Below are 254,191 nucleotides of genomic sequence, written 5' to 3'. Positions count from 1 at the left end.
TCCCTTTTCCCCTCAGATTAAAATGACAGCTTAAATGGCGTAGAATCAGAGGCAGGATCCAGCTTTGGAGCTTCTTGTGGGAATAACATAAATTCTGTCTGGATTTGATGATGTTGGCCCGTATTCCATGGGTAGCTTTGGGCTCAGGAGGGACAGATTTTACAGTCTCCCTTGGGTTCAGCCAGCTGAATGAGAAAACCAGTCTTTCAGAGGCCACTTGTATTTGTGCCTAAAGGTGGAGATCACGTGACTCTGAGATGCTGATTTTTCCCTGTGTTGGCGTTCTGTGTTTCTTAGTGAATTAGCAGGTGACACTCATTTCATTTGAACATTATGGTCATGCATGTAGTGTGTGTGTGTGTGTGTGTGTGTGTGTGTGTGTGTGTGTGTGTGTAGGGGTAGGTGGGTATATATGATTGTTACATCTAGACTTGATGCTCTGACTACACACATTGGAATACATCAGATAAAGCATCAGGCAGACAGGTGGCTTGCACTCTGCACTCCCTTGGGCTTGTTATGAATACTTGCTGTGTCTTCTTGAAATGACATCCTCTGAAAATGGTGCCCTGGTGCTATAGCTCTGGATGATAGACAAACTTGTGATACATTCATTGCAAAGTGTTTTTAAAAAATTATTACTGTGTTTTGATTCTTTAGCACCTTAATGGTCTCCGCTAATAGCATTTCAGAAGCTGAACATAACAAAACATGAGAGGCCTATTTATAGAAGGACTGGTATGGGTTGCATGCTAATTGGATTTGGCGTACTCTTGTGGTTGCATATGACTTCATTTCAGACAGACAGGTTTTATAGGGCCCCAATGCAAGCAGATCTAGACCGTGAATGAAGTTAACAAGTTTTTATTAAGGGCCATGTGTGAAACTGCTCCTGCTTACCGAGTGGGAATTCAAAAGTGTCAAGCATGATGTTTTCAGCAGTCACAGGATCAAATGTTTGATGTTTGAGAAAATTTATAATAGTTACTGATAACAGTAAAAATTGCAGACACAAAGGGGGAGTGTTGGCCTACATCTCTTGCTTCAACCTTCCTGCTAATGCTCACCCACAGAAAGGTGAGCTCCTGCTAGTCCTGTGGGAGACCTAGGCTGAGGCCTCCTCTCCTGCCTTGGACCTCACCCAGCCCTGTCCAATCTGGGTGTTTGGGGAAGTGAACTAGATGATGGGCATTCTTGCTGTCTCTCAAACACATAAATAAATGATGCTTCAAACTTGCAAACCGATGAAATGTTCAACAGTAGAGGAATGGTTAACAAATTATGGTAGATAATTTGCAAACTATTAGTATTCAGAGCAGCCCCTTTCCCAGGAAACTCCCTCAAAAGTCTGGCCTAGACTTCCCCGGGCTCCTGCTGCCTCTGGCCCACCTGGGGCCTGGCTACATTCCTTGCCTAGGGACTTAGAGGAAACAGATCCTCTTGTGGCAGCAGTGAGCTGACCATCATGAACAGGAATGGAGAATATAGGCATGTGTCATATGGAACTAGGCATTTTCAAGAGTAGAAGGAAATATAACTGATTACTTTGTGCTGAGATTTTAGATGATTTTCATTTCACGCATCTGTAATTCTCAGATTTCTGTAATTATGTAGTATGTTTGTATTGTCTAATTATTTTTGAAAATCAGAACAATGGAGAGAGAGAGGGATCTTTCCTCTGCTGGATCATGCCCCAAATGCATCAACAGCCACGATGGGGTCAGGCTGAGGCCAGGAGCCTGGAACCCCGTCCAGGTGTGGGTGGCAGGGATCCAAGTCCCTGACCCATCTGCTGCGTCCCAGGGTGCACGTTCACAGGAAGCTCGGTCAGAAGTAGAGGAAGCACTGCATCCTCCACACTCCACTGTGGGATGCTGGGATGCAGGTATCCCTCATTGCAGGGTGTTTCCTCTACATGGAGCTTTCAAGAGAATTGCTTTTTGTTGTATTCACTTGGTGAGAGTACTGCGTGCTGGTGCTGGGGACTTCAAGTGCTTACGCTATTTACTCGCTGTCATTGTCATTGGTGGTATCACCACATTGATTAATATCAGTACAGGATAGTGCGTTAAAGGTGATATGGGTGAGCAAGTGGTACCTTCTATATGAAATGATCAGAGGTACAGGAGTTCTTCATTGCATTGCCCAAGCTTCCAAGACTTTTTTTTTTTTCATAACTGAGCAAATGACATTCTAACTTGTCATATTGAGACTGTACACCTTAGTATCTCCCTAAGACCTGGCATGTACCAAGGTAAATACAAATTCAATTGCTATGCCGTGTTCTACTATGCAGCAAAGTATTGAAATTGACTGTCTTTTGGATCCCAACAAATCAACCACATCTGTTGAAATGTCCTACCAGAGGTAAGACAGAGCCCACCAGAACTTCAGCCACCAGTGCTCACAAAGTCAGAGGGAACGACAGGGACACTAGGAGCGTAGTTAATCTGATAGATGAGGAGGACTTGATTGGCATCTGGAGGCCTGACTTCTGGTACTACCGGTTCAAATGATGACACATATGTGTCTGTAAAGGAACGGTGAAGGGGGAAACCTGTTCTTTTTCTTTTGTATATCTTTCACAGTCAACTAAAAAAAAAATGATTTATTTATTTGGAACAGAAAGAGACAGGACCCCACATTGTGGTCAGGGCAGGGCTGCACCTGAAGCCAGTACCTGGGAACTCCATCCAGGTCTCCCAAGAGGGGGTGCAGGAGCCCCATCAGCAAGGTCCGCGTTAGTTAGTAGGACAGTGGAGTCAGAAGGTAAAGCTGGGACATGTGTGCTAGGTTGGGCAGAGCAGAAGTGACTCCAGCACTCTGCCCAAGTTGCGCAGACACCCGCACTTGAACAAAGTCAAATCACCTTGACCTTAGCTTTGTGTAAAAGGTCAACGCCCTCCCCGATGAGTACCCTGTGCACGATCCCACGCATGTGCAAATCAAGGAGCTGCCTCCTTCTGTGCGTCTCACTTCCCTTTACTCTGAGCCTCCATTTCTCTCATGCGGTCACACCACCGTATGGAAGTGGTCCCCAGCCATCTCCCTCCAGGGAGCAGCCCATCAAGCTGAGATCCTCTCCCTTAACCCAAAGCCTCTCTCTCATTCACTCTCAGTCACCTCCAAACCTAACAGTCGATGGCTTAACCACCAGTTTGAATTCCCACTTCACAGGGCTGATTTTGAGTATGAATTCAAAGATATCCCCCAAAGCATTTCACAAGATGAAATTTTAGGCTTCTTGGTTGTTTATTTGGAGGATACTGAATTCAGATGTGGGGGGGGCTTTAGTAACCCAACCATGAGTCTGGGCGGAGGACAATGTGGTCAGTAGCCTCAGAGGTGTTTGATCAGCACATGGACCATTCTGTAGGAATGAAAAACATTCTGTATGAATTAATGGATGCAATTAACACCCAAATTAGACACCATCTGTCAGTAATTGAGAGTATTGAACGTAGTGACTGACTTCCAAGCCCTGAACTGTGGATTAGACAGTCTTACAATTCATCAGAGAATGTCATTAGTGAGATCTTACAGGATTTCACCGTTGGCTCCAGTTAGTTAGTTTTCTGACAAGTGACTGTCATTTCAGTGTTTAGTGTGACGTGGGTAACTACTGATTTTCAGATACAGATTTAGCCTCCTTTGACTCCACTTTCATCATTTCCTTCCTCCCTGCTTCTCTCCAGTCTTCCCCAACATGTTCATGGACCGTGCCCAAACAAGGTCCTTCATAACTCTCCCCATCCCTCATTCCACCTTTGATGGGAGCTTCTGCTGTGGCAGGACCGGCCTCCCCATTTTCTATTGTATTGCTTATCTCATCTCCTTATCTCCCAGCTCCTCTGTGGTTGACCCCTGTCAATTACTAGACAATGAATGTGTTGGAGAAAGGGAGTCAGAGGTGGATTTGTCCGGGGCCGAGAGAAGAGATGCCTGGGAGTAAGCGGGCCTTATGATGTGGGCTTCCACAGGCAAGACTTTTCAGCCCTAGCTGACCATTCCACTCACCTGGGCAGGTGTAAGAACCACCTCCAGGTGGCAACACCCAGAGATGCTGGTTTTATTGCTTTAAGGTGGAAGCCTTCTAGTTCCAAATGTTTGCAAAGTTCTCCAGGTGATTCTACAGGAATCTTAAGCAGCTCCTTAAGAACGCACCTCTCAAACTTTGATGTGCAAATAAGTCCCTGGCACTTCCCTGTAAAGGAAGATTCTAGAATATAGGCCTGAGGCAAGGCTTCAGATTCAGCATTTCCAGAAAACTCTTAGATGAGCCTGGTCTTTGGAAACCAAATGATATGTACAAAGGTTAGAAGGACGGAATTCGAATCATTTTGCATCTAAAAGCTGAGATAAATCCTGTTATGCTGAATTTGGATGTTAACAAAGATGATGATAATACTACAGCCAGACACATACAATTCAAGCTTCCCCAGAAAACACCAACCTGTGAGTGTACACCCGGGTCTCCTGTCTGCCCCATGTTTACAGTTGTGATTCAAATGTCTGCTGCTTACTTCTCATACACGGAACATAGTCACAGAAACCCTAGCTCCTTCTCCAGCAGACCAGGGGTAGCTCCTGGGCGAGCGCTTCCTGCCCCAGGTTAAACGTGTTAAGTAAAATCTAGTGGGGCAGGCACAGGCTAACCAAATGCAGCTGGAACGCCTCGTGCTGGCTCGCCATTTGAGTGCGGCGTCCTCGGCTGCGTGGTGTGGATTGTTGCTGCCTGGATGACCGCCAGTAGTTCGTCAGGTAAGTAAAGGGCAGTGTCTCTTCTGTCAGAGATTTTGCTTGAAATTAGTGACTTTTGGACTTTGGGCTTCTGTAGTGCAGTTCCCTAATTATTCCTAAAAGTCTCTGTGTGTGCTGCTAGGGTGGTGGCTCCCATCTTACTGCAACAAGAAAGCTTGGCTCTTCAGCAGGACACTGTCCTCGTGCCTGCTCAGTTGGAGGCGCCATTTGAAGGGGTATTCTGCGACTGTATCGGTGCCCGCCCGCCTTGGTGGCCCTAGTGGCCGCCCTTGGGCACTGTTCCTCGGGTCCTGGGGCCCTCCAGAGGCCAGAGCAGGGCTACACTTCTTAGTCAAAGCCATGTTCACGTCTCCTGGGCTCTTTGCGCTGCCTGGGAGCGGCCGGCTCCCGCTGCCTGCCTGAGTGCTCTGCAAAGGGCTTCAGGATCTACCTACATGCATTTCCAGGTCCCAGCCAGGAGCTGGTGGAGAAACCGATGTTAAATGTGTCTCCATACAAGAGGAAGAAGAGTACAAACTGGCTCCAGACTGAGTAACCCGCTCTGGCAAGCGAGTTCCTTACTCAGAGAGGGAAAGAAACAGGGCTGAGGTGACCAGTGCTTCCGAGTGCTAAAGGGCATTGATTCCAGACTTCTCACTTCTGAGCGGGAAATCACCCTTTGTTTTTGTTGTTACTGTTTCCTTGTTCCCCGTTCCTAACCCAACTCCTCTGAGCCAACTCCTTTTGGCCAGTTCCACCTAGACAGTTTTCATGGCGACTCCTTAGCTCTGCAAACTGCTTACCCCACTGCCACAGCTCCTGAGTTTAAGTTCATGGAAATGCAGCTTTTGAAAGATTTATGTATGGTTTGAAAAAAAAAAATGCCCTCAAATCTTTAAGTCCATTTTTTTTCTACAAACTCTTTGAAGAATTTTTGATGTAATTATTGCGAAAGATGAAAAATTTGACTCATCATGCTGCTTTTCTGACCCCCATCTTAATGGTTTTGAGAGCTATATTTTCTTTTTAAAAAAATTTAAAAAATTATTTGAAAGGTAGAGTTAGAGGAGGCAAGACAAAAGTTTCCATATGTTGGTTCACTCCCCAAATGGCTGCCACAGCCAGGGCTGGGCCAACCCAAAGCCAGAAGCTGCTTTTGGCTTTCCAACACGGGGACGGGGGTCCAAGGACTTGTGCTTTAGCAAGGTGGGTCAGCGGTGACACCAGACACAAAGTTTAGAGCCTTTCCTTGTGGGCATTCACACAGCAAGATACTGACAGACGACTCTGCAGAGCCCCTGAAGCAAAGGGTTTTTAAACCTTAAAATAACATCCTGTTCAACTCACAAATCAGAAACGCATTATCATAGGTAACACTTATTCTTAATCCTGTTGGTGCTGGGCAGTTGGGTTGCAGATGGTCCACCTTCCCCTCAGCCTCACATTAGCACTCAAGTGTAAAAAGGTCGACAGCCTGGCCAAAACACGGCCTTGTCACCACCTTTATCAAACAGTTTAGAGCTTGGGAGTTCTTGTGCATCGGATAAGGCTGAGGGTAACCCTGGGGGCTAGAGTGGCCCAACCTTGAAGTCAAGAAGAAGCCTCATACCTGCCTCCTGCTTGCCACAGCCTGCTTAATTGTAGGCCTGAGCATGCTGCTCTGCAGAGTTCTCAACAGTCCCCCCTTCATCAGCCACCTGCTGCTGCTTTCCTGGATGCTTTAGCAGGAAGCTGGATCAGTAGAGCAGCCAGGACTCGAATTTTGCCTGTATGAGATGTTGGTGTCCAAGGCAAAGGCTTAACATGCTATGGCATATGCCAGCTCTGGTTACATTTTCTGACTAGTTCTTGTTTTGGAGTATGCTTGAGAGGGTGCTCTGATCTGGTTCATCCACCAAGTGTCTACAGGGCTGAAAGTGGGCTGAGCTGATACTGGGAGCTGGAAACAGGTTTTGGGTCTCCATGTGGGTGGCAGAAACCCGGCTGTGTGACCCTCATCTCTGTCTCCCAGGGTGTGCAATAGCAGGAAGACAGAGTCAGGGGTCAGAGTGGGCGCTGAATGCAGGCTCTGCGATGTGGGATGCAAGTGTCAGAGAGAAGGCTGGATGTCCACTTGAAATTCTGGGTCTTGTTCCGTAATCTTCATTGCTTCCTTACCAACATGGAAAACTAGGAAATTAGCACCCTGGAATACCATTCTCACACAAATACCACCCCTATTTCCATCTTCCCAAGCCCCATTAGCTCTGCTGTTTTTTTGTCAACTTTATCTAAACGGAAGGCAATTCTGTTTCTCTTTCAAGAAGCCATCAAATTCTTCACAGCAGACTATGTTTAGTTTGCTCTGTTGGGGCTCCTGTTTGGTTTTTGCTCTGTGGTTTTTTATAATTATCTTACTGAGAGGAAAAGAAATGCCCTGTTCACTAATATTTCCCAGCTATTTAACATTTGCGTTAATAAAGGTAAATTGAATATGTGAATGTGGAGTTGGCATGTCTGTCTTAAAGGTATTCAGGAATTATCTTGTGCTACATTTTTTTTTAAGATTTATTGTTTCTGTTGGAAAGGCAGATTTACAGAGAAGAAGAGATAAAGATCTGCCATCCACTGGTTTACTCTCCAAATGGCTGCAACAGCTGGAGCTGAGCTGAGCTGAAGCCAGAAGCCAGGAGCTTCTTCTGGGTTTCCCAGTGGCTGTAGGGGCCATCCTCCATTGCTTTCCCAGGCCACAAACAGAGTCCTGGATGGAAAGTGGAGCAGCTGGGACCAAAACTGGTGCCCATATGGGATACCTGCATTGGTAGGTAGAAGATTGGCCTGCTGAGCTGTTGCACTGGCTCCAAGCATGGTTTGTTTTTAAGATTTATTTATTTTTATCGGAGATGGAGAGACAAAGATTTTCCCAAATGGCCGCAACGGCTGGAACTGAGCCAATCCAAAGCCAGGAGTTTCTTCCAGGTCTCCCATGTGGGTGCAGGGTCCCAAGATTTTGGATCACTCTCTACTGCTTTCCTAGACCACAACCATGGAGCTGGATGGAAAGTGGAGCAGTTTCATCTGAGTAAACTATACCATTAGTAGTAGGTAACTCGGAAGACTAGTAGGGTAAGTGAGTCTGTTTATGCCAAGTGAGTGAAACAGCTGCTGGTACAAAAGGATTAGCTTTTTGTCACTGTTGATATTGATTTGAGACACAATTCTCATTCTGGTAACTCCCCAGATGTCCACAGCAGTTGGGGCGTGGTTGCTGCTGAAACTGGATGCCTGGAATTCAGCCCATGACCTCTGTGTGGGCAGCAGGAAGCACAATACTTCAGCCATCACCTCTTGATATCTGCATTGGCAATGATCTTGAGTTAGGAAGCAGGGCCAGGAGTCCAACTTGGGAACTCTGACGTAGTACAAGGACATCTTAACTTGCAGGCTAAATGCTCACCCCATGTTAGAGATGTTTAAAATGTTTTAAAGTTTTATTTGGGAGGCAGGAGGAGGGGAAGACGGACCAACGGACATGCAAGTCTTTGATTCTCTCTGCAAATGCCTGCCACAGCTGGGGCTAAGCCAGGGCAGGGCCAGCAGCCTGGAACTCCATCTGGGTCTCTCCTCGGGCTGACAGTCTCAAGTGCTAGGCAGCAGAAATCCTTGCCTTCAGCTGAACTTGAAATGTGACCACAGCCAGAGGTACTCACCTGAACTGCATTGGATTTCTAAGTAGAAACTGGGAGAGAATGAATGTTTTGTTACATAGCAATAGATCTCAAATGCAGCTATCACAGCTTATCTAGAACCAAACTCCCAGGCTTCCAGTCTGTCCCCATGTGCTCCTCCTCTGCTGGTCTTTCCCACCACAGTCAGTGCCCTCTGCAGCTTTCTGAGACAGAGAGCCTGAAGCCATCCTGCACTTGCCCTGTCTTACCACTGAGAGCCAAACCATCCCCAAATCCCATGTGTCTTCCACCACCATGGGCTAAATCAGCACTGTCTCTCCTTCTCTCTGTAAATCTGCCTTTCCCATTAAAAAATAAATGCTTAAAAAAATGAAGTAGGACAATTAGGCATTTTTGTGGTTGTCATTTTTCTGTGAGTGTTGGTGACATGTATGTTGCAAGAGGCTCATTCCCACGTTAGGAGGCAGAGAGGCACAGCTGATCAGAATGGCGAGTGTCCATAGCGAAGTGGCCCTGTGCAGATGTGACTTCATCCCAGGTACCGAGCTCTGCTCTTGTGTACCATGGCTTGAAGGGCTCCTCCCAAGTTCATGTTGAAGTTTATCACTTTAATTGTATTGCCTCTGAGAGGTCATTCGTGCCATTGTTCATGATCTGTGCCATCATTGTGGGAGTGGCTTCCTGACTGAGCGTGGGGTCATCCTGATGACCTCTGTCCACAGGTGCTGGCTTGATCTGCTCTCCATTGTGGTGCAGCTTGGAGACCCTCGCCGGAAGGTCAGCGTCAAGCTCCTGGACTTCCCACCTTCCAGAACTGTAAGTCACACATTCCTCCATGGTCTGTAGTCTGTGGCAGCAGGAACCGGACTGAGACATCACAGTTCACAGGTTCTGTCTTAAACTATGTGACTGAATGAAGGAACAGCAGAGTTGCTCATTGATTGGGGTCTTCTCAGTGTCTCTAATGCATGTGGTAGAAATGAGTGGATAAGCCAAGCCTGGGGTGAGGAGTGACTTGGGGTCCTGTGTAGGCCCCTATAAAACCCTAACTGAATGATAATGGCCAGTCAGCTGCTGATTGCATCAGAAGTTCCTCCACCAACCCTGAGGGTTCCCCTTCAGATGAGGCAGCTGGACATGAATGAGGTCAAGGCCAAGTGCTTGTATGGAGGAACCTGGTGGGATGTGAGTCAGGTTGGCTGGTTTGAGTGCTGCTCATTCTTACACTGAGGCTGTTTGTTGTGTCCTCATTGCTAAAACCAACCCTGGAAATAATGGCCTCCAGCCACACCAGGGTCCCAAACCACCTGAGGGTCTTTTTGCATTTCTGGGTCTGTGTCAGCCCAGCTCTGTTGCCATTTCCCTCACCCAAAGGTCATTGTTTCTGTTAGAAAAAGTGCCTTCTGCGATGGTTAGTTAACACAAGATCCTTGCCCATCAAGCAAAGCTCCGTTATCCCTGCACTTCCCCCTTCTGAAATCAGTTTTTGACATACTTTTCCCTAAGGCCAAGATCATTAAGATTTCATATAGACTTTCTTAAGACTTGTTGGAAGGAAACATCTGATGTCTTTTCTATCTAAATATGTACATTGTTCATTTGTACCATACTATGGACGTTAACCATGGACAAAAAGTGTGTTGGTCCACCTGTCATAGCTTTAACTGAAATACTGTGAGAAGCCTTTTTGGGGAAGAGATTGTTCCAGGTCTGTTTTGGCTGACAGCCGGGGGTCTTGGATTGGGCTGCTCATGGGCTCGCGTTAGCTGTAAGCGAGTTATGGAGGGTGCAGCCACAGCAATTACATAGTGAGCCAGGAAGAAGAGAGAATTCAGACTAAACTTGGGAGTAAAATCATCAAATTTCAGGAGAAGACCCTCTCGAGGGCACCCCCCAGTGACCCAACAGCCTTCCCTGGGCCCCACCCCTCAAGATGCCATTCTTAGATCAAGACACACACGTAGTAACAGAATTCAAAAAGCTGTTTGGATTGGGGGGCAGTAAGTCCTGCTCTGTCCATACCCAAAATAAAACATTCCGTTCAAAGACTACAGGTTAGTGGAGGAAAAACAAGTTCATGGAAGTTGGGCAAAGCTCTACCCTTGAGAAAGGGAGAAGCAGCTGTGTCCTTCCTTGGGTCTGCACAGTGTCTAAATGACCTTTGCATACAGAAACACAACCTAAAACCACTGCCTTGTGTTTCACTTTTATCACTTGCAATGCAGGTTTCTGCATTAACGAATGGAAACCCAGAGTGACAGGCAGGTGCGAAAGAGAATTCAAAGGAACAGCTGCTCTCAGGAATAATATTGAAAACTTATAAAAGCTGTTAATAAATAAAAAGAGGTCCATATGTGTGTTTTCAAAACCCATAACACTTCTTTCCTGGCTTCCTTGCAATCCCCGAAATAGAGTTTTTTTTAAAAAAAAAAAGAACCGAATTGGCCCAGATTTCCAAAAACTCAGAAGAAGGCACACAGGATAAGAGATAGGTTAGTGAAAAGATGAAGGAATGGTGGGCGTTAGGAAGGAGGATAAAGCAAAAATGGGCATGGAAAATGCGATTAGCAGAAAATTGGCATTTTTTTCCATGAACTTTCAGAAGACCCTCAAACGTGGCTCTGGAGTAAAAATGAAGTAGAGAGGCCGACCTGCTACAACAGCAGCTTGGGGAAGCCCTGGCATTCTCCATGTTCCCCTGTGAGGGTGAGGGATGGAGAGAAGGTTCCAGACTTCCTCCATGCCCTCTGCCATCACCACCAAGGACAAAAGGAGCTCTGAGCATGTGGTGTGTGTCTTTGACACACACATGCATGCAGAGCAATCTTTATGCATTGGTTCAGTCCCCAAATGCCTGCATCCGTGAGATCTGGGCCTGTTCAATACCAGGACCCGGAACTCAGTCCAGGTGTCCCATGTGGTAGTAGGAACACAATTCCTTGCACCTTGCCCAGTAGGCTCCCAGACTGAACGTTTGAAGAAAGCAAGTTTGGGGAGCTGTCACATGGGGTGTGGGCCTTTGAGGTGGTCTCTTTTTTTGAATTAGAAGGAGAGACAGCACGAGATCTTCCATCTGCTTCCATTCACTTCCTGAATGGTTGCAAGGGCCAGGACTGGGCCAGGCTGAAGCCAGCAGCCCCTAATAAGGGCTCCCACGTGGCTGCAGGGGCTCAAGCATTTGGACCTTCTTCCACTGCTTTCTCAGGCAAGGAGCCAGATTGGAAGTGGAGCAGCTGGGAATCAAACCAGTGCCTATATGAGATGCTAGTGTTGCAGGCAGAGGCATAGCATACTGTGCCACAGTGTCAGTGCGGTGGTGTCTTAACCATTGCCCCAGAAACCTGCCTTGAGCACGTGTCCTCTTCATACTGGACTCCTACGTAAGATTTCCTTTGAACCCAATGTTTGGTGGGTCATACAAACAGTAAATAAAAGTTACTGAAGCAGCAGAAAGAGCAGCCCCAAAAGGTAGAAGCTGCACCAGCTGAGCAGCGCAACCTGGGAGTGAACCATGACAGCTGGCAGTATACAGCATGCAGGGAGATAAACAGCTGGACCCCGGGGGTCCTGGCAGGAACTCATTGCAGTGAGTAGAACTAGCAGACCCCAACTGTGTCTAGGGCTCCAGGGGAAACACCAGGACTGCTAAATCACTGCAGATCAATTTCCTGACATGAATGGGAATCTCCGTGCTGTCACTATGGGAGAAGGACAGAACTAGATGCAGGAGTAACACTCAAGTGGCTAAAATTCCCGCCTTGTATGTGCCAGGATCACATATAGGTGCCGGTTCATGTCTCGGCTGCTCCACTTCCCATCCAGCTCCCTGCTTGTGGCCTGGGAAAGCAGTCAAGGACAGCCCAGAGCCTTGGGACCTTGGGACTTCGGGCTCTTGGCTTCAGATAGGCTCAGCTCCAGCCATTGCAGCCACTTGGGGAGTGAACCAGCCAATAGAAGAATAAATAAATAAATAAATAAGGTATTTTAAAATTTTATTTTAGCACTCACATATGAGGGAGAATATGTGATATTTGTTTTTCTGGGTCTGGCTTATTTCAACATGATCTCTGAGTCCATTTTGATACAAATGATGGAATTTCATTCTTATTTAGAGCTAAATAATATTCCTTTGTGTATTTATGTACTACAGTTTCTTCATCCATTCAACCGATGATGGACACGTTGGTTGATTCCACATTTTGGCAATTGAGGGCGGTGCTGTGATGGACCTATTGGCGCTGATATCTGATGCAGTGCGGTGGCTTACTACAGCAACAGCCTTTTGGTGGAGTTTCTAGGTTTTTCATATAAAACATGTCATCTATAAAAATGGATAATTTGACTTCCTCTTGTCCAGTTTTGATGTCCTTTCTTTCTGCTCCCTAATTACTCTCGCAGAAACTTCCAGCACTGTGCTGAATGGCCAGTGTGACATTCTCATTCCAGACCTAAGAAACGCTTCCAGCTTTTCCCCATTCAGTGCGATGTGGGCTGTTGCTCTGTGAGATCTTGCCCTCAGAAATTGGAGAAATGATCCTTGTGTGTCTAGTTTATGAAGTTGCTTTTTTCAATCAAGAAGGGGTGTTGAATTTTATCGAATGCTTTCTCTGCATCTGTTGAAATGACCGTATGGTTTTATTCTTTGTTCTATTGATGTTGATGTATGGTATTTATTGATTTTTGTGACTGCTGAGACGTGCTTGTATTTCTAGGATAAATCCCACTTCATAATAATGTGTGATTTTCTTTTTTTTTTAAATGTGGTTTTAGATTTGACTTGCTAGCATCTAGTTGAATTTTGTGTCTACATGCATTAAGGATACACGTCTGTCGTTGGCATGCCGTGTCTTTGGTTTTGGCATTGGGGTGATGCTGGCCTTGTAATCTGGCACAGTTGCCTGGTGCTCCATCTTTGAGGAGTAGTGGAATTACTTCCTCCTTGAATGTTTTGTAGGATTCCAAGCCGTTGGATCCCGCATTGTTGCCTAGATGGAAGGCTTTTGATGAATGCTGCTCAATCTCCTTGCTCGTTCTGGGCCTGTGTTGTCTCTGTACTGTTGAACTTTGGGTTAGAGGAATTCAGGAACTTACCCGTTTCCTTGAGGTTTTCCAGTTTATTAGAACATAGCTCTTCATAGTATTCTCTCATGATCCTTTGTGTTTCAGTGGTGTCAGTTTTAATATCTCCTCTTTTATTTCTGATTTTGAGGGTTTTTTTTTTTTCTTGTTGGTCTGGCTAGAGAGTTTTCTATTTTATCTCCTCAAAAGGCCAATTTTGTTGATCTTTTATATTGTCTTTTAGTTTCAACTTCATTTTTCTCTGCTCCAATTCTAATTTCTCATCTTTTGATTTTGGATTAGACTTTAAGTCTGCAAGATGTAGCACTAGACATGTTTAATTTAAGAATTTCTGTATAAATGTAGGCACTCAGTGCTATAAGCTTCCTCCTGAATGCTGCCTTTGCTGTATCCCACAGGTTTGGATACTTCTGTTTTCATTGTTATTTAGTTCAAGAAAGCTCTTGATTTCCATGTTCTTCAGTGACCCATGAACCGGTCATAGTAGCATGTCACTTGGTTTCTAAGTATTTTTGAGTGCTCTATCGTGCTTGTTGTTGATTTATAGTTCTATATTGTTGATTTATAGCTTTATCTCTTTATGATCAGACAATACTGGGTGTGATCCAGTCCTTTTCAATTGGCTGAGACTTGCTTTGTTCTCCGACCTTGACAATGTTCCATGTGTTGATACGAATGCGTGTTCTGTAGTTATTCAGTGAAATGTCCTGTAAATGTCTACTATGTCGATTTGCTTGATAGTGTGATTCAATCCCACTGTATTTTTATTGATTTTCTGTGTGGATGATCTGTCCCATGATGAGAGTAGAGCACTGAAGTCGCTCACTGTAATTGTATGGTCTATCTCTCCCTTTAGGGCTGGTCGTGTTTGCTCTGTGTATCTGGGCGATCCTGAGCTGGGTGCATGTATTTTGGATTGTTAGGTCTTCCTGAACTGAATCTTCGTCAAAGTATACCCTTTGTTATCTTTTCGCTTTTTTTGTTTAGTCTGTTGTATTCAATATGATAGTTGTACCTTTTCACTTTGGGTTTGCACTTGTCTCCTATCTTTTCTAATCCTTCACTTTTTTTCTGTGTATTTCTTTGTGCAGGAAGTTTCTTGCAGGTGGCATATAGTGGAGGTGTGATTTATCCATTTATCTAACCTGTCCTTTGGTGGGTGAATTTAATCCATTTACACTCAAGATTAGTACTGAAAAGAACTGAGACCCATCATTGTGTTGCTTTAGATAATGATTCTACTTGTTTTGCTGGTGAATTTCCTGGTGATACATGTTCTCATGTTTACTTCTAATGCATGACATGCTTCAGAAATTTCTTGTAAGGCTGGTCTGGTAGTGATGAATTTTGTTTTGGCTTACCTGGAAAATTCTTCCTCTTTGCTTTTAAAGGATGGCTTCATTGGATATAATATTCTTGCTTAGAAGTTTAAGATCCTGAATACATCGTCCTACTCTTTCTGGCCCGTAGGGTTTTGCTAAGAGCTCTAATATTAACCTAATTCTCTTTCCTTTATGTGCAACTTGACACTTCTATGTTATTGTCTTCATGATTTTCTCCTTCTCTTTTAACTTTTGCTGATTTGATGACACTGTGCCTCAGAGAAGACTTTTTTGACTGAATCTGCCTGGGATTTTTTTTTTTTTGTCTTATGTTTGCATGGTCATGTCTCTTGCCAGATCTGCTTATGAAGTACTATACTATTGTAATAATATGGGGGAAATAATCAGAGGGGAAGGAATATAGGAAGGGAGTTGGGAAAAATCCCAGAGCCTATGGAATAATTGTACCATAAAATTAAAATAAATCAGAAGGAAAAATGGTTTTTAAAATTATTATAAACTGAACAGATTTTATGCCTTCCATAAGTATAGTTACAAGAAGAAATTGTACTTGCTGACTCCTCTGGATGCCCCCACTCCAACACCCCTCCTTCCCTTCTCTCTTCAATAGTATCTACACAGTCGTGAAATTAAAACTGCAAAGATAGGTTAATATTAACAAGTAAAAAAAACCATAAGATCACATTCCCCCTGAAAAAATAAACCAGGGTTAAAAATGACAATCTATCTCCAATCTCCTATGCTATTTTATATTCTCTGTATTAGCTATTGCATATCAGAGAAAACATATGATATTTATTTTTCTAGGACTGGCTTATTTCATTGAGCATGCAGATTTTTAGTTGGATCCATTTTGTTGCAAACGACAGGATTTCATTCTTTATAGCTTGATAGTGTTCTGTAGTGTAGATAGTCAACATTTGTTTTTATCCAGTTGCCCACCAATGGATATCAGGATTTGATTCCATATCTCAGCTATTGTAAATTGAGCTCCAGTAAACATGGGTGTACAAAAAATTCTCTTGTATTCTGAGTTCCCAGGAGCGGGATTGCTAGGTTATATGGTGGATCTATTTTCAGATCTCAGGGATTTTGTACTGTCTTCTATACTGATAATATTAATTTACATTCCCCAACAGTGAGTTATATTACCTTCTCCCCCACATCCTCACCAACATTTATGGTTGTGTTTTTTATTTTTTTAATGTTAGCCATTCAAACTGGAGTGAGGTGAAACTTTCTGATGGCTTATATTCAGATTTCGCTGATGCTTAGTGATTCTAAGCATTTTTTAAAAAATCTCATGGACCTATTGGCTATCTGTTTTTCCTCTTTTGAAACTTGCCTGCTTGCGTCTGCTGCTTATTTTGTAACTGGATTGCTTGTTTTTGAGTTTGAGCTTTTTATATGTGCTAAATATTAATTTAATTTGCAAATAAGTTCTCCCATTTGTTGGCTGCCTCTTCACTGTTGATAATTTCCTTTGCAGTGCAGTAGCTTCTTATCTTGATGTAACCCCATTTGTTTATTTTTCTTTTACTTATCTGTGCTTCTGGGATCTTTTCCAGAATGATTTTGCATACACCGATATCTTAGAGTTTCCTCTATGTGTTTTTCTCTAGTAATTTGATGGAATCTGCTCATAGATCTAGTTCCCTGACCCATTTAAAGTTGCTTTTACATTGGGTATAAGGTAGTGATTTTGTTACACACTTCTGTACAAATGGTGTCCTAGCACCATTTGTTGGAAACTATTTTCTCCTTGCATTGATTTCAGTTTGCTTGTCAAAAGCTGGTTGGCAGGCCTGGCACAAAGGTACAATTGGGTAATCTTCCATCTGCAAGTGCTGGGATCCCATATAAACACCAGTTTGTGTCCCAGGTGCTCCACTTCCCATCTAGTTCGTTGCTAGTGCCCTGGGAAAGCAGTAGAGGATGACTCAAAGCCTTGTGACCCTGCAGCCATGTGGAAGACCTGGAAGACGCTCCAGCTTGGCTTCAGATGGAGTCAGCTCAGCTCCAGAAATAGCAGCCATTTGGGGAGTGAACCAGCAGGTAGAAGATCACTCCTTGTCTTTGTAAAGTTGCCTTTCAATAAAAATAATTAAAAAAAATAATAATAAATTTAGTTGGCTGCAGATGTGTGGATTAACTTCTGGGCTTTCTATTCTCCGTTGATCATCATGCCCACATGAGTGCTGTTCCACTAATGACTGCTTTGTCATAATATTCTCAAGAGTGATATCATGCCTCCAAGGGTTTTTAAGAGCACCCAAACAGCTAAAGCAATCTTACATGTCCATATACATTAATTTTTTTTCTAGTTCTGAGAAGAATGTTGGAAGTATTTTGGTTGGAATCACATTGATTTTGTAAGCTGTTCTTGGTGTATGAATATGTGATATTCTACCAATCCATGAACATGGAAAGGTCTTTTTTCTTTTTCTTTTTTTTTTTTTTTAGTGTTGTCCTCTACTTCTTTAATGTTTTGTAATTTTCATCATGAAGAGCTTTCACAACCTTGGTTAAATTTATTCCAAGGTATTTAAATTTCTTGTAGAGCCTGATTAATGTCTCAATTGGATAGTCTTGCCCCTGAAAGTGCCAGTATCCCATGTAGACACTAGTTCGTGTCCCGGCTGCCCCACTTCCCTTCAGCTCCCTGCTCATGGCCTGGGAAAGCAGCAGAGGATGGCTCAGCTCTGTCTGTTGTAGCTGTTGGGCGAGTCAGCCAGCAGATGGAAGCTCTTTCTATTTCCCTGTTCTCTGTAGAATTTCCACCATGAACTTCTCTTCAACTTTCTCCCTCTAAACACACTTCATCCACTTTGGGTAGTTTTCCCTGATCAAAATCGGCATGTTTTTTCCTCATTCAACCATCTTGGCAACCATCTGGAAAATTTTCCTGGTGTGAGGGAGACAAGGGTGGCTGCCCCTGTTCATCGCACTGAAAGTCTGAGTGAGGTCAGGCCTGTGGCACCAACTGTTGTGGCTCTAGGACCGCACAATAGGGATGAACCACCCCAGCCCCATGCAGGCTCAGCTAGGAGAGTCGTATATTACCTATAGTTCTGGGAACCACAGAAAGTAAACTGAACCCTGGTCCAGCCCTACAGGGTGATGACAAGGCACCTCGCACATTTTACCATGGAGAGGTGATGCAGGTAAATTCTTCCCTATGTCCAGTGGGCAGACTGTAGTGGCACCAAGAAATCCAGGACCAGTTATTACGGTCCTGAGGTAGCAGTGATAGTGAATTTTTTTCCCTCAATAGTGCACCTCTGGTTTTAACCTCTGTGTGCAGAGGCAAATCTCCCTGCACCTGTAGAGATTTTAAGAGTAGTCAGTTACAGAGAAAGAAGGCTTTAGTCTGCAGGTTCACTCTCCAGCTGGCTGCAGCAGCCACTGCTGGGCCTGGCTAAAGGTTTTTTTTATTTTTTAAAGATTTATTTATTTTTATTGGAAAGTCATATTTATAGAGTGAAAGAAAGACAGGAAAAAGAGCTTCCATCTGCTGGTTCACTCCCCAGGTAGCCACAATAGCCGGAGCTGAGCCAATCCGAAGCTGGGAGCCAGGAGCTAGGAGCTGCTTCCAGGTCTCCCACATGGGTGCAGGATCCCAATGCCTTGGTCTGTCCTCTGCTGCTTTCCCAAGCTACAAGCAGGGAGCTGGATGGGAAGTGGGGTCGCCAGGATATAAACTGGTGCCCATATAGGATCCCGGCGTTCAAGGCAAGGACTCTAACCACAAGGCTACCCTACCAGGGCCCAGGCTAAAGCTTTATCTGGGTCTCTTACCTTGGTGACAGGAATGCAAATTCTTGGGCTATTTTCTGCTTTTCCCAGGGTCATTAGGAGGGAGCTGGATCAGAAGTGGATCAGCCAGGACACAAATCAGTACCCATATGGGATGCTGGCATTACAGGCTGTGGGTTTACTTGTTAGCCACAACTGTGGGTCTTATGCAGTCCTTTTAAAGACCCAAATGGAACTTGTAGAGATGAAAAATACAACACTGTAAAATAAAGTCTCACTTGGGTGAAATTAACAGCAGAAAAACATGGCAGGGCAAGAATCAGCTGGTTTATAGACATGTTTAGACCTGAGACACAGAAAAAGCAAAAGACGGACAAAACATTTATATTAAACTTGGCAACATCAAGTGGAGTCATCATGGGGGCCTAAAAGAATAAAGAAGAGATGGCCGCTCATTTTTAAAAAATTTGATCCTTAGTTTTTAGTTAAACAAAATGAAAGCTTACTGTTAACAGACATACGATTATGAGAAATGTTGAGGCAAACACTGATGTTGAAGGAGATGAGGCCAGATACTTGGAGTTACGTGAAGCAAAAACAAGCCCCGTGCCGGAAATGATAAATGGTCTTTCTCACTTCGTTACCTTTAAGGCTAATTGACCAATAAAGCAAAAATAATGCATGGCATGGTTTCTAACAAGTACAAGAAAATGTGTCAGTAGCAAGCAGGAAATGAAGAGTGAATAGAAGTGACCTGTTTGGGAATAGTCTTCCTGAATGTGTATGTAGTCTATCTTTTTTGGTTTGCTTAGCTTTCAGACGGCAATAGACCAAACTTCCATCTGCTGCTTCAATGCCCAAATGCTAGGGCTGGGCCAGGCCAGAGTTGGGACTGCCTCAACATCTTCCATGTGGCAACAAGAATCCAAGTGCTTGATCCGTCACTTGCTACTTCCCAGGGTACCCAGCAATAGAAAGCTGGGTCACAGAAAAGGCAGGCCTGGGTCCCAGGCCCTTCTGCATGGGAACCTGCCGTCTGCCCCAGTGCCCATCCCAAGGCATTCCTTGTTTGAAGAGGAACTGCAGTGAATTTAGATATTTTATCAATCCTGCAACAACCACCAGGGGCAACCCAACAAAATAGCTAATAAGCAAAAACTGAAGAATGGAGTCATGAAAATATTCAGTCCAAGAAGAAAAAGATGATAAAAAAGAGTAATGGGGAAAAAAGTGACAAATGGTAGTTATCACTTTAATTAAAAGTAGAAACTTTAATTAGATTTTAAAAGACTTAACTAGATGCTGTCAACAGAAAACTAAAGATATTAAAAATAGAATTAGGGAAGAAGTGCAGTGGCTATTTTAGTATCACAAAGTAAATATCAAAGTAAGATGGGAAAAGTGGGACATTTTTACAGTGATAAAAGGGGTAAGTAAAAAGCAGAATAAAACATAGTGTATGTCCCTAATTTAGAAATTTTAGAAGCCCCCCAAAAAAATTACAACCTTAATGAAACCCAGGTAAAACAGAATGTTGGTAGATTTCTTACATATATAATAAATGAACATTAAAACAAGGTATCAGAGTCTTGCCTTTTAACATCCACCAACGTGACCCAACTGAACTGGTTATCCAACAAGAGCAGAATGTAGACATGAAATGCACAGAGGGTATACTGCAAAATAGACTATGTTCTGGGACAAAGATCTATGCACTAATTTTTATTTATTTGTGTATTTAAAGATTTATTTTTATTGGAAAGGCAGATTTCCAGAGAGAAGGAAAGACAAAGAACTTTCATCTGCTGATTTACTCCCCAAGTGGCTGCAATGGCCAGAGCTTAGCCTATCCAAAGGCCAGGAGCCAAGAGCTTCTTCCGGGTCTCCCACATGGGTGCAGGGTCCCAAGGCTTTAGGTCATCCTCTACTGCTTTCCAAGACCACAAGCAGGGACCTGGATGGGAAGTGGAGCAGCCAGGACATGAACACTGGTATACCCATGAACACCCATGTGGAATCCTGAAGCATGCGAAGGGTTTGGCCATTGAGCCAAATGCTAGGTTCCTATACTTTAATTTTTAATTTTTTGTTTTTTAAATTGAGAGGCCAAAATAGGTTCCATCTTCTGGTCTATCCCCCAGATGTTCTTTATGCCTAGGGCTGGAAAGACAAACCCAGGAATTGAGAACCCAGTTTTGTTTCCCGTGTGGGTTGGCAGGAACCCAGTTATTTGAGCTATCTTTTTATATAAAGATTTTCCTAAATTTTATTTTCATTGGAAAGTCAGATATAAAGAGAGGAGGAGAGACAGAGGAAGATCTTCCGTCTGATGATTCACTCCCCAAGTGGCCACAATGGCCGGAACTAAGCCAATCCGAAGCTGGGAGCCAGGAGCTCTTCCAGGTCCTCCACATGGTTGCGGGGTCCCAAGGCTTTGGGCTGCCCTCTACTGCTTTCCCACAAGCAGGGAGCTGGATGGGAAGCAGGGCTGCTGCAACATGAACTGGCATCCAAATGGAATCGTGGTGTGTTCAAGGCGAGGACTTCAGCTGCTAGACTACTGTGCTGGGTCCCTGGGCTATCTTTTGAGTCATCTTAGGATCTGTGTTAGTCAGAAGCTGGAATCGAGCTGGGGATCCACATCAAACCCAGGCACTTGGATGCAGGTAACTTAGCTGGCAGATTAATTTCTAGACCAGACCCCAGCCTGAAATCTTGTAAATTTGAGCATTAAAATAATACCAAATATTTTCACTGACAATACTGTAATTAAACTTAAAAGCATAGAAAATTCCCAGGACACGTCTAAATAAAAATAAAACAATCACGAATCAAATTAGAAGCCACATTGTGGTCTGGCTGTTTAAGGCACCTCCTGTGATGCTGGAGACCCATGGGATCACCAGTTCGTGTCCTGGCTGCTCAGTTTCCTACCCAGTTCCTACTAATAGCCTGAGAAGGCGGTGGAAGATGGCCCAACTGCTTTGTCCCTTACAGTCATGTGGGAGACCTGGATGAAGTTCCAGGCTTTGACCTTGTCCAGCCCAGGTCTTTGCAGCTATTTGAGGAATCAACAGATGGAAGATTCTTCACTTCCTGTTCTTCTTCTTTAACTCTGAATTTCTAAATAGTCTTTCAAAAAGTTAAGATCAGAAAGTACTTTGAAATGACTGAAAATGTAAACAAAACCAAAATGAATAGGGTATGGTTGAAGTAGTACTTGAAAGGTATAGATTTCAATGCTTATCTCAGTAAACAAGGGATTCAGATTAATCATCTAAGGCTCCAATGTAAACAAGAAAAAGAACAAATTAATCACAGGGGCAAATAGAAGGAAGTAATAAAAAATGAGAGCGCAGGTCGATAAGACTGAAACCAGAAAAGAACGGGGAAAATCAATGAAACGAAATGCCTGTTTTAGAAAAAAAAAAATCAATAAAACTGATACATTTCTAGTCAGTGATTTAAAGAGAGGACACCGGAATCATAAAACTAAAAGGGGTTAGAATTATGTGTTAAAGATGGGTTAACATTATAATGAGGTAATATTATGAAAATATGCCAATTAATCCAGCCACTTAGATGAAGTGGGCATATTCCTTCAATAATGCCATCGCAGCTCACTCCAAAAAATAATAGGATCTTTTGTATAACCATCTATGACAGTGAATTTGCAATTAAAAATAATTTCACAGCAAGAATATTAGTCTCAGGTGGCATCACAGGTAAGTTTTATTCAATTGAGGAAGAAGTGATATCATTTCTATACGTGGAAAATGAAAGTGCTTTCCGAGACCGTCTTGGGGGGTCAGCATCACCCCGACTCGAAGGGCATTTGGGCAAACTACAGGGTGGTATTTCTCATGAAGAGAGATATAGAAAACTCTCCTTGAGCATTGAGAAATACTCCACCTCGGTCTGATAAGGGCAGCTTCACAGCACCTGCCACTTGCATCACACCTTATAGGGAAACACTGATGGTGAAATACTTTTCTCCTAACACGTGTCGTTAACCTTGGTGTTGAAATCCATGGCCGATGCAATAGGGAGGGGAAGTCCCACCAGCGGAACAAGACTACCTGATGACCAAGCTTTCACAAAGGTCTTAGTCATGAAGAGAGTGTGATATTGGCATGTAGGCTCAGCATCGATGGAACAAGTCCAGAAAGGCATGCAAATATGTGGATCTTCCACAAAGGCACCAAGGTGGGAAAAATACAACTTCTGGGGCCCATGTTGTGGCATAGTGGGTAAAGCTGTCATGTGAGATGCCCTCATCTCATGTGGGCACCAGTTTAATTCTCAGCTGTTACAGTTTTGACCCAGTGTCCCTGCTGATGGGAAAAAGCGCAGGGTGGTCCAATGTCTCAGGCCAAGGTCATCCATGAGGAAGACCTGAATGAAGTCCCCAGCTGTTGTAGCCATTTCGGGAGCAAGCCAGGAGGTGGAAGAGCTCACCCTAACTCTCATTCTTTGTCTCATTCTGTGTCTTGCGTTCTCGGTCTGGTACTGGAATGATGGACGATTCTGTGGTCTGAGCTCTGAGATCCTTCACATTCTTTACAAAATGGACACGGATTCTTTGTCTTGGAGTGGGTAGGTTGGGTAAAGATTTCTTACACAGGACACAAAAACCCAATCGTAATAACCGATCAAGTAGACGTCATCAAAACTAAAGACCTGCTCTTTGATAGACATTCTGGAGAAAATCGAAAGGAAAGTCAGGCAGTAAATGTTTTTGATGAGGGACTTTAACCTGAAAAATGTGTAAACCTGTAAGTTGTGCCTATACAATTGAATTCACTGAAATATTCTTAAGACCAGAACCTTTTTTGGACAGAAATGCTTAAAGGAAAGCTTAAACATATGGGTGCTGGGTATCACTTATATGGGTGACATGATTCCAGATTCTCAGCACTGGCGTCGTGATGGGGGTGTACACTGACCACCCCCCCATGCCATTTTAGAGTTGGCCACATCTTGGAGAGCAAGGGACGTGGATTCGGTTCTGACTGGTCAGTTGTAACTCAGGTTGATTTCTGTGAGAACCAAACCCGTTCTTGCTGGATCTTGGAGCAGAGAAGCAAGAGCCACTCGGTTGTGCGGAGACCACAGGTGCCGGTTTCCAAAGCGGACGCGCGCACGTCTTTTCAAGCACAATTGGCATTTGGTTCCTGCAGCTGTGGGTGTGAAAAAGCCATCTGCAGTTTTACCCTGGGATAAAACCTTGCTTTAAAGGTCTTAAAAGCCTTGTCTCCTTTGTGGATCCGAGGAAAATTGGCTTGCGTTTGCTCTTGTGAGATGCTGGGGTTTTCTGTGTCTGCTCATAAGGCTGCAGCTTATGGGTGCTTCCAGCACACAGAGCCTGGCTTTGAGCTAAACGCTGCTGTCAGGATGCAGAAGTTTGGGGGGGAAGTGCAGCTCCAAGGGCATGGGCCCACTGCTGTGGGAGACGCACAAGAGGCGACCTGCGGCAACCCAGGCTGTGCCCCTTCCTCAGACCTTGCCTGACAATCCGCATTGCCCGGCAGCTTTCCAGTGGAGACCAACCTGAGAAGCATCTCCTGGGATTGGATTGTGCCTCAAGAGCACAGTATTTCCGTCTTGGCTTCTTAAGTCACAGCTTCACCCTGACATCCCCTTGCGAGTTCCTGGCTTCAGCTTGGCCCAGCCCTGGCTGTTGGGACCATTTGGGAGTGAACCAGTGGTTTAGATCTGTCTTTTGTGTCCACACTCCCCCTACTCCGCCTTCCTTGCCTTTAAGTAACACTAAAAAGAACTCACTTTTTTAAAACCAAAAAGTACTGTGAAAATAATACACATTATGTAGGGCCCCAGGAGAAAACGGGCTGTTCTCCTGTTATAAAACACGTGACCCTCTCAGCAGGGAAACGTATGAATTTTCACAGTAAATGGAATACATGAAGTCTATAATTAGTCTTGTGTTAGCTAAGGTCAGGCTTTGCTGCCAAGTGAGCTTGCTGCAAATCTATGAAAAAGCAGTGTGTGCTTTGGAGTTCTCTGGATGGCAGCACTGCAGAGCAAGGGGATGTGGGACTACTACAACCAAGACCGTGGCTGTGCCGTGGGATGCTCTTCAAATGAGAGCGGTGCAGTCCTAGGTGGTCACAGTTCTTTGAGCTCCTAACCTGGTCAACAAGGTAAGAAAAAGGCTCTCCCATCCCTCACAGTAGATCTTAAGTGTCTGCCCCAACCTCAGCCTACTCTTGCATAGTATGTGACTGCACAACCAGAACGGATTGCTGCACTTCTCAGAGTTGCTGGAATAAGTAACTGTGTAAGACAGTCCTGTCTGCCAAAGCCACACCTTCTCCTCCTCCTGCTTTTTCTGCTCTAGATAAGTGTTATCCAATGTGGTTGTGGCATGCAAAGCCCATGGGAAGCTTCTGGAAACACAAAAGGGCTGAAGGGCTGGCACAGGCAGGCCTGCGCACTCTTTTTCAAGCAAGATGTCCATGATTTTTCATTTGACTGCTTCACAGCCAGCACTTGGAATTGTGAGGTTCTAGAACTACTTCCCCACCTGCCCCTGACTGTCCCTCCTGAGCCATGCCCCTTGCTGCAAGGCATGGCCTCTCCCAAAGTCTCTTTCTGCTCCTGATGACCTGTCCACCTCAGACTCCATGTCCCATCGTCTTTTCCAAGCTGGGGAGGTGGCACTCTCCCACCTCTCCTTCCTTCATCTGCACCTGCGCATCCATTTTATTGCTGAAAGCTGCAGATGCTCCTCTGAACCTAGTGTGTCTAACTGTGGCCTTCGTGATGTTCTGAGGCAATCGATCCCTTGCTGGTGAGGGGCTGGTCTGTCTTCTGAGGATAGTTTTGCCTTTCATTCCCAACCACTGCTCCAATTCCTCCCCTTCTTTCAGCCTCTGCCTGGGGTCACTGTTTTCCTGGGGGTGCTAGGCACTGTGCTTTCATGTAAACGTCAGTTCTCTCATATTGGATGTCAACAGTTCTGTGTTCTCAACTGCATCACGAGTTCTAAGAATTTCCATATTCTTGGCGTAATGTGCAGGGTCTGATGTAGGCTGGTGCTTAACATACATGCAGGTGAGAGTGTAGGGGGATGACTCTGGCTCCACAGGTTCCTAAGGGTGAGTGGGGACAAGGAATTGGTGGGGTAAGGGGCGGCTCAAGCTCTCTGCAGGGCATCCACTCCAAGGTGAGAAGCTATAAAGCATGGGCTCCTGTGCAATGGGAACACTGTAGCCCCAGATCCAGGGTCACCCGAGGTGCTTGCTGCCCCAAGATCCATTCTTCCACCATTCTCTCACATTGATACTGTCTATGTTGCTCAGAAAGGTCTTGCATCCCAGCCAAGTGACCCCACCCCTCTTGCTGCTCACTGCAGGCACATGGCATGGCTATGTGGACTGCTGAGAAACTGGATGGTTGCCTTTTTCTCTCGAGCATTCCAAAACACCAGAGCTTAGCCTGGCCATTTAGTGTTCTCACAGTTTCTCCCTGAGCACCTCAATTTATACTCTGTAAGGAAATTGGGCAAAGGGAAAGAGTTGGTTCACTCCCCCACATGCCTCTGATGGCTGGGGCTCAGCCAGGCTGAAGACGAGAGGTGGGAGGCCCATTTCTTGAGCCAGGGTTACTCCTTTCCCAGCACACACTAGCAGGATCTAGAACTGGGCAATGAAGTCAGGTACTCTGTCGGGGGCATCTTAACTGCGCACGGCCCCGGGGAGCTCTGATTTGAATTTCACTTCTGCTATTTGATGGTCATTGAATCCCAGTTTTTCTAATGAGTTTGTCCAGTTTTGATCATAATCAGTTTGGTTTTTTAAAGATTTATTTATTTTTTTTATTGGAAAGGCACATTTACAGAGGGGAGGAGAGACAGAGATCTTCTATGCGCCAGTTCATTCCCTAAGTGGCTGCGATGTCCAGAGCTGGAACCAATCCAAGGCCAGGAGCTTCCCTCAGATCTCCCACGTGGGTGCAGGATCCCAAGGCTTTAGGCCATCCTCTGCTGCTTTCCTAGGCTACAAGGAAGAAGCTGGAAGGGAAGTAGAGCAGCTGGTATGTGAACTGGTACCCATATGGGATCCCGGTGCATGCAGAGTGAGGATTTAGCCACTGAGCCGTGACACCAAGCCCAATCATCATCAGATTTTATAAGACCTATAGAAGGTCACCCAGGCAGACGCTGAATTTGCACACATCACCTGGTTTCTTGGCCTGAACTTTCCCTGTGTCATCTGCCAGCTCATTTCCAGCCAGTCTTACTGTCTTCTCAGTTTTCCCTGAGCTAAGTTTTGCTCTCTAGCCACATCTCTTTGGGGGACCACTATCTACCAGGCCTGGACTTCTGGTCTTCTTCAATTTTGGGCTTCCGTGATGCCCAACAGGCTGGCATGTTGTCTAGACAGGAGTGCAAATCCTGGTTTTCATACTTACTAGATGAGTAACTTGGGGCAAGTTACCTTGTCAAACAAGAAGCCCACCTTGGCGAGCCTACACTTGTGCTATTGGACAAACACTGAGTTCGTCTTGTGAGAAAGAATGCTTAATGTAACTGCAGACGTCCAAGGAGAAAGGGCAGAATCTATCAAGGTCCAAATCATTCTTGACTCCAAAGAGTTTGGGAATCTATGGAGTTGGGATCAAAGGGTAACCGGGTGAAGCAAAATGAAGGAACATGATCAGTCATGGGGAAGGGGCAGGGAAGGCTTTTGGCAAATTGTAATTTGTATGTTCTGAGATGGCAGCATAGGAGGCTTGTCTTGCTTTTGAACTTGATAATGACCCGTTAGCCAACTCTATTTCAGCTTGGATGAATCTGGGCAGGCTCTGGTTATAAAGCTGGCTACAGCTAGTTCTGTTTGGCTTTATCAGGGATTCTAAAGAGGTAATTGAGCAAGTTTTAAGCAAAGGGAGAGTGAGTTATTGCTATGCAACAGGCATATCAATGACTGTTATGGCTGCTAGCATGTAAGCTAGCTAAGGAAAGCTTGATCTCAAGCCAAGTTGAGGAGGTGTGGGGGATTGTCCAGGATGTGTTTTGATTGGTCTGTTGGTTCCTCTGTAAAAAGAGCACAGGTATCTTCCTTGGTTGTGATGAAGACTAAATTGAAACTGTTAAACATGCTTCAAGGCATATGGTAAGCTGCATGATAGTTTGGTAAAAGCTACATCTCTTTAAAAACACAGCTAATTTATGTTGAAAGAGAGCGCTTCATTTTCTATTTACTGGTTTAGTTCTCAAATGGCTGTAATGAACAGCACTGGACCAAGCTGAAGTCGGGTCCAACTGGAATTCCCACATGGATGACAAGGGCTCAAACACTTGGGTCATCTTGTGCTGTTTGCCCCAGGTCATTAACAGAAAGCTAGACCCCAAGTGGAACAGTGAGGATGTGAACTGGCATCTGTATCAGATGCCTGTGTTGCGGGTGGCAGTATTACCTACTATGCAACTGTGCTGGTCCAAAGAGTTAGCTACTTGAAAGACCGATTTAAGCTCTTACTGATAATGCCCAGTCTACCCATCTCCTTCCCACAATACTCGCCTTGCTTCTTTTTCTTCTCCTAGTTTTTCTTTTCAGTAGAATACTTTCATTTTGCGATCACAGGCTTCTCACTCCCTTAATAAGTATATGAACACTGATGAGTAGAAAATATGACAGAACAAAAAAACAATAAAGCAAGAACCTATTTGTTGGGTGTGAAAACAAAGACTGTACACAGTAATCAATCCTAGAATGTCACTCTATAGAACGTATTTTTGTACTCTATGCATACATTATTGCAGATTAGGGAAAATGTATGACATTATTCTTTTTGTGACTGGTTTATTTCCCTAAATATGGTGGTTTCCAATTATATCCACTTAGTTGCAGAAGACAAAATCTCATTCTTTTATGGCTGAGTAGTAGTCCACAGTGTGTATGGACCACATTTTCTTAACCCAGCTACCTGCTGATGGACCTCTGTGTTGATTCCACATCTTAGCTCTTGTGAATTGGGCTGCTATAAACGTAGGGGTACAGGTAACTTTCCCATATGTTTAGTTTGTTTCCTTTGGATAAAGTCCAAGGAGTGGAATAGAATGGTCATATCGCAGATCTACTTTCCGATATTTGAGGAATCTCCATACTGTCTTCCCAGTGGTTTACACTTTAGATTACATTTTCATAGCAGTGGGATATAGTACTTTTCCCCCACATCAGTAACAACATTCACTGGTTTTTGATTTTTGGATAATAGCCATTCTTACTGGGGTGACATGAAACCTCATTGTGGTTTATTTTAGCATTTCTTCATGTCTGTTGGTAACTCGAATTTCATTATTTGAGAAACGCCTATTCATGTTCTTCGGCCAATTTTTAAAAAAAAAATTTAATTTTTGATGTTTACATAGTTGATCAGGGTGGGAAGGATTGAGGATTAGGAAAAAATGAGATCTTTGTTTCCAAATTTTCTATTTTTTCCTGTTTCTGGGGGAAGAGGGGAGATAACGGGATAAGACACACCTAGCCTTCTCACCACGCCAGTACCCAGGGGTGGGGAATGACCACCCAATATCAGCCCAGGGTCCCAATGTGGTGTCCGCTACGAAGGTTCTGTCAAAGTGGTTTTGCTAGTTCTGAAATGCTGGCGATCTCACTGATTCAAGGATGAGGCAACCCTTCCAATGTCTGCAGGCTGACACAGTCGACCTTAGTCTCCATTTGCCCAGATATCTGCTGTCATCGTTTGACTGGGATAGTAGTTGGCTAATTTGTTCTGTTCTTCCCTTGCTATGGTACCAGATGTCCTCTGCAAGCCCTAATGGCCTGCCATATCCTTCATGTGCATCAGGGCCTGTCGTCTACTATTCTGTCTTTTCCACTAAGGAGGACCTGTTCTTGCAGGTGGACCCAAGGACTGGTCCCTGCTAGACCCCCATCCTCAGGGCTCATGGACCTGGTAACTATCATGTAGGCAGGCCCAGGTGACCTGGGCCCTATTTGGCCATTTCTTGACTGTTTTTGCTTAGTTTCTTGTTCTTTATAAATCCTGAATATTAATCTTCTATCAGTTACATAGTTCACAAATATTTTCTCCCATTCTGTTGGCTGCCTCTGTTCTGTATCGCTTGGTGTAATCCCATTTGTTTATTTTTGTTATGACGGTTGATGTTTCTGGGGTCCTTTCCAAGTAGTCTTTGCCTACTCCTATGACTTGTGGAGTGTTACTAATATTTTCCTGCAGTATTCTGATGGTATCAGGCTGTAGATCCAGATTCTGATCCATTCAGTTTGTCAAAGTGAATGTCTTTCTGATGCAGTTGGATTTAATTAGCTAGTATTTTGTGAAGAATTTTTTTGCATCTATACTCATTGAAGATACTGGTCTACGGTTCTCTTTCTTTATTGTATTCTGGTTTGAGGATTGAGGCAATGCTGGCCTCATAGGAGTTTAGAAAATTCTCTCCCATTCAATTGTTTTGAATGGTTTGAGAAGAATTGGAATTAGCTCTTAAAGTCTGGTGGAATTCAGCAGTGAGATCATCTAGTCCTGGGCTTTTGTTTTTGGGGAGAGCCTTTAGTATTGATTCAATCTTCATCTTAGGTATTAGTCTTTTTAGTTTTCTTGTGCCATTTTGACTCAATTTAGGTAGTTTGTATATGTCAGAAGTCCATTTCTTCTAGATTTTCAAATTTATTGTCGTACAGTTGTTTGTAGTAATTTTTGATGATTTTTTTAATATACCCAAGGCATCCATTTTACATCCCCTTCTTTGATTTTAAGGGCTTGGATAACCTTTATTTTTTTGTTTTTGTTTTTTGGTTAGTTAGGCTAATGGTGTACCAATTTTTTCAAAAATACAGCTCTTCACTAATCTGTGTAATTTTTGTTTTAATTTTACCAAATCTCTGACTTTCTGCTAACTTTGGATTTGGTTGGTTGTTGCTTTCCTAGGTCTTGGAGATGCATTAATGCATCATGTATTTGATATATTTCTAATTATTTTAAATAGTCACTAATTGATATTCCCTCTTTTTAACTTTTATTATTAGTATCATTCTATGATACATTTCCATAGGCCCTGGGATTTTCCTTACCCCATCCCAGGCTTTTCCCATCCCCCCACGAGTTCCCTTGTATTATTACTGTAGTATAGTTCTTCAGAAACAATCATGCTCTCACTCAATGTCCTCATGGGAAAATAGTCAATCTCTGGAAAAGTAGTAGAATACAATGAAAGATCGCTTGGAGTCGTCTTCGGGAAAAATACAGCGTTTCTGCACCAAAGCCACAGCTGCCTCCCGCAGCTTGAGTCATGTCTGTTCAGAGTACCTGTGCAGGGTCCTGATCCTGGTGTGCCGTGTTGAGGTGGTGGCCTTCGTGGAATGTGATTTTGCTATTGGACAGGACATGTGTTTCCTCAAGAGTGAGCTTGGTCCCCATGTCCCCCTGGCTGCCCGACTTGCCATGTGGTCTCCTGTGATCACAGAAGGCTCCATCTGTGTCGCTGCCATTGTGTGATACCGCCCCAGGCCACCTGGGGGCGTCATGCTGTGTGGACCCTCCCGCCATGGTTTTCAGTTAGATAAACCTCTTTACTCAACAGCAGCCTGTCCCAGGTATTGCATCAGAATCACAGACCTGCTAAGGTACTGCCCATCCAGGAGCTTGTAGTAGCTCTGCCGGGTCATCGGGAAATGGATCTGGAATCAGGAAACTGAGGAAAGTTCAAGTGCAGGTTGGTGACGTCCTTGCAGTAGGATCGCTGGCAATTAGAGAATCACACCTTTGTTCAGGGCCCAGACACAGGGTTCTTAAAGCATGCAGGCCTGGGTGTCGATACTGGCTCTGCCACGAGGCTCATTCAGCCTCTGGCGGTCTTGGCTGCCTCATTTTCCCACGGTGAGCCTGGCGGCGTGTTACTGCAGAGTGTGTCTACAACAGATGGGATGCAGAAACACCAAGAGGTGTTTGGGTCTGCATAGGCCTTGACCGTGACAACATCGGCTGGCAAGAACCCCAGCCCCATACTTCGCTGCACATGGGCTGGGCCCCCCACATGCCCAGCAACCCAGCCCACCCAACCCCTATAGTCCGAGGTCAGTGAGCCACAAACAAAACCACACATAAAGACTTTTTTTTTCCTCTTCAATTTAATTGAAGTTACTTAGAAAAATAATCAGGCTCGAATGGCTTTTCCTGGAGGAAGGTCACACACATTTCACGCATTTGTTGGCAACGTGGAATTCAGCTTTCTCAAACAGAACAGCAAGACGCAGGGAGAGCTTCCACAACAGGCCCTCTCCATGCGTACAAACACATAAAAAAATCACACGGCACAAAGATGTTCAACTGTAAGTACTGATGCCCCACCGAGCATGCGCATGAGAACAGAAGGGCAGCTCCTTCTGTACTTCCAACCAGAGCAGCAGACTACCTGCAGTTTGCCTGTTCAAGGGTCAAGGATCAATCTGCCTCTAGAAGGTTCTGTCACCTATGCATAGGGTTCCATTGGTCGTGACGGGAAAAGGCTGGAGGAAACGCCTGGAGCTTACTTGGTGTCAGTCCTGCTGACAGAGGGGTGGGCAAGGAAGGGGTCTGGTTTCCAGGAGTGAGATTGCTTGGCCAACATGGGTTGGAAGAGAAGTGAACTGGGGCAAGTGGAGGAATGGTGGGGCAGCAAGTATGGGCACAATTGCCAGCTGGGCACCGCTTCACCTCCACCAGGGATGTGTGCCAAGCATTCACCATTTCATTTTGGAGCGTTCTAGAAGCATGGGTTCTATTGTGGGGGCTTCCATATTCTGTCTTCAGGAAGTTTTCACTGCCTCGCGCTCTCCTGTGCACCACCCCGTCCCAAACCCCAAAGGGGCAAGGTAGTGGGGTTTCTGGTTTGGGGGTGGGAAGAAGATCTCTGCGAGGCATATACCAGCCCTTCATCCCAGGCCAGCTGGGAAGGGTGGGCAGCAGGGGCTGGGACAGAAGGCCTGCAGGAAGTAAGTCCTTGGCTAACCATCTAGAAATGAACAACGACCAAAGCACAGGGTAGGCAGCCAGGTCCTTGTGCAAACCCTCTCCCGACTATATACCTTGGGAAGGTGGCTCGGAGGTGGGGCGCCTGCCTGCACACGTTTTTCTCACACCAGCACTGACTTCTGTCTCCCAGGCACACGTCACCAATAGACACCTTTAGCCAAGGACACAGAATCCCGTCTACATTCGACAAAAGCATTGAGTCCATTTTACTTTGTTCTTTTTTTTTTTAAATTAGGTTTTAGGCCATCATAAAGAAAACATGAACACAGAACAAAACACAAGGAGAACAATGGTCCCTCATTTTAAAAACACAGTGATGGCTTGTCCCCCGCAGGGGCAATCTTTCTCACTTAAGGGAGAAGTGGGAGGAAAGGCTGGTTGTGGGCAAGGCGGAGAGCCTGCATGACAGAGGTTGGACAGACACAGAACTCTCAAACTCAGGGCAATGATGGGAGTTCTTATTTCACAACTGAAAATTCCTTTTACGAAAGTACTCCTGTTTGCTATAAACCAGATGGGGACCATAAGACTCTTCCCCCTGTCCCCCAGGGAAGTTAGGGGGTCGGTTGTTTTATCCTCAAAGATCTTAACCATGTCATCCTGTCCCCCCGCCCCCCCACTGTGTTCAGGAAGGTGATTAGCCAGCGTGTCTGGCTGTGTAAGGCCAGGAAATGCTACCACCTCCCCAAGGGTCAGGGGGTGAATCTCAAGGTGCCACAGACTTCCAAGGCTCTGAAAACAGCCCACAGGAACCGACCTCACTTGTTTTCATGAAGCTGTCAGGCCCTCACTTCCTGGGGTCCCTGGGACCCCATGTGTGGAGATGCTATGTAACTATTTCATTAGGAGAAGCTCCACTTCCAGCGTCCCTGGCAGGAACCGTCCCGGGGACAGCTAAGGGCCATCAGCAGGCTTGGGGACACACCTTGCCTAGATCTCACTCCAGCCAGGACAGGGCTGCTGTATATTCCCTTCAAGAAGGGAAGAGGGCTTGGAAGAGGTGTCAGTTGCCCCCTGGGATCCACATCTCCCATTAGGGAAAATCACTTGCTTGCTGAGATGTGGTGGTTTTTGTTCCTGGAGCTTGCTGGGAGCTTTGATACAATTTTAATAGTTTCTGTGAATAAATTAATCTTTGCTTGTTTAGAAGATTCTCACCCTTTCACCCTATGCTGCACGAGAAACAAAACAAAGCAAAACCCACCCGCACCCCATCCCACCCACCCCTATTATTACAGCTATTATTATTATTTATGTACAGTATCAGCTACCAACTCATTCACCAGCTGTAAGAGGGACCTGGCTCAAACTTCAGTAGAGAAGTGTCAGAAATGGCTAGAAAAAGAAGCAGGTGAAGATGGTCATTAGCAAGGTGCAGGGGCTGGGGAGCCCTCAGCCTTCTGGGGGCATGGGAGTGTAGGCAGATTAGGACCATGGAAGGCTGTCCCTGCTGCTTGGCCATGGTGGTCACGAGGTGCCAATGGTCTCAGCCTTCTGGAGGACATGGGAGCTGGTGTGTGTGCAAGTGCATACAAACAGTTCACTTCTGATGTCCCCAAAGAGTAGCACGCTAGACCACAGCAAGTCCCCGATTGTAAACATTGCTTTTTTTTTTTTCACGTGGCAGGCAGATGACACCACTTCCAAATGGGGATCCAGGGTGCTAAACTAAAGACAGGCACTTGATCAGCATTTTCCTTTGCCTCGCCCAAAGCAGACATCACTAATCAAGCTCAGCACTCTTCCATGCAGTGTGTCTGAAGAATCAGTTGTGAGGCTGAAAGGAAGACACTCAATAAATAGGAGCAGGCATGTGATAGGATTGGTTTTTGTCATCTTTTGCACTAGACAATAATTTGGATCACTGGGCAATGAGTCTGGAATCAGTGACCATGTGCCTGATCCGAGGGTCTGGGTTTCAGATTCAGGCCAGGGACCTTCTGGGTTGCTCCTGAAGGGTCCTCACCTGATGTGACATCCATGAATGTCAGGGCGTTGCTGCAAGCGATGTGTCCGTATAAAGCTTCTGGAGCGCCAAGATTGCTGGGTTTTTGCTCAATGCTTCATGTGTATGGCCTGGAATATGCTAGATCCTCAATAAATACTCATCCATTATAAAGCAACAGCCGCTTCACTGCAACTGGCACTGCCAGTTACAAGTGGCTGCAAAAACAAAACAAAACAAAAAAACAAAAACCCAAAGTCTGTTCTATCACTGATGGAAAAAAGTTGCTACACTCACCTCTCCTCTTGGGTTTTTTTTTTAAATCACATTTCTTTAGTGCAAAGGGCTTTAGAGCCCACTGAAGCAAAGTCAGGAACAAATCCCTGGCATAGATGCCTCCTGACAAGCGCAGTGCCAACCTGACTATCCCGAGAGGAATTCCCGGCACGTGGGCACCCAGCACACTGTCGCTCTAAAAAGAGAGGTTAGTAAGGAGCATGCTCACATCCCCGGACATGCAGGAGCGAGCAAAGCAATGGAAGGCAGATTTCTTCTGGAAAGGCATGAGGCGTGCGCTGCCGCCACACCCGGAGAGAAAGCGCTATGGAGACTGTTTAAATAACTATAAATAATATTAATTAGAATGTATGGAATACACAGTTCATGGAATTCACCAGAACACCAGGAAACCGTTGACAGTGTTGCAGCGTTCACTTCTAAAACAAGGACAAGCCATCCTCTTTCTCCCGCGGGGGACACTGTTCTTCCCCACGCGGGAGTTTAAATAATTCTCACCATGCTGCTCGCAGCATCACTCCCCTCCCGCCCCTCCCCAGAGAAATCTTAATTTACAAAATAACCCAGGATCCATAGACTTCTTCTGAGAAATAAAAATCTTAAATTAAAAAACAGACCCAAACCAAAGACCCAACAACCACGAATCTCGCCCTCTTCCTCCCTCGCTCCCCGCCGGGCCCGGGGTCACTCCAGTTTCAGGTAGCTTGGCACTGAGTAATTGAACATTAAAAAATCCAGTTTGTAGACCTCGTAGAGCTGCGTCTGGTGCTCTGAGCTGATGTTCTGGAAGAACTCTGTGGTCATTTCATCAGTAGTTCTCGTGGACTTGGCGTAGGTGGGGAACTTAAGGTAGCCGCCCACGCCTGCCAGCTGCAGGACGTAGTTGGAGTCCTCCTCCAGCGTCTCGTACTTGCCCACGAGGTCGTAGTGGATGTGGCAGGGGTGGCAGAGGGAGAACACGGTCTGCCAGTGTTCGTTGAAGGGTTCCTCCCGCTGCGTGTGTGGGTCGATGAGATAGGCCACAAATTCCTCGAACTTGACGTCATCCCCTTTGCGCAAGGCCTCCTGCGTGGCGTTCTTGCGCTGCCGTTTGATGATCTTGGTGCCGTAGCGCTTGTGGAAGGAGGTGTTGTACTTCTGCGTGAACTTGTTGCGGTAAGCGGACACCAGCCTCTCGAAGGGCTCCCGCACGAACAGGAACTTCATGTAGCTTTTCAAGCGGTGGTTGATCTCGGGGATGCTGTACTGATTCAGGGTCTTGAGGTTGGCGGACACGTGGGCCTCGTTAGCAGGGATCTCCATGGGGTCGCTGTACTTGCCCCGCCCGCTCAGGACCATCATGAGCCGCTTCCAGTTGGTGCACGCCACCTTGGGCACGTAGCAGTAGATGAGCTCGTGGTCCTCATCCACCACTAAGTGCTTCAGGTCGTTGGGGGTCAGCACCCGCCGCTTGCGGCTCACAGCACTGTTGGCCCGGCACGTGTCTGCCACCTGGTCCCGCCTCATCTGGTGCAGGACAGCGGCGTTGGAGAGCTCCAGCTGTAGAGGGGACACAAGAGGAATGAGAAGTCAGGATTTGTCTAGGACCCCCTCAGGGGATTGCTGATCTGTCCGTTTGAACTTGTATCCAAACCTCCTGCTGGGCACAAAGGGAGTTAGAATGCAAGTTGCTCCTGGTTCAGGAGTACCAAGCAGAGAGCTGGTGACCCCATGGAGGCCACAGGACAGTTCCTTGGAATTGTCCTCAAGCATTCCTCAGCCTGGAACCTGTCTGGGGTTCTCCCCCCTGCTCCTCTGCTGGGACAGACTTGGCAATGCTTCAAAGCCCAATGCATTCTTGTGCCACCCAAATTTAAGACTCGACACTTGCTCTGAACACCACAGCATGGAGAATCCCTCCTCCCAATCTACCTCGTGCTTTTTTTCCCATGGCCTGTAGCTGTGTGCTTCTCAGGGGCTTGGGACCACTACCACCACTGCCATCCCCAGGCCAGGCTCTGGGGACTGTTGGGCTCAGAGAATGCAGGGGGAGCCAGGAGATCCCCCCGATCTGATCTCCAGGTCAGTACAGCCCAGGGCTGGGAGGTGACCCAAGCAGTTAGCTAGTCTCGCGCTTCTAGTTTATTCTAGAATGTTCCGCATGCAGGGCAACAGGATGGCACTGAGTGAGGAGCACGGATGAATTCACGGGGGCCCTGTGGGTGTCCTGGTTGCACTGCACCCTGCAGTCCAGTTCTGTTTGCTCCTCTCAGGGTCCCCAGCATAGCAGTGTTGGCAACCATGACAGTGGCTGACAGTAACTAACAAGCTACTCTGTGGGAATCATGAGTGATTTCAATGCATGGTGTCAGGGTGGGCGACTGGCAAAGCAGTAATGTCTACTGACCGTAGCCATATCCCATGTCGGGGTGCCTGAGCACCCGCACCAGCTGCATTCCTAATGCCAGCTGCTTGCTAGTGCACACCTCAGGAGGCAGGAGATGAAGGGCTTGCACCCTCGTCACTCAACCTGGCAGACCCATGATGAGTTCCCAGATCCTGGCCATTTGGAGAGCAAACCAGCAGATGGAAGACCTCTGTCTCTCCGCCTTTTCTTTCCTTTTTATTTCTTTTAAATTTAATTTTATTTAGAAGACCGAAAATCTTCCATCCCATGGTTTGCTCTGCAGATGATCATAACTAAGCTGATCTGAAGCCAGGGGCTTCTTGCGGTTTTCCTATGTGCGTGCAGGGGCCCAAGGACTGGACCCAACCCACGTAGATGCAGGGGCCTAAGGATAGGCCATAAGCTGGATCAGAAGTGGAACAGCCAGGACTAGGAATGGCATCCATATGGGATGCCAACCCTGCAGACAGAAGATTAGCTTACACCACCTCTGGGCTAGCCCCACTGCCTTTCAAATTAAGAGGAAAAACAAAGTCCACCTAGACAGAGTTTGTCTAGTCTTGCAGCAATTCTCTGAACTAAATTCCATCACCGCCCAGAAGCCTGAACATTCAAGGAAGGATGTGAACCAAGACAGAATGCCAATACTGTGAAACATGTCCAACTCTGAGAGCAGCAAGGTGATGCCTTGGCTACTTTGGCCTCAAAGACAGTTGGCAGATATTTGAGAGGAGTTGCCAGGACACCACTGCAGTGCACAGCCCTTGAAGCTGGACACTGACATTCATTTTCTACCAGGAAGTAGAGTCCATTTCTGCCACCCAGAGCCTGGCTTTGACACGTTCTAACAGAACGTCCTGGAGACAATGACAAACAAGTGCTGGCTCTTGTCTGAAGGGCAGGGCGGTCCTTGCCCTGCTCTCTTGGAAAGCTGACCAGAGACAGACATGCCATGACGCAGCTCTGGCTTCCAGGAGGCTGAGCAGGCTAGGGACATCCCAGCCACCAACAAGGGGTGACCATACTGTGTGTCACCAGCCAAAGGGCCGCAAGTGCCCACCTGCATGCTGGTGGAAACAACACCATCACTGTGTGCAGCCACTCAGTTATGGGGTGGAGGCTGTTACCTAGCAACGAGGCACGGAAACAGGAGGGCTGGCAAGGGTGGTAAGGACATGACGCTGGGACTGTTGGCTGGAGTAAGAGCAGCGTATGTCAGGTTTCCACTGGGTAAGACTGTGCTGGCCTAGGGAACCTTCCTGAGCTGGGAATCACTGGCAAGGTCCTGCACACCAGTGACTCACAGGCCCGATGCCACCCTGAGGCAGACTGTCCTCCCTGTGGAGGACCGAGTGAGAGTCGTGCCCCTGCAGAGGGGCCTGGCCTCCCAACCTCTGCATCTCTGATCGCTTGGCAGGCCTGATCATCCTTCACCTTGGTGTCCTTGTCTTCTCAGTGGAGGAAACCACTCCCATGCCTTGTGCTGGCCTGAAGATGGCAGGGATTGGAGCTTCTAGAAAGATCTAAACATGGTAGCCACACATTCTTTCTTCCTTGCCTCTTGAGGCATACCAGAGTTGAAAGAGGTGTGTGGTTTGGCTGATGGGCTAGGGACTTGGTCCTGGATGGTGTTGGGTGGAACACAGTTCCTTCTGGGGTGCCTAACAGGTGGTTCCTCTGTTCTGAGGCCTGTAGAGAATCTCCCAGCGTGGCTGAGATGCACTAAATAATGGCTCAAGGTCAAATCCTCTTGAAGAGGCAGCACTGGGACTTGCACCAGATCTGGTGACTCCGGCTCCTGTACTTTCACACTACACTATTGGTGAAATTGGTGAAGTAAACATCCATTGAATGAATGAATGTCTTAAGGGGAACTGGATAAGTAGGGCTCTAGCTAAAAAAATGTTACTGCTCACAGATGTCAAGAAGGTCTTTAATCAGGGCTGTATCAGGGTAAATAGTCTCCCTCCCCTACATTCCCACCCACCCTAGCTTCAGAGTGTGACCTTTCATTTGGAAACGACATTTCTGCAGATGGAGTGACAATGAGGTCATCCTGGATTAGGGTGGGCTCCGAATTCAGTGACTCATGTCCTTATAAAAAGGAAAATGGACACAGAGAATGCCAGGGCAGGACCAGGCTGGAGTGCTGTGTCTGCAAACCCAAGAATGTCAAGGTCACTGGCAACCACCACCAGATTTTGAAAGAGGCAAGGAAGGATCCAGAAGTGTCTAGAAAGAAGCAAGGCTCTATCCCTAGGGTCTTCAGGGAGAATGTAGTCCTGCCACATTTCAGAATTCTAGCTCCCACAACTGAGAGAGAATACATTTCCAGTATCTCAAGCCACCCAGTTCTGGACCATTTGTTGTAACAGCCACAGGAAACGGATCCTGGAGTAATTTAGTTACCATGAGCAAGTGGGCACGAGGAGACAGCACTACAGAGAAGAAGAAAAGTACATAGGGACCTGAGTAAATAAATAGGGGATTTGAGGTCAGCTGACCTGGCCACGACCTTGAGAGCAAGCCTTCATGCTCTGAGCATCCTCTCCTTGTGCTGCCCCCAGGGGGATGGCACGGCCTCCTCTGTGGGGTGCAGAGGTGCGGTTTGGCAGTTAGTGAGGTTGAGTCTAGCACCGGGCATGGAGGAGGTAAGGCACACAGGAGGAGGTGTGCATGTGTACGGTCTTTGCTGAGAGGACCAGAGGCGAGAGCCGGCTCTCACCAGGTCTTTGCTCCCATAGCCAGTGCACCCTCGGTCACCGAATTGGCTCATGTTTACTGTGAGGAAGGAAACTCTGACCCCTGTAATCCCTCACTATTTTGCAGATACAACCATCATTCTCACAGGTGCATTTGTGGGCCTCGTGGGCCACTGGGCAATGCCACTAAGAACAATAGAACAAAACCCTTGTAGGAAAGGGAAGGCTTAGCAAGGAAGAGGACCCATCGCTTTGCCACTGGGATCAGCAAGGACAGCTTAGAAGGGACCAAAGGTACTTCCTTTTTCTTCCTCTCCCCCCAGAGCTCCATTTGGTCAGCTAGTTTGGGGTCATCTGAGTCCCCAGGGGAGGGGGATGGCATGTCAGTTATGATGGCATTCAGGACTATAAGGCAGGAGACATGGAGATGATGTCACGTTGCCATTTATGTCCAGCTACAGTGACAGAAAATGGCTCTGTGGGTAGTTGAGGTTTCTTTGTTTCCCATTTCCTCCTTCCCCACAGCAGTTTGGTAAGTGTGAGGTGCACCTGCCACAAGGAGGAAGGATTCTCCTCAGGAGGATGCTGGGGCACAGGGCAAGCGCTCACCTGCAAAAGGCTGAGAGGGAGAGAGGGAGAGAGGAGAGAGAGAAAGAGAGCAAGAAAATGAGACAAAGAAACGACAGAACAAGAGGAGGTGAGAGCAAGAGTGTGAGAATGAGAGGGAAACAGAGACGGGAGAAAGAGACAAAATGAGAGCAAAAGCAAATGAGAGAGAAGGGGAGAACGAGAGAATGACGGAGAACGGGAGGCCAAGAGAGCAAAAGAGAATGAGAACAAGACAGAAAGCAAGAGGGAACAAGACAGAATGAGACAGATAAAGACTTGACTGCAGTGATTTGTTCCCTAGATGCAGTGATTTGTTCCCTAAACAGGTCTCCCATGTGGGTGGCAGGAACCCTAGCATTGAAGCAGACACCTGCTAGCTCCATGGGTGCGCATTAGCAGGAAGCTGGACTCACAAGTAGAGCTAGTCCTCGGAAATGGACATCTGAAGTGGTTGCTTAGCTGCTCTGCCAATCGCCGACCCCTACTTTGCTTCTATCACTTTTAATTTTAAAGTGATTTGGTTGGTGTTGGTTTAAATGATTAAAAACATAATGCAATTAAAACAAGCTTAAGGATCAGCTGGGGCATACAACTGTCAGAGCAGAACAAGTGCAAATATGCAGGTGAGCATCCCAATATGAAAGTGCTGGATGGTGATGCCCAGCCGGAAGTCACACCCCCACTTGCATGTGTGGGCACTCACTGGCTGCCAGGGGCAAGGTCTCCTTGGTCGCCTCCTTTTCTCAAGAGAGGGAGAGACTCCCACTACAGGCAAGTATGCAGAATGACGCTAAACGAGAGCATGATGGACTATACTGAAGGTCACTCGGTTGTGTGAGCCTCCAGGCAGCAAGGACAAAAGGCAGGTAAACCCCCTTGATGTGTGGCACCAGGTTTGAAGGGTTTCTGAGAGCTGAGTCAAGGAGGGCAGGGCTTATGGCAGCATCCTCAGAGGTTCCTATTCTCCAGCTGACCCAGGACGAGTGTTCCCATTCCATCCAAGGCTGACAGCCTAAGCAGGATGCTGTCACATCACCTAATCTGATAAACTCACAGGCAGGTGCACAGAGACCCCACAGGCTGTCAACATCAAACAGATGTTGGTGGCTCAGGCCATGGAATTGATTTTGCTCACTGTTGGTGAGGCTGTGAGTCCCAGAGCGAGTTGCCAGCTAGGCTGGTGGTCTCTAAGGCTATTCCTCCTGGTCTGCAGGTGACTATGCTTTTGTTGCCTCTCCATGTGGCCAGCCCTGAGCTTTCTTCCTCCCAAGGATTCATTTATTTTATGGATGGAGAAGGAAAGACAAGTGGTCTTCTTTCTGTTGGTTCACTCCCGAAATGAGCCGAATAATTGAATGACACAGGTCGGTGCTGTGAAATGCCAGGCGACGCTGACTCTGCTGGTCCAGGGCCCACGCTGTGCATAGCCCAGCTGGTTCTATCCAGGACAGAAGGCATCATCATGTAGTATCTTCCACTGATTCACAACTCCTCTAATTACAGAATACAAAATCCAGGTTCACCATCTGCTGCTGGAAAACTCCTCTAGCCGCCCCCAGCCCTGCCTCCCACGCCCTTCATCTGTCTTTGATCTCCTGAAAGTATCAATTAGGTCAGGTTGGGGCCGATTCTAGGAAACTGTGACCATGGCTGGGCTGGGACCTGCATTTGCATTCTGATGTCTATTTTTAATTTGGACATTTGAAAAAAGCAACTATAATTAGTTTAAGTACCAAATTTAGAGTCTGGGAGAGTCTTTACAATTTTACTATGTTTCATCTTCCCTCATGTGGAAGTGGCTTCCGTAGGTAGGACTTTCTAATCTCGAGCCAAGGACAGGGGCTGTCCCCTTCATGTGTCCTAGGTGGACAGAGATGCATGGAAATGGAGTGAGTGTTATCCCACTCCGCCTTTGACGGTTGTTGGTGAGCTGGGCCCAGCCTCAGTTTCTCCACTTGCACCTCTACCTATGACACCTCTTCCAGGCACATCTTTGTTGTGCGTGCCACTATCCCGTGTGCATTGGATAAGAGGGCGGGTTGGAGGAGAGCGTGGGGAGTTGCTTTCCCTGACCTGGTGAACTTCTCTTTTGGGACAGGACTTTGTACTACAGCCTCATGGAAACAGCCAGTCACATGGAGCTGTGGGAGACTCCACACCTCTCCACAAGACGGAGGCGCTTGGCGAAACTGGTGACCACTCAGCAGGCACATGCTGTCCACCAGACACCACACATCCTGATGCTATACCAGGTGGGTATGACTGAGTCACCTAATGTGAAAACTGAGGCTCGGGGTAGCATTCTGAATACTGTTGAGAGGAGGTGGGGTGGGCAGGAGACAGAGGCCCAGCCGGGCTGCACTGACACTGGTTGTGGGTTAGCTCAGGTCATTGGAATCCAACAGAAAGCCAAGTTCAGGGGCTGGTGCTGCAGCACAGCAAGTTAAGCCACCGCCCATGACCCAGAATCCTATACAAGCACTGGTTTGAGTCCCAGCTACTCTGCTTCTGATCCACCTCCCTAGTAATGAACCTGGGGAAGTAGCAGCAGCTGACTCTAGGACTTGGGCACCTGCCACTCATCTGGGGACCCATATGGAGTTCCAGGCTCCTGTAGTTTGCTAGGTTCAGTCCTAGATGTTGTGGGAGTATGCTGAGTGAACCAGTGGATAGAAGATCAATTAACTCTCTAACTTTCAAATGAACCAGGAGGAAGGGGTGCCTACTGATGCTGGTGAAAATATTTCCTGTATATCAAGGCTTGTAATCTTAGGACTTGGTTGGAGTCATGAACTTCACTGAACATCTCCTGGGGGCCTTCCAGAGCCCCCAGAGGGCTGGCCCCCCAAAGGTGGGACATGATCTCAGTCTTACAGTGCTGTTCTGAGGGAAAGTGGATCCTGTGCCCCCACCAGCTTTCATCCTCTTACCAGAAGCCAGAATAGCACATGGTGCATGACAGTACCATATTCTCAATGTCAACAAGAATTAGAAAATGATTACTCTTTTCGGCGGCAGGCATCCAGCCATACCTGGCATGGCTGGGTTTGCCTGTGGGTCACCAGCTGGCACCTGACCCTGGCACAGGTGGACACGGAGGGAAGTTAGGAGCTGCTGTTGCCTGGAGCACAGTTGGCCCTGTTCAGCTAGCTCAGGGAATCCCCAGGCAGTCAGAGAGGTGAACCCGAGTGGGTGAACCAAGAGGTGAGCCTGCAGCATGGCCCTGGGTACTATGAGAAAGGCTGATGGTATGTGACGGCTACAGAGAGAAACTATTGAGACTTTAGCATCCCCCTTTCTCGCTTGGAATCATTCAACCTTTTTCTCCCATGCTCAGTCAAGCCCAGGGCCTACCACGTCAAGGCTTTGTTGGATGAATGAGTGAGTGAATGAATGACACAAAGTTGGGAGGGACTACAGAGATCACAAGGTGGTGGATGAAGCCACAGGGGCTTCCTGGTGCCTAGGCCTGCTGTCTGTGCCCTGCCCCTGGCTGCTTCTTGCTCCTGCAGGTTTCTGGCCCGGAACCTGTAGTAGTGACACAAGCAGCTCAACATCTGGTTTGAGCTGGAGGTGGAGAGGGGCAGAGCCAGGGCCTCGAGGCCGGCAGGAGAAAAGGGCTCTGGGTTGCCGCGAGAGCCTTTGGCAAGGGGCAGACAGTGGCACTGTCAACTCGCATGGTGAGGCCAGGAAGCAGGAGCAGGAAGGGCAAATCGGCTGAGGGGATGGGGTGCCAAGGGCTGGCCCCAGGAAAGGCCTGGTGCAAGGCTGTTCGTGCTACAGGGCCCCTTTCAGCCAGGCCAGGTGCAGCACCAAGGGCCTTATTTACATCTCAGACCAGCTGCAGGGCCTTCCGGAAGTCCCGGCCACAGTGCAGGAGTAGGAACGGGGCTGTTGCCAAGCTGGGCCGGCTCCCCATGAATGGTGGCCCGGAATGGGGACAATGGTGAGGAAGGGACCAGGCTCTCACCCTTCCTGGGGAGGCTGGGAATCAGAAGTGACTGGAACAGGCCAACTGTGCACCTGCCAGCTGATGCTTCGGCCCTCGGAAGCCTCTGCCAGTGGGGAGGAGAGAGGGGCAGCGCTCATCTACCCCAGCCCACTCCCGCCGGCCAAGGAGGCTCACCAACTGCCTCCTCTGAGACGGGCCTGCTCCTCAGAGGCGCTGCCCTTGAGACATGGGCAGTCTGACCTCCAGGTTCTCATCTAACCCCTTCCTTCCCTGAGCCAATGGGTTGTGCTGCTTTCCTTCCTGACTTCTCTTGCCAGACTCGACAGAATATTCTCCCTACACTGTGCCTCCTCCTTTGAGGCTTTAGTTTTCCTTTCTGTAAAATGTGGGATTAAATGGGAAATAAGCAGTAAAGCCTCTGGCGTGGCGTTGGGCACCTGGTGAGCACTAAGGTGCTGTCATTGTAAAGGTCACGGAGAGTCATTAGGCACGGCCAGCAATGCAGCGTGTGTGGCATTCTGCCCTCTGTCACCTCCCAGCAGTTCTCAATCCTCAGTGGGTAAAACAGCACAGAGTTGGTGAGAAAACTTTTTTTTGTTTTGTTTTAAATCCATGCCTATAAGTCTCTAGAAATGCCCTGGTAAATGTATCTTATGAAAAAAAAAAAAACCTGCATGCATATAAAATTTTCAAACCAAAATAAATCTATCATCTTTCCATTCCACCTTACCCTTCATCCAGGATCACAGCAGGAGTTGGTAACTTGTGAGTTCCCAAGTCCCCAGCTAAGAAACGGTGACCTGGCCATGGGTTCGGTCAGCCCTGTGGTGACCTCACCACCAGTCATGAGGCTGGTGCGCTCTGTCCTCTTGAGAACTGATTGGATATCATTTATGCACGAGCAGGCCAGTAGCTCGCTGACACGGAAGATGATGGACGAAAGCCATTGGCCGGGCCCGGGATGAGCAGGTGCTAAGCACGGCGAGGACCACAGAGCAATCTTCTAGCAGTATAAAGGTGAGCTGTGAATATGTATGAGCAGTCTAGGCAGTATGCACAGCATTCTAAATAACTGCCATGGAGGAAGAGACCTCCAAAAAGACTGATTCAGGCCTGAGTCCAAACAGTGCGTTTCACCAGTATCCCATCCCCCCCACCATTCAAGAGGCGTGCGTGTGGGGGAGCCACACCCTCCCGGGGCCTGCATTTCTGCAGGTTGCCTAGTTCCAGGCGAGGCGGTAGCTGCTCTGCCACCCAGAGTGAGCCAGTTCTGCACCTGGGCTCCTGGATGATGTCTCATACCACACCAACCACCTCTCTGAGCTGCTCCATCCAGATGACAGAGCTGTCACCTTATTTCCTACCTCCAGGGCTCCTGGCACCTGTACTGGGTGTACATACATCCCAGGCACTTGGTGCCAGCCAAAGGCCATTAGCCTGGAACCAGGGCATTTAGTGCCTTTCCGGTGCTAAGATTCTCTGCCGTGTGTCACGGCCCTGCACCCTTTCTCCAAGCAGCAGGGCCCGCTCATGGTCATCACCAAAGAAGGTCCTTGTCAACCCTGCAAGGGACAGTGTGTTCAAATTCCTTGGCTGTTTACTGAGAGGCTTAAGCACCTGGGCTGCTGCATGAGCCACACGGCTACACAGGAAACCGCACCAAGCCACACACACAGCCGTGGACACCGTCCTGGTGCCCCGGGCTCCCTCCGATGCAGTCAAGGTCATGACCTCAGAGGCATAGATGTTCTTGCCTGTAGGGGGCTTTTGAATGATCACGCATCCATCAGTCATGGGACACAGAGCTTCACAGATGGAGGAGACCTTGGCCACCAACAAATGCCAGCCTCTGTTCTCCAGATGGCAAAATGGAGGTACAGAGACAGGACCTGGCCCACCCGTGGCCAGGAGGCAGCAGCACTAGGCCCGACACCCAGGTCTTTGCAAAAGAGGCCCCCTCCACCCACAACCTTGTTTGATGAGCAGGGCTGGGCCAGCTGGGAAGTTGCTGCAGCCCTGTGATTTGGTGCTAAATCCTCCCTGGGAGGTGGGGGATGCCTCTGTCCTCTCCCACCAATGAAGAGGATCCATGTCCTGTGTGAAACCAAGACAAGTGCATGGCCAGTAGAGGAGGCATGGGGTAGGTCCCTCAGGTCCAAAAAAATTCAGTAACTGGGAAATGTCTTGACCTGCCAGTGACCCCTGTTTGGGGAGGCAATTTTAACATGGACATTCTAGAGAAAATGAGCGTCTTCCCAGGTCCCATAAACATGGGACAAAAACTGAGTCTTTGCTCCAGAGCATGAAGGCGCTGCCTGCCCCTAGGACATCTGCAATCCTGCGTGGTACACCTGACGCAGATACGCACATCTGACTGGGGCGGGGCTCAGTCATTTGCACCTTCTAACCACAGTTTCCCTATCTGCCAAGCACGAGTTGACCGGAGTCCACAGGCTACTGTGATGTTTAAGGGTATAAGCTACACAAAGAACTTAGCACATCAGTCAGCCCACAGCAGGAGCTAACCCAAGCATCCACATACACTCAGTGGCTAATGGAGGAAGCTGCCAACAGCTAATCTAGCACCAGTCAGTGGTGAGGCCTTGAGCCTTGAGGCTTGCTCCTCAAACCTCTACTGACATATCTGTGAAATGGGTCAAACAGCACTGGCATATCCAAGGTATGTGAGCCAATGAGAGGGAAGAGGTTATGAGCCCCTGGGCTGGGAGGCTGTGGCTTGCCCCCACCAGTCTTCCAGCAAGGAAGGGCTGCAGACATAATTACACTGGCCCAGCCAGGAGAGGCGCTGGGGATCTTTTTATAGCCGCTAAGTGGCCTTCTCAGAGACAAAGCAGCAAATAGGTTGGAGAGGGTGGGCAGGGGGCAGGGCCTGGAGGTTGGGCTAGGGAGGCGGGAACGTGGAATCTACTTCCTTTGGTACCAGCAAGCCTCTGGGGAGGCCACTGGACAGCTAGGGACAGGCCACCCCAGCCTTCCCTGGGGAGACAGCTCCTCCCAGCCCAAGTTCATCTTCCGCTTTCTTCTGCCCTGCACATTCTCCAGGCCCCAGTGTCTTTAGTGCAAATCGCCTGGTGGGAAATTGTATTTGTTTTGTTTTGAAAAGAAAACAAAACATAAAAGCTGTTACCGCAAGACCAGAGGCAGGAATATCTTGGCTCTGTGTCTCCTGGCCTGCCCTGAGGAAGGGGGCACGGGGCAGATGAGTTGCTATAAGGTCTAGAGTGACCTAGAATGATCCAAAAAAATTCTAAATCAACTGGTCATTCATGAAAAAGTCTGACTTCCAAAGAGACTAGACAACAGAAAATTACAAATTCACCTGCAGGCACTTGAGTTGTGCCAAGCATTCCTGATGGACAGCCAGCATCTGTTAATTCTCAGTGTTGGTGCCATTTTACATATGGGTAAATGGAGGCTCAGGGTCTAGCTACTTTTAAGCAGCCTCTCCAACGGCTCTGCTGGGCTAGTCTCCAGCAAAGCCAGACAGGATTTTCCCTCTGAATCTTATAGGAGCATCTAACCAGAAACACCTAGAAATGCTTGGGACCGAGGTGGCCACCATGAGGTGAGGCTTGAGCTGGGCCAGGCCGGGAATTCAAGGGGTCTGAGCCTGTGCGTTGCTCGTCTCTGGCACAGAGGTAACTGCCTAGCCCTCTTTGTTCCCTCGCTCCACACTTCCTTCCCTCTCTCCTTGCTCTCTTCCTTCTCAGAGAAAGAAGTCAGCCTTGGGTGCTCATTGGAGGGAAGGGACCCATCACGTTCAGTCCAAAAGCAAAGCTGGCTATTTTTGCCACCTGCCATGGGATGCCCATGTGGTGCCACCCATAGCCAATGCCATCAGTACCGTGAGTGTGATACCAGATCCCTGTCTCGTTATTCCAACAAACACCCCACCCCCTTGGCTGAGAGCCCCCAAACCTCAGTCTATGGCTTTTAACTCACACTATCCCCGGTATGCATGCTACCAAGCTCCCAGGAAGCTGGGCGCAGGGCCTCACCTACACTTCCTTCTCACCCTGGGGTGTGCAGTCAAGCCCCGACCAGGTAAGGCTGCACATGCCCAGCTGTGTACTTCATGGGGTAAAGGCTAAAACAAACTAGGGTGGCAGCCCAAGGCCCTCGGTCCTAAAGGGCCAGAAATATGGGACTAGAGGGGCCAACAATGTGGCACACTTCCTTGTCCGGACCAGCATGTCCTCTTTCCATGGGGGATCTAAGACATCGCTAGTGATCTTGACCCTGTAGGGTCTGAATAAACAGCTATTTCAGGTTCAAAAAAGAAACTCTGGCTATGCACCAGCTACTTCTCACCGCATATTGTCTTCTGGGCAAAGAGCCCCTGGGAGGAATCCCAGCTGTGGCCAGGGATGACCATGCACCCCATCTCTCAAGCCCATTCACAAGAGTGCACAAGGAAGACCGAGCAAGATGCCACATGTTAAGTTCAAAGCCATGGCACATGCCTTTCTCATGGAGTCCCTATCAGGAGAGTGTTGTTCAGAAAATACACACATGGTTCTGGAAAGAAGGAAGGACTCATTTCTTATGGAGCTGTTGGGAAAGGATTCACTGATTTCCTAAATGATTTGGAAGCTGTGAAGGAGGGTGCCAAGAAAGCATGGGGACTGAGTGTTTGTGTGAAGGCATTGACCGCCAGGACACAGCAAGTGTCCTAGTGCCATGGAAGTCCAATGCCTGAGGGAGCTGAGGGTTCAGTCCAACCACTCTGACAAGAGAGACCCTGGGACCATCTGTGGCTAAGCACCAGAACATGATCATTAGCTGGTATTATATATGACCTCTGCTTGCTGGCCACCCCAGACTACAGCGAGGCTGAAGTAGAAGCTAAAGGTTCTATGCCTGGGGCCAGGACTCATGGGACAGGATGCCAATGGCAGACTCCCCTGGTGGGCCAGTTGGCCACCCAGGCTATGTCTATGTTGGTATATCTCACCCTTGTGGTCTATTGCTGGCTTTTTTCTGGCTTTGTATAATTCTTAAAGCACTTCTAGTGGCTAGTGGTAATAATTAGAGGCAGACAATAAGGGGAAATTAAAAAAAAAAAAAAGAATCGAATCTCCAAACTCCCATTAGGCAGGAATCGTTATGATGTGGGGTGGTGAACTTCCTCCCCACTGCTCCCCACCCAGTTTCTTTCTTGGGTTTAATTGGTACTGGACGGATGGTGAGCCCATTCTCCCCATCCAGGAACATGGCTGCAACAGGTCCCTGAAGCCAGGGCAGAGAGACCACCCTCCCCTGGCCCCCAGCCCACGGCCCTCTTCCCCCAGGCTTCTCCTGCTTGCCTGTGGCCACTTGTCCTAGCAGGCTGGAGCCAGGAGGCAGCGAGCAGTCCTGGGAAGGAAGCGGACTCTGTGCCATCAGTGCGTGGAGGTCACAACGTCTGGTGAGCCACTGCTTCCTTGGGCTGACCAGAGGGACAGGAGCGTGTGGGAGCTGGCGCATTCCCCATGGGTCCTGCAGGGGCCTGAGTAGGAGCTCAGAAACCACCATGACCTTGGCGGGGTGGGTGGCTCATGTCTGTTCCCACCCCAGGTGCCAACCTTGACTTTCTAAAAATAATGTATTTAATTTGTATGAAAGGGAGGGAGAGACCCCAAATACACAGAATAGCCAGGAGTTGGATTAAGTCAAAGCCAGAAGCCAGGAACTCCATCTGGGTGTACTACTGCCATGGGTGACAGGGACCCCACCACTTGAACCTTCACCTGCTGGCTCCCAAAGTGTACAGAAACAGGAAGCTGGAACCATGAACAGAGGTAGAACCTGAACCCAGACACTCCCCTGTGGGTTATGGGAGTAAGGTAGGGACCTCTTAGGAGACTAATCTCACAGCCGTGCCCTTGGCCTTGGTACATGTTTTTGGAGTTGCAGGTGGTTTGGTCACGGTAGAGGCTTCTGCGAGGGTCTGGTTGAGCTATGAGCACCTGTGAGCTGCTCTGGTCTCAGCTCTGCAATCTCTCAGGGGTCTTTGGTGTAGCTGCAGCTTTAGGAGAAGTTCCAGGCTAAGCCTCAAGACATTTACGAAATCAGTTCCCAAGAAGAGTTCTGAATAGCCACTGGTGACAATGGCGAATTACTTCTAAAAGAGCCTTTTATCCAATGAGAGCTGCAGCCCGCCTGGGAAAGGGAGATGGTACCACTCACTGAGAGCAAGGAGAAACCACAGCTGGGATGGTGATCACTCCCATGGCTCTATGACATCAGGCTGTCCTAGAGAACAGCTGTGCTTTCAGCACCGGCTTAGCCAGTGTCAGCACTTCTACCTCTGCTCCTGGCTAGGGCCTAACTCTCCTGTCAGGTGAGATTTCTCGGGGGACCATCCCGACAAGTCAGGGCCCCTCTGAACTTGGAAGTGGGACCTACAGCAAAATGAGACTCTGATGAGGTATTTTGCTAAGGATTGTCCAAGAGACATTTAGAAGCCCTACTCGTTGAAAGGCCAGACCTGCCCTGCAAGAACAGGCGCATCTGGTGCCCAGGTCACCCTCCATTACCAGCAGTCTGACTCAGAATGCCTTGACCTTGGCACTGGTGTCCGTCCCTTACCTTGCAAGACCAGTGCCAAGGTCAAGGGTTTTAGACGTGAGCCTTGGATGCAGTTCAGTCAGACAACACTATAAACTTGCTTCCTCAATTGTTCGGAGTCTGTCACACCTCCAAATAAAGCAGGAATCAAATGAGATGTGTGTGGTAGTGCTTTGAAAATTACAAAACATCTTCCAGAGGCCTTATGTGCATGCAGAATTTATAGCAGAACTTTAAATGATTTTTTTCTTATGCTTAGATGTGTTTTATAAAATGTGAGTTTAAAAAATGAATTATCTGAAAGGCAGAATAATGAGGTTTTTCCAATTGCTGATTCACTTCCCAAATGCTCCAAGCTGCCCTGTCTGGGCCAAGCCAAAGCCAAGGATCCCATCAGGGTGTCCCACATGGGTGGCAGGGACAAAAATGCATGGGCCATCACCTGCTACCTCCCATAGTACCTGTCAGCATAGAGCTGGATCACACACAGAGGCTGGGACTTGAATCACTGTTCTGATATGGAATGCCAGCATCCCAAGTGGCAACTTAACCCTCCGTGCCATCATCCCTGATCCAGATGCTGTTCACTTTGAGGTCGTTCTAACAACTTAGATCACAGAAGTCCTCACACAGTACACTGTACAACCCCTCCCTCGAGTGCCGACTCCCTCTGGCCCAGAGCTAAACTTGCTGGAGTTTTTCAAGTGAGTTGAGCAACACTGAGCAACTCATTTCACCTCCACAGACATCTGAAGTCATGAGTGCTGTTAGGATTCCTGGTTTTACAGCAGGGGGATCTGAGGCAAACAGGGACAAGCTCCAGAAGGCTCTCTCCCAAGCAGGTGGCAGGGAAGGTCAGAGGGACGGGGTGAGCCAGTGGTGGCACTGGACAAGACAGGAGGAAGGAGAAAGAGATGGGCGGAACAGAGACCAAAGGGTCCAGAGCAGGAGCCAGGGACCTCTTCAGCCCTGTACGTCTCATGGGATGGGGGTGCGAGGAGCAGCCAGGCCTAGGCTCAATCTTCACCACCCTGGCGTGTGTCCTGCCCATTGGCTCCCCTTGCTGCCCTGGGGTTTGCCCTGCCCGTCGGCTCCCTGTGTTTCAGCAGGACAGCATGGGGTCGGGCTGGCTAACAGGCATCCTTTAAGAAAGGCTTCAGCAAACAGATATTGAGACGAAGGAAGCCAGAGTAGCTGAGGACCCCGACCCTTCACCCCAACTTTGCAACATACAGTGAAGGGCGCAAGTGCACAGGGAGTCTGCTGTCCCCTTCCCTCCAACAGCCACTCCACCCCACCCTAGGGATGCCAATGGTTGGGGAGCAAGGCATCTGCCCTCTGTCCTGTGCTTTGGAAAGAGCTCAAAGTAGCACTCCGCTTCCTGTTTGTGTGTATTCATTTTGTTTTGTTTAAATTAGATTTCTTCTCACGGATCTTGATTCTTCCTCCTCTCTTCCCTCTTTTTAAATGAAAAGCAAATCAGAAGGCAAACGTGGGAATGTTTGGGGGTTCCTGGCCTCCTCAAAAGCCAGCCATCTATGGACTGTTGCTAAGTCTGGGCTGCGGGCCTCACAGCTCCAGTCTATTTGCAATGAGCGAGGACCCTGGGGGTGCCTCACTCCCAACAAACCCAGGCTCCTTGAAAGGGACAGCTGTGCTGACATGCAAAGGAGAAGGCCACGGCCAACTTACTTCCAAGGAACTGGCAGCAATTCTTATTGGAGTTCCCCCAGCATGGGGGAAGAGCTCATCCCAGCTATTGGAGTCTTGAGTCCTGGCCCCATGAAGCTACCCAACCCTCCTTGGTTCCACTGTTTGGAGCTATGAAACGGGAGGCATCTCCCATTCACAGCCACAACCATTTCCTTTTGCATGCTGCCTACTGGGAAGCTCAAGTTGGAGGTGCCTTTGACTGCTACACCACGTGCTGCCCCAATGGTGTGTTTGCTAAAGAACCAAAGAGGAATTCCCAGGTTCCCTAAGGGAGAGATACACATTTAAGATAGACGGTGAGACAAATGTGTACTGCAGTTGGAAGCATCCTACAGCCTGCCTTGTGCAATCTTCGAGCACACCGGCTATTTACTGGGGTGGCAGCAGGAGATGGCATCTGAGTCTGGATCTAAAGCAGCCACAAGTACTTGTAGTTGCAGGAGGACTGGTGGGTGGGAGGGTCTGCCCCCACCCCTGGAGGGACTGCAGCAGGATGAGGAAAATTATTCCCGAAAAATGATTCCTCGAAGCTGGTGTTGCGAACGCACATGAAGATGCTGCCTTTGATGTCGGCAGCCCATCCGAGTGCCAGTCTTAGTCTGTTCCACTTCTGATCCAGCTCCCTGCTAATGGCCTGGGAAAGCAGCCAAGGGCCCTGCACCCATGTGGGAGACCTGAATGGAGTTCCAGGTTTCTGGCTGTAGGCCTGGCCCAACCCTGGTCATTGTGGCCATTGGGGAGTGAACCAGTGATTGGAAGACCTCTCTTTCTCTTGTTCTGCCTTCCAAATAAACAAATCTTTAAAAATATCAATTCTTCATTACAGTACATGGTGAGGGACTGTGATGCAGAGGAAGCATGGCTGGGGAGTACAGGCCTAGCTGCACTAGCAGCTCACTGTCGGTTTGTGCTAGTGGTTCTTGAGAAGGCATAGACTCACTGGGGAAGGAATGCTCACACACGTCCCCTGTGCAATGAGCCCCGCTAAGCCCATTCAAGCCTGGGACTCTGGCTGCGCACCCTTCTGGGCGCAGCTGGGACCTCACACCTGAGCCTGAGCTGAGCCAAGGCCGCTCCTGGCTGCTCCTTCACAGGGAGACAAGACTTGCAGGCTGATCTGCTCTTGCTGGACATGGGGTAAGCTCATTGATAATTCCTCCAGTGATGCTCATTCAAGGAGAGGACGCCCGCATGACACACAGGCGCTCATTTATTCTAGCAGCAGCCTGCCAGCCTAGAGCCCATTCATCCTGAGCTGCATCCTCCCCCTCCAGAGATGGGCTGGGAAAAGCAAGGCTTCCTGGTAGGGGGAGGGGTGTGGCTGGTGCATGAAGAGGCACCAGGGGAGCTGGGACACAGCTTCCCTCTGTAGCAGGTGATCCCAGGCCTGGAGTCAGTCCCTGTCCACTGACCTTGCTGGCTGGCTGACCCTGGGCACACTCAACCTGTGGGTGCCTGCGTACCCATGTCTATGGAATAAGGAATAACAACGGAGCCTATCCGATGGGCCCCTTAGAACAATCAAGGGAGACAGCATCAAGAACCACGTGATGGGGTTGTGCTGTGTCTTTGTCCTGCGCTGTGACTGACAGCAGTGACTGCCTCCCATTGACAGAGGGGGAACTGAAGGCCCCCAGGATGACCCGGGGCTGCCCATAGACTTGTGACAAGTCCACGGTTCCCGCCCAGGGCAGGAATGGGCTCTTGGCACAGCTTGGTCTCAAGGGCAGCCAAGCCACTCAAGCTTGTACAACATCTAGCTTTGAACTTGAGGGACTTGAGCTCTGGCCCATGACGGAGGCCTCACTTACCATGCCCACTTCACAGATGAGTAAATTGAAGCACGGAGTTTGAAGTGATTGACCCAGAATCACAGAGCTGGGAGGGAGACTCAGGTTGGAATTCAAACCATCTTTGAATCTCTATGCTTTGTCTCCAAGATGCGTACTACACTGGCCTTACACTGTACAAGGGCACCTCACAAAGCTCATGGAAAAATGGAATTAAAGGCCTCAGTTTAGCTCGGTGTGTAAATAGTTCTGAAATCCCTGCATAGTTTTTTCATGGTGTGTATTTTGGGGCACTTGCTCTGGGATGTATTTTTCATTGCATTTCCATGAACTTTTGGAAGGGCTCTCGTCTGTACGCACTTTGTGGTGCTTTTCACTGCCACTCAGTCACTTTGAGGAGGAGCCTCTGCAGGCAAGGCCGGGGGCACTGCTAGGCAGCAGATGTGTCTGGCTGCACCTGTCGTGTTCCTCAACACAAACCCCAGTCCTTGCACTCACCAAAGAGCAAGGAGTCCGCTCCGGCATCTTCCCCTGGGGCTCCCGCAGGCAAAGGTTGAGGGTTGGGATCAGCATTTGCCACACACCCTTTGCCTGCCCTTACAAACCCTGGCCAAGTGGGTCCAGATACCTCAACTTCTAGAGAGCAGTTTAAAATCATGGGCCTGGCATGGTAGCCTAGCAGCTAAGGTCCTTGTCATGCTCGTGCTGGGATTCCAAATGGCCACCAGTTCTAATCCTGGCAGCTCCACATCCCATCCAGTTCCCTGCTTGTGGCTCAGAAGAGGCTTCTGGCTTCAGATTGGCTCAGCTCCGGCTGTTGTAGCCACTTGGGGAGTGAACCAACAGACAGAAGATCTTTCCCTCTGTGTCTCCTCCTCTCTGTATATCTGACTTTCCAATATAAATAAATAAATAAATAATAAAAATCACGTGGCCATGTACACCTGTACACAGTTCCTATCTGGGATTTGTAATGGGCCTGAAATACTGCGAGCAGGAAAAGGCAGGTGAAGCTCGTGTCCATGTCAACCTGGCTGATTGCCTCCTGGGGGCGCCCTTCTCACACATAGACTCACATGAGGTCACTGCAGAGTTCCTGGAAATGGAACTCAAATGTGGGCTGGGGGCAGGCCTTTCTGTGCAATGACTCCGATACCACCTGGGGTGCTGGCATGCCATACTGAAGGGCCTGGGCTCGAATTTCTGCTCTGCTACCAAATCTGGCTTCCTGCTAAGACATAGCCTGGGTTGAAGCAGCTAATACATACTCTGGAAGGCACTGGGTGATGGGTCCAGTGGTTGGGTCCCTGTCACCCATGTGGGCGACTTGGGTGATTTCAGAGCTCCTGGCTTAGGTCAGTCCCAGCCCCAGCTGTGGTGGGTTTGGGGAGTAAACTGGAAGATGGGAGATCTCTGTCTCTGCTTTTCAAGTAAGTGAAAGAGGGAGAGAGAGAGAGAGAGGCAGGCAGGCAGGCAGGCAGGCAGGCAGGCAAGCAGGAAAGGAAAGGAGGGAGGGAGGAAATTATGATCTGTTTGAGGGGCTGGCAAGGTGGCACAGTGGATTAAGCCATCAACTGTGACTCTGACATCCCACATTGGAGCACTGGTTTGAGTCCGGGAGCTTGGCTTCCACTCCAGCTCCCTGCTCATGCCCCTGGGAGCAGATGGCCCAAGCACACGGACCTCCTGGTCATTGCAGCCATTTGGTGAGTGAACTAGTGGAAGGAAGATTTCTTTCTACAGGCCTGCCTTTTCGTCAAATGCAATAAATTCATCGAAGATGTGAAAGCCATGATCTACTTTCTGTGGATTTTAAAAATATGCCTGGATTTCAAAATGTCTTTGCACCCAAAATTGATCTTTCAACTCCAGGCCCCGTGAACTTTTGAAATTCCCCTTTCTACGGCACCTACAGTCTGCCCTTGACAAAGAGCATGAGGAAGTATGAACCTAGTTTGAACAGATCCGGCTCCATCCTCAGATCTCTACTTGAATTCCAAGGCGAGCTCAGGGCAGGAGTCTGTGGGGAGCAAGCGTAGCCTGGCCTGTGTCTGGCAAGGCAGAGCTCCAGGGACTAGCTACAAGCAGGATTTCTGTCCCCACCGCAGTCCCTGGGGAGCACATGGCAGGGTCGGGGGGGCCTTCTCCCCATGTTTTCCCAGCAAGTCATTTTGCTATTTATCTTGGGGGTCCTGCACAGGGGGAGAGGAGAAGGGGGATGGGGTTTACTTGCACAGAACAATAGGAGACTGTCCCCTAAAAGCACAGGTCCCTGCCCCCAGCCATAGAAGGGAAGTCTTTAAGTGGCCAAGGTCAGGGCCAACAAGAAGGCCCAGCCAGTTCGGCACCACCCCATAAATTGGGAGACATGGCCTCCATTCATCCAGCCCCGGAGAGAAAGGTGTGCTTGTGCCGGTGAGCAGGGAGGGTAGGCTGCAGATGGTGACATCATCTATAAGGATTTGCACGCGGCCTTGGAGGGCCTGCGCTGGGGTGGGCAGGAGACCCTGGCTGGGGTGGGCAGGAGGGCCTGCGCTGGGGTGGGCAGGAGGGCCTGCACTGGGGTGGGCAGGAGGGCCTGGCTGGCAAATTAGAAGGTTCACAGTTCATCGGAACAGTTGAGTCCATCCACACTCAGTGTGGCTGCTTGGCTTCTGGAACCAGTCAGACCTGGAGTTTGACCTTGGCTCCACCACCTCCAAGCTGTGTGACCTGGGGCAAGGCACTTGACCTGCCTGGGTCCCAACATTCTGCTCTGTACGGGGGATGCGGGGAGGCTGCTGTGGGGAGCTCTGAGTGTCATCACAGTGCTGGGCCAGTGTTTAGCCTCACGGCTGAGATTCTGCTCGATTCCACACTAAAGTACATGGGATCGATTCCCGGCTCCTGACTCCAGCTTTTGCTAACGGGAGGTACTGGCCATGGGTAAAGTAATGGAATGCCTGCACCACCCCCAACCCCGCCAACCCCAATGAGAAACCTGGACTGAGTTCCCAGATACCGGCTTCAGACTGGCCCAGGCTCTGCCACTGTGGGCATTGGGGAAGTGAACCAACGGATACATGGGAGTGTGTACATACTGTTTTTCAAATAAATAAACTAATAAAGGCTAATAAAAAAAAAGCCCCACAGCAATAATAATCACAGTATCCTCCTCTACCCTACAAAGAACATCATAATATAGTTTGTATAAAATGCTCACCCAGAGCCTCATACATAGCAGATATCTAGAACTGTGAACCCTGCGTGTGGCTCTCCCACCCACACCACTCATTTCTGACCCCTCACCCCAGCAACACACCAGCGGCGACACCCAGCTTTTTCTAAGACAAATGCCCCTCCTACCTACATCTGGTGTCCCTTCCCAGCTCACCGATGCTCTGTGGTCACACAAAGTACTGGGTGGACGTGGTCAGAGCTTTTTCTGTCCGTGGCAGCCTCTCATCTCCCCCTGGATCCAACCAGACTGCACCAGCTCGTAGACTCTCCAGGCCAGAGGGGGCAACAAGAGCCGAATGATGCAACATGCACCCAGGCCCAGTGCCCTGCTTCATTTCTCCCTCTTATTAAAGTTTCCCAAGCATCCATCATCACAGAGGTCAGCTTCCCTTCTTCCCCTCCTCAGTTGGTCCTCCAAAGTCTTTTCAGATCCACCCACGCAAGTACAGCTTAAATAATGTCACTGCCCAGGGGCCAAGAATCTGAGAATAAACCTTTCGTGTCCCACTCCTGCCATCGCTCAATTTGGATTCAATTATGACTTGGCTGACATTGTGCTTGAGTCCCTCCCAAGATTAACTAGGAAATTAACATTAAGGGGCTTTAAAAAAAAATAGAAGCAGCAGGGGCAAAGTCTGGTTGTGTTCTGGAGGGAGAACGGAAGGAAAGCGGAGGGGAGAGAGCTTTCCTAATGCTGTTCCTATCGACTCCTGTGACATTCCCAATAGGGGCTTCAGGGACAAACATGACAGAGAGGACATGAAAACGTCATTGTAGCAGTGCCATGTCGGGATCCCTTTCTTTCCATATGCCTATTCAGAGGAGGCTGCCCAGGACAGCAGGCCCATGGGAGGCCAAGGAGGAGGGGTCCCTGCATCTGGGGACAGGGGGCACTATGGTTATAAAGGACATTTTGAAAGTACACGTGGGGCATCTCAGGAAGCATGCTCCGTGGACAAGCTCCTGTCGGCGTGGACAGAGCTTTTCTGTCCACGATGGGACTTATGTCACTGGGGAGGATGTGAAACTGCATGGCTCCCTCCCTCACCCAAATGCTTAATGATTGCAACAGGATGTAAATAAGGCCGTGTCTACCCAAGCTCCTGGCTACAGGTGCCATGATGGGAGGCGCTGATGCCAGAGTTACCCAACTCTTTGCTGGTGCCTCCATCCTGCTCACCTTCTCCCACATTAGGCAAAAAAGGGTTGGGTTTCACAAGGAGAAAGAGATTTCAGGGAAGTTTTCCAAGGAGAGCTCCTGAAGAGCTGCGAGGGCCACTGGCCCTGACCCCCGTGGCTGAAGGCTGGGAGAGACCCTTCTTCACCTTCCACCAGCAGAAGCGCATACAACCACTGTAAGGCAACCTCACGTGGTTCACGAAAGAGTGGAATTCGATGAGTCTGGCACAAAAAGTTTGAGATCCATGTGCAGGTTTTTCATAATGCACATTTTCCATGGATGTTTTGAAGATCCCTGGGGTGCACAGTTCCTCTGGACTGCCAAGTAAGGAGCGTCAACTTGGGAAGAGAGATCAAGTTCAAGAGAAAAAGAAAGTGGCACTGGTCACTCGCAGACTGCAGCACAGAGCCAACTGAAAGAACTAAGAGAGCTTGACTTGACCTGCAAATCTCTAACAGATTTCTTGAGATGCCACCCACCCACTATACCCACTTCCCATTTCCAGCATTCTACTCAATGGTGCTTTCTAAGACTTTCAAAAGAACCCAGCACCTGCCACAGCCCTGGCTGTTATTCATCTGCCCTCCCTCGCTCTAAGCAGGCATTCATCTACTGTCCCTTTTCATGCACCTGCCTATGGCGGACATGCCGTGGAAATGGAATCCTATATCATGTGGTCTTCATGAGCAGCTCCAAATGAGACAAGAGTTAGATCTGGACTCTGCAAGGTCCCGGCCTTGGCTACTACAGCAGGTCAAAGGGAAGTGGCTGGGATAAACTGAGATGCCTCCAGCCAACCGTTTCACTGGAACAAGCTCCATCAAGGTCCCTGATTCTGTCCAGGATTGGCAGACCAACACATTTCACCCATGCCTTGCCCTGGTGACTGTTACTGTCCAGATGACACCTGTCTCTCCATCAGATAACTCTACCTGCTTCATTTGCTTTCCTGTCCCCAAAACCATCTGCCAGTGCCTGGCACAGAGCAGAGCCCCCACTGAACGTGAACTTGCTGGCTGCCAATGAGGGGGTGCAGAAGGGAGAGGCAGGAAACCTGTGGAGGCAGAAGGTGAGTTTATAGACTGAGGTGGCTTGAGGGAGACAGACAGATGGGGATGCTTCTCGGGAGGGTCAGAGCAGGCAGCAGACCAATTCTGTGTCTCTCTGCTTAACTGCCAGCTTGTCTGATTCTCGGCTTTGTCACTGCTGCCTGCCTGCCTGCCTGCCTGCCTGTTCTGGGGTTAATGGAGGGCAGGAAGCAGGTGCTGGGGCTTTGTTCCTCTGAATCCCAAGTGTCCTCCTTGACCATACTTGGCCTTGGCCCCAGAACCACTGCACGCCCCCCTAACTGTCCAATCAGTGAGCTATGTCACTTTACTCTGTGAGCTCCTGCTCCAAGGGCCATGGAGTTACCTGGGGGACAATGATTCACAGACATTTGCAGGGACACCCAGGGCCTCTTACCTAGGAGCACGCACTGGAGGAAGCTGACTCAACATGCAGGAGCAAGAGGAGACCCCTCTGAGAAGCCACAGTCACTGCTAAGACACAGTGCCAAAAGGCTCTAAAGAGGGGCCAGCATTCTGCTGGAGTGGACTGATACACCTCCTGTAACGCCAACATCCCTTATGAGCCCTGGCTGCTCCACTTCCCATCCAGCTCCCTGCTCATGCCCCTGGGAAAGCAGTGCAAGATGGCCCAAGTGCTTGGGACCTTGCATCTCACGTGCGAGAGAGACAAAGCTTTTAGTTCCTTGCTTCCTCCTGGCCCCGCCCTTCTATTGTATCTTCTAAGGGAGGAAGCCAGTGGATTCAAGACCTTGTTCCCTGTCTCTCAGCCTTTCACATAAATAGATAAATGTTCCTGAAAAAACTAAGGAAAAAAAAAAAAGATCAAGCCCCTGGAGAATGATTTTCTGGGAAGAGTCCTTGCTGAAAGAGCCCAGCCTGCATCACACATGTCGCTGGCGATGGTGACAACAGCAGGAGGAGGCTCAGAGAGGCACAAGCTGCTTCCAGCCACACCCACAGACATTGACGCTCCCAGCCTGCCCCTGGGCAACAGACGTGACCTGTAGCAGGCCCACCTCCCATGCAAGGACTCAGGCTGCAGGGCTAGGAGTCTCCTGGCCATGCTCCCTCTGCAGTTGGTAGGCATCTGAACCCAAGTTGGCCTAACTGCTACTGCGACTGCTCCAGCCCTGACATCCAGTGAGCAGTGGGAGCTGATGGGCTGAGATCTCATGTTCCCTTGCCACTGGGAGCACATCTGACCTTGGCTGGGAATCCCTCTGGGGATGAGGCGGGAGGGGCTGATGGTGTACAGATGGAACCTGGATGTACTTGTGAGGACGGGTGTGTTTGTGTGTGCACATGTGAGCTTCACGTTTGTAAGCATGTTTTTGTGTATTTGCAACTGCATACACAAGTGTGCCTCAGTGTTTATAGGCAGCTGTGTATACACTGCATACTGGGGGGGTATCTCTGGGTGAGTGTGTCAGCATGGATGTATCTGTGCACGTGCGTGCTTGTGAGTTGGGGTGGGCGAGGGTCTCTGCATGCCTGCCTGCCTGTGTATGTGTGTGTGTGGTGTATAAACAACCCCATGCATGTCAGGGGAGACTTAGAGGTTGGTCCCTGTCGGGTGGAGAGTTGCTCAAGCTTTTTACTAGCAGGAAACAAAGGAAGCTTCTGGGAGTGCAGAACGCGTTTTCTGTGAGCAGGTTTACGGCCTCCTAGGGAAGAATGTGAAACCTTTGAAACCTGAGGCTGCAAACACTCAGAACGCATTGTCGAGTTGCCCCATGTTTTGACTACTCCACAGTGAGAAAAAAAGCGTATCATTCCATACATGCACATCTCTTAAAACAATCCTTGGCCTCACCAGGCATAATGTGCTCTAGTCCTTTTATTCTAAGACTTAAAAATAAACAAACAAAAACAATGCTGGCTATGAGTTGCTAAGCTGATGTCACAACCCCTAAGAGACATCACTCGCAATGTAAAAAACTCGGCCGGGAGGACTTGGCCCCCAGCTCCACATGCTGGGATCCCACAGTTGCCAACAAGTTACTCCACACAATGACTAGAGCTGCCCATGGCAAGAGACCAGTCTCTGCCCCGAAACGAGGCCGTGGACTTGACTCTGGTCCTGGCAGGGATTCCACCTCCTCCCAGCCTTCCTCCCTCCCCGGGGGGGGGGGGCGGGGTGGAAGGGTGGTGTGTATTAGAAAGCTTGAGTCAGGAGACACAGGACAAGGAGAGGACACTGTGTCCCCCACCCATCCCCCCCCCCGGTAGATCCCCAGCTGCTTCCCCAGGACTGTGAGCTGCAGAGTCCCTGGTGCCTGTGTAGTCACTTCTCTCACACTCCTGAGCCTTCCATGTCCACACCAGTCAGATTGCAGCCATGCCTTCCTCATGGGCCAATTCTTACAATATGAGGGGCCAAGACTGTGGCTCATCATGCTAGTCCTTCTTCTGCAGTGTTGACATCCCAAATGACTGCTGGTTCTAGTCCTGGCTGCCCCGCTTCCCATCCAGCTTCCTACTTATTGCCTGGGTAAGCAGTGAAAGATAGACCAGGGTCCTTGGGTCCCTGTACCCACATGGGAGACTTGGAAGAAGATCCTGGCTCCTGGCTTCAAATTGGCTCAGCTCTGGCCATTGCAGCCATTTGAAGAGTAAACCAGCTGATGAAAGATCTGTGCCTCTCCTCTTTAAATCTGCCCTTCAAATAAAAACAAATAAATCTTAGAAAATAAGTATCTTTTTTCATTAGATTGAAAAGGCAAAGACAGAGACAGAGATCTTCTATCCACTGTGTTGTTCCCCAATTGTCCACAACAGCCAGGGCTGAGCTGGAAGCCAGGGCATCTGGGTCTCCCACAGAGGTGGCATGGACCCAGCTACTTGGAACATCACTTGTTGCCTCTCAGGGTGGGTATCGGCAGGAAATGGGGTTGGTGGGCACCTGCTACGTGTGAGGAACCACACAGTTGGCATGAAAGGGGCTGGGAGGCGGCAGGCCTCTCAGGCCACAAGGATGGCTGGTTCCTCTGAGATGTGAGAGCTGGGGGCCACAGCCCACCCCAGTGCATCGTACAACAGCAGCGCCTGCATGAACGGATAATGATGATGGCACACAGGGGATTGGGGCAGAGTGGCAGAAGGCAGGGCTGCAGGGCTACACCTAGGGACTGAAGACAACAAGAAAAGGGATGAGGGCAGGGCCTCACAGGTGGCTGCCCCAGACAGCCAGGAAACGGGGCACAACAGCTGAGAGGGCAGACACAGAGGCACCACTGAGGCGGCAGCCGATGACAAACGTGGGGCATGGGAGGACCTGCCAGGTGCTGCCAAGGACAACCACGGACACATTCACCCAACACAAACAGCTGGCCTTCGATCTCTGTGGACTCCAACCAACAGCGGATCGGATATACCCCAGTGGAGGGGAGCAGGGGGCAGCAGATCACAGCCTGAATCAGGACACACAGGTGTTTGCCTCACCTTGTTCCCTGAACAGCACCACATAGTGATGGCTTCTGTAGCGTTCATCTAGGTGCTAAAAATAAATCCAGAGGTGTTTTAAAGTGCACCAGAAGATACACACGGGCTACATGCAACTGCTGCAGTATCACAGATACAGGGCAGGAGCACCTAGGACTGGGGGCGGGGATCCTCGGATCCCCTGGGATAGCGTGGGCTCAGGGTACGCTACACTGGGCACTGCTCCTGATGTGGGGACACAGCAGAGAACAAAGTGCTGGCCTTGCTCAGCTGACACGAATGCAAGCTGACAAGGAAAAGAGGCCAGGAGAAGAGGAGGCCCGCGGATCCTGTCACCAGCGGGGCTGGGGCGGGACAGAAGGGCCAGGAGGTCAGGCATGACCACCCACCTGCTGTCCCTATGGGCTCTCAGGCAGTCAAAGCCCTTCCCAGGAGGCAACGTCTAGCAGCTGCAACAAGCCCTGGCTCAAAGCTGCAGAGGGCACCAGGCTTGCATTTGATAGAACCACGTGCAGCCTGCTGGAGTCCATTATTGACTCTGACCTGTGCTCTCCACCCTTGGAGCACGGTGGGGGTCCCAGTGTCAGAGCCAGCACAGGCCAAGAGCAGGGATCCGGGTAGCAACTCTCATGTGCTCAGGGGGTGGGCAGAGTCCACACAGGAACCCAGTGTGGGAGAGGGTCCCTGTGGCTCTGGGGTTGTTCCACCATGGGGACAAAGCACTGTCTGATCCCTTCTGGGGCTCCCAAGGAGACCTCAAAGACTCACTGCACCATCCATTCCACAGGTGTGCAAATCTCAGCTCAGAGCCTCAGGGCACCAACAAACCCCAATGACTAGGTATGACCTTGGGCTGACGACCCAACTCTGCCTCAGTTCCCAGATCATCGACACATTAGGGCTACTGTAGAACCTCCCAGAATCATTGAGATAATCAAGTGAAAGCAGAGTGCCCACATTACTGTGCAAGCTGGGGACAGTGCCGCTTTCCTATCCCTACCCAGTGACATTGGGGGATGGATTCGGTCATTTATGTTATCAACTCAGCATGTCCAGACTATGGTTTGTAATATGTTATCCGAACAAACATTAATGGATGAGACTTCTTCCTTCTTTGCTGCCGAGCCATTCCAAGCGGTGTGCGCTAGACACCTGCAGCGCATCTGCACTGAGCCTCATACCTGCAGCCACCTAAGTGGCAAGTGACTCCGTGGCTACCACAAAGGACAGTGTGGATTCAGAAATGATGGTCTCCCTTGGGTCTGTATTTGACTCCCATGGCGAGCTTTGTCCAAAACAGATTTCCAGGCCTCACCCTCAATAGCTCCATGGTGAGGCCTGTGACTCTTCAAGGCCCAGGAAAACCTTCATTTCCATCAGCAAAGTCTGAATTAACGACAACAGTCAACCAGCTTCTGCCGAATGACTTTGAAGTAGAAGGGCCTTCAGAAGTGTGTTTTGGTGAAAAAAAAAATTTTTTTAACACCATGCATAGTTTCTTGTTTCCATAATAAGCATTTTCTATAGACTTTTTCAAGATTCTGCATACAACGAGCAAACTCGGAAGCGTTTCCACGCACACAGTACTTGCCTTGGTGAGCTGATAAGGCCCATTAATCACAGGGAATGCTCATTTGCACACCCAATGCTAAATTCTCAGAAAACCAATTTATTTTCTTCAGATGAAGCAAACCTCCCATTGCGCCTCGAGCATTAATTGGCTCAGCGGAAGGACACCTTTGATGGATCCTGGAGAGTCGATTGGTAATATTGCCTATGCTGAACTGACATGGGTGCAGGAATGAAGGAGCCGGGAGACATTCTTCTAGAAGCTTTCATTAAATGCCTTTTGTATGCCAGGCAAGTGCTGAGTGCTCAAGGTGAGTGAAAACAGGGTTGGTACTGTGGCTGGTGAGACGACTAAGGACATACAAGGCTCTTCAAGACACACAGAAACAAAAAGATGGCTCTGGCCCGAATTACGGGAAAATGTAGACCTAAACCTCACCGAGCCTCAGGGGGCAACCGAGTACTTCGCAAGCAGCGACAAGGTCATGGCAGAGGGAACAAGAGCACTGGCACCAGGAGTGTGGCCAACTGTGGACAAGCAGACTGCATGCGCCAAGGTGCAGGGAGAGGGCTCCAATGATGCTGGAGAGGGCAGCTCATGCGGGGAGGATGAAGGGCATGGCCGATGCACCTGCATCGGGTCCTACAGATGCTGAGGGGCCCCGGCTGTCGTTTCAGGGAGGCCCCATCAGTGAAGGAAGCTTAAGTGGCTGGAGAGGAGACTACAGGAGATGAATGGCTGAGTTCCTGGGGTGCCACCAAAGCCAGGGGCAGGCAGGGAGCAGACAGGTGACAGGCACAGAAGCAGCCACGGCGGCTGTCGGGAGCTACCCTGCACGGGGCCAAAGTTGACACAGTGCTGGGGCAGAAGGGATCGCTCAGGCCTGAATCTCCAGGAGCTCTTGGGAAGGGAGATGGTGTAGCCCAGGATTTACAAAGGTTCCTTTGCCATGCACAGGCTGGGAGTGCCGCTGTGCCAGTTCCCACTTGTGATTTTGCAACTAAAGTCAAGGCTGTAGGTTAAAACGAAATGAAAAACATTTGTGTGGTAGTCAGAACCAATAGCAAAGAGAGAGAGAACTTCCATCCACTCGGATCATTCCCCAAATGGCTGTAATGGCCAGGGGTGGGCCAGGCCAAAGCCATAAACCTGGAATCTTTTGGATTTCCTATATGGGTGCAGGGGCCCAAGGACTTGGACCATCTTCTGCTGTTTTCCCAGGTGCACTAGTAAGAGCTGGATTGTAAGTGGAGTAGCCAGGACTCAAACAAGTGCCCATATGAGATGCCAAATTGAAGGCGGTGGCTTAACCCGCTGTCCCACGGTGCTGGCCCAGTAAGGGTTTATTTCTATGACACATGCAGACGTGTGAAGTATTACCCCCTTGAAACATTAGATCTCTGAAGCCCAAGGCTTGTGAATTCAAGCTGGTGAGCAAGAGCGAGTGTTGCATCTTCCACTGGGCTTTCCATAATTTTTCACAAATTTCCCAAACAGAAACAAAAGACAAACAGGTATGTAAGGGGGGTGGGGGAAGCCAGCCCCTGAGGGCACCCAAGTGGTGGCACATGGCCGCTGCCACACCTCCAGGGCCGTCCTGGCTCCAAGGCAGCATTGCCTAGGCTGTGAAGGGTTGCTCTGCATAGGCAAAAATAAACCCATTTCTTGCATGTCCCTTTCCCAGCCCTGCCCCCACCACCCCAGTGGGGGCGGTGTCCCACCAGGTCTGCACACAGCGTCCTCTTTATATGGGGCCTCCAATGACGCCATTCATTCACCTACTCCTCAGGGGCCCCTTCGGGCCACCCCACTGTTCATGGCAGGCCAGGAGTGCAGGACTTCACTGCCAATGTCAAGCCAAGGCTACCTCCGGCGGCGCCTGATCGGCACCAGAAAGGAGGTTTGTGATGAGGGAGACCTGGGCTGCTTCCTGGTACTGGAGTTCCTCCCCCCATCGCTGGCAAGGAGCTCTGTGGCGAATGAATAAAAACCCCATTGAATCGCCAGCTAAGGCAGGAGGTGGGAGGACCAGAGAGCGGAGCAGAAGCCAGTCTGTCTCGGCACCCAGCCTGTCTGTCTTCCTGGCTGCACGCTCCCTTTGCACAGCTAGGACCTGCTCCCGGGGCCTCTGGGGCTCTGCACACAGTAGGTATGCAGGCAAATGCTTGCTCGAGAAGCAAACCACAAGACTCCACACACAGAGAACCGTCTGCATCTCTCCCTGGGGGAGGGGGGGGGTGCCCTCGCAGTTATGGACACTGATTCTGGGACCAGACTGCCTCCTTTCTGGGGACAAGATCTCCCATTGGCTGCAACCCCTGCAATGGGCAGGATATTGAAGGGTCTGGAAAGAAGTCCTCAGCTGGCCTGTAAGATGTACTTTTTGGATGTGGGCACTTCTCATGGTAAGCCAGCTGGATAGGCAGCCATGGTGCGTCCATTTCACAGCTGAGGCTCAAAGAAGTTCTGTGACTTGCTCAAAGTCACACATGCCACCGTAAATGGTGCTAGGGTTGCAAGGCAATGAACTAGGCCTCAACATCGCCTATCACTGCCATTTCCCAACTGCCGACTCAAGGATCCATTTCCAGAGTCTTCCCTGCCTGCTGTGTTTTCCACCCTGCAGAGCGTGCAGTGGGGGTCCCTGTCCCAGGGAAGCTACTGCTTGTGCTGCAGGGTCAAGGCCCTGAGTGTGACTCAAGCCCCTGGAACCTCTGGTTCCACATTAGAGCAGAGGACAGCAAGTTGCTCTGGCTAAGCACACAGAAAAGTTCTGGTGCCGCAGAAGCTGGGGGAAGCCCAGCAGTTTTGCTCATCTCCATCGCCAACAGCTCCTGGGACAGCCCGCCCTCCCAGCCAGGAGCTGAGAAAGCTTTAGTTGCATACTCATGAGGGCACATATCCCTGCCACCTGTGAGTCATTTTATATATTTGCTTTGAGGTTTTAATAAACACGTATCTATTTGCTGGAATGAGAGAGAAGGGGAAAGAGAGAGAGAAGAAAAGGAGGAAGAGGAGAGAGGGAGAGGGGGAGAGAAAATCTTCCCATGGATGGTTTGTTCCCTAGATGGATGCAACGGGCCAAGGTTGGGCCAGGCCGGAGCCAGAAACAGGGAGCTCCTTCCAGATCTCCCACCTGTGTGCAGGGGCCACACACTTGGGCCATCTGCTGCTTTTCCCAGGTGCATTAAAGGATTCTGGATTGGAAGTGGAGCAGACAGGAATTAGTACCTGGCTTACTCCCCCAGATGGCTGCAACAGCTGGGGCTGGGCCAGGTCCAGGACAGGAGCTGGGAACTCTGGGTTCTGCTGCATTGGTCGCAGGATCTCAGCTACGTGAGCCATCACGTGCCGCCTCCCAGGATGCATCGGCAGGAAGCTGGGGCAGTGACTAAGGCACGACTAGGGATGCCCATGTCCCCTTTCAAAGCGTGTGGGGATCCAGTCCAGCTCTGTTCCTAATTCTAGCTTCCTGCCAGTGAGCACCCAAGGAGGCAGCTGGTAAAGGCTCCATAACTCGGCTCTCTGCCCGTGCGGGAGACCTGGTTTGAGTCCCCAGTTCCTGCCTTTAGCCTCGCCCAGAACCAGGAATCTGCAGAATCATCCAGTAGATGGAAGGTCTCTGTCTCTACGTTTGTATCTTTCAAACAAAAATGAAAATAATAAAAATTAAAGAGCTGAACAAATAAAGGCAATTAAAAAAAAAAGTCAGAATAGTTTTAGCGAATTTACAAGGGGAAATAAAAACACAGTCGTCCAACTTTCAAGTCCAAACCCTCAAGGACTTTCCATGCCAAGCTCCCAAATGCAATTTTTCCCTCACGTCTTCTTTAACAGAAAGCTGTTAACCGGATTCTCACCTTATTTATAGGTGCTGTGTTATTTTAATGAAAACTAAATCTCACTTGCTCTTTCTTTTCAATCCTTTCTCCGCCCAATTGATTCCCTGCGGCTCTATGGGAATAATTTATTTTGAAATCTTTGCCCTCGTCACAAGTGCTGCAGTGTACCTGACTGGGGAGATGGCAGTGGCTATTAGACAAATTAAAAAGACTCTCGAGAACATCACTCAAACTCCCCTAGCTCTCCATGAGGACTTGACCCAGTTTTGACCTAAAGGATGATTTTTGCACAGTGATCTTAAATTAAAAAAAATATTCTCTTGTGCTTGGTGAAAGAGGATGGGTGGAGGGCGGGGTGGGAGAGGGAGGGAACGGAGAGACAGCCAGGAGAGGGGCCTGGGGAAGGGCAGGCGGGAGCAGAGCTGGGGCAGGTGGAGAGAAGGAAGTGGGTTTTTCTACAGAGCTAAGCAGGTGGTACCTGTTCCCTCTTCCCATGATGGTTGCCATGGTACCTGGCCTCTTCCCTGTGCTAAAGGCCACCTGTCCTCTCTACCCAGGGTCTGTGGGCATATACTCAAGGGGGCTCGGGTATTGTCATTGAGGCAGCCACTAAAGCAGTGGCTGGCACAGAGAGGCAGCAAGTGGAAACAGTTCCAATTACGCATCTCCCAGCACGGAATGTGCTCCAGAACTGGGAGGCTGAATGAATGCATGGAACACAACCCCGAGTGGAAAAGGTTGTCCCTGCCTTAGGTCCACAGATGCTGAGAGGCAAGTGCTGCCCTGACCCACAGTGGAGCATGACACATACACGGTGGTCTTTGTGTCGGGGTGGGCATTGGGTGCCCAACGGAGAAAGCTTCCTCTACAGTGTGTCATGGAAGCAGGTTCACCGAGGGCGGTGACAGGTGTATGGCTACAAGCCTGGCAAGGAAAGATTCTGGCTGGGGCCAAGGTTTATTTTGGTGTTAAATTTTTATCTTTCTGATCCTTGTTCATGGCAGAGAATTTGGGGGAAAATGAGAAGTTTCAACAAGGAAGTCTCCAACATCCAAGAAAAAACTGTTAACTTGCATATTTTGGATATTCTCCTGTGCATATGCACACATACCAAGGATTGTATCACACACCACTAGATCAAAAGGCCTCCTACTTGCATTTAGTGATAACTTATTCACACTTACTCTTGTCTGTAAATTTTACCCTATGGCATCATCTTAATGCCTCTATAAATTTTCCTTGCACAACTGTGACCAAATATGCATACTCAAGTGCGAACTTTCAGCTATTGCTATAAACAATACTTGATTGAACATCCTCAAGGATCTGCCAACATTGTTCTTTGGCACATATGACTGCAGGTTATCTCCAGGATATTTTAAGAGCATTTAAATGCATATTTCAGGTTAAAGTCTCAGCATTAATTTATGTTCCCAAACAAGTGAGAGGAAAAAGCAAATGATGTATTTGGAATGATTCCTAATTGGTTGTTATTATTCCTACATCATTACAGTCTAGTACACAGGTTCTGCAGGGTTTTTTTTTAAGCTTTATTTATCATTTTTATTGGAAGGCAGAGCAGATTAACAGAGAGGAGGAAACACAGAAAGTCCTTCCATCTGCTGGTTCACTCCCCAAATGGCCACAACAGCTAGAATTGAGCCAGTTCAAAGCCAGGAGCTCTGGTCTCCCATGCTGGTGCAGGGTCCAAAGGCTTTGGGCCATCCTCCACTGCTTCCCCAGGCCATGAGCAGGGAGCTGGATGGGAAGTGGAGCAGCCAGGATGTGAACTGGCACTCATATAGAATCCTGGCACTTGCAAGTGAGGATTCAGCCATTGAGCCAATGTGCTAGGCCCCTCTGTGGCTCCTCAACTGTAGGGGCTGTGACATTTCACTTTACTGCTTATTGGCTTGGGGACTAGAGGAGGAATTTGTTCATTTCTCCCTGCCTCAGCTTGCCCATCTGTAAATGGACAGGATGGCACCGGCCTCCTAGTGTTGTTGCGAGGACTGAATTCAGCAATCCACATGCAAAGCCCTTGGGACCAAGGAGCCAGGGATCCATTCGATCCCTCTTCTAAGAGCAAACTCTGCATTCCATCAAACCGAGGAGCTTTCTCCATCTGAAAGCTTGCAACTCACTTGCGTCAGGATCAGTGGCTTCTAGAGCTGCCCTCCATTGTGACACTCTGGGGCTTTTGGAGAACGTGGTGGGGGGAGGAGGGGGTACCCCAATGTACAGTCACTCATGTCACCACATCCTTGTGTTTTCTCAGGAGAAGGCCCATCTGACACAGTGCAGGGAAGTGACGCACAGAAAGCCTGACCACAGGGTTGCCAAGCCGAAGTGCCAACCCTCACCCCTCCACAGGTGCACTGTGAACAGGAAATACAGAGTGAGCGCTGTCCTCCAGTCATACCGCAGGTGGGGATGGCCTGACCATGGCAGCTCATGGGGTAGAAGCCGTGCTTCAATGATTTCCCCAGGAAATATTGTTGGTGTTATGAAACAAAAACATTTCTTTGAAATGCAATTGGCCTGGGCAGGAAAGACTATTTCCTTAGAAGAAATCTTGAGACAAATGGACCTTGACAGTGACCTTCTCCTGTCCATTCGCAGCACGAGCACACATCTTGTAAGTTATCTGAAGACTACCCTGGGGTTCAAGTCCTCATCTACCACTTTGTAGCTGTGACTAAGGGCAAGTGTTTAAGCTTCCTGGCCTCAGATTTTTCAAGTCTACCGGGTGAGGTGATTGGAAAGGAGATAATGAAACACTTGCATACAGTGTGTGGCACGGAAACTGTATCATCGAGCAGTCATCATTATTAATGGCTACTGCTGCTCTGCTGTCCAGCATCCATCCATTTACTTAGTACTCCTGATGTACAAGGTGCTTCCAAGTACTCAGACAACAGTCAGTGGCTTGACTTCTTAAGCAAGAAGGCCGTGTGCAAAGTACCTGGCAGCAAAATATCACCACAAAGGGCCCCAGAACAGCTGGTGACTGGACCAGGTTTTGCTCTCCTAGTTGCAACTGGGCCCCTACTATAACCATTCCCAGGTAGTGCCAACATGGGGCGCTGTGTTAACTGCAGCATCCATGCAGGAGGAAGCCTTGAAAGTTGGGACCTGCACAGTTCCCAGCCCAACCTCTGCAGAGAGAGGGAAAGCGATGGAAAACATCAAACCTGAACAGAACCAAAGAGCTCTACTAAGCAGTCACTTTGTTCAGATGTAGTTGTAGCCACAATTGTAAGTCTTCGCCAGAAGATGATTCACTCCCCAAGTGACTGCAATGGCCAGTGCTGCACTGATTTGAAGCCAGGAGCCAGGAACTTGCCCCAGGTTTGCCACGTGGGTGCAGGGTCCCAAGGCTTTGGACTATCCTTGACTGTTTTAAAGAAAGTGTCCACAGGAGGAAATGACACACGGGTCTCGCAGCAGATTCAAGAGTCCCATGTTGTACTACACGCAGCCTCAACCCAGTGCCTACTTGGCACCTTCTGCACCTAAGTGAGCAGGGAAGTGAACAGGCCTGTCCCTTGGTCTGACACCTGCAAAAAGTAAGCCAAGCCCAGCGGACACAGAGGGTTGGCAGCTTTCCACTTAACTTGGGTGCCAAGTCAACTCCACCCATTGATTCCCGATGAAGAAACGTTTGGGAATTTCTGTGGCCATAAGAAAACATGAGTACATTTGCCTGAGAGCACAGAGGGATGGTATGCCCGCACCTGGCAGAGGGCACAAGTTCAACAGCAGCAGTGCCAGGGACTGTTATTCTGACCCCACTTGCTCCAGATGGAAGTCTGGGCACACTCTCAGCTCACTGCACATTCATCTGCTCCGTCATCACAGCACATCACAACGGGGCAGCCCTGTGGCATTTACTCGGTGAGCAGCACCAAGCATTCAGCACACCTCCAGGCCTCCCATACTCCCAGCAGTCCTGTGAGTAAGCACTCACCCAGGTGATGCACTCGCGACTCAGCCATGCTAACAGCCTTGCCTGGGGTCACCCAGCGAGCGAGCCTGGAATCTCCCATCACCAGCCCCTGTGTTAGGTCTTCATGATTAATGTGTAAATACAGACAGGTGTTCAAAACCCACCACTGGGTGATAAATCAAGCCTTAACTTAAAGCAACCAAGGAACTTGAGACATGCATAGGTATTAAAAGTCATAAAACAAGTTTGGGTTTTTTTTTTTCAAACAGCAAAACAACCTAATTTGCTAATATATAAACATCAAAGCAGAGAGAAGCGGAATTTCAAGGCGAGCAGAATAAAAAGCAGGCGGGACCATCACAGCTTAGTCCTCTCTCGAGGCCATGTATTAACATGTTTTTAGACTTACACCTAAAGCTTCTGCAGCAATAAGACAAATGAGGTTTTACAGATTTATTTCAACATAAATTAATGCTAACCATCTGGATGGATAAGATAACCAAATAGCCATAAAAATCTTGGCAGCCTCCAGCGGAAGAAAAATGGCTTGGGTGCTGAGAGTGGGAAAATCCACGCAGAGTTTGTTGGAGGAATTCCAAAGTGATCACAGAGCCAACCAAGATTTTTGACTCGCTCCTGCACTTTAATCCTAATATATTTGCCGCCTGGGGGAAGTCAGGCTGTCTTTAGAGGGAAGAGGTTACACAGATAATAAATGCTTCTAAGAGCAGAGCACCTTAACTGAACAAAGGTTTCTCGCTGTTAGTTTGAACTTTCTAATAGACTTTGGATCTAGGGAGGGACAGCGTGAGTCGTTTCCTTGTTAAAGACCACAGAACTAGGACCAGGCAAGACAATGTTATTTTTACTACCCCCATTTACATGCCTATCTATTCATCTGTCTGTCCATACATCCATCCATCTACTTGTGTTATCCATCCACTCAATTTTACCCATCTACCCACTCATCTATCCATCTGCTCATTTACTCACTCGTCCATCAATCCATCCATCAATTCATCCACCAGTCTGTCCATCAGCATTTCACACCAATTCCTATTTGTTCTGTAGTCCTTCAAGAAAGGAAGGAAAAGGCAGGCACTTGGCTCAGTAGGTAAGTCGCCACCCGGGATGCCTATATCCCATTTTGGGATGCCTGCCTTGCTTTCTGGTTCCTCTCATTTGGACCCAGCTTCCTGCTAACACATACTCTAGGAAGCAGCAGGTGGTGGTTCAAGGACTTGGTAGTCCCTGTCACTCCTGTGCAAGATCCAAACTGCACTGGGGGGGGGGGGTAGCTTCTGGATGGTGGCAGCGGGTGGGGGGGGAGGGAGGAGGGCGGCTCCTGGGCTTCATCTTGGCCCAGTCCTCACTGTGCAGGCATTTGGGAAGGCAGCCAGAGGCTGAGAGAGCTCTTCTTTTTGTCTGTCTGCTTTTTAAATGGAATGAATGTAAATAAATATTTGAAAATCCTCATTCACAAGAAGAAAGGAAAAGCCAAGCCTTTGAGAAAGAGCCACACCCATCTAAGTGCCGCTTGGCAAGAGTCCTTACTCACTGACAATGTCACCAGCCTAGAGATGTGGAGCCCCGCCCTCTGTCCCCTGGCTCCTCCCCTCATCTCCCCTGGGGACCATCCCTGTGCCAGCACTAGGGGCTCACAGTCAAGGGCTAACCCTCCTGGGCACATGCCTTCACCTCTTGGCCCATCTAATGTGCCAGATTGGTAGGACTGACTCCGGGCCTCTCCAGCTTGTATTCCTTGGCTAACAAATCCTGGAACAGTGGAGCTGGGTCCCTGGGGGAATACCCAACAGTGGGGCATTGTCTCATGGATGGGAATGAGTGCATTCACTCACGCACTGGTTCATTCCTTCTCCCCAAGAGAACTGGCAGGCATCTACCAACTGCACAGCAAGGTGCCCAAGGAGAACAACAATGAACAAGGTTCATATTTCAAATGCAACATTCAAATAATGAGTCCCCCCTTTTATGTGTATGTGGGGAGATGGAGCACAGGGTTAGGCAGATCAAGGATGGACTCCACTGTTGCAATAAGGTCTGGGATGGCAGGAGTAGGAGGAAACTCTTATTTCCCTGACCCCTGAGGAAGCCAGTCCATGTTCTAGGCACTGAATGACTTCTTTCAAACACATTAGCAGGCTCCCACAGTGGCGTGAAAATTGTGTGGTGTGGCCATAACTGGGTTGCATTTTTTTTTTTTTAAGGCCTGAAGCCTTAACAAATCTGGTAGGGCTGCCTCGGAAACCCAGGAAGCAGAAACACCTCCTCTAATCAAGGTTTCACACTTCCACCCATGCTGTTTGCCAGGCTTATTTCTGTTGCCATACCCAGCTCCATGGACTGGCTCCTGCCTGTCTGCCCTACCATGCTTCTCACCCTGTTCCCCCCAACATGCAAAGGTTTAACTGCACTGCCTTTTGGGGAGCACTCCTTAAGCTAGCAAGCTCGCCTATGACCCCAGACCTTGGCATTTGCTCCACCATCAGCCTCAGCATGGCTGGTCTGTGCCTCTCAGCATTCCAGCATCTAACTCAACTCAGCAGTGCCAAGTTCCTGACTTGCTAAGGCCACCAGCTGCCCCATTGCCCACTCTCTCTCTTGACTCGGTTATTACCTGGTATTGTCTCATCTCTCTGTTTGGCACTGCCTGTCTCCCCCAGCCCAAATGCATCTACTTCTCCCCAAGAACAAGGAACATATGGCCCTGGGTACTGCTGTGTTCTCTGGCAACCTAGTATAACAGCTGGCACACAGTAGGAGCCTCATCAATGTTTGGCGAGTCAATCAACACCGAAGGATGTTCAAGTCACTCCTAAGAAAGCCAGGCGGGAATTCTAGAAGGAATAAATAGCTCAGATAGCAATGGTTGTAGCCTACTGGATGGCGTACTATGGACTTGGACATACTGATCATTTAAGCATCCAAACAACGCTTTAACAAGAGGGCATACTGTTGGTCCTGCTCTACAGGAGGGGAAATTGAGGCACAGAGCAATCACTGGCTCATGTGCATGGTTTAGGATGAGTCAGATCCAAGAGCTGGGTAGGGGCTCTTCAAACACTACACTGAGTGCAGCACTCAGTAACACTGTCAGTCCCAACCATTCATTCACTCTTTCATTCATTCATTGGTTGTCTATTTATTATGGTCCAAGATAACTTCTTGGATCCTTGAGCTGAAGAGGAAACACATCGTAGTTGTCCGGTCTCACTAAGAGGACAGGAGAGCAGGGACGCACCAATGGGCACGCTGGGCTGGGTGCTGTCCACGGCGGGTGGAGGGGAGGGCTGTGTCAGAGTTCCACAGTTGAAGATTCTCCGTTCTCCCACCCTGAGGAGCCTGAGAGAAGTGCCAAGTCATTGATGCCTGTGAGAGTCCCCTAATGAAATGCACTGCAGTGGCGAATTACTGCTTTCTAATTACTGGTGACTCATCATCTGGTTCCGGTTCAACGCTAAAGGATTTCTTTGCACACTTTCCATTTGGCCAGAATGTCTCAACCAAAGCAACTGACAAGTGTGATTACCACCAAAACACGTGTATCACTGAGCTACCTGTTTATCTGAGGAGGCAACATGAAGCCAAAAACACGGTGCCAAGGCTTACACAGTGCCTTTGGTTCAGAAAAACGCAAAGTACTTTGTATTTACTTGTTCTCAACTTCCTGGGTGCCAGTGCAGGGCAACTGGGCCTGGTGGTGCCCAGACATCGACACACACTTATGGTGGTCAATGTGATCGACTTTCGGAAATCATGGCTCAGAGAAGGTAGAACCCTTGCTCAGGTCACACAGAGCTTGTGTATGAAAGAGTATCCTGTTTGTACCACACATGGGTGAGACATCAGTGGCCTCACAGCCTAGACACAGGGTTGTGAAGGCCAATGAGAAGAGAAAAATGTGTGCTCGTCTCAAGCCATGGTCTAACGGCAGGACCGCCAGAAAAGATTGCCTGGCCTATGCCAGCTAGCAGTGACTCAACCAGTAATTCACTCTGTGAGACACAGGGGCAAGCCTGCCTCTTACAGATTGGTGCAGATTTTCATTTCTTAAAGAAGGATTTATTTAGGACCTGATACAATGGCTCAATTGTCTGGTTCATGTCTCGGCGGCTCCACTTTCCATCCAGCTTCCTGCTTGTAACCTGGCTAAGTAGTGGAGGATGGTCCAAGGCCTGGGGACCCTGTACCCATGTGGGAGACCCGAAATAAGCTCCTGGCTCTGGATTAGCTCAGCTGTGGCCATTGCAGCCACTTGGGGGAAGTGAACCAGCAAAAGCTCTTTCTGTCTCTTCTTCTCTCTATAGATCTGCCTTCCCAATAAAAGCAAATACATCTTAAAGAACAGACCTGGAAATGTTTCAGTGAACAGAATAACAGAGATCTGGTGAGTGGTTGGCCAACTGCCCGCCTCTAATGCACCAGCAAAAAAAAACCACCTTGGAACAGCACAGCCTGGCACATTTAGCATGACCCGCACTGGCAGTCGAACAGCAACCGGGCTATGGGGAGAAGATGGATGGAAATTGACTGCAAGCTGCTCAAGGTGCATTGGGCAGGACTGACAGCAGGGAAGGGAGACCAAGAGGCCATACGGATGCAGGCCAGGGAGAACGATGCCACTGCCACTGACGCGGTAGCAGTCCTCTGCACACGCCACCTTCTCACTGCTCAACCTGCAGAGCTTGATATAAGCCATGCATCACAAAATTTGCCACCTGATCCTTCTGCAGCCTTTCCAAGAGGTGGGTGCACCAACTCAGGTTAAGAACTCGCCCAAGATCACACAGCGATAAATTCCAAGCTATTAGCACTAAGCAAAGAAGTGAAGACACAAACGACATGCACACTGTGGGACTACACTGAGTGTTAAGGACAGTCTCGGAATAGGTTTCCATGATAATTATGATGTCATGATGTCATCCCCCTAAGCAAAGCCCATGGTGGGGATGGGGGTTTTGTGGTGTGTTGGATAAAGGCTCCTCCTGCAACCCCAGCAACCCATTTGGATGCTGGTTCGAGTCCTGGCTGCTCCACTCCCAATCCAACTCCCTGCTAATAGCCTGGGAAACGCAGTGGAAGATAGCTCAAGTGTTTGGGCCTCTGCACCTGGTGAGAGCTGTTGTCAGAGTCAGAGCAACAAGCCCATTTTTCAGGTGACAGTGCCCACGGGCTACCCACCACCATAGGGTACCCCTTCTGAGGCCTCCCTGGAGCTGGAGCTGGTGGGCTGGCACCTGGAGTCAGCCATGCTCTTGAACTCTGTTACTCTGAGGGCTGGAGAAGCAGGTGGCCGAAGCTGGCAGCAGCACCTGCGTTAGCAGCTTGTGGCAGGGGTTTTCTTCCAAGGTTTTTAATTCCTGGTAGCAAGTGTGTTGAGAAGCAGTAAGGCCCAGGCTCTAGGCTCTGCATTTCTGGAGCTGCTTCCTCTCTCCACAGACACCTGCAACAGTACACTCTGAGAAGCAAGATGGTGTCACTCATGCCAGCTGCTCCTCCAGGTGCCAGCCTTGGGGACTGCATCCTATCCCCTCCCTTCTTGTAGTGTCCATCGCATCACAGGGACAGACAGGGCTAAGGAAGCCCAGAGACACCATGTGCTTTTCTGGCATTTTCACAGCCAGGAAGGGAACTCCTGGGGCCTCCTGAGCTGTCTCAATACACCCAAAGGTCAGAGCGCAAGTCCCAGGGAGCAGAGAAGCTGCCCAGCACTCTGTCCAGGCCTCCTGCCATCCCCATGCGAGTGACAGAGAGGAAATGGGTAGGGCTCCACCCAGATAGCTAACTTCAGCATCCCCCTGCCAGTGACACAGGGCCAGCCATCTGCCTGCTGCAAGACTGCTCTCAATTGAAAACACATGGAGAAAGAGCAGGAAAGCTGGTGCTAGGAGGAAGATGGACAGAGAGAAATCCAGTTAGCACAAAAGGTCTGAAAACATGATAAAGCCATTGAATGAGTCTTTCTGTCCATGAGGGAATCCTGTGCCAATCCAGCGCCTGCCCCTGTCACAGGACAGCCCTGGCTCATTTGCTGTCGCCCGGTGGAGGAAGCCATGGAGACCCATCACACAGACGGCAGTCCAGCGCACACACACTCCTGGAGTGGAGCTAAGGCTGACCACTGGGGGGCCAGGCGTCTGCTGCACTTGAACTGCCTCCCCTCACCGAGTGACAGAGAAGGGGGTGAGGAAGAGGCAGAGGTTCATTCCCCAAAAGCCTGCATCAGCCAGGGCTGGGACAGGCCGAAGTCAGGAACCAAGAGCCTCATCTGGATCCCCCATGTGGGTAGCAGGGGCCCAAGCCCTGGGGCCATCATCTGCTGCCTTCCCAGGTGCACAAATAATAGGGGATTGGATTGGATTGGATTGGATTGGATTGGATTGGATTGGAGCAGCTAGGGTATGAACATGTGTTCATAGGCACACCGGCATCACCAGCAATAGTTTAACCCACTGTGGCAAAAGCGGGCCCTTCGCTGAAGAATCTTAGCAACCCAACGACAGCTGAATGCAATGGGAGCAACACTGCTCCCATTCTGTAAAAGGGGAAACTGAGAGTCAGCGAAGCCAAGGCATCTACAGAGCCAAGATTTTACCTAACACCCCTGCCATCCTGCCACCCCTTGTTGGCATCACAGAAGCACAAAGGGACCAGTGTCCAGCTGGACTGGAGATCACGAGAGGTCTCCAAGAGGAGGACACGTGGGCAGCAAACCATATCTAAGCTGACAGCCACATTTAAACTGCTCCCACCCCGTGTGGAACAGGGCAGGGAAAACAGGCCATACTGCAAAGTGTTGCTGGAACCTTCCAGAGCCTGGTTCTATTCTCCATCTCTCGCCCACCTCGGAAGGCCAGGTGGGGAGAGAAGCTGTGGCTTTCTGGGAAATGCACCCATGGGAAACCAAAGTCAGTGTAAAGGCGTGAGTAGGAGCAGGAAGTGCAGGTGAGTGAGTGACTGAGTGAAAGAGGATCACTTTGTCTCCGGGCAGAGGCCATGTCTGGTGGCTTCCAGGAGGTGGCAAAGTCCTTCTGTTCAAGGACTGACTCACCAAGTTCCCCTAGGATGGCCAGAAGTCAGCAGACACAGGCCTTCTAGGAGGTTCTATCCAGAATGCATCTGGCCTGGGCAGATGTCCCTCCTCCGGCCCCTGGTTAGTCCAGGAAGATATGTGAGGTGCATGGAGAGTCTCCAGGTCCTGGACAGGCTTCCTCCATCGGCTAGCTTGCCCCCGGGCCAGCTTTAGGCTAGGAGGGAGGGGAAAGAGACTTAGGATTATCAAGGGCCTCCTCTTTGCTTTGTGTGTCAGGCTCTACTCCATTGTGTTCATTCACTGGATCCTCCAGCTTACCGACAGATATGCCCATCTCACAGCTGAAATGACTGAGGACTGGGATGCTCTGACGGTGGGATGAGGAACTGTGGAGCCAGAAATGGAATCTGTAGCAGCCTTGCCTCTAGAGCAGCTAACAGTGTGTTACTATCACACCCACTTTATAGATGGAGAAGGCGGCCTGGGGATACACACCCTGTACCCAAGGCCACACACTCAGCGCTGCTGCAGTCCAGCCTGGCACTCACAGCCCAGGGTCAAGGGTGGTGGGAGCACCAAGAGGCATCCTTTCCTTTTGGGGGGAATGGGGGAGAGAGGGAGAGATTATTTGCACCATTTCTGGAAGCTAGGAGGGGAATACATTCAAAACCAGCAAAGCTCTCCAAACAGCGGTAAATACCTTAATTACGCAGCCAGTTTCAAAGTCCGCAGGCTGCTCTGTTTTCCCAGCACCAGCACAGGCTCCTGATTGTGGCTCTTGAGAATGGAACATTCAGGAGGGTGTGGAAGGGAGGGGAGTGAGGAGAAGGGAGGAGGGCCAGGGGCTGCCCAGGCGCAGGCACCAGCTGGCGGGCAGCAGACACAGCAGGCAATTGTGTGAGGTAGTTCTGGCTCCCGGAGGGTGGTGCTGGCTGAGGGGTGCTGAGACAGACTCCATGCAGAGGGGCTGTGACCCCTGCCCTGGGGACAGCACAGTCAGGGCTGGTAGGGCTGCCCTGCGGCAGGGCTGGGGGTTGGGGGAACGCTTGCCTCCAGGGACTCACCACTGCTGGAAGATTGTCTGTGTTCTCACGAGAAAATGGGCCCTAGGAAGGTGTTCTAGAAAGTTTGTGGAACAGACATCAAAATATGCTTGCTTTAGTGTAACACATTTTGAAATCCACGTACACATTTTTCTGCAAACTCTCTCAAGACCTCTTGGCTCTGTAGATTTCAAAAACTTTTTTTTTGCATCAAGAGAAAAAAATCATGTTTTAATTTCATCTTCTGTGAATTTTCAGCATTCCCCTCATAGTGACTCCAAAGAGTTTACTGAGTGAGGGCTGAGTGCCTGGGATAGAATTCTGTTATGAAACCACGCGCTAAGAGCTTCTCTCTCTTCCTCCATGACCCAGTCACCTAATAGAGGCTGCTGCTCTCAGGCCACTAGGCATCGGTGTCATCCACAGCAGTGACTGGCACCCTTCAGGACCAAGAGCAGAAGGCAGCACAGTCAGAATTACCCAGAATGCATCTGGACTTCCACACAAGACAGCCAAGGAAGCTCCAGCCCCAGAGAGGAGCAACGCCACTGGCAGAGAACTCACCTGCTTCTCTGCTGGTGCACTCAGTGGCACCCAGGGAGCTGCACCCACAGGTCTTTGCACCGACTCTGCCACCTGCCCACTCCCGTGTCAGGGCATCTCGGGGACCAGGTTGAAACACCTGCGGTCTTTGAGAAATGGCACAGGGGCTAGTGCTGCGGCATAGTGGGTAACTGCGGTGCCAACATCCCACATAGGTGCCTGAGATCTAAGGCTTCATTAAGCAACTGAGGCACAGCCCCGAAAGGGCCCCCTGCTTTGCTCATCAGCAAACTGAGCCCCTGAGGAATTCATGGCTTGCCCCGGTGCTGTGAGATGAGTGGGAAGCTCGCTCAAGCTCCCTGTAGCTCCAACTCGTGTGGTGGCTGGAAACATGGACAAAAACAGATATCAAGGTCATTTGCCCAAAAGAGCTCTGGGATCTCGGCTGGCCCCTTCCCGAGGAAGGGCAAAATTCTGTTCCTGCTGGAGGTGCCATGAGATTCACAGGGCCAAAGTTTTCTAGAGTACACGGTACTATTGCACCATGTCCATCTGGAGTTAGATCAATGGTTCTAGGACTCCTCGTGGGAGACACCAACAGCCTTGGCATCAACCTGCACACTCGAAGAGCCACAAGAGATGGGGCACACAGCCACAGGGCTGAGGGTCCCCATAGCACAGAGCCACTGTTGATTTCCCAAGCGACAACCTGAAGAATCAGGATAGTTGCAGTCAATGGCTCAGGCCAAATAACTCTTAGAAATCCAGACACTATTGGACCCAATCCCTCCCACGGAATAATTTCTGGAATGAAGCGGGGCCACCTACCTCTTTCAACCTACATACCGATGATTGAACACAAATTCTGCAAATGAGAATGGCTATAAGGCATTTTCAAAAAGTTCATGGAAAATGTATATTAAGAAAAAGCTATGCATGGGTTTCTAAAACTTTTTGCATCAAAATATACCTATCTTACAATTCCTTTTGTTTTCCTATGAACTTTAGGAAGAACTGTCATATGTTTATTAAGAAATCATTGGATCAACTAGAATGTCCCATCCAGGAAAGCACCTGCTACATGCAAGGTCCAATATCAGACACTGGAAGATGGAGGGTGAGGAAGGCATTTACCAGCTATGCTTGGCACCAGGTGGGGGAACACAAAAGGGTGACAACTTGTCCATCCTGGCTCTTTCCAGACCCCTGCACCCATGTGCGGTTAGATGCCAACACAGGTGCGCGTCAGGTTGCTGGAATCCAGGGAAGGACAGCCTAGTCCCAACCTGCCATCTCCTCTCTTCTCCCTTCCCTCTTTTTCATAACCAAGAAGCATTTGTTAGTCATCCATTTTATTTCTGAGCAAAATCTGTGTTTCAGGCATGTGGAGCCTTGAAAATAGAATTTTAATATCAATGTGGGAGGCCACCCAAATTATTTCATCCCATTGTATCTTCTAGAATTCAACAAACAAGCAGATGCAAATGAGGAAAACACATACATACACCCCTCCCCCAAACACCCAGTCCTAAGAACACCAGTAGGAAACTGAATCATCTTAATAAAATCTCCTTTTGGCAAGAATGAAGGCAAGGTGGAAGGGGTTTTAATCTCTGGCACTGCATGTTGAAAAGGCACACAACCACCTCTCTTTATTCAGTTTCTCTCTTCCTGCTTCTCCTATCCATTTGGGAACTGGAGGGAAAGCAGCTCAGGGGATTTCCAGGAAGTCAGATCCTATCCTGGCCACAATTTCCAAAGAGGAAGTCTGTGCTTTATTTCAGAAGCACACAGACAGACAGGGAGAGAAAGCTTCCAATGCCTGCTTCACCTCCCAGATGCCCACAGTGGCTGGCAGACACCCACTTATTAAAGCTATCACCTGCTGCTCCTGGAAGTGGAGTCAAGAGCCAAACCCAGGACAGGGGTATGGGATGTGGGCATGGCAAGGCCATGCACCTACTGCCCTCAGCATGTTTTTAACCCCTCCCCAGAGAGAACTTGGCATTGAGTAATTAAGCATCCCAGCCCCAATTCCTTGGCATTTGAACTGTATCCAGCAAAAATCCTGAATGTTTCAAATGCACAGAATTTTCAATAGGTGTCAAAAATGTTATAAATGAGGATCTCAACCACTTACTTGTTTTGCACAGGGCAGGCCCCACACTGTATAGAAGCTTCAAGTGAATGAACGGTCTAACCTAGACTCCGGAAATTGGGCAGTGTAGGTGCTTACCATCATTATCCTCACCCAGATGAAGAGCTGGGAGCCAAAACAGCTGTGATGCACAGTCAGGCAGTGGGACCCCAGAGCTGCCCTGGAACCTCCACACTCACCTGCCCTACTTACAAGAGTGATTTGGACAGAGCTTCCCAGAAGATCAATCGCCATTTTTTTCTTTTTTTTTAAAGAGATGGGTCCGGCACAATAGTCTAGTGGCTAAATCCTTGCCTTGCATGCACTGGGATCCCATGTGGGTACTGGTTCATATTCTGGATGCTCCACTTCCCATCTAGCTTCCTGCTTGTGGCCTGGGAAAGCAGTGGAGGATGGTCCAAAGCCTTGGGACCCTGCACCTGTGTGGGAAACCTGGAAGAAGCTCTTGGGTTCGGATCAGCTCAGTTCTAGCCGTTGTGGCCACTTGAGGAGTGAACCAGCAGATGGAAGACCTTTTTTCTGTCTCTCCTTCTCTCTGTCAATCTGCCTTTCCAATAAAAATAAATAAATCTTTAAAAAGAGAGAGCGAGCGAGAGAGGGAGGGAGAGAGAGAGATTTGGTTGGGTGATTTTTTTTAATGCTAATTTTATTTAGCTTCATATACTGGAAAAAGAGACAGAAAGGGACAGATCTTCCATGCGCTGATCACTCTACACACGCACAACAATGAGATTGATGCCAGGATCCTGGAACTCCCTCTGGCTCTCCAACACGGGTGGCAGTGGCCCCAGCACACTGTCTACTTCCCAGGCTGCACTGGCAGGATGCTGGATCAGAAGCAGAGCCACTACCCACCCTCCCAAGATGGATGCAGGAGTTGCAGGCAGCGGCTGCACCTTCTGTGCTACCGTGTCCTGGTAAGAGGTTTGGAAGGTGTGGCCCTCTCTTCTCTGCTTCCCAGGATTCTCCTATGCTTTCCCCTCCAGTCCGAAGATGAGTGTTATTATCCTGACTGCCTTCTACAGATGCAGACTCAAGCCCAGAGAGGGACAGTAACTTAACCGGGCCCACACAGCTGATTATAAACAGCGTGACCTTCACGGTCAGGCCTTTTGATCCCAAACTCCAAGGCAAGAGTGTCAGATAATCACAAGAAACAAGAGCAGGCAAGAGGGCATGGGGAGGGTTTTTAAGGTTTTCCTACTGTGGGCAGAAGGTGTCCACGTGCTCACAAAGGATGGGGAGCTGCTTCTGTCTCCTTGGGGTGTGGGCCTCATTCAATATTACACTCAACCTTTGAGGTCCATCTTGGGGCTTGGGTGAAGAGCAGCTTTACTAGCCAAGTCAATGGTGAATGACTGACTTTTCTGTCAGCGCTGCAACATACTCCTAACCCACAGCACCTCCAGTTGGGCTCCTTCTATGAAACCCTGCGTCGGACCTTCCATGGAGGTCAGCAAACCTGCGTCTGGTGACCCATAAACATTACAACAAGAAGCTATGGCGATATTAATAAACTAATGAAAAGCCCAGCTGGCCATAAATTCAACTTGCCTTCCATCCCCCAGAAAACACAAACAGACTCTCCCGCTCTGAGATGAAGTAAACACTCCTTAGGGGCTGGTTTTCAAAGAACTTTTCCTTCTCCCCACAGCTCCTGATCTGGCACACTGGTGACAGATGAAAAAGGAGCACAGGATGGGAGAAAGGACAGTGCCTGGCCTGCAGGGCACACGTGGTGGGTAACAGGTGCCGGGAGTCCAGAAATGGCCTCACCATTTGAATCACCCCTGCGAATCTCATGTTTACCCGAAACAAGCAGGAAGCATGCTGTTAAGCCCAGTGCTGAGGAAAGGGACCTGGCATCCAGTGGCAACTGGCCACTTTTGAGGTGGTTTCATTCCATGTTTCAAGCCCCGCAACTACCCCCTAGCACACAATGCCTTCCCGTTTTTAACATGGGAGCTGTGCCTCAGCGAGGTTACACAGGTCACCAGCTCACCAGCAAGACAAGTGCTGACACCCAAACCCAGACCCAGACCGTAGACTCCACATCTGTTTCCTTGGCTCTAGGACCTGCCTTGGGCATGACAGCGAACAGGCCCGACACACACCGTGACATGCCAGGCGTCCTGTTCGCGATGCGGAGGCTCGAATTCCGTTAATCCCGTGTTCAGGGAGTGTTTACAGTTCTATTAAAAATGACTTCCAGTCCTCCTTTACCTCCGCCCATACGGAGCTCACTGAGTCATCCCTGAATGCGAAGCGAGGCTCAGGATGTTTAATTAAAAGGAACATCTCCTCTCTGCCAAGATTCCGTGTTCTAATCCTGATACAAATACAGTGAGCAGGTGGCTTCCGAAAAAGCAAGGAAGTACAAACACTTCTAAGCTCCAACTTTCAGAAGAGTTCATCCAACTTTTGTCAGATGAGAACTCTGTGCTGGGTACCATTCAGTTGGGACGAGAACTGTGTGTAGACTAGAGAGCCCTGCACCCCTCTCTAGTGTGTCCTGGACAGGGGAAAGGATGTCTTAATTCCGTTGCCAGGTGCAAGAAGGGTACTAACTCAGCTTCATCCCCTCCAGCTTCCAGATAAACAAATGGGGCCATTTGAAAGTAAACATGAAGGGTAAATGGGGCAGGACAAGTTGGGGATCTGGTCACCTACTTGTGCAAGGCATCTTGCACACGGAGCCCTCACTGGTGGCGTGGATGTCACAGGACAAGAACTACACCAAAAGCCACAATGAAAGGCACTGGCCCAGAGATCACGGCCCCTCCCAGTGCAAGCACTCTCTGGGGTCCCCTCCCCAGAGGGGATACTTCACCCAGGGACCTGCAGCATCAGTGCTGGGGGACAGGTGGCACCAGACTCAGAAGAAGGGCGGCCACATGCCCCCCTGGAGAGCCGTGTTTGGGGGTTTTCTCCTGGGAAGAAAGGGATGCAGAAGGGCGTGTGTGGCACTTTCTACTTCAGCGGACTCCACACTAGCAGCCAGGGCCAAGAAGGGTCTCTCAAACTGGGTGGAAATTTCCTTGGGGCTTCGCTCTGCTTCTGTGTACACAATTTCCCCCTTCAATGCATCTCCTCGATCCTGTGAAATGACCTTTTCATGTCCTGTGCACAGGACTAAAAGTAGAAGAAATGGCCACAGCCCACACTTTCCTCCCCCCACCCCACCCCAGGGTTGGGGGCTGCATAGCAAGGCTACCCTTGAAAGGGGTAGGGCTCTGCTAGGAAGCCCTGCCATTCAGCTGGACCCCCACCTGTGTCAAGCCGGCAGGTCATGGCAAAGCCCGTGACAGGGATCCAGCGAGCGCACATCCAAGGCTGCTGTGCATGCTTGGAGCTTTGGGGTACTGAGGGTTTCCTTGCAGCCCTGGCCTGGTCCCTGGTAGATCTTTCCAGGGTTAAGACCAAAGCACCTATGTAGTCAAGGTACCCTCCATAACCTCCTCCTGAGTGCTTCCTGGAAGGCCAGTAGCTGAGCTGGTACAACAGCGGCCAAAACCAGTGTGGTCCAATGAGCCAAGTGCCATCGCACATTCTCAAACAGTGACATTGAAAAAGATAAAAAGATGATATTAAATAATTGATTTACCTCAATCTATTTAAAATGTGATCAGGTCAATATGCAAACCACAGAAAATGATTAATGTGATCACTTCCATTTTTTCTTTTCTTGAGTACACCTTCAAAGCCTGCTGTAACGTCACCTTGATGGTGCATGCCGACTCAATCCAGCTGTATTTCAGGTGCTCAATAAGCACACACAGGACATTGGGCCGGACAGCACCGCTCTGGACTCTGAGGCCACAGAGGCTCCCCAAGGCCCTTGGAGACTCTTGGATAGCATCTAGGAGATAGTGGGTCCCAGCTACAACACTTAACAAGTGCACCAGTCACTCCCGCAATTCTCCTACAACGGCCCTAAGATGGACCCATAGTCATTTCCATCTTGCAAATGGAGAAAGTATGCACAGATGTGTCACATCTCCTGGCCAAGGTCACATAGCTGGTCAAGAGTGACACACAGAGGTGGAACACTTAAGTCTGCGCTCCCACCCACTGCAGCACCCTGCCTCCTGAGCAGCGAGCCAGACAGATCCCGAGCCAGACCCATTCCTCATCAGCAACCCCTGTGCTGTTCATGGCTAAATTTTTTTATTTAATTATTATTATTATTTAATTTGAATGTGAGTGAGTGAGTGAGTGAGTGAGGGCGATCTTGTATCCACTGGCTTATGCCCCTAATGCTAAAACTGGGTGAAACCGAAGGCGAGAGCCAAGGCTTTTCACGTCTCTCCCATAGGGAGCAGGGCCCATGCCCTTGAACCATCACCTGCTGCCTTTGCTGGGTACACATCAGTAGGAAGCTGGCTTAGAAATGGAGCAGACAGGACTAGAACCAGGTACTCTGATATGGGCTGTGGGCAGTGCAGGTGGGGACCTACTGCTGATCTAAACACCCAGCTCTCCAGTGTGATGAAGACCAAGAGAAAGAAGGTATCTGGACGATATCTACAAAGTGAACCAGATGGGCTTTAGAATGTGCCCTCCGCAGCCCTGCCTGGGTTCAATTCCTGGCTCCACCATTTCCTGGCTGTGTGATCTTGAGTATATTTCTTCACTCTTTCATGCTTTAGTTTCCTTGACTGTATAATGCAGATAACAGCAGAGTCTACCATGAGAATGATGGGAATTAATAATGAGATGCCTGGCATTGTTGCTTGGTACTCACAAAACAATCTCCAAGGAGCAGCTCTTGAGATAAAGGTGCCTGTGGGGGCGGGAGGAACAGCCAGAAACCAAACGCAGGAGGACAGGCAAAGTCATTGATGGAACATGGAACGTGATGTGAGGGAGGGAGAGAAGCAACAAGGAATGTATCGGGCACACTGCCACGAGATGAAGCATATCCCTCCAGAACGCCTAACCTCCAGCACCTCAGAATATTATCATATCTGGAGGCAGGAACTGTCTAGAACTTTCTAGAGGGAACTTTCTAGATGGAATCCAGATGATGAAGTCCCTAGAGTGGGCACCATTCCATGGTACTAGTGTGCACTTACAGGCATGTCCTCCCCAAACAGAAAAAGACATGTGAGAGGGAAAAAAAACTTTGAAATTCATGCCCAGTTCTTTTTCCCATAAGCCACTCAAAAGAGGCAGCAATATGTGGAGGCAGCCACACGGGGGAATGCTATACAACCATGAACAGGAACCTTGCCACAAGCCCAGCAGACAGGCTCGGAGCAGCTCTGGGAAGGAAGCAAGTAGCTTAGGCCCACACCTTGACCTTGGCCCTCTGACTTCCAGCACTGTAAGAGAACAAATGTCTTGTTGAAGCCCTCCTGTTCACGGCCAGGTCCACAGACTAGGACCCACAAGTATACAAACCCCTCCTCAACTCTGAATCACAGGTACTGCTGATGGGGGGCGGAGTGGAGGGAACTCCGTGAGCCACAGCCAGTGTCCCCGAATCCTCCCCTACCCCTGCCACAAAGTGTACTTCGTGGGTCAACTTGCTGCAGGGGGTCCTCATGGAGAACTACCCAAGCCGGCAGGTCCTGTTCCTACACACTGCCCGCTCTGTTTCCCATCGCTGCCTCCAGCATAGCCTCTGTCAAGGGCTTGGATGAGAAAGTGTGTCTTTATTCGAGCCCAGCCTCCCTGGACCCCTCTGCGCAGCCTGAGCCAAGACAGGCACAGTTGCGTATTGAGCACGGCTCTCTATGTGGCTCCCCACTCACTGCATGGGAGCTGCCAGGCCCATGTTCGCCTTTCTGAGAATGGAAGGTAGTGGGACTGTATGAAGAACTCATGCTTTGGCTACCATACACACGCATGGGCCCTGGGGAACGCGCACAGAAAATCCATGCATATCCCAGCAATTAGACAGCTGCTGCACATTTCCTGAACTGTGAAATGTGCTCATTTCTTGCATGCTGCTCACAGTTGGGGATCTGGTCACCTACCTGTGCAAGGCATCTTGCACACGGAGCCCTCACTGGTGGCATGGATGTTACAGGACAAGAACTACACCAAAAACCACAATGAAAGGCACTGGCCCAGAGATCACACCCCCTCCCAGTGCAAGTATATTCTCTGGAGACCGGGATGAAGGTGGGCCTGCAAGAGGGTCCCCAGGGGTTTGTGTCACTGGCAATGGAAGAAGGAAGGGCTGGGACTCCCAGCTCAGTTCCCCATTCTTGAAAACTGCTACATCAGAGGCAGTTTCCATTGTACTTCCCACAGGGCAGTTAGGCCTAGCAAGTAAGAATACAGCAGCTCCACCCTCCCCACGGTGCTGCTTCACCTGTGGTCTGGAAACATGACATGGAAAATTCCAGAAACAATCAACACATATGCTTTCAAGTGCCTACCCATCTTGCTGGGCCCTGCAAGGGAAGTGACTGAGCCCTTTGTCCAGTGTGTCCATGCTGTAGGGGCTACCCACCTGTTACTTAGAGTAGCCGTCTTGGTGACTAAACTGACTTGTCACAAAATCATGGTGCTTACATCCCAGCAACCCTAACTTGACTTAGTAATGACCCCAAGCACAATGTTTTACTATCGTACATGGTTGCAACTGTTCTATTTGAGTTGTTCATTGTTTATGAATCAAACTCTGTCATATATGTGCCTACAGGGTATTTCAAGGAGTTCATGGAAAATGGAAATAAAAGATGCTTGTTTTAGTAAAAAATTTTTTTGAAATGCACGAATAGGTTTTCCACTATATACAGTATCCATCAACTTAAAACTTATTTATCCATTTGAGAGCTGGAGTTAGACAGGATGGCTTCCTCAAGTGCCCACAATGGTCAGGGATGGGCCAGACCCAAGCCAGGAATATTCCATCCAGCTCTCCCATGTGGGTTACAGGGATTTAACTGCTTGAGCCATCATCTGCTGCTTCCCCGGTGGGCATGAGTAGGAAGCTGGAATGGAGAGCACAGCTGGGATCTGAGCTCAGACACCCAGATGCATGCCCCAAGTGACACCTTCACCCCATGCCAAATGCTCGCTCCAGGAACTTCGGGAGGGCCCCTTCTATAGGGTTTAGCACCACCTGCAGTCTCAGGCTTTTGGTGGGGTCTCACCCAGGTCCTGTGGATAGAGATCACGGATGGTAATTTACAATTATGAGTAGATGGTCACTTGGGGTAAAGGATGCCAAACCTATCAAGTGCAATGAGAAATATCTCCAAAAAGTGAATTAAAACACTTCTGAAAGCCAGGAATGTGATTCCCCCTATTGTTAGCTCCATGCTAACAGCCCTGAGATGGAGAGTTGGGGCTAATTTCAGAAAATGACAGAGAAGAGTTTGATCAGGCAATGCTTTAAGGTCTTTCCCAGCCTGTGTCCCTCTGCAGAGGATTCCCCTAGAACAGGAAGACCACAAATAAAAACAAACAAGCTCCATACTTGCTCTTCTTCTTTCCTCCATGGTCTCTGGGCTCCAGCCCAGCAAATCTCCCTATGGTTGGAAAGGTGGTTTGTGGGTGTGTTTTACCCTTATCTCACAGATACTAGGGGGTGCAGCATTCATTTATGAAGATAGATTTATTTGAAAGGCAGTTACAGAGAAAAAGGGAGGCTCAGAAATAGCGCTCTCGGGCTAATCCCGGCAGCCCTGCTTCCCATCCAGCTCCCTTCCTGTGGCCCAGGAAAGCAGTTGAGGACGGCCCAATGCTTTGGGACCCTGCACCCGAGGCTCCTGGCTTCGGATTGGCATAGCATCGGCCGTTGCGCTCACTTGGGGAGTGAAACATCGGACAGAAGATCTTCCTCTCTATCTCTCCTCTCTGTATATCCGCCTTTCCAATAAAAATAAAATAAATCTTAAAAAAAAAAAAAGAAAAGAAATAGCGCTCTCTTCCATCCACTGGCTAATCGCACAATAGCAGGGGCTGGGTTGGGGTGAAGCCAGGACACAGGGCCATTGGTACAGTAGTTAGACCCCCTAGATTGCCTGAGACGAAGGGGGACCTCCTGAGACAGTGCAATGCATGATCCAGGGACATGACCTTCAGCCTGAAAACGGATTCTGGACCTCAGTCCCAAGTTGGCTGCTCTATTTTAGAACTGAGACTCCAAGCACAACTTGAACAATGGACAAGAGATGGACAACGGACAGGAAGAAAAGAGGACTATGAGATGGACAAGAATAGGGGATGAATTTGGTTGGACCTCAGGGGCCTAGCCCACATCTACTTTCTCCCTGCTCCTCACCTAAGAGGACCTGATGTTACAGAGGAAACCACAGCTTTCTGGCTTTCCCCGGCGGTGGCCAGCTGGCAGAGTCCAGTGCAATGGATTGTAACTGGGATGTTTCCAGAGTTTCTTCAGAACCATCTGCTTTCCCGGGCAAGGCACTTCCTCTTCTGTCTTACATCCCTTCCTCCGGCCAGCTGCCTAGAATTCAGGCATGATGGCTGGTGCATAACAACTTTGCAGTCAGAGGCAGAACTAGGACGATCATGGAGATTTCAGCTCGTCAATTGTTGAGCTGTGGACACAAGAGCAACTCCAGCTCTGCACTCTGCTTGACAGGAGAGGAAAGAATTTCCAAGTTCATATTAGCCATTACGGACGCTGGGGAGGGACACGGGATCTGTATAGTACTCAAAGTGAAGGGTCCACCCTGCTTTATTATACAAGCACAGCATCCCCCGGGTCCACTGGAATGAACCCAAATGTGCTTCTTGGGTTCAAAAGGATTCCATCCAGGTCCACTCCTTCTAGTCCCTTATTTCTTAACCACTGCATGAAACATTGTTTCTCCTTGAAGCCAGGTCTCTGGAACATACTGTCTCAGAACAGAGAGTGTGGCAAGGCAGCCTGTCCTTTGCAGGGAAACTCAGCTCATGAAAGACAAAAAAGGGGGCTGGCCCTAGCCTCCTCCTGTATCCCCACACCAGCCTCAGTCTGGGGCTCAAAGCCCTCAGGGCAGTGAGAGCAGAAAGGATCTGTCCCTCTGCTGTCCTGCTGGATGGCAGAGCTGCCCCCAGGCTGGCACCTCAGAAATCAATGGGAAGATGGAGAAATCAATGCTGCGAAGTGGAAAACCCCTGCCTGTAGCAACAGCCCAAAGCTCAGAAGGGGACTCAGCCCAGGGCAGCCTTGGGCTGCTGCAAGCCCTGCAGGGCTGCCAGTCCCAGCAGAGATATGGAGGCAGGAAGCTGCCTGTCCATGCCACCCAGTCCCTGACACCTCCATCAGCTGTTAACACAGGGCAGGAACACATCCCAGCCCCTGCCCCGTTTCTGAGCATTCCCCAGAATTCCAGGAAGGGTAAGACGGAGGCAGACACAACACCCGTGCCAGAGGAGGGGAGAAATGAGACACGACTGCCTGCCTGTTCCTTCCTGTCAGACATGCAGCCAAAGCTTCCACACTCACTCCATGCCACTCCAGTCACGTGGACGCCCTCATCCAATATCCAATATCCCTGAGAAGATGGGGGGACAAGGGATCTGATGGAGAAATCCATGCTGGAGGTGGAGGGTAGGGGACAGGGGCTGGCAGCGCACACAGAGAGGCGGGACGAACCATCCCGGCTTGTTCTGCAGAAAGGTGAGTGGCTGGCATCCTCCAGGAATTGGCCTGACGCCAGCTGGTCTGTGGGGGGTAAGCTGGAGTGGCAGCCACCACATTCTTGTTCCTCATAAGTGATCAATTGCTCCAAGACTGAGTCCGGGTGGTGGCAAGTGGCACAGGAGGTGTAGTCCTGCCTCCCGGTGCCCATGGGAGTGGTGCAGGCAGGCTCTCCCTCTGGGCCATGTACCTCCCCAGGGGGGTCACACCCTGGCAGCTGCACCCAGGCAGCTTCATTTCACCACCTTCAGCACCCAGAGGGCATGTCTCTGGCCACCTCGCACAGTCTGAGGGCAAGCTCGGCATGCATCTATTGCGAGAACCAAGCAGCTCCTCTCACTGTCTGTGCTGTACCTGGCTGTGGAACTTCCTGGGAAAGGCTCCGGGTTGTGCAAGCATCAAGCAAAGCCTGAATGTCTCCAAACGCTGGCATTCTCTGAGACTCCAGGAATTGTAGGCAGCTGGAGACTCTTCATCCCTCCCTCCTGGTCCCACCTAGCCTCCTCCTCCTCCTCTCCAGCAGACTCCCCTCCCCAAATGCAGCATCTTCTCTAGGTCCTGCCTGAATCTCCAGCACTCAACACACAGCGAGGAGCTCCACCAATACCTTTGAGTGACTACCACAAGCCCAGCGCCTCCTGCCTCCCTTCAGCAAGGCAGCAGGTGGCATTGGAAGGGAGGGGTTGTCACTGTGGGTTAGAAGATAGAGCCACCTCCTGCAATCCAGCATCCGATATGGGTACTGGTTTGAATGCTGGCTGTTCTTCCAGTCCAGGTCCTTGCTAATGCTCCTATGAAAGCAGCAGCAGATGGCTGGCAAAGCCGAAGTATCCCCTGCTGGGGTCCCTCTCCTCTCACACCTCCTGGAATCTCACAGCCTTGGGGGCTCTGACCACAGTGGGGGCCGCTGCCTGCTGCTTTCCTTCGTGTAATTAGATAAATTAGGCTGCTGCCACCAATTACGGTCATCATCCAGCGCATTTTCAATTTATTATGGTTCCTCTTATCTAAATCAAACCACAATTTTGGTTGCACTGAAAATGTAAATGATAATTAAACAACACTATAAAAAAAACCTTTTCTTGCTTTTCATTAATTTCTTGGAGCTGGGGGTGGATGTAGATAGAGCTGACTGGGGACCATGCTTGGTATGGTGACACCCCCATAAGTCACTCACCCCCACACTACATACAGAAACTGAGGCACAGGAAAATCCTTTCCTGAAACGCCACCCTTGTGGGTCAAGCCAGGATTCAATGGCCTTGCTCTTTAAGGCAAAGGGAGATTGCAAAGCTACAAACGGGGTAAGGGCTTCTAGCACAGGGTTGCCTCCTCACACACACACGTTCCTACAGGGAGATTCTGGGAGCAAAATCCATGCCCAAGGAAAGAAAAGGAAAGGGGTCAGGTTGGTGAGAGCTGAGGCTAGGAGGGCTCCAGGAGCCAGAAAAAACAAACAAGCTATTTCTTGAATCGGGGCAAAGAGCAGCATAAACATGAAAAAAAGGAGAAATAAAGGTGTCAGACTGAAGTCACAGGCTCGTTTTGTTTCCTCAGAACCTTCTGGAACAACCCATGGTGAGTCACTTTGGGGGCAGTTTACTCCATGAAAAAGGAAGAGAGACCAGGGCTTTGGTGTTGAGAATCCTACCAGGCTCTCCAAGGGATGGAGGAGCTACAAGTAGGAAGGATCTCTGGGCTTCTCCCACCTCCACCCTGACCTGGAACTGTCACAGGTGATATGCCCAAGGTGTTTTCCTTCTCATAACGAGGGGTCGGGGGAGAGCTGAGAGGTGCAGCGATGGAGAGCAGCATCTCCAACAGCAGCAGGTGCTGCCTCTGTGCTGATGGCATCACACACAGCCCAACAGCCTGTGTCGCAGCAGGCTCTGTCATTGAAGGCGATTGCTCAGGTCACTTGCATGCCAAACCTCACATCAGGCTCCTTGCATTGGGTGTTAACTTTTTTTTTTTTTTTTAAAAACAAGTAAGCAAAAAAGCAAGCTTGGGACTGATTTAGAAATGAACTGGATGGGGATTTGTGTGGCCAGCTTTGAAGCAAGATGTGATCAGCAACTGGGCCACCAGACACCGGGTCCAGAAAAGCAACCCACGTTGTCTAAGGCCAGAACTGTCTCAAAATGGGGCTAAGCATTTGGAAGGAGTCAGAAGCAATGGCTGTGAAGCTCTGTGCCAGTCCAAGCTGAGGTATGGTGAAACACCGGGCGCTAGCACTGGTTGGGATCCCAGATCCCCGCCTCCCCAGTCTGGAGAATTTACATAATGAGATGTCTTGTGGGAGGGACAGGGACGAGGCACTCAAGTCTAAACATGGCATCACTCTGGGTTTCATGTGCAGACAACCTTCTTCACGAGTCTGTGTTTTGACTGGGACCTGTCACACAAGGTCCGTGGTGGAATTTTCCATTTCTGGCATCTTGTCGGTATTCAAAGTCTCCCAGATTTTGGAGTTTTGGTGTTTGGGTTAGGGATGTCAAGCCACTAATGAACCACTACCTTCTCATGAGTAGGACAGTTACTAACGTGAGGACAGCATTTGGGATGCAAGCCCTGAGGGTTTAGCTCTCCAGCCCTCTTCCTATTTACCCTAAGGTTCCACCTAGGTCCCCAGCAATGCTGAGGGAGAGCCTGCTGTATGCAGGCCTGGGGATCCAAGTTCACCAGGCCCTGTTGTGTCCCCCACATCTGACACTCAGATTACATGGCAGCCCAGGAGCAGGGGCACTGTTTCTCATGTGGGTGTCTGGTCTCCAAGTTTCTGCCTCAGACTCCTTTTGAACCCTGGGTTGCCCTTCCCCCAGCAGTGCACCTGTGGCTCCCAAGGGAGTCAACAGAGTGTTGATGTGATCTCTCCAGAAACTTGTCTCACAGACACGGGCTTAAAATGGTGAGAGGAATCTGGCAGATCCCTGAACATCACTGGGGTGATTAAACGTTCCCCTCGGGGTACCCTGAGTTACAAGGGCTAAATATAGAGGGTTCTCTATTTGGAGGATAAATGTATAACCAACTCCTTAAACCCTCCTAGTTATGGCTACAGCTCAGGGAGAGTGAGACCACTTGTGGTGAGCCCAAGGTCTCCCCAACACCCTGGGATCTGGCTGTCCCAGCCTCTCCCCCAGTCCAGCACAAGGTCAACGTGAGCACAACACCTCCACGGTGGGAAAGAGCCAGAGGAAGTAGGCAGAAACCAGAGGACATCCACGTGTCTGGCCGTGAAGACAAGGGGTATTCATCACTGTGGAATCCTGAATGTAGTTACATGATCACATCACAGCATGCCTCCCAATCCCGCCCAGTCCTTCACCCTCACACTCAGCCATGCTCAGTCATGGTGGGAAACTTCTTTCTAGAACCAAGCCATTGACAAAGTGCCATGTGTGGGGCACAGGGGTGCCAGGATGCTGTTGAGCCTTGGGGACAGCCTGTGCAGGGCAGTGACCTCAGAGCTGGAGGGTGACGACAGAGTGAGCTGGCCTAGCTCAGTGGGACTCTCTCCATCCTCATCCTGCACAGGCCACCCCCTCCTCCCCTATTCTGTATAGTAGCCACCAATCTGCTAATTTGCCAGACACACTCTAATCCAACACCTGGGCAGCTGTGTAGATGAACTGGAGGGGTGGTGAAAGGTTTTTTTCTCTTTTCTTAAAAAACATTGCTGCCGCATGGAGGAGGCCACTCAGGGCCTCTTTTGCAAACCCTGTTAGCTGAAGAGAAGTGTCTGGAAGCACAGGGTCTCATGGTTCTAGTCAAGTCCTAGCTCTGCAACTAATTTTGTAGCCTCAGGCAGGTGGCTTAGCCTTTCCAAACTCCTTTTTCCTTGCCTGAGACACCCAATGACATGTACCTAACAGATTGGCTATTAAACCTGAAATACTACGTGTCAAAAGCCCCATAATGTAATACGCTGCCCTGTACATGGAAAACACTCCACACAGGAGAGCAAATACTGTCGTTAAGGTTGTCGTTAATTACACAAGCGCCCGCATCTGCAGCTGGAGCCCTTTTTGGTACATGTCTCTGGGTCCCACTTTGGCTGCACAGACTCCAAGGAGAGCTGTGTGCTCGCCGAGGCCCTGTTTCCCCTCTGCTTCCCTTCCACTTGTATCACTGCTAGTCCCCACTCTAACCTGTCCCACCTGCTCCCCAAGAGGCTGGAGTTCAGGCACATCCCCAGGCTCTGTGTTGGCTGGCCTGCATCTCAGTAATGGTGAGAAGGGGAAGAGAAGAAGTGGAGCGAGACTGGTTGGGTTGGGGTGAATCATCTGTTTCCCCTTCAGATCTTGGGTGATGGATTATCTCTGTGGCCAGCCTTGGCAGAGGGGAGGGACAGTTCTCATGGGGCTGGTTTCCTAGTCCCTGCTCACATCTGAAAATGGATGCTCTGTGTGGTCTGCTGCCAGATGCTGCTAAGGCACTGAATGGAAGAGGCCATTTGTGAAGACGCTGTAAGCGCCAGGATGGTCCCACTGGGATGAGGTAATACATTTTGGGGTATGGCCCAGGTGACCTTCCTCCTAAGCTGTGAACCTGATGAGGGAGGCCAGGGCACATATTCCATGCAGGTATCCAAGCTTGCAGGAAAGCCCATTTCCTGTGCCAGCTGGGCAATGGGAGCCTCTATGACAGATCTAGGATGGCATGGAAGTACACCTTCAAGGCAGCCCCAGAGGACCTTCACCTCCTTGTTCTCACATCCCTCCTGCACAGAATAGGGCACACCTCTATGGTGGACAGACCTTTCTGAGTGACCGTGTATACCTCTGTGCCTTCGAAGGCCACGGAAGAGACTTGGATGCCACCTGGCTCTCTCAAATCATCCTCACTAGAGGAAGTCAGCCACCATGCCATGAGGACACACAGGTCATCCAGCAGAAAAGACACATGGAAAAGTATGAATATGACCTGTCACAGGAGGGCACCACAGTGGAAGTTGTTGCTCAGGTTCCCAACCAGCTCAAGGGACAGCAGCCGCAAAGCAGAGGTGGGAATTGTCCAGTCACCACACTGTGCATTCTTGAGCCATGGAAATGACAACAGATGGTTGTTATTGCTGCTATCTAACACTGCAAAGATTTGGGCATGTTTTGCTGTATCAGCAGGTAACAGCAATTGAGACACTACACCACAAATAAAAATCTTATTTGGGGACAATATTTAAGAAAGTTAAAAAATCCTTCCAAGTGACAAAATGAAAAGAACGAGGCATGTGATATGACTTCATTTTTTAAAATATGTACTTTTTTTTATAATATACACATCCATAAAGACTGTATGAAGACCAATTTAAATGTTTATAAGAATTAGGAATGAAAGGCCTGCTCATTTTCTTTCAGTCTTTGTGTTTTTCAGAATGATCATCATTAACCACCTGCAAACAACTGTTCTTAAAACAGCTTTTCTGATATGTCTTGTAGATGGATAAAGTGACCACAGGGAAATACAAAGATAGTGAAATACAAGATGGGGGAAGCACAAAGACAGTGATAGCCTCTGAAGGCTGCCCTCAGCTCTTATCTCTGACCTCATCTTGGCCTCCTTGACAGCCAGGAAACCGCTAGCATCTTCCAGAGAACTGGGGAATCCTGGCCCTGAAGGGGCCTCCAAGAGCCTTCACTGGCCACATCCTGCTAGAGGCTATTCATTTGGGCACTCAGCGGGGATGGCAGGCTCACCTTCCCATGTGGCCACCAGCTTTCTGGAAGGCAACCATGACTGTTTGAAACAGCTCAGAGAGAATGACTGGGTAGCCTTCACACTGCTGACCACTCACTTCACAAGCAGCACGAGTGGCTGCTCTGCAGCTGCAGGACAGCAGGGACAAGGTTTGGTCCACCACTCTGTCCTTAGTCCCTAGTAAAGTACTCAGCATGCAGCAGGCATTCAAGAAATATTCACTGATTGAATGACTGAATAAATGGATGGATTATACTTGAATGGAGGATAAATGGACACATGGTACTTGGAGCCCTGGAAATTCAGCATTGAGTCTGATACACCCAGTGCTGCCCCCTTGAGCTTAGGATCTGACCAGGGAAAAGGGCATGGAAGAAATTACAACTTAATACCAGGATGATGAAGCCAAATGCCAACCTCTAGGGAGGCTGAGGTGCTGTGCATCTCACAAAGCTTCATGGGTTGGAAATTCAATCTCCAAACTCATATATTAGTGACATTTGGAGCTGAGGCTTTTGAGAGGTAATTACATTGGAAGAGGCCATAGCAGTGGGCCCCCCACCATACACCTGCCATGCTCCTTGGTCTTCCCAGCCTCCAGGATGGACAGTCAAATAAACTTGTATCCTGTGTAAGTCACCTGGCCTCTAGTGCCTTGTTGTAGAAGACAAAGACAACAGGGAAGGCTTCACAAGGACTTGATATTTGAGACAAGGTCTGAAGCGTACGTGGCGGAGGAAAGAGGAGGTGAGAGTTGGACTAGGCAGGCAGAGGAAGGCACTGGGCAAGGCCACTGGAGGCACTGAAGATGGGTATATGTGGAGAGGGGAAAGAGAATGAAATTGACAAGACAGGTGGAATGGGCACAGAGGGCCTTGGAAATTGTGAGAAAGGAGAGCCAGAAATGCAGCTTGTCCCACAGCAGAGGGAAGACACATGAAGCCATCACCGGGCATCTGTCACCAGGCAGCAAACAGGAAAAGGGTGAAGGGGACTGCAGTGGCAGCATGATCCTGGGGAGGAAGAGGCCACCACCCAGGTCCCCCAAATAACACACCTGCTGGAGCCACCAAGCCAGCCAGCCTGGCCATCTGCTGGGAACCACACCCAACTGGGGTCACTGTTAGGGGTTCTGTGAATACAGCTGGTTGGTGCTGCTGGGTTCTATCATTCGGATTTGTTTATCCTTTCATTTCCCAGTTTAATTTCCTTTTAATAAAGCTCTAATCTTGTCTTGGCTCACCTAATGGGAAAAGGGATTAGTCCCCCAGGAGAGCTAGGAGGTGGACAGAGAGATGAGCTCCTGCCCTTGGAGAACAGACCTGGTGGGGTGGGACACATCCTTGGAACTTCTCAGACAGACAGCAAACTCAGAAAGGGCCAAAATAAAGATAACCATGGTGGCCCCCACACCCCCATTCTGTGGGTCCAACACAAACATCGCTGCCTCAGCCAAAGTGGGGAGGGCTGAGTTCTTGGTCCAGCCAGGCTCGGCCCCTGGCTCTGTGTTGGGCCAAGTTTTAACCTCAGCTTCCTCACCTGAGGAAGGTGGATGAGAATCAAGACTTGCCTCAGGGGCTGGCAGGATTGCTCTGTGGCCTAGGCTGCCACCTGCAAAACCTGCAATCCATATGATGTTGGTGCTAATCCAGGCCGCTTCACTTCTGATTGATCCACAGCCCTATTCCAGCCCCCAGGGACAGCCTGGGCATCACTTCCTGCCAGCTGTGTGAGGCCCAGCTCTGCAACTCCAGCCCTTGGTCAAGCGACAGATGCAAGCTGGGTCTTCCCCCACCTACATCTCTCCGTCCTCCCTGTGGGGGTCAAGGCCTCATGTCCTGGACAGCAGGCTCAGGACTCAGACCTGTCCTCCCCTGTGCTGCTCCTGGGGCCTTTGAAACCAAAGTAGGAAAGTGTCATAGGGAGCACACCGGTGTACCAGCAAGGTGGGGCATCCAGGGAGCCCTCAGACAGCTGGGAAGTCCAGGTGTGTCTTTCTGACAGATGCAAACAAAGCCACTCTGCCTTTGAAGAGACAAAATGCACCAGGGCACAAAAGGGGTAGGAAGCAAAAGCTTCACAGGTGCGTTTGAGAAGTCAATGGAATGTGTCTAAACCTGCATGGGACCGGCATCTAACCATTCAGAAATAAACTAATATTTAAATAACCTTCACTGGCATATTTGCCTAGATTGTCAGTTAATTTTCTTTTCATTTTGTTAACTTTTTAAGGCAACATATGTTTATTGTGGAGCTGCTGCCAAAGCACAGCAAGATGTGCATCCGCCTGCACCTACAGTATTGTGCATGGGCACCAGTTTGGGATCCAGCTGCTCCACTTTTGTTTCAGCTCCCTGCTAATGTGCCTGGGAAGACAGCAGAGGATGGACCAAGTGCTTGGCCTGCCTCACCCATGTAGGAGACCCAGCAGAGGCTCCTGGCTCCAGAGTAGTCCAATACTGACCATCGCTGCTATTTGGGGAGTGAACCAGGACACAAAAGATCTCTCTCCTTCTCTAACTCTGCCTTTCAAATAAAAACAAATAAATTGGCATTCACAGATTTGTTTCAGGACCTTTCCCCCTGTCCCTCTACATGCCACAATCTGCAGATGCTCAAATCTCTTAGATAAGATGGTACAACATGTGCATAGAAAACACAGGCATCTCCATGGATGTTAGACATGCAGTGCCCTTTGTAGAATGTTTTAGCACCACAATCACAAGTTACATAGCCTTTTCCAGTTGACTTCCTGCACTTCACAACATCCATGGAAGTTTCCACCAGTGTCTTTTCATGACTTAACAGCTCCTTCCTTTTTTATTGCAATATTTCACTGCATGGAGGCACAGTGGTTTATCCACCCTTTCCCTCACTGAAGGACACCTGGATCACTTTCAAGTTTTGCCAATGGTGAATGGAACTGCTACCAGCATCCACATGCAGGCTTTTTAAAACAAAACAAAAAATTTTATTGGAAAGTCAAATATACAGAGAGGAGGAGAGACAGAGGAAGATCTTCCATCTGATGATTCACTCCCCAAGTGGCTGCAATGGTTGGAGCTGTGCCAATCCAAAGCCAGGAGCCTGGAGTCTCCTCCAGGTCTCCCACGTGGGCGCAGGTCCCAAGGCTTTGGGCTGTCCTCAGTTGCTTTCCCAGGACACAAGTAGAGAGCTGGATGGGAAGTGGGGCCACTGGGATTAGAACCAGCGTCCAAATGGAATCCTGGTGCATGCAAGGCGAGGACTTTAGCCACTAGGGCTCCACATGCATGTTTTCAGGCACACATGTTTGTAGTTCATCTGTGTGACTACCAAGGACTGCCACTGCTGGATCACATGGTAAGAGTAAGTTTGGGTTTATGGCACATGACCAAACTGTTCTCTGAACCGGATATCCCATTATGCATTCCCAGCAACTTCAGACAGGAAGTCAGTTGCCTCACACCGTCCTGCGGTGTCATCGTGGTACTGGCTTCTAGTCACTGCAATAGATCAATAGCTCTGGAATGGAGTTCCATTACTGTTTCCCAATGACAAATGATGTGGTGTGCCCTATCATATCCTCATCAGCCATGTGCACATCTCCTCGGAATGGGTGTCTGTTCAGACCTTTCACTGCTGTGAATGGGGTTGTTGGCTGATTGGTGTCTTGTAAGAGTTCTCTGTATCTCTGGATGCAAGCCCTACATTAGAAGGGCAAGTAGCAAATATTTTCTCCCAGTCTAGAGCTTATACTTTCATGCTCTTATGTGTATTTTAAAGAGCAGAAAACTTTCATTGAACAAGCCCAGCCTATCAATTACTTCTTTTCATAAACTATGCCTTTCTTGTTGAATCTAAAGCCATCACCAAACCTAGATTTTTCTCCAGCACTCTCTTTCCACAGGGTGTTCAAGTTTAGCATTTTACTTTGGGTAGATGACCCATTTGGAGTCCATTGTTGTAAAAGGTGAGAGATCTGTATTGACTCACATTTGAATTTCCATCTTAACAGAATGCTGGAGTGCTAGGGAACCCCACTTCCAAGCTGACATTCACATTCTCTGCTAGGCCACCTTGCTGTGTTCATGGCTCTGTTCTCTTAGATCACATTACTCAGGACCAGGAAGTTATGTCTTTTCCTGTTATCTTGGGGTGAGCATTGTGGCCTACCTGTTCTGTGACACCAGCAGCCCATGTGGGCATCGGTTCAAGTCCTGGATGCAAGACTTCTGATCCAACTCCCAGCTAACATCTTGGGGAAAGCAGCAGAAGATGGCTCAACTACTTGGGCCCCTGCCACCCATGTAGGAGAACCAGATGAAGCTTTTTGGCTCCTGGCTCTGGCCTGGTCCAGTGCTGGCTATTGCAACCGACTAGGAAGTGAACCAGTAGATGTAAGATCTCTAACTCTGAATTTCAAAGATAAATTTTTAACACAAAGCCAAAAATGTATCCATTTATTGAGCCCTAATTTATACCAGATTAAGTATTTGGTGGATGACTTTCAATAAACGTAAGATAAACTGGGTTTATAAGCATATCCACTACACGCTAGTTTAGAGATTTGCACTGATTTGAAATGAAGAGAAACAGATCTTCTATCCCTGGTTCACTTACATCTTAATTTTCGGGGTTTTCTACCATGCCTCCATACACAATCATTGCTCTGTCCAGATCCAGGCAGGAAATGATCTGTTATCGCTAATAGCCTTTCCCAGAACTTCAGAAAACACAATTATCTGGTTTGTACTCTGTTGAGTCTGGCTTTCCTCACTCAACGTAATCATGTGAGATTTACCCTTCTTGGGGCATGGACCAGCAGTCCCCCTCCCCGCTTTTTTTTAAATTGCTGAGCAGTATTGTACAAGTGCATTGGGAAAATGGAATTAAAAGGTAAGTTTATTTTAGTGTAAAGAATTTCCAAAATCCATGCATTATTTTTTAATAATACACATCTCTCAGGAACTTTATGAAGATACCTCATTATAAATGGAGTAAATCTTTTTCTTTGCATCAAAATAAGCTTATGACTTAATTTCATTTTCCATGAAAAGCATCCTGATTCAGAATGGGTAAATCACCTTTTATGTATCCATTCATAATTTTGTGGACATTTGAATTGTTTCAAACATGGGACCTTCACATATATGCTATAAACATTCATCTATAATCTGAGTGGCATGATCGACTGTCTCAAAGCCTTCTTTACCTTGTTCAGTTTTAACATGTAACACACACACATGACTTATTATACTTCAAGCTGTGAGAAATCAAACACAACAGGGTTAAGTGACTCCAGACCTGTATTTTGAAGTGCACTGGTCAGAAGTTACCGCCACATGTGCTAGACTCCAGGATGGCATAAAGTTGTAACACAGTCACAGAGAGAGACACATGTAATTTTGAGCCCCCCACCTCCAGATGCCACCAAGCCACTGAGTAACGAGACCAGAGCTTACACTTTGCATTGACATTTTCAAGCTTCTCACTCCAAAGTGACATTTCTAGAAAAGACATTCTCGGCTCATGCGCCAGAAGGAACGCTGTATACGCAGCATTTTGGGTCTGTGCCTTCGGCTGGCATTTTGGATTTGTGAAACCCAAAGCCACTGCTGAGGATGGCCTGTGCCTTTTGGACAAGAGCTGAAAACTTGGCCAGTAGAGGAGTCACGGGACCTGGGTGCTTCCCGATAAAGCAGCCCTCTTCTGCATGCAGCCACACCTGTGTGCCTCCACCTGCAACGGCTTCCGGTGCTTGCACCTTTGCCTTGGTTTATTCCTTCTCTCCTCTGTGGCTCTCCACCCCAGTGAGGATCCACCAGATTAGCTTCACAACCTGACTGATTTCCCAGATTGATTTCAACCCCCCTCCGATGGCTAAACCAATAGTTAGTGTCTATATATCTTGCAATCCCTCAACAGGCATCTACCAATGGGGTGACAGGCACCAGGACCTGTGCCAGGGACGGGGGAGAGAGTGACCAACTGGGCAGGGACTCCCTGTCCTCATGGAGTTTCCTGTTCAGCAGGGCCCAGATTCTGAAAGAGAATTGGAGAGAGCCAGGCCCTCCAATTGATTGGCATGAGTGGGCGGGCATGGAAAGACAGGGTGAGTGGGGAGGCAGGGATAGTTTTGCTGAGTGCCAGGCAGAGGTAGGACAAGTACAGGACTGCTGGAGCTGAAGGGCGGGACTTGCAACAGCAGGTGCAAGTCCGAGAGTGAGGCAGGGCAGGTACCTGCTCCAAGAGCCGAGTGAAGGGAGGGCAGGCCTAGACAGAGGGCATTTCACGGGCCTAGTTAGAGATGGTGAATTTTATTCTGCAGGCAACAGAGAGGAAGCTGCAGACGGGTCTTCCAAGGATTTCAATCTATGACTCGGGCATTTTGTAGCAAGGAGCTCTTTTAAAAGAAAGCTTCTGAAGAGTAGGTACAACCGCCAAACCTTATTCTTAGAGAAAATTGGAGTATTTCTTATATTTATATAAGAAGGCCATAGGTCATTCATTCCAGAATAATTGAGCAAAATTAAGTTTACAAACTAAAAGTGGGGAGGGGAAGAATAATGGGAGTACTAAACACTGCAGTAATCACTTTTACTACGTGTCTGCTGTGCACCGGTTCCACCCTACACTGATCTGATTCTCATGACAACCCCATGAACTCGGTGCAACTACAATCTCATTTAACAGAGAAAGACTGAGGCACCAACAAGTGAAGTGCCTGGCCAAAGGGGGCACAGCTGGCATGAGGCAGAACTAAGACTCTTCACAACTAGAGTATGCCAGCAAATGAACAAAGACACCAGAATCATGCTCAGGGAGGAGGTGGCTCTTTCCTGCCCAGGGGCCCCAAACAGTTCACCAGAAAGGAGGGTGCAAACGACTTGGTGAGAACTCGGCACCTAAGAGGCTGGCACTGAATGCAGGAATAGATACAGCAAATAGGCAAGGGCTGAGCAGCCTCTCTGGCCCAACTTCCCCACCCACCCTCCACTGCCTTCCCCAAAGAGCTAAAGGGAGCCTGTGATGCTCCACAGGGTCAGAGGTCAGCCCGCATGGCCAAGGTAGTATGTGGCAGAGCTGGCTAGAGACATGGGTCAGGGTCCTGAGGACACTGAACAATAAAGAAAGAGGACCCAGGAGACCAAGGGCCCTGGATCTGGATCCTGTCTCCACTGCTGCCTTGTTGTGTGACCCTGGATCAGGTACCAAGTTCCCATGCCTCAGAGAGTACTTCTGTAAAATGGGAATGGTCATGGTCATAGCCCAGAGTTGTAATGTGCCTCAGTAAACATTCAGTCTCTCATTATAGCCATCATCATCATCTTCACCATCATCTTGTACTGGATTCCTTATCACCATCACCATCACCATCGACTGGAATTGCCATCATCATCACCTTGTTCTAGCTCAGCAGCCCAACCTGCCTGGAACACACCACACAACTGAAATGACTGTGATGTGCATTAGATAGCAGCCTGTGTTCCCTGGACCCTGCTGAACATGGCAAGGCAGGATGGCTGGCAGCCATTTCTCCTGCAGTGCCCATAGTCATGGAGGCCAGCTCCCCACACACATCTTCAGCGGAAAGGACCATGATGAATTCCCCTCCCAGAGGGTCAAGTGGGGGTTAGTGAACTCTGGCAAGATCTGACAGCACACATGGCCACAGGCATGGACCATGTGTCCATCTACAGGATGCTGAGAGCCACGAAGCCTGCCACACAGCCATCTGTGGTTGCTCTAGGCCTCAGTCAGCTCACTCGTGTTTACCAGGGCTTCCTCGGCATCCTCCTCCTGAACTCCCTTCTCCCTACCCCTCCGTGAGGAGATGATCATTTCTAAGACAAAAGGCAGTGAAGGCCCTTCTAAGAGTCTGGACAAAATGACAAGATGAGGGGCCAGGCCAGCGCTGTGGCACAGCAGGTAGGGCTGCTGCCTGAGATGCTAGCACCCTTCTGATGCCCAGCCCTGACCCTAGCCATGAAGGCTGTCTTGGATTCTGCCATCAGGAGCCTGGCCGCCTTCCCGTTCCTCCTCCCCCTCTTCCCTGCACCCCACAAGTGACTCTTGAATGAGTGAGTGGTTGAATGGGTCACCTGGGAAACAGAGGCAGAGACCCGGTCAGAGTTGAGCAGCAGCCAGATGGGCGTTGTGACACACACAGTGAAGCAGACACCATGTACCCACCCACAAACACGGGGAGAGCCATCCTGTTCCCTGAATGAGGTGGCCTTGGAGCAAGTAAAGAACCCCCTCTGATGATAGCCCAGGACCTTAGGCATCTGTGACAACCAAACTATGCAGAAGCTGGACAGAGGGAAGAGGTGCAAGGCGCAATTTGAAAACACAGGCACACATGGGGCACTTGGGACATGTGGTACGTGATGGGCTGGGAGCATCCTGGGCTCTCCATAGGAGCTGGAGCCCCTAGTGCAAGGCCTGCCTGGTAGGTGTCGCCCGACCTTGAGAAGCAAGTGGCACATGATGACCCTGGCTTCCCAAGAGAGCACCTGCAATGCCAAGGGCAGCCAATGTGCCAGGCTGCCTTCCGTTCACCCCTGCTGAGTATGTGCAGGGCACCAGGTCCCATGTGCTGCAGCCAACAGGGAGGGATGCAGCTTTGCTGCTGTGTGGCTTTGAGGACTGCAAGGGGCACATCGCTAAGTTGCTCTGTGACATCACAATTGCCATGGATGGAGAATGTGAGCTCCAGGAGCATGGGGCCAGGTGCCTGTCATGGATGTGCCAGTAGCAGAGTCATGTGTGCCTCCTGTTAACTGCTTAGCAGAGGGCAGTGCAGAAATCCTGCTCCAAAGGAGACTTACGTCCAGGAGGACTCATGAGCCCATACCCATTGGTGCTCGGTTCACCTGTGAAGCTCGGCCCCAGAAGGGGAGCAGGGCAGTCACCTCTGCCCACTCCCTGGCAAGGCCCAGCAGATTCTGCGGCCTTGGTGACCTTGTTCCCGGATGTGAGAGCCACTGCTGCCCCTGCCTGTGGGAGCACGCTTGGAAAGCCAGAGGTTGGCCTCTGCCTGACACTGTAGCAAGAGCAGTCTCCCTGGGCCCCCAGAATCTGGGCCCTGTCACCACTTCCTTCCCCATACACCCTCCTCTGGGGAGAATCAAGCCCAGCCACCCCCACACCTCCTCTTGCAACGACTAGTGCCAGGATTGCATCACTGTTCTGGGAAGCCAGAGGGGGTGTCTGCCAACTTTCCCTGGGGAGCAAAGAGAAGTCCTGGGAGTCTCCCCGAGAGCCTGGGGCCAAGCCAAGAGCCATGGGCCCAAGGGTCATCTCACATGAACCAGACACACTTGCAGAAGGAGCTAACTCCACCTGCATCAACTCACATGCTTCTAAAATGCAGATGCTCGCTCTGAGCCGACCAGGGGACAGGTGGCAAGAGATCAGTGAGCAGGAGACTTGAGGAGGCTCTCCCCTCCCCTGCCACATCAACCCAAGCAGCTTGCCACTTCCGGAAATCCCACATTTAGAGATTCTTTAAAGTTCTAGGGTTCCTAACACTTAATGATGAATTCTTAGAAGATCAGATCCCTTCCTCTAAATCTATTTTCAAAAAATAGATTTAGTTATCTTTTTATTTATTTGACAGGCAGGATGAAAGACAGAGGGAAGGAGGAAGGGAAGGAGACAGGGAAATCTTCCAACCATTGGTTCACTCCCCAGATGGCCTCCCCAATGGCTGTGCCAGGCCACAAGGAGGAGCCAGGAACTGCATCCGGGTCTCCCACGCGGCTGGCAGCGACCACCTTTCAGGACCATCTTCTGCTGTTCTCCCATGCATGTCAGCAGGAAGGCAGATCAGAAGCAGAGCAGCCAGGACTTGAGCCAGTGCTCCTAAGAGGTACCAGTGTTACAGGCAGCAGCGTCACATGGCCAACCTCTAGATTACTTCTCATGGACCTGACACTTGCTATCTGCCACCTTCAGCTCTGTACTACCATACACAGAACTCCACCTGCTCTGGCCCGAAGCATCTCTTACGAACTACTTGGGGGAATGGACTTGGTCATTCTAAATTCAAACCTTCTTCGTTGGGAGCACAGGGGACATGGAAAAGATGGAGACCTCTCACACCTTCTCCCGCACCATCAGCCCCAATTCTGTCCGTCCATTACTCAGGGTAGAAGAAAGAACCTTGGCCTACAACCCAGGAGCCTCAGGTGCTCCAGGCAGCATCACCCTCCCACCCCACCCACCTCAGGTACCTCCAAGGTATCACTCCGCTCCATGGTCTAATGTGTGATATGATGATTCAAGCTTTCATCTGTCTGCCTTGCCAAAGACTCCGCAGCCTCAGAGCTTTAGTCAGCCTAGAAGCTGTCCCCCACCTTGGCTCTGTGCCTCGACAGCTGCCTCAAGTCAGGCTCATCAGAACAGAGTGCAAGACAGGAATTCACATGCCAGTGACATAAGAAGGGAGAGTTCCCAGGAAAAGGGGTGGGGATGGGGGAATGGAAGGCAGAGGAAGGCAGCAGGTAGGGCTGGCTCTGGCAGTGTGTGACCTGTGCAGGTGCGTAACCTGTACAGCTGCACCTGGCCCTGCTATCAGAAGGGTTTCTTGAAGGGTTCAGTGCTCTCTGGTCCCCTGTCTTAAAACTCTTTATCATTTTTTTTTAACAAGGGCCCCTATAAAACTTGTAAACAGTCCTGGGAGAGGACAGACAGGTGAGAAAACCAGCAAGGATGAAGCTCAGGCTTCCTCTGTCAGTCCAGAATTGCATCCTGCCAAGAGCACAGCTACACTTCTCAGAATCTGTTGCACACGCCAAGGGCACAGCACCAAGGGCCACCCCAGGAGCTGTGAATTTCCAAGCTTTCTCCAGTCTCTGAGCTTGGAAGGAAGCAATGCAGAAGTGGCAGGTGCACCTGTCAGAAGCAGAGCACGCAGGTGCTGAAGGATGGGTGCCCAGAGCCCATGAAAGGGATGCCAGGGGGTCTCGGCAGAGTGCCAATGGAGTCAGCTGCTGCTGTCAATACAGCCACTTGAGTTGGGTGATCAGATGCAAAATAGAAGATCTAAGGGTGAATGGCTTGCTGGAAAGAATGCCAATGAAGTGAGTTCTTGCAAGATAGGAGCCGAGTTGCGTTTTTTTTTCCCTGCCAGCTGCCATTCATGCCTGTGTCCCTGATGCTGTGAGCCCAGCTTCCATGTGTTGAATAGTGCCTCTTGAGTGATCAACGCTCCCCAACCCAACAGGTGCATCATGCAATGAGTTGCCATCCACACAGGCCTCCTTCCATCACACATTGCAAACCAGTTCACATTTCTATGGGATGACCTTACAAAGAGACATAGAACAAGGGGGTGCACCTGATGCCAAAGTCGCCCCAGTACCCAGCGCTGCTCCCTCCTTCCCAGGTGGGATGCACATTCTGACTCAGACCCCTGACACAAGCGTGTTTAGGCATCATTCTTCACCTTGAGATGTTTTCAATAAGGGAGTAAACGCAGGAGCAGGTACACCCACTGAAATCCACTTTGTGTCCAGATGGAGACGCAGCTTTGCACCTGCTGCACTTATTTTCACCTGGTGGAAGCTGTCCGTTTCCCATCCCAAATGGCCCCATTTCTGAAGCTCAATGATATAACCAAGTCTCTTCTCTCTCTGCCAGTCAGGCTTCTCAGACTGCATTTTCCAGCCAGTTGGAGGATTCGCTTTCTAAGCTTGGGTCCCCCTGGCCTGGCTGTGGATTAAGCTTTACGGCATGCTTGTCACCTGCCAGGAACCATAAAGCAGTTCACTTAGTCTCCATAATCAACCCCGTAAATGTGGGTCTCACTAGCATTCCTGCACTGCAGAAAGGCATTAGGGACCCAGAGAGATGAGGCACCTTCCCCCAGCTCACATAGCGAGGGCAGTCAGGCCAATTCTGCAATGTCCCCTGTGCCTCCCACCCTGGGGAATCTGCCCTATGGAATTCTTTTCTCCAAAGTATAGACAGGACTTGGGCAGAGGAGGAGGAGATGTCACATCTATGTGGATGCTATGCTTTAAAGAGAGGACAAAAGACAAAATGATTTTGTCATACAATCCAGATCCTCGATTGACTATGTGCTCAGCAGTATAGCATGACCATATGAGTAAAAGGAGCTGTGGCTTCCTCCGAACTCAGGCACGTGGAAGTAGCTCTGAATCCTATAGGTAGAAGGAACGTGAGCTTGAACATGAGTTCCATGTGCCACATGAGCCTATGGCCTTGACTACTGCCAGGACTGCAACCTGGTGAGACCCTACGCACAGGGGCCCTCCTCCACGTGAGGCTCCTGCTCCTGGAAGCTGGGAAAGAACAGGGCATTGTAGGAAACAGCCGAGTTTGCAAAATGTGTTAAGCAGTAAAAAAAAAAAAAAAAGCAAACACAGCAGGGAAGAGCCCTTCTTTATCCCCGATCTGCTGTGCTCAGTCTCTTTAAAAAGGTATATATTCATTCTCACTTGAAAAGTAGAGTGAGACAGATTTTTTTTTTTCATCCACTGGTTCACTTCCCCAGATAGCTGCTAATGACTGGGGCTAGGCCACACTGAAGCCAAGAGTCAGAAATCCACCCTGGTCCCCCAGGTGGGTGGCAGGACCCCACGGTGCACATGAGCAGGAAGCTAGACAGAAATGGAATAGCTGGGACTTGAACCAGGCACTCTGTTATGGGATGTGGGCATCTCAAGCAGCAAAGTCATCACTGCACCAGCTGCCTGCCCTTTAATCTTTAAAGAAATGGGGTACACTGGTTGAAGACTCACCCCCTCTATCCTTCACTCCTCACCCTTCAACTTATCCATCCATCCAGTTCCCACTGTTTTTAGACACTGCATTAGGGCAGGCATGCAGGCTTCTACCATATAGCTTAACATCTTGCAGAAAAGACTGCACTGAAAAAAATGACCAGGGTAATGGAATCATTATAATAGCCTAAGGATAATAGAGAAGCTACAGAGATAGGAGGGTCAGCATTGTGGCACAGTAGGTAAAACCCCTGCCTGTGACACCAGCATCGCACAGAAGCATCAACTCATGTCAGGACTGGTCTACTTCTAATCCAGCTCCCTGTTAATGAGCCTAGAGAAACTGATAGAAGAAGGCCCCACATGGAAAACCCAGAGGAAGCTCCTGGATTCAGCCTGGGCCATCCCTGGCTGTTGTGGCCATCTGGGAAGTGAACCAACAGAAGGCCTGTCTTGCCTTCTCTCTACATAGCTCTGCCTTTCAAATAAATGAACAAGCATTTAAAAAAAAAACAATGCAAGGGTATTAAGGGAACATGCAACAAGCCCTCAAGAACCTTAGACCTGAGGCTGGGCATCAGCCAAGTTGAAGAGGGGACAGCATATGCAAAGGCCCAGGGGCTGGATTAAGCACAACAGAGAACTAAGATCAAACTCTCTCAGGGTCAGGAGGGAAAGGAGGGCCTAAGATGAGGGTGAACATGGGGCGGGTCCAGCTCTACTGAAATGATGCTGCCTGTTGGCATGGACACTGAACCTCTCACATCAGGAGACTTCAACATCGTGTTCTCCTGAACAACGGAAACACACTGCACCAAGCATCCGTGGCCCAAAGTCAAAATTCCGGCTTCCTGAGAAGGAAACTGGAGAAGCTTCCAACTGCAACAAGACTTGATAGGCTCATGTTGTGCCTGACAGCTGAAAATAGAAATCTTTTGCCCTTTTTCTTTTCTGGAATGTAAAAGAAATGAAACCCTTAAAGAGACAGCCTGGGAATGCATGGTCAGTGGGACTACCAGGTAGTGGGCATTAAGCTAGAGCTGAACCCCATAGAGGAAACGCACCAATGCCGGTCAATAAGCAGGACCACTGGTCTCTCCTGGGGAATGTTGAGGCTCTAAGCTACACTACCCTGAGTGCCACTGGTGCCTAAGAGTCCCCAGGCAGCAGGGAAGATCATTAAAACGCTGGTGGAGTCTTGCTGCTGCTGTCATCCGGCCTCAGGCGAGTGACTTGACCTCTGTTCCACAAAGTTTCTAACTCACAGGTTTGCAATGACTGGGATGTGTGCTTAGCATCAAAAAAGGGCCCAGCACAGAGCTCAGGGTCCAGCAAATGTGAACAACTTTGGATTACCAATTCTGCTGCTGCAACTGCACCGCTAATGCCGCAAGCAGCTGCCAGCTCCATCATTGCCATCTCAAGCACAAAATGACACACTATACGCAGGGACAACCCCGTAGGCCCAAGACCTGACCTTCTGCAATCCTGCCTGAAGTTAATGACACATAAAACACCCAGAAAGAGAGAACAAAAGGATCCCTTGCTCTCTAAGTACTTGGAATATTCCATTCCTGTTGAGCCTGGCTGTGGCTAACGACCATCTTTCTCACTCCAAGACTGCAGAACACTTGTTTCATCCATCTCACCAGTGCCCAGGACCTGGGCTCATATCGTAACCTGATAACTAACTTATCTCCCAGCTGTCCAACTTTACAGAGGATGTGTGCAGAGACTGGTGGCCTCATTCCAATCCAGGCAATATCTTTTATATATATTTATATTTAAAAAAAAAAAAAACCCCTACCTACTGCTCCCATATGCAATCACTGTCCTCAGTATTTACCCAAAGGAGTTGAAAACTAAAGTCCACACAGAAACCTGCACACCAGTGCCAACAGCAGCTTGATTCAGAACCGCCCAAACTTGGAAGCAGCCAAGACAGTCTTCAGTAGACTAAGGAAACTGGGATCCAGGCAGACAATGCTACCAACCAGGCCTTGAGGAGACATGGAGCGAAGAGAAATGCTACAAAGTAGTATTTTCTGTTCCCTGTGACCACAAATCTAAAACCCCTTTCAAAAGCTACAGTTGACATGGGTATTTGATGTCATCAAGATGCCACTTGCAGGACCGATGTTAGAGCACCTGGGTGTGAGGCCCAGGTCTGATCCAGGTTCCAATTTGCTATGAATGAGCATCCTGAAAAAAAGCGGAAGATGGATCAAACGCTTGGGTCCCAGGCACGCACTTTGGAGACTCAGATGGAATTCATACCTCCTAGTTTTAGTCTGGCCCAGCTCTAGCTGTTATGGCCACTTTGGGAATGAACTGGTAGATGCTAGTTTTTTGCTTTTCCATCTACCTGTATTTTCCTGCTCTTTAAACTTCTTTTTAAATTGAAAAGTTTAAAGTCAATTTAAAAAGGAAGTCTTTTAAATAACAAAACCAGGCCATTCCCCCAGGAAAGACCACATTCGTATCCACAAATAGATTTGGATCACACTCTGGGGGCTGCCCAAGCCAGATATGGCAAGGAAGAAAAGTATAAAGCATTGTCTGTACTTTCCAAATGTACACAAGTCTTCAACACACATTATTTCATTTGCTCGGCTCCAACCCTATAAAGCACTACAGTTCTCCTCCTTGCTTCAGGAACTGGTGAATGCTGCTTTTAAAGTTCACATGAATAGACAAAAGTTCTGGTCTTTTAGGAAGAAATTGTTAGTGGCATAATTGTAACAAGGAGTATTGGTTAGAAGGAATTGTACAGAAGGTTTTATGAGCCTTAAAAAAAACTTTTCTGATTAAATCACCATAAAACCTCACAAAAATAGCTCAGACTCACTTGGAAGAAGGCCAATCATAATTAGTAGGAAACCCAAAATGCAGAATATGTCTTTTTTTAAAAAAAAATGTGCTTTTAATACTTGGAGTCCACAAAGTCCAACGAACCCATGGCAAATAGAATGACGTCTCCACCAACAAGTCTGGGGGCTCAGGCTGGAGACCTGGAGGGGGCGAAGCGGCCCCACTCTGCCAGCTGGGAGATGACCACAGGCCCAGGGCCAGGGCTGTCTGCAGTAACCTCCCGGCTACAAAACCCTGCTCGCTAGTGGTATACTGGCTGTTCACTTTGTAGGTCTCTCCTTCCTGGGGAAGTGGGAGGCAACCGGGGGTGCAGTTCAAATGCATGAGATCTTACTGTCCCACAGGCAGCCTTGGAGATGAAAAGACAGAAAATAAGATTGATCAGCTCTCACTGAGCCGGAGACATGCAATCACCTGGTGTATTTTAACTCCCAGAGTGTATGTCCTATGCAACCTCAGGAAGACTGTCCAGGCATTTTGTTTTTTCTTAGGAAAACAGGGGAAAGCATTTGTGGGTTGCCAATTTAACAGTGAAAGCTGACAACTGGGGCCTTTACAAAGAGCAATAGAGTTAGGGCAGGCATCTGGTCACCTAAGGTTAAGACACTAGTTAGGATACCTGGGACTCATGTTGGAGTGCCTGAGTTTGAGTCCCATTTCTGCCTCTGCTCCAGCTTCCTGCTAATGTAGACCCTGAGGCAGCCAGGACGGGTCAGCTAACTGGGTTCCTGCAACCATGTGGAAGACCTGGCTAGAGGTCCCAACTCCTGGTTTCAGCATGCCCCAGTCCAGGCTTGGGTGGGCATCTGGGGTGTGGACAAGCAGATGGAAGATCTCTCTAGCAGTCTCACACAGTCCAGGGGAGACAGGTGGAAGGGCATTCATCCAGTTTTCCAGAACACAGAACATATCCAGTTACTCCAAGAAAAAGGATCAGATCTAATTATTACATATGCAAAATGGATATGTAATATGTGTTCTTCACCTGATGATATGGACTGACTCACATACTCCCAAATTCACATGTGGAAGCCCTTTCTAATTTGAGTCATGGAAATGGGGCCTTTAAGGGGGTCATTAAGGCTAAAAGGGGTCAGGTCACATGACCAATTGGATAAGGCTAATGTCCTTAGAATGAGAAGAAACACCAGGAGGTAACCTGCAGCCAGGTAAGGCCGAGAGAGGACACAGATGGCCATGAAAACAGGCCTCGCCAGAAACCAGCCCTGCTAGGACCTTGACCACGATCTTTCAGCTTCCTGAACTGTGAGTAAACTAACGCCTGATGTTTCAGCGACCCGATCTGTGAATCACATGACAGCAGGCCGGACTAATCAGTGTGCAGAAATGCACTAGGAATCCTGGCCAGTGTCAGGCTCGGTGTAAACCTTTGTCAATATATTATTCTTCTTAATTCTCAACAAGCCATACAAGATGGGTATGATTGCTACTCCTTACATTATCAATTCATTCCTTCACAATCTCCTTCCTTTCATTTGCTTGCTATTCATATGGTAAGTATCATTCATTCAGTCAGTCATTCAACAAACATGTCTCAAGTCCCATGCTTGTAACCACACAGAGCCAACTCCTGGACTCCAAGAAGGGCTATTAAGGGTTCCAAGTGCACTGACCATATGGCCCGAACGGGATTGTAAGGCAACACCCTCTCAGCTGTCACAGGTTCAGGGCATCTACCTGCCTAGCCCAGACTGCCTCCCATGATGCATCAGCCATCCAATCCCTATAGTTTCAAACCCTCTCCTTTTTCTTCTCCTGCCAATCATGTGCTGACTGCTTCACAAACCATAAAACTGAAGTTTGAGCATAATCACTCCAACAATTCTCCTGGTATCAGAGGCTGGAATGGAGCCTCCTGAATAACATGCACAATTGCTCCACTCATTCACTTTGCATTCATCAGTCCCGCTGTGAGTCAACTCAGACTCACATTCATCTCCCACCCACCTTCCCTAGACATAGGCTCCAGGTCACACCTGCAACGCTGTGAAGGAGCACCGTGTGTGCCTGGAGTCCCATTCATCACAATCCACTCCACTCCTGTGCCACTTCTCAGAATGGAGGTTGGCTTGGACTAAATCAGGGACACAGTTCTTGGGAAACACTTCATGACAGTGTGGTGATGCTTTTGAGACGCTGGTGCATTTCCCATGCCCCAGAATAAAATGCGGGTCAGTGAAATGAGATAACCCACCCCTTCCGGTGGACCAGCCAGTGCTTCGTGTGAGCTCTGTCTACCTCAGAGAACCTGGACCACACCAGCTTATCAGCAACGGGGCACCTGCACCCAGGGGAGTCACCCTCTCCACACACACCTCTCAGGGACTCACATTCTCTTGAGTCTGTCATTCCACTGGGAAAGGGACCTTGCTGAAGAACGTCTGGCAAGCTGAACTTGAACTCAGAACTTGTGGTTCTCAGCACCATCTATGGCAGAGACCACCTGTGGACCACACGCAGCCACACCCAGACACCTATATCTCCTTCCTGTCCGCTGCTCCCTTTGTTCCGCAAGCACAGGGCTGAGAAGTCGGGTCAGAGGTGGAGAGGTCTACTCTCTGGCCTTTTACAGCAAGCAGTGGCTGACGCTGCACTGTCGTGACTGAGCTCTTTCAAAGGCTCTCCGTCCCCTCAGCAGGTGGGCTACACACAGAACAAGGCATGCAGGAACCCCTGGCCATGACTGTGGCTGTTGCCACCATGTGCCCAGCACTGGGCAGAGCCCTGGATTGCTTACTTTCATTTAGCTCTCAGTACGAATCTCTGAGACAGGTACCTTGGCTAGGGTCACCTCCAGTCAAGGTGACTACCTGCTCCAGTCCCCTTCAGCATTAGCCTTACCCTTGGTGGTGGGATGGAGGAAGGGAGGATAAATATAATCTTTCTTCTCTTTGCATCTTTAAAATGACAAGGGGGGGCACCTATTCCACCAACCATCATAGAATTGTGGGTTTCGATAAGGTTAACCTATATGAAAGTGCTTACACTGTAACAGGAAGGAAAACCGTGACCAACAGAACACCACTAACTCCAAATACTATCCAGTCTTTTCTTTTTTAATGTACCAACTGAACATAGGGCTTAGTCCCACCTCCCACACACCGGAACTCATCCACAAGTCTGGGACTGATGGAACTGTCAGGCAGCAAGTGTGGCTGGCAGAGCCGTGGCGGGTGTCAGCCTGCTGGCTCTGTCGCATCAGCTCATTCCCTGAGCTCTGAGTCCAGGATAAGCCAGAGGCCACCAGGGTTGCTGTCTTTCCCCAGCAGCCTTCTGCCACTGTGGCAGCTTGGTGCCAGGACCCCCACAAGCACTGAGCTCAGGAGATGCTCTCTTAGGTAAGATGGCACAGCAATTGCTCAGAATCCATGCATACAAGCTCCCACATGCTTTGAATTGTGTCTAAATTCCTTACAACACCTCAGACAATGAAAATGCCCCGTCAACACTTGTTAGGCTGTATTGTTTCAGGATGAACGAAAAGCATGATGTCTGTGCATGATCAGTGGAGATGCATTTTGCTAAATCTGTTTCCTGAGGCTGGCTGCCTCGGCAGAAGCACACCTGTGAGCTCGGAGAGCACAACGTGCTGAGACTTGCTAGGCATTCTCATGATACCTCACGGGACCCTCAGACTGGTGTGCTGAAAAACGTCGTGTGACCACCACCATCCCCAGCACGGGCAGTCACTGCAGGATGGTGTGTGTGTGTAAACACAGACTGCAGGTGTGATGAGCGGTCCCGTGAGACTGCATGGCCTGGAGCCCTCCTGGGGGCAAGGTATCTGGTGTCCACTCAATGCCAGCTCCCTAATGAGGCCTTTGCTCGAATGGGGCCCTCCTGTTTCACAGTACATCACTGCACCTCCGTTCTGCACTGATGAGGTTGCGGCCAGCCTCCACCTGCCTGATGACCCAGCATCTGCCGCCAGGCTTTCCCAGGACCCTGGATGCAGGAGGGGGAAGCTCAGCTCCAACTCGTATCTCATATCCTATGATTGCTGTCACTATCACCCCAAACTCAGAGGCTGGAAACAACACTCATGTTCTCTCCAGAGGCCCCAAGGCAGCTGTGCCACACCTTTCCCAGTGTGCACAGCTGGCAACACCCCTCAGCTTGAGGACCCTTCCTTCCTCACTGCCCTCCCCCAGACCCCAGGCTTTGCTTCCATCACTCATCTGTTCTTCTGGCTCTGACACACCTGCCTCATTCTTCCCACCTTTTCCCTTACAAAGGGTGCACCTGGATAACAGGTGACTTTGCCCTCTGACATCTCTATCATACTCACTGCTGCACAGTCTCTTTTGGCACCAAAGGTAACATTCACATGGCCTGGGCATCAGGACAGAGGCGTGGCCTTGGGGAACTGCTCCGGCCCACTTAAGCTTGGGAGGCCACAACTGCAGGGCTTGAATTTGAATGATGCTGAGGCCAGGGCAAGGGCATACCAGAAAGGCAGATGGTACATTGGCAACCCTCTCCTTCAGCTGGGTTGGACCACTGCACCGCTCTTACTCAGGAGGCATGGCTGGGCTTTGATTCCCTGGACAGATCTTGTCTTCATGCCTCCAGAAAGGCGCTCCCACCTCCACGCTGCTGTGCTCCAGGAGACTCCCCAGAATTCCACTCTGCGAAGCTGGAACTCAGAAGCAACACTGCCGGCCAAGGTTGACAGCAGAAAGTTAAATCTGAACAGCAGAACTGATACGGTCAAGGTGGCTTCCTCGGCTCCTGAGATGAGGCACCCTGCATGCTAATCGGTTAACAAATGACAGCAATTGGCCCCAGGCTGGTTTTGGCAAGGCTTTATCTAAGATACTTATCACTTCTTCCTCTCTGATTGAGTTACACTGCAATATCCTGAGAAGGAGACTCAATTATCAGTTGCAATTGACTCTCATTCCCTTGGCTCTTGGGTTTAGTTCAAGATTATCTAAGCCTGAATCCATACACACACACACACACACACACACACACACACACACACATCATTTTTCCTTCAAGAAAAAGAACAGCATGATGTCACACCCTGTTCTCTGATGATACAAATAATGAACAAATCAGTCAACAAAATACCATTGTGATACTTGCTTGAGAGACACTACACTAGAGATAATCTGGATTGATGAATAAATAGGAAATTTCGGTTGCTCCAGATGTTTCTCATTAGGAAAACGATGGGTAAATGAATCTTACCACAGTGATCTCTTGGGATCGGCATTTTTAGATCAACAAATCAGCCCCCTTTCCTTAACTTTGATGCCTTCCCGCAGCCCCATGACTGTGAACAACTGAATGCAGAAGCCCCTAGCACCTGCCAGTCCCTCAGAGGAGCCATACTCTGACACCAGCTCGTTTATCCTGTGATCAATGAAGGAAAGCCAAACCTATTAAGAGCACAAAGTGAGAGGAACGGAGAGACCCAGATGAAGCCAGCAGAGACCGTAGGGAGGCACCATCTGGGAGCAACTCCAATACCCTTGAGGAACCAGTCTCAACACAGCCTACCATGCCCCCTGCTTCCCAGGTGCCAGCCCAGCATGCAGTCCCCCTGCTGGAACCAGGAGGCAGCCCAGCAGCGCTGACCATCTGGAGTCCCAAAGCTGCAGCCCTGGGTGGCAGGGTGGGGTCACTGTGGACCTGTGGGATTTGGCTCCCATCAGCTCTCATGGTCTCTCTTCCTGGATTAGCAGCTGTATCTTGCTCATGGATTTTCAGGCTGCTCTTGAGAGGTGGAAACCAGTACCTTCCACCTACATAAACCACAGCTGACTGTGCATCTATTACAGCCTGTATCCTTAGTTTTCAAGGATGAATAGGCCAGAAGTCCCTCTCCCAGCTCCCACCAGTGGAACCAGGACTTAACCAAGAGAAGCCAAATACACCTCCTCACTGGGAGGCCTTTTTTTCATTCTCAAGTAAGCTTGGAGGCCCTGTCCTAAACAAGGGGGCCTCTCTGTAGCAGGTGCCAGGGTATCCAACCACAAGGAGCTCTGTGATCCAAAGGATCCCAGTTTCCACCTGTTTACCCACTTGGTGCCCGAGTGACAGCAGTGTCAGCAAATAGCAAACAGCCCTCTCTCGGGGTGAGGCACCTTTCCAAGCCCTTCATGGGCCTGGATTCACGGACTCCTCCCAAGCACAGAGAAGCTGAAAAGCTCACCCAGGTCACACAGTTGGCAGGCAGTGGCCCTGGGATGCCAGCCCAAGTGCCTGGTTCCAGGGCCTGTGCCCATCAACCACTTCTAGGCTGTGTGACCTGATACTCCCCTTTGGGACATTGTGATGGGACAAGAGACCAGGATCCAAGTAAGCATCGAGTTCAACTTCTTCCGAGATGAGCTCCACACCGACAGTGTCTATTTTATCTGTGAGTATCCTGTGAGGATCTGCTGGAGACAGCACAGCCAGCCAGAGAGATTTCTCCAATGTTCTCGATGACTGCCAGCGCTGCCTGCTGGTCACACACCCCTATCCTGCACGTGCTAATCTGAGGGGTCCAATGGAGGCACGCACAAGGCCACGGCCCTGAGCACTCACGGGGCAAGCGCAGTTGGTGTCACTGGCTCCTTTGGACACTGCCTCGCTCCCAGGATGACAGTTTCTCCAAGCACATGCATGCATAGTCATGTGCCCCATTACACTAACGCTCCAGCTCTGTTCTTCCAAGATGGCGTACTGAACTAACATAAGGTGCTATTCTATAACAGTCAAGTTTCATACCCCAACCTTCCTATGAGAGTAGCAAGTAACAGACGACAGCTTTCCCATAATTTTTTTATTTTCACCAGCCTTTCTGGGATCTGATGGGAAGAAATGAAACTTCTTTCCAGGGTATAACATGATGCTTTAACGTATGAATGCATTTTGGGTTGATTCCCAAGATCAAGCTGATTCACTGTTCATTGGTGAGGCAGAAGGGTGAACAGGTAAGAGCCACCTTCTCAGCCATCTTCAAGCCCACAGCACGTCCAAGGATGGACACTGGAGCTGCAGAACACAAGCGCTCCTCTCAGTACTAGAGCTCCACACCCTCTGGCCAACAGCTTCCCCTTCTGCCCCCGCCCTTTGAACATCACCACTTGACTCTCCCCTCGACTGCAACTTTCTGAGAATTCCATGCGTCAGTGAGATTTAGGCAAGCATGTCTGCCTCCCTGCGCCTGATTTATTTCACTTGGCATGGCATCTTCCAGGGTCCTCACTGGTACCACGCCGAGCAAGACTTCCTTCCTTTTTAAAGGAGAATGCTATTAGGCCACGCATAGGTGGCTCTCCTCTCTCATTTCCTTTATCCCTGCTGTGTGGATGGAGCCAGAGGCTGACTCCCTGGCTCAGCTGCTGCTCAACACTGCTGCTCAAACACCAATGACAGTGCAATCATCACAACTACTGCTTTCTTGCAACGCTGCTCTGATTTCCTCCGGGTACACCTTCTGGGTCAAATGGTAGCTCCTTCCGTAATTCTTTGAGAAGATCCCATATGGTTTTCCAGAACGGCCATGCCATCAGCAAATGTAAAGGTTCCCCTTCACCTTCTCCCCACCACCTGCTACCTTCCCTTTGTTTCATTAGAGATTTGTTTACTTCCAGAGCCCCGGCATCCAGCAGGGTGCTATGCATCCTGTACAGGTTTCAGGTGTTGTGAGGAGTGAACCATTCTGTATGTTTCCCTTTCCCACGGCTGTTCTGGTTACCCACCGATGAAATGTAACCTCATGGCGTCTTACCTGAGAACCTCAACCACCGTTCTCTCTTGGCTCCTCCCCCTAATCCCTGCTCACCTACCAACCACCTGTGGTAATCTGGCACCAGTAAGTGGGGCCCACCCGCGGCCCCTCCCAACCAATTCCCTACACCCCCCACAACTTCCAGGTGCACTTGAGTTGAGCCTCCACGTGTACCCTTTTTCCCTTCTTTCTGGCTTTCCCCGCCTCTCCATGTTGCCCCCTTCCCTTGCCTTGGCAGCCCCTCCTCAATCCTGCCACCATGGCAGGACACATTTCCCTTACTGCTCTCCCCACCTCCACCCTAACTCCTGCTTCTACTGTTAGAATAAAGGACCTCCTAAGCACCTCACTGCATCTGGCATGTTGGCTTGCAGTAAACTTACCATGAAAAGAGGATGTGACTGCGAAATTAGCTGCACATAAGACCCGCACCTAAAAACTAACAGGTGGAACTGTGTCCCTCTCAAAACACACAGGATTCATTGGCCAACCCTGGACTGTGAATGCAAACGTTGAGCAGATCTAGCGTCAACACCATGGAAGGGCCTGCACCTGCACAACTCAGTCACCAGCACCTTCACCCGGAACTTTCTGGACTTGGCTGAGACTAGCACCAGTGGTGAGGTGGGTTGCAGGAACCAACAGAAGCTGAGGACGTGGAGTTAGTTACAGACTTGAGCCTTTTTCTTTGCACAGCCACCAGCCAGCCCTGCGGGGGCACCTTGTGGCTGCCAAGGGCCATGTGGATATTGAGTACATCATTCACGGGTCATACAAAAGCTTCAAAAGCAGCCTGCTGCACGTTGATGGAATTTGGAGTCTTGCCTGTGGTTGCTTGGGCAGGATCAGACCCGGTGATTTTGCCTGAGAGGGTCACTGTGGCTATCATGAGCTGAGATGTGGGCCCCCATTCCAGGATGCCTGCTGTCCCTAAGCAAAGGGAAAAGACCACAGAGACAGACTTGGCAAGACAAAGGCGCGGTCAGGGAATCACCTGCCAAATCCAGCCATGCCAAAGATGGAGTCACCACCTGGCCTGCAAGGGTGCCGGCCCTGCAGGTAGCTGGCCTCCAGCCTCTGGTGCTGTGAGACAACGACTCATTGTCCATCCATCCAGCTGCCCCATCCACAGGACATGGTCACAACAGCCTTAGCAAACACACGTGGCAGGTGTGTGGCAAGCAAGCAAGGAGCAGATGGAGGACTGAGGAGGAATTCGGTCCTTTTGTACAGACAGTGCACATCTGCTGAGTGCCTGTTTCTGCTCCCATGCGGCAGGGGGAGAAAGGAAGGCAGAAGGGAGAAGGCAGGCGGCAGGGCTGGGGGCTGGGGGCTGGCTGTGCAGAGGGATGCCTTCCCAGCCCCTTCAGCATCCACTCAGCTCCTGCTGGCTCCCCTTCCCTACACCTCACCACACATGATAGTCTCAGCTACTTCCTGGAACACCTGGAAGACTGACAGGTATGCAGGTGCAGACCCCTCCACAGTGTGGGGGCAGCATCAAGTGTCGCCTGCAGTGGGCATGGACACCTAGGACAAGGGCCTGCTCTGCTCACCTGGCCCTGGCAAGCCACCCTCCCGAGGGCTGGAGAGCAAAGCCCTGGTCACCTCCACACACTGCTCTCTCGAGAGACTCAGTCATTCATTCATTGCATTCATTGCTTCATAACCCATCACTTTCTGTGACTACCTCTGGGGGCTGCTTGAAATCCCAAAATAAGACAGTCCTTGCCCTCACAGGGCTCAGCTGGTAGAAGCCTCTTAAAGAAGAATAATATGGGGCCAACATCATGGAGAAGCTGGTAAAGCTGCCACTTGTCATGCTTGCACCCCATGTAAGCACCAGTTCAAATTCCAGCTGCTCCACTTTGGATCCAGCTCCCTTCCAATGGCTCAAGTACTTAGGGCCCTGCATCCACATGAAAGGCTGGAGTCCCCAGCTCCTGATTTCAGCCTGGACCACTGCTGACTGATGCAGCCATTTGGGGCATGAAGATAGCAGATAGAAGACTGATCTCTCCAACTCTGCTTTTAAATAAATAAATGGGTTTAAAATTTTTTTATTTTCAATTTTTGAAATTACGGTATAATTTAACAGAGTCTGGGATTCCCACCCCCCCAAAATCCCGCCCCTCAACTGATTTTTTTCCCCATTGTTACAATAGTATCGTCTTTCATAAGGAGTCATGATTGCATCAGCCTGTTATTTAAGTGTGCCTCGACATTGCTGGTACAATGTCAGACAGCCCAGCCTCCTGTCGTCTACACATTTCCTACAGTTTCAGTGGAAGTCCATCTTTGATTTGGAAGCAGAGATGCATATTGCATTGTATCCCCACATCGGGATATGGTAGTCTCTATTACTCCATCACTATACATCCTCTTAAACGAGAAGTCACAAAATAAGGTCAACAATTGGTACAAATTCAAACAACCACAACAGCAGCAGCAGCAGTAACTCAATTACGTCACCACGGAGTGGAAAAAAACGCACCACTGAATAACCAACACATGAGTGACGAAAAAAACCACAAAAGCCTCTTGGGTAAAATGATGCCGCCATGTGATCCATGAGCCAGTGGTGGCTCATACATAAATATTTTTAAAGGAAGTGGAAAAAGAGCGAGGACAAGGGAATCACGGGGTAGAGGGGATATCTTACAGACCACTCAGTCCAACAGGACAATGTGGAGCCACAGGCAGCTGCTGAGCCCCGGATTTACAGCCCGTCCCAGCTAGGCTGGCCTCTCAGTCAAGTACACAGCAGACTCCCAAGACTCGGTGTAAACACCAGAACATAAACCATCTCAGTGATCTGTGTATTGATTACATGTAGAAATGAAATACTCAAATCAATTCCACCTGTTTGCTTTTTTAAAAATGTGACTACCAGAACATTTCAGATCACATAATAAAGTGATTTAGATATGAACTGCGGGTGGCAGCACCATCCCTCAAGGGCATTTAACCTGAGCGTGGAGGAACAACAAAATCAGGAAGGGCTTTGCTGGAAGAGGTAACTTCTGCATATATTTTAAAAAAAAATTAGCATGGATGAAGCCGCTTACGATATGCCTGGAACTCAGAATGTCCCAACTTAACCCTTCATAAGGGGTCTGTTAGAATTCTATTGCCATTTTACCAACCAGGTTTCCAGAGTTGCAAATCCTGCCTTGGCTAGTATGGAGCACAGATGAGAACGCAGCAGGCACCACAGCCTTACCCAGTGTCCTTCCAGGAGAACCTGGGACCCAGCCAAGGCTCTGTTTTAGCTCCGTCCATCTGACAAGGTTCCAGTCCAATCAGCCGAGGGGCCTGCTCGAGTTGTTCACTTTTACAGAAGGATCAAATTGTGCGGAGGCCTCATATAATTGAGGGTAATTTGGGAAATAACTTCGGAGAGAAACAGCAGCTGGTACAGCTGTGTCACCATATGGAAACTGCCGAGGTCATTTTGCCACACCGGTGGCCTTCTGCACCCACACAGAATGACGGAAGAACCGGCTCCCCATCCATATCTCATCGCACCAAGTGAAACTGGGCCAGGTCTTGCCTGGCACCAACCAACTGCCCAAGTGAGGCAGATAAAGGCTAGGGAGGAGCTGTGGTAGCGCCAGGTACTTAACTGGATACACGGAGTGTGCTAGATACAACCACAGAAACCTCTGGAAACACACCAGCTGCCCACTGCTTAGGAGCTAGACTGATGGAACCCATATGTGCAACACCACATATGTACACAAACCCCAGACACACACCCTCCAAGGCACGGGTGGCCTTTGTCTGTGGGCATCCAGCTTAGCGATCATCATCTTCCAGACACACACCGTCCATCGGAACTGATAGGACACACTGGCCTGGAGCGGCCGGAAGAGCAACAGGAAATCCACATGTTCTTATTCAATGAGATTCCATGGGTGCACCCACAGTCTGAGGCTGGGGTGCGGGGAACCCAGCAAGGCTCACTAAGACCCAGGTTGCCCAACTCAATTCAGATGATCGACAGCTGCTAATTAATACAACCTCTGAACTTGGCATTGTCCTAGGTACTTTTTCTACACACACACAGTTGAAATTCATAAACCTGTATGACTGGTATCATGCTTTTATTTTCCAGGCAACACAACCAAGGCTTTGCGGAGCTTACATAATCATCCCAGGTCCTCTGAGCTGGGATTCCCCAATTTCTTCCTATGACCAAAGTTGTACCTGCCTCCAGTGGTGCTATCTGTCCAGGACTCAGCTGGAAACTGGATCCGGGTAGCCATCCTGGTTCAAGAATAATGAAACCACTCATCAGGATAAAAGAGGCAGCCCACTGTCCCTGGTTTTTGGAGACAGTCCGTGCTGGTATACTGTAATTTGCAATTAATAATGCAGCATTTTCCAAGTGCCATGTGTGGGTAAGATCAGGTTAACAAAATATTTCATCTTTGCCAGCCAGCTGCTGTTCTGCCAGGCTGACAGTAATATCTTTGCACAACCAGCTGGTCTCCAACTAAACCAGCCACGCCCTGTGTGGCTGCTAGACAGCTGTTGGATCAAAGCAAGATAATGAGCTGGACTTCCCAGTGACCAGGTGCTTGGAGTTGGAGGTATCCATTGCCCAGCATGGGGAGTGTACATCGCCTGTCCTTTGCATGTCCCCAGGGACCAGGACCACTAAGCATGGCTTTTCTTCCCAACAGGCGTGGGAAGGCAGAGAGCTCTGCGTGCCTGAGCTGATTTGAGAGGTTGTGAGTGATCTTCAGAAGCACCATCTGATGACTGGACTGGAACAAGTCTGGGTTCCCCTGCTTCCAGGGAGGGCCAAGGAGGAAGGTGCAGATCCCCAGGGCCCTTTCACAGGGCTCCCTCCAATGCTCAGTCCACTGAGTTCTCAGGTTGGTCAACTCTGTGCTGGCCAAATCTCCAATACCGCCAGCATCAGACCTCACAAACCCTCAGGAAGAGCAGGTGAGGCGAAGTAATTCCTGGCCCCCAGGGGTATGAAGTGATTCGGTGCCCACAAATGGTAGGACTGCAAACTTCAAACGATCAAACCACACACATACCCTGTGAGCAGCCCTTCAAGCTAATGTGCAATGGGTTCTATCAGAATCCAAGGACCAAAAATGTGTGGAAGCAGATACCTTAAAGACCCTTGAGCCCAGCATTTTAGTAAACAGTGATACCCTGGCATGATCCCAAACCAGTCAAACTGGAATCTAGGGCTGAAGCCTGAGCATGGGTTATTTTGAAACAAAACAAAACAGAGTTAGGCTGCTGCTGGGGCATCATCCCATACATCAAGTGCCTGGTTCCATTCTAGCTCTGCTTCTTGCTAATGCGCACCATGGGAGGCAACAGATGATGACTGCAGTCTATGGGTTCCTGCTACTCAGATGAGAGACTAGAAATAGACTGAGTTCTCAGCTCCGAGCTTTAGTCTGCCCCAGCCCTGGCCATCTGGGCATTTATGGAGTGAACCAATGGATGGGAGCTCTCGGCCTCTCATATAAACAAACAAGTGCATGTTCCCTGAACCATCCTGATGTGCCCGGGCTTGACAACCGTGAATGCGATCTAACACCTTCGTTTTCTAACTGCTAATGCTGAAGGCCGGGGAGGGCACAGGACCGGCCTTCGAGAAGCCTTACTGAGTCAAGCAGCAGCTGAGTTGGACACAGATCTGCTTGTAAGTTACATGTGACCTCCCTGACAATGGGACAACTCTGGCCTGGTGGACAAACCCCAACGCACCTAGCACCATGCTTCTACCCTCTCTCAAACCAGCTCACAGCATCATCCTCCTTCTAGTCATAAACTCCTCATGGTTCTCCAAAGGTACCTTGCATTGTCCCACCTCTGGAGCTAGCTCCTACTGTTCCCTCTTTATATCAGGTGAGATCAATGTGTTTTCCAAGGCCTGATGCTAAGGTACCTCTTCTGTTTTCAGGGCCCCGCTGTGTACTGTTCCTTAGAATGTTCCTGACTCACTCCTGATTTTCCCATAATTTTTCAACAAGCTTCTGTGGTATGGCACTCACATTTCCCAGGTGTTTACCCAGGCCTTTTTGTTCTGTGAAATGCTCTGTGTATTTTGCAAGGCTTGCTGAAAAAGTTACCTAGATCGTACCCAGAAGAATCCTCAGTCCCCCTGGACTTTTACAGACTTCCATCAGTCTAAAATATTCCACTGACTCAAGAACCACAGCTTGCAAATTTCACCCAGATGTGTTGTCTTGAAGCAAAGTTCTGGGGTGGCGATGGCTCAGGCTGTCTCCAGCCAGGAAGCAAAGACCTGGCCCTGACTGAACCCCACAATAGGGTGCTTCCAAAAGTTCATGGAAAAATAAGCTTATTTTGATTAACTGATCCTTAGCACAGACCAGACCACGGCTGGAGTCACTGGGAGAGGAGAATCTCAAGGAAGCATCATTCCACCTGGGGAGAAGAAGGACTGAGTCTTGCCTCTCACTATTTGGTTGGGCTAGGTTGACTCTACAATTTAGGAGATGTGTGATCTCAGCCAATTGCTCAATACTTACAAGCCTCAGTTAACTTGTCTGAAAAAAATGTGTTTATCAGAGACCTTCCTCCTATGGTTATTGTGAATGAGTGAATGATAGGCTTGGGAAATGCCTCGAAGACCCACAGATGTGTGCTATACATTTAACAACCCGTACTTTCTCTGCCTTTCTCCTCTCCTCCCTGCCCTCTCTATTTCTCTCTTTTCTCATCCTCCTCCTGGAGCTTATATGGTAGGGAAGTAAATTCGCTCAAGCACACTGCAGGGTTTGCAGGGGGTGAGGGCATGCACAAGGGACCATACAACGCCAGACACTGCAATGTGACCTCAGAGATGTTTGGTGCTTCCAGTAACCCCGAAGCTTTTCTCCACTCCTTAGTGGCTTCATTTAGTTTGCCCTTTGTTCACTCAGCACACAAAACATCCCTGGCCACCAACCAGGCCCCAGAGCTCCCTGGGAAAGCTTGCGAGCACCTGCATCTCCTGCTGCATCCTGTGCAAATCTCCCAGATTCAGTGCTTCCAAATTCAGTCAGCCCCAGCCTATGCATCCCTGCCCTTCCAGGGTAATCACAGAGCAAGTGCAGATGCTAAAGAAAGAAGCTAGCAGGGCAGGGCTGAGCCACAGGAGCGATGCTGGGAAGATTTCAGGAACCTATGAGAGGACCAGGAGGTGGGCGAGGCGCAAGGATAAGCTGTCTCGCCTGTGCTGGCATTTAGGGGCAATTACGCCCTTTTCCTGGCTGACAGCAGAGCTCTGCCTGGCGCATCAGGACAGAGCCAGGGCAGCCCGCAGATGTGCTTGGGCCGCAAATGTGCAGTTGGCAACTCCTGAACTCTCGGTGACTCGACACCAGCTGATTTGATCGGCAATTACATTTTATTTTGGGGCCAGGGAGACAGCAGAGAACCAGGAAAATTATAAGACATTAGAGTGCAGTTTTTCTAAGAATACCAACTTCATGAGTTTGTTTTTTTTTTTTAAGCAATTGTTGTTTTAATGGTTACAGGGTTTGCACGGCACTAAAAATAAGCAAAACCAGGACACTGAAGCCGTACTACAGCTAGTTTTCCCCAGGGAGGGTTAAGCCTTTGTCTGGTGGAAATCTGGGTTTCATTGTTGTCTTTGGAGCAGAAGGGGGTGAGTCCTGCCAAATGAACTTGACTAGTAACAGAATGTACAGGACAGAGGTAAAGAAACTTGGATTTGACCTTTGTCCTGGGGCAGAATCCTGGCTGCTTCTTTTAGGTATGTGGGTTTGGAGAAGCTCTATAGAATCCTTGGCCTCAGTTCTCCCATCTTTGAAATGGGGAGATAATGCCAAGCTCAGGGCTTATTACAAGGACTTGATGAGATGCTTACAAGTACCAGGACACTATCTGATCTAGAATAGATACATGGTAACCATGGCAACTAGGGTAACTAGGATGGTGCCCTCCTGTCACCTTGTTGATTTTATAACATCTGAAAAACAAACAAACAAAAAAAAAAAAACAACTTCTGTTTTCCCAATCATGTGTCAATATCACTGTAATGAAAAATGGAAATGCCACCACCAGGAGCCGTTGGGTTTGTCACCTGCCTGGGTGACATCTGTTCCAGGGTTGGCAGTGTGTGGCTGTGAGCAGACACCGAGCCTGGCCAGGCATCAAGTCTGCAAACATCTGAACAAGGACCAACCAGCTGCAGCTGCAGTGCCACTCCCGTTCTCCCCCGGACTCTCCTGCCACACGCTGCCACGTTCCCGGAGGCGCTTTCTCCCAGCAGTGCCATTTACTGCACTTGTGTGGGGATGGAACATAATTGCAGCATGTAAAGGAAACCAGCCTAAGAAAAGACATCCTGGGACAACATCCCGAGGAAACGGGCCGATTTCTCTGAGTGGACACTTCCCTGCTTGCCTGAAACATCCTTAGTGCGGGACAGTGACTCACCCACCCATGCCCTCCCAGATGCCCCCTGGAGCTTCCTCTCCAATCCCATCTTCCACTCTCCCTCAAGTTCAAGGCTACTGCTAAGTGAGCCTCTCACCAAGATGACAGCATACCCTCAGAAGGCACAGAGCCTCCTGCCCAGTGGGGGCACCTCCCCTGTAACTGATTACAAACAGACCCTGCCGTGTGGAACCATGAGCTGTCAGGTCTGCCCCCCAGGAAGGCTGTATCACCTTTGGGGGCCTGGCGACAGCACCGAGCTGCACATGGCAGCCACTTATCCTAGCAGAGGAAGAACTGATTGAATGAGTGAGTGAACCCAGAGACTATCTGACTCCACTGGAGGCACCGAGCAAGGCACAATAGCTCATGTTGTAATAGAAGTGCTGTTCATGCTGTAGCATTAGAAGGGATGTGGGTCTCAGCAGGCTGAGTAACCTGCCCAGGGTCATGTTTCTAGAAACAACATTGGGCTTTGAACCCAGCTCTGCCTAGGAAGTGAAGGCTTCCAACACTGAACTATACAAGTGACAAATCGTACTTCTCTACCCACTGCATCCAATGGTAACACCTTCCCAACATGCCCAGGCAACTCTAATCAGGAAGACAGAGGCTGACAGAGCACTGATCAGTGTTGTTCATTGTCCAGACTGCACAAGAGGTCAAAGTGACATACAAATTCTAGCCTGTACATTCATCCTTTCAATACTAGGGGTTGAGGGTACCAGCAGTGGGCCAGCTTCTGCACTGGGTACTGGAGACACAACAGTGAAGAGAAACAATACATTCCATGGACTTTCTATCTAAAGAGATGGCTATGTCACAAATGGCTCTTCCCACATCACTCGAGGCTACTCAGAGAATGTCATCGGGACAGCAGCAGCACCTGGGCCATTCAGTGCTGAAGGAGAAAGTCATTCAAGAACAGGCAATGCCAACAAGAGGACAGGGAGCAGGGCACATCTGAGAGGCCATGTTGCTTCCAACATGGCTTACCAGAAATCCACTCCATGCCTACAGCTTGGCTCTGCCTCTTCGGGGAACAGGAGACAGGCTGGTTGGGAGACTTGACCCATTGCAGTTGAATTATTTGGGTGACAAGGAAACCCAAATACGAAATTCCCTGCCGAACCATTACAGAACCCAGTCAAAAAAGCCTTGGGCAATACCAACTGAGTGAACCTGAATGGGCCACCATGATGCACAAACTCAAGCAATCCGTACCTCCAGAAAGGGATACTAGAGATTGCTACTAGGCTCATGCTTTAATAGGAGCCCTAAGGATGGGCGGCTTCGAGGTCAGAACATCGCCTTCCTCCACCGAGCACCTTGGTCTTTAGCAATGCTGCCTTAAACTCTCACACCAAACAGAGCCAGAGACCAAGCCAGCACAGCACAGCACCCCACCTTTCTCAACAGCCAGTGAAGGTCACCGGAAGTGGCCAGTGCTCTCTTTGCCAGCACTCAGCAATAAGTGCTCATGAATGCTGCTACCAAAGCACCAGCCTCACATCAAGACCCATGCATACTGAGGTGATTGCCATGGCAACCAGGCCCCCTAACTTGGTTCTGCAGAAGATACTTCTCCTTGATGGGAATTAGTTTTCATTTTCTCTAAGAAATAGCCAACAGCACCAAGGTCATGCTCGCTGCCTCGTTAAACTAACGAGTCAGACCAAATGTGACACTCAGGCACAACTCTTGGCCCACAGTGAGCTGGCAGGTCACCAGGCTTCCATAATTGGCTGGGGGTGTTGGGTGGTGACTTTCACTCGCACATGAGCCTTCTGGATAGATGGCATAGCCAAGCTGGCTCTTCCAGTCCAGAGTCCCACGGCTGGGAAGATGTGAGACTATGTGGAACTCAGCTCTGAACACTTCAGTCCAACATTAAACTCAGGTGCTTCTCTGATTTTCAACAACTCTTGCTAGAATTCCAGAGACATCTTACAGGCTGAACATCCCTTATCCAAAGGGCTTGGGACCAGACATGCTGTGGGCGTGTTTGTTTCCAGATTCTGGAACATTTGCATGCCCATGAGTTATCTAAAGGATGGGACCCAAGTCCAAACATCAAGTTTCAGCAGTACAAAGCTCAAAGGTTAGTTGTACACAGCAGCTTTCATGTGTCTGTCCCATAAGACTAGATACAGAATGTTCCAGTTGCTGGGTCACGAGGATGTGCAAATGGTCACGGACTTTGGAGAATGTCAGGTTTAAGAGGTTTCCATCAGGGATGCTCAGTGTATGGAAGAAGGGACACCAAGAAAGGAAATGTTATGAGTAAAATGCCCAGCAGGGGAAGGAAGTTTCCAGTCCCAAAGAATCACGCTCAGGGCTTACCTGGATAGGATTGTAGAGCTCCTGCAGGGGACTGCGCGACCCCTTCCGGCAGCAGATGTCCACGCCAAAGGCATTCCGCCGCATGACTGGGAAAAGAAAGCGGAGGCTCATCAGAAAGGAGCAGCAGGGCTGCGGGTGCAGGACAAGGACAAGGGCACCGGAGGATGAAGAGGAAACAGGTGAGGAAGGCAGACAGACAACCAGCTCCCAGCAAGGAACAGGGCATCCCTGGCCTCTGGCACCCACGGTCTACACATGGCACTGCTCCCCACCCCAAGTCACCTGCTCACGCGCCCTGGGAGGTGGCAGGTGACGGGTCCAGTACCAGGGTCCCTGGCATGCACATGGGAGACCTGGATGGGGGCTCAGTTCCCAGGTTTGGCCTGGCCCAGCCCTAGCCATTTTGGGCATTAGGAGAGTGGACCAGTACAGAGAAGATCTTTCTTTATCTGCCTTTTTCTCTTTCAGTCTCTCATGCACACAGATTATTTGTTTTTCATGGTGTAGCTGCCATTCAATCTTCTGTGACATTGTGGCATCATCTTAAGTAGGACAGAAACAATACCAAGAATGTTTTCCAGTAAGTCATCAGAGAACAAGACAGGCAGCTAGCTGTTGCTCCTTGAACACAAGTACCAACAGAAGACCCTGTAATGACTGCCCCAGGTGCGCGGGCTGTAGCAAGCTTGGGCTTGCGAGTTCCTTTTAAGATTCCTCAGGCTGCATCTGCAGTAGCCAGTGGCCTCTGATCCCGGCTGCCTGGGCCCCCAGGCACCTGAGACAGGAGCCACCCCTCCCCTAGGAGGCAACTCTGGCCTCCCATGGGCCTCTGGGAAATGATGCTATTTTAAAACATCAACTTGAAACAGGCAGAATGGCTATGGCACTAGACAACATAGGCACAATTACGGCGAGGGGGCAATTAAGCCTCAGAACCCTCGAACTTTGGAGCATCCAAGAATGGTTTTTGATGAAAGTGCATTTTTTTTTTATCCCTTTGTTGGGTCCACAAAACATCCTCCCACCACATGCTCCTGCCAAGGCACCCAACACACAGCACACGGCTCACTCATTATATGGAAAGACGCACAAAGGAGGACAGGAAGGAGGAGGACCAGGGCAGGAGGGAAGGATGAAGAAGCAAGGACTTCTCCAATAGGAGGCAATTTTCTTCTGAAGTGACATGAGGGACACACAAATGGGACAAGGAGCCAGAGTTTTTCCAAGGAGCAGTGATGACCTCTTCCTTCCTCTCTCTCCATCTCCCCCTTCCTCCATTCCTTCCTTTCATTGTTTTTCTTTTTAAATTTCTTAAAATATTTTAAGGACTTCTTTAATGCTGGTTTCCCACCAGGGTATGCTCTAGCAGGAAGCTTTATAGGAAGTAGAGCAGCCAGGATTTGAATCGGCACTCCGATCAGAGCTGCCCCAAGTGGATCCATGTCTTCTATGTCAGTGGCAGAACGTACAGCTGGTCCTTCTCCAGGTCAGTTCCCTGGATGGAAGTTTGGCCATGCCACACACTGTGTGAACCTCTGGGCAGGTGACATAACCTCTCTATGCCTCTACTTCTTGGTCTGCAACCAGGAGGGAGGTGAGATCGTCTAACTCCACTGGGGGTGGAAGTGAGCGTGTGGCCAGTCGCTACTGTCTGCAGAATGCTGTAAGACAGCCAAGCAAACAGCCAGGGGGTAAAAGTGCAGTCAGGAGTGTGCACAGCTGTTTGGGGTCATACATGAGATTTCTAGAAGGGGACTGAAGACAAAAGCAGCTCACAGTCCTACTAGGAGCTGGGAGCTTCTCTGCTCCCATGAGCCATCACAGGAACTCAGAAAGGGATTACCAGACCTCCCGTGGCCAGGAGAGCTGGCTGCAGGAGAGTCAAGGCCCCAGGCCCTCTGGCCAAGGGCAGTTCGCCAAGTCCCTTCCCGAGCAGCCTAGGATTCCTGGAGTCTCAGGTGTACCAACTGCTGCCCAGGGAAGCCTCCTTCAACCTGCCACTCAGGGCCACATGGAAACCCTAAACCTAAATCAACAGTCCCGGGACATCTGAGGTCGCAACCTCTCTCTCCTTTTTCTTGGCCGCCCCCCTCCCCACTCACGGCAGGGGTCAGTAAGTCTCTCTCCCTAACAGGCTCCATAACTGGAACGCGGCCACAGACAACATAGGCACAGCTGATTACCAAAGACATTTCACTCAGGGATGGCAAGGTCTGATCATAAAATTTTCATGTGTCAGGAAATAGTTTTTTGATTTTTTTTTCCTCCAACTGCTTAAAAAAACAAGTCATAGGATGGATTTGGCCCCCAGGCTGGTGTCTGCCAATCTCTGCCCTGGAGAACTTGCCCCAATGGCTGACGACACAAGGTCCTTGCACATCAGGCCTGTGGCCGGCAGCCTCCCCTGGAGGGAGGTACCTGCTAGAGATGCAGCTGCATGAAGGTATTGGGAGCCATGAGCTCTGCAGCAACACTGGTCCCTTGTTCCTCCCCTTCTGCCTCCAAGACTCCAAGAAGGGGGGCAAATCCATGTTGTGTTTTTCTTTAGTTTATTACTTCATTTTTCATTTCCACCAAAAAGGAGGCAAATCATTACATGCACGCAGGTTGCCCTCGGTGCACAATGGCATAGCAACACTTTGGAGAAGAAAAGACAGCCATAAAACCTGTGAAATTATGTCCACCCCACACAAGACTAAACTCTCCCCAGCAAGCAGCTAGCCTCATCAGGGGATATGCAACCCACCCCTCACTCCCTCCTGCCCCAATCATAGGGCCAGTCCAGTGAAATCCTATGATGGAATCCATTGTAAGTCTGATGTTATGTGTGTTTTGGGGGGAGAGGAGGCAGTATTATTTAATTGGTTTATTTTTCTAATACAAGGACTTTAAATGACTTTGACTGTGTGAGGCCTGCAACGTGGGTCCTTCGTCAGCAGCCGCCAGCCCCCAGTGCCTCATCCAACCTTGGCAATAACTTCATGGGGCGCCACTGTGTGAACCAGCCTTGGCCTTCCAGGCCACAACAGCCAAAAGGAGCCTTGTGTGCTGTTATGGCTGTGACAACAATCGCTTGCCTGTTTGTGGACTGCTTACTTGGTACAAGGCACAAGGGAGCAGCATAGGGGGAGGAAGGAATCTTTCCCAGAGTAAGGACAACCTGCCTTTTACCTGGTGGAGTCTCCATGGAGTCCCTTGACGAAGGTCAAGGCCATGTAAATGCAAAGTGCAGCAGAGGTGAATTGGGAACCCTGAGACACAGCAGATCTGGAATCTTGCCCAGATCTCATGGGCAGTAGGAGGCAGAGACAGGATACTGAGCTGGCAGCCTGCGATCCTAGGTGCCATGCTGGACCAATGTAAGGGTCATGGTTTCCTCCTAACCCACTTTGGGCACAGGTGACCAGAAGGTAATCCAGTGTTACGAGTTCCATCACTCGGGCACCCTCGCCAAACTCCTATAGGAACAGCGATGTCATACCTATCCAAGCCTACACTTGACGGATTTTGATTGGTCAGCATCGAAATGTCAGACACCAGATGTAAGATTTCTCCGTCTTCTCTACATTGTCTCTTATGCTTGGCGCACACAAGGTCCTCACAAAGGTTTGTGAATGACCCAGGAGCTAATGCTTGGCTTTAAGAGCAGGAGGCAAGTTATTGCATGCACCGTGAGTGTATAGAGAAAACATGCATGGGGCACTAGGGACGGTTCCGTTTTCCCTTTGAAAATGAAAGGGCTGAAGATCAAAGGAATTCAGACAGGATTCCCCAAGGGCATTTACCACCAGCTTGCTGCTTCTCCAGCTACCACCAAGCAGTTTTATTTAGGTACCACATTCATTTTCTTCTTTCTAAACTGAAATCAGTGGAACTAAAGACAGTTGGTTGAGCATCCAAATGGCTCAGTTTAAAGTATGAGAGTACTTTTAAAAACCTAAGGGAAAAAATGGGATTCAAAGGTTAGGGTCATTCTCCATGAACTTTTTTGAAGATTTCCATCCTCATCGGCAAGGATTTAAAAAAAAGTTTTTTGCATCAAAATAAACTCATCTTTTCAGCCCATCTTTCCTGAGACTGGAGGGGCCCCTATAGGATTCCTTGCACCCAGGAACAGTTCTGCAAATACTAGGACATAGAAGTGAAACTGAAACTGCTTCTGGGGCAGGGGTGTATGGTGGAAAACACCAGGGCTTCTGGCCCATGTTCCACTCGCAGCACGCAGCAGAGCATGGGTGAGTGGAACAGGGCTCATGATGAAGAAATCCAGCCCACCTTACTCTGAGCAGCTCCCCAGTGCTGTGGAAATGAGAGAGTGTGCTGGAGCCATCCCTCAGGTACAAGGACCCTGAAATGCCATGGGGCGTGCCGTGAGAACTGTCCCTCTCATGCGTCCCATGAAGCCACACACTTTAGAAATTCCCAGAGATTAGAGTCTAGCCCCTCAAGGTATAGAAGAAACTTTAGATCCACAGACTTTGCTCTGAGTCCTCAAGGCATAGCTTTCAGCCAAGTTGGGGCTGGAAGTGAAGTCTTAAGAAAAAAAAAATACAGTTGCAGTTCCTCACTACCATGAAAAGTGCCTTTTGTACAGAATTCACCACGAGCCTGCTGCATGACGTCACACCTCTTCTCACACGGCTGCCCTTAAGCTTCATAAACCCTTGCAAGTTAGCTTGGAATAATGATGATAATATCATGTAGTCCCATCTTACAGGGCTGGAAGCTGGAGCTCATCAAGGTTAAGTAACTTGCCCAAGATCACACAGGCAGCCAGTGGCACAGCCAAAGGAGCAAGTTCAAACTCAAGTCTGTCGCCTTCAGAATTGCTGCTTTTCACACCTCCTCAGCATGGTCTCAGAAGACAGTGGAAAATGCCTTTGCGCTTCTACGTGCTGCCATCCGCATGTGCCGCCACTTCCTTCAGCAACAGAGAGAAGCATTTCTGCACAGAAACAGCCATGCCCCAGTACGTCTCTGCTCTTCCCACTGCCAAAGCAACCATGACACCCACTGGACTTGCAGCCCCTCCCAAATCACCTGGTGCACAGGAGGCCTGGCTATGATTCCTTGTCTAGTCCATGCCCCAAGAGGGCATAGCAGCTATGCAACTATGGAGGTGCTTTCTGCAGATGCACAGATTCAGGTAGGTGCCCCAGTGTGGTGTGGTCCAGTCCACCTGCCATGATAGGACAGTTTTCTGATGGAACCTAGTCACAGGAAAAGAGTGAGTGACGCCCAGCTTGCTCAGAGCGAGAGACATTCCCATCAAGATGGGTGACGCTGGTCTCCACCTGGGGACCCACAGCACTCTGAAAGGACACTAAGTCATAGCTAAAAGTCACTGCTAAAGCCAGAGCAACCAAGCTCTCTGGTTTGTATGGGGATGAGGAGATTCCCAGGTTTCCTGCTGCAAGTGAGAAAGTCCCAGGTCCACTGGGGCAGGTCAGTCACCCAGCGGTGCGAGAAGTCAACCAGAACTGGACCTAAGTTGTAGTCTTAAGAAAACTACGAACCAGCCTTGGTCAACTGCCTAATCTCTGGAACTCAAACTCACAATGCAGTTAATACCTATATCCCAGGGTATGCAATGAAAATACAAAATAGCCTTGTACCTTGCTCAAAGTCATCCATGCCTGCCTTGAAATCAAGAACCTCACTTTGTAAACAAGGTCTCTCAATGCCTCAATTTCTCCTTGGTCAGGTGAGGAGGTTTAGACCTAGAGAGGTTGAAAACACTTCCAGTTCTAAAGTCCTGGTTTCTAACCTCTAGGGCAATGGACAGCTCCCTGGAGAACCACGGGTCAAACAAGAGAATTTCAGGACCTGGAAAGAACTGGTAAATAGTAGTGGGAGATGGGGAAGAGAAGAACATGGAGTCAAGACAAGTTGCTAAAAAATTTTTTTAAAAATTTAATAAGAAAAAAAAACAAACAATAAAAAATAAATAAAAGCAGAGCTTGGTACAATGGCTCAACTGGCTAATCCTCACTTTGCAAGTGTCAGATCCTATATGGGAGCCAGTTTATATCCTGGCTGCTCCATTTCCCATTCAGCTCCCTGTTTGTGGTCTGGGAAAACAGTAGGAGATGACCCAAAGCCTTGGGACTCTGTACCAGTGTGTGAGACCCAGAAGAGGCTCCTGGCTGCTGGCTCTTTATCAGCTCTGCTCCAATCACTGAGGTCATTTGGGGATGAACCAGCAGATGGAAGATATTTCTCTGTCTCTTCTCTCTGTAAATCTACCTTTCCAATGAAAATAAATTCTTTAAAAAAGGGTGAGAAATTGGGTGGGCCTTCTCCCTTAATACCCTCCTTTAAACATGAAGGAAACAATATGGAAAAAATAATATTCTTACCCACTTTCCTGTAGCCCTTGAAAAAAAAATCAATATTTAGATGTGAAACCAATTTCCATCCAGTATACAGCAAAGAGGCCAGCATCCTAGTGGGGAAGGATGCTTTTCAAATGGAAATATACTATCTTCTGCTTTTCCTCTTCCTCCTCCTACCACATCACCTTCCACAGAAGCAGAGCTGGTGGTCTGCAGCCCAGGGGAGTGCCGGGCCACAGGGGCAGCTCTTAGAACAAGCCCTATTGTCTCAGGGACCCAGGGCTCTGGCCTGGAATTCTCCTGAGAAGGAACAGGGCTTGGGAGATCGGAGTCCGGTGTTCTGAAGCTGCTAAGTTCACGACATTTGGTTACAGCAATCTGCACAAGACTCCGGCTGCATCTTCCTGGCTAGCGGAGTATGTTGCTCACTGAGAGCGCACAGAAAAGGAGAAGGGGAAAGAGAGAAGGGCAAGGGGGTGGGGTGGCAATACCAGGCATGCCAGATTTAGAGATCATAAAGAGTTAAATTGGGGGCAAGTTTGCTTCAGTTCAAATCGGGGTTGCTTACGAACAGACTACAGCAAACATGAAGATTCAGAGTTCACGGTCTCCATGCCTAACTTTTCCCTCGCAACAATGCTCAGAGTAGAGGCCACTGCTGGGCTGCTGGCTGTGTAGACCCAACAGCCAGGAGTTCCTCTTGAATCTTCCACCCTCACCACTGCATCCTCCCCATCAGTACACCTCCTCCCGGACCCAGAAGTCACCACCACCTCCCTCTCGGGCCGTGATGAAACCCTCTTCCCTGGTCTGTGCTGCCACTGTGGCCCCACGACCATTTGTGCTGCCAGTGATTAGAATAACCTTCTAAAAATGTGAGCCAGATCATAGTAGAGCTCCTGCTCCACAGGCCTGACACGAGAACCAAAATCTGAAGCCCTTCACAGGACCTGGGAGGCCCCACATGAACCTGCCTGCTGCCTTTGCCCCACCTCTGCCAGGCAAAGCAGCCATCGCTAGGCCCGACACGATGGCTCAATGGGCTAATCCTCACCTTGCACACACTGAGATCCCATATGGGCACCGGCTTAGGTCCCCACTGTTCCACTCCCCATCTAGCTACCTGCCTGTAGCCTAGGAAAGCAATAGAGAACGGCCCAAAGCCTTGGGACCCTGCACTCCTGTGGAAGACAGGCAAAAGCCTTCGGCACCTGCTCTATCTGCAAACAACAGCCCTCCCTGGAGGCTGGGGCTGCCTCTTCCTGCCCCCCCCCCCACACCTCCCTGCTCTGCTTTGCTGCCCTTCCAGGCACTGACCACACCCCAATTCTGCAGAAGAAATGTTCAGCTGCTATCACTACTGCAGTAAGACAGAAACTGAACCAGAAGAGTGACTCAGGTTGCCTTGTCTATGCCCCCTGAAACTAGATCTGAATTCAAGGGCTTCGTCAACAGACATGTGAATGGGTGATGGATGCAGAGCTTTTACCCCAAAGACAGGAAGCCAGGTCATGTGGGCATTCGGAGGCGGGGGGTGGGGGGACAGTCCCATGCTGTTGAAATGTCACCCTGGATACTTGCATACAAGAAAAACCAGACTGCCAGCTGCTGGGGATCAGGCCCTCCTGGAGATGTATCCAGAAAGTGGGGAGCTTAGCAAGTGCTCCCACTGGAATCCAGCCTGGGGGGACACAGGACCAGCCAGGCACGAGGACCAGGTGGGAGCGGGGAGGGCAGCTGGGGGCATGGGAGGGTAAGTGGGGTGCTGGGGGTGTGACTGGGAGCAGCAGAGGCAAAGCCATTTCCTCCTTCATTCCTCGCCTCACCCCAGCCGGGATGAGGCCAGACTGTGAAAGCTTTCATCTGATTGTGCCATCAAAATGGAGCCCTGGAAGAAACACTCAAGGCAGGGGTTTGGATTTTCTTCTTTCAGTGTGGCAAAGCACGCATAGCATAGAATGTCCCTCTGTACTCAGTTTGCGGCTCCTGCCTTTGAACTGGCCTGTTGCCAGCTATTGTAGGCAACTGGCACGAACCAGCAGATCAGACCTCTGCCTCCCCCCTCCTTCTCTCAAAGCAATCAGAAAAAAAAAACAGAAAGTACTCTTTTTAAAAAAGATTTTCTTTTTATTGGAAAGGTAGAGAGGAGAGACAGAGAGGAAGATCTTCCATCCAATGGTTCACTCCCCAAGCAGACACAATGGTTAGAGCTGAGCCAATCCAAAGTCAGGAGCTTCTTCCAGGTCTCCCACAGGGGTGCAGGGTCCCAAAGCTTTGGGCTGTCCTCAACTGCTTCTCCAGGCAGGGAGCTGGATGGGAAGCGGGGCCGCCTAGATTGGAACTGGTGCCCATATGGGATCCCGGTGTGTTCAATGCGAGGATTTTAACTACTAGGCTATATTGTGGACCCCCAAAAGTACTCTTAACCCATGTGGAGGCACAGACAAGGGACATTCACACTACTACGGCAACCTAAGGGACATTCACATTGCTTCGGCAACCTTCACTTTTCAAACTTTCTTTTCCCAAGTGCAACCCCAAACGCACTCAACATGGACCCCTCCACCCCACTCCCTTTCCAACTTCTCTTCTACTCGCTGTCTCTGTCTTGGGCAGCTGTTAGTATCCCACGGAATCTACTCCGAGCAAAGGCACAGGCCTGGGTTTCTAGGGTACTGGCTGATCTCATGCAGTGGTGTCTTCTAGGCCCATTCAGGTTATGATGTGTCAGATTCATTCTTTCCTAAGGCAACCTCACACTCCCCTGTGGGTATGCCAGGCTGTTCTCATCCAGGTCAGTCATGGTCAGCCACACCAGGCGGCCCTGATGCAGGAACCCAGGGGCTGCTGGGGGAGTGCTATAGGCCTGCAGGGTCTGAGCCAGGGCCGGGCGCACAGCAGGCGGTCACTGGAGTGTAACTGTCTCGTGCAGAAAGAACCTCACAGGTGTCGCCTCTGCGTAGGACCCCACCAGGAGAGACTCAGCTGGTGACCCCGGGACTAAGTCTTAAGGGTTGTGAGCCCGATAGGAAGGAAGCAGCTAAAATAAGCAAAGCACGGGGTACAGTCTGGCCCAGGGAGGAGCAGGTGGCGGTGTGAATCACTCAGGCTGGAGGGTGGGCCCTGGGCCACGTGACCTCCGGCTCAGCTACAGCCCACTGTGACTGCCACGGGGAAAATGGCTGCACATGGTGACCCAAAACTGATGCGAGATGCTGCCATTGTTTCCTTGAAAACCCAGGATGACTTCAAAGCAAGCAAAAAAGATGTCTAAAATAGGCACAAGGGTGGAATCAGAAAGGCTGCCTGAGGCCAGAGGGAGGGACAGGGCGTGGCCGGCAGTACACACAGGCCTCTTTCAAGGGCAAGGGAAACGCTCTAAAATTAGACCGGTGGCGCTGTCTGGGCGGCTCCGTGTGCACACAGAGTGAGTCAATTCTATGTATGAAATGGTATCTCCGTAGGGCTCTTAGTAAAAATAAGTATAGGAAAGTTTCAGGAATAAAACCCCCATTAATTTTTCCAAGATGTTTAGCCCGAGTAGGGCATTTCTCTGGCAATATTAATATGAAGGACTGAACTGAACAACTTATTTGAGGTTGTCATCTCTTGAGTTTCCATATGCTATTAGACATAAGAAATTCAGGATTCACCATAGTTCTTGCTGAGGTTAGATTTATATTATTCTTAATTACTTGTTTGCTCATTAATCACATAATTCAAGCACTCAAAATGAATATTTTTAAGTACAAATTATTTTTTAAAAAGGATAAAGGGCCAAATATAAGAAACAAATAGATTCTGACATAACTGTTAGGATTCATTAGGTTGGAGGGCAGAGTTGTGGCACAGCTTGTTAAGCTGCAACCTGTGATGCAGGCATCTCTTACTGGAGCACTGGATCAAGTCCCAGCTGTTCCACTTCTGGCTTAACTCCTGCTAATGCACTTGGGAAAGCAGTGGGTGTTGGTCCCAGTCCTAGCCTCCTGCCACCCACACGGGAGACGTGGAGGGAGTTCAAGCTCCTGGCTTTGGCCTGGCTCAGGCCTGAGACTGTTGCAGCTAATTAGGGAGTGGACAACGAATTAAAGATTTCTCTTTCTTGCTCTTATTTTCACTCTGTCAGACACAAAGTTTGAAAAAAAAAATTGGATTTTATGAATAGAGGAGCAAGACTCCTAACTTGAAGGCAACCTCCTTGATTTACACATGTTTTAAGAAGCCTTGTGCGTATAGAACAGTCTCCATTGATGAGCTGAAAAAACCTCAGAGTAACAGAGAAGACCAACAGGAACTGGCCCCTGCGGGCACCTTTGGGGCTGGGCTTCAGGTAGGGAGTGTGAGCCTCTGGGGTGAAGGAAGACCAATCCTCTACCCCAAACCTGAGGGTAAATTCTGACAGCCCCCAGTAGTGAAATTATGCTATCATTGATCAACCAAAGACTGTGCGGAAAGACGCTGCTCAAGGGCCTGAAATGGGCAGCTCACCAGCAAGGGCGGCCCTGGATCTTAAACTGTGTTGGATGTTCTCCTTCCATGCCCCACACTGAAACCAGCCATGTGGGGAGCACTGGCCGGCCGCTGGCCTGGCGGGAGTGCTGATAAATTTATTTCACAGAGCTGCAGAGCACACGTGCCAACATACTTTCTTCCCTGTGTCTGGGGCTCCAAGTTTGTCTTAATGACTTGGACACACCGATGTCTGCCCCCAGGGTTCCCTTACACTTCAGACACACAGAGAGCAAGCCAGCTTTAGGAAGGCTGTTCCTGCATGGCAAGGCATTAACCCCAAACCTGCCCATTCCCTGGTCAGCTCCACACAAGGCCAAGTGCAGATTACTGCAGTGCAGAAAACCGGGCAGCCCACCCTTGCTCGGCCAGTTTGGACAGTTTCACGTGCTGTCTCTGATCGGTGCAGGTTGTGGCACACGGATGTGTTCCAAAAAGGGGGGCTACTTGTTGTTATTAAAGATCTATTTATGTATTTATTTCAAAGGCAGAGTGATAGTGAATGTACAAGAGAGCGCCCATCTGCTGGTCCACTTTTCAAATGGCCACAATGATCGAGGCTGGGCAGACTGAAGCCAGGAGCCAGCAAACCAACTAGTCCCCCATGTGGGTGTGAGGACTCAAGCACTGGGACCATCTTTTGCTGCTATCCTAGGCAAATTAGCAGGGAGCTGGATTGTGAGTGGAGCAGCTGGGACTCAGGCTGATATACTGACACAGAATGCTGACAATGTAAGTGGCAGCTTATCCTATTGAATCAAAAAACCAGCCCGTAGTTGTCAAAGACAGACGTGGGCAGGTGTTTGGCATGGCTGCATGGGAGGCCCACAGCCCTTAATATAGCAGTGTCTATTTCAAGTCCTGGCTTCTTTGCTTATGGTCCAGCTTCCAGCCAGTCCACAAGCTGGGAGGCAGCAGGGGATGGCTCAAGCACTTGAGTGCCTGCCATGTATGTGGGAGATGTGGGGGTTGTAGGCTCCTGGCTTCAGCCTGGTCCAGACCAAGCCATGGTCACCACTTAGGAGAGTGAATGGGCAATGGAAGCTCTCTTTCTGTTTGTCTCCCCTCCTCTCTCTAATTCTTATTTATTTGAAAGATAATCTTCAAGAAGGTAAAAATAAGAAGAGCTGGAGCTATCCATAGCAGCTACCATGTACCCAAACCCACATTTTCATTTCCTATGTCTAGATGAGTTAAAGATGGTGGGTCATCTTTTAAATTGTTCATTTGTAACATCTCCTTTTGATGTGTTTCTGGCACAAGATGCTGAGGCTAAGACACTCACACACGCTCAACATTACACCTTTGAACCCAGCAACTCCTCCTCGGCAGGAGCTAGGCCAAGGAACAACTCCACAGACCCCAAAGATGTATGCACAGACATGCCCGTGACTGGAATGAGCCAAATACTGGGAACAACCCGAGCTGTTCAAGATCAGGGGGAATAAGTGCATAAACAGAGTTCACACAGACACACTGCTAATAAATCCCAGCATGTTAGGCAAAGATGCTATAGCTATTAAAAGGCATAATGCAAAGATGTAGGAATGGGGTTTACGTTAACAGAGGATTCAAAATATTATGAAAATCAGGATCTCATCTGCATAAGTGAGTATACACACATGTCTAAAAGACAGCATACAAAAATGAAAATAGCTGTTAGAGTGGGCTTGTACACTTTCTTCCATGCTGCAGAGTCCTCTGAAAAGCTCCTCACTGGGTTTAGCGTTGAGTTGTAGTGGGCTCAGTTGGTGCACATGACACCAGCTGACCATACCGAGGGGCTGGCTAAGTTCCGGCTGCTCGGCTTCCAATCCCTCTCCGTGCTAATGTAATTTGGGAAGCAGCAGGTGACGGCCTACTTGGGACATTACCTACAAGTGGGAGACCCAGATGCAGTTCCACACTCGTAACTCCAGCCTGGCCCAGCCCCAGTCACTGCAGCACTTCGGGGAATGAATAGAAACAAGACCTATCTTTCTGTCTATCCTTTCTGATGCATTGCTTTTCGAATTAATCTTTTTACAAAATCAACCCTTATGCCAAATGAAAAGGTAAGTTTATTTTGCTACAAAATTGCTTTTGAAATCCATGCCTATCAGAGATCTTAAAAAAACTCATGGAAAATGCATGTTATGAGAAGAACAGAAAATCTCGACATGGATTTCAAACTTAAGAAAAATGGTACTTATTTGAAAAACAGAATTGCAGAGTGAATGAGTGATAGAGGGCTTCCAACCGTGGTTCACTCTCCCGAAGGACCACAGCCAGGAGCTTCCCCTGGGTCTCCCACATGGGTACAGGGGCTCAACTACTTGGACAATCTTCTGTTGCTTTCTCAGGCGCATTAGGAGTGAGCTGGATTGGAAGTGAAGCAGCTGAGACCTGAACCAGTCTGCCTACAGGATACTGATATGGTAGGTGGTGATTTCATCTGTTAGACCACAACACCAGCCTGGAATTTCAAAACTTTGTAGATCAAAATAAATCTAAATAATTCCATCCTATATAAACCCGACACGGAGGCCTAGCAGCTTTAGTCCTCACCTTGCACGTCCAAGATATCATATGGGCACCAGTTCTAATTCCAGCAGCCCTGTTTCCCATCCAGCTCGCTGCTTGTGGCCTGGGAAAGCAGTCAAGGATGGTCCAAAGCCTTGGGACCCTGCACGCACGTGGGAGACCCGGAAGAGGTTCCTGGCTCCTGGCTTCGAATCAGCACAACTCTGACCCTTGCGGCTGCTTAGGGAGTAAATCAGTGAACACAAGATCCTCTCTGTCTCTCCTCCTCTCTGTATATCTGACTTTCCAATAAAAAAAAATTTTTTTTTTTGAAAAAAAAAAAAATGGCGTCCTCACAACGTTAGAGCTGCGGCAGTTTCAAGAGTTAAAGATGCAAGTGAGAGGCCAAGAACGCACTGTACCAAGAGTTGGAATCTCTTCTAACCCTCTCCCCCCAAAGATCTTCCCTACAGCCCTTGACGTGGCTACTTTTCCAAGAGATCTTAGAAAGAAGAGTGTGGGAGTTGGCTTACAATCTGTACCGCTCCAGCTGTGGCCATCAGGGAGTACTGCCAGGGTGCAGGGGTCAAGAGGGGCACAGAGGAGGATTCAGAAAGGAGAGAGGGATGGCCAGGCCATGGACAGAGGACGCACGGGTGTGTGGTGTTCAGCTCCAAATGGCATTCCTCTAGAAATGAGGCCAGAGGGAAAAGGCCAGTGCAGCTGCCTTGCTTTAAACACGACCAGGCACCCCAGCCCTCTCTCCATCTGCCCTCCATTTTGGGAATCTCACAGGCACTATTGTGCTCCCTCCACGTCTCCTCCAAGGACCCTCAGGGCTATCTATGGAAAGAACCCAGAGAAATGGCAGCGTCTGGAAACCTCCCGACCCCCACCCCTTCAGCCCTTTAAGATAAACACATGAAAAAAAAATAAGCATGGTGACACTATGAAGAGTCCAAGTTCCACGTTTCCACAGAAAGCAAGGACATCATGCCCAGAACCCTTCTGCTGAGATGGACAGGAAGGTGTGGCCCCCGGAGTGCACTGTACACATCTTGGCTCTGCAGTTATTCAAATTCCCACAAAGTTGCCTGGGCTTTTTGCACAGGCAAATGATAAGTTGTAGAAATGTAAGAAGGTACGGGCAAATGAAGCTAAAAGATGTGGGAGACAAGGGCCTGCCTGGAGGCAGGGAGGGTAGCCAGGTGCGGTAGAAAGACTTCTGGGCCCAGCTTGCAACCACCTGCCCTCAAGTTGACCCAAGGGGCAGGGGACCCGGTATAAGCAGTGTGGGTGTTGAATTCTGTTAGCCCAGCTGAATACTAACTTTAATGAATGTTAGGGTGATTTCATTCCTGCCTCCACTGACTGAGATGTGTTATCAGTCAGTCCCATTTCAAAGATGAGGAAATGGGCTCAGAACGGCTCTTGCCAACACAGCCAGCCAATGGCAGAAAGACAGATCTTTCATCTATTGGCTCACGGCTCAGATGCCCACAGCAGCCAGGGCTGGGCCAGGCTGAAGCCAGGAGCCAGGAGCCCCTCCAGGCTACCCTTGTGGGCAGTAGGATCTCAGCATCTGAGTTACCATCACTGCCTTCCAGGGTATGCAGCATCAGGGAGCTGGATCAGAAGCAAAAGCAGGGGCAGGATTGAGCCCAGGCACTGTGAGACTGGATGCAGGCATCCTGAACTGTGACTTAACCTGTGCACCACGACACGTTCCCTGGACAGCACGCCTGTCACTCGATGCTCTGTAGTAATTCCCCATTTTTTTGACCACTAAAATAACCCACTTTCTCAAAATCCAAAAACCACTTCAGCAAAAAAGACGATCTCTTCCAATAGCAAGCTTTCCTCCCATAATACATTGTTAAACAGAGGCTGGCATTGTGAAACAGCCACCTGCAAAGTCAGCATCCCATAAAGGTGCCAGTTCAAGTCCTGGACGCCCTACTTCCCATATAGCTCCTTGTTAAATTCACCTGGGAAAGCAGCAGAGTATGTCCCAAGTCTCTAGGACCCTACACCCATCTTGGAGACCCTGTGGAAGCTCCTGGCTCCTAGCTCCTGACTTTGGATCAGTCCATCCCTGGCCTTTGCAGCCATTTGGGAGTGAATCAACAGATCCAAGACTTCTCCCTCTCCCCCCGCTAACTCTGTGTTTCAAACAAATCAAAATAAAATCTTAAAAAACCATTGTTAGCCGGTTGACATTATGCTGCTTGTATTATAAACAGTGAGACACACATGACAGATGGTACTAAGACACTAATCCATCATGCCTTTAGGCTGTTTCCTGTTGCTACAACTGAACACCAAAGACGGGTGGAGTAGAGGTTTATTTAGCCCACAGTTTTGAAGCAAGATCAAGAGCAAAGTGCTGGCATCTGCTCTGCTTCTGGTGGAGGCTTTGTTGCGTCATGACGTGGTATGAGAGTCCCACAGCAGGACAGAGCAGTGTACTGGCTCAAGTCTAACTTGTACTTCTCATGGAGCCACAGGCACCAGCAATGGGGACCCCCACCCTCATGACCTCATGTAATCCTGATCTCCTCTCAAAGCCTCAATTACCATTACCATTGGAATCTGGGGATTAAGTCTCAACACTGGGGGTGACCTACTGGAACTACTGAAGCCTAGCAGAGTGACCTCCAGATGACCTGCCACCTGACCAAACTACAAGTTAGTCCAACTGGTTGGAAGGAGCCAACACTTCTGGGAGCAAGATCCAACATCCACAGAGTAAGGCAAAGAGAGGAAGCATGGGTCTTTTAGAGGCTTCACACAGAAAAGACCACGAGAGGAGGGGGCACCTGGATGTTCAAGGTCAAGGGTACAGACAGAAGTCAAAACAAACAGGCAGGCCACAGAAATATCAGGGAAAGTGGGAAAGGCAAAAAACTATCTGAATTACTATCAACATTCAAGACTGGTTTTGCAATGAAAGGAAGAAGGGATAAAAAACAACGAAGTTATTAGCTCTATGTAAGTTAACTGAAGACAACAGCAAAATAGTGTGAAAAATCAGGGCTGAGGTTGCGGTGCAGTGGGTTAAGCTGTGGCTCAGACACTGGCGTCTCATGGCAGGATGCCCGATGGGAATCCCAGATATTTCGCTTCTGATTCAGCTTTCTGCCAAAGTGTCTGGGAAGACACAAGACACAGCCCAAGTTCTTAGGCCCCTGGTGCCCATATGGAAAAACCAGATGGCGTTTCAGACTCCTGGGTTCAGCTTGGTCCATCTGAGACCATTGTAACTACTTGGGGAGAGAACCAGTAGGAAAGATTCTGCCTGTCTGTCTCTCTTCCCTCTCACCGTCCCTCTCTCTGGAGTGAGGGACAGAGAAACGTAATTTTTGAAAAGAAAAAATATGGGAGTCCCCCTCCTTCCCATCTGAAGTAGGGAACCTCGGAGAACTAAGTAGTGATTTCTTAACAAAAATCCTCCCGACCCAGCTACATCGTAGAAGTAAATTTTAATGAGCATGGGAAAGAAGCACTGGGTTCCTGGATGTCCCAGGAAGCTTTCATGGGGAGTAATTTTTGCCCTGATACAGAGGCTGAGGCCTCTGTTTTCTATTTTCCCACATTCTCTGTGTCTAATTGACCTAATTAAACTTTTTTTTTTCAAATGCCCCACATTTTATTAAAGCAGCCTGAGCACACAATGATTTATTGGCTTCACTGTGGCCAATCTATGGGGCCAGTGTTGTGGCATGTGGATTAAGCCATAGCCCGTGAAGCTGGCACTCCATAGAAACACCAATTTGAGTCTGAGCTGCTCCACTTCTGACCCAGTTCCTTGGTAATGTACCTAGGAAAGCAGCAGGCGACAGTGCAAGTGCTTGAGCACCTGCCATCCACATGGGAGACCAGGCTCGAGTTTCAGGCTCCTGCCTCAGGATCTGACCCAGTCGTGGCTATGGTAGCCATTTGGGGAGTAAACTAGCCAACAGAAAGATCTCTAATTCTGCCTTTCAAATGATTAAATGTTAAAAAAAATAATAATAAAAAAATATAAAAGAGCTTAAGCCTGGAATAATTCTTCTTGTTAATGGAGAATATGAAAGCTATTCCAGTCCCTGAATCTATAATGCAGGGGAAACAGGCGCAAATGCCTTCTGGCTTCAATCCAGTAATGAAGTAACTAAAGAGGCTTGAAAGCAGAAAGTGACTGATTTTATTGAAATCCCAGGCCTTTTTCTTCAAACACCCATCACAAGAAAAGGCAGGGGACCCTCAGGGCTGATGTGATCCGATCACCATCTGCCATCTGCACCCCTTGATGATCAAAGCAGGAGGAGCGGGTGCGGACAGATCCTGGCGACTGGAAGCAGTAGGTGATTCAAACATCACTCCTGCCCACAGCACCCTCAGACATTTTGCTTTTCTCTGCAGTTATGTGGGGCCTCCGGTTATTCAAATTACCTTGCATCTTGGAGCACAGGCTGTAGGGAGTGGGGAGTCAAGAAGCAGAGTTAGAGTTGGAGAGGGGACACATCTACATCCTGGCCCCTGGGAGCGATACACGGGATAGGAAAACGGTCTAATGAAGACAGTCCATTTCTGGCATTGGCAGGGTAATGACGAGGCTCAATTTAGCTACCTCCCTCTCATGCTCAGCTTTTCTTTCTTTTCTAAGACTGACCTATTTGTTAGAAAAAGCAGAACCACGAGAGAGAGAGAGAAAGAGAGATAGAGAGAGACCTTCCATCTGCTGGTTCACTTCCCAATAGCCAAGGCTGGGCCAAGCTGAAGCCAGGAGTCAAGAACTCCATCCAGGTCTCCCACAAGGTGGCAGGAACCCAAGCACTCGGGCCACCCTCCAATGCCTTCCTGGATGCACTAGGCAAAAGCTAGATGGAAGTGGATCCACCGAGACTTGAATCAGAATCCCTAGGGAATGCCAGCATGGCAGGTGGGGGCTGAACTTGCTGTGCCACAAAATCAGCTTTTTCCACACTCACTTCACTGCCTGATTTTGCAGAGGAGAAACCCAAGGTCAGAGAAATGAAGCAATACACCCAAGGTCACAAACTGGCATCACCACATGGAAAACGGAGGCTCCACGACACCCAGTCACTGTAACCAGGACAAGAGCTAAGTGAGGGGGCAGAGACAGAACAGGGCCTATCAGCTCCACAATCAGTCTTACTCGTGCTGTACAACAGGGGCCTCCAGTGTGAACACTGGCAAACAGAGGCTGCACACTGGGAGAATGGTCCACTGAGCAGCCCTGGGAGATAGGGATGGAGGAGGCGGCAGGCCCAGAGTCGCCGAGACATGACGGTGGGCAGTGCCCCAGGGTTCCCAGCACCTCTCCTCCTTATGGAATAACAAGGGATGCAATGGAGCCTTCAAAACCCAGTACTTCTGAAAGCTCATGGAAAATGGAGTGAAAACACGAGTTGATGTTAGTGTGAAATTTGTTAAAATCCACGCTTTTTTTCCCCCCATCACATCATCTCCCCATGAAGTTGGAGGGGTCCCTGAAAGTCCGCACATCTGTGTGTCTCCAATGTCTTTGTGTACCTCCTACTTTGAGGGGAACCAGGCATAAAACAGGACCCCGATTAACATTTCATATTTAATGAACTGATGAACCCAGTTTTGCAGTGTAGGCAACTGCATGTTACAGGTGGTCGATGGGTTTATGCAGGGACATGGTGGTCTGTCTGTAGGACCTTCCCCCACCCTGTGCCTCCCCAGAGTTTTGCAAAACCTTTCTCACAGCTTCCATCCCAGTCACATCCCTCAATGAAAAGACGGTGACTAAATCCCACCAGACTGAGCCTGCAGGATTCTGGGAGAAGGTTAACCACGCAAGCAAGCAAGCAATTGACGCAGTTGTCATCCTAGAGAGCAAGCTGACATAACCAGGGATGACGTCAGAACAAGGCAGGGGGTTCACCAACATGGCCCGGGAGGAGGAAGACACTGGGAAGGCAGCTCATTCAGACCTGCTGGGACACAAAGACGGACTCCACCCAAACCCAGCAGAAGACATTAAATATGTAAGTGAATCAGAAAGGAGTGTTTGAGTTGGGAGAACGTATCTGTTGGGTGATCACATCCCAAGCTGCTGAGGCTGCTGGGATTCAAGGTTCAAGCAGGAGGTGAGTTGGATGCCATGGAAAGCAGAGGGGGCTGGAGCTCAGAGAGCTGGGGGTGGGATGAGTTTCTGCCAGGAGGCGTTAGGAGTTCCCATCGCTTCACCTGCATGCACGTGAGGCCAGCTGGTCCAGATAGGCTCCTTTCAAGCTGCCAAGTTCAATACTTCTTCACCTCTCTGGTCAGCTTGCAGATTTAACACCCTCCCCTCCAGCCCTGGGAAGCTCACCAAAATTCCACTGGCAATGTGCTCCATGAGCAAACAGGCCAGCTTTTGTGGGCCTCCCTCCATGTACGACAGCCACAGGACACACCCCAGTGCACCCCGAGCTGGCAGTGGGCCTTGAGGGTCGCCACACCAATGGAGTCAGCTGTGTGCAGCATCTAACAGGGTCCTCCACGGCTCTTTTGTTGACCCATGAGGTTTTAGGGTTTTATTATTATTATTACTTGTTAAGTTACAGAGTCACTTCTTCAGTACAAAAATGCCCATGTGTTAGGTTTCCAAGCAGGTTGGTCTGAGTCAGCAGTGTTGGAAACTCCAGGCACGGTCACCATGCTGGGCTGCCCTGACCCCACACACGCGCATGGGAAAGGAGCTGGGATGTCTCAGAGATCGCCTCTGTCCTGCCCAGCGAGACCAGGGAAGCAGGGAAAGCTGCCCTTGGCATTGGCCACACAATGAACTCATCGTCCTATTTAACTCCCAAGTAGAAAGGCAGCCTCAGACACAGCGCTCCACTGTCTCTCGTAAAAGTTCTGCAGGGAAAAGTCAAAGTAGAGTAACTCACCCTTTCCGCTACAAAATCCCATGCCACCCTCCCGCTGTTACGGAGAGCGGTGAGTAAGCACCTACTGTATGAGCAGCCCTGCCCTGGAAGAACCTTCCAGTTTGGGCTCCACATTCAATGCAAACACACTCAAATTACCCGACTACATACCTAACAATGGTTTTTTTAAAAAAAGGCCCACACTATTTTTTTTACAATTTTAAAATTTGAGATTTATTTTTTGAAAGACAAGTGAGAGAGACAGATCAATCTTCCATCTGCTGGTTCACTCCCCAAATGCCCCCAACACCCACAGCTGCATCATGAAAAGGCAGGAGCCTAGAACTCCACCTGGTCCTCCCAATGGGGTGGCCATCCTCCTCTGTCTTCCCAGGAAGCTGGATCTGAAGCAGAGCAGCCAAGATTTGAACTGGCACTCTGAAATCGCATGCCTACCTTGCCAACTGGCAGACTAGCCCTCCATGCCACAGTACCAGCCCACGATTTTTTTAAAATAGAAACAAACCAACCACCAGATGTAGCCAGTCATACTTTTGCAAAAACACACACAGTGATTAGCTTATTTTCCACAGAGTCCCCAGAGAGTCAGGGATTGATGATAACCATCTGTCTTCTGGCCCAGTGCAATCGTGGTATTCTGCTTAAGCATCATGTAAACCTAAACCTGAGAGGCAATTCACAGCCATTGGCACCTCTTACGAGCTCAGTACAGTGGCCGCAGCCGGAGACTCTCCAACCCGATGCAGCCCTCAGGGCAGCCTGCCCGAGACTGATGCAGATTGCCAGGCCTGGGAACTCCAGACCCTGATTCAACAGCCCTTCCTCAAAACCCTGACATCTACCCCTTTAGGGAACCTCCCAGGTGGGGCAGACTCCACTGCAGCAGGCAAAACACCACTTGGATTGCTAACATTCCTCCCCAGCTCCACTGCTAAATTCCGCTTCCTGCTATTGCACACCTGCAGAAGTAGCAGGTGATAGCTCAAGCACTTGGGTCCCTGCCACCCTTGTGCGAGCCCTGGATGAAGTTCCAGGATTCAAGCTTCAGCCTGGTCTGGCTCCTGGCTCTTACAGCCATTTGTGGAATGACCCAGTGGGTAGAAGAGCCTCTGTCTGTCTCTCTTTCAAAGTAATAAAAGTGTCCCTGGTGATTGTTTGAGATTTTGGATATATTAGAAGGCCTGAGGAGCCAACAATGTATCCTAGCAGGCAAAGCCACCAGCTGCACAGTCAGTGTCCCATCTGTGTGTTGGCTCTCGGCTGTTCCACTTCCAAACCAGCTCCTTGCTAATGGTCTGGGGAAAGCAGCAGAAGATGGTACAAGTTCTTGGGTCCCTGCACACCCATGAGAGACCCAGAGGGGGCACCCGGATCCTGGCTTTGGATTGATTCAGCTCTAGCCATTGCAGCCATTTTGGGGGTGAACTAGTTGATGGAAGATTCTCTCTCTCTCCCCCTAACTCTCATATTCAAATAATTAATTTTTTAAAAATACACCTGAAACACCCACTGACCAGCTGGTGCCTGTGGTCTTGGAGAAACTTTTTGCAGCTCCTCCTTTTATGCTAACCAATAACAAACAGGGTCTGAGGATAAATTTGACACTGCTTTGACAAGAGATGATTCAGCTAAGGGGTTAGAAGCTGGAATGTTCTGTCACTGCCTATCGTGTGGTCCTCAGCAAGATGTGACCCTATCCACAGCATTTCCTGAGACTGAAATCTGGCATATGTAACAGCACTTGATACGGTGCACGTGGCAGATTGGACAAATGTTTTTAATAATAATATGGTTGGTCTTCAAAAGATAGCCACTGGATCCTGGCCAATGACTCAGCCCTAACTTGCTGTTTTCACATCTCTAAAATGAGGATGAGAGAATGACACTCAGATCTATCCCAGCCAGTCTACATGTCCTGGGCACTCCACAGGTAGCAGTAACCATGGATACCCACGTTTATCACCAGATCTGGATTCGTGATTTCCCTAAAGCCAGGAGCCCAGTGCGTTCACTTCTGTACAACACCTGGCCCATCCATCTCAAATTTGGCTGGCTTCTTTTTGTTAGTTACTCTATGCTCATCACCATTGAGCACAATTCTCCAATGACCATAGTCCACAGTGGGGGACAGAGAGGGTGCGTGGTGCAGGGCTGGCCACACAGTGTACACGGGTAGAAAGAATGTCCTGGGCATGAGGCAGCTTCACAGATGGCAGCCCCCTAGCCACCCACCAACCTACTTGTGGGAAGGACAGCTGTGAAATGTCAGAGTGAGTCAGCTTTCTCTTGCACAAGAACCATGGGGAAGACAGTGATGGTGAGAGAAATCAACAGGCGGTGGGTGGAGAGAAGACGCCTGCACTGGGCTGTGCAGAAACTTTCCCCTCTGGGAGTGGTGGGTGGCACGGGGGGCCCCAACTTCATTCAGATCTTCAAGTGGCTGGGTCCATGCCTCCCCTCCTGATGCTCACTTCACGTGTCTGATGCCATTAGGAGCTCACAGCTCAGGCATGTGGCTTTTACAGCCTGCTAGGACAACAGGGCCCTTCTTGATGATCACTGTCTAAATATAGCAGAATGTGGAGTGGGGCTCCTCAGATGGCCAAGGGCTTTAGCTGGGGACTCGTTTTCACAGCTAAGTCCTTCCCCTCCAACTGTGAACAAAGGTTATGAATTGGGGGAGGGAGGGTAGATGCTGGGCAGAGCGATTCAGACAGTGCTTGCAGTGCCTGCATCCCATCCTGGAGTGCCTGGGTTATAGTCCTTCCCCTCTCCAGATTCCAGCTTCCTGCTAATGTGCACTGATTGCACAATTAGTTGAGTCTCTGCCACTCACATGGGAGATCCAGATTGAGTTCCCAGCTGTGACCTGGCCCAGCCCCAGTCACTGTGGGCATTTAGGAAGCGAACCAGTGGATGGAAAAGTTCAGTTTATCTATGTGTCTCTTTGACTTCCAAGTAAATCAATCTGTTTTACATATATTCTCATTATATATGTATATACATATAAATATATATATATATATACACACATATAAATTCAGATTACAAGGAAGAATCAAGGGGGCTACACCAAGTACTGAATCTCATAAGGGAAAGCTGAGCTGGGGGCTCCTAGCATCCCAACACCGCCACCTGCATCACCTTGCCCTTGGAGGCCATCACCCACCCTCCAAAAGGGCAGATGGAAGAAGTGCAGCTTGGCAACATTGGAGGCACCGCTAGAACCTGAACTCCAAATCCCCAGCCTAGAACTTCCCTACTTCGTCATGTTCCAATGCAATTAGATCCAATGCAGCATGTTGGCTCCAACCAATGCAGCATGTCAGCTCCCACCAATGCAGCATGTCAGCTCCCACCAATGCAGCATGTCAGCTCCCAACCAATGCAGCATGTCAGCTCCCACTAATGCAGCATGTCAGCTCCCAACCAATGCAGCATGTCAGCTCCCAACCAATGCAGCATGTCAGCTCCCAACCAATGCAGCATGTCAGCTCCCAACCAATGCAGCATGTCAGCTCCCAACCAATGCAGCATGTCAGCCATGTCCACAGCTTAGGACGGACTCGGCCACGGAGCTCTGCGCTGGGCAAATCACAAAAATGAAGCCTACATGCCACACGCTTTCTCCCTCCATTTGTTCAAGACTGCTCAGAAAGGGAAACTAAGGCAGCATCAACCCTGACCCGTAACCCAACTCACCACAAATCCTGATGCTTACTCCTTTCAACCAATTTTCTAGTTCTGTGTCATGTACCTTGCTTTGTTCAGAATATACTTTTCTGAAAAAATGAGAGGGTCTCATCACGTGACAGTAGCAATCAAAATGGTGACCCTATGAGGGTCCTCTTGCCCCCCAGAATGCTTTTTATCAGAATAACCTGCTGCAGTCACTTGTCCACTTTTGCTTCATTAATGGCTAGTGGCTTTACATGTCATCTGGAGCCTGGCCATTGGATTACAATCCTCTCCAGGTCTCAGTTTTCTTGGGGGTGATAATAAGACTTCCTGTCAGGGTTGCTGTAGGATTAGTGGGCTGTTACAGCAGAGTACTTAAAAGCATAGCTGGCATTTTTGAGGGGTTGCTTTTTTCAGCAGGGACTTGAATAGTTCCTAAGACCAGAGTATGCTTTCTGTTTCATCTGATTGAAGGGATTTTTATAAGCACTTAAAAGTGTTCCAGCTTCTTGGTCACCCTCAAATTCAGATTCATTTTGCCCATCCCGGGTGATGACCCAGGCAGCTCAATTTCCCGAAGTTCCCTGCAGCTATAACTCAGCTGGATGAATGGCTATGATCAGCATGATGCTTTGGCAATGTTAGCCAGCTTTGCAAATTGGTCCTGACAGATGGAGGGCCTCAGAGTTAAAGATGTGGGTGAGACACACACACACACACTTCACATAAAGCTGCCCACCTGTCTTAAACTGCAGCGTTCTCCAACAGGACAAAATGCAGACCTTGCTGATGTGAATGTTACATATGTGCGTATGTGTGTGTGAAGACACTTCAAAAATTTCACTGGAAAATGAAGACATTGATATTGGTGCAACAAAACTTAAAATCAAAACAGAGGAGTTTTCCAAAAAATTTATGGAAGCACATATAATGAAAAAATGTACATACATTTTATAATGTGCACATATTATTTAAGTGCGAACATATATAAATGAGCCGGGAAGAAGGTCTCTCTGGAGCTGGGTGCTTAAGGCTCCAGGTCTCGGCTTCTATGATATAAAGGCACAAACTATGAGGAAAGGATGCTGTTCTGATGCTTCACAGAGAAAGGTGCAGGGATCCATTAGTAATGTCTGCCATAGGAATAACAAGGACACAGGAGAAACACATATGTCCGTGGATACCTGACTCAGTTCAAAGAACGTTCCAGATGGTTGTAGGAGCCTCAACAATCTTTTTTACTCCAAGTAGAAGGTCATTTAGCATCTCCAAATGCCTATTTGTCCAAATTACTGAGCAATATATAAAGGAGTCAAAGGAACCCCTTTGCTGCACATAGAAGGCTGATGCCGGAAGCCCCTCTCCCCAGCTCCCTGCGTGTGTGGCTTGGGCTCCTCCTCCCTGGGAACCTGGCAAGCTGCAGGAGCAATTTCCCCACAAGAGGAGCCAACATTTCAGTGCAGCTGTTGAGTCTCAATAACAACACCTGTGAGAGTCTGCAATTACTTCCGTTATGAGCATCTTTCATTTTATAGGCAAATCCTCAACGCAACTTTAGGCAGCAAAAAGGGTAACAGAGAATTTCACACAATGACAAGAATGACTTCTGTAGTGCTTGAGACAGGGCTTAGGGGAGGAAGGAGAAGTGGCTTACGGGATGGGTGCCACGATGAGTTAACACATCCCTGGAGTAATGTTCTAGATTCCCAATACAGTATGGGCAATGAGGCTTTCAAACAGCTTCCAAGCTACCATTTTACCCAGGGTGCAGTTATGCCAATGGGACAGCTGGCAGTGGCCTGGTCTGGGGCATGGCCAGACCACCCAGAAAGTAATTAGCAAGAGAGGATGCCCCCTACTCAACTGCATCCTGCAAAGATGCTTTGTAGCCATGGTCTAGGTGTTTCTGCTCCATCTCCCCAGCAAGCATCTGCACTCCGACCGGCGTGCACATATATGTATGAACCTATATATGAGGTATGTGTCCCTTCATCCATTAGACACATCCAGTACCTGCCACATCTCAAGGGACTGTCAAGAACAAAAGATGCTGACTGCAGAGTGCTCCAAGCAGCCTGGACTTTCTCAGTGTTGGGTTGGCAATGCAAGAGTCACATAGCTCCCCTGAGGCTTCCAGTCCCCACACGTTCCCTGTACCTCCACCCACTGCACACTCCTTCCTTGAATACCCTTGACAATCACAGGCTAACTCCTGAGTAACTAACACCCAAGCCAAACAAACCTTGGACAGGCAGGAGGGCTGCAGCAGAGGTCTCTGGGCTTCCTAACAGGCAGAGGGTTCATCAACGTCCACGGATGTGTTTTTCTACCTGGAAGCCCTTACACTCCCAACCCTGGAGTCACTCATGGCACAAAGCACAAAATATTTTAGTGGGGATGGGGTAATACATTGACAAATGGTCACCGATCTCCATGGCAGATAATCCCACCCTTAGACAGAAGGAAAACAGATCAAGTTTGCTGGGTAGGAATCCAGGCCTTGGGCAGTCGGGAGCAGCAGGTATAATATCCTAATGATGGCTATTGGATTTTAGGTACAGTCACCAAACATCAGGGGCTCTGAGTCAAGGTTCAGAAGCACAATCTCATGCAAATAAAAATGGTAACATTGTGATACCAAAAAGCTGGGGGACAGAGAGACTGGGCGACTTGTTCAAGGCAACGTGCTATTGATGTATGCTATCAGCAAGCACCCACCTTGCAGGGTGGGGGCTCTGGCGCTGTCGTAAGTCGAGAGTCACGGAGTGGCAGGCAGGAATCCCACCTGCACCTGTGGACAACGGTCTATACAGCAAACAGGAAGTGTCTACTCAATTACAGAGATGCACAGAGGAGCCCACCACAGACAGACCACCTCAGCGTGCCTTCCCATGGGGGCAGCAGAAAGGGGAGCAGGTGGATCGAAGACAGGCTGCGTTGTCCCCAACATGGGATGAGGTACCGAGAGAACATGTTCTCCAATCCAGCATTCCCAAGTTCACAGCCTTCTTTTGGGCTAACCTAAGCCTCAGCCTACACATTTCAAAACTGAGTTTGTCATAGGACCTTTCTCATTAAGTGGCAACAATATACACAGAGGACAGAGCACAGTGGCTGGCATGGAGCAAGCATTCAAATTCAACTATCACAACATGGAAGAGGCAGGGAATGCCACCAATGAAGACACCAGCAGAGCCAAAGCACCAATTCCAAGTTCAAGCTGCAGGGGAATCATTTCCCTCTAAAGGCTGTAGCACAGATTTCTTTTTCTAAAACTTGACCTTTTCTTCATTCACAGTACAGAAGATGAGTCAAGCACTTGCAACACTCACCCAGCTGGCCCTGCCATGAGGTCATGACCCTGTAATGACCAAAGGGATACGGTACAGGGATGGAGCTCTGGACTCCTGGCTTTAGCCTCACCCAGTCCTGGCCATTGTAGGCATTTGGAAGAGCCAGTAGATGGAAGATCTCCGTCTCTCTCTCACCCAACTATCCTTGCCTCAGCGCATGCCTGCCCCATAGCCTGTCCCATTGTCATGGCGGCATTATGCTCTCAAGAGGCTATGTTCCAGTTCTAGTCCTGGGAAAATAGGATCTCTACCAATGCAATCCAAGCACACCCTACTCCAACTCTTGGTGTCCTTAGAGGAAGAGGGAAGTGGAAGCCTGAGCAAGTGTGGCAGGAGAAGAGGGTGCGAACAGCAGGTACCGGGAGAAGGTCACATGCACATGGGGACAGAGCTGGCAGGGAATTCATGACATACCCAGGATGCCAAGCTTCACCAACAACAGAAGCTACCACGGGCACAGGAAGCAGACCCTTCTGAGCTCACAGCAGGAACTAACCCTCGAGGTCAGACTCTGCCTCTAGCACTGTGAGAGAATATACTGGTGCACAGCAAGTAAGCTGCCATTTGCCATGCCTGCCTCCCTCAGTGGAGCTCCAGTTCGAGTCCCAGCTTTCCCCACTCCTAATCCATCTCCTTACTAACACACATGGGAAAGCAACAAGTGACCAGGATGGAAGTTCCAGGTGCCTGGCTTCAGTCTGGCCTATGCCTGGCCATTATGACAATGTGAAGAATGAACTAGCAGATGAAAGAGCTCTCTCATCTGTGTCTCCATCACTTTCCAGCTGAGCCACTTAGAACAAGTTTGAGAGTGTGCATGTTATCCAGATGTTAGACAGTCCACACCACCATCTCACACCATCTAGACAATAAGTAAACATCAATGCTGCCATTACCTTTCTGGGAATTCTTTCTGGTTTCCCAAAGCCTGGTTTGTCCCCTCCTCCCTGCACTGCTGAGACCCCAGGGAGCAGAGCCATCTCCCCTGCCTCCCACCTTCCTCTCAGAATGGGACCTTCCCTTCCCTTCTACCTGGAACCCTGCCTTCCTCCCACCAACACTCCACCTGTTACTTAAAGGCCAGTGCCACCTCAGAGGCAAATCACTGAATGGAAGCAGTTCCAACCTCAAGCTCAGAAACTGGATATTCTGATAACTCAGTGATCCAGCTCCCCACCAACCAACGTGCAGCCTCAAGTCTCTCCCCGGCCTGATCCTGGGCTGGGTGAACAACACAAGCGTAGTTGCTTGGCTCTGGATCCAAGGGTTAATCATGGCTAAGTCTAGAGGATCCAAAGAAGACCCACTTCAGGTCAGTATTGGAGGGTCTGGAGGGCAGCAGGGCAGGCATTTCTACTTGTTCTTGAGTTGTGGGCCTCCATCTCCCACACTGAAAGAAAAGTTTATGCAGGAAGCCCAGCCCTGCCAGGCTACAGCAGAGTTCCTTGTCTTTCATTGGTCCTCCTGAGCAGCCGAGATTCCTCCATGGAACCTCATGTAGCCCAGTGCCTGATCCAGGCCAAGCCCCTAGTATTTTATTAAGCAGAGAAAATGGGAAGATAAAGCAACATGCCAAGTCATCGTTAGGAGTCTTGGTGCCAGTGCCAGAGCCCAGACACCCCAGTCCTGGTCAGCCTTCACCAACCATGCATCCACACTCTGATCAGCCATGTCCACCAAGATGGTATCTCCTCAACACGTGCTGCCTCACACTCCTGTACCCATGCACATCCTGTGCCCACCTTGCTTGGATGGAACACCCTCTGCCACTCTTGGCTCCCCCTCTTGCCACCCATAGTGGACAGTGACCCCCCCACAGTGATGCCCCAGTCTCAAAGCCTGGGCAATCTCTCTTTCCCTAGAATGGGATTGTAACCCACTGGTTGCAGCAAATGTGAAATCACATCTGTGACAGTGCCACACGTGACTTTAACTGGCATCTCACTCTCTCTCCCTTGATGGCTTTAGTTAAGCCCATGGTCACACATTGTGAGCTGTCTAGCAGGGAACTCACCACAGGACACCCTCCACCATGTCATGATGTACCAGTCCTATGCTCTTGAATTTCCCAGCCCCCAAACAGAGAGCCCAATGCACTTTTACCATTTAGAAATTACCCCATTGGGCCCGGTGCGGTGGCCTCGTGGCTGAAGTCCTCGCCTTGAATGCGCCAGGATCACATATGAATGCCAGTTCTAACCCTGCGGCTCCACTTCCCATCCAACTCGCTGCTTGTGGCCTGGGAAAGCAGTCGAGGACAGCCCAAAGCTTTGGGACCCTGCACCCATGTGGGAGACCTGGAGGAAGTTCCTGACTCCTGGCTTAGGATTGGCACAGCACCAGCTGTTGCGCTCACTTAGAGTGAATCATCAGACTGAAGATCTTCCTCTCTCTCTCTCCTCTCTGTATATCTGACTTTGTAATACAAATAAATCTTAAAAAAAAAGAAAGAAAGAAAGAAATGACCCCATCTATGGGCCTCATTACAGCAACAGAAAATAGGCAAGCACAAGAAAGGAAAAACACAAACTGAAACCATCCCAGATTCCATCTGCTTAGAGTTAAGCAGGAACCCTGGGGGAATCCAGATACCTCTGCAAAGGTGACTTTTCTGCTAAAACCTGAATGGGAAAAAAAGAGAGAAGGAGGGAAGAAAGGAAAAGAAAAAGGAAAGGAAAGAAAAAATAAAAGGTGATCAAGCAAGAGCCAGAGAAGATATGTGGGAATGGGTGAGCAAGGCCCCACAGTAGCAGCCAACAACCTTCCCATTCTGTCACAGCAAAGGAGCAATGATGGCTTGGACCTGGTATGCTAGCACCCTGGACTGGAAGCACTGACATCACCCAGGAGGTTGGCAGAAATGCAAATCTTAGCCCAGGCTCTGCCACATCCACTCAGGATCCACATCTCGGCAAGCCTGCTTGGTGATGTCTCTGCACGAGCAGGTGCGGGAGACTCTGGCCTATTCCCAAACTGCTAGTCATCAATGGATGGATGCATGCATCAACGGATCAACACTGTGTAGCTCGGGGTTCTAATCCTACCTGTACCCCTCACGGCCCCCAGACAGCCTCCCCTGGTCACAAACAGCAGTGGAGCTGCCAATGTGGCACCACAAAAAGCAGGCTGACCGACAGCTGTCAGCAGCACGGAAAAGACCACCAACAGTTACTCAGGGGTCAAATCACCTAACAGCTGCTGCCCGCCCCCAGACTTTCCCACCCTTCACTACCTCTCTTCAAGTTTTAGAATCAATTACTAGTCCCCAAATGGCTATCAAACCCACACAGCTCAGCTAAAAATATCCTTCCCACTCACTAGGCCTCCTTGCCATTTAAATCACTTCGAGGAATCTGACAGCTGTGATTGGCAAAAATATGTAAATCTAGCTGTTCTGCAGAGAGGGTAGCTAGCTAAGCTGCACTGGCATGGTGCAAACCAGCAAGAAGAAGGGTGGTTATCTCATTTCTTCTTGCAAGATCTAGAAGGAGTGCAAACTGAGGACTTCCAGAACAGTAGGGCTTTCACAGCTTGAAGCAAAACTAATTCTACCAATCTACAACCAACACATGTGTCCAACACCAAAAGGACACGCTGCAAGCCAGCTCAGCTGCCTCGGATCAGCGCTGTCAAACCCTGACTTTCACCTCGGCAGACAGTTGCATGAGACACCAGCCTGAGCCCACACCTCCTCTAGGTGTTCCTGGAGGAAACAGATCCGTGCAACGTGATGTTGTGTGTTCATTTTCTCTGTGAGATTCTGCAAGGGAAACTGCAACACTTGTAAAATTGGAAACTGCTTTGCCATCTCCAGTCCGGGAGGACAGGCGGGGGAATCCCCACCCACATGTCTAGATGGTGTAGTAGGTGGCTTTGGAAATAAGGCCGGAGCCTGAAAACGGCAATGAAAATTGCTGTGTGCCTCAAGCAGGGACCACCAGTACTTATCTTACTCATCTCTTCACCTGGACCATTAGAAAAATACCAGAAATAAAACAAGTGACGTTTCAGCAAAGTCCAAGGGTGGAGCCTTAGACTTGAGCTGCTGACACAAAAGAGGCTGACACCCCTGAACGTAAAGACTTAAGGCTATACCCAGTAGGTATATATATGGAGACTTCCAAAAAAGGTGAGTTTATTTGGGGCAAAACAATGTTGAAATTCATGCCCAGTTTTATCCTAGTATGCATTGTTCATGAATGTCTGAAGAATACTCAGACATCTGCCTCCTTCACCCTTGGAACAGGCTTTCTCCACCAATGGGATAAGAACGGGTTCAATGTCTGGTTTTGCTCCCCACCCAATTTCAGGTATGTAAAAGACATGCACACACTTTTGCCCTGCCTTATGATCTACACTGGCAAGCAAGATGTTTTTGCTCTAAGCACTCTTAGAGCCCAGGCTGGCAAACGACAGCCCTAGGGCCCAATCCCGCCCATCACCTGCTTCTGTGAATCAGTTTATGGGTCAACAGTCATGCCCAGTAGTCTGCTTATGGTCATTGGGTACATTCACTCCGTAATACATGATTGAGAAGCAATGACAGAAGCCATCTACCCAATCATGTTCATGGCCTGACCCTTAAAGCAACATTTGCCCACCCCCTGCAATAGAGGAACAAAGTAATGTCCATGTCTTTTTTTTCCCTTTTTTTTAAAGATTTATTTTATTTTTATTTGAAAGCCAGATGGACAGAGAGGAGGAAAGAGGAAGATCTTCCGTCCGATGACTCACTCCAAGTGGCCGCAATGGCTGGTGCTCAGCCAATCCTAAGCCAGGAGCTTCTTCCAGGTCTCCCACATGGGTGCAGGGTCCCAAAGCTTTGGGCCGTCCTCGACTGCTTTCCCAGGCCCCAGGCAGGGAGCTGAATGGGAAGCGGGGCTGCCCATTTCTTTTTTTTTTTTTTTTCTCTTAAAGAGGAGTTGGCATCCATGGAATAGCAAGTTAAGCCATTGCCTGAGATTCCAATAGCTCATATGGGCACTGGTTTTTGGCTGCTCCATTTCCAATCCAGGTCAGGTCGCTAATAATACTTCTGGGAAAGCAGAAGGGAATGTCCAAGTGCTTGCACCTCCACTCTCATGTAAGAAGCCAGGATGAAGTTCCAGGCTCCTCGTTTTGCACTGGCACAGCTCTGGATGCTGCAGCCATTTGCAGAGTGAGCCAGCAGATGGAAGCACACTTGCTCGCTCTGTGTGTGTGTGTGTGTGTGTGTGTGTGTGTGTGTGTGTGTAATTCTTTCAAATAAACAGATAAATCTTAGAGAAAAGGAAAGAAAAAATAATGCCAATGACTGATTACCCAGAGGCAGAGCACTAAATTGAAATGACCTGCTTCGACAGCACACTGGGGTAGACCACATGGAAAATATAAGCTGACCCAGGAAAATGCCATAAACCAGGTGAAGACGCAAAGCACTCCAAACCCACGGCTGGAAGCTCTAGACAGGAACCATGGCTTCCAACCAGCGTTCCCTGGGGTGCAGACTCAACCAGAGTAGCTGCCACGGGTACTACTTGGTGCCCAGGAGGTCAGAAGTCATGCACCATGCCTCCCAGAGTCCACAGCATGCTCACTGGCTGCAGAAGGAATGAAAGGCTTCCCTTAGGCCTGGGTGCTGTGCCCTGGCTGCAGCACACCCTCACTGTCCTGCACGGCCCTGACCCTGGCCTCCAACTACAGCGGAAGCACCAAAGTACCGCAAGCTAAAGGACTGGTCCCCACAGTGTTATGCTAATAGTACCAGGAGGGTGGAAACTTGATCCAGTTGTGGTGTTAAGAGGAGGAGCCTCTGAAGAGCAGTTGTATTGGATTAGGATCTTGCGGGTGGGACCATGAGTAATGGTGGCTTTATAAGCAGAGATGTAGACATACATTTGGCTCTTGCCATGTAATGTTCTGTGTTGTCCTGGCACTCCACCAGTACAAGTATTTTCATGGGCCCGGCGCAGTAGCCTAACTGCTAAAGTCCTTCCCTTAAACACGCCGAGATCCCATACCCCATACGGGCGCAGGTTCTAATTTCAGCAGCTCCACTTCCTATCCAGCTCCTGGGAAAGCAGTCAAGGATAGCCCAAAGCCTTGCAGCCTTGTGCCCATGTGGGAGACCTGGAAAAGGCTCCAGACTCCTGGCTTTAGATTGGCACAGCACCGGTCATTGTGGTCACTTGGGGAGTGAATCATCAGATGGAGGATCTTCCTCTCTGTCTCTCCTCTCTGTATATTTAACTTTGCAATAAATCAGCCAGTTCACCTGAAGATCCATGGTATTAACAGAAATGAAAGAAGGTAGAACTGTTGCAATTCTGAAGATGACAGGGCTAACCAGCTTTGCTAAAAAGGCAGTTATTTAGTCCAACATTAATGCTTTATACTTGGAAAAGTCTTACCTCTTTAGATTCCCTTTGCTGTTCATGCAACAGCCCTTCCGTTCGGTGGCCCAATCCCTGTCTGTGTTCAGGGAGGCCAGGGGCCCTGCTTTAAGAGGCAACAGATGAACATGTAAGTTTCAGCCCTGACACTACTCTTTGCCTAGACACTACTCTTTGCCTAATTTTCCCTGCCGCTCTTGCAGTTAGGAAGGGTCACATAGCCCAGGTCTGGTCAATGAAACGCAAGAGGATGACTCGGATGTCCAATAGATTCTGGAACAGGACAAGCTTCAGTATTACTGTCGCTGTCATCACTAACTCTTGGGAATTTTAATGGAGCCCTTCCTTCTCTTTTCTATTTCCATTTTCCTCTGCACCCTCTCAAGCCCCAGTCGTGAGCTAGAGCTGGCTTGCAGCAGTTCACAGGAGCCCAGTCTAGACAGCTCTTCCTGATACTCAGTGTAGGGCATCACACTGTGAGTTTGAAATAAGCCATGAAATATTTGCACCATATAATCTGGCAAATGCTGCAAATCCGATTTTTCTCTAGATGGCTCAATGTTACGTGTCAACCAGTGTATCACTTCTACCCGCCTCCTGCCTTCCCTCCCCGCTCCTAACCATGCACCTGCCTATCATAAACCACCGAGTACCTACTGTGCCCAGTGCATTGAGTTAGATTTGCCCCGAGAGCCCAAAATATGAGTAAGGCACAACCCTGCCATCAAAGAGTTTATAAGAACATTTCCAAAAGGTAAATGAATCTAAATTCACGCTCACAAGGAGGCCTTCAAAAAGCCCATTAAGTGGGATGAGCGTTTGGCCTTATGGTGAAGACATGGGCTGGGACACCTGCCTTCCACATGACAGTGCCCAGGTTCAGCTCCCAGTTAGGCTCCCGAGTCCAGCTTCCTGCTAACGTGCACCCTGGGCGGCAGCAGATGGTAGTTCATATAACCACATCCCCGTCGCCCACATGAGAGATCTGCATTGAGTTCCAGACTCTTGGCTTCAGCCTGGCCCAGCACATACTGTTGTAGGCATTTGCAGAGTGAACCAGTGAAAGGAGGCCCACTTGTCCTGTCTCCCTCTGCCTCCGAAATGATTTTTAAAATCTCATGGGGGGAAAATGTAGCATGAAAATAACCATGCATGGATCTCAAACTTTTTTTTTGCACCAAAATAAACTGATCTTTTAATTCCATTTTCAAGGAACTTCTACAAGAACCCTAGTAGAGTCTAGCAATCATTCTGTAACATTGAGCCTACTTTCCACTGCAAGCAACAGAAAACCCACCAGTGGTTCACCTGAGAAAGTTTGGAGGAAAGAGATTAGCAAGGGTCCCCACAGTTCCACCCTCTCAGTTGCCATCCTTTATGCTCTTTGCCTCCCCTGCACAAGAGAGTTGCTGTAGCTCCAGGTATTGAGACTGTCTTCAAAGGTAGGATTCACAGCAGAAGGTCTTCAACCCAGGAAGAAAATCACTGAATCCTCATAATGAATTCATCAGTCAGACCCTGTGACTAGTCCCATTTTATAGATATAGAGAGGGAAGCCCCCAAGAGATGAAACAATCTACTGTAAGACAACCAGATTATAAACCCGGGCACCATGACACCAGAGATGAGGTCCTGGGCCCAAACCTCCACTGCCATGGAGATGTTTCTGGGGACTGACAACAGCCTGCAAACGACCGTTGGATTTCGGCATCATCCTATAGTTTGGCATGCATTCACTTTTCACACTAACGCTTTCTCACTATGGAACGAAGCCCCATTTGTTCACTTGCCTCTTCTTGTCTTCCCCCTTCCACACCCACAGGCACAGTACTAGACGCTTGCATTGCTTTGCTGGCGTGGGAACGACAGCCTTGCCCCCACTTCAGCTCTGAGACAGTCCAACCTGAACGGAAAATCTTGCTCCTGCTTCTGGCGCCAGCAGGCCTGCGTTGGGCTCCTTCCTGTTCTAATTACCCACTTGAAAACCTGAAGACGTGGGCTTCAATCCACTTGGCAATCAGACCATCTCCTTGGCCCATCTGCCTGTCGGGAGCCACATTCCTTTCACTGTGCCCACTGCTTGGGGAAATCTTATTGTCTGTAGCCTTCCCGATGAGTCTGCGCTGACAGAAAATCCCAACCTCATTGGCACCCCACTATGAACAGTATTCCAGCCCACCAGCTACCTGAGACCCAGGTAGAGAAAAGCATCAGCACTTGTTAGAGTGGTGAAATACCTGAGCACTTTATTATTATTGTTATTGTTGAATAGAGAGTTCTCCTAGCTGTTCTGGTGTCCCCATGGCACCTGCCAGAATCACAAAGCCTCGTCTGCAAGGAAAGTCATCTAAGCACCACACAAGTTCTTCAGAAGACTCCATTCCCAAACGCACCATTTGGGCAGTGTTTGCTAAGGCAGGTCAGGGCTCATGCCTTGAAGAAGTGCCAACCTCCCAAAGGAACATGGCATAGCAAGTCGTATCATCACTTCTCTTTCAATTTTTGGTTTTGTTCAAGAGAAAAGAGGTGACTGGCCAAAGTAGCTGTAGATCACCCACCAAGCAGCCACTCACAAGGCAGCTTCCTCAGCCCAGAAGACATGATCACCAGGTGCCATCCGTGTCCCATCCAGAGACTTTTCGTGCTTGTTTCCTCAATGCCCTTTTCTGTCTGTGCTGAAGTACTCCCCAGAGCTTTCCAAACAGGCTCACAGTCGGATTGCTCAGAGCACCTTTTCATACCAGTGAAGAAAAACTTGAAAAGTTCTAGCCCTTACCAGCATTGAACAAATATAACAAGAAATAGAACTGATCCTTCACGGAGCAGTGACCTTGAGTAAGTTGCTTAAGGTCATGGAGCAGATGTATCCATCTCTTCAAAATCCCTGCTGAAATCCCCAATGAGAGGGCAACAGGATGCAGGTCCTATGGGAGGTCATGAAGGGGGTATTGCCCAGAAAACCAGAAGGCAACCTTTCACCACAAATCCTGATCCAATCCCAGGCTTCCAGCCCCCAAATCATGATAAATCAGTTCCTATTATTTATAAGCCACTTCATCTTTGGCTTTTATTACAGTAGCCTGGACTGTCAAAGACATCACCTCTATATACCCAGTTATAAAGAGCAGGGTCAAGTATCTTAATGCCCATTGGTCTTCTGGGGAAGCCCAGGTTTCAGATGTTCCATCCATCAATCAAGCAGGTGCCCAATGAGATGAGAACTGTGATCCCCAATGGGTTCCCCCTCTGGGAACACAATCCCCATATATCTGGCTGGACAGGCTCCACAAAGGAATGCCAAACAGATCAATGACAGCCAAGGGACTCAACACTGGATCTCAGCAAAGCCCAGCCAGAGCCAGCTGTGCTGAAGCTGAAGGACAGCTCGCAGCAACAGACCACACAGGGAGCTGGCAGCGAGACTGCCCTCATGCCTAAAGGGGCACTGGCTGGCAGTCCTGAAGCCTCAGCATGAGGGAACATGACAGAGAATTGAAAAGGGCAAGGAACGGATTTGTTTGTTGGCTTTTCAAGTTGTAACAAAACTTGGCTTAAGTCTTGTGTTGCCTCCACTGGGCAGGGTACTGGCAGGGTTGTATAGCAAGGATTTGTCACTGGCCATTGGGGGGCTCCTATTTTCTGGAGGGATAACCCAAGCAAACAGAAAGTTCTACCTTGGAGGCTGTCACAGCTCAGAGCCAGGATATAGCACAGACAGCACTATCCCCACCCGTGTCCCAGCCACGGGGCCCAATCACAGCTACTTCTCAACTGCACAGTTGCTATGGCAAGGCCAACAGCCGCCCAGTATTAGCCCACTGCAGGGTGGAATGAAGAGGAGGAGGATGAAGAAAAGACAGCACCTAACCCATTTCGTCCAAGGAGGGTGGTGGCCAGGATTCCTGATGAGCAAAGGTTCTCCCTAGGGAACAGCTGACATCTGCTCCAATATCCTTTAACTTGCGCTCAGTGCTTTCCAAGAAACTAAGAGGGACAAGTGAGTGTCAGTCCCTGCAGGATGCCTATCTGCCTCTCAGTGCGTGTAAATCAGCTCTTCTTCTCGGATGCTTCCTTGCTGGAGCCCTGAGTAAGACACAGGAAGCAGGATGGAAATCAGATGCTCCTGCCCTGGGGTCAGGGGAGAGGCGGACAAAGATGCAGGAGTGAGGAGCAGCACTACGTGACTTCCATGACTGCCACCATGCTTCATGATGACATACGAAGACATCAGGGCAGGATCCAACCACACACCTGAGTCAACTGCAAAGAGAGGGAGGGAGGAGGAGAGGACTAAAGACATACCATATTCCCTACAGGACAGACTGTGTGATTTAACTATTTTTTTTTAAGAGGAGGAGTTCCCATCTACGGATTTATTCCCCAGATGTTCACAACAGCTGGGGCTATGCCACACTGAAACCAGAAACGGGACCCATGATTTTGGCCTGACCCAACTCTTGCTGTTGAGAAATGAAACAGCAGGTGAAAGCTCTCTCACTTGCTGTCTCTCTCTCTCTCCTCTCTCACTTTGAAATAAAACAAAAATGAATTCATGTTTAAAAGGAACAGCCATTGGCACATCAGACAGTTTCAAAATATTAGGGAACCACTACATAAAAACCAGACAGGGCAGCTAAGAAATCAAGGGGGAAATGCCGACATTACTTTTGTTAAGAGTTTGGGGGGGTGAGGTGGGGAGCAAGAGGAAGATATTCAGGGATGCTTGACAAACTGGACAGACACATGCAGAGGGTCTCAGAGACTGAAGAAACTGCCTCTCATGGGCTGTGAGGTCAGACTCTGCCACTGCACATGCTGACTGTACAGGCAGGTGACGCATCCCCCACAGGTTGACCCCACAGCATGAAGGTCACCTTGGGCTCTTCTCATCCACAGGGCCAAGACTGTGACTGCCAATTAATCACCAAAGGAGGACAGCAGGACCAGCGGATGAAAACTTCTTACATTTAAGAGCATGTTTCTAAAAAAAAGTTTTAAAAGTCTGCTGGATGTAATTCTAGACTTTCCTTGAAAATATTCCAGAGAGTAAAGCTAAATCCAAGGGTCACATGTAGACCCTTGTTCTCATCCAGCCAGAAAGATACTTGGGGACTGCTGATGAAAGTCACCCGAGCCTCTGCCATGGGGTGTTCACTTTTGCTGCCAGCATGTTGGAGATAAGTATTTTTTTTCTGACATGCCTTCAACTATAGCTCAAGAAGCACTATCTTTGAGGGAAAGTTCCCTTTCCATTCCATTCACCTACACCTACACACACACACACACACACACACACACACACACACACACACACACACACACACGGCTCCATAGGCCCTCTGGCTCACCATGGGCCATCGGAGCCATCACAGCCAGCACCCCCAGGGCTCATCAGGTTTGAATTCATGGAGAATGGCATTATGGGCTTCCCGGATACACCTACACACTCCTGCAGATCCTTGTAACATGTAGCCACTCATTTCTGATTTTGCTCAGGTTTGAATTAGGCAGGGGAGCGGCGGGCAGCAGGGTTCCCTCCAGTCATTGGTGAGCTGCCCCTCCAGCCCCATGGCCAGGGACTTCTGTCCCTTGCATGTGCACATCGCTTTGACTTTCACTCCTGGCAAGAGCCACGAAAGCCAGTAAAGATAAAACAGAAAAGCCTGGAAAGTGACCACTGGCTACAAGCAGTGACTTTCTCTAAATCCCTGTTGCTGCTTATATTTTCCTTATGGCTTCCTGAATTCTAATTTAAAAAATTTAACACAGGCTAATTTAGTGGCAGGCCTTATTCATTTGATTGATTCCTTCCAGTGCCATATTTAAATAACTAGTACCAGTCTAAAAGACATCTGACACTTTCTAGTTGCAGCTGGCAACACAGAGTGTGTAAGATCTGCTCCTCGTAAACACCCAGACCAGCAGTCCTAACATATTCTGGCTTTCTAGTCTCTTCCACAATTTAGCGCCTCTTTTTTCGCGCTCCCCCCCCCCCCAAGCATCTTATAATCCCACTGTGCTGACATTCCACTTCTAGGAGATAATCCATTTTCAACATTCAACCTCCGTACATTTACCTGTTTTCATACAAGTGGCCCTACTTCGCAGGGAGGAAACATGGCAGCTGCAGCTGTAATAGATGCTAAATACTAGGGTTGGTGCATTTAAGAGCACTATCTTATCAAAGCCTCCCAGGAAGGCCATATTATTTTTACTACGTCTATGACACAGAGGCAGAGAGTTCATATCACTTGCCCAAGGTCAGGTAGCAGGCGGGCACAGGAGTCAGGAATCACAGGGTTATCATGCTCCTACGCCTGGCCTCTGTGTGCTGTTAGAGCAACCAATGATAGTGAGTTATCAGCTGCTATTGGGAGCAAGGAAGGACCATTATTACCAAAGGGATAGATAACTGTGCTTTCAAGATGGCTCTGCAGCCCGCTAGCTGTGTAACCTTGGGCAGTGACGCTCTGAACATTGCCCCAGTGTCTGCATCTTTGAAACAAGGGCAGTAACCACAGCTGAGCGATAGGGCTGCTATGTGGGTGACGTGAGTTGGAGTACGTTAAGCACACATGCCATGGATGACATAGAAGTTCTGTTTTTATTACTGCTTGAACTTCCCAGGCCTCAACTGCTCCGAAACCAACACCTTTCAAAATATGGATATGAAATATTCCCCAATGGGGAGTGGTGTGATACTGAATTGGGAGGACAGCTTGGGGGTACAGAGGTGAGAAGAGGATTCTAAGGTGCCAGGGAAATTTGGCCAATTACCCTACATTATCTACATCAATCACCATGGTTCTTTGCGGTGGCTTTTAATCAGAAGCAAGATAGAGCTGAACAGAGGTATGGACAAAGTCCAAAGTCCTCCTGAACATTCTCCACAACTACGCTGTGTGCTGTGTGTGGTATCTTCCTCTCAAAAAACCCACAGGCTGGAAAGGGAGAAAAGGAAGCTCAATGAACATGACATGAATCAAGGGACCAAGTCAACACGAACAGTGGCGAAGCAGGCGGACAGCAGCTACCTCCGCTATGATGTGACAAGGATGGCTCCTCGTGGCTCTCATCCTCCCCAAAGCTTCCAAATCCTGATGAATTCATGAGAAGGGTAAGAGACAACTCAATCCAGAGACATCCTGTCAAATCCTCCAAATCATCAGGAGCACCACAGACAAGGTACATCGGAGGGAGACGCCGTTACCGCCACCTGCCTACGGGGACGTGACAACAGAGTGTCAGGGGAGAAAAGAACAGTAGGTAAAAACTGAGGGAGTCGAAAGGAAAGACATTTTAAATACTAACAAGGTATTGTTTTTGACAGATACACCATACTGACCTGATGTGTCACAACAGCAGAAACGGGAGCCTATTACAACTTTTCTGTAAACCGAGACCTATTCTAACATTTAAAATGCAGACAAAAGGTAAAAATCAATTCCACTGGCCAGCCAACCCAAAACCCCAGGGAACAAGTGGGACATAAACCCATCCAGTTTTCCTGTGAGTGATGTGTGCTCAGTGAGCTTCAGTAACTGTGAGCCTGCTGCTAGAAGGCAGAGCCAAGATTCCGGCTGGGGTTGACAGACTCCAGACTGCACCCTACTAACTGCTCCACCTCACAACCCCCGATGTGATGGAAAGCCACCTACGGGTGTCTCAAGACCAGACACCCACCTGGTCAGCAGGCCTGATGGGCACCCCGGACCATCACTTTACATTTCACTGTTCCAGCTCTTCAACCCAGGATGAGAGCTTCCCAATTGAGGGACGACTTGACGCCTGTTATTTGAATTCTTCTTTTCCATCTCATTACAAAGCGACATAATGGAAACTGTGAGCTGGAATTGTCCCTCTTTTTTTTTCATTCTGCACAAGGGAACCAAAGAGCTGTCCTAGACTCTCTAGAAGCTGACAGTGAGGGCACCATAGGTCTAGAAACCAGATAGGTTTCTAGAATATTCCATGTGGAGCTAAAGTTATTAGACAGTCTGTGTGATACAAACTGAACTTTCCAGAAATCAGGGATTTTAAGCTACACATCCTAGTGCTACACAACTATCCCATTGGGCACAGAAAGAGGATGTGATGGAACAAAGAAAAACAAGACAAAAAAGATCTTGCCAAAGAATGTTCAATCAGCAGAGGAGACAGGGCATTCGCATCACCATAACAACCACTATCATCTATCTGCCTGGCTCCGGGATGAGTGTTTTAGAGATATTCTCTTAAAATCCCTCTGGGGTTGCTGTTTGTGACAGATGAGGAAAGCAAAGCAGAGAGGTGAAATAGCGGAGCAGTAGGGCCGAGTGGGGTGTGGTTTGTGTGATGACCCCACACCTGAACTCTTCCTCCACCAGAGGGAAAGGGGAGACGGAGTCACAGGCTAGCCTGGACAACCTGAAGAAGGGTTAAGCGACAGAGTGGACAGTTCGTGCAAGACCACTACACGTGGGCAGGTGTAGCTGAGGCTGTCGGTCCTCGGACCATGTGCTGAGTAGAGAGTCTTGACTGAACAATGAAAGGGGCACACTCATGGACAATTACACAGCACAGAGGGGCTGATCTCATCCGACTCAATGCAACACAAAGGACTGCCCTTGTGTTCACAGTCTAACTGGATGTGGGATTCCAGGATGAATCTGCTTATCATTAACATTGAATCTGGAGCCACAGTCTCTTTCACACGTTCATAGATAAATATAGTGAATAATTCGATTTTCTCTAGCAGCACCCATGAATTCACTACACTGTTCAGGAAATAATGCCTGGCTTACAACGAAGAGGTTACCACCGGTCAAACGAATGTCATCCCAAACACACGAAGTAGTGTATGTACTTCCCTGCCCTCCCAGCAGCTCAGTGTACCCACGTGGATTGAATTTCTGTAGACACCAAGCCACCTTGGCAAAGAGAGAGAAGATATCTGAATACCTCCCTTCTACAAGGTTAGGTTTATGCTCCTTGAGGTAAGCAACATTCCACAGTGATTGCGGAATGCAGTTTGGTCAAAGGCAGTCCCTGTGAGATCCGGCTGTGAGGTCCAAGGACAAGTCAGCCTCATGGGCACTCACTGACTGGGGCTCCCAGACACCCTGAGCCGATTCTTGTACAACAATCTACAGGGTAAACCTTTGCTGTGGCAGCCCATGGGGCATCAAGGACAGGCACTCCACTGGACAGACCCCAAGAAAAGCTGCCGTCTGAATAGGAGGGAATCAGAGTCTGGTGTTTCCAGACATGGGCCTTTCAACCTCCCATTCTGCCCCGATATCCGAGAGGGTGAGTCAGTGCTCCTGGACTTGAACCCAGCCCAGAGCCTCAAGGGCAGGTGAAGCCTGGGAAAAGAGAATGGGAGGCCTCGGGGATAAGCTTTGTATATTTTAAATTTTCCTTACAGTGAAAGAAAGAGCTCCCACAGGAAAGGGGGAGGGTTGAGTGTGTGGTATGTGTGTGTGGTGTGTGTGTGTGTGCACGCCTTAACAGACCTACAAATATGCCACATCTTACCATAACGAGCTGCTCTGAAAAAGATGTATCATTCACACTTAAACATTTAAACTGCCTAATGTAGAGCAGGTGCTAGAGCTGATCAGAAACTTGGCTTCTGTGAATGAGAAACAATTGAGCTCTTTAATAAAACGAAAAGATTCTATGCGCTAGTGCCTCCATATGCAAATAAGGATCATCACAACTAAAACGCCCAAGAAATCAACCTACACATCCCCTGTATTCTTCAGCTTGGCAGACAGGAGCTCAGCAGAGCCGTGCATTCATTCACAGAGCCAACCAGGAATCCCACACTGGATCTGACGTTCAGAGACGGCGGTGCCCCCTTAGCCCCAATCTCAGGAGGAATGGCTGAGACCAGGAGCATGACCCCTTGGGTGTGTATTTCTGGTGTCATAAGGATGAGTGAACGAACGCTAAGCAAAACATCCAGCTGACACTGACATGGAAAGCACAGGTGCCACCAGTGGCAAATGACAAACCACAGCTTACAGAGTTCCAGTTGGACCCTGGTTCTTGCTCTGTGTGCCTGGCTTGGAGGGGAATAGAGGAGGGTAAAGCATGAGGATTGCTAGGGAAGTCACTGCTGCTTCAAGGTCTCAAGCTACCTCAGAAAACCCAGGTGGGCCTGGAATGGTAGCAGGGGTGCAGCAGTGGGGGTGGACATTCATAGTCCTATTGTTTCTCATTTCCCTTCCCAAAGCAAAACAATTATCCAAACAAAGAAACTAATTCATGACAATTTTTTAAGAAGTTGGTTGATTATACACATCTCTTTATTCTTAAGACTTGATATCATTATGACATTAACTCAATCATTTCAAAATGAACCTCATGAAAGGCTTAGGAAAACCACATTTTACACCTTCTCTTCATTAAAAAAGTAATAAGTAATTAAAAACAGCAATGTATCGCCACTAAGCCAGGTCCTCTTCCATTCTGGTGTAACTTTAATTCCACTGAAAGGGATTTGTAGGGCAGGTCAGTTCTAGCCTCGTGTACCAGACATGCCTGCTGCCAGCCACCCTTAGTTCTGTCCAAAGACGACTTATATAAGCAGTCCTGAACCACCACAAAAGGGACTGAGTCCAGAAAGGCAGCCTGGGACATCTCAGAGTTCAGGGCAAGAGGGCTCATTTCTGTGGCTTATTGATTGGCACCTGCAGCTGGCTTCTGCATTTCCATTTTCCCCACCACTTAAGTGTCTCCGGAGAGCACAATCTGGAAAAAAATGTGTTAAGAACCCTTGTCATGCCAATAAGCCGCCCCCTCGCTTATCTACTTACTCATTTTTTAGCTGTCACTTCCAAGTTAAGTGGGAGATGGCAGAAAACAGCACCAGCCAGAGACGACTATGACAGTGTTTTACATTTTTGCAACCTTCTCTCATGCACACATCACACCTGGTCCTGTGTGCAGGCTCACAGCAAATTAAACTTACAAATCCTTCTGCAGGTGCATCACACGATGCCAGCACTTTTATACTTAAAGCCAGCACAAGTAAGAGGAAGCAAGACCAAGTGCATAAAATGAATCTACAATGCTGGGGAAATTAAAGTGCATAGATTCGCTAAGCTTCTTGCCGTTTTCCCAAACCCAGGGACCTCCAGCTTTGTCAGTTCATGGTCTGTAATCCATGAGGATGAGGGTAAAGTCCACTGCCACCTGGGGCAGGGTGTGATGAGTAAAAAGAGTGCCCAGGTGCCTGCACAATAGCTCGATGGCTAATCCTCTGCCAGCAAACACCAGCATCCCATATGGACACCAGTTTATATCCCAGCTATTCCACTTCCCATCCAGCTCCTTGTTTATGGACTGGGAAAGTAACAGAGGATGGCCCAAAGCCTTGAGACCTTGGAACCTTGCATCCACATGGGAAATCGGAAGATGCTCCTGGCTTCAGCTCGGCTCACCTCCAGCCGTTGCAGCCATTTGGGGAGTGAGCCAGCAAATGGAAGATCTTCCTGTCTCTTCTTCTCTTTGTAACTTTGCCTTTCTGATAAAAATGAAAGAGAGCGAAACAGTGCCCAGATCTGGGGAAGATGTAGGGGCCTGAATGATTGGGAGCTGACAGAAGAAACTATAACAGTAACATCCCACAGCAGTCAAGGGCAGGTGTGGACAGGAGGTGGGAGGTGGGGGAGTCTCTCATGTAACCACCTGATGGCCACTGTGGGACCTTGTTCAGAAGAGAAGACAGCCAAGAGGAGAGAAAGTATGGAGGACAGAAGCCAACCAGGCAGCTTGGTAAGACCTCTGGGTGAGTCAGCCATCTTGGGTTCTGTTTGATTCTTGCTTTTGAAAGGTAAAGAGACAAAGTATGAGCCCCCTCCACACATCACTTCCTAAATCCCTGCAACAGCAGAGTTGGGCCAGGCCGAAGCCAGGAGCCTCACCTAACTCTGACACAGATGGTAGAAGTCTGACCACTACCGCCATCACTACCGCCTCCCAGGGCCCACATAGCAGGAAGCTGGAATCAGGAGTCGGAGCCAGGACTTAGACCCAGGCCCTCTGATGCAGACACAGGTGTCTTAACTGCTAGGCTAAAAACCCATCCTCAATCTTGGGAATCACACAACCATAAGGTTCTATGTCATCCATGGTCTGTAGATGGTGCGCATCATCACAAGAGTTATGTAAAATAGGCACACCTTGTCTATTTGTTGGTCTATTGCTAAAATAAATGGATTTGTGAGAGCTTGAGTTTGGCACCTCTGGCGTTTTTCGGGTCCACTAGCTTCAATCTGTTGTGAAGAAATAACAAACCACAGAGCCAATACACTCGGGTTGCCATTGGCTCAGGAGGTAGATGGGGAAATCTGCACAGAAGGAGCTCTAAACTAGAGCCCCAAGTCACCCTCCAGTGGACAACAGGAGATGGAAGGCACACAAAGCCAAGAAATGGCCAAGACAAAGTCTCAGACTCTGACAGGAGCATCTCCAGGCTACGCTGGGAAGGAACAGGACAGCAGGCAGCAAAGCCCATCAGCGAGGTTGAAACTAAGGAATGAAGCCCAGTGACCACCAAAAAAGGGCACAGAGCTGAGGCCAGCAGTCTGGCTCAGCACCTCCAGCAGGTGCCACTAAGCCCATTTGTTCACCTCCCTAGCTTCCACTTCCCCAGCTATACAATTCCTGCTGCACCTCCAGCTATTGTTATTAACATGTTAGCAAACAACCATGACAACCATCTGACCAGGCACACCACCCACCCACCTACCCACCACCACCAAGGAAGGTCCACTCAGCACCCTTGGCTGCAGTGGGGAGCATGAAGGGTTTGTGATAAGGCTGAATCTGTGCTGCGAGAACGTACCAAGGATGGAGGAAAGGTTGGGAGGTCAGAAGCTGCGCCAGTCCTAGCTACACTGTGGATCAGAACCAGAACAGTAACGGGAGCCAGGAAGTGAAGGCAAGGAGCCCCTTGAGACTTCCTGGGGCAAATCCACAGGGAGTGGCAGCAGGAAAGGATGAAGGAGGGGGGAAACATTGCCAGTGACCTAAGGTTTCTCTTTAGACTTCTTCCTTTCTTTCATCAACTTTCTCTGCAGTATTTTAATGAGGCAGCCAAGTAGATTACTAAGATGCTATGCTTTAGTCACCATGTTCCTAAACTGACAGTGACTTGCCAGATTAAGATCCATCTTTGGAGGTGGGCAATCAGTTTAACAGGTGTAGCAGTTACGAGTCCACTTGGGATGCCTGCTTCACGTATCAGAATGCATGGTTTTGAGCCCTGGCTCCCCCAGCTTCTGATCCAGCTTCCCACAAATGCACACCCTGGCAGGTAGCAGGTGATGGCTCAAGAGCGTGGGTCCCTGACATACATGAGGGAGACCTGGATGGAGTTGTGAACTCCTGGCTCAGCCCAGCCAATGGCAGACATCTGGGGATTGAACCAGCAGACAGAAAATCTCCATCTGCTTGTCTCTAGCTTGAGAATAAAATCAAACTATATCAATGAGCAATCTCTTCAAAGACCCATTTTCATCACACAGGATATCACAGTGCTGTGTTAATACTGTCAATCTAGGTATACGAAGACACCAGAAGATTATGGTTGTGGGACAAATTATACAAAGAGAGAAAACAAAAGTTCAAAAAGACTAACATGGGAAATGGGCAAATCAGCAATTGAGGATATGTAGGAATGCATAGGCTACTTCCAGAAACAATGCTGTTGTTGATGATGGTGGTGGTGTTAACCGGCATTTACAGAACCCTTTACTGTCAGCTCTCCCCTAATAGTTGGCCCGTGTTTTAAATCGAATATCCAGCTAAAACTTAAAGTTTTTCCCAGCCTCACTTGCAAATTATGTGATCATATGACTAAGCCCTAGCTGGCAAGATGGGACAGTGACATAGGAACTTTCATCCCCATCGCTGAAGGGAATGAACACGTCCTTCTAGATCCCTTTACAGGCTGGGATGTAAAAATGATGGGAGGAACCGAAGCAGCCGCAATAGACCAGGAGACTGAAGGCAGCCTGGGTGGATCTGGTGGAACGGTGCACTCCAAGGAGCACTGTAAAATTCAGTCCTGGGGACAGAACACCATAAGAAAATACAGCCAAGCACAGTGGATGGATGCCAATTGGCAAAGCCATCGCTCCTCTTCCCTGGATATTCAAAGTCAAGAAAAACTGGTAAGTTTCTGACTTCACCTACAGTGAGGGAGGCATTGCAAATCCTCTCTGCCTGGACACCAAAGGAAAAGGAACAACCGGAACCTGGTCAAAGTCTGGAAAACTTCCTCAGGGGTCTTTCCTTTTCCAAATCCAAAAATCAGCAGGTGCAAGAAGACCCATGCGCTACCCAGCTCCCATGCTGAGAGGGGTCCAGTGACTTCATGATGGCACCAGGGGTCAGAGCTGCCACTGCAGGTAATGGCAAAGAAAGAGGGAGTGAAGAGACATCTCACTGTCTTTATTGGTGTCACTGAACTTGCGCCACACCATTTGGGAATCTCAAGAACCCTCTGTGGAGGAGCATGGGCAGATGGAAGGAACTGAAGATGGAGTCAGCTCTCGCCAGGGAAGTCTGGCTCCCATTCACATAACATATGCACCCGCAAGGGTGTGGTGATGAGTCTAAGAGCCAGGCTTGATTGGCATATAGAACATGCTCTGTAAATACTAGCTAACATCAAGGTGGGTGCTACAGCACCACTTGGGACACCTGTGGTCCATATCAAGTGCTTCCTGCTAATGAGCCTGGGAGGCAGTGTTCAAGTGTTTGCATTCCTGCTTTTAGTGGAATTCCAGGCTCCTGGCTTTGGCTTGGCCCCAGCTGTTGCAGCCATTTGGGGAATGAACCAGGGGATGGAAGATTGATTTCTTTCTCTTATTGCCTTTCAGATAAATAGCTGAATTTCTAGTTACCAGGGATGTAAATGTGGCACAATTAACACCCCATGGCAGGTGCATGTTGGTCACCTCATCTAACAAAACAGCAAAGGGTACAGTGGTCAGTGATTTCAGCAACAGAAGTGACACCCACGCTCAGAGCCAGGTCCCCCGGAGCAAAGACACTTGCCTGTGAGGTTCTCCGAGGCATCTAGAGCTGCCCAAGGCCTCAGGGGGGGTAAGGAAGGAGTCCCTCCCCCTCCCCCTTCCCAGAAGCCTCACAGAGCAAGCCCTTGGGCCTTGGATTTGGGTTTAGCAGGCAGATTGTTTGCCCAAGATCAGAAGGCAAATGGCAGCGGGAGACAAAGGGACCCCTGTGACATTCCGTGGGGCTGGAAATCTATCCCATCAGTCAAGGGTGGCCCTGTTGTGGATTAGGTTGCACTGGCAGTCACAACAGAATATCACAAATGGGACATGATTCAGAGGTGGGCAGGGAGGGTGCCAGCTGGTGTGGTGATCCCTCCATGTGCACAGGTGCCCTTGCATGGCCTCAGTTTCCCATGACCACGTTTTACAAGGCCCAGTCTCTGGGCAGGAGAGGGAGGATGGTGCTGTGTTCAGCTGGCACGTGCCCTCCCTCCCCAATTCCTGTTTTTTGCTTCAGAACCAAACTCTGCTTCTTTACGGAGAAGAAAGTTCTGCTATCCTCAGAACTTGTCCTTCCAGTGTGGTCTCCGGCTGGGCCTGCTCACCCACCACCAGCGTCCTAGTAGCCCCCAGGAACTAGATAGCCAGGAGAACAGGATCACTTGACATGGAAGGACAACATTGCAGTAGAGTCCAAACTTGGAACTCAAAGGCTGAGTGCCAACTTCTCAGCAAGGAACAACAAAGGTTCTGGTGGGTCTAGGCAGCCCTGAGAAAAAGCCCACACCCCCAATAAGTCCCTAGCAGGAAGCCCATTAACACCTCCCAGGGCCACATCTGGGGCACCCGAGCAGCAACTTCAAAAGCAGCCCCAGCCACACATCCATCAAGTGGTGCAGCCCAGGAAGGAGGCCGCCGAGTTGGGGGGAAGGGGCTAAGCCATAAATCAGATGTCCCTGGGCCCTCATTGGGCTCTCGATTTATTACCTGAGAGGCCAACTGGGCTCCTTAAGTTTAAAAAGGATCAGGGACTCTATAAACAGTATATAGAATTCCCTTCCATGGGAAAACATACACAGGCATACCGCCCTGGTGTCTGATTCAGAAAAGGATCCATTTGGTGAAAATCAGCCCCGCAACTCCGATCTTTGGGCTGCAAGTGTTAACATAAAATCCAACAACTCAAGCTACAATGACCATCGGTGCCTTTCTGATTTGCCAAAATGAATTTCAGATTCGGATTTTCTCTTGGGTTTGTGGCTTGGTGAAAAGACACGCCAACAGCCATTGTTATAATCTGTCACATGGCTTATGGGCTCCCATCCACCTACACATCTAAACATCCCCACATCGGCCTGTTGGCTTCCTGGCAAGCGGCTGCTTAGAACATAGGTGTCCTGCAGAGGAATGCCTAGGTTCAAGTCCCAGGCTCTGCTCCCAACTCCAGCTTCCTACTAATACCCAACAGTGACAGTCAGACAATAAAAAAATGGTGACAGTAAGGCTAGATCTCCTGAAACACTTCCAGGATGTGTCCATAACCTTGGGTTCTCAGAAAGACCTCGGATTCCTGGAAAATTCCAGGAATGTGAGTGAGAATGCTTACTGTAAGAAATGATCCCATTCCAGGATGAGATCTTTTCTTTTACAGCTTAAGCAGTAAGCCGACTGCCCCAAAGTGGCTTCTATACATGGACTGGAAGAGTCTATTTGCCTGGTTCAGCTGTTCTATACTAGACAGGATATAGCTCTTACTGATTGGATACTTCAGAATATGCAATGCTTAAATTAATTGGGTGTCTCCTGTCACTACAGTTGACTGGATAATTTGTATTGGGTACTGATGTAAGCTTGGTTAATTGATTCTTACGTGTTAGTGCTCTTAGTTGATTGGATGATTATTGCTTAAAAACTCTTGAGCATGGCTGATTGAGCTGCTCCCCTCTTCCACTGGTGATGGTACGGGACAGTTCACTGGTCAGCGCCAGCCAGTGAATAGAGACTCCTGAGCTTCTAAAAGTCTGCCTCCAATTCATTTTTTGGGATAGATTTAGTCAACTTTCAACACATCCAGGAAGGCAGCAAATGATGGCTCAAAGTGGTTGGGCTCAGCCGCCACAGGAAGAAAACTGGACTGTGTTCCTGGCTCCCAGTCCTGGTCACTGCATTTGGGGAATGAACTCCAGGAGTTTTGTATCTGTCTGACAAATATTTGAAAGAAGATTTCCAAGGAATACCTTACTATATTTTTACAGTCTTAAGATGTGATTGTCTCCTTTTCCTGTTTAATCGTATGAACACTTACATTGTGCTTAGAATTATACAAAAGATGAAACCCAATTCCAGGACTTGGGTTAATAAAAACAAATGAAAATAACACAATGGTGAAATGTCTGTCTTTGTTCAAAAAAGATGAAAACCAAAACAAAATGGAAAAGACTTAGTAAGAATCTGACTTAAAGTTTAGGAAAACAGCTTGTACCCACCCTGGAGGTTCCCTGAGGACAAATCCCTTGTCCAACTTGGTGTTATGTAACCCAGCGCCTACCACAGAACTGGCCCAGGGTAGGTTTTAATTACTATTTGCCATCACAGAGGAGAGATGCATGAATGCATGGACACAGGCATGCAGGCTAGACAGGCAAGTGAATGAAGCAGTGGATAAGTAGATGAATTCGTAGGTAGAAAGACGCTTATACCACTTGATACCTTTTTATTTATTTGAAAAGCAGAGTGATAGAGAATGGGGGAGAAACAGGCAGAGAGAGAGAGAGAGGAGATAAAGAGAGATCTTCCATTTGTTTGCTTACTCCCCAAACAGCTGCAACATCCAGGTCAAGCCAAGTCAAAGCCAGAAACCTGAACTCCACCTGGGTCTCCCCCCGGGGGTAGGGACCATCTGCTGCTGCCATTTCAGGCACATCCTAGGAGCTGGACTGGAAGTGGAGCAGCCAGGACCCAGCACTCTGATAATGGCGTGCCAGCATTGTGGGTAGTGACCTAATCCAGTGCATCCCCAATATCAGCCCCATGCCCATGTTCTAATATTGAAATCACCCACAAGCAATGTACTTTCTGTGCCACCCTAAGTCTCAGCTTATTTTCTGCTACCTATCTGGAAACAGCCCATCCTGCGCTTGGATAAACCAAGTAAGTAGCAACCACACAGCCTGCCAGCCAGTGACCATCAGTCAAGTGAGGCCTGCTACTGAACTAAGACCTTCCCTGAAGACAGGCAGGCAGAGACCAGGAACTGTGCGTGCAACCAACACATGCGAAAGATAAGCCACCCTTCTGGAAGGCAGTCCTACGTGCTGGCGCCCAAACATACTGATCACCCTCTCCAGGTTCTGACATTCTCCTGTCCCTGTGGTGGGAAGCAAGCAGGAGGACATGCTGGCTCCCTGTCTACTCCTGGGAATAAGTCTTGCTACAGGACCAGATGAAAGAGCAAAGGGAAAGAAAAAAAGAAGTAAAGAAAGAAAAGCAACACCTCCCAGGCTTTCAGAAGCATCACAGTACTGAGGCTGCTGGCTAGAGCAAATCCAGGCAACCAGCTCTTCTCTCTCCTGTGCAAACCCCAGCCACAGGGCCAACCTTGACACACAAGCCAGGCACGTACGGTGAAGGAAACACATTCAAGACTCCAGAAAAACCTTCTCTCAAGTGTCTTGGGACTACAGAATTCTCAGGAGAGTGAAGAGCCAATCAGAAATACTTTTATTTGCCATGACGAACAGAGACCCAACAAGTAAACAAGCCACAAAAATAATATGCAGACGAAGTGTTCACAAGTAGTGGAACAGCCCTGGGACGGGAGGCACATTGCAGCTGGCTGGTTTGACTCAGTGTTTTGCATATGATGCTATTTGAAAGTGCTAAGAGAAAAAGGGTAAACACCCCACTGAACCAGGTAGGAAGCAAGGGTTCAGCCCAGGCACACAGCTCAACGACTGCAGTCAGGGCACAGAACCAGGGATGGATGGGGCACCTGTGGCCAGGGTCCTTTGTTTCTCACTCCCATCTATTTCTTGTTCCCCAACAGAAAGTGTGAGCCCTCATATGGAGCACCAAGCTGAAGCCAGGTGGGTGCCACACTGGGAACAGATCCCATCTTCACGAAATTCCCAGTCAGCCACAGGCTAGAACCAGAATGGAAGTTTCCTGAACTCCCAAGCCCAAAGAAAGAGTCCGTCACCTCCTGCAGTCCAGCCAGCCAGATGGGGAAGGAGACAGATGGACACAGAAACCACCCATACACCTGAAAATGGATCTGAAACAAGTCCACTTTCCTCACTCCACCTAAAGCCAGCCAGTGCAGGGTAGATTTCTACCCCCTCCAAGAGCGGGCAGAGCCAGTCTCCTGGCTTCAGTGCCACTCTGAGCAGCAAAAGATTCATTTCTCATCACTTCAGCATCACAGCTTCTCTCATTAGGCAATTGTTTTTCTATCTGTCCCCTTTCTCACCCCACCTGTCTCAGCACACAGAAATGACTAATTGTGAAAACTCAGCCCACGTCAAGCAGGAAAAGCAGGCCGAAACATTTAAATCCTCAAATCACTCAGACTCGTACACCACACTACACCATTCTGCCTCCATTTAAGGATGGAAGAAAATAAAACCTGCATGCCAGACATTTCCAGCCAGACCTAGGGGATCCCACACCACACTGGGTAGGTTTTCCCAAGGATGGTCACATTGAATCTGCCTCTGGGGAGTCGGGTAAGTGGGTGACCTAGGAAGGCCTCTGATATCAGTGGGGGACAGGGGTACATCCCTAAGGATACAGGCATTTGATGCAGGTGTAAAACTGCTGCCTGTATCCTAGATCAGGATGCCTGGACCCCAGCTGTAGGAAACTGTCTAGGTTGCCTTCTATCTAGGCAAGTTGTACACTGCGGGGAGAAAAGCAACCAGTAGCTAGCAGGCATTCTGTACCTAGGTAATGCCAAATTTGTGTTATATATACCAGCATGCCAATATAGTTGCCTATTCTGTGCTTTAAAAAAAAAAAAAAAAAAGGTAAGTAAGGTGGGAAATACTGGGCTGGGAGACATCACCCCAGACCCTAGGCAAGGGTGCTGCAGACTCCTCAGGGAAAGGGGCATGTTGGAATGGGAGTGGCTGACGGCATGTTTGAAAATAAAGGAATGATTTCTGGGGGTTTCCATAAACCAGGCCACTGCACTTTCAGGTAAACATAGGGCCATGATAGGGTTGCTTAAATGGGGTGGAAACCAGAGGGCATGTCTGGGTCAGGTTAAGGCATCCGCCCACGTTGGAAGACCTGGGCTGGGCTAAGTAGCATCGCCCACCGGCACATGCAAAAGATGGGGTTAGGGTACATGCCTGGTCAGAGCAGGCCAAGGTACCCACCTACTAGGGTTGGAGCAGGGGGTGATCCATGTCAGGCTGGGCCACAGCACCACTGGAATGTAAGAGAACAAGATCTGGGGGTAGATTCTATAGGGGACTTGTGGGCTCACTTCTGTGGGACTACAGCATCTGCTGGTTTGTGCTGGGGGGGTGATGATGGGCTGAGGCGGCCTGGATCATGGAATTCACCTAATAGGAGCTCACCTGACACTGGGGGTGAGAGGAGGCTGAACTGGGCCAGCATGCAGCACCTGCTGACACATGCAAAGGCCAGAGCTGAGAGCAGGTAATGCCAAGCAGGATCACTGCCCCATTGGCATGTGTGAGATCCAGGGCTGAGAGCAGATCTAGTAGAAGAACTAAGGGAACTCCCCTACTGAGCCGTAGCTCCCATTAGGGAGCATAAGAGTGTGGTCTGTGGGCAAGTGAGGTCAGGCAAGACTGCAGGATTCATCAGCATTTGTGTGAGCTAGGCCTGGGGACAGGCTGGGTTGTGTCAAGCCACAGCACCCACTGGCATGCTTGAGAACCAGGGCAGGGTATGGGCCACGCCTAGCTGGCTAGGCTTCAACATGCAAGAGCCGAGTGCCATGGGTAAGCTATGACAGGCTTGGTCAAAGCAGCCATCAGCACATGCAAGATCCAGGGCTGGGACTGGGCCTGGTAGGGGAACTTTGGGCATTTCCTTATTGGGTCGTAGTGAGCACAAGTGTCAGGACTGGGGGCAGACAAGTTCAAGGCGATAGTACCCTTTGGCATACTTGTGGGCTAGGACTGGGGGCAGATCGAAGTAGGCCAGTCACAGCACACATGGCACGAGCCAGAGCCAGGATGGGATACAAGTTAGGTCGGGTTAGACCACAATACCTACAAGTTCACTTGAAAGCTGGGGCTACATCAGCAGAAGATTGGATAAGAAAGCTTTGGTTCATCTACTCCATGGAATACTACTCAGCTATTAAAAAAAACAAAATGCAGTTCTTTGTGGCTAAATGGGCACAACTGGAAACTATAATGCTAAGGGAAATGAGCGAATCCCAAAAGATTAGATACCACATGTTTGCCTTGATTTAACCTGTAATTTTTTGTTTGGTTGTTTGTTATTTTTTGAACCTGTCATTGATACTGTCTCAACCCAGATGTTTCGAAGAATGGAACTTGCATTATTTTTAACATATTGTTTACCCAATACTATGTCAATTAATTCCATAATGTTGTATAATGATACTGAGGCCTTGTTGGGGCTTTTAACTGACTGGATCTTTACTCTGTTAGACCTATCTTCAGACCATAGAAGGTCTCCCCAAGAGGCCACTGAACTTATCTGGACAATAAGACGCTGAACTTTATGCTAGGCATGTGTTTGCAAGCAATGAATCTCAACTGAACTTGAACTATGGTTATGCAACAAGGTGGAGGAATCCACCATGGGGGGAGGGGTATGGGAGGGGTGGGGGGGATCCCCAGCGCCTATAAAACTGTACTACATAATATAATGTAAGCAACAATAAAAAAAAAAAAAAAGAAAGCTGGGGCTAGCAGTGGGTCAGACTTGGTTAGGCTGCTGCATCTGCCTGTGACAGCTTGTCCTGGGGTGAGCTGGGCTGAACCAAGTTGCAACACTTGCTGGCAAATGTTGAGACTGGGGGTGGGCCATCTTGGACTGGGCTGTAGCACCTACTCACATGCACAAGACCCAGGACTGGGAGCAGGCATGGTAGGGGAATTTTGGGGACCTCCACTACTAAGCTGCTGCTCCCACTGATGAACATGAGAGTTAGACTGGGAACAGGTCAGTCTGGACAGGGTTGCAATACCCATCAGTCAGCATTTGGGTTTAGTCTGGGGCCAGGCGGGTTGGGCTAGGTTGCCACACCCACTGACAACAGAAAAAGCCAGAATGGGTGTGATTCAGCTAGGCTAGGCAGCAGCATCAGCTGGCAAATCCTGGGGCTGGGTGTAAGTCCTGTCAGGCAAGACCACAGTACCCCCTCGCAGGCACAAGATCCAGGGCTGAGAATGGGCCTGGTAGGGAAACTGTGCGCACTTCCCTACTGGGCTGTAGCTTCCATTGGTGAGAACAAGAGCTAGAACTGGGAGCAGTCCAGTTCGAGGCAGTAGCACCTGTTAAGTAGCACTTGTGGGCCGGATCTGGGGCTTGGTCAGGCTGAGTTAAGCTGCAGCACCTATGGGTGTCCATGAGAACCAGATGAGGTAAAGGACGGACTGAGCTTGGCCATAGTAAGTGCTGGCACATGCAAAAACTGGAGCTGGGGGTGGGCTTGGAGGGAGTTATTGGGGGGGGTATCCCCACTAGGCCATGGCACCCACTTGTGTGTGCATGAAGACAGCCTGTGGCAGGCGGGGTTAGGGTAGGCCATAGCACCTGTCAATTTGCATGAAAGAAAGGGCTTAGGGATGTACTGACTGGGAAGCTGCATCCAGCAGTGTGTGCACTGGCAAGTGCAGGTAACAGACCAAACCTGACCCTGCACTGTTGATGCACCCAAGAGTCAAGTCTGAGGTTATCCCAGGCAATGTTTCTTGAGGGAATTCCTAACCAGGTCAATGGACTCATATCCTAGCCATGGCGGGGGGGGGGGGGGGGGGGGTGGGGGGGGTGAATCACAAAACATGTGGTCTGAACCTCAAGTGCATGTATCAGGACTGGGCCTTCTTGGTTGCTGATGCCTGTGCGGTGGACAGCATGTCCAGCTACCTACAAGGGACATAACAACCAGCTCATCTAGGCCAACAGAGGACATTGAGTCCCTTGTCAATGGATGAAAAGCAGAACAGTTTGGACAATTCTCCTGGTCAAGTATCTGGGTCCACACATGCGTACTGAGGTGGACTTGGTCAGCCGACAGACTTTGGAAAGATTTTCTCAATCCTGGTGCAATGAAGCTGATGACACCACTGAACTATCAAAACCATTCAAGTAACATCCTTTCCCACATCAGGGTCTCTAAGGCATCAAATGACTGTCCCCCACCCTTAGATGGTGATGCAATTTGACAACAAAGAGCAGTCTCCTCCCCACACTCCCAGCAGACCAGGAGAATAAAAGAACTGAAAGCATTTGTCCCACCCACCTTCCTCCATGCCTCAACCTTCCCCCACCCTAATTGGAGGCCCACGTGGGCATGTATCTTTCTCCATTATGTAAACAATATTAAATAAAAATCTTAAATAGTTTTAAATTATGTCTGGGTTCTAGAACTGGCTCCACCTCTGATTCCAGTTCCCGGATAATGTGCCCCCTGGGAGACAGCAGGTGTAGCTGTCAGGATACGGGTTTCTGGCAGCCATGTGGGAGAGCTGCCCAGAGTTCCATGATTCTGCTTCGACAGGCCCTATTCTGGAAAGTGAACCACTGGATGGAAGATGTCTCCCTCTCTCCCTTTCAAGTAAACTTCTCTCTCTTTTTTAAGATTTATCTATTTCACATGAAAGTCAGAGATAGAGAAAAAATATCTTCCATCTATTGGTTCACTCCACAATGACTGCAATGGGCAGAGGTAGACCAGGACAAAGCCAGGAGCTTCCTTTGGGTCTCCTACATGGGTACAATGGCCCAGTACCTTGGGCCATCCTCCATTGTATTCCCAGGCCATCATCAGGGAGCTGGATTAGAAGCGAAACAGCCAGGACCTGAACCAGTGCTCATATGAAAATACCAGCACCATAGGTGGATGATCAGCCTGACATGCCACCAAGCCTGTCCCCAAGTGGACATTTTTTTAAGAATCTTTGCAATATACTGACCCATATGGCCCCTAGCAGAAGGCAATCTTAAATGCACCTAGTTTCATGCATAGGTGCACTCTGTGCCAAACACCAGGTGGGGCATAGTCTCCACCCCTTCAGGTAAGAAGAACAAGGCCAAGTGAGACACGGGTCGGCCCAAGATCACACAGTTCAGGGGCTTTGAACTCCTACGCTTCACCGTGAAAGCTTGATCCGTGCTGCTCAAACTGCACAGCAAGAATTTCCTTCTGTGGAGAAGACCCAGAGGGAATCCTCTAACAGAGATCACATGTATTCAAGAAGCTGCTATGAGGACTGGCTTGCTGTAATTTCATAGCATTGATGAATAGAACATAGAGACAAACGCTCAGCGGAAACGTTTATGCCAACTCTACAAGCTCTAGGAGAGTGGTACTTTCCGGGCATGGGGAGGGTGCCGAGATCCTGTTGGGGATTTCAACAGCACTCAGGAACCAGGCCAAGCCAGTTCATTAGCCTGCAGCTCAGATGACCGTGGCCCCGGGTGCCCCGTTAGGCAGCACAGTGCCCCCAGCATAAAGACAGGACAGAGCTGCCCTGGGAGGCAGAGGCCCAATTCCATTCTCCTTAGCAGGAGAGTGAGGGTCTGGCCTCTGCCTGGCTCTGCTCCTCTGAGCCGAGGGTACCCTCTCTGTCCAAGGCCAGAAACTACAGCCCTTTATCTGTTGCAAGGAGTCAGGAGACATGAATTTCAACATGGACACCCCACCAACTCAGTGCAGTCTTATGTGTTTGTGTTTTTGCTTTTTTTTTTAACTTCTTGCAAAATTTTTTATTTGGTTAAAAGGTAGAAAGACACAGCAAAGGCTGTGTCATTCCCAAATTGTTTCATTCCCAAATTGCCCACAGCAGTCAAGGCGGAACCAGACCAAAGCTGGGAGCCAAGAACTCAATCCAGATCTCCCACATTAGCGTCAGGGACTCAACTATTTGAGCCTTCACCTGCTGCCTCCCAGGGTGCCTGCTGGCAGGAAGCCAGAACTGGGAGTGGAGGTGGAATTTAGCCCAGGCTCGGCAGCATGCAGAATGTGGGCATCTTAACCACTACATCCCAGATTAGCAGATTCTTGGCCAAGTCAATGCACTTTGGGCGCCTGAGTTTATACCATGAAGAGGCAAGACAAAAACATCTTGGGTTCCCTGTCAGCTCTGATGATCTAAGAAACTCAATTTCTCAGCAGCAACCAAGGTGGCAAGGACAGAGTGAGCCCATGGATTTAACCCTGCAGTGCTCACCACAGAGGGACTAGAAAAGACAGAACACCAACCAGCTGGAAGTACGAGACTTACTCAGGCTGGCCTGTCAAGGAAAAGCATTGGAGAAACACATGCAAATAAGAGTTTCATCAGAAAAGGAAAGAAGAGAGACCCAGAGCAGAAGAATGTGGGCTAAGAGGGGCCTCCGGGATCAAGCAGATCATATGGTAAAACTCGACCTCTGCCTCTGCAATCTGCCAGTCACTCACCCACTCACCGAACAAACAAACGTGCACAGGACCACCACGCAGGGACCGAGGAATGCTGAGGCTCAGTGTTGACCTATCATTAGTACTATCGGTTTCCAATGAAAACAGCTGGAGGAACCCACAAAGTTCCAGTCAAGCGATGATGAGATTTCCTTCATAATGAGGGGGAAAAAATCCACAGCTAAGACTCAGAGCGTGTTCAAGTCTACCCCGCCCTCCTGGACTCAAGATTTCAAAGGAAGATCAGGCAGTTGACCTCCAAGCAAGACGGTCACAAGCCTCTGAGGCCACAAACCGGAAGACGCAGGTGCACGCACCACGGGTCTCAGACTGTCTGGCTTCCTGAGCAGTACACCCCAAGGTCAAGGGCTCTCAAGGGACTTCTAAAGTCTGCCAGTCACCGAACCCCTTTCCATCCCGTGCTGCAATAATGGGACAGATTTAGCTCCACCCACAAATGCTTCAGTGTGCTAGCCCCCATGAGTCCCAGGTGCTGCCAGGGGCAATCAGAGGAAGAAAATCCTGTTGCTGAACAAAATCTCCTCCACCGAGAGCTCTGGAACATCTGGAAAGGAACCATCCATCTGCCCTACAGAAATCGCAGTGCTGTCTTGCATTATTTTCTCAGAAAGGTTACAATGGTGTGTGTCTGGTGCTGCAGCTGAGCCACTGCTTGAGTTACAGAGTGTGTAGGTTTGAGTCTTAAACTCCACTCCCAATTCTAGCGGACTTGGAATGCATACCCCAGGAGGCAGCAGTGAGGGTTCAAGAAATTGGGTCCCTGCTACCCATATGGAAGACCCCGACAGAGTTCCTGGCTCCTGGCTTCAGCTTCACCCGGTCACAGCCATTGTAGGCATCTGGGGAGCAAACATGAAGGTGGGAGTGATTGTTCTGGTGTCCTTCTGTCCCTTTGCCTTTCAGATGAAGAATATCAAGGTGACACTGGCTAGAATAGCAGCAGCAGTACCCTGCCTAACTACTAGCATGAGTAGCCCTTCTTTTTTTCAAGAGTTGTTTATTTATTGGGAAGGCAGATTTACAGAGCAAAGTAGAGACAGAAAAAAATCCATCTTCTGGCTCACTCCACAAGTGGCTGCAATGGCTGGAGCTGAGCCAACGCAAAGCCAGGAGCCAGGAGCCTCTTTCTGGCGTTCCACGTGAGTGTTTGGGTCCCAACGCTTTGGGCCATCCTTTGCTGCTTTCCCAGGCCACAAGTAGGGAGCTGGATGAGAAGTTGAGCATCTAGGACACGAACTTGTACCCATATGGGGTGCCAGCACTTAGAGGTGGAGAATTAGCTAGTTAAGCCATCGTACAGGTTCCTATGGATGGCCCTTCTTATTAACAACTACTATTTCCACTCTCCAACTCATTACTAACTGCCAGGTTCTCCTAGTTCTCAATAGAGACACCTCTGTGCCTGAATAGTTTCTAAAGCAGGCATTCCTCAGTTATCTGGAAGGGGCAGCCAGGCCAGGCACGTTTGAGTGACCCACTGGACAGATGAAGAAACGGATGCTCAACTGTCGCCCTCACTCCCCCGAGGCCTCCCAGCTGAATTTGTTGCCACCTCACCCTCTCCATGTGCAGCGCAACAGAGGGACAGCAGTCCTAGTGACAGCCCTAGACCCTGTTCAGTTCTGATGCTGGCAGCCACATGCGACAGATGTGACATGTGACAGATGTGACATGCAACAGATGTGACATGTGACAGACAAGGCCTTGCAGCACAGTGCTGCAATATCCCGTGCTGGGCTTCTCTGTCTCTCCCTCTCTCTCGTGCACATGTACACACACATTCACACACAGTGCTGTAAGTTGTCTCCAAGAAAAACCAGACTACAGTCTTTAGGACACAGCCCTGCACCTTCACGCTATCACATTTTTACATTGTGTCCTGGATGGATGAAAACATCTGTCTGATTCAAGCAAATCCAGTCAGACTGCCACGCAAAAAGCTCATGTCGCATCAAAGCTCAGAACCAGGCCTACCCCATCAAGCCAGGGCTCTCATGAGATTCCCGGGATCTCTATGCGAGAAGGCGAGGAGGTGAATATGAAGGGGCAGGTGGAACTGGACTAAGACCTGCGGCCTTCAGACAGACCCTACCCACCCACAAAGACTAAAGTGCTCCTCTGTGTTTAAACCCATCCGGAGCCACCCCAAGACACAGGCGGACTATAACGGGCTGGGGCACATCCATCAGCTACCACCCTCTGCCCTCCACTAATTCTAGAGGAAGTCAACTTTAGATCACAGCTTGAAAGGTGCTTCCTTTCAAAACTGTTGTAATCAAACTAGAAAAACATTAATTTGTCCCCTCCTGGACAGGGGTTTCCCGGAAATTCCTTGAAGGAAGTCTATAATTGATACTACAGCCAAACCTCAGGCATTCGCACAGAAACCTGAATGAAGTCCAATTTGGGAAGTCGCAGGGCTCCTGGCAGACAGTCAGGACATTGGTCTGCCCAAAGGACTGTGCCATTCCCGCTGTTCAGGGCAGCAACTGGCAGGGAGAAAGAGGCACACACCCCTAAATATTTCAATGCAGGGCCTCAAAACTGGAGTTGACATTAGTTCTGCACCTATATAACTTGACTGAAGAGAAGAACAAGTTAAAAAGAAAACATTTAAAGAAAACCTTTATTACTTAAGATGTGTAACAGCTTTCACAAGATGAAAAGCTTTAGTGGAAACCCCATAAACCTCAGAATTACACAGTAACTTCCTTCCTTTGTTTAAGGGAAATATCTGATCACAGGGTAAAAGCAAAAATCAGTGCCATCACTCCACCCCCACTCCCCAACCCAAAAGGTGCTCTGTTCACCAGGCAGAATGGGAGACCACACAGTATTTGGCAGAGAAGGGACGGAGGGGCTGGCTGGCATGACCTGCCCACTCAGATCCCCTCTCATCTCCCCCAAGTCTACCTGCAACCGTGGCACACAGCCATTTCTAGCTTCCATTGGAAATGAATACCACTCAAGGGCAAAATGCACCAGCACACAGTAGGTGCTCATGCCAGCCACTCTGCCAAGACGGGGGACCCAGCATCAAAGGTCACTCAGGGCAGGGCATCACCACCACCACGTGCTTGTCATTGGGCTTCCAGCACCGACACCAAGCCCCACCCAACAGCAGAGCTAGCTCGTCCCTGGGACTTCTCACAGAGACTCAAGGAGGATTCAAGCTGGCCTCTGTAGTAGGGAGAGGGCAAAGGCATGGACCCCAATGCCTCTAGTGGTGACACAGGCAGACTTGGGCCCCTGGCCAGGCCCTGGAATCAGTCAGGGACTTCACCTGCTCCTCAGGGAATTCCACTCCCTGCTTCACCATCACCCGTCCACACAGACTCTCCTCTGCACAGGTTGACCACAGAGAAGGTTCTGGAAACTGCCCCACCACCCCCTGGCTCTCCAAAGACTAAAACCAACAAGTTATGAAGGAAGGGAATGCCAATGGCTGCAGAACTCATAGGCATGACTTAGAAGGGTGGCAACCCTTGTGCTGCCCCATCATGTAGGCAGACCAAGATTGAACTGGGCTCAAGTTCAAGATCAGATGAAGCACTTCAAGAAAGTAGCCAGGAATAATCCCCAGGTGCTGGGCATCAGGGTACAGTTTAATTTCACCAAGGAATGCTTGGTTCCTCAGGTCACCTAAGACTTTGTTAAAAACGAAGCCTACAATGTAGAGGCTGTTGTGATCCAGTGGGTTAAGCCACCCCTTGTAACACCTGCATCCAGGATTGGAGAGCCTGGGTTTGAGACGCAGTTCTGCTCCTGATTCCCCACTCCCTGCTAATACACACCCTGGCATCAGTGGAGGATGGCCCAAGTGTTTGGGTCCCTACCACCTATATGGGGGACCTGGAAGAAGCTCCTGGCTCCCAGAAGGTAAACCGAACTGTTGCAGCCATTTCGGAGTGAGTCAGGTAACAGAATGTGTGTGTGTGTGTGAGTGAGAGAGAGAGAGAGAGAGAGAGATGGGAGGAAATTAGGGAGGGAAGGAGAGAGAGAGGGAGTTAGGGGGAGAGGGAGAGAAAGGAAAAGGCTAGGCTACAGAATGAAACTGCAGCTTCCCCAAATTCAACTGTTCAGCCTAGGCAAGCTGCTTTCTAGCTTCTCTTCCGGCAGGAACAGATCATGACTGCAGAGTGCTCTGAGCCCATAGCAGGTGCTCAGGAAGCATGAGTGTTGCATCACCATTCTCACCTCTGGAAGGGAAAGCCAATGGAACATTATGCCCACAGCCAGCATGGGGGCAGAGGAGCTGGTTGGCGTCTGCTGCTTCCCTTTCATTAAGGGGTTCCTCCATGCAGTGAAGCCAATATGAACTGCATCGGGGAGCACCAAAGGGTCTCCACTTTTTAATGTTATGTATTCATTGATTTCTTTATGAGGCAAAGGGAATGAGAGCTACCATCCACCAGTTCATTCTCTGAGCTAAGTCAGGCCAAGAGTTAAGAACTCAATCCCAGTTCCTATATGGGTTCCAGGGATCCAATCCCTTGAGCCAGAACCCACTGCCTTCCAGGGTATGCATTTGCAGGAAGCTGAAATCAAGGATAGGGGCCAGGAACTTGAAGCTGAGCACACTGGTAGAGAATGTAGGGATCCCACCTGGCATTTTAAACACGGTGCCAAAAGCCAGTCACACCTCTCTCATCTGCACGCCCCCCACTCCCCCTCCCAGGGTTCAGGTGAATGAGAGGCAGTGGATTTAGGGATCCTAGGCCCCTCAGACTATGTCTAAAAGTAGAAGAAATGCTGTCTCTTTACAGATCAATTTGAAAATTGTCAAAGGGGAGAGGTGACAGTTAAGAGGAAATGCATTTGCAGCAATGCAAAGACGGCCACGTTGGTCACTTATCATAACAATGAGGTTGGGGGCCAATCAGATCCATCAAATCAATATGCTTCTCACCAAGACCCGGAAAGCCACTGTGCTGTGTGCTGCAGAACAGATAAGTGGGCCAAACACAAGAGCCAGGGTCTCTTCTCTCCCAGCAAACACATGCCAAGGTCTTGGACTGCCTCAGGCACCTGCAAGTGGCAGAATCACCTGCACTTTACAAAGGAGAAAACCAAGGCCCAAGACCAGGTAAGTAATGCACCCAAAGTCACGGAGCTAGCAAGCAACCTAACCCCAGAACAGTGCTCCCCAGTGGGGGAGATTTTGGTAGTTCAAAGACACAGGAACACATTTTTGGTAGTCATGGTAACAAGGTTGTTCCCACATCTAGTGGGGTAGAGATCTGAACGGTACAACCGGAGACTCCAACAAAGAGCCATTCAGCCCTGAATGTCAACAGCCCTGAGCCGGAGTTTCCCCTCTTTTATCTACCTGGAGTTTCAAGCTTATCTGCTACTGTACCTTGCTTCTCCTCTTCCTTCCTAACCTTCTGAAGAGGACAATCAACTGCCTGAACACTACGGTAAACCAGATTAGCACAGCTCTGCGGCCAATGCTGGGAGTCCAACACGGCAACTCTGTGCACCTTGGCTTTGGCCTCAGCTTCTCCCTCTGCCTGAGCCGCTCTGCTCCGTCCCTCATCCCTCTCAGAAAGGAGGACAACTGAACAACTGCATGGAAATGGGAAGGGAAAGGTGTTTATTTGGTGTAAATAAATTTTTAGACATCTGTGTGTACATGGAAATTGAGGGAAAAATATTCCTGGAGTTCAAAATGATTTGCCCCAATATAAACTAATGTCTTAATTCCATTTTCCAGAAACTTCTTGGAATATCTTTGGATATTCAGGACTCACATCTCACCTTTTGTATTAATTATCACCTTCTCTGTAAAGTCTACCGCTGGACCAGCCCAGCCTTCCATAGCACTCCTCTCCCTCTGGCACGCCAAGGATTCTTAATGTATTTTTAAAGATTTGTTTATCTTAAGGGTTGGAGTACCAGAGAAAGAAGAGGCAGCAAGAAATACTTTCCATTTGCCAGTTCACTCAAATGGCTGTGTAAGTTCAAATCCAGGAGTCTTCTTTCTGGTCTCCTAAGTGGATACAAGGGCCTTAGAACTTGGGCCATCTTCCACTGTCTTCCCAGGCTGTTATCGGGGAGCTGGATTGGAAATGGAGCATCCAGGACTCAAACCAGTACCCATATGCTATACTGTACCTCCTATGCCACAGTGCCAGTCTCAAATTTCATTACTAAAAATTAACTTGGGATCATTGTGTGGCACAGCACATTAAGCTGCTACCTGCAATGTTAGTGTCCTAGTTTGAATCCTAATTGCTTCACTTCTGATCCAGCTCCCTGCTAATGTGTCTAGGAAAGCAGCAAATGATGGCTAAGGCACTCAGGCCCCTGTCATCCATATGGGAGACCTGACTGGGGTGTCTTGTTTCTGGTTTCTGGCTCCAGCCTGGTCCAGCCCCTGTCATTGTGGCCATTTGGGGAACTGAGCCAGCCCATAGAAGATTCTTCTCTCTGCGTCTCTCCCTTTCTCTGCCACTCTTTTTTTCAAATAAGTAAAAGTTAAGTCTTTTTTAAGTGTTATCTTGCATATTATTTTACACTTCCCAATGAACTATAAATTCCAGGAAGCCAGAGATTTCCTCCAGTCTCACTGCTTTCTTCTCACTCCCCAATAATGTCTAGAATACAGCAGGAACCCAACAAACACTTGATGAAATGAGTGAACAGACTCACCTGGAGTCCCTCCTTAAGAACTAGAGCTTTCACTTTCCCCAAAGCATGTCCTCAGCAGAGGATGGAATCCCATTCAGGGCTCTGCTCCACTAACTACAGCTCGAGAACACAGATGAATGGCCCATTTCCTTTTTCCACTAAAAATGGCCAGTGTTGGTTTTTCAGGCCATTCTGTGTCTGGAGCAGCTTTTCGATCTGCCCTGACAACACAAAAGTAGCCCAGAAAACATGTTAGTGAAAGCCTGGCCAGGTGCCAGGGAAACTCTACAAAAGGACACCGATGTTGGCATTTCACCGGCTTTTCATGTGTGAAGAAGTATCATTTTCCTTTTGACTTTTTAGAGTCATTTTGAAGGGAAACATGATTCTGAGCATGCAACCAGACCAAGTCAGGATATGGGCTAGATTTGGCCACTGGGAAAAAGCTTGCCCATTCCTGTTCAAGATGTTCACGTAGGTGCATAATTTTATGGCTAACACTGCACCACACTTGGGAAGACCCAAGGTCCTCCCATGCTTATCACTTCACTCATCCTCCTGGCAACACCAAGGCAGGTTCTTCACAACCTTGGTCAGTTTTCCTCTAAGAAATCTGAGGTCCAAGGTGATTGAACCATGACAGGGAGACTGTCACAAAATCTTGTCAATCATGGACGCAAAGATCAGCGAATCCATCGAGATTCTGAGAATAAATAGAAAATATTCTGGGGAACTCACTATCAGAACCTGTGAAGATTCTCTCACGAAAATATCCAACCAATAAGAGGGTAACTCTGCACCATCCTCCTTACAACGGACGGTTTCTCAATGTGTTCCTGAGAAAGCAGATGAGGCCACCAACTCCCCCTGTGCCTTGGTGTGAGAAGAAAAAAAGAAGTTAATGACACAGAAAACTGCTTGTGCTACCCAAAACTGCAAACTGGAATCCCGAAGATGCATGCTTCCTTAGACATACTCGGGGCTTACACTGTCATACCTGAGCCAAGGCTGCCTCTTTTCCCATCTTCAATTCACTAAGTGGTAATAAACATGACCCAAGTGCAAACGGGAAAAATTCACATCCCAAATCCAGGGAGTCTCAACTGCATTCCTCTTGATGACTTATTTAGCAATAACCTCTGGAAAATTAAAGCTGCCTTCTGACTCCACCCGAATCTACTGAAATCGATTCTCTCCGTGTGTGTGTGTGTGTGTGTGTGTGTGTGTGTGTGTGTGTGTGTAAGGAAGATGTGGCACAACAAGGCAAATGAAGCTCTCTGTCAGGGCAGAGGGCATCTACCTTGGCCTACCCTTCCAAGAAATCAGATATTTGGCAGCACTGGCAAAAATGCAAAAATAGCCCCGAGTTCTGGCCCCAAAGATCTCAGTACCCAGATTTGAAATGGAAGTAAACATAAAGATCCACCACTCAGCTCAGCATCAAGCTTGCAAGCAATAACCCCCTCTCGTGATGCCTCATTCCCAAGTCACTTGGTTTGAGAATTGCCCAGGCCAATGTGGAAGCCTAATAGTTGGGATCTCCATGAAAACATCTGGGGCTTCTGGTGGACAAAATCTAAACCCAAAAGCCTGTGGACATCAGGCTGGTTCTGCACACACTCCTGGATTCCAGTGCGATCCCCTGCTGGGTTCTGTGCACCACTGTGGGAGTGCTTGGCTGATTCGGTCTCCAACATGCCCATTTCCTCTGTCTCTTTTTCTCTGCTCCTCCAACACACCTCCTAGTCTGGCTTCAACTCCATGAAGAACGGCTTTCACCTTGCACAGAACTTCCACAAAAACCCCCTCTGCGTCAACAATTGCCTATCTGAGTGACCATGTAAATGATATCCCAAACCAGGGCACTCGTGAAAGCAGAACAGTGCTATGCTACTATTCATAATAACCATCCCTGGACAATGATGGTACATCAGAACTGTCCAGGGCAGACCAGGACACAGAGTCATGCCAACACTAAGGCCTTGGAAAGAGAGCACCCTGGTTTTGTGAACTCTGACCTACTTCTGCTTTTGACCTACTTTTTAACCAAGCAGATACTAGCATTAGTACCCGAGACATAACAGGCATTTAAGAAATGCTTGCGGGACTGAAACCAGAATGAGCAGGCGACTCAAATGACAGCACAGGTATCAGCTACAGAGAACTGGCCTCCTCACAGGTTCCTGAGGATCACTATAAATTAAAATTGAAAATCACTGTTCTTTCTGATATTCTACTTCAGTTATTTCGACCCTAGACATTTATAGATCCCTCACCGATGGTGATTTTGTTCACCTCAATAATAACTAATGGTAGTGATCACTTGCTGTGTCCTTTACATAGGGAGTATAGGTGAGAAAACTTAAATACCTCCTTCTAGAAACCCTTAGAAAGCAACTGAAGCTCAACAAAAATACACAGCTACCTTATGGTCACTGGTCAGGAAATGTACCAACCAAACCATTTAATGAACTAGGCCATATACCATTCAGAAAACCACAGAGCCATGATATTGGCCAAGGTGTGGTCTAACTGTACCACCCACCAACTGTCCACGGTGATAACAAGGCATGGATTCCAGTGAAAGAGAGCAGACAGAAGCCAGGACACCACAGCGACCTGCAGCCCCGCCTTTCTTGGAGTAAAAGCAGGAAGGCAGAAATTGGCACCTTGGGATCCAACTGCCAAGAGAGCTGGGGTGACCAACCCCCATGTCAGACCAATGGACAGAATTTGTAAGCAAAGGAAAGAAAAAAAACTATATTCCTAGAGGGAAGAACAGATTGTTACAGAACAAGACAAAGGAAGACTTCTTTTAAAGAGGGAAAGGAATGTATGCTATAAACTCCTTAAGAGTACAGGCTGACTCAACTGTGTTGCCTTAACCCCTCTGGGCATTTGTCTAGCTTCTTTTTCTCATTGAAATTCCACACGTGGAGTTTGGAATATTTGTCTCCCATAATGCTTTGGTCTGGAAGGAATCTCAAACAAAAAAGTTCTTGGGTTTGTTTTGCTTTTTGCTTTTTCTTGGTTTCTTTTTTTTTTTTTTTAAGTGAGATATATGTGTTTAAGGTTCCCCCACTCCACCCTGCTCAGTTTAAGAGAACCTACAAATTTTCCAAATCTATTACACCGTGACTCCCGTGAGTGCCTTCTTCCAATTACCAGCCACTAAAATACTTTACAATTGCACACTGAGTTGCCGAGTCCTCTGGTTAAAATATATCAGGAGCCTCACACACACTTGGACAGATTGCTAACCGACTGCTCCCTGGAAGTGAGCAGAGCACGTCAGAAGCAACAAAGGGCAGGTTTCGCCTGACACAAGACTGTCTTCCTCAGCTTCTCCCTTGAGCAGCATGATCCTGGGAGACACACTGCTCACTCAGTGCCTGCACGGTGGCGAGGAGCCAGGAGCCAGGCCTCTAGAGTCACCAACTCCTTGCAGATCAAATTCCACTCCTGGACTCACATCCGCCCATCGCTCATCTCAAAAGCTTTAAGCCAAGCAAGATGGGCACAGTGCTTCTTACCCCGCCCTCCCTGCTACCCAACTCTTATTTCCACATTAAGCCTAATGATTAACTGGGCCCTGTGAGTGGCACAGAACAACTCTAGCCTTCACCACACAGAAAGTATAAATGCAGCTCACGTTCTTGAACTCCCCTCCATTTTCAGGTTCAAGAATTCCCAGGAAGTTACGTCTGTCAAAGAGGAGCCATGGTGGCAAGAAGTGAAAGTAAGGTTTGGCTAAGGTTGGCTTCCCAGTGGAAAACCAGACACAGGTGCCGAGAGCTATGCTGGATACCTCTTGTGTATGAAAATAAACACATCCCTGCCTACCTTGCTCAGCCTGAGAGACTATGTTCTGGCCAGTGAAAATGTAGTGAAACTGCTAGGGATTCACTCAAGGCCTACAATGTCTTCATCCTATCTGGCTGCCTGCCCATAAAAGGAGATGACCCTCAGGGTGACCTTGAGAGCTCAAACTGACAGCAGATCCATCGTAAACAGAGGAGAGCTACCCAGCCAGAAACACTCCTAGACTATTATCAAGACAGAAAAACTTTTCATGTTCATTAAGATCTGGGGATTCCAGTCATAGAATCTAGCCTTTGTCTTCAATAATGTAGGCAGGATTCAACATCTATAGGAGCAAGATGCTGCATCCCATTATCAGAATGACTGGCATCAAGTCTTGGCTGCGCTTCTCGTTCCAGCTTCCTGCTGATGTGCCTCCTGGGAAGCAGTAGGTGATGGTTCTAGTGCACCCCAAGTGGGAGATCCGCGCTGCGTTATGGGCTCCCAGCATCTGCCTGGCCCAGTCCTACAGGTAACTGGGGAGTGAGCCAGCAGATGGAAAATTTCTCTAACTGCCTTTAAAATACAATAAAAGCAAAATTAAAAAAATAATAATTGTTTAAGGGAAGGCCACTTACACCAAGTATCTCATTCAGAGCCTTCATTGATGTGGGGCTTGCTGACATGTGCCAGTGTCCTGTGTCACTTGGGAACTATGTTAGCAAGGTAGGAGGGCTGCCCCCAAACCTTCGATTTTGAGAACAGGACAGCACAAGAATGAGGTGATATTCCTCTGCATTTAACAAGCATCTACTGGTTCCCAACTACATGCCAAGTCCTTCTCCAGCTACTCAGGCAGAAACAGTTTCCTCCCGCTTGCAGGGGGATAAACAGGAAACCCATCAGCAAGCACTGTCCCATAGCTGCAATGTGATTTCACAGGGACAGACATGATGCATGAAGCAGCAGAGCTGGTTAGGAAAGTCATCTCAGAAAGTGACTTGGCAGGAATCTAGAGGAAGACAAGGACTGCAGGTGGTGGTGACGGCACAAACAGCAGGAATAGCAGCATCGGTGACATGGACAAGGAAGACCCAGGCATTCAGAAAGGAACAGATTCTACACTCAAAGAGGCTCAGAGGGGGGCGAGCCATCTGAAACAGATCTCACAGTTTGGGTTTCTAGCCTGAGAGCCAAAGCGCTGGTTAAGATGTGTGCATGAGGTGGGTATCTGGATCTACCTTCTAATTCTGGCAGTGACAGCTCAAGGAACTGGGCTCCTACCCACAAGGCAGACCTGGACCGAGTTCCCCACTCCCGGGTTCATCCCAGCCCTACCCCAGTCGAGGCTGGCATTTGGGGAGTCAACCTGCAGAGATTCTTTGTCTTTTTCTCTCGCTTCTGTCTCCCTCCATCAACCCATTTCCTCATATACATATTTTTTAAAGAAAAAGGCTTATGATTATTTCTAATATTTATCTCACATTTTCTAAAATGGTAACTGTATCAAAAAAGTAATCATAGCCTCTTCCTTTGATTATGGTTTATAGTCCTTGTCTATTTGTCAGCTGGACTATAGCCTTTTTCTGTTCAGTTCCTTATTTAACAGAGCCATCAAGCCTTTACCTAACGTCTATTATAAAGGTGTTACCTAAAAAATGAGTAAAACATTAAGTTGGAAAAAAAAATCGTGTCAATATTGTCAAGACTAGAAAGCGCATTGTCATTGGATGGTCCAGGCTTACAGAAAATGGTCAAGATCGCACTCAGTCAACCAAAACAAGACAGGCAACCCTGCTATTTCTGGAATGGTTCAAAGTAGAAGCATCCATTGTTTTGTTTTTCCTAACTGGGGAGCTGTGCTGCACACACTTCCTTCGTGGCAACAGGGCCAAGTATAGATCCTGCTTCATAAACATAAACTCCACTGAGTGTTTTCCACATTTCAATATGTGCTGGACAACTCTTACAGAACCCACACAACCCTAGCAGGCAGGCAGGGAGAAGGGTTATGCTATGTATTCTACAAGGCAGCAATTGGAAGCTAGGTAGCTCCAATAGGGTCATAAAGACAAGTATCAGGAGGTCTGCAAGCCCAAGCAGGCTGATCCAGAGAAAGAGGTCAGCATTGGGCATGCCCAGGGCAGCAACGTAGAAGTAGGATGGGATGATGAGAACCAATGGAGAAAACCACCGGAAGTTAGTGGAAAAATCCTTGCCCTGGGAGTGGCTCCAGCACCAGGGGACCAGCAAGGACCCAACTTCTACTGTGGCAACTGAGCAAGGGTCTGCTTTGTGTCTAAATGGTCAATCTATCACCTTTGCCTACAGCTCTCATTCGGCCATGGTGACTGTGCCATCCTGGGCAAGAAAAGCTGCCTGGGATTTTGACATTGGACTCAGCTACTTGGCTTGCACTAGTATGTTAGCACATATGGTACAGGGCAGGGGTTAAAAGACGTTAGCGGGGTGGCTCGTGAGTTTTGCAGCTTTGCCCCCTCCAGAACTTGTCTATACTGCCCTGTGAGATGGAGAGGGAAGGGAGATATGTGTGATAGAGACCAGTGACCCAGTCACAGTCATTCTCAATCAGTAACAACCTAACCCATGAGCCTGGGCCAGCCAAGGTCAGCTGATTCCCCTGACCACCCCCAGATGTGTGAATACAACACGACTGTTAATAAGACTTAGTGGCAGTAGACTAGGCAGCATCAGTGTGGCAAAAACAGAATAAGTACTATTGCCAGCACACTCCATTTCATAGCCAGAGAAACCAAGGCACAGAGGCAAAATCACGTGACCAAGATTATCCAGCTAGCAAAAGCTAGTGCTCTGGGAGTAGGCAGCAACTCCACATCCCTAGCCTGACTCATCTTCCTGCATCCTCCTTTCTCTCCATAAAGCAGCAGGAGGCAGGCATGCAGTGTTCACACCCAGGTGCCTGCAGGCTGGGAGAAGGGACTCTGGGTACTCTGCTAATTGGCAGCCCTGCCCTCTTGTCATTGATGGAAGCTGGCAGTGCCAGTGACAGGCCATCTGCTCGCATGCCACCTCCACACATTCCCTGGGAGCTCTATGCCCACAGAGGGAGCATGGCACACCTGTGTCCTCCCTCCGGCTCCCACCCTATGCCAACACAGCTCAGATCCTCTACTCCCAAGCTGCCCCCAGGGTTCACACCCAGGCCTCCTTCCTGTCTGCACTCTTCCCTCCTAGTCCTTCTGCCTGGCAGTCCATTCTCTTGCACTCCCAGGCAATCTGCAGCACTCACCTGACTCAGCTCACGCCATTCGCCAAGCCCATGCTTCCTTCCAGCCTGGTGTCATCTCATGCAGACATCAACTGCTCCCAATGCCCTGCTGCCCTCCCGAGGGTCCCTCTACCACCCAAAGCAGCAAGGACAGATGGCAAACCAAGCAAAATCCCCTGACAAAACAAGGAAACAAGAGGCTGTCAAGAGCCCTTGCAGACCAACTCTGTCACTCCAGGCTTAGCAACAGTATGGCTTGCTTCAGGAGTCTCACCAGTGCCAGAACCTCCTGGCGTGCTGGGGTGGTCTGAAGGCTCCTGTGCCCTGCCTTGGTCCTAATGACTGAGGACATCAGAGGGAGCTCCCCATGGGATTGTCAGAGACTCCTGAACACAGTCTACTTACGTGCAGGGCAAGAACCCAACTGGGCAACAGCTGTGGAGGAAATAGCAGGTGTCAGTTCACAGTGCCCTCATTTCTGCTCGGATACAGAGGCTCCCCCGTATCCAGTCATGAGATGCCCAATGGATGCCTGAGAACATACATAGCACCAACCTCTACATCCAGATGAGTACTTTTCCCCCAGCACATGCACATCTATCAAAAACATACACACCTAATCAAGAATGTTCACCTCGTTGCCTCAAGAAAGCACCACACAGCTTCTCTTTGGCAGCTCGGAAGTGCCAGCATTACTACTCTTATTATATTTGGGGGGACAATTACAGATGGAAAGAGGGGTCCTGGCAAGCAATACTACCCATCAGTTGGTCTAATAATGCAAGCAGCTGCTACAGTGACCAACAGGCAGGTAGCAACACAGTGTGGACACATCACACCAAGGCATGTCTCACATCCCTGGCAGGACAGCACAGGGTGGTGCCAGACTCCAGCACGTGCACACCACATAAAAATCAGCAACTGCTGATGGCTAAAACGCTCCACTTGTTACTTGCAGGCTGTGGTTGACAGTGGCTAACTGACCTGACACATAAACAGGCACACTACTGTGCTATCTTCACCCATGTCACAGTTGAGGACACCAAGCCTTCGGGATACTATGTAAGTCAAGCCACATGGCTAAGAGGAGGCAGTGCTGGGCCTGGAGCAGAGATGGGTCCCATGCTCTAAATCACTCTGACACACTCCCACACTAAATGGCTTTAGCACAGAAAGCTAGTAAAATTGGATACCTCATGCTGCCTCATCATTCTTCTCTACTAATCATGAAAATCGAAGAATGAAAACCCAGAAGTCAGACCCCTGATTTTTCCATGAATTCTCTCCAGCTTCAGTTTTGGTGAGTGAACACTGAGTGAAGTAGTATGTCTCAAGGTTGTGAACCAGACTGGGAGTAGCCTCTGGTTCTGAAGAGGTGATTTTTATCTTACTGCATTTTCATTTCTATTTGAGAGATGGGTTCATGGGATGGGGTACTCTCCTATTTGCTGGTTCATAACCCAGATGCTCATGAAGACCAGGGCTGGGCCGGGGCAGAAGCTAGGGAAGACGGGAACTCAACCTAGCTCTCAGACGTCAGGAATCCATTCACTTGAGGTCATCACTGCTACTCACAGGGTCTGCATTCCAGGAAGGTGGAAGGTAGAATCCTAAGTAGGTCAGGAATGGAAGGCAGCCAGCCACACACCCTGATGGGGGTCCCAGGAATCTTACGCCTTAGGCTAAACACTCATCCTTTGATAAGTGACTTGAAATCCCCTATTTCGGCCTCAGTTACACCCAGTACGTGAAAACATAGTGACTCAGGAATAAAAGTAACACTAGCTCTCCTCACATCCAGTGTCACAGAAAAAGCCCACCGCATCACGTCCACACAGCATCTAGTTTTAGCAAAGCAACAGCCACAGAGTAGATACACAGTGAAACACTGGACCAGAAAATGAAGCTACTACCCAAGTCATGAGAGCAGCTGTGAAAATATCAGCTACAGCGAAGCCTGCCAAGTCCCCAAACCTTGTTAATCTCATTATGAATAGTATCTCACTGAATGCTAAGCAAAGAAATCCATTTTTCAGATGGAGAAAATGACTTGTCCAAGACTAGCTATGTGATAAGAGCTGTGATGACAACCGACCCCAAAGTCACTACAAAATTACAGATGTGCCTCCATTCCCCATTTGTTGGCGGGCAGGGGGGTTCTCAGAAGGCTTAAGACTTGCCCAAGGTCACATAACCAGGAAGTGGTAGACATGGGTGTAGTGCACGCTCCCCATCCTGACAGTGCCTGGGTGGGCATCTCTGTTCCAGTTATAACAGTTCTCCTCTGCTTCAACAAACACCCATCACCATGCCCTGGAACCCACCTGGGACCCAAGACCTCCCCACTCAAAGGTGTTCTTATGAGCAGCGGCAGCTGGGGCATCAAGGTGCAGCTTGGTCCATGCTGGACGCTGACTCTGATCCTGTATTTGAGGCACTTGAGGCACAGGCAATTCCCACACACGTCCAAGTGTGAGCACCAAGGGTGAGATGCTTTTCTGCCTCGGGGCCTTGAGAGCCAAGACCTTGCCTCCACTGTTTTGCTTTTTTCACAGACCTTGATGGTCCATTCTGGTCTTTTTGTAACTTCTTTTGTACATGGGGGTCTGAGCTGCACAATGTACCCCTAGGAATGCCTGCCCGCTACTTCAGTTAGCATCCTCTCACCCTCAGCCCCATGCTTTTTGCCTGTTAGCTCACATATTAATTGTTTCACACACACAGTGGGGTGGGGTTAAAAGGTTACAAGACTAATTGCACAGGGGGCGGAAATAAATTATCACTTACAAATCAAATTATCTCCATCCAATTAAATTGCTAGTAGCCTGGGGAGCAACATTTTTTTTTCCTGGCCACATAGCAACCAACAGGTGCTCCAAAAAGTATACAAATTTAGCTGATTACTGTGGCCTGCCACAAGCCACGATTCTCCCAGATGTCCTAAAGACCAAGTATTGGGACAGGTGTTGGCATGTAGCAGATGAAGCCTCCACATGGAATGACTGCATCACATATCACAGAGATGGTTTGAGACGTGGCTACTCTGCTTCTCACCCAGCTTGCTGGGAAGGCAGCAGGTAGTGGTTCAAGTGCTTGGGCCCCTGGCACTGCATGAGAGGCCCAGATGGAGCGCCAGATTTCTGGTTTTGGCCTGGCCCAACCCTGGATGTTACTGGCATTTGGAGGAGTGACCCAGCAAGTAGAAGATGTGTGTGTATGTGTGTGTGTGTGTGTGTGTGTGTTTCACAATGGCTGCAATGACCAACCCAACTCCAAGTTGCCAGCTGCCTTCTTCGACATGGGTCCCAAGCGTCCCAGTCTGCCAGCCAGCTCCTTCACCTCCAGCACTGGAAGGGAAGTGGACAGCTAGGGAGGCGGTTGCTTGTAGACAACAATGCACACAGATCATATGTCAATCTTCTCCACCCTCGGGCAAGCACTTCATCCACAGCATCTGATGTAATCAGTACAGAAGCCCAGGGGGCATGCAATGGGCCAGCCCAAGACCCTTCTATGGGTCAGCTCAGAACTGGTTCGGGAACTGGCCCAGATCCAAAATCAAGTTGAGTGGCTGGGTCAAGACTTTCAATTTGTATTTTTGAGAGGCCCGCTTGGGGAAAGGTAAACCAGAGACTTCCCACCTGTTGGTTCACTCTCCCAAGTGCCTTTAATCACCCAAACGTTGGGCCAGACAAAAGCCAAGAGTCCTACAACGGTGGTGGGAACCCCCAGTACTTTACCTAACACCTGCAGCTTGCCAGAGGATGCCTTGGCAAGAAGCTGGCATGGAGAGGGGAGCCCAACACAGAGCCAAGCACTCAGCTGTAGGTGTTCCAAACTGCAGCCTAAGCACCACTGTGCTCAACACCCCCCAGACCTGATTTTAACACAGGACTCCTCTGACCAAACACTTGAGTACATTACGTAGGAGGCAGTCAAGGACTTGGAGGTCTAGAACCTTCCACTCTGTCGCCCCCACGATTACCTGCTGAGGATAGGCTGTTTGCCTTCGGGGACCCAGGAGTACCCTTTCTGTCCTGTCTCCATTTTTAACACCCGTCCTTCCTGGGAGCTGCAGGGCAATTACCGTCAGAGTTGAGAGCAAAGCACAGAACCGGGCTCACAGCCCAACCTTGGACACAAGGCCAAGAGTCATTTTCCAGACCTTTCTATTTCTTCCCCTGCAGATCCCACTTGGAGTGCTTAATCCAGATTGTCCAGCAAAGCTTCTCTACTTGTATTCCTTTCCGCTCCCCCTCCCCCAGGCTCTTGACACTCAAGTTCACAGACAGGATAAAGAAGCACCCTAACAGCAGACTCTCACCACTTGCCCCAATGCCCAGCCTGAGCCAGGAGTCAAAAGACTCAGTTTCACAGCCGCGACCCTGAGAGTTAAGGAACTTCCTCCCTGAAGCTCCATGTCACTCAGCCACTGCTGCAATAATGCAATTCCACCCCTTCCTTATTTCTTTCAATCAGACTCACCGAAAGCTCTAAACCCAATGGATGAGCTCCACCCCAACCTAAAGCCATAAGGGACAGCTTTGTCACCAGAGACCTTTCATTGCAAAGAGCTAGACACACTGTTCCAACAAACGGGTTTGGGAGCAAGGAGGAGGGAGGAGCCCTTGGATGGAATGACCCTAGCCTGGTCTTTGCTTTTCTTGCCTGCAACTTGCTTTGCTCTGCAATCCTTTGTATCGGTTTCCCAGACAAACACAAGCTCAAAGCAAATCAACCACAAGTGGGTAAACCACCAAAGGACACAGGTCATTGGCCTTCCTTCTCCTTCATTTCCAGGACCCCCAGTTCACTGTGCCCCTGGTGAGTCACAGTGCATTTCAATCTCTGATGTTCACGTGCTGAGCTGGATAGAGCCAATAAATCTCTTACCACCCAGTGTAAAAACAAGCAGCCAACAAAACTCTTAGCCAGCATGGGGCTTTCCAAATGGGGATGCGATGCTGTATGTTAAGGAAATAAAATGTGAGCTCCAATGGAAGCTGCCAGGTATTAAAGCTGAGCAATAAAACGGGGAAAAGTCCACGAGGAGCATTTTATGGAGATGAAGCAAAACTTTCTTCCAAGGCAGGCAGGTGCTGGGGTAGGGGTGGGGGCAAGGGGCAGAACTGAGCTTCTAATCTAATAAATCAAAAGGAAAAAAAAAACCATTAACAAAGCCAGGCAAATGTATCTGGGAAGACAGCTACAGAGAAGAATAGAAAGGGTTGAAGGGTCACCTGGGGTGGTGGATTAAAAGTCTGCAATCAAATGCAGCAAAGCGTATGAATCTTATTTAGCACCACCACAAGGTATTCAGGGAGCACTTCCCTGCTGGGCCCTGCTGGCTGTAACCTCTACGGTGAGGGGGAGAGGGGGGCCATCAGAGAATAGCCCCTACCCTGAAGGCAGCCCTGTGGCCACAGGGGGGCCACGGAGGGCAGCAGGATGCGGGCTCAAATTGGAAGAAGGTGCAGAGCATGCAGCAGGTGCCTTGGAGGGAGCCTGCTGCCCCAGCACCCACCCAGGTTTGGATCAAGTCCCCCACACTTTTTTCTTAAAGGAAAAAAAAAATCTCTCCACTTTGAGCTAACTGATGTCCAGCCTTAAATGCCCATTTGATTTACATGATAATGACTTCTTTATGCTCCTGATGCCCCCCTGGCCCATCAGGATGGATTCAGATTCCCTTATCAGAGCTCATTTTCTGTCTCCCTGTCACACTCCCTTGTTGAAACCAGGGTTAAAGAATGCACAGCCTGACCCAAACACCAAGTTAATAGCCCAAAATCAAGGGCTGCTTCAGGCTGCTTCTAGTTCTCTCCCGTACTGGGGTCCCTACTGCCATTCTTTTCCATCCCATCCAGGTCAGGGGTCCTAGGAAGAGTCACAGCAGTCCTGCTTCCAGTGCTGGGGTTATCTGATCAGGCTGTGCATTCTTTAACCCTGGCTTCAACAAGAGAACGTGATAGGTGAGACAGGGAGAAAAATGAGCACCCAAGTGCATTTTCTTCACAGATCTTCCTGCCAGCCACTTCTGTGCAAAAGAGAGGATGAGAAGTAAGTGGATTGTTGGGGCATCTCAGCAAGTGCAGGCTGCACTCTGCAAACCAGCAAAAAAAGCGGAAAGGTCCCAGGGAGGCATCCACAGAGGATGGAGAGGGTGTCAACACCTCAAGTCCAGGGTAATCGACTAGGGGGTTCACAGAAGGGCCAACCCTTCAAAGATGCCTTGACTGGCAATGTGCCTAGAAAGCTCTCTTCTGAAGGCGTCATGTCTGGGTTATCTGGCTTGCCAGGAAGGGGTCTTGGTTATTTATGCAACTCTTGATGACTTCTGAGAGAGTCTACTTGAGCACATGTGGGGTTTCACTTCAAAGAACCGCTCCACTAGAGCTGGCCATTGACTTGAATATTTGTTTACAGCTGATAACATTGTCCACATTTCTCCTGGGAACCTTCTAGTAGAGTCTGGAGACTGGTGGGGAGGAGGTGTGCTTTGTAGAAGCAAGAGGTGAATCTATCAATTTTGAATTTCTTTTGACCTTTTCTTGATCCTTTATCTATTTACTTATTTATTTGAAAGATGGAGAGAAAGCTAGAGCTAGAACTAGAGACAGAGATCTTCCATCTGCTAATTCATCGCCCAGATGCCTGAAATGGCTGGGGCTGGACTGGGCCAAAGCTAGGAGCCAGGAACTCCATCTGGGTGTCCCATGCGGGTGCTAGGGGCTCACCCAAGTTCTTCAGCCATTACTTGCTCCCTATCACAGTGCACAGAAGAGGAAGATAGAATTGTAAACTGGGCCAGAATCCCAACCCAGGTGTTCCAATACAGAATATTGACATCCCAAGAGGAGTCCTAACTGCTCTGCCCAAAGCCTGCCCTTTTTTCTTGAACCCCAACTTTGAAGAGGCTCCCCATTCTCACAAGCCACGCCTCCCCCCTTGCCAGTCTCCCCACTTTCCTCCCGGGGTTGGTTTCATCGAGGTCTTCCTGCCTGGAGTTTTCTTTCTGAACAAGCACCATGGCTCTTGTCTTCCAGTTCCCATAGATCCCGAAGCATAGCATCACCCCACGGCAACTACTTGTTGGCGTTTTGGGGGAGAAATAGACAGAGGTTTTAAGTTTTTCATTATTCTTCGTTTTAATACTGACATAAGAATTTTTACTTGAGAAGCAGAAGAGAGAAAGACAGCTTCAGTTCTCTGGTTCACTTCCAAGGCCTGTTGGGCTGAGGCTGAAGCGGAGAGCTTGGGAGCACAGTCCAAATCTCCGATGTGGCACGTGGGTAGCAGGCATTCAATATCCTAAGCCGGCACCACCATCATGCAGGATTTACATTGGCAAGAAGCTGGCATCAGGAGCTGGAGGTGAGCACTGAACCCAGTGCTCTGATGTAGAGCACAGGCAGGCGCACCTGCCTGTGACACAGCACAGCACAGAGACCTGCACCACAGGCAGGTGTAGGCAATTCCTGCATTAACATGACAAGGACAGCTGGATCATCCCCTTAGGATTACAGAGTCCCTATTCTCTCCTCCATCCTAGACACCATCTAAGCACAGGGGCTCTAAAGAGTGCAAGAAGGACAAGAAGGACGACAGAAACAAGGTAGGTGTTTGATGCACTAGCTGAGGTGCCTCTTGGGATGCCTGCATGCCACATTCGAGTGAGTCCAAGCCCTGACTCTGCTTCCCATCCAGCTCCCTACTAAGGAACACCCCGGGAGGCAGCAGTTGTGGACAGCCCAAAGCTTTGAGACCCTGCACCCACATGGGAGACCTGGAAGAGGCTCCTGGCTCTGGATTGGCTGAGCTCCAGCTGTTGTAGCCGCTTGGGGAGTGAACCATCAGGTGGAAGCTCTCCGTCTCTCCTCTCTGTATATCTGCCTTTCCAATAAAAATCAAATCTTTTTTAAAAAATGAATAAAAGGTGAAGACAAAAAAAGCAGCCCATTTATCTTCTCGGAGCAATGCAAGGTGTAAGCAGGGCCGGACTGCCTGAACGCCTCTCCTCTCAGCCTGCACACGGCCACCACGTGGCCACCTACCTGCCCCTCAAGTCCCCATATGGCCACTCCTCTGTGGATGTGCCCACTTGAGTTCTCTATGCACCCCAATTTCTCCTTTCCAAGACATCAGTGAGGATGCACAGGTACCCACTCAAATGGCTTCATCCTAACTTGGTCATCTCTCTCCAAAAACCATCCCATTCTGAGGTACCAGGGCATGGGTTTCAATGTAAAAGTTTGGGGGGTGAGGATACACAGATGAGCTGGTAACAAGTGATGAAGACACTGTCCTTCAGTGTAATGATCATCTCACAGCAGACACTTGGTATCACAATTTTCATAGCTAAGGTCATGGACACGGTTCTGAGGGTCACAGTGTCACAAGCAGTCACATTATCTACAACCATAACCACAAGGGTAGATTCAGCCCCAGGAGGGAGTCAGGCAGGCCTCCCCAACTCCCAGGGGAGAGACTAAGCCTGGGGAATTCTTACATTCCCCTCCAGTCCCGTGCTGCTCAGAAAGTGCCTGGAAACATCCTTAACACCCCAGGGCTTAGGGACAGGAAGCCACATGCCCTGCTTTCTTTGCCTTGTTTCAAACATTTTGGAGCTTAGTCTGTGAGTTAAGCTCTTAATGGAGGCTTCATTTTATAGCACCAAAAGAAAAACACACACACACACACACACACACACACACACACACACACACACACACACACACAAAATCCATCAAAGGGTGAGGAGTGTTCCCACAACCCCCATCGGTCCTGGAACAATGGCCTAGTGCATTATTTACGGATAGGATTAGCAGAGTGTGGAATGGGTCCCTGATATGACTTAGTGAGCTATATTCCTACTAATGCAACCTAAAGCATTTGTACAATAGCTCAACACAGGTATTAGAGCAGACCTGGGAAACTGGCCAGTGGGTGCTTCAGCAGAGCTCAAGGACACTGGCCTGCTACTAGGGCCGAGCAGGAAAAAAAAGGTGATAAAGACAAAAAAAAAGTAAAGCAAGTATTTCACCCTTAGTTCCTATTTGATGGACACTTCTACACATCCTAGGCTTCCCAGAAAATGAACGTTCTAGGGGCTGGTGCTAAACCACAGTGGGATGTTGAGATCCACTTGCTCCACTTTCGATCATACTCCCTGCCAGTGTGCCTGGGATGGCAGCCAAAGATGGCTAGATGCTTGGGCTCCTGCATCCACTTGGAGAACCTGGATGAAGCCTGTCCCAGCCCTGGCTGTTGTGGCCATTTGGAGAGTGAAACTTTTTAAATTAAGAATAGAATTACCGGGCCCGGCGCCGTGGCGCAAGTGGTTAAGGTCCTCGCCTTGCACGCCCGGGATCCCATATGGGTGCCAGTTCTATCCCGGCAGCCCCACTTCCCTTCCAGCTCCCTGCCTGTGGCCTGGGAAAGCAGCAGAGGACGGCCCAGGGCTTTGGGACCCTGCACCCGTGTGGGAGACCTGGAAGAGGCTCCTGGCTTCGGATCGGCATAGCATCGGCCATTGCGCTCACTTAGGGAGTGAATCATCAGACGGAAGATCTTCCTCTCCGTCTCTCCTCTCTGTATATCTGCCTTTCCAATAAAAAAAAAAAAAAGCAAGAATAGAATTACCAAACAACCTAGCAATCCACTTCTTGGTGTATACCCCAAAAGAACTGAACTACATTGAGTTGTAAAGAGATACTTACCCATCACCAACCACAGGGAAAGAATAACTCAACCGAACATATAAAAAGAATTTAGATGGCCTTTATTTCAGGGTACCACGGTCAGGGCTTCCCTTCCCCACACAGCAGAATGACAGAAGGAGTGGGCTCCAGAGGAAGAAAAATGCAGAAGAGACGTGCATGGGCCTTTAAAAAGCCCCTTGACACAGCTGAAATGGGGGTCACCATGGCCTTTGTTGGTGGGGGATATGTGCCCCTCATTGGTACAACTATGGTTTCACAGCCTGGGGGGTCCCACCCAGAATTCCATCATCCTTTCTGGGTTGGGTTAGAGGCAAACTTCATCCTCCTCTGGTTACCGTGGAAACCATCAATCTCCCATTCATAGGCAGCATTTTCTTAGTGGTTAAGATATGGAAACCAGCCAAAAATGGCCAGTGGTCAAGACATGGATAAAGTATGTTGCACACACAGTAGACTATTCAACCTTACAAAGTAAGAAAGTCTTCACATAAGCCAAGTGAAACAAGTCCACCACTGAAAGATAGCTGGTGTATAACTCCACTGCAGCATCTCATGCCATGAGCCTCCGAGGAGGAGGGAACACAGCTTTGTTATCGAAGGTGGAAGCGAGCAGGTGAACTGGGGAGTTAGTGCTCTATGGGTACAGTGTCTGTGTTGCAAAAAGAAAGTTCTGGAGACCACCTGCCCACTGTGCACAGGCTACTTAATAGATATTTAAAATGCTCAGCTTCATGTCATACTTATCTACCACAATTTTATCAGGTTTCGGGTGGGGAGACCCTGTATTGTATTAATTTGGTTTTTTAAATAGATCTATTTAATGTTATGAAAGAGAATACTCTCATCAGCTGGTTTAATTCCCAGATGTCTGCAATAGTGGGGGCTGTGCCAGGCCAAGACTGCGAGCAGGGGTTGCCATCCAAGTCTCCCCCTTGAGTGGCAGGGATGCAGTTCCATGCACCGTCAGCTGCCCCCCAGGCTCCGCAGAAGTAAGCCGCTTGAAGATCTGACACATCCCACAGTGTGCTTTGACAGGGGGCAGCCAGCTGCCGACGGGGGCATCAGAAACGGAGGAGTTTATGAAGTTCATTTTTAAAGGATTGTTCCTGACTTACAGCAGCTTCTGTTGTAACACTTTGAAACAAACTCCTTCCCCTGGGGAAACCACCTCCAGCTCATCACATCTCCAAAGCCAAGACCCCATTTTTCATATTTGTGATGCTGTCACCAAGCTGCTGTAACAGGAGCAGTGGGGAGAGGAGATGTGATGGCTTCAAGGCAGAGGCGGCTTCACCGAGAGGGGCTCTGGGCCTTGGCTCTGCCTCTCCTTCCCACTGCATCTCTCTAAGACATCCTGGAGATCTGGGGAAATCAACGCAATGCTGTCACTTGGTGCATGCTACCAGGCCCAAGTGACTGCGCACAGGTCCAGAACATGGACTCTGACACCAACAGTGCAGCTCTGCACAGGAGACACTGCAGGGAGGGGCGTGCCCACTGCCACAGTGCTCCTGAAGCCCCTTGCTCTGACTTTAATGTGTCTCCCCAGAAGTCCATGTTGGAAACCAGTTCACCCCAGCACAGTACCACTGTAAGGACTCGGGACTGCAAGCTCTGACTCTCGCCTCTCTCTGCACCTTGCCACAGAACAAAGCACCAGGAAGGCTTTTGCCAGACACAGCACCTTAATCTTTAACTTCCAGGCCTTCCAGGAGACAAACTTGAGTCCATTACAGATCACCTAGTGATTGGTGCCCTGCAAGGACCAAGGAGACAGCCTAAGACAGAGCGATCCACTGCAGCACTTAACCATGTCTCCCGCACAACACCCTGGCCCTTCTGTGCCTACCTGGGAGAGGAGGAGGAGGAGGAGATGGCAAGTACAGGAGGGAAGGGGACAGAAGGGGAGGCCTTGAAACTCTTCTCCCATAGTCCTTTTTCTCCCTCATAATTGAAGCACATCTTTGTCATTTCAGAGGTACTTGATACACACCTGTTTGTATTATTTCCACCCACTCTCAGCCAGATCCAAAGCCACAAGACAGTGACACTGCTTGCACACTCCCCAGTGCACCCCAACACCTCAGTCCTCACAGGAGCTCCCAGTACACACCTGCCAAAGGAGTGACGGGTGCATTCAACTCTCGTGTCTCCTCCAGAGACCTCTGGCTCCAGGTGACGGCACTTGACACTCGTCACAGGATGCTCAGGCCATGCAGATCTGGTCACATCCTAGATATCAGCTCCAAAGGAAGCCTGTGGGTCAAGGGCTCCCAGCACATGAACATCACATGGGGAGCGTCAACCTAGAGGTTGAAGGTCATCCACTCCATGCAGCCTTTTGACACACTCCAGAGACACCATGAATGTGAGCTGTGCGGGGCTGCTACCACTGTAACACAGGATGCAGTTTTCTATCACCTTCCTAAGCAAGAATATCCTATAAAAGCACCATAAAAATTATAGCAAATGTGTACGTCAATAGCATTGCCATACATCATCAATACAGAGGATTACACACTACGCCCAACTCCATGAGAGTACTTTAAAAGGTCTATAGGAAAATGGAATGAAAAAATAAGTTTTGGGGTCAATGCTGTGACATTGTGCATAAAGCCGCTGCCTGCTAGTGATGGCATCCTACGTGGGCAGTGGTTCAAATCCCAACTGCTCCACTTCTGACCCCAATTCTCCGCTAGTAAGCCTGGGAAGACATCAGATGATGGCCTAAGTGTTTGGGCCCCAATGCTCATATGGGAGACCTAGGGAAGCTGGTGACTCCTGGCTTCAGACCAGTCCCACTCCAGCCACTGCCGCCATTTTGGGAGTGAACCAGTGAATCAAAGATCAGCTGTCCCACATTCTCTAGCCCTTTCAAGCTTATTTAGCATATATATGTATATTTGTGTGTATATATATATATTTTTAAAAGATAGATATTTTGGAGACAAAGAATATTTGCAATGCGTACAGTTTTTTCCACAATACACACTTTTCATGGCCTTTCTTAAGACCCCTCTATTTGTTGTGCCTTTGACTTGGTGGTGCAATGCGCATGGCCACACCAGGACCTCCAGACAGGCAAGGACTGGCCTGCCCTGTGACTTCATGGTGGTTTGGCCGTCACTGGGCATTTTTCAGCTCTGCAACAACTGTATGGGACAACCCTCATGTGGTATGACCTGTCCATCATGCAGAGAGACACACGGCTATCTGAAAGACTATGGTAGAAGCCCCCTGGCTTTGGGCAATGTGCCAGCATGCCTATCCTCTGTTGGGCAAGGCAAGAAGGTGGGGCTGCCAGAACCCAGTGGGGAAGGGTGTACCAGCAGACAGGTGGTCAGGCTAAGGCCTACACCAACCCCTCACTCTGAACCCATGTGAGGCAGAATCCGATCTGAGGCTTGCTTGCACCACAGTATTTTTGAGACAGTAATACTATGGGGATACCAGCTGCCTCCAGCTTAGGCAACATGTTCACATCAGTACACAGATGCACACACACACAAACACACATACATACTCCTCCTCTCTATGCCCAGACCCCTAGCACCCTCTGGGCCCCTCTGCCTATCCCCACAGTCCATGGTGCCTCCACCTGGCACTGCCTTCTTGACCAGCAGCGTGCCTTTTGCCCTTCCTCTTCCTCAAACGTAAGCTGAATGCCCAGAAGTCCTGGACCCTGACCAGCCAGACTAACCAACCAGAAAACCATCAACATGGGGGGCTGGCATTGGGCATATAGCAAATTAGGTCTCCTCCTATAGTGTCAGCATCCCATATTGTGCCACTAATCTACTTCCGATTCAGCTCCCTGATAACATACCTGGGTAAGGCAGTGGAGGATGACCCAAGCACCTGGGCCCCTGTGCCCACATGGGAGACCCAGAAGAAGCTCCTGGGTTCTGCCTTAAGCCTGACCCAGGCCCAGCCATTGCAGCCAGGTGAGAACTGGATCAGAGAATCAAGATATTCTTCCTCTGTCTGTTTCTCTCTGTAACTGTCTCTCAGCCTAAAAAAGCCAATAAAAAGTAAACATCCATAGAAAAAGTTTAATTGACTTATAAACAGGAAATTGTTGCCAGTATTTTATATTTTTAAGGATTTATTTTTATTTGAAAGTCAAATTTTACAGAGAGAAACAGAATAATTTTTCTCTGCTGGTTCACTCCCTAAATGGCTGCAATAGCTAGAACTGATGCAGAGTCAGAAGCCATGAGACCCCTTCAGGTCTCCCACATGGGTGAAGGGCCCCATGGCTTTGAGCCATCCCCTACTGCTTTCCTGGGCCATGATGGGAGAGCAGAGCAGCTGGGACATAAACCTGTACCCATGTGGCAACTGTAAGCCATGCCAGCCCACCAGTATTTTAAACACAGAATATTTACAAAGAGGCAGACATGGCACAGGAGGTTGTAGCACAGCAGGTTGTCACAGCTTGGGACTCTCCCAACCTACATCAAAGTGTTAATTTGTGTCCTTGCTGCTCCATTTCCAATCCAGCTCCCTGCTAACGTGCCTGGAAAGGCAGCATCAGAAGGCCCAAGTGCTTTGGGCCCTGCGAACTACAAAGGAGACCCAAATGGATTTCCTGGCTTCTAGCTTCAATCAGACCCAATCCTAACCACTGCAGGCATTCAGAGAGAGAACCGGCAAATGAAAAGTCTGTATGTGTGTGCCCCCCTTCAAATAAAATCAACATTAAAAAAAGTCTACCACATCAGTCAAAGGATTCACTAAAAAATAAAGTAGGACTTGAAAATCCCTCACGCAGAAACGTGCTTGGCCTTTGTTCTGAGCTCCATGCAGGTGCATCTCCATATAGCAATCTCGTTTACCAGATGGATCACTGGATAACTGTATTTGTACAGCAAAGGTAGAAAGTGAGTACGCACTTCCTGTACCCAGCACCTCTAACCTCAGAAGTCACTGTCAGCTGCACTGGGGGTGCATGGGAAGCACTCCCAGCAGAGCCGTTTCCACATTCCACTGTCCCAGGGACTCAGTCTAGCTCTGATTCCACAATTCCATGGCCCAGTCAATTCCAGGGAGCAGCCCAGGCAAGGAGGCCTTAAATGTGCAGTCGTTAAGTACTCTGCCTGCCTGGAAACTTCCAGAACACACCCTGCAGACCATCTCACCTTCCAGACTGGCCAAAAGTGCAGCCCATGGTTGGCAAACTCCCACCTCCTAGCCTGGGCTAGGAGGCCAAGGACCAGCTCTGTCCAATAAACTCCATCATCTGGTCAAGCTGTGTGACCCTAAGGCCAAAGTCCAGAATGCCATTCCTGGGACGGACACACACAGTTACAGTCCCCATTTCTGAAAGCTGGCCCCTCCCCGGATCTCTGTGCAAACAGCCATGAGGAATGGAACAGGGCCCCTCCGAGTGTCACTTCTCCGTGATTAGCTTTTAATCACCACCGTGCTGTCTCGGGAACAGTGTCTGCCACGGATGCGGAGTCAGGTGGGCAGACTGCCCGCGACGGGTGTACATCTGCTGGGGAACACAGACTAATGATCACATTTTCCCTAAACAGAGAAATTTAAAGGCCAAACGAGAATGAGTGGCAGCGTCATGGGCTGGAAGTAGCCCAGCCCAGGGAGAAACAGTAAGATCTGAAGAAAAGGCGGGGAAGAGATGGCGGGGGAGGGGGGGGGGGAGGAAGGGTGTGGGTGTGTGTACGCTCACGCAAATCCTTGGGTAATAATTTATGCCCATGTTTTAGAGCCAGACAGGCTGTGCAGACATTGGCTCACTGGTCCCCTAACACTGCAGCCTTCCTTAGTCATACCCTGAGGCAGCAGGGCTGCCCTCAGTTCTCTACCACTTCCATCTGCAGCTTAAGCACTCACCGTAAGATCCACTGACCAGGCTGGGAGTTACGGCACAACAGGGGTTGGGGCCACATTCTGCATCAGAGTTCCAGCTACACCACTTCTCATCCAGCTTCCTGCTAATGGATCCTGGGAGGCAGCAGCTGATGGATGGCTCAAGTGCTTGGGCCTCGGCCAACTACATGAGATACCTAGACAGAGTCCCTGGCTTCTGGCTTCAACCTGCCCAGCCCTGGATGCTGCGGATATTTGGGGAATGAACCAACAGACTGAAGAGACATATCTCTCTCTCTCTAGCTCTATCTTCCAAGTAGGCAAAAAAAAAAAAAAAAAGTAGGCAAAGACCCAAAGGCACAATGGTCCTCAACCATGTTAGGTGCCTTGGGTTTGAATTCAGGACATCCCAAGATCTACCTCCTAAGCCTCACGCTGGAAGGGAATAGGAAGAGGTACCCAGACGAACCATCCTCCATCAGGGAATGACTAGAAGTACAACCACACAGATCCCAAGCAAACCTGAAATCAGCACTGACCATGGGATTTGCCTGGTACACCTTCTCGGGGTGAGCTGAAGGCCAGAGCCTGTGTTCTACATGATCCAAAGCCCACCCTAACCTGCCTTCAGTGCTGCATGCCTGGGATATATGCTGCCTTTCGAATCCTCCTGGTGGATAACTTCCCAAGATCCAGTAGGAATGCTCCTACCAGAAGCTCCCCACCCCAATCCTCCATGATGACCATTTAGCAGCCCCTTAAAGTGAGCTCAGGTAACCCCTGCAGCAGACCCACCTGGGGCTCTCAGAAGATCCTCAGCTCCCAGCTCAAACCTATCAGGTCCCACTTTCTTGAGGGCAGGCACCCAAACCTGCCTATTTTTCAAGTCCCCCAGGTGATTCACCCCAGCGTGACTACAAATTGCCAATTTCAGAAGGGAAGCACCCATTGCTGGACCCTGTAACCTGTGCCCCTAATTATGCAACAGATGATCCAGGGAATGAACTCCCCAGACAGAACCCACATCTGGCAGCTCCCAAGTGCCTCCCTGTCCTTTTCTCAAATCCCACCCACATCAGAACACCAACGTGGCTTGTCCAGAAGGCAGCCTGATGCAACCACCCCTGCCTTCCTCACTCTCAGCAACACATCAGGTCTTCTCATTCACATACTCTCCATACCTGGCCTTCCTCCTTTGCATAATTTACATTGTTATTAAATATGTACCTGTCTAATTGTTTCAATGCATATCCGTCACTCAACTGGCAATAATCAAGGATGTGTATCGCTGACAACCTGTAGTGACCTTTGCTAGTATCGTCTTACCTGCATGCAATCCCCATCAGTGTCTTGCCAGGGAAGTACTTGGCAAATGGTGATAACACAGATTTCCTGTGTCACTGCCTTACCTCTAGGACAAACAGCATCTTACATAAGTTAAGTGCTTGGTGACGATGTTCAATGAGTGATGTAGCACCAGTTCCCCGCCCCCCCCCAAAAGGTCTAGCATGGTAGAGGTTTAATAAACACAGACTTCATTTAACTTATTCCTTCAGCGCATTGACTATGCTACTGTGACCACCAGAGAGCTGTCCCTTTGCCATCCAAGTTAGGGACCATGACTGTTTACAGGAACTTGCACACAGCTCTACCTTCCTTGACAGTGACAACCCAACAGGTCGCTTGTCCCCGACCTCCCACACTCCAGCCCCCAACCAGGAGAGTAACCAGCAGGAAATGGGTCCTCTGGCCATGACATCATTTACCATCATCCCACCTCACCCAATCCCCAACAGTGACCATGCAAAGAGATGACTAGATGCAGGACACTTAGCTTCCAGTAGGAGAATAAAAACGGACAGCAGAGCTATGCAGGCAACAAGCCCAGAGAGAGGCACCAGTCGGGGTTGGACCAGTCTGCAGCAGAAGAGATGGAGAACTATGGCTGAGCGGGAGAGAATCGGAGCCACAACACAAGGCATTGTGTATCAATGAAGTGCACTAAGCATGGCCAAACGTTGGCTAAGATTGGAAGCCCTGACTCCAAGCCCAGAGTTTCCCCCATTCACACAGATCTAGGGTCAAGATGATGCTGTTCAACTTTGTGCCTGTTCTATCAGAACCTACTTTCTGTTCCAGAAAGCACCCAAAGGTGTCAGAAGTCACTGAAGAGGAGCAGGACATGAAGACATTTCCAAGACACAGGAAACAGACGACAGGACAATAGTGAGCGGAGTCTAGACTGAAATCTGCCCTTGGGGAAGTTGCATCCTCTGAGTCTCCTGGCTGTCCAGAGTAAGAACATGTCCCTCACGAGGTCACTGGGAGAAGCTGAGCCAGGGACTTCACCCAGCACCCAGCAGATTCTTGGAAACTGTCAGCTCCAACTCCAGTAGCTCCACCCTGCTCACAAGACCAGAAGCTTATCTTGCTGCGCTAAGCAAAGGCAGCCACCCTAGCATCTGGAAATCTCTCCTCCTGGAAAAGGTCAAAATTAGGGGCTGGTACTGTGGCATATGCTGCCTGCAATACAGCAGAATTCCATACGAGTGCCGGTTTGAGTCCCAGCTGCTCTACTTCTGATGCAGTTCCCTGTTAATGGCCTGGGAAAGCAACAGAAGATGAGCTAAGTTCCTGAGCCCCTACATCCACATGGAAGAACTGGAAGAAGCTCCAGGCACCTGGCTTTGGACCAGCCCAGCTCGCCACTGTGGTCATTTGGGGACTGAGCCAGCAGCAGATAGAAGATCTGCATCTCTGTGTAATTCTGCTGTGCAAATAAATAATATTTAGGGAGAAAAAAGTGAGGGCAAAATTAGATGGAGGTGGAGGAGGATAATGCAAGAGAGTCAATGGCCATTTGGTGTAGGAAAGCAGTAGGCCAATTTTGCCCAGGAATGAAAAGCAGAAATAAATGTTCACAAGTTGGAAAGATGCCTCAGATCTGTCTGGGACAACTGCTTCAATGGGTATCACCCAGCCCACCCAAGCAGTCTCCCCTGGATCTCCTAACACCCAGTACTCGGGCACTGGGTCTACCGCAAAGAAAAGGGGCACAGGAGAGCAAAGAGAAAAGATGGCAGAAAGAAACAAAAATCATAGCACCTTCACAGCAGCTGCAATGCTTCCCAGAAGGAGAGCTCAAAGCCAGTCCTGTCTGACAGCTTCCAAACCAAACTCAAACCGGAGAGGGGCGTACAAAAAGTCCATGGAAAGTGGAATTAAAAGATGCTTATTTTGCTGCAAGGTTTGGCCAACCATGCAGTTTTTCATAACATGCGTCTTCAGAGCTTAGGGAAGACTTTCTCGTTTGCATGATTCCCAAGAGTTTTGCATCAAAACAAATGTACCTTTCAGTTCCATTTCCCACTAACTTGTTATAGTTCCTTGGTATGTCAAAACTGTTTTCAAAATTGCTTCCCTTCTCACAACAAATCTTTCCCATTTCTGAGCACATCGCCCCCATATACACAAGATAGACCTGGTGTGTCCCCTCCGTCCAGGAGGAAACAAGAGCTGGAACTGGCCAGGGGAACCTATGGCCAGCACCAGCCCTGAAACCATTCCTGTCTGTGGCTTAAAAAAACAACTGGGCCCAACTCTAAATGCTTTAAAATTTACAGGAAGATTACGTACAAAAATAAAGATAACAGTTTAGTACCAACTAATTTTATTAAGGCCCACCTCATTCCAAGGTGACCTCATCCTAATGAACTACATTTGCAGTGACCCGATTTCCAAACAAGGAGACAATCTGAGACTCAATGATGGATCTGCATTTGGGAGTCAGGAAGGACAATGCATGGAACCCAGGACATTGAATAGACAGTAGTTTAGAAAATGTACACCTGGAATAAAATGATTTGTGTCACCATTTTTAGGCCAAACAGGATTTACAAGTGGAAAAAAAGGTTCCAAATAACAGAACCCCCTACCCTGAGAGCCAGTTATCTTTTTCATCCAATTAGAGATATTTTCACCCCATTTCTCTTCATTGGGAAAAAAGGGGGGGGTCTTTCAACAGCTCATAGTGGTCCTGTGCCACCTGCAGCCACAATGCCACATGGAGATCACATCTTTTGTGCCATGATGATATGCATGTCCCTAGCTTACACACTACAACAGGTACACGTGGTCTTAGTTTTCAGGAAAGTTTCAACGAGCAATGCGCAGCCTCTTATTCCAGCTGCGAGGTTCGTCTTGGCAATCCTGACCTGAGTTCTTCAGTTAAGAAAAGTTACAAACTTGGGGCCTGCGTTGTGTGGCTCAGTCAGTTCAGCTGCAACACCAGCATCTCATACTGAAGTGCTACCTCCTTATGTGCCTGGGGAAGCAGAGGACAGCTGCAGTGCTTGAGGACCAACCCGAGTTCCTGCCTCCTGTTGGGGCCTGGTTAGGCCTAGATCATCATGACCACTGGGGAATGAACCAGGGATGGAAGGTCAGGAAGGTCAGTCAGTAGGTCAGTCTGTCTCTCTCACTCTGCCTTTTAATAAACAAATCTTAAAAGGAGAGTGGGGGAGATTATGCATTTAAAGGATCCCACAAACCCACCGAATTCCAGCTGGTTGAGTTTTAAGCCAATACTCAGCCACCACACATTAGTTTTCCTAGCAGGCACCTCTAACACTCACATTCCTCATTTCCAGTTCAAGTCCACTGCCATGGGACCCGAGTCCAGCATCCATCCCTCGATCTTGATGCGATCCCTCCCCTTGATTGCTTTGGGAATCACCATCCCCCACCTCAGCCCAGCAAGTCACCCTGGGCACGTGACTCCATCCTCAACGAGATCCATCCTTTCACCACAATTGTTAAACAGTTTCCCATAAGCCACACACAGTTCCAGGAGCTGGAGATAAGAGAATAAGAAAATAAAGAAAACCCTCTGCCCTCCGTCATATGGTCTACACTCCAGGACTCTTACGGGAAATGCTAGGAAGAGAAGCCTTTTCTTTCTGGTGGGACTCCTTAGAGGCTGGAATGCAGACTAGATGAATGTTGACAGCCACTTAGCACCCTGAGGAATGAGACAGAGCTTGAGTTCAGGTCTTAGAAGTCCTAGTCCTGCACCTGTCACACTGACCTTTCCAGTTCCCTTACCTTCTGTGCCACCCTCCAACAAAAATTCACTTTTGCTTAAACCAATTTGAAGGCTAGAAGAGAAAAAACTGCCATATATCAAAGACTAACTCAGAAAGATATTTGAAATACATTTGGAAATGCCAAACTTAAAAACCATTATTTCAACTGAAAATGTCTTTTTTGGATGTTCCTTCTTTCCAGGCACTGCTTTCCTTGTTTTGTATTTTATTGATTTCAAGAGAAAAAAATAAAACAGTTGCCATCTGCTGGCTCACTCCCCCAAAGTCCTGCAAAGCCCAGGGGTTTGAAATTGGGAACAGGGACACTAGAAACTCAATCCAGCTCTGCCCAGAGAGTGGCATGGACTTAGGAGCTTGAGCCCTCCCTGGGGCTGCATGAACAGAGAGCTGCAATTGGGAGCCAGGGTCGGGGACCCAATCAGGTCCAGTGGGGTGGGATTCAGAGGTCTTAAGCCTCCCAAAATGCTCACCACCCCACACAGTGTTTAGAGAGCTCCTTCTGAGATGTCACTTCATGGTCACTGCCACTCGCGCCTCACCTTCCAGCTCAAACCTGTCACCACATCCCCCAAACAGTCAGACACCAGGTGGCTCCAGCAACCTCCTGAAGCTCTTGAAATTGCCCGTTACTGCTAATGGCACAGGGCACTGCCCCTTCATTTTCCAGAACACCAGACCTGCCTGGTTTCTCTCAAGATGGTTTTACTGGTGGCCACCATCCTTGCTTTTAGGGCACAGTCAATAAGCCCCGGGCTTGGGAGCACCATTCCAACTTAACTGTGCATGTGGCTCAATTGGCCCACGGACAACCCAAGTTCATTGACCACATCCTCCTTAACAGGAAACCTTTGTGCCAGCTTATTTTAGACCAATTTTCACTTCCCCCTCATCCATGCCTATCACACTGCTAGACCGCTGGGAGGTCAGGGTGGACACATGGCAGATAACAGCAAAGTGAAGAGGAGCGGCTCCAGAATTCAGACAGAAGTAGTGCGATGGGACAGGGAGGGATCAGGCAGTGCTTTTGCATACCCTACACCAGGAGTTTAATCAAAACACATCTAGAGTTCATCTAGTATGGGCTGGTGGCTATGCAGGGGGATGGGAGTGCCCCCAAGCCTCCAGCCGTCCAGTTGCTACCACTTTGTGTCTAGTCTCACACCAGTATCAGTAATCAGTGATAACACTTGCTCCTGCAGAAAAAACAGTATGCAATTGCTAGACCTGTGTGCAAAAATATATTCGCATATCATTTTTCAAAACGGGCTCCAAAAAAGGCATATCATTATGTTATAATACATATAGATCTCCCCTCTGTGGTCACAGGCCACAGGTTACACAGGGGGCGAGTGCTGGGTGGGTAGTGAGTGTGGCTACCAACAATGGTTTTCATTTTGGCAAATGGAATGACACATTTTGAGTTCTGTCTTGGTTTCCTATACTTACACCACTCCTATCTCTGGGAGCAGAAACCAAGCAAAGCAGTGCTAGATCTTCCAATTGGAGGAGGCCTCCACGCCCCGGAATTCCAAGCAGATCATGGGAGGACCCTACCGTGCGCCAACCTCCTAGAGCTGTTTAGCACTGGAGAACCCAGCCCAGCTTCCTTCCTGCCGCATGCTTCCTTGTCTGTCCCAGCAGCAGCAGCACACCTCATGCTGGGCAGCTTAGAGAGAGCCGAAGCTGATGTCCCTGCGTTCTGGAGGCTGCAAGACCCAAGGTGAAGGCACCAGTAGATGTGTCCACAAACAGCCCATGGGGCCAGGGTATGTCTGGAATCTCTTTCCCATCCAGAAGCAGTCCACCGACTTCATCCCCTCCCCAGAGTCCCCAGATCACAGGCAATCTGATGCAAGAAGTCAGAGTTCTCATAGAAACAAGTTCCACACTTAGCACACGGAAGTTCTTGGTAGAACTCTTTGAATTGGGTAGACCTGAGAATCCCAGCTCTGCCACCTATAAGCTGTGCGACTCTAATGTCCCTACATCAGAGGATGACAGCAAGGCCATCTTAACAGGCAAAGTGCTGCAGCACAAGTGAGGAGGTCCAGCACACGAGCAGCTAAGACCCATCGTTCCATGCAATTTCACCCCCACTTCCCCCCAAGGATGAGCTACAGGGCTCTCACACACCAACACTGTGCAGGTAGCTCTGGGACAATCCTGCTAACGCCCCTAGGAAAACAGTGGAGGGTGGCCTAAGTGCTTCAGCTCTAGAATCCACAAGAGCAGTGTGGGAAAAGTTCCTGGCTCCTTATTTCAGCCTGGCCAAGCTGCAGCCATTGCAACCATTTGAAGAGTGAACCAGAAGATGGAACTTTGTCTCTCCCTCCCTCTTTGCAACTCTGCCTTTTCAATAAATTTTTTTCCTCTTAAGGATTTATTCACTTTTCTTGGAAGGTCAGATTTACAGAGAGAAGGAAACAGAGAGAAAGATCTTCCATCTGCTGGTTCACTCCAAGTGGCTACAATGGCTAGAATTGAGCTAATGCGGAGCCAGGAGCTTCCTCCAGGTCTCCCATGCAGGTGCAGGGTCCCAAGGCTGTGGGCCATCTTCTACTGCCTTCCCAGGCCACAAGTAGGGAGCTGGATGGAACTGGAGCAAACCAGGACACAAACCAGTGGCCACATGGGATCCTGGAAGTGCATAAGGTGAGGATTTAGCCACTGAGTCATCACATTGGAGCCCCAATAGATAATTTAAAAAAAAAAAAAGGAAGCTAAAGTCTTTCTGAATGGCAGGATCTGACATTGAAAATGGTTTCCTTTTGGCAAAATTCTCTGTAACCCATTTGAATTCGTTTCGTAATTAGAAATACACATTTGTGAAATACCATTTTACCTGGAGACACTGTGGAATAAGGGTGCCAGAGGAGCCAGGGAAGCCACCACCAGCCTCATTGCTTCATCAGCTTTATGCAAGAATGCCAACCCCATCTGGACAGTGTGCTCTGTGCTTGCTCCCTGCAACCCCTGGGATGCCCCTGGCCTGCTCGGAGGGCATCCCATGAGTGCTTGACCAGGTCCAGCTGAAAGTTTCTTCCTCCGTCAAGTTCCCTGGCCTGCCTGACAACTAATTACTCCCTTTTTTCTGGCCTCCACAGCCGTTATTATAAAGCATGGCCACTGACAATTATAGGGCTGTCACCACTTGCTAAATTGCAAGTTATTAGACTGCAGGAACCAAGTCTTATTTAGATGTGTGTCTTCACTGAAAGATAAACGTTTGGGCTGTAAACGTCTAGTGTGACTGATGCCGGCCTGCGCACAACGTATTAACAGTAATTAGTCATTATAATTATGACTTCACCCTCATGAAAATGCGTATCAGCGTGGAGAACTGCTAGCAGGTCTGACTTGAGAAGTGACCTTTGAAATAATCTAAGGGGTAATCCGTGCTATTGCTCTTAGCCTGCAAATGTTTCCTTCTAGCAACATCTCTACTCAGAGCCCGCAAATAGGAAACAGACAAGTGGGAGCCGCTCTGAGAGGGTAGAGGTCACAAGGACTTCCCTGGCAGATCTTGAGTTCTCTGCTGTGGCCTCCTTGACCTTGAAGTGCTTGCAAACTGCCTGTGTCCATGCATTTGTGTGCAACTCGTGGGGGTAGAGTCCCCAGAAGGGAGAAGAATCAGGACCAGAGAACTCAAGTTCCCAGCCAACATCCTAGGGCACCCCTCTTCCCAGGGGCGGGAGGGTGGGAAGGGAAGCAGGACCTTAACAGATCAAACACTTAATGACAATGGCCTCTAATCCAGGAGCCAGGAAAATACAGGAGGAACATGGCCCTGACTCTCCTAAAACAACACCCCTCCTCTTCCTCCAGTCCCACGTGCAGGAAGGCGCTAACTATTAGGCCCGTGTTTATTTTCTAAATCTCAATTTGCTTTCAAAGGCACAGGAAGGAAGCAACGTCTGTATGAATTCCAAGGAATTTTCTGAGAATCCCAGTGGCAGGGGTCACCCCAAAATTTATCAGGCAACCCCCTGCCCCAACCACAGCCCCAAGCCTGGGAGCTCAGCTCACTTTGTGAGCATAGAATTGTCTTGGGACGTGGGAACACCCTCTCAGCGAAAGCAAGCGACTCAAAGATGACCTGTTTGTTCTCTCATCTTAAACCTGTCACTTCCATTTTCTGAAAAGTAAAATCTCACAGGGAACCCTACAGACAGAAAACCTTGGCTCTTAAAGGATTTCACCATCTAATTCTTCCAGTTTCTAAAATAATCTCCATGCCAATATTCTTGCATGGGGCTCCGATCATAAGCGCTGCTTTAATTAGACCTTTCTGTCTCTAAGCTCTAAATCCTTACAAGTTTGCAAGTCGAAATCCCAAAACTTCTCCAGCTTGCCTGTCCACAGGCTCCCTTAAAACTACCTGTGACAACATAACTTTTTAAAGAAAACTTACACCTGCAGGAGGGTTCTGCCTGTGCAGGAGCTGCTGCTGCTGCTGCTGCTGCTGCTGCTGCTGGGGAAGGTAGTATTTTAATGAGAATGAAGGAGATGCAAAGTACTGGGACCCTGCTGAGTTCCAGGAGCTTTATTTGGGTGCCAGGACAGATGGAAGGGGCATAATGCAGAGAGGCAATAAGGGGCTGGCTGGTCCTCCATGAGTGCTGCCCAGCGCTGCAGCCCAGGCAAGGAATGCTCCGCCTCACTGAGGAGCTCACCGACACCCCCATTCTCCTGCCACTGCTTCCAGGGCCCTTTGAGAGGGAACCCAGGGCACCATTAGCAACTGAGACACTGAAATCCAACCTCCACGGCCTCCAACCCTGGCCCAAGCAGTGCCAAGAGGGGAGTTTCAAATCCACTGCAGAGTGCTTTTAAGCTCTTTCTTTATTTGCACTTTAGACATTCAGAAGTAATCTTCTTACCTCCCATGAAAGGATGATAACAGAAACGATTTCAAAAATGGCCCTAAGTCCATTGTGAGAAACCTCAGGCTTACGATGTATGTCTTTCTCATGAAACGAAAGAGTGTAAGTTAAGCTCAAACTGTATCTTGCGACAACAGGAAACCCCTCAACCTTCCTTGGCTCCCTGGTCCCTAGAACAAAAATTCCAACATGAAAACGGAAGGAGCTCTCCAGGTCCACTGCCAAGGCACCCGTCCACCCTTGGGCCCTTGGGCTCCTGATCGGCACCTTCCTGCCTGCCTTGTCCACCAGCTCAGCAAGGGGCCCTCCCTTGGAAAGACCCGCCCTCTCCCCAAACCCAACCCCTGACCCCAGCAAATGCCTGTTTACCCTTGAGGGCCTCCCCACTGGAAGTCAAGCACTCTCCCCGCCAGATCAGCAGGGGGACTCTGCCTGTGACCCCAATCTCCTCTGGCCCCAGGAGATAGCTGTTCGTGTGTTTCCATCCACCAAGTAGCAGGCAGGTCCTTTGGGGCATCTACAGCTATAAATGCTTGTGGAAGAACCACTTTAAGCCAAATGTGATTCCATGAATGCCCGAGGACCTCCCAGAACTCCTCTGCAGACGGGAGTGGCGCCAGACCCTGTCCCCACATTGCAGAGCTGAGGTCCCCAGCAGGAGAGTCAAGCTTCAGAATGAGACCAATTCGCTAGAAGACTGCGCCAGCATCTTAGCTTGACATAATTTGAGCTAGATAGGCACACATCTATGATCCCACAACCAATGGCTCTTCATTAACACACTGAGTCCTTAGACAGGCAATGTTCTTCCCAAAGTGAACCCCGGGAAGTAAAGCATCCCTTCTAACGTGTGTGTGTGTGTGTGTGTGTGTGTGTGTGTGTGTGTGTGTGTGTGTGTGTGTGTGTGTGTGTGTGTGTGTGTGTGTGTGTGTGTGTGTGTGTGTGTGTGTGTGTGTGTGTGTGTGTGTGTGTGTGTGTGTGTGTGTGTGTGTGTGTGTGTGTGTGTGTAGAGCGGCAGGCATGGGAAGGGCCTTGTCCAACGCATAAAAAGATCTCTCCTATCCTGGACTGATACTAATCAATATGACAGTCACGTGCAACTATGGTACATTTGAAATATGGCTCGTTTGAATGCACATGGCCTGTCGCTGTCAATCACACATTTTTTAACTGAGGATGTATCTCAGGCATGAGTTTCACTAGTGTCTTTTACTTTCTTCAAAATGGCTCTCCACCACCATCAAAAAAAAGGCATCTACCTGACTGTGCTATTACAGGGGATCTCAGAGCCTCCCACTGCAACCTGAGACAGCACTTACCTTCCTGGGCCACACCAGACACTGTGGTGCTCACAGCACTACCAGCACCACAGCTTGCATGGCTGCGCCCTGTTTGACTCCGTATGTGTTGAGCTACTGCATGAAAGGGGTTGTCCCCGGACTCTCAAATGCCAGATCACTGCAGAGGCCAAATGAAGATGAAGTCAGTCGTGAAAATTCCATCCCATTCCATATGAGGGGAATTTTCTTCTTCACCAATTACCATCCCTGTGTGCATTCTTGGAACAAATATTCAATGGGTGATTACTGTATACGAGGCTCTATTCTAGAAGCTGGATATAGCTGGAACTAGAGCAAGAGCCCTGCCCTGAAGCAGCCAATAAGCCCAGAGTGTATAACCCACTAAAGGGACCCCAAGGACCCTCACTGCTGCCAAGAGGGGGTGGACAAAGGCCTCCCCCAGGAGGTGATGCATGAATAGACTTTGACCTCAAGATACATCCAAGGCAGAGAGCCGGGCACCATGTGAGCACAGGTGACAGCACGGGCCCCCAGAGGGGATGAGCTTACCAGGGATAGAGTGGAGGGTAAGAAGAGAAGGGGCGATCATTCCATGTCCCACTAGCGGAGTCTACAGCTGAGCCAGTGGCCCTTCTAAAATAATTACCTCATGACCTAATTAGCTGAAACTGAGAACAAAAAGAGTACCCTGGTGGGGGAAGCATGCAGTCAGTGCTGAGCCTGCGTCCTGGTCTCACTTTCCAGCTGGGCAAGCTCCCTGACCCCTGTGAGCCTTAGTCTGCTCATCTGTACTATGGGGTTGGACGATGCCCAGCTCTCAGCTGTGACATGAGTAAAGGCAATCCTCCAACTACAGGAGTTGACACATCGTCTAGGGCACAGTGACAGGTCGACCAGCAAATGTTCATGTCAGTGTGAAGCCTTTGGAAAATATGACAGTGGCATGGCTTCCCCAACTACTAATATTTTTGCTGCGAAATACTTTTCTCCATTGTAGAGGGAGCTGTCCTGGGCACTGCAGGGCATTTAGTAGCATCCTGGCTCCTACCCACTGGATGCCAACAGGCCTCCCTGCCCAGCTGTGACAACCTCACAGACAAGACCACACATGCCTTGGGAAAAAAGGGCAAAATAGGCCCCCAGCTAAAAACCAAGGACTTAACCATTAGGCGAGGTTGGAAGAGGACCACACTGAACCAGAGCCCCCACTGACCTTGTCAAGCAGAAGTCTGAACACACATACCCCCAACCCTCTGTCACACCAAGGTCACAGCAAAGGTCGCAACTGCACTCTTAGCCCCAGGTTCAAGAACAGAGTCTGGTCCACATCATGGTAACAGCCTTTGAACAGGTCGCACCACCTGGCCAAGGAGGCGGGAATGACTGTGCCAGCTGTCAGAGCCATGAACAGAATAAGCCCTGTGAGACTTGAAGTTAATGACTGTCAGAGGCACCTGCCAAGTCCTCCTCCATACCCAGGCAGGACACCGAGCTGCACTGATCCACCCAACCTGCACTCCTGAAGGAGCTACCAGACACCAACCACCGTCAGGTCTGAAGGAAGCGTCTCCCAACTCCCACCCAAGAGCTCAGCCTCAGAGATGCAGCACGGACAGGTGCCCCAGCAACTGCTTTAGTCTTCAAGTGTCACTTTCTGAAGTCTAATGGGAACCTGAGAGGGTCATTATGTGCAGAGCTGGGGAGGAGCAGCCAAGGTCTTTGCATGCAGCCTGAAGCCATGAGGCTGATCTCACCCAAACAAATGCAACCCTGAGGCGCAATTCCAGTCCTGGCAGGCAGGGCAGCCAGAGAACACAGCGGACACAGCAGACATGGAGGCCCAGGACAGGGAGAAAGCAGCTCTGTGCTCATGAACCTGCTGCAAGCCAGATCTGAACCAGCTGTAGATCTTACAGGACACATATAAGAAATGGATAGAAGTGTGCTCAGGCTTCAGAGTGAACTGCAACGGCCTGGTTGATCAGCATCAGACAGGAAGATGAGCATCTCAGACTGTGCTCCCTCCACCAGGGCAGTTATTCTCACAACAGGGCATGTATCCTGACTTTAGCTCTATTTCCAGCACATGCTCACATCTAGTTTGCCAGGGAATTCTCACTATGCCATATACCTAAGAGAGGTGATGCCACTCTATTCCCCAGGGAAGGGAGGGAGCCCAATCTCTGAGTCTGTTACTTTCCCTGAGTCACTTGTTCAATCCATTATTAAGTGCTACAATATGCTGGGATCTTGCCCAAGTCCTGAGGTGCAGCCAGGTGCTACGCCAGCCGCCAGTGAAGCGTAGCATCTTGGGGTACTTCAAGGAGACACATGGTTGGTGCCTGGACAGCATGACTACTTAATGGCCAGATAGCTCTCATCGATCTTGAGGGCCAGTGAGGAGAGTAATCCCTGTTGAGCGCTCCTCCTAGCTATTCTGAGTGATGAATATGTAGTCAGCCACTCCAGTTGAGTTAGAATTCCATCTATGCCTCCCCTAATGACCTTGCAAAGTGACAACTTTGTTCCTCAGTTTCCCCTTTGCAAATGGTAATAAATACAGCATGGATCTCAGGGTCCTGGAGAAATAATATACACTAAATACCTGATCCAAGTAGGCCTTTAGCAAGTAATAGTCAATAAAATACCTTCAATATTTCATCCGTTCATTTCCTATACATACCTGCATATCCTGAAAGACACCTTCTCAAAGATACCTTCCTTAGCCTCCTTATCGACAAAGGCAATCCCCACCACCACCACCACTTCATGTCTCCCTTCCCTGCTTTATTTTTCATCCACAGCACTCGCCAACATCAAACTTACTCCAACTTACACTGGAACGCACAGGGACTTCATTCCACATCCCCAGCCCCTGCACCAGAGCCTAACTCTTAGTAAATACTCAACAAAAACATCTTGAATGGTGCTGAATAGCCATGGCCCTAGGGCATGCGACAGAAGACATCAAAAGTGGCACTGTCAAGCTTTAGGGAGGGGAAGGGATGAGGTTACAACACTACCCAAGAGTCCCTAGTGTCCACCCTCTTCTGGGGTCTGCCACGTGAACAGCTTGGAAAAGAAACCTAGAGAACAGCCCACTGCACTTCTGGTGCCTTTGGGCTCCCCACTACTAAGGCTTTCAGTCACTCAAGCAGAAAACGGGAAGAACTTCCTTTTCCAGGTTACTTGATCTGTATCCACCTGACGGTAGAACTGAACTGAGTGATCTTGGAAACATCAGCCACTCAGCTGAAGTAAAGGGAACCCAGGCCTGAGCAATTTGTGGCTGACTATGGCAGGTCAGACAATTACCCATCACATCCAAGTCTAAAATTTATCATACATTGTACCTCAAAGGGGGTCTCACAAGGAGGTTTCTAATCTTCGATTTTCATGTAATTTTTAAAAAAGAAATTGGGGTGGGCCCGGGCAGTGGCCTAGCGGCTAAAGTCCTTGCCTTGAACATGTCAGGATCCCATTTGGGCACAAATTCCAATTTCTGCAGCTCCGCTTCCCATCTAGCTCCCTGCCCATGGTCTGGGAAAGCAGCAGAGGACAGCCCAAAGCCTTGGGACCCTGAACCAGCATGGAAGACTATTAAGAATGCAACAGCTCCCTTCTTACCATGCTATAAAGTTACACGCCACTGATGATCTCAGTGTCCTGAGGTGATGTGCATGGCCACAAAGTAAGCTGCAACTCAACACAGCCTGCTCTCTGCAGACCTCCATGACGCCTCCACTGCTAACTGCAGCTTAAGTGATTCGCAGAGGATCTACTCCAACTGTCCTGATCCCCATGGAATAATGTGGATCCCCAGGGCTTGGAAATAATACCCATCATGTAGGTGCACTAGGAAATGTTTCGCTGAAGTTTTAGGTTCAAGTCCAAGCACTACTCCTGACTCCAGCTTCCTGCCAATGCAGGAAGGCAGGAGCTGATGACTCAAGCACTTTAGTCCCTGCCATCTACAGGGAGGACCTGGATTCCTGGATCTTGGCTTTGATCCAGCCCAGCCCTGGCCATTGTGCACATTTGGTGAGTGAACCAGTAGATAAGAAATACTTTCTCTATCTCCATCGTCTGCTTTTCAAATAAATCAATCTTGTGGCCTGCTGGCCGTGACTATGGAGAGGGCCTTCTTCAGCTGACCTCCCATTAAGAGGCCTGCCCTTACTAGGCTGACCAAGGGAAAGGGTGGTGCCCACTCGTGTAAGCCTTTGATTTCCTGTTTTTAAATGGTTGTGCTATAAAGCAGTCCTAAGCATAGCGATTTTTCATCCAGACAAATGCAAATAGCTGTCACCTCTGCTGGGGAATAGACCGCCCTCCCCTCGCCCCTAGCCCCCAGCCCGAACCCCCGCTTCGACTTCAGAGGGCAATGAGATAAGGACTCCTTGTTAAAGCTGACTGGGGCTGCAACTGTCCGAGCAAACAGCCCAGGTACATCTGCCTCAAGCTGCGACATCTCCAAGGGGAGACCCCATCCTACAAAGGCCAATGCTTCCACTAGTTCATGCCATTCTCAGGCATCGTAAGAGTTTCTTCTTGGAGCCTTTCCTGTCGTTTTTTCAAAGGAAGTTGCAGACAGAGAACCTAAGACCAGCCCCTGACCAATTAGTGTGGCTGCAAACCCACATGGAAGCAAAAGGTTATGACATGAAACACAAGACAGTGATCCTACCAGGCTGACAACCTGCAAGGGGGCGGGGCAGAGTGGAGACAATAACAGATCCATACATGTAAAATGCTGCTGGCAAACCTGCCGTCTTGAAACTTAATTACCAGTCATTGTAAGCTTGTCTCTGTAAAATACCAGTGTACTTCACAAAGTTCACGGACAAGTGAGATTGAGAAGTTTATTTTGGTGCAAAAGAAACTGAAACCCCTGCATAGGAGAGGCTTTCAATAGATTACAGAAAAAAAATCTCATGAGGAAAGTATGTGTGGACTTCAAAACCATTTGCATCAAAATAAACTTATCTTTCAATTCCACTTCTCATGTACTTTTTAAACACCCTAAGATGTATTATCAAACATAGCATAAAATGCATGATGGGATTGAGACTATTATGTGGAGTAAAATAAGCCAGAACCAGAAAGAGATATCATATGCGTTCTTTGATTAGTTGTAGCTAACATGCAAAGTACAAACAAAAATACGTATGGAGCGCAGTTGACATCTTAGGATTAGACTGCTGTCTCCTGCCTGCAGAGCAGTGGTCCATCTCTACCTTTTAGTTGCAGACCTCGTTTAGAGGGGCAATGAGCCTGCGATTACAAAGGAAATGGGGAGGATGCTGCTGCAAACAGCTAAGGAAAGAAGAAGGAGCAGAGTGGGAGGAAAGTGTGCTGTACTCTTGGCATCGCAACTATGTGATTCATGAACTCAGTTCCCTACATATGACTACATCATAACCAGAAAACCTAACAATGAAATTAAAAAATGCTATCTGAGGCTGGAATCATGGATGACTATTTGTCTTCCATATATCCCAAATTTTCTAAAAAGGAACATATACCGAGTTTATAATTAGATTTATAATACAAAATGCATGTTATATTCCATCTCATCACAGGAAACTGCAAGATGATACCCCAAGAAGTCTTTCATGAAAGGGTATAATCTTTCCAGGCATTCAACCAAGAAATGCCAGGTGACAAAGTAAACACGGTGACAATGAAAGTAAACAGAGCAAAATCAAAGCAGGGTGAGCTGCAGGCAGGCATTTGGCACGAGGTTAAGACCTCACCAGGACCATCCGCCCTCATCCTCCATCCCCCATCTCCACATCTTCTCAGGGAATGCCTAGGCCCCAGTCCCAGGGCACCAGGATTCCAACTGCTTGGAATGCACACAGTGGGAAGCCGTGGGCACCCACTGAAATCCTTGGCACCCACAGCTGACAAGACCTCAAGACCTCGACTGCATCCTTAAGTCCTGCGTTGGGCCTGGCCCAGCCCTGGCTGCTGTAGGCATTCGGGAGGCATGAACCAGTAAATGGAAATTTTCTGCCTTTCTCCTCTCTCTCTAGATTTTGTTTGATAAGTCTTGTCTTTAATTGTAAGGAGAAAAAAAAAAAAGAAGCAAAGGAAAAAAAAAGAGGCAGCACATACCACTTTAAAAAAGAAAGAAAGAAAAAAGGCCCTCTCCTGTGTCCGCTTCTCTTCTACAAACAGTAGCTTTCAACCCAAAACCACAATGGCAGGGAGTGGCACAAAAGCAGGGATGGGGAGCGCTATCTTCACACACAGCCATGCAGGCTGGGAGCCTCTGGGCTCTGCCAAGCCAGCCCCATCAAAACCCCAGCAGGTATGCGAGACATGCTAGGGTAAAGAGAAGCACCTTCGGGGGCTGTATTCATGGGAGGGCTCAGGCACAGGTATGTTCTTACATTCTCACCTATGGACACAGCTCCCCCACCTGCTGCCCCGTGCAGGGCTGCCTTCAGCTCGCTGGCTGGAATCAGCCAATGTCCAGGATACAGAGCAGTGACTCAGGAGCCTGATACCTCCGGGGTAGCCAAGTTAGGCAGATCGGGTGCCTGATGAGTTCACACTAAGTCAGTAAGAAAATCCAGAACAGCAGGGCAGTGACACCAGCAGCCAAAATGCAGCATCAAGCATCCTTGGCAAGGCATGAAGCAACCCACCCCTCCTTGGGAATCAGAGGTTTTCTAGAGTTAACTCACATCATGCACTAAGGCAGCAAAAAATGCATCCAGGACCTCCCATATGCCAGGCATTAGGCCACGGAGAGGACAGTGGCTCCTGCCTTAAGCAGTACCCTTAGCCCAAAGTCAAAAACTTCAAAGAGAAACTGCCTTGGTGACCAAGGAGCCAAGCCCTCCTGCAACAGGTGACCAATTACTGACGATCCTGAATTAGAAGAAAAAAAAATAACAGCCAAAACAATGACCCACAGATTAGAGTATCAGGTAGAGAGAAGGCCAGCCCTCTGCCAGCAGTCTCCTCCTATTCTGTGCTGCTCTCCTGGTGCCCCCATTCATGCCTTCCAGCCATGGAAGGAGCCAACAACCCCAGAATCCATTTACTTTGCACAATACTATTTTCTCTAGCTCCCTTAGAGGTCTCTGGAATTCCTGCCAAAGAGCTCCAAACATTTAGTAACACAATCTGTGCCGTGCTGCGGTCCCTCCTGCCTCTCCTGGGTTGACCTGGAGATACAAAAGGAGAGCCACAAAGGATCAGCTGCCCTTCCCAAGGTACAGCTAAGCAGCCAAGCCTGTTCGTCCCCAAACAAGGAGAAAGTGACAGCTGTCATCAGCGGTATACTTCCATGAAATAACATCAAAAATAACCAAACATTTAATATGGGTGTCATAAAAGGTTTTATGTCCTATTTAATAAGCTGTTGACAGAAAGGTTTTCACTACAATATGAAACACAGAAGTTCTTTCAACTGAACTACCTGCAGGTTTATACTCAAGAAAAATGTTCTGAAAGTACCATTTGCTCCAGACTGGAAAGCACACAGGCAGTGAGCATCCTCTCTACAGGGACGTGAAAAACACACAGCCCCCACCCCTTTTTTTCTAGAGGAAATGGACCCAGAGAGGGAAACTCAAGATAGGGCAAGACCAAGGGCACAGGATCCTGGGCAGCCCATGTGTGGAGAAGGTTCTGCCACTGGCTCTCAAAGGCCAAGAGCTGCTGCCACCATCAAGCACTTCCTTTTGTAGCAAGAGCTGGGAATATCAACACAACGCTGAAAGACACTTCCCTGGGGGCTTTGGCTTCAGAGGTGTTTCCCAAGGAATGTGCAGGACCCAAGGAAATGCCCACTTGGCAATCAGCGGAGAGAAGCAAAACTGCCTTTCAGCAAAGAACAGTCTAACCTGCAGAGTCCCAGCACAACATGAATGGGCCAGCACACATTTCTTGGATGCCCTTTCTTTCGGCTATCTGAACTCCAGTATATCTGGGTGCCAGCGAGTCCCCAGGCCCCTGGGGGTGTGTCTGGCAGGGTCTGGAGTGGCCTCCAAGCCTGGCTCGCTCAGCTGGGCCTGTCTGGTCCTGCCCTGCCCACTGTAGACTTCGCCACTGTCTGGCTGCCTGGAGCGCCAGCCAGCTCCATTTTTAAATTCCCCTGGAAGTTTTCACAACCACAGGTTTGGGTGAGGAGGCGAACACCCGCTGGAGTTGGCCGACATTAAACTAAAAATAAACACCGGGCTTGCAAACAAAAGCCATCTTTTCCATGGGGCTGACTCTGAAGTCCTGAAGTCACACATCATATTGGTGACGGGGACCTTGGCCAAGTTCGGGGCCACTGAATGATTGTTCAGGAGGGTCCCAGAAACAAGGGGCGACGAGGAACCCTGCTCCGGCTTGGCCTCCATTCTGCCCTCGGTAAATGCTCCGGGGACAGAAAAAGACAAAGTGGAAGGCAACGCGGCACTACCAATCCCGTTTTCCCCAGAATGAAAGGTGTTTGCACTCACCCCACCCCCACCTCAGCTCCCACAAAAGCACACTTTCACTGAGACTGTGAGAAGAGGCAACTCAGAGGGGTAGCCCAGCAGGGAGCTGCAGAGTATGAGGAAAACCGGAATGGCCCAGGCCAGCTGGAGCTGTTTGTACCTGTTGGGCATCTAGGGAAGAGCTAGGGCCCCTGGGGCGCGCTGGAGGACGCCCCTCCCTGGGTCCCAAACTTCTCAGTGCTGGAAGACTCTGCCAAGCTCATCCCTTTCCCAGGCTGGACTGCAGCTGGGGACCTCGGGGTCAAAGGTTGATGCCCACAACCTGGGAGGTCTTAAGGACACTGGAGTGGCAGCCTGAGGGGTGACCAAGGGTGTACAATCTGATGACCATTGCAGGATCTCATTCAAGTTTTCCCCAAACTGTCCTATCCTAGGTAGGACCCAGGAGCTTGGAGTCCCCAGCTCAGGGTGAAGGGGATGGGGGTGTGCAGATGTTGGAGGAGGGCGGGTGTAGATCAAGCCCCAGGGCCCCAGCCGCAAGGTCACCGCAGAGCTGGACCCTGGAGTGTTCCGCACACAACCTGGCCAGCGGAGGGATGGTGCGGCATAGTGTCGGGGAGCCTAGCTCTCCACACCTGATCCACGCAGCAGCACTGGCGAGCCTGGCCCCTTGCTCTCCAGCTTGCTGCGAGAGGAGCTCCGGCGTGCACCACTCGCCCCCGTCACCCTACCAGGAGAAGGCAGCGCACGCCCCAGCACAGAGCGGCAGTGCCGGCTCCAGGCTTCTGTTTCGTGCTCAACAGCGACAAGGAGTTTCCTTCGCTTCAAACCAATCCTCCAGCCCTGGGAGCCTCCCCTGACCTCCAGAACATTTCCCTTAGATACTTCGCAGACAGGCACACAAAGAAAAAAAAAAAAAATGGGGAGAAAAAAAATAAAACCACTGCCACCAATCCAGGTCCCATCCTCCAACCTTGAGCCCTGAGGAGGAAGAGGAGCGCACCCCTCCTCCACCCCGTCCTAACTAGCTGACCCGTGGCTTGGGCAGACCTGGGGAGCAAGAAGCCCAGAGAGGCCAAAGGGGAAGAGGTAAGGTTGAACGAGGTAGAAACCAGGCAGAGCGAGCGAACCAGAGAGAAGAAAATATCCAACAAAACCACGCTAACGCGCCCCCTACCTGGGTGCAACATACTTTGGAAATAGAAGATGACCAGGATAAAGGATCCCAAGCAAGTGGCCAGCACCATCCGGCAAATTCGATTCATCCTCATCACTTCCAGCAGCGCCGGCTTCATGGCTTTGTCCTGACTGCGGGCACCCGGTGTCCGGGAGGTGCGCCCCGGAGCGCAGGAACAGAGACCCTGCCACCACACGAACCAGAGCCCGGGAGATGCTAGGCACGGACGGGTACGACTCGGCTGGCTTCAAGGAGGCTGACAGAGTCGCCCCAGCTCGGGGCGGGGGCGTGCAAGGCGCCTGGAGTTGGTCGGGAAGTGCCGAGATGCGTGGACCCACCGGCTGCTGGCCGCGCGCCTCCGCTCCTCCTCCGAGCCGCTCCGTGCTGCTCCGGCCGCCTTCTCGGCTCCTCTTCGGCTGCCTGATCTCGGGCCGGGCGGCTCGGGTGCGAGCGGTGATGATGGTGCCTCCGCTGCCGCTGGGGCTGCCGCTGCGCTGGCCTCTGGGGCTGTTGGCTGGGCCCGCTCCCTGCTCTCTCCAAAGGCTACTTCATTGCGCTCCCCAGGATCTATATATTCCGGGGCTGGGTTTTACCAAATGCAACTCACAGCCCCCGACACGGGGAGGGCGCCTGCGGAGAGCCGGGCGAGGGGAGGGAGCTGCGCGGCGGGGCGGAGCGCTGCGCTCCCCCTGCCCCTGCCCAGGATATGGTCGCGTCCAGCTGTTTCCCGGGGAGTGCGGAGCCCGAGAGTGTGCTGCGCTCCCGCAGGGTCCCAAAAGCCCTCAGCCCCGGGGTTCGGCTGGCCAAACTGGGCTGCGGTCTGCCTGGAGTATCAGTGTTTCCATGACAAAACCGGAGGGGGTAAAAAAAAATGAGAAAATAGCTCGGGTGCTGCCACTCACCCCTGCCGATAGTGGTTGTAGGGTTTGCTGAGGGGAGAGGTGGGGAACAAGCTGCTACGCTGAGTGGACGGGGTGCTCTGGCTCTCGGGGCACGTGAGATGGAAATTTCCTGGGTGACGGGGCTCAGAAGTTGCCCCCCAAGCGCCCCCTCGGAGCCGTGCCCTGCCCCATCCCCCACACGCCGAAGACTGGGCGGTTTCGGTTTTCTTTCCAACTACAGCCACCTTGAGTGTTGTTGGCAAAGGGGTACGGGGGCTTGAGTCAAGGGTGGGGAAACTGACCCCGTTGAGGTCTGGCTACAGCTGAGCTTTCCTGTGCACACTTGCTTGTGGCTTACTCGCTCGCTGGGGGCGCTGGACGCCCACCTGCACCCCTACCCATGGAGCAAGGCAAAAAGGAGTTTGTGGATTTTAAAACCTCCGGCGCCCCATAGGGCAGAGATTTCTCCAAATTATTGAGCGTGCACTGAAGCCTTAGCATGATGGCTGAGAGAACAACGTGCTCCCGGGAAGCCACCATCATCCCAGAGCAACAAACGGCTGTGTTTCCCAGCCGGTCTCAGGGGGGCGCTACTGGGGAAAATGACCTGCCGGCCCCCAGTGCCCAGAGTTCAGGTTGGTTAGCCATCCATAAAGTAGAGGCAGGCATCCTGCATCCCAGAGGGAAAAATGTTATTGTAAGCAGTGGCTAACTTTTGTTTATTATCCAGTCATTGTGAAAGTCCTGTTAATTAAGGATAACATCCCTCATTGCCTCTCATGAAATAGCACTTGATAAATTCTTATTGAAGTGCAGTGCAATGGCCTCTCTTTCCCTGCATTGGACACAGCCGGGTGTGCCGACAGATTGAAGCAAACATCACCTTGACCTCCTGGCTTCCCTTCCCCCTGAGTTTTCCGACTGCAGGTGCAGGCTAGGGAAAGTACCCAAGTCAGCAGCCTGGGGCTTGATTAGAGACAGTCCATTACAGCACAGTATCTATGTAACCACTTTGTACCGCATTCATGTGTACTGGTTTGTGAAGCAGAGGCTTGCTGAAGGCAGCTGAGCTGAACAAACTCCAAGCAGAATTTTAGTGCCGTGGTAGCCTCCATGAGAGACCAGGGATGCAAGCTGGTGCCCACCCAGCCCTCTATCAAGCCAGGGATTCCTTCTAGGGAACACTTGCTTGCCTAGAATGGCCAGTCCTTACTTAACCCGATCTACAGAGCAAGAAAAGATCTGCTCCTAAGCCATCCAGCCAGCCCTTCACACCAGAGCAAGACCCCAAAGCTACATGTACAAAAGCCTGCACATGCACAAAGCTGTTTAGGAAGTCCATGGGCCCATAGGGAAAGGGCTCAAAGTCCATTCCCAGTGGGCTATGGAGGCATGAGTGGGTCTACACAGGAAGGGAGAATGGGGAGCCCGAACACAGCTCCATCTGATGAGCTACCACCTCTTCCAAGAGGGCCTCTCTGATTTCTCACCTATACTGTTCTTTCCTCCACTGTGTTGTGAGCAGTGGGTTCAAACCCTCCTTGGGACCCTGTCAGGGCTGGGCTAAGCTCCTGAGGGACAGGTTTCTACATCTCTGCTTCTCTAGTGACTGGCAGGTGGAAGGTAGAAATTCAAGATGGAAAGACGATGCCTGCTTAGGCTCACCTTTTAATCCCACAGTGGTCAGGGGAATGTGTAGCCTGGGGTTCTGCTGTTCTCTGTGCTGTGGGGGTCAGAGGGGGAGGCTCCTAGTTCTTGCCCCCTATCCTACTGCAGCCAGACCAATGACCCGTAGCATCATGGGGTCACCTTTTCATTCCTTAGCTTAACAAAGCTTTGCTACACCTTTTACTCAGGCTGCAGAATAAACACGCACCAGATAAAGCACCATGTTGGCTGAGAAGTCGGAAGTTTGCATCTTGAATGCCGCAAAGAGGCACAGAGAAGATGATCCTGGGAGCCAGGCATCCTGCATTTTGGTTTTCCTGGTGGGCCCATGAGGCTGGGCAGGGTCGAGCTGCTGAACCAACAGGCACTCATCTCAAGGGCTGCATGCCAGCGAGTACATGTCCCCGTGTGTTCTACCATGTCCACTGGCATTGAACAAAGATGCTCCTGGGCCTGGAACTGGGAAGGTAAGTGTAAGGATAAGGCAAAGCAGCCCCCATCTGGAACAAGGCTGCTTGCAACAGCGGGGCAAAGCAGGCTGCCTCTAGGAGGGGTGTCTCACACCAGTTACAAGTCATCCAGCCCACAGGGCATGCATGGCTTCCAGTCTACCTCGTCAGCCAGAGCCTGGTACAGCTCAACTCCATGTCCCAACCAGGCCAGGAAATGCGATCCTATCAGAAGCACCCAGGGGCCACTCAGCCACAGGCCCCTGTCGCTCCCTCTTCCAGGACCTATCTCCCTACTTTTTCCAAATTTCCTTTTACCCCTACAGACGGCTTCTGCCAATCACCCCTGAGCTCCTGGGTCCATGTGCTGTCCACATGCTAACAACGTGTGAAGCAAACTGGGGCCTGCCCAATCTAGGAGGCTTAACGCAGGCCTGAAAAGCCCTTGGCTATGCCAATGACCTGGTAAAATGTGCAGGAAGAAAAGAAATAGAGGCAGCATCCATCCCAGGTTTGGCTCGTGTGTGCCATCAGCAGCAACCCCACAGATGCTTACACACTGCCATTCGCAAAGGCTAAGGTCACCTGAGCCATGCGCACAATGCACGGCCTTGTGAAGACCACGCAAAGCTGCCAGCCGAGCCCCGCAGGCCCTGTGCCGGGAACAGCTGAGGCCCCAGGATCCAGGCAGACAGAGGACTCTGTAGCACTCTTTGGGATGTGTCTGTGGCCAGCATCAGCCAGGCCCCCATTTCCCCCTGCCCCCACCTGGCTCCTCTGAGAACTTGCATTGCTGTGGCACCTCCAGCACAAAGCAGGCTCAGTAGCCAGGGCACAGTCAATATTTGTGGAGTTGAATTAAGCACCGTTTGCTTACAGCCTGTGATGATCTGAGGGTAGGCATTTTCTACAGGTAGGTAAACCGCAGATACACAAGTGGCTTACTCACAACGCGGCTCCGGAGGCAGGCTTTCCTTGGCAGGGATGAGAAGAGGAGACAGAAGAGGAGGGAAGAGAGGAAAAGGAGAGAGGGAAGGAGAAGGGAGCTGAAAAGAGGACAGGAAGACTAGGAAAGAAGTAGAGGACGGGGAGAGGAAGGAGGAAAGTCTTCCCACCATGTATGCCGTGCCTGCTCCTCCCGACCCTGGATGCAGAGACCCCCCTCTAAGAGAAGGTCTGCTGGACAGGCGGTGCCCTACACGAAGCCATCCAGCTGCCCTGTAGGCAGCCTTGGCCTCCTCCTCATGGCCCAGCACAGCCCCCACTGCTCAGCTCCTCAAAGTGTCTTAGAAGTGACAGACGCAGGGAGAAGGACCTTCTATCCACCAGCTCACTCCCCAAACACCCACTGCAGCCAGGTCTAGTTAAAAGAGAGCAGGCAGCAGCCAGGAGCTCCATCCGGGTCTCCCCCATGGGCAACAGGGGCCCCAACACTAGTGCTGTCATCCATGGCTTCTCCAGGCACGACAGCAGGGAGCTGGAATGGAAGCGGAGCAACCAGGACTCGCTTCACCACTCCTGCATGGAATATCGGCATCACAAACAGCATTTCAATACATGCTTGCTTCAGAACTGTATTTAAGGATGCATCTGGTCCAGCGATGAAGATGCCCACATTCCCCATCAGAGGGTCTGGGTTTGAATCCAGCTCCAGCTCCTCACTCCAACAGAGGGAGGCCATGGAGAGTTGCCACTCACATAAAGTGACCTGGATGGAATTTCCTGCTCTGACTGTAGGCGTTAAACCAGTCAGTCACTTGTTCTCCCAACACCTCCCCCACAAGTAATCACATACATTGAAAATGTTTCTAGGGGCAGCATGGTGGTTCAACAGGTTCATCTACATGCAAGTGCCAGCTTCTTTTATGGATGCCAGTTTGTGTCTTGCTGTTTTACTTCCAATCCAGCTGCCTGCTTATAAGCCTGGGAAAGCAGTGGCCAGTGACTCAAGTCCTTGGGCTCTTATACCCATGTAGGAGACCTGGAAGAGGCTCCTATTTCCTGGCTGTAGATCAGCTCAACTCTAGCCTTGTGGCCATTAGAGGAGTGAACCAGCAACTATAAGATGTTTGTCTCTCCTCTGTAAATCTGACCTTCAAATAAAAATGAAAACATCTTTAAAAAAATCCTATCTAGTGGCCTCAGGTCAAGTTCCAGCTCCATCCAGAGATGCTAAGCTCCTGGAACAAGCCTGCTTCCCACAACTACAGCAGGAGATACGCTCTCTGGGTTCTCTCAGGTCCACCTCTGGTACCATAGACCTCCATCTTTGTTTTACAGAGAAGGAAGCAGCAGTGGGGAAGGAACCTCGCCTCTCCAGGGTCACCCAGCTGCTGTCGGTCAAGTCAAGGTTGCTGGGTCAGAAGCCAGGGAGCGGCAGCCACACTGCATTGGCTGCTGAGCCCTGCGTGAGTACACACGCACTCCCCGTCATGGTGATTTGTTGAAAGACTCATTTGTATTTGTTTCACTTTTCCACTTCCCAGCTATTTCTAGCAGACTGTGTGCTACATGGCCTGAGGAACTGGATAAATAGGTTTTCACCGTGGAAATTTTTAAATGATGGAAGAGATCATGCCAGGGAGAGAAACCAGAGCTGAGGGGTTGGGGGCTGGGGAGGGCCTGCCCCACACCTGGCTCTGGGAGGCAGGGACCCAGCACAATGGCCCAGGGTCATCTGCATGACACCAGAGCTGCAGAACTGTGATCTGAGGGAGCTTCAAGCACAGTGCCAAGCAGGTGCTATGGAGGTGGCCAGTGTGACCAACACATGGCTAGGAGGCCCCTGATGCTTTGGGGCCAACACCAAATAATGATGCCGAGAACTCCCAGCCCTGCAAACCTCCTGTTGGCTCACCCCGTCCGTAAGTTCAACTGGGGCCAGTGGGGCTGCCTGCAATGTTGGCATCACACATGGGCACAAGTTCATGTCCCATCTGCTCCACTTCTGATCCAGCTCCCTACTCATGCACTTGGGAAAGCAGCAGAAGATGGTCCAAGTCCTTATGCTCCTGTGCCATGCGGGAGAACCAGAAGTGGCTCCTGGTTTCAGACTGCCTCAGTTCTGGCCATGGTGGCCACTTGCAGAGTGAACCAACAAGACTGAAAATGTCTTTGTCTCTCCCACATTCTGTAATTCTGCTTTTCAAAGAAAGTTAAAAGAAACAGTTCCTTCCTGCTAACACACTCAATGGAGTTAACCACTCTAAACCACAGGTTAAAAGAGCCAAGCAGGGTCAGACTGCTGCCCCTCCCCCACCGGCTGTAGTGAAGCGTACCATACATTTACAAATCATCTCTTTACTCTGAGCATGCAGTGTGCTGATGACCGCCTCCCAACACCACAGCCACAAGGGGTATTCCCATTGCCCGAGAGTTCCCTCTCGTCCCTAGCTCAGCACCTGGCCCCTGGCAACGATGGGTCCTCTTGTTTTCACTGTGGCTTTGCCTTTTCCAGAATTCCAGAATTCCACGCAGCCCTCAGTGTCTGGTTCTTTCGCCTTCAGACTCATCATCACATGCACTCATCCTGTTGCATTGTTCACGCTGAATTCCATCGTACTCGTGAGTAGTGCTCCCTGGTATTTATTCATTGTAATTTCTTATCTATCCACCGGATGATCGACTTGTGTACTGTCTCCAGGTTTTAGCTGTGGATATTACATGACCCTGTAACAGCAGTCATTACAAGTCTGTGTGTGAACAAGCGTTTTCATCTAGAGTAAATACCTGGGATGACATACCGCTTACCTGTCGTCCCAAACAGCTGTGTCTTTCTGCATTCCAACCAGCAAGGATGGAGAATTCCACATCCTCAACCAACACTTAGTGGGTTTTTTTTTTATTATTTTCTTTCAAACAATAAACACTTCTTTAAAACAAAGAGAAGGAAAGAGACCAAGAGACAGAGATCTTCCAACGCTTGTTCATCCCCCAAATGATCGCAATACCCAGAGCTAGATTATGCAGAAGCCAGGAGCTTTATACAGATCTATATGGGTGGCCAGGGTCCAAGTCCTTCTGCTGCCTTCCCAGACAAATGGCAGGAAGCTGGTTCAGAAGTAGAGCAGTGGGGACTTGCATCAGTATGCTGGTTCACAGGTAGCTACTTAACCTAATGTGCTACAAGCACTTCAACAGAGTGGTTCCAAAAATATAGTAAATAATTAAAAATAGAGCTCCATGTTGTAGTATAGCATACAAAGTCACCAACTGTGGCATGCGCATCCAATGAGCACTACTTTGTGTCACAGCGACTTCACTTCCAATCCAGTTTCCTGCTAATATGCCTGGGAAGGTAAGGAAGGTAGCCCAAGTGTTTGGGCCCTTGCTATCCACATGTAAGATGTGAATGAAGATCCTGGCCCAGTCCCGCCCAGCTCTAGCTGGCGGGCTATTTGGGAAGTGAACCAGTACATAGAAGAGCTTTCTCCATTTTTCTCTCTGTAAACTCTTTCAAATAATCATACATACTTGTATGTGTGTGTGTGTATATTCTTTCCACCTAGTGTAGCAATGACGGTGAATCTGAGTACAACAGTCTCTTCTCACCTGTGGTTGGTTTTCTAGAATATGTTACCATAGCTTCAAAAAATGTTCAATTAAAAAAAACCCAGTTTTAAATTCCACACTGTTGTGAGTAGCATGATGAACTCTCTTGCTCCAGCGTTCCTAGGTGGTATGTGCTACCCACCGTTTGGTCACTCAGGAGGCAAATGGAATATAAGACTGTTAAATCTGTCACAGTGTCACAGAGCAGCTGCATTCAAGTAACCACTCAGAACTCCCACACAGAAGCCCTAAAGTGCTTTCTTTAAGTAAAAATATGAAAGTTCTGAACTTGATAACAAAAGAAATTGCATGCTGCAGTTGCTAAGAGTTACAGGGAGTTGACAATCACATGCCCAGTTTGCAACTCAGTGTTGTCCTAGATACATGCATACAGGGAAGACCTTGAGATGTCCAGGGCGTGGTGCTGTCTGCATCCACAGGGGTCTTGTAGCATGTGGCTCAAGGATAACCAAGGTCTGCAGTGCTGTGCAGTGGTAAGAAATACAGGAGGAAGAGAAACCCTTACTTCTACCATAAGCTTAAAGGGAATCAGTAAGCCAACAGAATGTTCACAACCTTGCTGGAAAGTGGTCAAGGAAAAGCTGGGGTACATGTACTTAGCCATGCTAAGATAGCCTGAATTTCCAACAGTAAGGAGTTGGTTAACACGTTAGAGAACCTCCACATGGTGGAATACCGTACAACCATTAAAAAGGGCAGTGACTAGGTCACTTACTAGGAAGATGTTGTAACACGATAATTGGATATGTTTAATTTTTTTGCATGAATAAGCAAATCTAATTACATATAAATAAGTACTCATTTGACACATTAAAGTGTTACCAGTACAAATTCCTGGGTAATAAGTTTTTTTTTCTACTTGATCTACTATATCGTCAAAGTATTTTCTTAAAGAGTATGCATTACCTTAAGAGAAACTCCATTGCTATCTTAACTGAGGGAAAAATAGTCCACCTAATGAAAAACGCATTTCTTAAATCCTAACTCAAATCCCTGCTTCTTCCGCAATTATTTCAACTTGTAGACCTATCCTCCCACTTGTAAGAACTAAACTCTCTGTAATCCAGCACTCCTTGCTGCCCACCCCATCTCCTCGGCTCTATCCCAGAAGTTCACAAGGATTGGCTTTGGGCACCTGCTGACCACTGAGCCAATGACTCACAAGGACTTGCCAATCAATTTCCCCAAACGCAATAGTGGCCTCCTAGCACACACCACAACGTGACACCTCTACATGTCACATATGCTGCTACTGAATCTCACGTTAGTGACAGTGGGAATAACCCTGCATGGATGACAGAACTCAGAAGACAGAGGGACTCGCTCTCATTTACAAAGCTGTTGAGCACCAGATGTGGGGTTTAACCAAGATTATGTGGCTTACAGAATGTGTCAATCCTAGCTGTATGTTCTTTAGAGAGCCAGTAAGCCCCATCCAAGACTTCCTGTCACTACCATGCCTACCAAGATCAACTCTTACAGGACCTTGGAAAAAACCATTCAGTAATTAAAATTTAAGAGGAGGGCAAGGTGTCATGGCACAGTGACTGAGCCCCTGCCTGGCAGCACCTGCACATCCTGTATCAGAGTGCCTAGTCACTCTTCTCCAGCCATCCCCTGCTAACACACACACACACACACACACACACACACACACACTAGGAGCATCAGGGGATGGCTCAAGTGCCCAGCCCTCACAGAGCTCCTGGCTAACAGCTTCAGCCGGGTCCAGTCCAGGCTGTGGCAGACATTTGAGAAGTGAACCAGCAGAAGGAAAATCTTACCTACTCTGCCTTTCAAATAATTTTAAGGAATTCAGCTAAAGTTTAGAAAAGAGCTTGGGGGCGGATGTTGGAAGGGTGAGCAGTAGGGAGTCAGAGGAGGTGTCACCTCCATCCTGGGCACACGCGCGTGCATGCTTGCTCACTCTCTCTTTCTCTCTCTCTCTCTCTCACACACACACACGCACACACCTGTTCAGCCGGAAGGGTGAGAGGAATCTAGGGGAATGATGGGAGCATCTTTGACATCCTGTGACCCAGGGTGCAGTGAGAAACCACCAGGATCTGAGAGTTGTTTATGATCCTCTTTCCAAATAAAAGTCTCACCACAAACCTGCCGACTCCGAAGCACTGTGAAATGGCAGGGAGTCCAAAACCCGACTTACTTAATTAAGTATTCCCTGTAAGAGATTTATCCACCCTTTTTTTTTTAAAAAATTCCTGTGTTGTGTGGGCAACTTGAAAAACACTTGTAAAGTATTTATTCCTCAAATGTCAAACTTTTGGATACCAAAAGCAAAGCCAAAGTGCAAATTACATGTGAGGAAAAGGCTGGCTTTGGGCTATGACAGGTTAGGCTGCCAGGTGCTTGCATCCCTGGATCAGACTGCTCTGCTTCCAATCCAGCTTCCTGCTAACACACCTGGGAAGGCTGTGAACAATGGCTCCAGTGGAGCTACGTACATCCCACATGGGAGACCTGGACGCAGTTGCTGGCTCTGGGTCTCACTCTGACCCAGCCCTGGCTGTTGTAGGCATTTGAAAAGTGAGCCAGCAAATGAAATCATTTTCCTTTCTCTCTATCTCTCTCACTCACTCACTGCCTCCATCCCCTACTCCCCTCCACTTTCAAATAAATGATTCTTTTAAAATGTGATAAAACTATTCATTGAAAAACCAAAGACAAAGGCTTAATTTGTTTGCAGTATACAAGGGTTACTTCGAAATTTTGTGGAAAATGGAATTGAAAGACAGGCTTATTTTATCACAAGTTATATTTTAAGTCAATGCATACTAATGGTCTTTCACTGCTCATGGAACATGTGTCATTAAAGAATCACTAATGGATAAAAAATTTTTGCACAAAAATTTCTTTTACTAATATTTTCCCATCAAAATTTAAAAGTCCTCTAGTATAAAGAACACAGATGGGGGCCTAGTGCGATAGCATAGTGACTAAATCTTTGCCTTACATATGGCACTTTCCCATATAGTCGCCGGTTCCTGTCCCAGCTGCTCCACCTCCCATCCAGCTCCCTGCTTGTGGCCTGGGAAACCAGTAAAGGATGGCACAAGGTCCTGGGACCCTGCACCCAAGTGGGATGCTCAGAAGAAGCTCCTGGCTTCAAATCAGCTCAATCCCAGCTGTTGTAGCCACTTGGGGGGTGAACCAGCAGATGGAAGCTGTTTTTCTGTCTCTCTTCTCTGCAAATCTGCCTTTCCGATAAAAATAAATCTTTAAAGAATTTTAAACAACTCAGATGGATAATTAGAAAGATGACCTCCCACCAAGACACCAGTAGACATGTGAAAAAAATAAGGAATTCTTCACACACATGCAAAGAAAATATCACTGGACAGCTGAATATAGGGGAATACGCACCCTCAATAGTTACAAAGAACTGAATCAGTGACACCACTGCAGTCCTGTCCACTTGGCAGAGATTTCATTAAACATTACATTGGCCAGTTTTGGGAAGCGTGGAGCAAGATGAGGACAGATGCCCTTACACCACTGGTAGAAGCAACTAGAGCCAAACCTTTGCAAGTACACTGGGCAAGTCCTTTATCCCAGCTGTGGGGCTGAGGCCCCAAGATGTGGCTCGTGGGAGAGTGGACCTAAGGGTCAGGCAGGCCTGAATTAGCGTTTGATGAACCACTATCACCCTCAGCTTCCTCAGTTGCAGAATGGGGATAAAGATGTGTAATTTCAGATTTGCCCTGGGGATAATCGGGGCACCCACTGTAGATATTGGCTCGTGAGCAAGTGTGGCAAAGCAGCACACATAGCACAGAATCACAGCAGGGCAAAGGCCAGTGCCCAGCCATGGCAGAACTGGCTCCTGCAGGCCTCCCTTTTCCCCGCTGGCCCAGCTTTCCTCATGTCTGACTTAACTATTTCAAAAGTTCACGAACCCCTGGGGGACACTCATTCTACACCCAAATCACAGCCAAGCCCCAGCAGACTCCTACAGTGACTTTGGGGAAATCGTTGTGTTTTGGCTCCCCACCACCTTTTAACAGCCTCTACTTTCTACTCGAGGTAGGAACCAGAAC

At 49.3% G+C, this 254,191-nt stretch overlaps 1 protein-coding gene across 2 annotated transcripts; it reads right to left on the bottom strand.

Annotated features, from left to right (window-relative positions):
- Positions 1–34,451: 34,451 nt before the first annotated feature.
- CHST11 (carbohydrate sulfotransferase 11) lies at positions 34,452–243,158 on the bottom strand. Of its 2 annotated transcripts, none has more exons than XM_040984735.1 (3): positions 242,564–243,158; positions 133,089–133,174; positions 34,452–36,389 (listed from the first exon to the last, which is right to left on the bottom strand). In XM_040984735.1, exons 1-3 carry the CDS (start codon positions 242,679–242,681, stop codon positions 35,535–35,537), a joined length of 1,059 nt encoding a protein of 352 aa, XP_040840669.1. In that variant the 5' UTR covers positions 242,682–243,158; the 3' UTR covers positions 34,452–35,534. The 2 variants fall into 2 exon arrangements, with proteins under 2 accessions (XP_040840669.1, XP_040840674.1); XM_040984740.1 differs by having other exon boundaries at positions 242,579–243,158.
- Positions 243,159–254,191: the final 11,033 nt, after the last annotated feature.

Source organism: Ochotona curzoniae, unplaced genomic scaffold, assembly GCF_017591425.1.
Source record: "Ochotona curzoniae isolate NIBS_2020 unplaced genomic scaffold, NIBS_Ocur_1.0 contig_1014, whole genome shotgun sequence".
Taxonomy (NCBI): Eukaryota; Metazoa; Chordata; class Mammalia; order Lagomorpha; family Ochotonidae; genus Ochotona; species Ochotona curzoniae.
Note: the sequence above shows the minus strand (reverse complement) of the source record. Positions and strands in the feature narration are given on the sequence as shown.

Bases quoted from the DNA above. Each gene is read 5' to 3' on its own strand.
- CHST11 (XM_040984735.1), bottom strand. From the start codon at position 242,681: ATGAAGCCGGCGCTGCTGGAAGTGATGAGGATGAATCGAATTTGCCGG. The intron at 133,175-242,563 runs GTAGGGGGCGCG...TTCTTTTCCCAG, and splicing joins CCAAAGTATGTTGCACCCAG to TCATGCGGCGGAATGCCTTT. The intron at 36,390-133,088 runs GTAAGCCCTGAG...TCCCCTCTACAG, and splicing joins AGCTCTACAATCCTATCCAG to CTGGAGCTCTCCAACGCCGC.